This window comes from Manis javanica, chromosome 2 (assembly GCF_040802235.1).
Source record: "Manis javanica isolate MJ-LG chromosome 2, MJ_LKY, whole genome shotgun sequence".
Lineage (NCBI taxonomy): Eukaryota > Metazoa > Chordata > Mammalia > Pholidota > Manidae > Manis > Manis javanica.
Genome location: NC_133157.1, coordinates 96,386,637 through 96,674,994, shown reverse-complemented (window position 1 = coordinate 96,674,994; position 288,358 = coordinate 96,386,637). Strand labels below are relative to the sequence as shown.

Sequence of the window (288,358 nt, the reverse complement as noted above, 5' to 3'; positions counted from 1 at the left end):
TGGTAGACTTGCCCTTTATAATAAACTGATATAGATACAAATGAGAACAGAAAATAGATAAAATCTGTTTGATATAATACTGCCTGGGAAAAGTTCAGCCTCCACAGAAACCAACTTTGACACATGAAATTAGGTTTTGAAAGAAGGGAATATGATTCATAACATGGTTACATAGTTGTCTAACAGTGGAACATTTTATTTCAGAACATCTTTTATTTTTCAGTGAATTTCCTTTCAGATTTCTATTTTGGTTTTCAGAGTACTATAATACCCTGAGTACTATAACAACAGGTCCAAACATCCTTATTTCATAGATAAAGACACTGAACATAGAGATATGTCACTTCTATGGGCACCTGGTATTTTGCCTTCTTGTAAAATATTCGCCACATTCTCTAAGGGTTTATTCATTTATCAAACAAACATTGATTTAGCTTCTATTGTCATATCAGGTATATATTGCTAAGTGTTAGGGATACAAAGAACAACTGAAAAATTAAAATTAAAAAATATGACTTGCTCTTAAAGTGTTCACAGTCTAATGGGAACTGATCATGACATCATAAGAATGCATTTCAAACTACTGTTATTAATTACATTTGTGGTGGAACAAAGCATCTTTTTAGGGAATAGGAAGATTTTATTATTAAGTTATAACTAACAGTGAAAACCCAAGTTAGAAGCTGAGAAAATGATGGGCAGAATTATTTTAATTGTTCTGAATGGCTTTCATAGACCTGTAAAGCTGACACTATGAACAAATTCTAAACCAGCTTGTTCTGAGAGTCTGAAACGCTTGTTAAAATGATTTCTTCCTGTGAATGTAAAAGCAAACTCTAAACAGAAGAATGTTTATACTCTTCAATGCTATAATGTCTCAGGTCCCCAGTGGACCCACTGTTATACAAAGTAATTCATCAACATAGCTTAATTTAACTAATATATCACTGAAATATAGTCTGGGCTACTTAGAGTACTTAAATCCATCTGTGACTTGTCTCCCAGCTTTTGCAATAATGAAATTTTACATGAGAAACAGTACAAGGAGAGCCGGAACCTCAGCAAAGGAGGCAGAGGTCTGGGTAATATGGTCACCTCTCATTCTCTGGGCAACGCCTGTCTACCCACAACTGACAAGGGCTCAAAAATACTCTACAACTTCAACCTGTTGGCTCACCTAATGAAGAGAAATTGATCAAAATTGATCAACAACCATAATGGAAAGTTGAGCAGCAACGACAGGACATTAAAAAGAGATACATGAAAGAAAAGAATATGCAAATTTTTACCAAGTTCCATGCAGCTTTGTTTTGCTGGGGTGGTTCATTTTCTGCTTTTATTTGCTCTCCAAATACTATCAGGCTTTTGGTTGGCCCAACTTAACTTAGTTTTGTTCTTATTTCTTACAAAATGATTGGACCTTTCACAACAACTTTTGTCACCTATTAGAGAAAATCAAGAGCTACTTTCATCTCTTGATGAAATGTCATTATGATTCTTTTGTTGCCAATTACAGTGACTGAATCTAATTGTAAAAGAAATTTAATTTACTTTTTAAAGAACTGGGCTGATGTTTGGAAGAGGTCAGTTCTTTTTTGTGGAAAACTGCTAGAAATCAAATTCACATTTCATTTCACCTGGAGTCAGAATGTCTTCTTCATAAAAGCCCAAACTGTAAAGAATCCAAGCGAAAGTGGGCTAAGAACCAGGAAAAATTTACAAATCTACCAGTGAAGCCACTGTGAGCATGGTTCATATGAGTCATTAAACCAAATAATAATAATAAAACTTTCTGTTGGTAGAAATTCTTATTTTTCAGCACACTTTTATATATGCTTCTAACTTGTTTTCAGATCTGTTGTTCAAAGAAGGTAGAACAGATATGGGCAACATAAAATCGCCAGACAAGGAAGCCAAGGCAGTTTGCACAAAATCCAATATTCACCTAATAAAAGGATCAGGGCTGTTTTCCTTTCAGGCAATATCTGTGTAGATTTTTTTTTCTTTCCTACTAAGACCAGTAGGAGCCAGGAAACTGAACTCTTACACTAAACTGCTTTGCTTTTTTGGTAACAAAGTGGTTTTGGCTTTTTGTTCAAAAATCTTTAACACACACCATTTCTATCCTTTTTTACTTCAAACAGTATAATTACTAGCAAATAGTCCAAAATATACTTCAAAATCTGGAAAAATACACTGATTTTTATATTTAATACTTAAACTTGACAATGACACAATTAATACATCAGTAGGAAGAATTGCCATGTCTGAATTCCTGAGGTCATATGATATACTTAGACATTACAGTGACCCTGAGCTTTTGGAATGTATGAGTGGTCCATAAATTTAATTTTGAAAGAATTCAACACTGCAAAATATTGCAAAGGCATTTTCCCACTGCTGAAATACAAAAGAATAGCTTTTTATCACTCAGGTTGGCATTTGACTTCAAAGTTTTTATTTTTATTTTGATAATGAATGAATAACTGACATTTTATTTCCAGTTGCAGAGGAAACTTAGAAAGGATGGCACATCTACATTGGTTGATTAAGGCTGGTTTAAAAAGATCAAGTATGTCTCAATAGGATGAAATTGTCTTGAACAAAATAATGTTATTTTTAAAGCTAATATTCAGCCTCGCCCTTCTTTCTCACTGCTATCTCTAACCCCTCTATAATCTCTTTTCCTTGATAGTAGAAAAAGAGTGAGATAATTAAAATGCTTTCTAAAAATATAATTAGCACTACATCGATGTTCTTCAGCTGACTTTTTGACTCTGCAGAGCTGAAAACGTGTTCCCCTCATTTGTTATGCCTCAGCAAAGCTCCATTTTCTGACCTGCTGTTCTGGCAACATCCAAATACACCTAGCTGGTGGTCTGGCATTAGAAATTCTTATGGAATGTGTTTTCCCACCTCCTCTACTCTCCTGCAGGCATTTCTCACCCTGTCTTGTTAAAAAAACTGCTCAGAGTGAAGTGTGTGTGTGTGTATATGTGTGTGTGTGTGCATGCATGTATGAATTTTCTCTAGCATTAGAGCCATGGATGAAAAGGAAAGGATTTGCAACATCAGAGCCCTGCTGGTATCCATATGGTAACTATAGAAAATTAAGGCAATGCCTGAGAATCAACAGCAAACTTCCCGGGCTGCCCAGATGTCATCCCTACAAGAGCCTTCTTTGCTATTGAGCACCTGTGGCAGTCACACCTATTAATGGTTATAGTGTTTTCCATGACAAAGATGGGAGATTATTACTGAACTTTGGGTAGTCAATCGGTAGATAATGGAATTAATAGGTCAATGCAAATAAATCACTTTGAATTTTAATATTTATTGCTCTCAACCTATGATTGCCTGAATTATAGCTGGTCCTTGTCTCCAAATGACCACCGAGAGGAAACCTTTATAGGTCTCACATCATCTTCCTTTCATATTCTCACTATTTGAGTTGTGTGCACCTGACACACACTTTTTAAAAATTTTTTTGGTTGTTCAAAATCATCATGCCCTGCCTTCTTTGTTTCTTGCCTGTACTGTTCCACGTTAGGGCTTTTAGGGGTCAGAAATCTGTAAGCGATCCCTGAAATCTCCTCTTCACTTTTGCTACATGGGACAGCTTCCTTGGCTAACTTAAGTGGGGTTTTCTTTGAAATGCAAATTTCATAATTTTATATGTATGCCCTGTTTGAGATATATTAAAATATTTTAATGTGAAAGGATTTAACTTGATCCTAGAGATAGGAAAAGCATTATCCCCATTTTAAAAACAAGGAGACTAAGGCTTAGAAAAATTCAGAATATGAATTTTTACATCAGTTTCTAAGTCCAACATTTTATACATGCACAAGATTTTACTAAATATTTGTGTGATGCTGAAATGCCTACTGTATATTTGACTTGCTCAGAGATGATAAGAAAGTGAGCCATAGCATAAGACAGGAAATTGAGGTATTTACTCTCTCAGTTCTCTTAGTTATTATCAGGGAAACATTAAAATTGCAAAAGGGCTATCTCCAGGGGAAGAAGATATTAAAATGTTATATGACTATACTTGTCCCACAGGGGAGAGAATATAGCTAATATTTTTTAAGTTTATACTATATGTCATGCTAACAATTTCATTAACTCCTTACCATAAATTTGTGAGATTTATCAGCCCTAGTTTCAATAGGAGTATGTGCTGATATTGTATGAAGTTGTTAGCATGCTTAAAGTCACATGGCCAGAGCCTGAGTTTATTAGCTTTGAGGAACAGTTCATAGGAGAGAAAACAGAACAGGCAGAGCTGTCTAGAATGTCCAGACACAATATGGGTAACAGAGAGGTTTGCCTCTCTGGCTAACAAAAGTCTCCAGTCCAATGTTCCCTTTCTTGGGTCAGACACCTCTCTTGGCACATACCAATGAGAGGAAAACATTTGGGGTATCTTTTGACATTTCTATCACTTAAGTATTTGTCTTACTTCTTTAGGGTTAAGGAATATCTTATAATACCTTGGACTTCTCTCAATATTTGACCATGGAAGAAACAATTTAACCATATCTTTGGTTCTCTGCCTATTTATTTATCTATTCCAGCTCTTTTTGCTTTTTGCTCTATGCTGGGGGAAAAGCAAAAAATTAAAACATTTATTAGGACAGGGATGCTTTGGAAGCAATAGTATTTGCAGGAGAATCTGAAGCATGAAAATGAAGTTAGAGGGAAAAAAAGAGTTTTTCTGGTAACAGGAACTGAAAATCGAGAAATACTTGATGATATATTCAGAGTACACGGGTAGAAAGACTGAACATAAGATACAATAAGATGGTAAAGGGAGAAATCAAATATAGGATATAATCAGGCACAGAGGAATTGTGTAAAAAAGAGAGAAAGAAAGATTAAACATAAGACATGGGCAACCTTGCCATCTATAAATTCATGAAACCAGTGAAGTACCTCACCAAGCTATTTAATGGATGCAAGAAAACCTCTCAGTTCTGCTAAGTGCTTCTTTCACTAGAAATGTTGTTGCAGCTTTAGAGACTGAAATATTTTCCAGCAATTCCTCCTATGAAATTCCAATAGCTTCTCAGATGAATCACAAGTTCTGTACCCACCCAGAAATAATAACAAAATAGGACCAAAAGTTCACATTACTAAAAGAGAAATAGAAGCCATTTTTCCATGAAAAATCTCCATCCAATATACGTCTCTGTGGAAAACATTTATCTGAAGTAAACGATCTCTAATATATCCTTAAACATATTTCATAACTTCTATTATAAAGTATTTCAATCTCAAAAAGGCTATTGTAATTAAGATTCTAAACATTTACTATATGTAATATGCTAATAGAATTATTTTACTAAGTTATAAATCTTAACAATAATTCATTATTGGCTTTTAGAAACTGCCCAGGATTAAATTTACGGAGCCCACATTCAGCCTTCAAGGCTCTGCTTCCCTCACTGTCATCAATTCCCTCAAACAATCTGTCATACATAAACTTTTGAACAATATATTGTGTTGAATATAACCAGATTTCTAAAAATGTGGGTTCAAGGTTTCCATCTAAAGTTAAATTTCTTAATATTGAAATGTAAAAAGCATTTTATACATTCATGATGAAATATATTACAAAATCCTTTGAATTTTTAGATAAAATTAGTAGTTAATATGAATTGCTTATTGCCAATGTGTGTGGCACCATGCTAAATGTGTTCTGTGTGTATTATTATATAATCTTCACTATACAACTCTATACAACAGGAATCACCATTATTCTCCTTATGACTTTGAGGAAACTGAATCTTTAGGAGTTTAACAAAGTCACCCAAAGTACTGGATAGAACCAGGATTCAAACCAGTACTATTTCTGATCCCAGAGACAAGTTCTTGCACATTTCAGCCTATCATCAGAAGAAAAAATACACTGTTGTTTCTGAATCAGGCTGAGGTCCAGAGAGCAAAATGAGACTTCTATAGAATATCATCATCAACTGAGTTCTCTATTAAGTCAGACCCTGCTAAGTATATAATGTCTGATGTGAATTCTTTCCAGAAACACAACTTGAAATGAGTTTTGGGTTAACATACTTTCTGTGGGGAGGTGATCCTCTGAATTGGAAGGAAAGAAATTATAAAGAAAAGGAAAAGAGCCTTTAGAAGGTGTGTTGATGTATAGTTTGCTGCTGAGGACACCTGGGATTCCATCCTGCTGGGATCTCTAAGAAATTTGGAACAATCATTCCTCCCAGGGAGCCAGAAAAGTAGGATATTTAAATCCTGATGCCAGACTCTCATTGGTTGAGGACTGTTTCCTGGTGCTTCAACTCCCTCACTCTTCTGGTCTGCCACTCCCTGGGCCAAGCAGGCTCCAGAGGCCAAAGAAACCCTTGGGCTGAAAGGCACAAGTGCTTGTCATAGGAATGTACTGACATTCTAAGAATACTAAGGGCATTCTCTGGGCCAGTGGCACTGTCTACTGCACATCATCAATTTAAATTGCTGTACAGTTTCTAGTCAGTACAGAGAGAAAGTAACATAGTCCAGATAGATTTCAGATGACCCAAAATCCATTGAATTACCAATAATTTTCTCTCTTTTTCTCCACAATGTTGTTTTCCCCTTAGACTACTCTACCTCAAGAGAGATGTGTTGTGTTCACAGTAACTAAGCTATAATAGATACTTGATGAATATTTGCTGATTTCATTTGAAATGACTGGGTGGATTTTTGTGACATACTGACTGTGTGCATTTTATCACTTGCTTTGTGGGGTACACACAGTATTTCTTCAATTTTCCTACACATAAAAAATATATACTTGTACAACACCAAGACATATAATAATTAAAATGGCAAAGATCAAAGAAAAGGAAAGAGTATTAAAAGCAGCCAGAGAGAGAAAAAAGATTACCTACAAAGGAAAACCCATCAGGCTATGATCATATTTCTCAGCAGAAACCATATAGACCAGAAGGGACCTGCATGATAAATTCAATGAAATGAAACAGAGGGGCCTCAAACCAAGAGTACTCTATCCAGCATGATTATCATTTAAATTTGACAGAGGGATTAAACAATTCCCAGATAAGCAAAAGTTGAAGGAATTTGCCTCCCACAAACCATCTCTACAGTGTATTTTAAAGGGACTACTCTAGATGGAAGTGTTCCTGAGACTAAATAGATGTCACCAGAGAAAATAAAACCACAGCAAAGGAAGTAGATCAAATAAATACGACCTAATTTCAAAATAAAATCAGTTTTCCAAAAAGTCAGTCAAGGAAAACACAAAAATATAGAATAAAATATCTACCATACAAAGAGTGGAGGAGGAAGAAAAAGAAGGGAGAGAAATAATCACCATACTATGTTTATAATAGTGTAATAAGTGAGTTAAGTTAGACAGTTAGATAGTAAAGAAGCTGCCCTTGAACCTCTGGTACCAAAAATCCAAAGCCTGTAATGGGAATAAGTACATATCTATTGATAATCACCTTAAATGTAAATGGACTGAATGCACCAATCAAAAGACAAGCAGTTACAGAATGTATAAAAAAGCGTGACCCATTTACATGCTGCCTACAAGAGATTCACTTCAAACCCAAAGAAATACAAAGACTAAAAGGGAAGGGATGGAAAAAGATACTTCATGTAAACAATAGGGAGAAAAAAGCAGGTGTTGCAGTACTTGTATAAGACAAAATATACTTCAAAACAAAGAAAGTAACAAGAGACAAAGAAGGACATTACATAATGATAAAGGGGTCAGTCCAACAAGAGGATATAATCATTATAAATATCTGTGCACCCAACACAGGAGCACTACATAAATTAACAAATACTTTAAAGGAGGAAATAGAATGCAATGCATTCATTTTAGGAGACTTCAACACAAAACTCACTCCAAAGAACAGATCAACCAGACAGAAAATGAGTAAGGACACAGAGGCACTGAACAACACATAAGAACAGATGGACCTAAAAGACATCTATAGAACATTCCACCCCAAAGCAGCTGGATACACATTCTTCTCAAGTGTACATGGAACATTTTCCAGAATAGACCACATACTAAGCCACAAAAAGAACCTCAGTAAATTCAAAAAGATTGAAATTGTATGAACAACTTCACAGATCACAAAGGTATAAAACTAGAAATAAATTATACAAAGAAAACAAAACGGCCCACAAACACATGTATGCTAAACAATATCCTCCTAAATAATCAACAGATCACTGGCTAAATTAAAAGAGATCAAGCAATGTATGGAGACAAATTAAAATAAAAGCACAACACCCCAACTTCTGTGGAACGTAGAAAGGCAATTATAAGAGGAAAGTATAGAGCAATCCAGGTCTATTTAAACAAGGAAAAACATTCCCAAATTAATAGTCTAAATTCACAATTATTGAAACTGGAAAACAAAGAACAAATGAGGCCCAAAGTCAGTAGAAGTAGGGACACAATTAAGAACAGAGAAGAATTAAAGATGGTGCTGTGAGAGGAGAGACAGAGGCTTCCTCCTAAAACTGGATACAATTAGAAAATTTAATTGATGCAACTAATCCTGAGAGAGCAACAGGAGAGATGACGGAGTCAGACTGCACACACCTGGAGAAAAGAGCAGACCTCAGCAGGGTAATATACCAGAGCTGTGGCTCCATGGGACCCGAGCCCCATCCCTCACCCCAGCTCACCAGCAGGAGGAAGACAGACAGAGCAGGGAAGGAGTTGAAGGCTTGGGACTGCTGAATACCTAGCTCTGGAGATCTGCTCTGGGAGCACAAACCTACATTTCATGGTGCTTTTGTGAGACTCGCATGACTATCAGGTTGGGAAGTTAATACAGGCAGAGTTCCTGGGGAGACTGGGATTCTGGCTGCTTGTGGAGAGCAGGGATCTACATCTGAAAACATACCTGTGTAACTGGCCCACTGGCACAGGCAGTGGAGACAGGCACAGCAGCCAGGAGGGGGGGAACAGATCTTTTCTCCCCCCAAGCACCAGTATCACTCCCCTGCAACCCCCGACATTGCTTCAGGGGCTCAGCAGCTCCAGAATAGAGCTTCTGGACACTACAGGGCACCACAGACAAACATGAAACACCAAAAGGAACCATGTCCAAGTAAAATTGTTAATACAACTCCTGAGAAAGATTTAAGTGATATGGACCTAGTGACTCTTCCTGAAAGGGAGTTCAAAATAAAAATCATCAACATTCTAATGGAGGTACAGAAAGACATCCAAGAACTCAGGAATGAATTCAGGTCAGAGATCCAATCATTGAAGAACACAATGGAGTGTATTAAAAGCAGGTTGGATATGGTGGAGGAGAAAATAAATGAAATAGAAATTAGAGAATAGGAACACAAAGAAGCTGAGGGACAGAGAGAAAAAAGGATCTCTAAAAATTAAAATATTGAGAGAAATGTGTGACCAATAGAAGTGGAACAATATTTGCATTATAAGGATACCAGAAGAAGAAGAGAGAGAGAAAGGGATAGAAAGTGTCTTTGAGGAGGTAGTTGCTGAAAACTTCCCCAATCTGGGGAAGGAGATAGTCTCTCAGGCCATGGAGATCCACAGATCTCCCAACACAAGGGACCCAAGGAAGACAACACCAAGACACATAGTAATTAAAATGGGAAAGATGAAGGATAAGGACAGACTGTTAAAGAAGCCAGAGGCAGAAATAAGACCACATACAAAGGAAAGCCCATCAGACTACATCAGACTTCTCACCAGAAACCTTACAGGCCAGAGGGAGTGGCATGATGTATTTAATGCCATGAAGCAGAAGGGCCTGAAATGAAGATTACTTTATCCAGCAAGATTATCATTTAAATTTAAAGGAGGGATTAAACAATTTCCAGATAAGCAAAACTGAGAGAGTTTACCTCCCACAAACCATCTCTACAGTCTATTTTGGAGGGACTGCTATAGATGGAAGTGTTCCTAGGGTTGGATAGCTGTCACCAGATGTAGTAAAACCATGGTAAGGAGGGTAGAGGAGCTGATTGCAAGGCAAATGCAAAATTAAATTAACTATCCCCAAAGTCAATCAAGGCATAAACAAAAAGTACAGAATTTGATACCTAATATATAAAGAATGAAGGAGGAAGAAAAAGGAGGAGAAATAGAAAAGAACATTTAGATTGTGTTTGTAACATACTAAGTGAGTTAAGTTAGACTCTTAGATAGTCAGGAAAATAACCTGGAACCTTTGGTAAACACGAATCTAAAGCCTGCAATGGCAATAAGTACATACATATCGATAATCACCCTAAATGTAAATGGATTGAATGCACCAATCAAAAGACATAGAGTCACTGAATGGATAAAAAAACAAGACCCATCTATATGCTGCTTACAAGAGACTTACCTCAAACCCAAAGACATGCACAGAAAAAAATTCAAGGGATGGAAAAAGGTATTTCATGCAAACAATAGGGAGAAAAAGCAGGTGTTGAAGTACTAGTATCAGACAAAATAGACTTCCAATCAAAGAAAGTAACAAGAGATAAAGAAAGACATTACAAAATGATAAAGGGGTCAGTCCAAAAAGAGGATATAACCATTATAAATATATATGCACACAACACAGGAGTGCCAGCATATGTGAAGCAAATACTAACAGAACTGAAAAAGGAAATAGAATGCAATGCATTCATTCTAGGTGAAGGGTCCCCACCAGTAAGATGGCAAACTTCCAGCTTCTTTTCGGGGCCCTCGGTTCCCACCGGCGCCACCTGAAGCTCAATCACCTCTTGCCCCCCTCCCAATCCCAGCACCTAGCCAACAGCCACCAGCCCCGTAGAAGTAACACCACAATCACCCTATGCCCCTTCCTATATAACCCAGCACCTTTCCCTAATAAAGCAGAACTCTCCGGTGAATTGCTGCTGTGTGTCGCTCCTTTCCTTTCATTGGTGCCGAAACCCGGGAGACGGGACACCCCAACTGGGCCCCGTCTTCCCCCAACACCAGCAGCAGCTTGCCCTCGTCCTCTTTTTCCGGCACTGGCTCATCACACTCACCACTCCTCTCTGGCCTTTAGGTAAGTTTTCCCCCTGGGGTGGGCCACTCTTCCCTGAGCTATCGCAGTGCTATTGACCGTGATCGTCCGGCAAGGCCCTGACGCTCGGGGACGAGGAGGGAACGCTCCCCGCCTCAGGCCTTCACGGCTGCGGCGGACCCTCAGGCCCCTCCTCCAAAAGCCATAAAACCCCTGCCTCAGCTGAAACTTTTTAAGCAAAATTTCCCCGGGGTGGGCCACTCTTCCCTCAGCTATCGCAGTGCCATTGACCGTGATCATCCGGCAAGGCCCTGACGCTCGGGGACGAGGAGGGAACGCTCCCTGCCTCAGGCCTTCACGGCTGCGACGGACCCTCAGGCCCCTCCCCCGACAGCCATAAATCCCTGCCTCAGGTCTTCACGGCTGCGGCGGACCCTCAGGCCCCTCGTCCAAAAGCCATAAACCCCCGCCTCAGGCCTTCACAGCTGCAGCAGACTCTCAGGCACTCCCCCCCTCCAACAGCCATAAACGAGGTGACTCCTTTGCAGATGAGAACGCTCCCTTTCCCACCCCCTCCTCCTTCTGTTCCGTCCGCCGAAACCTGTTCAGTCTGCCGAAAACGCCTAGCGCTAAGTACCTCGTGACTCCGGCACTCTGCCTTCTTAGGAAAGTCTGGGTGATGACCCACACTTCCCAAGAAATTCTGACTCGTATACGAGTTTCCGCAGACCACCAAGGATCATCGGGGATGCCCTTTGTCTCCTTGTGGTCTGCCTCCAGTCCGAGGATCTCCGTTTGTCTTCCCCTGTTTGTCTCCTTCTCTGTCCTTTAGCCATGGGAGCCTCCTCATCCCTCCCTGAAAGTTCACCTCTTGAATGCCTGCTTAAGCATCTGGCTACCCTCTCCCTGATGCCTGATATAAAACCAAAACTTCTCCGTAAATATTGCTCCCAAGATTGGCCAACATACCCCCTAGACAATAACAACCAATGGCCTGCAGGGGGAACTCTTGATCCTAACATCATTCGCAATCTCTTTAACTACTGCCAGCGCCTGAAAAAATGGAAGGAGATTCCCTATATCGAAGCTTTTCGCCTCCTAGCTCAAAATCCCAGCCTCTGCACCACCTGCTCCCCGCCCCAAGTTCTCCTAGCCTGCAAGCCATCTTCCTCCCCTCCACACACTCCCAGTCCCTCTTCAATTACCTTTGACCCGGCCGACGAGCCTCCGCCATACAGACGTCCCCCTTCGGCCCCTCCCCGTCCTACAACCCCTCCTCCCTCCGCCGCCACTGCCGCTTTCCCCACGGCAGAAGCTTCCCATCCTCTCCCTTCCCCTTCTTCTCCTACAACAGCCCCTCCCCCTTCCTCTACTGCCGCCACCGCTGCCTCTTTCCCCACGGCAGAAGCTTCCCATCCTCTCCCTTCCCCTTCTTCTCCTACAACAGCCCCTCCCCCTTCCTCTACCACCGCCACTGCTGCCTCTTTCCCCTCGGCAGAAGCTTCCCATCCTCTCCCTTCCCCTTCTTCTCCTACACCACCCCCTCCCCCTTCTTCTACTGCCGCCACCGCTGCCGCTTTCCCGACGGCAGAAGCTTCCCATCTTCTCCCTTCCCCTTCTTCTCCTACAACAGCCCCTCCCCCTTCCTCTATCGCCGCCGCCACCTCCACCCCCGCAGAAGCCTCCCATCCTCTCCCTTCCCCCTCCTCCACCATCTCCTCCTGCACCTCACCACCTCCTCCTCTGTCCCCCTCACCTTCTCCCCTCCCGCAAATCGAGACTGACCCTTTCAGCCCCCCTCTAACTAAGTTCCAAGAGCCTCGTCTGTCTTTGCCCCCTCAGATTTGGTCCCAAGGGCCTCCCAAAATTATCGCAGCTTTGCCCCCATCACCTTGTTTCCCCCACACAGACTGAGCCAGAACCCTTCAGTCCCCCTCAGACTCGGTCCCGAGGGCCTCCCAAAATTATTGCCCCACTCCAGGAAGTAGCAGGATCCTAAGGCATCGTGCGTGTTCACGTCCCTTTCTCCTTAGGAGATTTAGCCCAACTAGAGAAACGCCTAGGTTCCTTTTCCACTGATCCCACGACATACATCAGGGAGTTTCAATGGACCCTCCAGTCTTACAGCCTCACGCATCATGACATTTTCATGCTCCTGGCCAATACTCTCCTCCCTGAAGAGCGTAGACGAGCTTGGGACTTCGCCCAAACGCATGCTACCGAAACCCACAGGACTGACCCCACCTGTCCCCCTGGTCCCACTGCTGTCCCCGAACAAGACCCACACTGGGATTATAACACCGCCATGGGTCTCGACTCTCGAGATATTATTGCCTCCTGCTTAATAGCAGGTCTAAAAAAGGCAGCTCGTAAAGTAGTCAATTTTCAAAAGTTCCAAGACATAATTCAAAAGAGAGACGAAACCCCCTCCGAGTTCTTAGATAGACTCACTCAAGCCCTATTACAGTATACCAGCCTGGACCCAGAAACACCTGAAGGAAGACAGGTCCTTATGACATAGTTCCTAGCTCAAAGCTACCCCGACATTAAAGCTAAACTCAAAAAGTTAGAACAGGGCCCCGCTACCCCACAGACTGAGATCCTAACAGTGACCTTTAAAGTCTTCCATAACCGGGAGGAGGAGAAAGAACGCCGTAAACAAAAAGCTGATCAGGCCAATTTCCAGATGTTGGCCCAGCTGATAAAACCACAACCTGGGCGCCCCTCTACAGACAAGCCCCCCCAAGGAGCTTGTTTCAAGTGCGGAAAAGAGGGACATTGGTCAAGGGCGTGCCCCTCCCCCAGATCTCCTACCACCCCATGCCCCAGATGCCACAAAAAGGGCCACTCGGGGTCTGATTGCCCAACCACCCGAAGGGGAGGCTGGACGAACAACCCCCATCCTAAGCCCACCGTAGTGGGGCTGGCAGAAGAAGATTGACGGGGCCCGGGGGCTTCTCGCCCGACCATTTCCATCACCAAACAGGAGCCCAGGGTTACTTTAACAGTAGACGGTCGCCCCATCTCCTTCCTCCTAGATACAGGAGCCACCTTCTCAGTCTTGCGAGAATACCGGGGCCCTACCACGCCAGCCATTACTCCTATAGTCGGGGTAGGAGGTAAACAGATTTTCCCATTAAAACCCCCCCCCTTTTATGCACAATCCTAGACAGTCCCATACCTTTCTCCCACTCCTTCCTAGTTATGCCCCAGTGTCCCATCCCCTTACTAGGACGGGACATCCTTTCCCTCCTCCACGTTTCCATAACTATATCCAATCCCACAGCCCCCAGTACTCCCTTTCTGATGGCCCTCATAGCCGACAGCCCCCCTCTACCCAATGAAAGCTCCAGTTCTGCCCTTATACACCCTGTAAATCCCAAAGTTTGGGACATTACAAGCCCCTCCATGGCCCTATGTCCCCCTGCCTCTATCAAATTACGTGACCCCTCTCAGTATATCTGTCAGGCCCAATACCCCCTAACCACTTCAGCCCTCATAGGCCTCCAACCCATCATTCAAGATCTCTTAAACAAAAACTACCTCAGACCCACCCACTCCCCATTTAATACCCCCATATTAGCTGTTAAAAAAAACAACGGATCTTTCCGCCTTGTCCAAGACCTTCGCCTCATCAACATAGCCGTTGTCCCTATCCATCCCTTAGTTCCAAATCCATACACCCTTTTATCGCAGATCCCTGCTTCTGCATCCCACTTCTCAGTCCTAGATCTCAAGGACGCATTTTTTTCTATTCCCCTAGACCCCTCCTCCCAAGATTTTTTTGCCTTCACCTGGACGGACCCATACACCAGACATTCTGTTCAGCTTACTTGGACAGTTTTACCACAAGGCTTCCGAGATAGTCCCCATATTTATGGACAAGTCCTAGCTCAAGACCTCAAACAGTTTCACCATGATCACCCCGAGTCCACTTTATTACAATATGTAGATGATCTTCTGCTCTGCAGTCCCTCGTGGGAACAGTCTCAACTTGACACTGCGTCTCTACTTAACCTTCTAGCTTCCAGAGGTTACCGAGTATCCCCTGCGAAAGCTCAAATCTCTTCCCCTTCTGTCACTTACCTTGGATTCCTTCTGTCTCAGCAAAGAAAGTCCATTACCTTAGACAGAAAACGACTCCTCTCTGACCTGCCCGTTCCCAAAACCAAGACAGAAATCCTTTCCTTTCTAGGCTTGGCTGGGTATTTTAGAGCGTGAATCCCTAACTTCTCCCTGTTGGCAAGACCCCTGTATGACCTCAACAAGGGCCCCCCTGAAGAACCATTATCATCCTCACCCCAACACTCCTTCATTAAGCTCCGCCAAGCCCTTGTAGAAGCTCCAGCTCTCCATCTCCCTGATCTGTCAAAACCCTTCTCATTATACATTCATGAGAGGTCCAGTCAAGCTCTAGGAGTCCTAGGCCAATATTATGGCCCATCCTTTGCCCCAGTAGCTTATCTCGCCAAGCAATTAGAGCCCACAGTTCGGGGATGGGCCCCCTACCTACGGGCATTAGCCGCTGGACAGCTCTTGCAGAAAGAAGCTCATAAAGTAACATTCTGTCCCCACATCACCTAAAAGATCTCTTAACCTACAAAAGTTTACAGACTCTCCCTCCCTCCAGACTCCTGACCTTACTGTCCTCTTTCCTCCAAAATCCAAACATTTCTTTCCTCCCCTGCCCGCCCCTGAATCCGGCCACTCTTCTTCCTCTGCCCTACTTTCCTCATACTCCCTCGCATGATTGCCTGGAAGCCCTTCACAACTTCCTTCCGTGCCACTCCACGATCTCCAAAGGAGCCCCCTCACACTCCGACCTCATCTGGTTTACTGATGGGTCCTCCTTTAAACATGAGGGCATCCACTACTCAGGATATGCAGTAGTCTCCCTCGAAGATGTCATTGAGGCACGAGCCCTACCCCCTGGTACAACCAATCAGCAGGCTGAACTCATTGCAGCCACCAGAGCTTGCACTCTGGCCCGGGACACATCTCTCACATTGTACACTGACTCCAAGTACGTATTCCACATTCTCTTGTCCCACGCGGCAGTATGGAAAGAACGAGTCCTCCTCACCACAAAAGGGAATTCCATAACTAATTCAGCCTTAATTACTAAACTTCTAGAGACTTCACAACTCCCACACCGACTAGGCATAGTCCACTGCAAATCACATCAAAAAGATGACTCCCCCATTGCAAGAGGTAACAACAAATCCGACAGTGTAGCCCGGTCAGTTGCCCTATCAGAAAATGCACCAGACAACAATCCTTCTGCCCTTGCGGTTTTAGCCTTATCACAAGACACCCTCTGCTCCCAGGACAAAGAGTCTCTCTTCCGCCTCTTACATGACCTGTTCCATCCCAGCCCCCAATCCTTGATCCATTTTTTACAATCTTTTTTTCCTCTCTCTCCTGAAGACAAAACCCTACTTAACCAAATCACCTGCAAGTGCACCATCTGCCAACGCACTAACCCTAATATCCCCCTCAAAGCCCGACCTTTCCCGGCTCATCAAGCAAGGGGTAATGTCCCCGCTGCAGATTGGCAAATAGATTTCACTAACATGCACCCTGTACGACGTACCAGATACCTACTCGTGCTAGTAGATACATTTTCAGGATGGGTCGAAGCTTTCCCCACCACTAACAAATGAGCGTCCGTAGTTGCCTCTATCCTCCTCACCCAGATCTTTCCTAGGTTCAGGATGCCCACTTCCCTCCAATCAGATAACGGCCCTGAGTTCACTGCCCAAATTATCCAGAACCTCTCCAAGTCGCTCTCGCTCCCCTGGCATTTACATTGTCCTTATCGACCACAAGCTTCAGGAAAAGTAGAAAGAGCCAATAGGACTCTAAAAGACATCCTGACCAAACTATCTCTAGAACTACACCTTGACTGGGTTCGCTTACTTCCCTTAGCTCTACTCCGCATTCAAGCCCTCCCAAAGAAACCTTCCTTCTTGTCGCCCTTTGAGATCATGTACGGCTGCCCGATTCTACCCCCAGGGCTCCCTTCCCACAAAGGACCAATTCCTCCCAATATAGCCCTTCCACTACTCTCTCTCCTCTGCACTGAATTGTGGAAATGTCAAGATTGGCTCCTTCCTGATCCATCCGCCTCCCAAAATCCTCCTGTCTTACAGCCCGGCCAACTAGTGTTTTATAAGCCACCAGAGGATCAGCCCTCTCTCACCCCGAAATGGGAAGGTCCACACCCAGTTATTCTCTGCACCCCCTCGGCCGCCAAGTTCTCACTGCCTGATAACTCTGTCACCCCTTGGATTCATATCTCCAGGTTGAAACCAAATACCCAAGACCCACCTTCTCTGGACACCCAAGACCCATCAGTCACAATCCAGAGTCCTTCGGATACAGCCCAATATGCTGTCTACTCTACCACGCCTCATCCCTCTGATCCCTTGAAGCTCCGCATCTCCCATGCACCCCCTTTGCCATCCATACCCGAATCATGACTTTTTCCTCCTTTACTGCTCTCTCGCTTTTTTCCCTCATTCCTATTGTCTTCCCCGCCGCCCCACCCTCTTTTGTATGGCAATTCAAAGTCAGGCAGACTTACACACAGCATCAAACAAAAGTTACTGCCCTCATTGCCACATCAGACTGCCCTCTGAAAGGCTGCTCTGAGCCTTTGTACCTCCACTTTCCTCCCTCCACTGAAGTATTCATTTACAGCTACCTTTATTCTCCCTACCTCTGCTTCCTCTATGACCAAAGACAAGCCTATTGCAGGCGATGGCAAGACACGACGGGGGATGCCCCTACTGGTCTTGCACCATTCACTACATGGGTGACTTCCAGTACCCACAGTATTACTCCTCCAACCGTTTCATGAAATATCCCAACGGCTCATTCTCCTTATCAATCCCAGATCCCTGGGACTCTCGATGGGCTGCTGGAGTAACAGCCTCAGTTTACTACAAGGGGTCCTCGACCCCCCACGGTACCCTTCATATCTCTCGAGAGTATGTTCCCTCTCGCTCCCAGATCTCTCAAGTTTCATCAGATATCAGACATTCTGAGAAAGTCATTATCCAAACTCTTGATGGCACCTCTTCATCTTCTTATTCCTCCTACTCTTGGTTACAGCTCATTCAAGACACCACCATCTTTCTCAACCACACCCTCAACACCGCCAATTGTTTCTTGTGCGCATCACTACAGCGCCCACTGCTGGCCGCCGTGCCCCTCAATATTTCCAACTACTCCTTCCATGCAGAAGGACAACCCCTCTGTCCCCTGGCAGACATACCCCTATGGGAACCAGAATACCCAGATAATCTCACCATCCACCACTGTGTAGGCCCAACTCCACCCCCCTCCAGCGGACTTCACTGCCTCTCTATCTACACCCCTACCTCCGGCTCTAAGACTTTTACACAACCGGGACGCTTCTTTTGGTGTAATGGCAGCCTTTTCAACTCACTACCTCTCAACTCCGATACACCCTGCATTCTTGTCACCCTAATCCCACAGCTTACACTTTACAGCATGGCAGAATTCCTTGAGCTCCAACCTCCCTTGCACTCGCGCACAAAAAGGGCTGCTTTCCTTCCCATCATGGTCGGTATCTCTTTAATCACCTCAGCCATTGGGGTGGGGTTTTCGGGAGGAGCCTTGGGTCACTCTCTATGGGCAGTTAGAGAATTCGACGCCAAACTTGAGGGAGCCCTGACATCCACTGCTGATTCCCTAGCCTCTCTCCAAAGACAGGTCACTTCGCTAGCTAAAGTCACCCTTCAAAACCGGCGGGCCCTAAATCTGCTTACAGCCGAGAAGGGCGGCACCTGCGTCTTCCTCCAGGAAGAGTGCTGCTATTACATCAACGAATCCGGCATTGTAGAAACTGACATCACCAAACTCACCGACCTTGCCTCCAGCCTCCACTCTGCTTCCAATTCCAACCCATTCTCTTCAATACTAACAAAACCCCTCCTCACCTGGCTCTGGCCCATTGCAGGCCCCATAATAGTCATTCTTCTCGTCTGTCTCTTCTTACCCTGTATAATAAAGTTCATCAAATCCCAAGTCGGAAAAATCTCTAATCAAGCTTTCAACCAGCTTTTACTCAGGAACTACCAGCTTCTGGCCACAGAAGACCCCTCACTCTCACGTGACCTCCTCACCACATGCTGAGATGGACCCCTCTCTCCGCTGGAAACTGTTCCTGGAAACAATGGCCGCAGACGCCTGGCTCCTGACACCCATATCCTCTTGACACCATTGGAATCAACAGGTCCTCAACCTATGGTTACAGGGAACCTTCATTGATTTCCAACCTGAAGAAGTCCACATCTACTCATCCTTACTGTGGGGAGTCCTATCAACCCTTTCCTCCCAATCCTCAAGCCCTCACTCCCTTCTCCGCCCCTGTTCAGCAGGAAGCAGCCAGAGAGAAAGCAACGTCCACAAACCCATAGAGGAGAAAGGGGGGAATGAAGGGTCCCCACCAGTAAGATGGCAAACTTCCGGCTTCTTTTCGGGGTCCTCGGTTCCTGCCGGTGCCACATGAAGCCCAATCACCTCTCGCCCCCCTCCCAATCCCAGCACCTAGCCAACAGCCACCAGCCCCGTAGAAGTAACACCACAATCACCCTATGCCCCTTCCTATATAACCCAGCACCTTTCCCTAATAAAGCAGAACTCTCCGGTGAATTGCTGCTGTGTGTCGCTCCTTTCCTTTCACTAGGAGACTTCAACACACCATTCACTCCAAAGGACAGATCCACCAGACAGAAAATAAGTAAGAACACAGAGGCACTGAACAACACACTAGAACAGATGGACCCAAAAGACATCTATAGAACTCTACATCCAAAAGCAACAGGATACACATTCTTCTCAAGTGCACATGGAACATTCTCCAGAATAGACCACATACTAGGCCACAAAAAGAGCCTCAGTAAATTAAAAAAGATTAAAATTCTACCAACCAACTTTAAAGACCACAAAGGTATAAAACTAGAAATAAATAGTAAAAAGAAAGCAAAAAGGCTCACAAACACATGGAGGCTTAACAACACGCTCCTAAGTAGTCAATGGATCAAAGACCAAATTAAAATGGAGATCCAGCAATACATGGAAATAAATGACAACAACAAAACAAAGCCCCAACTTCTGTGGAATGCAGCAAAAGCAGTCTTGAGAGTAAAGTATATAGCAATCCAGGCATATATAAGTAAGGAAGAACAAACCAAAATGAAGAGTCTAACATCACAATTATCAAAATTAGAAGAAAAAGAACAAATGGGGCCTAAAGTCAGCAGAAGGAGAGACATAATAAAGATCAGAGAAGAAATAAATAAAATTGAGAAGAATAAAACAATAGAAAAAAATCAATGAAACTAAGAGCTGGTTCTTTGAGAAAATAAACAAAATAGATAAGCCTATAGCCAAACTTATTAAGAGAAAAAGAGAATCAACACAAATCAACAGAATCAGAAATGAGAAAGGAAACATCATGACAGACGCAACAGAAATACAAACAATTATTAGAGGCTACTATGAAAACCTATATGCTAACAAGCTGAAAAACGTAGAAGAAATGAACAACTTTCTAGAAAAATAAAACCTTCCAAGACTGACCCAGAAAGAAAAAGAAAATCTAAACAGACCAATTACCAGGAACGAAATTGAAATGGTAATTAAAAAACTACCCAAGAACAAAACCCCCAGGCCAAATGGATTTACCTCGAAATTTTATTGGACATACAGAGAAGACATAATACTCATTCTTCTGAAAGTTTTCCAAACAATAGAAGAGGAGGGAATACTCCCAAACTCATTCTATGAAGCTAACATCACCCTAATACCAAAACCAGGCAAAGACCCCACCAAAAAGAAAATTACAGACCAATACCCCTGATGAACATAGATGCAAAGATACTCAAGAAAATATTTGCAAACCAAATTCAAAAACATATCAAAAGGATCATAAACCACGACCAAGTGGGACTCATCGCAGGGATGCAAGGATGGTACAACATTCTAAAATCTATCAACATTATCCACCACATAAATAAAAAGAATGACAAAAACCACATGATCATCTCCATAGATGCTGAAAATGCATTTGACAAAATTCAACATCCATTCATGATAAAACCTCTCAGCAAAATGGGTATAGAGGGAAAGTACCTCAATATAGTAAAGGCCATATATGATAAACCCACAGCCAACATCATACTGAACAATGAGAAGCTGAGAGCTTTTCCTTTGAGATCAGGAACAAGACAGGGATGCCCACTCTCCCCACTGTTATATTTAACATAGTACTGGAGGTCCTAGCCACGGCAATTAAACAAAACAAAGAAATACAAGGAATCCAAATTGGTAAAGAAGTTAAACTGTCACTATTTGCAGATGACATGATATTGTACATAAAAAACCCTAAAGATACCACTCCAAAACTATTAGAACTTATATCGGAATACAGCAAAGTTGCAGGATACAAAATTAACACACAGAAATCTGTGGCTTTCTTATATACTAACAATGAACCAATAGAAAGAGAAATCAGGAAAACAACTCCATTCACAATTGCATCACAATGAATAAAATACGTAGGAATACACCGAACCAAAGAAGTGAAAGACCTATACCCTGAAAACTATAAGACACTCTTAAGAGAAATTAAAGAGGACACTAACAAATGGAAACTCATCCCATGCTCTTGGCTAGGAGGAATTAATATCGTCAAAATGGCCATCCTGCCCAAAGCAATATACAGATTTGATGCAATCCCTATCAAATTATCAACAACACTCTTCAACAAATTGGAACAAATAGTTCAAAAATTCATATGGAAACACCAAAGACCCCGAATAGCAAGAGCAATCCTGAGAAAGAAGAATAAAGTGGGGGGGGGGTATCTCACTCCCCAACCTCAAACTGTACTACAAAGCCACAGTAATCAAGACAATTTGGTACTGGCACAAGTACAGACCGACAGACCAGTGGAAGAGATTAGAGGCTCCAGACATTAACCCAAACATATATGGTCAATTAATATTCAGTAAAGGAGCCATGAACATACAATGGGGAAATGACAGTCTTCTCAACAGATGGTGCTGGCAAAACTGGACAGCTACATGTAAGAGAATGAAGCTGGATCACTCTCTAACCCCACACACAAAAGTAAATTCAAAATGGATCAAAGACCTGAATGTAAGTCATGAAACCATAAAACTCTTAGAGACAAACATACACAAAAATCTCATGGACATAAGCATTAGTGTCTTCTTTATGAACATATCTCCCCGGGAAAGGAAAATAAAGGCAAAAATGAAAAAGTGGGACTATATCAAGCTGAAAAGCTTCTGTACAGCAAAGGACACCATCAATAGAACAAAAAGGTACCCTACAGTATGGGAGAATATATTCGTAAATGACTGATCTGATGAAGTGTTGACATGCAAAATAAATAAAGAGCTCACACACCTCAACAAACAAAAAGTAAATAATCCAATTAAAAAATGGGCAGAGGAACTGAACAAACAGGTCTCCAAAAAAGAAATACAGATGGCCAACAGAAACAAGAAAAGATGTTCCATGTCGCTAGATATCAGAGAAATGCAAATTAAAACCACAATGAGATATCACCTCACACCAGTCAGGATGGCTGCCATCCAAAAGACAAACAACAACAAATGTTGGTGAGGTTGTGGAGAACGGGGAACCCTCCTACACTGGTGGAGGGAATGTAAATTAGTTCAACCATTGTGGAAAGCAATATGGAGGTTCCTTGAAATGCTCAAAATAGACATACCATTGACCCAGGAATTCCACTTCTAGGAATTTACCTTAAGAATGCAACACTCCAGTTTGAAAAAGATAGATGCACCCCTATGTTTATCGCAGCACTATTTACAATAGCCAAGAATTGAAAGCAACCTAAGTGTCCATCAGTAGATGAATGGATAAAGAAGCTGTGGTACATATACACAATGGAATATTATTCTGCCATAAGAAGAAAACAAATCCTACCATTTGCAACAACATAGATGGAGCTAGAGGGTATTATGCTCAGTGAAATAAGCCAAGTGGAGAAAGAAAAATACCAAATGATTACACTCATCTGTGGAGTATAAGAACAAAGGAAAAACTGAAGGAACAAAACAGCAGCAGAATCACAGAACCCAAGAATGGACTAACAGTTAACAAAGGGAAAGAGACTGGGGAGAATGGGAGCATAGGCAGGGATAAGGGTGGGGAAGAAGAAAGGGGGTATTATGATTAGCATGTTTAATGTGGGGTGTGGGGGAAAGTCAGGGCTGTGCAACACAGAGAAGACAAGTAGTGATTCTACAACATTTTGCTATTCTGATGGACAGTGACTGTAATGGGGTTTGTGGGAGGGACTTGCTGTAGAGGAGATCCTCGTAAACATAATATTCTTCATGTAATTGTAGATTAAGAGTAACAAATAAATAGGTGATTACTCCTTGATAGGATAAAATTAACTGCAAATCAATGATTAATGCATGGTTTACATATGCTTAATTTTGATCTTTTAAAGGCTGTCGGATGATCAGCTATGGAAGCACATTTTTCTGATAATATTTCTTCCTCTTAAAGAAGAAGAAAGCAGTTCTTGTGTGGTAATCTCCAATAGGTTCTTCACAATGGTATAAAGGTCATATCAAGTGTGGGCAAAGGGTTTGTTTGTGTTTATACAGAGGATCAAAGCCTAATTTGGCTACCCAGAAAATGAATTAAGATACGATATGAAGAAGAACTTCCAATATCAATATCCTCTGGAAGAGTCATTCCAGAAGATGATCATCAGAAACCTTCAACAAAGATCCTGGCACTGTTGCAGTTGTAGCTGCATTCATCCCACTGGTTCCTGGACTTGCCATTGGAATGAAGAAGGAGATATCTAAGCTGGCCTGTGCATACAGTAAAACAACAAATTTGACTGGATCTATATTGTCAGAACTCAACCAAGAATTAGGAGAAGTGGAAGTTGCAGTGCTCCAAAATCATGCGACTACAGACTACCTACTGTTAAAAGAACATATGGGATGTGAACAGTTCCCAGGAATGTGTTGTTTTAATTTGTATGATTTTTCTCAAACTATTCAAATTCAGTTAGACAATATCCATCATAACATTGATAAGTTTTCACAAATGACTAGGGTACCTAACTGTTTTTCTTGGTTTCACTGGATATGGCTGCTAATTGTAGGTCTGCTTTTGTTATGTATCTGTATTACTATTCTGTTAATGTGTGTACACAATTTAATTAGTAGTTTGTTAAAACCTATACATGCTTATGTTACTCTACAAGAAGATACGTCAAAGAAATAATCAATCTTCCCATGTTTTCTTCCGTCTATTACTTCTATAGCTTTTCTTCTTCCTTCCTAATTACAACCCTTTACTAGAATTCATGCCTCATATCAAAAATTACCAAGTATCATAATTCTTTCATATGGTAAAGATACCTCAAGAGAAATGCTGGGCATAGAAACCACAGGGCATAAATCTGAAAAGGAGTAAAAAGCTTACCTTTTCAAAGAATATTGCTTCTCTCTCACTTACCAACTTTACATTTCCCTGTATGGCCCTGGAAGATGACTGGTTAGCCAGAGACGGGTAAGATTCCTCAAGGGAGGAACAACCTAAGACAGGCACAGTCGCAGGGGGGCCATCAGGTGAGAATTTGGGGATCAACAGAGGTGAGGCCTAGAACCTCACCCCCCTCTTTTGAGAGAAATCTTTTGCATCTGTGGATGTTTTGTTGCCCTTGCTAGCTTGGATTAATACTTAGTCTATAGTCACAGACCTGATCATCTACATTTTCCCTCTTACAGCAGTAAATTATGTTTTCTACCTTTATCTTGCATCTACCTACCACTTCAGCATTTTATTAAAAAAATAATAATAAGGGATAAATGTGGCATTCACATAGAAATCAAGTATAAAAATCAAATGACTAATCATATCTGACTTGATTGTTTAAAGTTCATGATGTGTGGTCAAAACTGAAAGTTTCTGTGATATGACTGCCCTTGCACTGTTCACCATGTAAGAACTTATTCACTATGTAAGAACTTGTTCAACATGTAAGAACTTTTTCATTATGCTACAGAAGATTGGAGACTGTTGAGAATTAGGCTTGGGGTTGATTGTTGATTGTGCATTGAGTCCCCTATACAGAATTTTATTGTTGGTAACAACCATTTGATCAATAAATATGAGAGATGGCCTCTCAAAAAACAAACAAAGAAATGGGCAGAGGATCTGAACAGACAGTTCTCCAAAGAAGTAATTCAGATGGCCAACAGACACATGAAAAAATGCTCCACCTCACTAGTCATCAGAGAAATGCAAATTAAAACCACAATGAGATATCACCTCACACCAGTAAGGATGGCTACCATCCAAAAGACAAACAACAACAAATGTTGGAGAGGTTGTGGAGAAAGGGGAACCCTCCTACACTGCTGGTGGGAATGTAAATTAGTTCAACCATTGTGGAAAGCAATATGGAGGTTCCTCAAAATGCTCAAAATATACTTACCATTTGACCCAGGAATTCCACTTCTACGAATTTACCCTAAGAATGCAGCACTCCAGTTTGAAAAAGACAGATGCACCCCTATGTTTATTGCAGCTATATTTACAATAGCCAAGAAATGAAAGAAACCCACATGTCCATCAGTAGATGAATGGATAAAGAAGATGTAGTACATATACACATTGAAATATTATTCAGCCTTAAGAAGAAAACAAATCCTACAATTTGCAACAACGTGGATGGAGCTAGAGGGTATTATGCTCAGTGAAATAAGCCAGGCAAAGAAACACAAATACTAAATGATTTCACTCATCTGTGTAGTATAAGAGCAAAAGAAAAACTGAAGGAACAAAACAGAGGAAGTATCACAGAACCCAAGAATGGACTAACAGTTACCAAAGGGAAAGGGACTCGGGAGAATGGGAGGGTAAGGAGGCATAAGGGTTGGAAAGAAGAAAGGGGGTATTATGATTATCATGTATAATGTGGGGCGTGGGGGAAAAGGAAGGGCTGTGCAACACAGAGAAGACAAGTAGTGATTCTACAACATCGTACTATGCTGATGGATAGTGACTGTAATGGGGTTTGTTGGGGGGACTTGGTGCAGGGGAGAGCCTAGTAAACATAATGTTCTTCATGTAATTGTAGATTAATGATAACGAAATAACAAAATTAAAAAATGAAGTACATTAAGTGTGTGAAAAGAATAAAAAAAGATCAGAGAAGAAAAAGATAAAATTGAGAAGAACAAAACAATAGAAAAAATTAATGAAACCAAGCACTGGTTCTCTGAGAAAATAAACAAAATAGATAAACTCCTAGCCAGATATATCAAGAAAAAAAGAGATTCTACACACATAAACAGAATCCATAATGAGAAAGGAAAAACCACTATGAGCACCACAGAAATACAAAGAATTACTAGAGAATACTATGAAAAATTATATGCTAACAAATAGGACAACCTAGAAGAAATGGACAAATTTCTAGAAAAACAGAACCTTCCAGGACTGACCCAGGAAGAAACAGAATATCTAAACAGACAAATTACCAGCAATGAAATTGAATCAGTAATCAAAAAGCTAGCCAGGAACAAAGTCCTCAGACCAAATGGATTCACTACTGAATTTTATCAGACATATAGAGAAGGCATAATACTCATTCTACTCACAGTTTTCCAAAAAACAGAAGAGGAGGGAATATTTCCAAATTCATTCTATGAAGCCTGCATGACTCTAATACCAAAGCCAGGCAAACACCACACAAAAAAGAAAATTACAGACCAATATCCCTTATGAACATAGAAGCAAAAATACTCAATAAAATATTAGTAAAATGAATTAAAAAATACATCAAGAGGATCATCCATCATGATCAAGTGGGATTCATCCCAGAGATGCAAGGATGGTGCAACATTTGAAAATCCATCAGTATCATCCACCACATCAACAAAAAGGACAAAAACCACATAATCATCCCCATAGATGTTGAAAAAACATTCGACAAAATTCAACATCCATTCATAATAAAACTCTCATCAAAATGGGTATAGAGGGCAAGTACCTCAACATAATAAAGGCTAAATATGAGAAGCCCACGGAAAACATAATTAACAGTGAGAAGCTGAAAGCTTTTCCTTTAAAAAAGGGGAACAATACAATGATGCTCACTTTCCCCACTTTTATTCAACATAATTACGGAGGTCCCAGCCACAGCAATCAGACAACATGAAGAAATAAAAGGCACCCAGATTGATAAGGAAGAAGTTAACTGTCCCTGTTTGCAGATGATATGATATTGTACATATAAAACTCTTTATAATAAACTCCCAAACTACTAGATCTAATATCTGAATTCAGGAAATTTGTGCGACACAAAATTAATACACAGAAATCTGTTGCATTCTTATATACTAATGATGATCTAGCAGAAAGAGAAATCAGGAAAACAATTCCATTCACAATTGCATCAAAAAGAATAAAATACCTAGGAATAAACCAAACCAAGGAAGTGAAAGATCTATACTCTGAAAACTACAAAACACTCATGATAGAAATTAAAGAAGACACCAATTAATGGAATCACATCCCATGCTTATGGACAGGAAGAATTAATATGGTCAAAATGGCCCTCCTGCCTAAAGCAATCTACAGATTCAATGCAATCCCTATCAAAATACCAGCAGCATTCTTCAATGAACTGGAGCAAATAGTTCTAAAATTCATATAGAACCACAAAAGACCCTGAATAGCCAAAGCAATCCTGAGAAGGAAGAATAAAGCATGGGGTGTCTCACTTCCCATCTTCAAGTTCTTCTACAAAGCCACAGTAATCAAGACAATCTGGTAATGACACAAGAGCTGACCGATAGACCAGTGGAACAGAATAGAGAGTCCAGATATTGCCCCAAGCATATATGGTCAGTTAATATATGATAAAGGATAAATGGATATATAGTGGGGAAATGACAGCCTCTTCAGAAGCTGATGTTGGCAAAACTGGACAGCTACATGTGAGAGAATGAAACTGGATTACTGTCTTCCTCCATACACAAAAGTAAACTCAAAATGGATTAAAGACCTGAATGTAAGTCACGAAACCATAAAACTCATAGAAGAAAATATAGGCAAACTCTCTTGAATATAAACATGAACAACTTCTTCCTGAACATATCTCCATGGGCAAGGGAAACAAAAGCAAAAATGAATATCAAACTAAAAACTTCTGTATAGCAAAGGACACCATCAGTGGAACAAAAAGGCACACTGCATTATGGGAGAATATATTCGTAAATGACCTGTTCAATAAAGAGTTGACATCCAAAATATACAAAGAGATCACATGCCTCAACAAACAAAAAGCAAATAAGCCATTTAAAAAATGGGCAGGGTATCTGATCAGACACTTCTCCAAAGAAGAAATTCAGATGACCAACAGACACATGAAAAGATGCTCCACATCACTAAACATCAGAGAAATGCCAATTAAAACCACGATGAGACATCACCTCACACCAGTTAGGATGGCCAACATAGAAAACACTAGGAACAACAAATACTGGCAAGGACGTGGAGAAAGAGGAACCCTCCTACACTGCTGGTGGGAATGCAAATTACTTCAGGAATTGTGGAAAGCAGTATGGAGCTTTCTCAAAAAAACTAAAAACAGGAATACCACTTAACCCAGGAATTCCATTCCTAGTAATTCACCAGTTTGAAAAAGACAGATGCACCCCTATGTTTATTACAGCACTATTTGCAGTAGCAAAGAAATGGAAGCAACGTAAGTGTCTGTGAGTAGATGAATGGATAAAGAAGATGTGGTACATGTACACAATGGAATATTTTTCAACTATAAGAAGAAAACAAATCCTACCATTGGCAACAACATGGATGGAGCTAGAGGATATTATGCTCAGTGAAATAAGCCAGGTGGAGAAAGACAAGTATCAGATGATTTCACTCATGTGTGGAGCATAAGTTCAAAGAAAAAGCTGAAGTAACAAAACAGCAGCAGACTCACAGAATCTGAGAATGGACTAACAGTTACTAAAGGGAAAGGGACTGTGGAGGAAAGGTGGGAAGGGAAGTAGAAGGGGAATGACGAGCATTATGTTTAGTACACATAATGTAGAGAGTGGGACACAGGGAAGGCAACATAGCACAGAGAAGACATGTAGCTCTATAGCATCTTACTATGCTGGTGGGAAGTGACTATTATGGAATATGTGGTGGGGACTTGATAATGGGGAGAATCTAGTAACCACAATATTGCTCCTGTAATTGTATATTAATGATACCGAAAAACATGTATACTTGAATTCAAAAACAAGAGGGGTACATACAAACTAAATTATAAGTGTTCTTGAGTATAGAAAAAAATCAGCTTACTTGACTGAAAATATATGGAGAGGACTGGCAAAGTGAGGGAAGTTCCCATGGAAGAGGGGGTTCTCTCAAAAGTGGTAGATTTCACATGGATGGAAAGAGCAAGTGTCCACATTCTGCGTGGAGCATAGGGTATTGGAAGCACTGTTTGACATGTTCTTAAATGAAAGAGAGGAAGTTGTCGCTATTAACAGTTGGATTATATAGACTATTTATTAAAAAGGTATTTAAAATTGTGAATTCAGTGGTGCTATGATGAAACCAGTATTTCAAGAAAATAATTTGGCAGCAATACGCAAGGTAGTTTAGAGAATTAAAATATTCAGTTTGGGAGCCAACCTAAGTGACTGTGCTATTTCAAGCAATCAGGGTAATTAGGGAAGAGCAGTGGCTAAATGCTTTTCCTTCTGTGGTATGATGTAAGAAGTCCTCATCTCTCTCAATAAATTGTATTAAGTCATAGTACTGATGCATGTTTAGTCTATAATAAGTATGGGCCATCTAGACAGCAAAGAGGCTAACAGGTGACTAGTAGAAAGGAAATATTAGCTGGAGATACAGACTTAGATATCAAATGGGAATGAGTTATGAAGTTGCAAATACAGATGATTTTCTAGTAGGAGAATGTAAAAAGGAAATTAGCTTGGAATAGAGAGTCAGTATCTAGATCTTAGTAAATATTTGCAAATTGAAGCTTGTTAAACATCTAAGAAAAGAGAAAAGAATAGGAGAATCTAGACAACAGAACAGTTCCATCATGTTTCAACTGGAATCAGTTTCGAGAAATGTGAGATGGTTCTCAGGAGTTAATACTACAAAATGTTTTCGTTTTCTATGATTTTAAACCATTTGTAAAGTATATGAAATACAGAGGAAGTAAAGACAGAAAGACAAAGTCGTATTTCAGACTTGATCCCAATTCATGTACTTAACACAGCAGGTCATATTTTGGGGCATCCACAGTTGCCCCACACTGTCCCACTTCAATATAGTTGGACTCTAGTCCCACTTTTGTTTAGCTGGAAAGTACAAAGCCTTCTGAGTGAAAACTTTCCCTTCTCCTTGGAATCCCACAGTGGCTGTGTCTGCTGGAAGTTCATTCTACACAGCATATCACTGAGTTAAAATTGTCTTTTGACAAGTCTTTTGCTTACTTAAACACCTATGTGAACTAGGACACAGCTTATAATAGAAAGCTGAATATTTTTTATTTATAGTAGTCTAAAAGACCTTCTCTAAAAGTGAGAGATTTTTTTATTAAAAAAATAATTTACCAATTTGAAACAGGATTAAAAGCCATGTAGAAGAATGCCTCTCACACTCCCAATTAAACTAGCAGTGAAATTCAGAAATGTTTTCCATTTAGAGAAAAACAAAAATTGTCTAGATTGAGTTGCTGTGTCAGAATCTACAAAATTCTAGAGCTTTTTAATGAAATGATGATTCAATTGTAATCATAGACCTATTCTCTTTTAAGAAAAATGCAGAAAAGTAGCACTTTTTCTTAAAGACATGATAGGGATTTGAATAAAGCAAATAGTATTTTCAGTTCTCTTTTTCATTATCTGGTCAATTTATTTGTGTACATGAAGGAAACTATTCAGATTGAAGAATACTTCATTTTGAAATGAAGTGATTCCTGAAACTGATGGAATGTAAACTAAATATTGACTAAGGTGTTTGGATTATTGAAAAATAAAAGAAAGTCAAAACAGTAAATACAAGTAATCATGGAAGTAAAGATATCCCTTAGCTCATAAATCTCACATAGTCAAACCAAGCCCATCATTTCCCCAACAAATCAGCTGCTTCTCTGTTCATCGAAGTGCGGACTGCCAAACACACACTCTTTCCAGAAGCTGCCTGGTTCCCCATGATTCAAACTCTGCCAGATGGCTCGGACCTGCCTCTATCCTTCCTGCCTTCCATCTACACATCACCTCTTAGTTTCTCTATTAGAAGAAACTTAGGAAAACCAGTGTTAGAGGAAGAAGAGGTATGCTAATAGATACATGAGTGTGTCTAGGGAGCAAGAGCTCAGAAAGTTCTTGAGTGATAAAATTTGATGATCTGCGAACTCTGCCCAGCTCATCCTGCCTGAAATACTCTGGCAGGCTCTGGCTTTAGACACTCAGAGCATGCCTCTTTCCTGGCTTCCTCATCCTGTTGGGTCCAAAGTGATGCTTTTCTATTGTGTGATTTCTAACAATTTGTTGCATGCCAATTGTAACACCTGTTACATTTGATCTTATTGATATGTTTTCTTGTTTTTTATTTATTTTATTTTTTTATTTTGGTATCATTAATGTACAATTACATGAGCAACATTATGGTTACTATAGTTCCCACATTATCAAGTCCCCACCACATACCCCATTACAGTCACTGTCCATAGGTGTAGTAAGATGCTATAGAATCACTACTTTTCTTCTCTGTGCTGTACTGCCTTCCCTGCGCCCCACCCCCTACATTATTTGTGCTAATAGTAATGCCCATTTTTCCCACTTATCACTCCCTTCCCCCAATCCTACCCAGTCCCTTTCCCTTTGGTAACTATTAGTCCATTCCTGGGTTCTGTGAATCTGCTGCTGTTTTGTTCCTACAGTTTTTTCTTTGTTTTTATACTCCACAGATGAGTGAAATCATTTGATACTTGTCTTTCTCCACCTGAGTGAAATCATTTGATACTTATTTCACTGAGCATAATACCCTCTAGCTGCATCCATGTTGTTGCCAATGGTAGGATTTGTTTTCTTCTTATGGTTGAATAATATTCCATTGTGTATATGTACCACATCTTCTTTATCCATTCATCTACTGATGGACACTTAAGTTGCTTCCATTTCTTTGCTACTGTAAATAGTGCTGTGATAAACATAGGGGTGCATATGTCTTTTTCAAACTGGACTCCTGCATTCTTAGGGTGAATTACTAGGAATGGAATTCCTAGGTTAAGTGGTATTCCTATTTTTAGTTTTTTTGAGAAAGCTCCATACTGCTTTCCACAATTCCTGAAGTAATTTGCATTCCCACCAGCAGTGTAGGAGGGTTCCTCTTTCTCCACATCCTTGCCAGTATTTGTTGTTCCTAGTGTTTTCTATGTTGGCCATCCTAACTGGTGTGAGGTGATGTCTCACTGTGGTTTTAATTGGCATTTCTCTGATGGTTAGTGATGTGGAGCATCTTTTCAAGTGTCTGTTGATCATCAGAATTTCTTCTTTGGAGAAATGTCTGCTCAGATCTTCTACCTGTTTTTTAATAGATTATTTGCTTTCTGTTTGTTGAGGTGCTGTGAGCTCTTTATATATTTTGGAAGTCAACCCTTTATAGGAAATGTCATTTATGAATATATTTTCCCATAGTGTCGGGATGTCTTTTTATGCTACTGATGGTGTCCTTTACTGTACAGAAGGTTTTCAGTTTGATATATTCCCACGTGTTCATTTTTGCTTTTGTTTCCCTTGCCCAGGGAGATATGTTTATGAAGTAGTTGCTCATGTATGTCCTATGACAAAAGAGACTTTTGCCTATGTTTTTTTCTAAGAGTTTTATGGTTTCATGACTTACAGTCAGGTCTTTGATCCATTTCGAGTTTACTTTTATGTATGGTGTTAGACAATAATCCACTTTCATTCTCTTACATGTAGCTGTCCAGTTTTGCCAACACCAGCTGCTGAAGAGGCTGTCATTTCCCCATTGTATACCCATGGTTCCTTTGTCATATATTAATTCACCATATATGTTTGGGTTTATATATGGACTCTCTTCTCTGTTCCATTGATCTGTGGGTCTGTTCTTGTGCCAGTACCAAATTGTCTTGATTACTGTAGCTTTGTAGTAGAGCTTGAAGCTGGGAAGCGAGATCCTGCCTGCCTTATCTTCCTTCTCAGGATTGCTTTGGCTATTTGGGATCTTTTGTGGGTCCATATGAATTTCAGAACTATTTTCTCTAGTTTGTTGAAGAATGCTGTTGGTATTTTGATAGGGATTGCTTTGAATCTATAGATTTCTTTAGGCAGGATGGCCATTTTGACAATATTAATTCTTCCTACCCAAGAGCATGGGATGAATTTCTGTTTGTTAGTGTCCTCTTTAATTTCTCCTTACAGTGTCTTGCTGTTTTCAGGGTATAGGTCTTTCACTTCATTAGTTAGGTTTATTCCAAGGTATTGTATTCTTTTCAATGCAATTGTGAATGGAATTGTTTTCCTGATTTCTCTTTCTGCTCGTTCATTGTTAGTGTATAGGAAAGCAACAGATTTCTGTGTATTAATTTTGTATCCTCCAACTTTGCTGAATTCAGATATTAGTTCTGATAGTTTTGGAGTGGAATCTTTAGGGTTTGTTATGTACAATATCATGTCATCTGCAAATAGTGACAGTTTGACTTCTTCTTTACCAATTTGGATTCCTTGTATTTCTTTGTTTTGTCTAATTGCCATAGCTAACAGTGGGGAGAGTGGGCATCCCTGTCTTTTACCTGATCTTAGGTGAAAAATTTTCAGCTTCTTGATGTTAAGTATAATGTTGGCTGTGTGTTTGTCATATATGGCCTTTATTATGTTGACATGCTTGCCCTCTATACCCATTTTGTTGAGAGTTTTTATCATGAATGGATGTTAAATTTTGTTGAATGCTTTTTCAGCATCTATGGAGATGATCATGTGTTTTTTGTCCTTTTTGTTGATGTGGTGGATGATATTGATGGATTTTCAGATATTGTACCTTCCTTCCATCCCTGGGTGGAATCCCATTTGATCATGATGGATGATCCTCTTGATGTATTTTTAAATTTGGTTTGCTAATATTTTGCTGAGTATTTTTGCATGTATGTTCTTCATGGATGTTGGTCAGCAGTTTTCTTTTTTTGTGTGGTCTTTGCCTAGTTTTGGTATTAGAGTGATGATGGCTTCATAGAATGAGTTTGGAAGTATTCCATCCTATTCTATATTTTGGAAAACTTTAAGGAGAATGGGTATTATGTATTTTCTATATGTCTGTTAAAATTCCACAGTGAATCCATCTGGCCAGGAGTTTTGTTCCTGGCTAGTTTTTTTATTACTCATTCAATTTTGTTGCTGGTAGTTGGTCTGTTTAGATTTTCTGTTTCTTCCTGTGTCAGTCTTGAAAAGTTGTATTTTTCTAGAAAGTTGTCTATTTCTTCTAGGTTATCCAGCTTGTCAGCATATAATTTTTCATAGTATTCTCTAATAATTCTTTGTATTTCTGTGGGGTCCGTCGTGATTTTTCATTTCTCGTTTCTGATTCTGTTGTTGTGTTTAGATTCTCTTTTTATCTTAATAAGTCTGGCTAGGGGTTTATCTATTTTGTTTGATTTTTCAAAGAGCCAGCTCTTGGTTTCTTTGATTTTTCTATTGTTTTATTCTTCTCTATTTTATTTATTTCTTCTCTCATCTTTATTATATCCCTCCTTCTGCTTCCTTTGGGCTTCATTTGTTCTTCTTTTCCAGTTTCAATAATTGTGACTTTAGACTTTCATTTGGATTATTTTTCCTTCTTTAAGTAGGCCTGGATTGCTATATACTTTCCTCTTAGATCTCTGCCTTCACTGCATCCCATAGAAGTTGGGGGATTTTGCTGTTCTTGTCATTTGTTTCCATATATTGCTTGATCTCTGTTTTAATTTGGTCACTGATCCATTGATTATTTAGAAGCATGTTGTTAAGCCTCAATGTGTTTGTGAGTCTTTTTGTTTTCTTTGTACAATTTATTTCTGGTTTTATATCCTTGTGATCTGAGAAGTTGGTTGGTAGAATTTCAGTCTTTTTTAATTTACTGAGGCTCTTTTTGGTGGCCTAGAATGTGGTCTATTCTGGAAAATGTTCTATGTGCACTTGAGAAGAATGTGTATCCTGCTGCTTTTGGGTGAAGAGTTCCATAGATGTCTGTTGGTCCATCAGTTTTAGTGTGTTGTTCAGTGCCTCTGTGTCTTTACTTATTTTCTGTCTGGTTGATCTGTCCTTCAGAGTGAGTGGTGTGTTGAAGTCCCATAAAATGAATGCATTGCTTTCTATTTCCTCCTTTATTTCTGTTGGTATTTGTTTCACATATGTCGGTGCCCCTGTGTTGGGAGCATAGATATTTATAATGGTTATATCTTCTTGTTGGATTGACCCCTTTATCACTATGTAATGTCCTTCTTTGTCTCTTGTGTCTCTCTTTGTTTTTAAGTCTATTTTGTCTGATACTAGTATTGCAACTCCTGCTTTTTTCTCCCTATTAGTTGATGAAATATCTTTTTCCATCCTTTCACTTTTAGTCTGTATATATCTTTGAGTTTAAAGTGGGTCTCTTGTAGGCATCATATAAATGGGTCTTGCTTTTTTTATCCATTCAGTGACTCTATGTCTTTTGATTGGTGTATTCAGTCCATTTACATTTAGGGTGATTATCAATAGGTATGTACTTATTGCCATCACAGACTTTAGATTCGTGGTTCCCAAAGGTTCAAGGTTAACTTCCTTACTATCTAAGAGTCTAACTTAGCTCACTTAATATGCTATTACAAACATGATCTAAAGGTTCTTTACTTTTTCTCTTCCTTTTTCTTCCTTCTCCATTGTTTATATATTAGGTATCATATTCTGTATTGTTTGTCTATCCCTTGATTGACTCTGGGGATAGTTAATTTAATTTTGCATATTCTTAGTAATTAGCTGTTCTACTTTCTTTACTGTGGTTTTATTACCTCTGGTGACAGCTCTTAAACCTTAGGAACACTTCCATCTATAGCAGTTCCTCCAAAATAGACTGTAAGATGGTCTGTCAGAGGTAAATTCTCTCAGCTTTTGCTTATCTGGAAATTGTTTAATACCTCCTTCAAATTTAAATGATAATCTTGCCGATAATGTAATCTTGGTTCCAGGCCCTTCTGCTTCATGGCATTAAATACATCATGCCACTCCCTTCTGGCATGTGAGGTTTCTGCTGAGAAGTCTGATGTTAGCCTGATGGCTTTCCTTTGTATGTGATCTTATTTCTACCTCTGGCTGCTTTTAACAGTCTGTCCTTATCCTTGATCTTTCCCATTTTAATTACTTTGTGTCTTGGTGTTGTCTTTCTTGGGTCCCTTGTGTTGGGAGATCTGTGGATCTCCATGGCCTGAGAGACTATCTCCTTCCCCAGATTGGGGAAGTTTTCAGCAATGACCTCCTCAAAGACGCTTCTATCCCTTTCTCTCTCTCTTCTTCTTCTGGTACCCCTATAGTGCAAATATTGTTCCGTTTAGATTGGTCACACAGTTCTCTCAATATTCTTTCATTCATAGAGATCCTTTTTTCTCTCTGTTCCTCAGCTTCTTTCTATTCCTCTTCTCTAGTTTCTATTTCATTGTCTCCTCCACCATATCCTATTTTATTGTCTCCTACACCATATTCAACCTGCTTTTAATCCCCTCCATTGTGTTCTTCAATGACTGGATCTCCAACTGGAATTCATTCCTGAGTTCTTGGATGTCTTTCTGTACCTCCATTAGCATGTTAATGATTTTTATTTTGAACTCCCTTTCAGGCAGAGTCATGAAGTCCATGTCATTTAAATCTTTCTCGGGAGTTGTATTAATAATTTTGCTCTGGACTAGGTTCCTTTGGAATTTCATATTTGTATATGGTGCCCTCTAGTGTCCAGAAGCTCTACTCTGGAGCTGCTCAGCCTCTGAAGCAATGTCGGGGGTCACAGGGGAGTGGTATTGGTGCCTGGGGGTAGGAAAGTGTCCTACTTCCTGGCTACTATGCCTGTCTCCACTGCCTGAACCAGTGGGCCGAGCACACAAGTATAAGCTTTTGTCCCAGAGCAGCCAGATATGGATCCCCGCTTTCCAAAAGCAGCCGGAATCCCAGTCTTTCCAAGAACTCCACCTGTCCCTGCTTTCCAACCCCATAATCATGAAAGTATGCTGAAAGCACCATGAAATGTAGGTTTGTGCTCCCAGAGAAGATCTCCGGAGTTAGGTATTCAGCAGTCCCAACCTTCCACTCCCTCACTGCTCAGTTTCTCTTCCTCCCACCAGTGAGCTGGGGTGGGGGTAGGGGCTTGGGTCCCTCTGAGCCACCGCTTTGGTATGTTACCCTGTTCTGTGAGGTCTGCTCTCTTCTCTAGGTGTATGCAGTCTGACGCAGACCTCTTTCCTGTTGCTCTCTCTGGGTTAGTTGTATTAATTATATTTTCGTATTATATGCAGTTTTAGGAGGAAGCTTGTGTCTCATCTCTCACACCACCATTTTTTAATCCTGTCTCTTCTTATCCTCTTTATGTCTTTGCACAACTGTGATTTCATGATTCTAGCATCACTGGCATGAAAAGCCAATCATAGTATGTATTTTTTGAGGCCATGTATACTACAAAATCCAAAATTAAAAATACTTTTCTTTTGAGTGAATGTGGCCTAGTTAATAGTGTCAGCTAAAATCAACAAGAATGTTACATTTAAGAGTTTATTCATTTTCTTACCTGAGAGCAGACAGTAGTGTGCTCTGATAACCTGCTCTAAAGTCCCTTCACTTGGAGGCATCTTAAATACTTTCCTGACAGCTGGGGATATGTGCAACAAAGATGTTACATTTATCAGGGCATCAAGCAGTATGGTGTGGATGGATCTAGTTGCCATAAAGGATTGTGCTGTACACATTCCTATCTTATCTATGTATGTGGGAGGAGGCAAAGAGTACATACATGAATTATGTACATTGAGTTAAGCTTAAAAATTACAATTTGTAAAAGTGTCTCCTTCCTATTCCTCCACCTTAAAATTTTATATGTATGTGAAATACTGTTTTCCCTTTCAGACAGAACATTTACCCTGATGTCATAGCATTTGCAGTTGGATACACAGCTCTGAAAACCTTGGAACATTTTTAAAATGGTTGTGGTGCTCCAGTTATTGATGATTTTATATTAAAAATGAGTCCTGGTGGATAAAAGTCTTTGCAGAACATCTTAACAGTGTGTATACTTACTTTTATATCATTAGTTATAAAGTCTCCCTCAAATGTTATCAGCTATTTAGTCTCTTTGAAAAGTTTTAAAACTATCTGGGTTTACTGAATGGAGCAAAAATCAAGGTACAGTTTCACAGTTTTTACATTAATGTAGCCAGCATTTTTCATAAACACTTACTGAACCTACTACATCTTGAGAGATTTTAACACATTGGAAAATAATCAGATATTCTCTCTCCCCCCTCTGTCTCTCTGTGTTTAGTTACAGCATTTTCCCAGAACATATGTTAGAGAGCAACTTGCAGGTTACTAAAACCCTCATGTTCATTTTTCAATTGTGAAACTTTTTTTATATATACATATAACATTTGTATAATGCCTCCTGAACGATTTCTTCCTACTGAAACTGTTGCAAATTAACCTAAACACACCCAAATTACAGTTTCAGTGCTTTACAATTTAGACACTGTGCTCTATGCTGCAGTGAACAGTCGTTATGCTAGGGATTCCAGTGTTGAGTCTCCTTGAGAATGTGTCTACCTCCCCACAGAGTTTATGCACATTTCCTTAATAAATGCATTTCTTCAGGAAACAGCCTCTCTCTTTAGGCATACAACCATGTCTTTAAAACTCCAAGAAAATGAAAAGTGCTGGACAATGTAGAACTATTGTTAAAAGCAGACACCTACAAATGTTTGACACATGAGCTCAGCTGTAATTTTCCCTGTGGAAGTTTGTAGTACATCAGGTGGCCTGAATTGTGATAGTGTGAAGGTGACAAAGACGTTTTGCTATTCTGAGCAAATATTAATTTTGGATACATGCAAGTGTGAGCAGTAGCCATCCATGAAGACCATATTATTGTAGTTCCTTCTTTCATTCTGGGCATTGCTACAGTTTACATATATTGTAATAAAGGAAAGGGATATACTGAAAAAAGAACAAATTTTCAAACTTTAAAAGTAAATCTGTTAATACTATTTTGTCCCAGTATTCAAGGGCCTTCAACTATGAAAACTTACACAGTTAACTTTTCTAACTTCAGGAAAAATTCAAATAATATCAGGTATTTTGCTGTTGCCTTTCCCAGAGTTTGAACTCTTGCTTTTTTTGTGTGGGAAAGCTTCTGCAGTGGGAATTCTGCTTTTTATCACTTTGTATGAATTTGCTCTTGCATTTCAATTTCTTTTGTAACTCTTAATTGTGACTTTGTTTTCCATTTGCTTTAATCCCTATTTAACCCATGAAAAAGCCCTGGAGAAAACCTCTTGTAATGCATATCCTAAAACTTAACTTAGTAAAATAATTGTTTTAGGACTGGCTTTCAAGGTTGGTGAGGCAGTCTTTTCTTTTGGTTGCTTACGTGATTTGCAATGCTTTGGGTTTAATTAAGTGACATAATAAATTGACCACAGTGATCAGGAAGTGTTTTGATCCAGATTATTGGAACGGAAACTCTACTTTGCTTTCCCAGTATGTTAGAAGCCAAAATCTTTCACCATTAGATCTGACAATAAGAATTTACTGCACATCCTCTGATAGAGCTTGTAAGCAGCAACAGACCAGAGTGTATAGAACCAGAGGTTATAACGTCCTGATTCATTATGCTGTAGTCATGAATCTGTCCTATTAGAGACAAGCTTCCATCCATCCATTTAGCTGTCATTCAGACCATGAATGTAATGCTGTTTCTGTGAGGGCCAAGTCCACTGCTCATGCCAGATGTTGTTAGGAATTCAATCCATCCAATGTATGAACACTGACTCCTTCAAACAACAAGATGTTGAGTGAATTACATATTGAGTGGTGAGTTTTCTTGGCATTTAATTATCCAGATCAAAGAAACATACTTTCCTAATTGTTCCTGAGGTCACTGCTTCACACACAAATAAAAGGGATTTTGTAAAGAAATGGTATGATATTGGCAGCTGTAAAAACACTTCAAGTTATTGTAATGTCGCTTCTGGTGTTTTTTTTTTTCTTAATTCCTGTATGCTAGTAAAAAATAATCTTCGTTTAGATGTGATATCACTGTTAGATAATATTTTAGGGAAAAAAATCAATTATAACATAAGTATTTTCACTTTTGTGTATTGTAATCCTTGTCCTCATATTTATATTACAACATGGTTGCAACTAAAGATAATAGGAAACATAGCTTTTTCTTTTTAAATGAAATTAATCACAGCTAGAACTTGTTTCTACTGTCTCCTCTTCCATTGTATCACGTGCTAAGAATCAGTTTTCCTTCTCAAAATTATGTGTAATCCATGAAGAAATGACTGTGGAGCTATTACTATTGCTTTTGTTTACCTCTTTCTCACTTTCAAAAAGGAGCTAGATGGTTAGAAGGAACTACATGCTTTTATAATTTCGTCTTTTCTGTCTGATCTTCTAAAAAAGTCCAGCTTCCTTCTCTAAGGATGTGAGTTCCTCCAGGTTTTCTTTTCAGCCCTGTAGCCAACTCCACAGTCTACCCACCTGATGTGCCAGCTTCTCAGTGTCTGGCACGGAACACTCTCCTCTCCCTGCAGCCTGCCTTGGCCAGTACAGACTCATATGTGTTGGAAGCCTCTTTCAATGCCTCTCGCCACCGACACCCTGACGTCTTACATCTTGATTCTTCCTTAAGACTTTTCCCTTCTTTTGATATTGATGTATAATTGACATATAACTTGTTATTAATTTTAGGTGTAGAAAATAATGATTGGATATATGTACATATTGGAAAATGATCACCACTATAAGTTAACATCCATCATCTCATATGGCTATAATTTTTTTCTTATTATGAGAACTTTTAAGTGCTACTCTCAGCAACTTTCAAATATACAATACATATTATTAACTATAGTCACCATGCTGTACATTACATCCTCAAGGCTTCTTTATCTTAAAACTGAAAGTTTGTGCCTTTTGACCCCCTTCACCCTCTATCCCCTTCCTCTGGCAACCAACAATTTGTTCTTTGTATCTTTGAATTCATTTTTTTAAGTTCCACATACAAGTAAAATCATAGAGCATTTTGATCTTTCTTTGTCTGACTTACTCCACTGAACATAATATCCTCAAAGTCTTTCTTTGTCTGACTTACTCCACTGAACATAATCTCCTCAAAGTCTATCTATGTTATGCAAGTGGCAGAATTCTCTATATGTGAGTGTATGTGTGTATGTATATATCACATTTTCTTTATACATTCATGTGCCAATGGACACTTAGGTTGCTTCCGTATCTTGACTATTGTGAATGGTGCTGCAATGAATATGAAGTTGTATATATCTTTTCAAGATAGTGATATTGTTTCCTTCAGACAAATGCCAGGAAATTTTTTGAGAAATCTCCATACTTTTTTCTGCAATGATACATAGTCCAATTATTATTAAGGTTGTTAATTTATAGTTTTCCAGAGTCACCCAGATAACAATTAACAAACACTCCAGCTCATTTAAAATAACACTATTTAATATAATATGGTTTTATGTAAGGCAGTTCAAAATGGGTCAGCAAACTTATCTTTTATCAATCTAAAATTCCATTAAAATTATATATTACTAAATTAAAATACCTGTGCAATTTGAAAAGATGGCTTAAAGGTCTTGAAAATTAAGATTAATTTTGCATTGTAATTCTGTCATTTCAGTAACATTTCTATTTTCAGACATCTTTCTAACCTCTGAGACCATTTTTGATAAATTTCCTACTCAACTCCATACAGTTGATACAAGGCTACCAGAAGGAAAACAGAAACAAACAAACAAAAAACCATTTTAACCCAGTCTGGAAGTATATTTGTGTATTTTCCTATCTAATTAATTGACAAATTCTTAGAAGTACCTTAGTGTAATACCTAGAAGTCCCATGACCATTGGAGGTAAACTACTGGACATATTCTTCACTCAAGGCAAACAATAGGAAAGAACAACAGTGTGCTCCCAACTTCATAATATTCAGCAACATCGCACATTCTAATCAGATATGAAGGAGGATTTTACAAAACCTGGTAACTCCTGCATGAGCTTAGATGACCTTATCATTTATGTAACAGTAAAAGCTTTTGTGATTCAATCAGATTTCAAAATGTTACTAGTGAAACCCTTCATGAACTCAATCTGGCATGAAACCTAATACTTCTCTAGAACCTACATTACTTCTGGTTTGGCTTCCAAATGAAAAGGTGCTCAACATCATTTAGCAAATTGAATTTAAAACAACATTGAGAAAATACTACATACCTACTAAAATGACAAAGAATCAAACACAAAACAAAAATAAAAAACCCGACAATGCCATTTCTGGCAAGGATGTTTAGAAATAGGTAGTCTTGTTCATTGCTGATGGGATCACATTCCTAGGGATTTACCAACTGATTGGAAAGCTGATGTTCACACAATAGACTTGCACGACTTGCACATATTTATAGTAGCTTTGCTCATGATCACCAGACACTTAAAGCAACCAAGATGTTCTTCAAAAGATAAATGGACAAAGAAACTGTAGTGTATCCATACAATGGATAGAATGCAGGATGTGAGAAAATAGTTTACATTTATTACAAATATTAGAAACAATTTCACTGAAAACAGTATGGGAGTATGGTGCTGACCCACATAACTTTGGAAATGAACGCATTTTGTAAAACTAAGGACAGAAGGCATTGTACAGAAACACTGTCATCTAGTTAATAAAGTTTGTCCCCACAGGGCATGGGTTAACAGTTCTGCAGGTATTCTGGAATTTAACAGTTAAGCAAATGGAAGATTGATGGTGAAAATCATGTTTCTCACTCTTGTAATAGGATATTGTACATAAAGAATGGGAAGGGGCCAGAATGATTTATGAATAATGATTAGAGTAGAGACATAAGTATGAACTCATATTTAGCTTAATGTAGATACAGACTGGTTACATGTAGATATATGTTGTGATATGTGTATAATGCACATTGGTATAATCATTTCTAATTCCTTGCTATGTCAGCTGGGAAGGCCTAAAATCAATGACATCTCAGTAGCAATGAGTATACCTAGCACCCAAATCCTAGCTTCTAATGTCATTTTCCAAAAGAGAATCCAGGTTTTTTGAAGAAATTATTTATTTGGGGACTGGGACTGCTATGCACAAGTTAAGCCTGGAGCAACCTGTAATGCCAAAAAGGGAAAAGTGCTCAAAAGAAGGGGGAAAAAACCCACAGTTCCCTACATATGTCAAACAGACACAGGATCTAATTGAAATATCTCCCAATGGCCAAAGCTGGAACAACTGAGTAAGAAAATAAATAAAGTAGCATTGAATCATAACCCAGAATATAAAATAAATATTATAAATCTTTACTGATATAAATAAATGATTGAATAATTTTAAAATGAAAGAGAATAGAAAACCTCTAGTGCAAAAGAATTCCAAATAATTTATGTAGATACTCTGCCTGAAGGAGATGGAGCAAGACTTCCCATTCCTTTCCTGTGGGTTGTACATAAAGGCTCTCCTCCAACGAGGACAGCATGGAAAGGGAGGGGAGGAGACTAGCTTTACAGTGGAGAAGCTGGCAACACTTCCTAGGCCAGCTGGTTAATGTTAACTTTAAATTAAACTTAAATGAACCAGTCTAATATATGATGTTAATAATAGAGGAAACTGGGTATGGGAAATAAAGGGAACTATCCTTATTAAATCTTGGCAATAATTCTGTAAACCATTCTTAAATAAAACTACTCTAAAGTTTTAAAATCTACTAAAAAATCATCCCTACTTAATGTAACTATTTATTTTTGAACTGCTGCTACATAAAAATTTTGTGAAAATCCAGAATTGCATATTTTATAAAACTATTGAACCATAATCAAATGGAAAGAATAAACTTTATTTTAAATTTTGAAATTGACATATTCTGTTCAAGTTGTTGACAGGTATTCCATACTTAAATATCTCAAAGTATTTGGGAGATGTTTAAAATGAGAACATATTCTAAATTTATTGAAGACTATGTGGATGGTATTCCCATTTAACTCTCTGGACTGTAAGTAGAAATAAAAGGCAATTCAAATGTAATCATTCTCCACAAGTGGCTTTTATGAAATAAATAACAGATGACAACAAGGCTTTATATATTTGAAGCATAAACCCAGTGACTGCACACTTTGATCAGAATTAATATCACTTTAGGTAAACAACATTTATATTCATTCATTAATCAGAATTTATGTTGTTACTTTGGAAAAACTAACTTGAGTTTCTGAGCTGGATGAAAGCTGTGGGATATTTATGACCTTCTGATGACCGCAGTGTTCAGGAAAATCTGTTGTGGTAGAGCCCTTTGTAGACACCTCTTAATAAGCAAATATCCAAGGTAACTGATAGATAAACAATCTCCCCTGCTCTTAGAATAAACATTTATATTGTAATTAATAATGAAATAGAATTGTTATTGGAGTGAATATATCTAATTTATGTGCATTTAAAAATGTGATTCTGGGGTTGGTCAGGAGATTTGGAAAGGCTGATATTTTATGATTTAATAAGTGTATTGGTTCCTTTGTTTTTGTCATGTCTTTAGAGATGTCAATTCCCAGCAGTTAATGGTCATACTGGGTTGATAGTCCTATGTATTAATAATTGGGCTTTAATCATTTTATAGATTTTAGTGGCAGTTACATCTAGCCTCAACCTTTGACTTACTATAGAATGATGGGTATGTTTAGGTATAACCCTGCAGGGGTTTACCTCCTCAGATAACAATTTCATGTCTGGGACATGTTCTCTAAGACTCATTGTATCCTGGACCCTTTCATCCACCCCAAGCCCCATCTCAGATTCTGGGTGCTCCAGTGAGCTACAGGGACCATTTTTACATTGGTCATGCTACAGGAAAGTTGCTATTTTGTCTTATTTGTGTCATCATTCTTGCTTTCTCTTCTTCAATGAGGCTGTGTTAGGAGAAAAAGGAAAGAAAGAGGAGTATTTGAACACAAATGATATGTACATTAATTTTGTAATGTTGGTGTTATTATTAACTTCTGTGTTGCAGGTGAGAAAACTTTGATTTGGAAAGGTTAAATAACTCACCCAAGGCGACAAACTTTTGTGCACTTTTCCCATATCATGATAAATATGGACTGATTTTATGACATAATTCCTGCTTGATGATGCCATTAATATTATAATCTGTAATTTTTCAACGAATATTTTTTGAGTGCCTCCAACATACCAGGTATCATTTCAGGCAGTGGGCATATAAGAACAAAACAAACAGAAAACTCTGCCCTCCTCAACTTTACAATCTACTAATCCAAAACCCAAACCAAAGCAAAATGAAATACAAAAGGAACTCCAACTCCTCTTTTGTATTTTCTATATTTAGAAAAATGCAAGTAAGGAAATGAGTCCAGGATGGCTCTGTTTTCTGGCTTGAGCATTTTAATAGATATTGATATGACTTTCACAAAGAAGAAAGCAAAGGGTTAATTTTTTGGGTTTTGTTTGTTTTTGCAATTTCTCAATTTGACTTCAACTAAATATTAAAGTAAGTTTAAGTCCGGGGAAAGAAAATCCCAAGGCAAAATACCCCTAAAAATCAAAATCAGTCAAAGGGAGAAATAAAGTTTAAAACCCGTTTATTGCTCACAAACTGCAGTCTAGCCCATCACTCTCTCCTGCTCAAACAGCCACAACCCCAGCCCTCCCCCTCACCTCTCAGGTACAGATAAGCCCTCTCTTGCCCAGGTAATCACTCATTGATATGGAGATGAACTTCACCCCTGAGGAAAGAGGCAAATGCATTAAAGCCATACTTCTTTCCACTTCTGAATTCCTGTTGATATGCAGACATACTAAAGCCAGGTGAGATATTCTGGAAATGTTTCAATTTTACCCACAATCCACCCCTTCCAGAAATCTTGCCTTACAATTTACTCAATCCCCCTCTTCCGACCAATCTAGTAACATGCAATAGCAATAGCAATAAAATCTTGATAATCCTCAAGCCAGAGCATTCAGTCTATGCAGATTAAACAAATGTACTTTACAGCACAATCTTTCACTAAGCACAAAAATACGTTTCTACATTTGTTTACTTATTCCTAACAATCATGCTAGATTGCTCACAAAACTTTTACCAAACATTAGACGAAGTCAAGCGTCTCTTTAAACATTATTTTCTTAACAACAGCAACACAATCATAATTCTCAAGCCAGAGGATTCAGCTAGGTTCAAAGTCCCATGCAGATTAAGTCCAAAGCTTGTCCATTCCAGCCATCATGTGGCAGCTGCAGCCAGGGAGCACATCCAGGACACAAAGACCATAGAAGTAAATAACCATGATCATCGGGGGCCAATTTGCTGTTATTACAGGAATACACAGAAGGCCAGCTTCCAGGCCGTTTCCCCAAGGTGCCAGAAGAGCCAGCCATTGCTGATCCATGTGTTGAAATGTCCACGGCCACGTCCATTTTACTCCTAATTGCTGCACCCATCCTTGCAACACATGTCCAATAAAGTGGTACCTTGATCACTCTCAGTAACCGGCAACCAACCATAGGCTGCAGAGAGATGCTCTAGGCTCCTCTTGGTGGTTTGTTGATCTGCACAACATGCAGGGCACTCCTTCCGGGCTCGGCTGACTTCGTCAAAGGTGAAAGACAAGCCCCACTGACAGGCCTACATTGTCTTTTGCCGCATGTGCAACAAACACTGATGTAGCCATTGAGCCACATCAGAGGCAGGCTTTCCTTCTAGCCAGTGCATCTGGGCCAATGCGTCTGCTTCACCATTCCCTGGGGATGCCAAAGGCAAGTGGCCAGTCACATGATATATGGTAGGTGTCTGTGCCACACCACTCCATGGCCTTTGGGTCCAGTCTCACACCCATCCCATGATGGGATAGGAGGTTATTATCTTGGTTGGAGCTGTTCCAGCGATGGGCTCTGTAGCCAGCAAGGCATGGTACACAGCAATCAGTTGCTTCTCTATCAAGGTGATCCAGACCTCTGCTCCTTTACATGGTTGTGACCAGGCTCTGGCCAGCAGCAAGAGCAGCAGCAGTGGCAGAAACAGCAGCCTTAGGCTTGGGCCATGGGCCAGGGTCGGTGTGGCCAGTGGCGGTGGTGGCGCCTCCACAACCACATGAGTGTAGACACATGTCCCTCGGCGCAAGTGCTGCTTCTCCCCATCATTTCTAGGGGCAACCCTCTCAAAGGTCGCACCATTATAACAGATTTAGGGTTCAGAGGAATCCTGTTGACTACTACCAATTGTAAGTCCAGGGAAAGGAAATCCCAGGGCAAAATACCTCTAAAAACCAAAATCAGTCAAAGGGAGAAATAAAGTTTAAAACCCATTTATTGCTTACAAAACTGCAGTCCAGCCCATCTCTCTCTCCTGCTCCAGCAGCCACAACACTGACCCTTCCCCCTCACCTCTCAGGTACAGATAAGTCCTCTGCTGCCCAGGTAATTACCTATTGATATGGAGATGAACTTCTCCACCCCTGAGGAAAGATGCAAATGCACTAAAGCCATACTTCTTTCCACCTCTGAACACCTATTGGTATGCAGGTATACTAAAACTAGGCAAGATATTCTGGAAATATTTCAATTTTACTGACAGTAAGATTTGGTGAAATTCTCTGTATATCCACTGTTGGATCTTCATTGAGGTAAATCAAATTAGCACATGATCCTGACTTTTCTCTTCAGCTCTAGTCTACTTATACAGAAATCTATGTTTCATTTAAACACTGAGTTTTTAAATGCTGTTATTTCCTACAGTGATTCTGTTCATTTTGTAACTTAAAAAGAATACACACAAAATGAGTTTATTTCCAACTCCGATCTTCTAAATTCTCTATGTAGTTGATCTCATTCTGACCCTAAACTGATGTTTGCAGCTGCATCTCCACAAATATTTCAATTCTCAAACCAAATAAAACTTCCTAGAGTTATTGGCTGGATAACCTGCCAGGAAGCAAAAGAAAAGAGAAGTAGAGGAGAGGAAACCAGTTCTATGAGATTATTGATTCCAGATGTTCCAATTACTCCTTTTGGGGACTTTATTGACTTAAGTTATACAAATCAATCCTCCTCTATAAATCCTTCCTCAGTTAAGTTGGCAAAGATTGTATTTTGTTTCTCCCTAAACACCTTTATCCTTTAGTAGAGTTCACACCTAATAGAGGAGGAAGCAAAAATGTCATGGTCACATAAATTGTTATGGAGTTTTAAAAAGACATAGTTAACTGATTTAGTCCTTATACCCTGAGAATTGAGGTATGTCAATACAGCACAACATTCAAAGATATATCTTGTTTTTCCTTTTCTCATAGGGCAGTAAGTCATTCTGCAAATTAAACTTGACTGAAATGATGACTCCTAATTGTGTCTGCTATCCTAAAATTTTTACCCTTTATCTCAAAAGTAGCCCCTTTAATGATCTCCTTGACTGAATTTTATTAGATACTTTGGGAAAAGTAAGTCTATACATAGAAAAATGGACCCACACATTTAAAATAATCATCAGCACATTTATTTTGAATCAGGTAGTCCTGCTGCATCAATCCTGCATGTCACTCATAAGTAATTGAGTCATGTAATGGGTCAATAATGTTGTCTTCATCTATACTTATGATGTTTTCATATGAAAAATCTTGATGAAAATGACCTTATTTTCAAATCTTTCAATAATATTATGTCATTTCCGTAAATTTCTGAAATAATTAAAAAATATATATTTCTTATTGTAGTTAGCACAGAAGTGTAACAGATGATTATGTAGTGCATTATCACCATACAAGGAACATATGTATTATATGATGGAGCTTAAAATACATGCTTATCTCCAGGGGAATGAGAAACCTAATGCATAGGTTCACAATGATCTAGAAAACTGACCAAAAACTATTTTTGAGAAATTGTTAAGTTCTTAGGTCAGGGAAGACGTATTTTAACCTATTACTCTAAGGTTAAGAGAGGGAAAGACAGGTACTTACCTATTAGCTTCATTGGAGGTAATATGTAAATACAGAAGCATAAATGCTCTGCTCTCTGAAGAGTACCATCAGCCTTGTGAAATTTAGGTGTCCCCAGTGAAGATTCACAGGCCTGTAACAAGGGACAACCAGTGGGAATTCAGAGAACTGGAATAGTTTGGAATCCATCTACTCCAGATTGAAATATCAGGGTATCTGATTTGAGAGGCAGTATCCTCATTTGTCTCAGGAATTCAAAGCCTTAATTCTCATTTTTTGAGTTCTGATTAGGGCAATGAAGAGCAGCATTTTTCCTTCTTCAACCGGACACTGAGTGGACAGTGGAAACAGTAAGCCTCCGAGGGCTCAGGACCACAGAAGCCAGTCCAGTTGGGAAAATAGTCAGTCTTTTAGGCTATTCCAGCAGATAATCAAATGGAAAGACAGAAGGTGGTAGGGCTGCAGTGTTGTTTTGAATGCACGCCAACAAGAATATTCATTGAGACATGACTAAGGGCTGTGAAACAGTGGTAATTAGTATTTTAGAGGGCCTTTTTAGGGGCTCTATTGAGTGCTGCCTAATTGACCAATGAAACAGAATGGAGAGCCCAGAAACAGACCCATATCAACATAGCCAACTGACTTTCATGAAGTAGTAATGTGCCTTATTTTCAAATCTTTTCATAATGTAATACCATTACTATAAGAAGCAAAGGCAGTACAATGGAGCAGATACTCTTTTCAACAAATTGTGTTCAAACAAGTGGGCATGCTCATAAAGAAAAAAGCTTATGTGTATATATATATATATATATTAAACCCTTATACCCTCACAAAAAATTAACTCAAAATGGATAATCAACCTGAATATAAAAGTAAAACAATAAAACTCCTTAAAGAAAACAAGAAAAAACCCAAAAAAACAATCCAATTAAAAAATTGGCAAAAGACCTGAAGAAAGGCATCACCAAAGATTTGTGGATGGCAAACTTGTGTATGAAAAGATGCTCCACATCATACATTATTAGGGAATTTCAAATTAAAGCAGTAATGAGATGTTAAGTATATATATATATATAAATTAATAAGTATATTAACTTATTAGAATTGCCAAAATTTGGAAAACTGACACCACCACATACAGGCAAGGATTTGGAACCACAGTAACTCTCATTCATCGCTGGTGAGAATGTAAAATGGTACATTTGCCTTGAAAGACATTTGAAAGACAGTTTAGTAGTTTTTATAAAATTAAACACACTCTTAACATAAGATCCAGCAATCATGCTCCTTGGTATTTACCCAATTGAATTAAAAACTTAAGTCTACAAAAACATCTGCACACAAACGTTTATAGGAGCTTTGTTCATAATTGCCATAAACTGGAAGCAACTAAGATGTCCTTCAGTAAGTGAATGGATAAACTTGTACATCCAGACAGTGGAATATTTATTCAGCACTAAAAATAAATGAGCTATTCAGCCATGAAAAGACATGGAGGAACCTTAAATGCATATTACTAAGTGAAATAAGCCAATCTGAAAAGAAACATGCTATATAATTGCATGACATTCTGAAAAAGCAAACTCAATGGACAGTAAAAGGATTGGTGGTTGCCAGAGGTTAAGAGATAGGGATGACAAAGAGATGAAGTACAGAGGACTTTTAGGGCAGTGAAACTTTTTGGATGATACAATTACAGTGGATACATGTCATTTTACATTTCTCAAAACCCATAGAGAAAATCCAAATGTAAACTCTGGAGCTTGGGTGGTAATAATGCATCACCTCAGGTTATCCTGTGTTATGAATGTGCCATGCTGGTGCAGTATTTGATGGTGGAGGAGGCGATGTGTATGCAGGGACAGTGGTTATATGGGGAATTGCTGTATCTTCTTCTCAATTTTACTATGAACCTAAAACTGCTCTAACACATAAAGACTCTTAGAAGAAAACTTATAGGAAAAGGTCACTCACTCTTTGAGTTTTGTTCTAACACAGGATGCCTAAACTGAAATACTGAAAAATAAGTTTAGGAAGTTATACTGAATATAAGTTGTTGTAGTCTTTGGAAGGCAGAAGAAGATTTTGATTTTGATTCTGTAAACAATGAGATACCACTGAATGAACTATTTGGCTTCTCTAAGATTAATAAAGTAATCAAAGTGACCAGGTAGAAGTCTTTGAGTCCCAGATTCATATTTCAATTCATTTACAAAGGGATTTGCTTTTAATAATATATTTTCAGAATGACTTTCATAATGATTTTCCCTTGTTTCATTGACAATAATTATTAATCACACATTAGTTGATAAAAACTTATTGAATAATACTTAGATTTCTCCATATTATCCAAAATAACCATAGTTCTGTATTAGATGAATCAGTGTGCTGTCTCCATGTATGTTCAGATTTTTCTGTTATTGTTTGTAGCTCCCTGAGGAAAGGGGTTCACCAACAAGGGCAAGGCTTCTATGAATCAAATGAAACTGAAGGAGTACAAGGGGAAGGGCAGGTTGGGTTAAAGATTTTATTGCTCACAGCTCATCCTCTCACTCAGCTTACCCTGGCACACTCTCTTCCTCCCTGGCCCTCAATCAGCAAGCCCCCTCTATCCATCCCTCCAGCTACAGCACATATTTGATCCCCCTGCCTGCCCATTTGGCCAGGAACTTCATGGGAGGGTCCCTGGTGACTGGCGGACACCAGACCAATTAGGTACCAGGAACAGATGTATGGAGAGAATGGATGTTTCCTCTCCACCCCTTACCCCAGCTGCCATCCTGCCATGGCATATTGATATGTAAATGGGCCCTTATGCACACCCCACTATGGAAGCCAGGCAGAAATTCTGGGTGAAAATTCCATTTACCCAACACCATCATAGTCATAAATACATGCAATCTGAGAATAATTGTCATGATTTTTTTGAGAGTTGTTAGGTATACATGGGACTTCACAGATCAGAGCTAAAGAAGTGTCCTTAGAAATCATACTACTTATTCACACAGCAACTGAGAACCTTATAGATACTTCAGAAAATTGAGCTGTTTTAAACATACAGTACATACAGTAGGCATTCAATAAATAGCTGTTGATTGTTTAATTAGATAACCCAACCAATCTCCATTTACAGACATGAGGTGCTATTTCACCACCTATTAGTGGAAGGGAGATATATATAGAATTAATCTTGGATTTTAATTTACTTTGTGATTGGTAGATTATTTCATTTTTAGAGGATTACAGTTTCTTTTCTTTTTTCATCTAAATATACATTCAATTTAGCCCTGTAACTAGGTATTAAATTATAAGTGATGTAATTTCCATTTCATCAACCCAGTTGACATTAATTATCTATCTTAGAAACATGGGCTTTGTGTAGTTCTCCTAAACAAAAAGCAAAGCTGCTTGGTGTGCCTAGGTATGATGTCATAATTACTAAGTCACTTGTCACTTCATCAAGGCCCTAGTCAAATGTCACTAAGCTTTTCCAGAGCTTGAGAACAGTGAATAAATATGCCTGTGGTAGAAATATTCAGTCCTGGTGCCCTAGTACAGTGTGCACTGGCAAGGAGCAACTGGGGCAGAGGAAAAGGAAGGAGATGCTGTGTACAGAGAGGGCTGTCAGAGCCTTGTGCATACTAGAAACTCAGAACACTTTGTATATTTGTTTCCATTTTCCTTTTTTCAAATCAAAATCAAGAAGATAAAGATCTTTTTAAAATTGTATGTTTGCTGCAGATTGGACCAATTTCATTATTTCATATTTTAAAGTGTTTTAATTAGGCCAAGATGATGCCTACATGATGTCAAAACATGGAACAGGATGTGTAAAAGAAGTTATTCATGCATTGAGTGTATATCATACAGATAAGAGTTTTTATTTTTATGCCCACACATTATCATGTGCATATAAAAAGTTGTCATCTAACATTGCCATTTATGAAGGGTTTATAATAGCAGGAAACAATCCATGGTGAGTAACATGAGATCAAAGCAATTAACTTCCTAAATATTTAGAACCTAAGGGCCACCTAGCCATAACTGCCACCCAGTGCATGCCAGTGGGGATTTGGCTGCCTGCTTGGCTGTGGTGAAGACCTCCTTCATTCCATATGTGTTAGGTCCATCCTCTTTTAATAAGAGCTTAAAGGAAGATAAAAACCTTCACAGGTAGAGGAGACTAATTTTGGAGTCAAGGATATTGAGGTGTCTTATGTCTCTGAAAGTTTTAATCAAATTCTCAAAGTTTAATTATAGGAGACCATAGGATGTCAGGCATCCAAGACTGAGTGTTTTTATTTATCCATACTAATCTCCAGTTTCCTCATGGAGACTCTATATAAAAGCAAAATATTCCTTTCTCCCTTGAATTTATTTCCACCTAATCACCTAATCAAACACATCAACTAAAGATCTAAAATATTTATCATGTGAGTGTTATGCTCAATAGTCTAGAGCAACATAGCTCCATTAATTTAGCGTTCTAAACATAAATTTTACTGTCTGAATTGACTTAGTTGAGTAATGGAATTGTCTGATTTTATTGGAAACTTGGCTTGTCTCTCATCATTCATATGTGACTGAATGTTCCAGCAATTCTTATTTGTACATTTCAGACTTAACAAATCTTACATGCGTGAGGAAAATTCTCATGTTCATCTGTGAGTTCGTATACTAGGAGCTTGGAGGGATGTGGGCAGGTTGAGAGGGAAATACCAATTCCTATTTTTCTCTTTGGGAATATAAATATTCATCATATAGCACTGGAGGCTCCATTATTAATGTCACACATGAGACCACTGCCTCCTTCAAAATAATTGAGCTACTGTAAAAGCATTACATTGTGAGAGGAGGGGAAAGTGCTTAAGAACCATAAAGTTTTTTGCTGTGACAAATGTTTGAGATGGTAAACAATTGTCATTCAGAGAGCTAAGAATATAATGAAGACATTCAGGGGACAACTGACTCAAACAAAAACAGAACAAGTATGATCAGCCAGCAACAGCTCACTGGGTTGTGGATGAACTTCTTTTGCTAAAAAAATCTGATGAAAATGTGAGGAACCACTCTGCATGTTTTCACTGATCTGGAAACATCACCAGGTGGACTCAGTTATAGCTTGTGTGGTAGATTGTTTTTGAAATCCTACTGTGCTATACACAAATTATACCTGAGGCCATGGAACAGAAAGTTTCTCAGACCAAAGTAAGATGCTCAAGTCATATGTTTTGTTAAATCACAGAGCAAATTCAATGGGAAAGAGAAGGAGTAGGCTCATACACTTAGGAAAGGCAGCACTGTCTTGCCAATGGGTTTCAGACCTGGGCAAGTTCACTATGGATTCAATGAGACCAAAGACATGACAATGGAATGTTCTTGGGGTAAAAGGGTTTATGCCCAACTTCATTCCCATGGTGGCAGGTCAGTCTCTAGAATCCCATCCACTTAAAGTGAGTCTGCATGCAGCAAGCCATTATTGTCTCTGGGCCTCTCTGCCCCCACAGCCATCTCAGTCTCTGTCTTCAGTGCTGCCACCACTCCAACCTCTACTCTGCTCTCCTGCAGCCTTGAAGCAATGCTACCATGTTGCCCAGAGTACTGGGCAGAGCTCTTTATATATAGTCAATATTGCCCACATGTGTGTAGTGAGCTAGCCAACCAGGGCTATGTGAGAATCCTGGCCACAGGAAACTTCACTTTATCCACAACCACAATTCTTGGATCTGGTGTTTTGCAACTGTAACTTTGGGGAGAGGAAATCCTGAGTCAAAATACCTAGCTGAAACCAAGATCACTCAAAGGGACAAATAAAGTTTAAAACCCATTTATTGCTCACAAACTGCAGTCCAGAGCTGTTTCTCCCCTGCTCTGTCAGAAGCAAGTGAGACCTCCGCCAACCTCTCAGGTGCAGATAAGCCCTTAGTTGACCAAGTAATATTACCCATTGATATGGAGATGAACTACTTCTCTCCACCTGTTAGGAATGCCTGCTCATATGGAGTTGCACTAAATCCAGGTGAGAGATTCCGGATTACAATTTTACCCAGAGGCCACCCCTTCAGAAATATTGCCTTACAATCTACTTGTTCTCCCTCTTCTACAATAGTACCTGGGCAAGAAAACTGGGGCATTGTGACCAGACTAATGACATACAATAGCAACAGCAATAAAATCATGATAATCATCAAGCCAGAGGATTCAGCTAGGTTCAAAGTCCTATGCAGATTAAGTCCATAGCTCGGCCATTCTACAGGCAGGCAGTAGCTGAACAGGTAGGGAGTTCAGAGCAATCATCACATGGCAGTTGCAGCCGGGGGGCACATCTAGGCCACAATGACTGTAGAAGAAAATAACCTTAAGGGTGATAAGTTACATGTTTCAACAACACCAGCATAGGAAAATCTTGTCCATCAGGCATCATGCATGCAAGGGAGTGGTCTTGTGAGAGAACAGTGGCAGGAATGGGATCTCATCCTGGTCTAGAATACCAGACTTTCACCACCCTCCCTGTGGGAGTTACAGATGGGTTGATATATAGGGCTACAGGAGGTACATGCACTGGCCATAAAGATAAAACAAAACTTCCCCGTAAGATGCTTTTACTTCCTAGATGTTTTGGGTACACCACCGTGATCTTTGGGGGTCATTCTGCTGTTACTCCAGAAATGCACATGAAGCCATCTTCCAGGTCTTTTCCCCAAGGTGCCAGAAAGGCCAGACATCACTGGTTCATGTGTCAAAATGTCCAGGGCCAGGGCCATTCAACAGTGTCTCCAGGGTTTAATACAGTTGGGTCTGGAATCAGGATGTTGCTTTGCTGGCCATATCCTGGCTTGGTTTGCAAATACAGTTGTAAAGGAGAGGTAGCAAGGCATGTGAGCATATCCACAGGGCTCAAAGTTCCTTTACGTGGCTTCTCATGAAAATGCCACAGCACTGTCCATGAGGGAATTGACCAGCCCCATAGACTACTGGTGTCCAATCTCAGGCCAGATTTCAACAAACCATTGTACTTCTCTATCATGCCTGCTCCAGTAGGTTTATATGGTACATGAAACTTCTACTTTATTCCTAATTGCTGCACCCATCCTTGTAACACATGTCCAGTAAAGTGGGTGCTTTGATCACTCTCAATCACCTACAGCTGGCCATAGGCTGCAAAGAGATGTTGTAAGCCCCTCTTGGTGGTTTGCTGATCTGCACAATGTGCGGGAAAAGCAACCAATAGTCCAGTAGCCATGTTCACACAGTCATGGCATACCGATATTCTTCTGATATGGGTGGAGGCCCAATATAATCTATCTGTCACCTGACAAGGGGTATCTGCCTCTTTACTATTGTCCCATGTTGCTGTGGGACTCAGTGTAAGTCCCTCTTAGAGAACACAAGGCACTCCTTCCAGGCTTGGCTGACTTCTTCAAAGGTCAATGGCAAGCCCCACAGATGGGCTACAGCCCACATTGTCTTTTGCTCTGCGTGCAACAAACACTGATGTAACCATTGGGCAACATCAGAGGTAGACTTTCCTTCTAGCCAGTGCACCTGGGCCAATGTGTCTGCTTCATCATTCCCTGGGGACGCCAAAGGCAAATGTCTAGTCACACAATACACAAGAACAGTCTTAGTCTGACCAGAGGCCCATAGATCTTGCTACAACTCTTGCCCCCAAAGGGGCTGGTGACCAACTATCCACTTGGCATGGTACCGTGTCGGTAGCCACAGAGTGAAGCTGCGATAGATGGCCCAGCTGTCAGTGCAGACAACTATGGGGGAAGGCTGCTGGGTGATCATGAGCCATACTGCCTGCAATTCAGCCGATTGGCTGCTCTTCCCCTCTCCATGGTCAATCCATATTGACTCAGTCTTCAGATGGAAAACCACAGCCCTCCACTTTGGGGACTGCTCATGACTGGATCCATCTGTATACCAATCATCTTCAGGTATAGGGGCTTTTCTCTCCTGATAAGGACTCTCAGCTACCAATGGCTCAAAGCAAGTTCTTCCTGCTTTCCACTCGTATAGGTCACTGGCCCCAGTAAACTTTGGAGTTCTCCACTTAAGGGGCTAGTAGAGAGTAAATATGTGCCCCATTTGGCCAGTGTAGGTGTCTGTGCTATGCCTCTCTGTGGCCTTTGGGTCCAGTCTCACACCCATCCCCATGATGGGATAGGTGGTTATTACCTTGGTCAGAGCTGTTCCAGCAATGGACTACGTAGCCAGCAAGGCATGATACACGACAGCCAGTTGTTTCTCTATCAAGGTGTACCTGACCTTTGCTCCTTTCCATAGTTGTTACAATAATCCAATAGGTAGGTATGTCCATTGAAGCTGCTGCCAAAGGCTCCATGCATAACCATCTTCAGTACATGAACATCTAGCTCACAGGACCTTGATGAATCATTATACTCAAGGCCCGAACAGCCTTGACTGCCCACTTGGCAGCAGTAAGAGCAGCTGCACATGTCTCATCCCAGTCTCACCTGATGTCCTTTAGTACCAACCAGTGTAAAGGCTTCAGAATTTGTGCCAAGTGTGGGATAAACACTCTCCACTAGCTCAAAAGACCCAAAATCTCTTGTAATACTGCCACAGTAATAGGGGTGGGGAAAGCCTGGACCCTGTCTATGACTGTTTCTAGGATAATGTTAGTTTTACTTGACCAGACAAACCCCAAGAATTTTACAGACAAATCAGGTCCCTGAACCTTGGTGCTGTTCATAGCCCATCCTTTTTCCTGTAGATGTTGCAACAGTCTAGGAACTCCCCCCTTCAAAATCTGAAAGAGAATCAGATGTGAGCATAATATCATCAGTGTAGTGAAACAACTACACCATTTGCGATTTCTTCCATGTGGCCAAACCCTGGGCTGCAAGTCCATGACAAATGGTGGGACTGTGGAAGGACAGTGAATGTCCACTGCCAGCCTTCCATGTGAAGGCAAACTGTTCCTGGCTTTCCTGTGCTATGTCAGTAGAGAAGAAAGCATTAGCAAGGTGTACTGCATAATGATACATTCCCAACTCATGGTTGAGGGTGTCCAGAATGACTGTTATAGAGGAAACAGCAGCATACAAAGGTGGTGTGACTTTATTCAATTCCCTGTAGTCAACAGTCATACGCCAGAAGCCGTCTAGCTTTCTCACTGGCCACACTGGGGAATTAAAATGACTATGAGTGGGCTTTATGATACCCACCTTCTCCAACTTCTGTAGAATTTCTCCAATTACCCCCAAGCAATTTACTGCTTAGTATTTGTCACCTACCGAGGTACAGGCTGAGTACAGGTGGTTGCTTAGCATGTCCCCTCAGAACTGCCTTTACCATACATACCCTTAGTCTGAACTCACCTGCAGTGGTCTATAACCACAGGCCCTACAGGATATCTACTCCCAAAATATATTCATCAAGGAGAATGGTACACATTATACACTTTTTGGGACAAGCACCCTATCCCCAATGGGATTTGGGTTTTCTTCACTCTAATTGCCTTACCCCCATAGTAATCTATCACATAGGGGTCCCAGGAAAATGCTCATGGTTGCCATAAATCAGAGAACACTCAGCTCCTGTGTCCACCAGCGCCAGAATATGTACATTCACAGGAGACCAATGAATTGCTAAATCTGCATGTGGCCTCTGGTCCCCACTATGTCCCCAAAGGTGGAGACCTTGACCCCCTCCCCCAGTCAAACCGCAATGGCCATTCATCCTTCTGTGGGGGGTGAGAACTCAGGTGAATCCTGAATACTGGCCTCCAGGAAGTTTTGCAGGGACACAGGCCGGGCATGAGGCCTTGTCTCCCATTTCCATGTCCTGGACCTCAGTGACTGGAACTGCTTCTCTGGCTTTAATTGGTGCCACAGTTCTAACAAGATTCTATTTGGGCTGTGCATCAAGTTTTTCTTTCACTACCCTGGCCTTTATCAAATCAACCCACATCTGGATCCTTAAGACCTTCACGGGGCCCTTTGCACCTCTCCTTTCAGTTGTAGTCCATATTTCCTTCCATGCCGCTATTGTTTCAACCTTCCCCAGATCTGCTGAAGTACAAGTAGCCTCACTTATGGGTTGCCCTAGGTGGTGGGGGGGGGCAAGAGTATTCACTAGGGACCCAAAGACAGATGTGGGAGCTGTATGCAGCACCAGATTTCTCATTCCTACAGTGAACACCTCTTCATTGGAGCCTGGAGGTCCACATTATAGATTATATTTTTCATACCCAATTCCCACAGTACCTGTTGGAGCTCTGCATATGTTTTCCAACTAGTGGGTAAATATGGTAAATCACTGATTAGGCCACACTATCCTGATGGCAGCTGTCATCAATTCCAGAAGTGTCTGATTCCTTGAGGCGTGATGGGCATTTTTGCAACCACTGCAAGAGGGAAGGGTGAGTTGTCAGGGAAGCCATTCTACTCATCTCAGTACCCGACATAATAATGGTTTCCACCCCCATATCCCAAAGAAATAAAAGCCATATAGGCAGAGATTCCGATGGCTTCTGCCTATACCAGACGCTCATGTCCACCAGCTCATCCTGGATATAGGGACAGAGCATGGAGTGCCCCACAACTGGGGAGAAGGTGGCTTCTTCCCCTGAGGAGCCTGCAGTTGTTTTGTTTTTATTTTCTTAATTACAGCTGGGCGGGCCTTCAATACAGGAGAGGCTGGTACCTAGGGTGTTGTCCTCAGCAGCACATCAGCCCATGGCCCCACCTTCTCCTTTTCTCCTCTCAGCTCCTCCACCATCTTCAGGGCTGAAGGCACCATTCTTTCCTCACCATCACCCACAGCCTCCTGCAGTGGTGGCTTTTCCTGCTGCCTTCCCCCTAGCTGCTGCTAAGGAATCTTTCAGGAGCATAACCTGGAAGAAAGGTACACATTATACTCCTTTGTGCTTTCAATAACTGTCTCCCTTAATGTCATCCCACAGGTTATAGCCCAGCTCTTCCAAGTGATGCTGAAGTGTGTCTCTCTCCCACCTAAGTTCCTCTCTCTCCTTGCTAACCCTCTCGACAATCCTCTCTTTCTCCTCAATAACCCTCTCTCTCTCTCTCCTGAATAACATTTTCCACTATCTTGATGAAAAGAGACCCTACAATGCCAGCTGCTGTATGGCCACTCATAGCTTCTAAGCAGTCTTCTATCCCACAGAGGGCTAATTCTGCAGCTTCGGGTTTCTCCACCCTTCCCCCAGTTCTGGGGAAGGCCTCACCCATCTAGGAGGTGCTTTACCCTAGACCAATTCCCCACTAGGGCTCCCAAGTTGCAAGCTCCACAGATAGGGGGCTCACAAGTGAAGCTTTACACTCTACCACTGCAGCCACTGGGACCTCCCCACTATCCACAACGGGGGTTCGGGTATCTCCCCACCATCTCTGGGGGCAGCCTGCCCAAGGGTCTCATGCATTTAGACAGATTTTGGGTTCAGAGGTCCTGCCAACTACTGCCAGAAGTAACTCTGGGGAGAGGAAATCCTGAGGGAAAAATACATCTAAAACCAAAATCAGTCAAAGGGAGAAATAAAGTTTAAAAAAACGTTTATTGCTTACAAACTGTGGTCTAGGGCCATTTCTCTCTCCTGCTCTGGCAGAGGCAAGTGAGACCTCCCCCCAACCTCTCAGTTTCAGACAAGCCCTTAGTTGCCCAGGTAATTACCCATAGATATGGAGATGAACTACTCCTCTCCACCCCTTAAGAACGCCTGTTCATATGGAGATGCCCTAAAGCCAGGTGAGAGATTCTGGAATATTACAATTTTACCCACAGCAAGGTTCATGCATCCTTGCATCTGTCTGCTACATCAGCCTTCCCTGGTGGTGGTGTGTTTTCAAGAACTAGACTGCAGGGTAAACAAGGGGTGCAGTAATCCTGACACCAGCACTCACTTCCTCTGGCAGAGAGGCAGTCCAGCTTGCTGAGCAGCTCTGGAGTTGATCTGTGCCTCTCAGGTGGGAGCTATACTGAGGAGCACTGAGTGTCCTGTGACTGCTCCTATACTCCCTTTTCCCTCCCTGCTCAGCACACTTAGCTGATTTACTTCATCTGTGGCTAACAATCTTCAGGAACTATCCTACTAAGTTCTATCTATTCCCCTAGTTTATTTCTCCTGTTACAGAATAATTTAACCATCTTAAATCATACTGCAGTAACACCCTTTCAGTCTGGAATTCACAGTATCCATGGTGTCAATGGATAAATCATAAACCAAAAATGTGGGTATTTCCTGTTATAGTTCAAAACTTAATGTAAGAGTTTGTGAAGTTCTCATAGCATTCTTGGACCTCCCAGGTAGATTCTCTCCCACAACCATTCCACATCAGACGAGTCATGTAGCCAGAGGCTGGATGCATGATGAAGAGTTCATTAGATATCATAATATTTATCTCTCTCCTCCTCCTTTTCTTTCTTTTCCTCCTCCTCTCCCTCCCCTTCCTCTTTCTTCCTTTCCACAGTGCAGACCAAAGCATATTAGGAGGAATATATGCTTCTCTACATTTTAGGATACATTTGCTGATTCTCAGTTATATGTGCTGGGAAAGGAGTGTGAAAGTAATACTGTACAGACTTTGTAATTTATATTTAAACAATGCTCATCTTTCTCATTTGAATTTTTTTGGTTTGTCTTATATTTAAAAGAACCAAAGAATTAAAGTGACATTATTACTTAGAACCTTTTGTATTCCTTCTTTTGTTTTAAATATTTAAATGTTAAACATTTAAATTTAAATAGGTATCTGTCTTATCTGAGGGTTTCAGCTGCTGGCAAGTTCACTCCGGATTTGGTGAACCAAATAACGACAACAGAATGTTGAGGGTAGGACAGGGCTCATACCCAGCTTTATTCTCACTGTGGTAGGTCAAGCACTAGAAACTCCTCTATCTCTGCCTCTGGCTCAGCCTCCGTCCCAGGCTCTGTCTCTCTTCCAGGCTCTGCCCTCACCTCCAGCCTCTGCTCTCCTCTCTCCTTAGGTTGAGTGTGAGGTTGATGCTTTCTTCTCTAGGGTCCTCTCTTAGCACTGGGGAGCTCTTTTTGTATCAATACTGGCAGTAATAGCTTATTGCAAATGCATACACAAGTATGCACTTGTGTAGTATGCTAAGTATTATATCATTTTATTACACAATGGGTAGATTAGATTAGGATCAGGTGAGGATCCTGGCCATGGAACTTTCATTTTCTCTACAATATCTAAAAAGCATTAAATTGAAATATTTAATTGAAATATTTTGATTATATTTTGACTAGGTATTTGTAAGGAACAAGATCACCAAATATGTAGGAATCTACAAAGAACTTGCACATCTACAGTATAAATGCATAACTGCAATAACTTCAGCTGACCTAGGGAGTATTGCTTTTTAATATTGGTAAGAGAACTAAGATTTCCTTCTCATTATAGACACTCCTTCCTAGACACAAATATTTGATAGAAGGAAATCTGAAATCTCATCTCCACCAATCATTGACTTAATCCTAGACCCTAGTATATACCTTCCAGTAAATGAATTAATTTCTTAGCTATGAGTGAGTTGTGGACTTTATTTTTTAACTAAGTGTTACACATGCTTGAAAGGCATTTTTCCAAATTAATTAGCTTGCTTTCATTTTTCTTTTATTGGCCAAGATAATCTTTGTTTTAAAGTAAAGGATCATACTTACTCCCAAAGAAACATTATGCTTCTAAAATCCATTTTAGCTGAGAGTGTAAACACACTTAAAACTGCTGTGATAGTGATAAACAACAGCATTGTCCTGCTCACTTATTATTAGCCAACTAAAACATTGACTTCACATACCCTAATTAGCAGCTACACAAAAGATTTTAATTCCTGCTTTAGGAGCAGAAGAATGTTCAATTAAGTTACATAAAGCCATTTGTAATTAATTATATTCAGTGTGCTCTATGGTATTCATTTATTTGTCAAAAGGTAAATAAAGCTAATTGGCTGGTTTATCACCAACTTGAATCTGAAAACATAAATATCTTCCTAAGTGAGGAGGTAGTTGGTGTTCATTCTAATTACATTAATGAATTCATGTGTTAAAAGGTACTTTGGTAGCTTCCATATCTTGGCTAATGTAAATAATGTGGCAATAAACATAGGGGTATATATATCTTTTTGAATCAGAGATTTTATTTTCTTTGGGAAAATTCCTAAAAGTGGAATTACTAGATCAAATGGCATTCCTATTTTTAGTTTTTTGAGGAACCTCCATACTGCTTTCCACAGTGGCTGCACAAATTGACATTCCCACCAACAGTGTAGGAGGGTTACTATTTCTCCACATCCTTGCCAGCATTTGTGGTTTCTTGTCTTTTGGATGTTGGCCATCCTAACTGGTGTGAGGTGATATCTCATTGTGGTTTTGATTTGCATTTCCCTGACGATTACTGATGTGGAGCATCTTTTCATATGCCTGTCAGCCATCTGTATGCCTTCTTTGGAAAAATGTTCAGGTCTCCACCCATTCTTTAATTGGGTTATTTGTTTTATCTGTTTTGTGTTATATGAGTTCTTTATACATGTTAACCCCTTATGGAATACATAATTTATGAATATGTTCTCCCATACTGTCGGATGCCTTTTTGTTCTGATGATGGTGTCCTCTGATGTACAGAAGCTTTTTAGTTTGATGTAGTCTCACTTGTTCATTTTTGCTTTGTTTTTCTTGCCCAGGGACACATCTCAAGAAAAAAACTATTGATGCTTATGTTCAAGAGCTTTTGGCCTATGTATTCTTCTAAGAGTTTTATGGATTCATGTCTTATATTTAGGTCTTTTAATCCATTTCAAGTTTACTTTTGTGTATGGTGTTAGACAGTAATCCACTTTCATTCTCTTGCATGTAGCTGTCCAGTTTTCCCAACACCATTTATTGAAGAAACTGTTTTCTTCCCGATTGTATATTATTGACTCCTTTCTCATGTATTAATTGACCATATGTATGTTAGTTGATTTCTGGGTTCTCTATTTTGTTCCATTGATCTATGTGTCTGTGCTTGTGTCAGTGCCATACTTTTTTGATTACTGTAGCTTTATAGTATCCAAGCTTATAGTTCTTCCATGTTCCTGTTAATGATCTTAGAACCCTAAACAGACTCCACATGGAAAAGCCTTGACTAGCTGGTAGAACTAGGCATTCCAGCTCAGGGCAAGTAGATCAACCATTCCCCAGCTGACCTACCAACTGACTGCAGACACATGAGCAAGCCCAGCCAACATCAGCTGAGCCTGGCCCAGTTCAGCAAGAATGTCAGGTTAATTAAGGCCACATAAGCAATAATCAGTCATTGTTGTTTTAAGTCACTTAGTTTTGGTGTGCTTTCTTACTTAGCAAAAGCTACCTGATAAATTACCTTTCCCAAACATAAAGCAACGCTTTAATCTTTCTTCCCTTTGGTGTCTAAAAACCAGTTACCAAATCCCCTTTATTATTTGAATTAAAATATCATTCAAATAGGATCCCTCTGTGCACTTCCCTGAGAGTCTGCTAATCTTGGCTTTCATCATCTCTTGCCTGGTGATAACAGCTTCTTACTGGTTTTCCTCCTTCCTTTTTTCCCCTCTTTTAATCTAGTCTCCTAAGTATTGTTTCAGTCTGTGGACCTAATTACGTGACTCCTTTACTTAAAAGTCTTCATTGATTCTCTTTCTACACATAGTAGGCAAGTACAAGTTCCTTAAAATGTGATATGAAGGCCTTCTTGTTTTCATTTCTATTTATCTTATTAGAAATTATATTTCTAATTATTTGTTATTATAAGACTTACTACTGTCATCCACATTCCACAAAGCAAAGCCACCCTACCTTCTTAATCACAATTCTAAGCCCTGCTCATGTTGTCTTTTTGCCTGAATCCCCATTTCTGCCTTGTCTACTTGTCAACCTTTTACTTATCCTTCAACATTTGTCTCATATATCATCTGCCCTGAAATTTCCTGGTTTCTTTCAAATGGAATGAATTATACCCTCTGTGTAGTTACATGACATCTTTCTAACCAAGAACTTCTAATTTTCTTTCATTCACTTGTTTCTGTGCTTTTGTGACACAAAAAGTGAGTTTTAAAGTTCATATTTAAAAATGCATAAACTGCACTTCAATCATCTTTTAATTCTGAGTCCTGCATATACAAGCCCAGTGTCCTGCATATAACAGGCACTTGATAATTTTTTAAATGTACATATAATGAGCAATATTAAACCAATTCATCTGAAAATGTAAAAAAAACTCAGTTTACCAAGTTAATTTTATAGAACTTTGCATTTGTTTGCACTTAATTGTGTTAAGTAAGTCTTAATGTAAGTGTAAATGCACATTATGAGGGTGACAAATTTATTTGGGGTGAATCTAACTTAATTCCAAGGCATTTCACTGTTTCAGAAAATTTTGGGCAAGAAAGTACTACTAATATTGTACTATATTAATCACAGTAGATCATGTATGAATGCCAGGCCACAGTATTAATTACAGAGTTTAATAACTAACCAATCAAGATTTATGGTGTAAGTAAAATAATAAACTATAAGATCTTGATTCATAGATGAATATCAGAGATCTTACTGTATCTGGCAAAGTCTAGTTTTAGCTGATTTTTTGCTGAATTCAGATAAATCTTCATTGTAGTATTACTGTCATTCATTCAACAAATATATATTATGAATCTATTGTGTACCAAGTACTGTTAATCCTAATCCTTCCAATCAATTAACCTTCAGAAGAAGTAATCTTACCCAAATTAATGTTTGAAATAAACCAGGCATATGTCTTTGTTCCTCTCATGTCTTTTTCCTTTGTTTCTTCTTCCTTTCTTCTGTCATTTCCCTCCTTTTAATATTCTTTTCTAAGACTATTCAAGCTTCCAGTTAATTTTCAGAAACTGTGGATATTTTCAGGTGGTTCTTCATTCCCAAACTTTCCTTCATGCATACTACTTATTTTCTATCCAGTATTTTAATGCATATAATTTTTAAGAAGGTTAATTGCTTCGAAGTCTGACTTCAGTAGCTATAATTCATAACCATTGATCTTTGTTAATATGACATATCAGTCATCATTTCTAAATCCCATGATTGGAGATTAAATTGAGCTTTCAAAATATCATTATCCTTTAGGATTCCCACTGAGAAAATGAGTGTGTTCTAAAGCAGGAACTAAAATCTTTATATACTATTTATAAAAGATTGAAATTATCATCTTGAACCATCAGCGACTATAGATGTTTGATTTTTATAAGTTACTCCAAGCAAATGGGTCTCATATTGATGAGGAAAAATTGGCCACAGTTCTAAAAGGAAATCACATTTATGTTTTTTAAAATTTACTTTAGAAAAAGATGGCAATATGTTTTTAAAATAATTAGAATTCAAGACTGAATTATTGAGGAAAATAATGTGACTCAGTTAAGAGCTACTGAATATAAAGCTATATTCAAACTAAAACTAATGTCATGTGCAGTTCTGTCAGGTTGACACTAGATGAAAACACTGCAAAGATAATGATTTGCACCTTTATAAAGGTTCTTATTAACGTATAAACATATTGAATTTGTCAAAAGTTCTATGCAGTGAATCATGTGGGTTCCTCCACTCTGCCTCCAGTTTAAGCAAAGTAAAACCAAAATGCTTGGTCATTTTTAGATCAGTAAAACAGGCACATTAATTAACCAGGATTGATGGTTTTATTTTTTCCTAGCGACTTGTTGTGAGTTCTACCTCTAGTTTTGTTTTTTCTTTTAATCTTTGATAAAATTACCCAATACATTTATGGAATTGAAATCAAGACTCAGTAAATTATTCTTTTGTGTAATCTGGGTATGGAGTTTCAAAAGCACATTTTTATGTCAAGGTTGATATTTTAAAATATTATTTTATAAAGTATCATAGAATAATGTTACAAATTATGCTTTTTATCTTCCATATTTAATGTGAAGATAATTTTAAGGAGAAGAGCAATCCAACTCAATTGAGTTATTCTCAAATTACTATCATTATGCAGCTTGAGTCGTAGTTAAGCTTGAGTCTGTTTCTGCAATTGTTATAACCTCTATCTCCAAACACCAACAGATTCAGAGATTAGAGGAAGAATCCACTTTGAATCCGGATCTGGCCAGACTTTTTTGCAGTATCCTCCTACATTCCTACCATTTGAAGGCATTAAAAACAAATCATCACTTTGCTTATTTTCTTTGGAGTCTATTTCCTGAAAGCAGTGTTAGGGCTCAACTGTGATCCTAAATTCCCATAAGGGTCTGCTAAAAAGAACAAATTTATCAGTGTTTGCCTTCAGGGACAAAGTACTAAAACAACAGATGGAATCAATATTAAACTTTACAAAGGAACTGGATAGGAAAATCAACAGTTCTTTGCAATGATTGATAATGACTGTGTAAATTTCTTTTTATGCTCCCAGCATTTTCTTCTTTTGAAAGAATCTAAGATGCCATACGTGGATGTTGTGAAGTAGCTCCAGATAGGTATTAATTGAGTTCCATTCCAGGCTGTGATCAATTGTAAATTAGCATCTCCTACAACAGTCACAAAAGAAAGGTAAAGAACAGAAGTAATAACAGACTTTCCCAACACACACACACACTTCTCCTTCCCTCAATTTCCCAATATTGCTATAGACAACATTTTGGTTAAATCTTTGGTCAGTCACATTATTATGACTAAAAATATTATTCACAGCTAAAACCATATAAGATTCTATGATTACATTTTCTTCCTTGTTTATCTATGCATTTTCCAGTTACTAAATTCTTCATGTATTTACTGAATTATCTTTAAACCTAAGACTATTTTATATTTATATGTATGTCGTATGCGTGTATTTTTGCAAAAGAAAATGCTTTCCATGTTCTTTTTCCGTTCTCCAGCCCCAATGTGTTTCAGTTCTTTTCCAAACCTAATACATCATAGGCATCCTAAATGTCCCTTCACCATTGTCCAGTTATTTCCTTTGCTTGTTTAATGCTGTATACAGTGGATATGTGGACTACCTGAATTCTTATATCGCAGGTTACTCATTCTGATAAAGTGTATCTTCCAGGAGTAGAATTTTAGAGGCTTCACAAGCTTCTACCAATTAATTAGTATCATATTTAATTTGTACTATGGCTTTATAGAATTCTGGGGTAGAAATATCTCACAGAATTAAAACTGTGACAGAGATTGTCTAACTCTGGTAGAGACAAGCAGATGTTCACAAATTGTTCCTCCCTTCCTCCTGGGCAAAATTTACACCCCATTTTCCAGCCTCCTTTGAAGTTAGATGAATATAACATTGTGTAAATTTTAGTATTATTAGGTACAATCAGCATACAAGATAATTGTATGTAAAAATAAATGCACTGGATTTTCCAAAGAATTCTTTGGATCAAAGATAAATGCACTGGCTTTTCCAAAGAATTCATACCAAAATGCGATTACTCATTTAATTTAATTTTTAATATTATTTGTGTTGTGAAATGCAATATACATACAGAGATACATAAATATATATATGTAGAGTTTAAAAATAACTATAAAGCTGCTACCCTTATAATTCCCACTTTGGTCAACCTAAGGAACAGTGATATCTCAGAAGTGCCCATCATCTTTGACATCTTCCTTATCTAACCATCCAGAGGTAAGCACTCCCTAGACTTTTACATAAATTCTTTCTTTTTTTTCCCTTAGTTTAACTACCTACTGATCGTATTCCTACATAATACAGGGGAATTTTTTGCCCATTTTGAACTCTTAATGATGAAATCCTTCTTACATATCTTACTCCTGTTCATCAACATGATGCTTATAATATTTGGAGATGTATCTATATTGTATATAGAAGTAGTTTCTTCATCTTCATTGCTGTGTTTTCAAACATGGAGATCTAAGAAACATTTGGTTATTTATTTGTTGCATAATTATCTTTTGGTTGAGAACACTCTCAGTACAGGAATTTGAAATTTATTGAGACTTGCTCTATAGCTCAGTACATGGTTCATTTTCGCACACCTTCTGTTTGCTCTTAAAAAGAATATGTATTCTTCATTTGTTGGCTGCAATATTCTATATAGTTCACAAAGACAAGTTTATTAACCATGTTGATTAAATCTATAAGCTCCTGTTTTCTTACTGTTCTATGAATTCCTGAAAAAAGTGGTTAAATCTCCCACTATGGTTGTGGATTTACATAGGTTGCCTTAAAGTTTGTCAAATTGTACTTTTTATCTATTTTAAGTATCTGTCATCAGATGCGTACAAATTTAAATCTGTTCTTTCTTTGTGATTTAAAACTTTATCATTACTATTTGATTATCACAACTATCATATGATAAAACCATCATTAAGAATTATTTATTTTAATTGAAATACAGCTAATATGCAATATTATATTAGTGACAGGAATACAATTTAGTGATTTGGCAACTTTATACATTAAGAATGTTCACCACAATGAAGTATAGTTGCCATTTGTCATGATACAAAGAAATTACAATATTACTGACTATATTTCCTATGGTGTACTTTCATCCCTGTGACATTTATTTTATAACTGAAAGTTTGTACCCTTTTATCGCTTTTTCCCCCAAAAAAGAAAAATATTTATCTTAATTAGTAATAATGTTTTCAGTTTTAAAATTAATTTTTGAAATTAAAATAAGAATGTCATACCTTTCCATTATTTTACTTCTACCTCTTTTGTATCTTCATGTTTTGTACATTCCTGAAGACTACACATTTGATTTAAGAAATGACTATCTTTTAACTAGAATATTTAGTTATTTTAATTATGGATTAAGCAAACAATTTTATTTTGTCTTTGCCATTTAATTCATTTATTCTATATTTCATTTCATCATCTTTTGGATGACATATATTTACTTATGCTTTTGGGTTTTTAAATGTATTTTATATTTTCAATTTCCCTACTACAGGTTTTTAAACTTAAAGCTATGTTTCTAAAAAGATTAGTAATTATTCTAGAAATTAAAACCTGCATTATTAAGTAATCAGTCAATTTTTTCTCCATCTTTACTGAGATACAATTGACATTTAACATTGTGTAAGTTTAAAGTGTAAAATATTTATATATGTATATACTCTGAAAAATTTTTACCATAATACAGTAGTTAACACACCCTTCACCTCAAATACCATTTTCATGGAGTTGTTATGGTTAGAAAATTAAAGCTGTACTTTCATAGCAAATTTCCAGTACACAATACAGTATTGTTAACTAATTGCCATGCAGTATCCTACATCCCAGGACTTTTCACTGAAAGTTTTATATCCTTTGAACAACATCTTCCCATTTACCCTATTCCTTAGACCCTGAGAACCACCATTCTGTTTCTGTGAGTTCAATGTTTATGGAATCCCCATTATATTAGGTCATACAGGATTTGTCTTTCTCTGTCTAATTTATTTTACTTAGATTACTGCCCTCAAGGACCATCATGTTATTGCAATGGCAGGATTTCCTTTTATTTTTATAGCTAAATAATATTCCATTGTGCATATATATCACATTTTCTTTATCAGTGGAAACTTCGGTTGTTTCCATGACTTGGCTGTTGTGAATAATGAACATGAGAGTGAGAATATCTCTTTGAGATAAGTGATTTCATTTCCTTTGGATATTTACCCAGAAGTGGAATTACTTACTGGGTCATACGGTATTTTTATTTTGAATATTTTGAGGAACTGCCATGCTGTTTTCCATAATGGCTGCACCAACTTACATTCCCACCAACAATGTAGAAGGGTTCCTTTTCCCCACATCCTTGCTTGCATTTGTTTCTTGACTTCTGATACTAGCCATTCCAACAGGTGTGAGGTGGTATCTCATTGTCTTTTTGATTTGCATTTCCTGATGATTAGTGCTTTTGAGCACCATTTTGATATACCTTTTGACCATTTGTATGCCTTCATTGGAGAAAATGTTTGGTTCTTCTGCCCATTTTTAATTAGATGTTATTTTTTCATTTTTGGTATTGAGTTGTATGAGTTCTTTTATACTTTGGATGTTGACCCCTAAACAGATAATAATTCTGAAAATATTTTATCCCATCATACTGTTTGCCTTTTCATTTTGTTGTTTCTTTGCTATGGGGAAATTTTTTACTTTGATGTATTTTGAGGATTGGTGTTAATTTATCTTTAAGTGCTTGGTAGAATTAACCTGTGAAGCTATCTGGTTCTGGAAGTTTCCTTGTTGGGAGGCTTTTAATTACAGTTTCAATTTCTACACACATTATTAATCTATTTAGATTTTCTCTTTTTTCATGATTCATGCATGGTAGGTGGGAGCATGCTAGCATCAAGGCCAGGGCCAACTGGCAGCTGCAGGGTCTCTGGCTGTGGGCATGCACTCATGTGGCTGTACAGTTTCCTCTGCACACTCTGAAGTGAGGGCTGGTATTGCAAGTGGGGAGGTAACTTGCAGGTACCCAACTGGAATAGCTGCAAGTTAAGCCCAGTGGTGACGGCCAGTGACAAGAGATATCAGGGCCTGCAAGCATCTGTGAGAGCCTAGGCTATTAATGTGCACTTCTCTGGCTGCAGGATCTCATTATGCCCATTCACATGACAGTAGAGGCCATTCAAGGGAATCAAGCCTGTGGGATGGCATGTAATTATACAGTGGGATGAACTAGCCCCAAGCATGAGTTCAGTAATGTGTGTCTGGCAGGGTTAGCAGTAATGTGTGTCTGGCAGGTTAGCACTGCTGCACTAGTGAAGCAGTAGAGCCCTGGGCTGCCAGGTGGCCCAGGGGAGCCAGAGATGTGGGAGTACTCATGTAGCTGGAGTCTGCAAAGGCAAATATCTGTGTTTAAAGATATGAATAAATATCTGCAGAGGGCCCACAGTGTGGCTGTGCCAGCTATGTGTTTTGTAATAGAAGCTGCTGGGCTCCTCTGTAGAGTAGATCACTGGGAAACCTGGTCACCCCTGCTCAAGGCTGATACTGGGAGCCCAGACTCTTCTTCCATGCTCCTAGCCCTCTCCATACATATTGGCATAGCTGGTCTCTGGATGGGATGAAACATAGGCAGTTCCTTGTTGCCATGACCCAAAAGGCTAGGGAAGCTGGTCACTCACGGTACTCTCCCTTTCCTCGGGAGGGGAAGTATTTCTGGATGGGGAGTTCCCTTTTTAGCTTTGAGCAGTGTGGGACTGGGAGATGGATGATGCAAGGAAAGAGGGAAGATGCTGGGTTATCAGAAGAGGTAGGACGATACAGAGATGAGATTCGTGGTTGGTTTGCCATTACTGAAGGAGCATAATATGGCTGGTCTAGGAAAGTCCCCAAAATGCTACACTGGAACAAACTTTGCTGCCTGGTTGATGGAGCATTACTGAACTGTTGCTAAGAGGACACCAAGGAAGTCTTTTTCCTTCTCTTGCTTTCCACTTCCTTTCTAGTACCCTAACTGAAAGCCAGCTGAGAGAAGAGATATGTAATTTGCACAGTGCCTACCCTAGTGTCACAAGCACAAAATACAAAAATGTATTTGGACCTGAAATACAGCAGGTATCTAAGTGGCAGACACTTATCTCACCTATATTAATACACAGTGGATTTTGAGGTCATTCACTATTATTCTTAAATATTTATTATGTTTTTCTTTGACTAAGTGAATTAATTATGTGTAATTTTTACTTTACAACTGTACTTGTGATGGATCTTTTTGATATTTAATATAGTTTTTGTTGAATATTTTAGGGAACATATTCTGAAGGACATATTTATTTACATGTTATTAAACTTTTATATTCTAATATGTGATCACCTTCTAAATATGCTTTGAGACGTTTAGAAAAGTAATTTCTAGTTTATTATATACAGATTTGTATGTCCACTGGTTAACTCTTATTTATTTAGATATTTCCCAAGTAATTTTTAAAAATCTCTATGAGCTATCTCTTTAGATTCCTAGAGTTAAATTTTTTTCTAGTATTACTACGGATTTGTCTCTCTCACTTTTTAAATCTGTCAATTTCTGATTTGTCCAATCTGCTTATGTCCAATTGCATCTTCTGTTATATCCCTTTTGCTAAGAATTCTTTATAATTTCAATTATGGTACTTGTATATCTGACAAATCTATTTATTTTAATCAAATATGAATTTCTTTATGATAGTGCACATTTTCCCATCCTCAGTTACTATACAGACAGCATGATTTCCAGCTGCTTCTTCAGATGACTGCATATTGTTTCTTAGCTTATAAGAAAGGGTAACACTTTAAGGTCTGTGCTATACTGGTGGAGAGCTGACTTCTAGTTCTGTTTACGTATGCCCACATCTCTGTTCCTATGAGTATTAGAAGACACGGTTCAAGCTTCTAGGCCTTCTAATCTAAAATCTTTGTATGCTTGAAGGATTCAATTTCTCTACCCACTCTTTTATCTCTCTCATTCTGATCGCTGGTTATTTCCTTTCATTTTAAACTTGTCTAATTAATTGGGAAAACATGATATTATTTTCAATTGTATATATATATATATGTATATCATATGTATATATTATATATATATAAGATATATAAAATCAGTATGTTTTCAGAAGGTAATTACTAATCAAATATCCTGAATATGATTCTTACTATGCATAATTTTAGAGAATTTTATACATTTTATCCTTTTCCAATAAAAACTTCTTTTTAGAATACAGGTCAGTCTTCTCATGTAGTAAGAGTGCAATCTGGTGGAGCAAATTGTGCCCATGTAGGACTATTGGGACTATTTCAAAAGGAAGAAGCCCTGGTCTGAATTTGGGTAGCGTTGGACTTTTCAGAAGGGACCACACTTCTTGATAGAATTCATAATTGCCAAATTCACTTGCAGTAATGGGGATGTATGTGAATTAATATGTTAGTTAAATACATAAACAAGCACATTTATGAAACATGAACTTGTAATTGTCATTGTTCAGAAGATAACAGTAAGGTCAACAAGTTCTTCCATTTGGTTAAATCACACTATGTTCTGTGGAAAAAGAATTTAATTCACTATTGCAGAAGATAAAGATAGTTGTTAAATTTGAGAGAAAAAAGATTTGTAGAATTTTATTCCAATCTGGCTATCACCTCTACCTTTCAAAAACTTTTTGTCAAGGTTAGCAGTGACATCTCCACTGCTAAATCCATAGCCACTTTTCAGTTTTTTCTCCTTGGACTTACTAATAGCATTCAACACAGTTATCAACTTCTTCCTCTTGCTCTTGTTTGTTCATTTGGCTTTCATGGAAACATCCATGGTTCTCTTCCAAACACATAAATGCCCTTCCACAGACTCATCTTTTGGGTTATCCTTTACTTTCTGACCTTTTATCAAGAAGTGTCTCAGGAATTTAGTCTTTGATTTTCTTTCCTAGCAACACTAACTCCCTTGGTAATTTATAGTCTTATTGCTTTAAATGCTATCTATATGTCCATATATCCCAAATGTTTATCTCCAGACCATATATCTTTATGAAACCCATACTTGAATTGTGTCATTGCTTAGATACTCAAACTTAACATGTCCAAAACTGGTTTTGTAATAGATCCATTTTAAACTCCTTTACCTACAGATTTCTCCATCTCAGGTGAATAGGTGGAATTCATCCTTCTCAGTTTGGTTTCTTCTCTCCACAGAACCAGCCAATACAACTGCAGGAGTCCAGCTCCAGCCTAGGGGTGGGATGCCCAAAGGTGCAGGACAGAGTCAGCGTACGGAGAAACAGAACACGGAGTCAGTTGTAGGAGTCTCTCGACAAAGTGCCGATGACAGCTTTATTTATACCATTTTGCACAAGGACATGATTATTTTTTATTGTTCTGATGATTAATTAGTATAGGCAGTTAATTAATAAGTATAGGCAAGCTTTTTTCTTTCTTCTTTCTAATCTATTCATGGTTGGTCAAGTGTTAGACAGGTGATTGTTTTTCTGTTCCTTGACTGAAACTTTTCCTATCAACATGGACTTTATTGTGTTTTACGTTTCTATGCAACACAATTTCTAGGTAGTGCATGTGACCATAGGAGCGTGCAGTATGTAGCAGCGACTATGGAGTCTATCAGCTGAGGGTGAAATACAGGTCACCTAGTGCCATAATTAGCTAGGATTCTTTCACACAAAAATATTCTTAGCAGCTTTAATAAATTTATAATCAATCTAAAATCATAAACTCATATCTTCACCTTATACCCCTTTATAGGGCACAGTAGGCAGCAAACTAAATTTCCCCTTCTTATCTACATTTCTCTTTCTTCTGTGTGGATATCAAAATCTCTGTGACATATGCTACACAGGTCTCCATGACTCCACTACTGCAGGGACTAAACAAGTTCTTACATGGTGAACAATCCAAGGGCATTCATATCATAGAAACTGTTTCTGTTTTAACTACAAACCTTAAACTATAAACAATCACATCAAATATAATGTATGATTATTCATTTGATTTTTATACTTTATATGTGAATCTAATAAAATGTTAATGTAGTAGGTAAATGCAAGATATAGATAGAAAGCATGATTCAGAACTGTAAGAAGGCAGGTGTAGATGATCAGGTTTGTGCCTACAGACAGGTCTTAATCCAAGCTGAAAAAAGAGCAACAAAACATCCACAGGTGTAGAAGATTTCTCTCAAAATTGGTGGGGTGAGGTTCTAAGCCTCACCTCTGTTGGCCCCTTTTTTCTCACCTGATGGCCCCCCTGCGACTGTGCCTGTCTTAGGTTGCTCCTCCCTTGAGGAATCTTACCTGTCTCTGGCTAACCAGCCATCTTTCGGGGCCATACAGGGACATGTAAAGCTGGCAAGTGAGAGAGAAGTAATGTTCTTTGAAAATGTTAGTTTTTCACTTCTTTACAGATTTATGCCCTGTGGCTTCCAGGCCCAGCACTTGTCTTGAGGTATCTTTACTTCTTGGAAAATTATGGTATTTGGTAATTTCACATATAAGGCATGAATTTTAGTAAATGGCTGTAATAAGGAAGGAAGAAGAAAAGTTGTAGAAGTAGCAGAGGGAAGAAAACATGAGAAGATTGATTAAGTGTCAGACAGGGTTATTCTATTCAATATTTTCTCATGACTCTATTTCTATAAAACTTTCCATCACTAGTTTCCCTAGCATTGTAAACAAGGGGGGCATTCTCAGTGGAAATGGGGTGGTCAACTAACAGTAGGTTTCAGTACTTTATGCCAAGATTGCCATTTGGCCCCTGCATGTTCCGTTCTTCAGGAGCACTGTCCTGAAAAACTCCTGGGAAACTTATGTTTTCATCCTTTCCACACTGCTCAGCAAAGGTTAGTTCACCCTTGGCAACAATGCAAGCAAAAAACAAAACCAATAGTATAATGGAGAAAAACAAAATCAAGGTGGGTAATAGGGGAAGCCAGCTGCAAAGGCCCCTGCTTTGCGGGGGTCTTCCTCCAGCCTGAGCTTCGCTACACAGCTTGAGTAGCATGGCTCCCAGCATACAACAGATAATCCTGAAAGCTCTATCTTCAAAATAAGTCAGAATCTACACATTTATTACCACCTCCCCAACTAATACTCTCATTTAAAGCCACAATTGATACTATTCTAATTACCTCCTAATTGATCTCTCAGCTCCACCCTCTCCCCACAACAATCCTTCTCAATAACACAGACAAAATGATTCTCTAAGACATTAATGAAACCATGACACTCCTGTCCTTAAAATTCCATTATGGCTCCGATTTTACAGTAAATAATAGCAATGTCCTTACAATGATCTACAAGGTCTTCTAGACACCACAATTATCTCTCTGACCTCATTTATGACTACTCTGAGCTCATATGTCTCCAGAAACACTGACTTCCTTGAGATTCTCTGAACATGTGAAACATTCTCCCACCTCAGGGCTTGCTGTTTCCTCTGCCTACAACTCATTTTTGGCTATGGCCAACTCCCTCACTTCCTCAATCTTGTTACCATAGTGTCATTTTACTGATCATACCATTTAATTTAACACTGCAATATGCCTTTATTTTGAACACCCAAAACCCTGTTATTCCATTCTACTTTCTCTTTTTCTCATAACTTACTGTATTTTGTAATACTACTATAGAAACATTTCTCTGTCAGAAAGGAAAGATAAGCAAGGAGAACTTTATTGCAGAAGAGAATTTGAAATAATATTGAAAAAAATATTGCAAACTGGGGAGATGTAGTTTTTGGCTATGAACCGAAAGCACATTTCAAGGAAACAAAAGGGTTTTTTTTTAATAGTAAAAGTTCTGCCCAGGTTCTCATTTAGGTCCATTTATGTAAATGAGGATTGGAGACTTGCTAAGTCTTGAGTGGTTGATTTAAGCAGCTGGTGATTGGTTGACTTCCTAGCCTTAGTCTGTTTTGCAGCAGTTCAGGACCATATATAAAAATAGTTCTGGCTTTAGAGAATAGACTTCATTTTGTAGTTCTTACAAGGAGAGAGAATGGGTGTGTGTTGCCTCTTGTCAATACTTGGCTGTCCCACTCCTTTTAGTCCCATTACCCTGACTAAATCCACCTTATTTTCTGGCATACCTGGATCTTGGAGAGGCAGAATTTGTGGGTATTTTTTTCTTATTTTCACATTATACAACTTATTTCCTGTTTTCTCTATAATGTGAGCATTAATGAAGATCATTGATTACTTAGTTCACTGACATATATAAACCACCTAAGTCAGAGCCTGGTACAGAACATGTGTTTAATTCTTAGTCATTGAATAAATAAATGAAAGGTACATCAATATCAATTAATTTTTCATACATGTGAGTTTCAAAAAAGCATATTCCAAGATACTTATTTTGCAATTTATAAGACCTTTGTGTTAGGTCATTTGAATTTATATGATAGCCCTCCATGGTAAAACCAATTCAAACATAAATTTAAGAAGTAAACAATTGCCTACAAAAATGAATGACTGTTAGACTAATCCATTATTTAGATTATGGAGACTGTGGTATCCCATGCATATACAAAAACAAAGCTATGTTTCAGCCAGAACACTGCAAATGTTAAAGTGATTATTATCTTGATTGGTATATTCTATTACATAAATAGTAATACATACTAATTTATTTAAAAACTGTATGTTCTTCAACCTCTAAGGAATACTCACTTCTTTTAATTAACTACTAGTTTTGATAAAATTGACACATTTAAAACCAAGTTTGCATCTCATTTATAAAAAATTAACATCAGGAATATAATGAAATCTTGTGGAATAATGAAGCCTGCACTATACCAATAAATTCCCAATTCTTCGCTAAATTTGATTCTGAGAAAGAAATTTCACTAAAGAAAACTAGTTCCTTGATAAATGCAAAGTGAAAGGTAGGCTTGGAATGATTTGTTCTTTCTATCTTCCTTCAAGATTGTCACCAAAAGATAACATTAATCACCTCACTATATTTGCTCATGATTGTACATGCCTTGGCAAAAGAAAGTGTCTGTTTTATGTACATGAAATTAGAACAATCTGGAAGCCGTCAGGAGGTTGTCAGCTCAATTATAGTATTTTATGTTATTAAATAGTTTTTCTTTTGCTGCTAGCTCACGGTTAAGATTTGTTAAGCCTGATAAAAACATTGTAATTACAATTTAAACTCTGGTCACTTATTCTTCAAGACCTATCTCAAGATAACCTTCTTCTCAGTATTTCTGCTTAGTGCAATCAATTTGTTGTTTCTCAATGTGCATAGGCGGCTTGTAAAACTGTTAGAAAAGACACATGCTATTAACATTCTACATAATGATGAGATCATTAGTTCATAAGTTTTGAGGTAAAAAGTATATGCAATGTTGCTGCTTCAGTTATTTATAAAGGAGTTTGATTTATTACATTTTTTTGTCTGCAACTTGAGATTTATTATCCACTTTCTTACTGTAAAATGAAAGAAAAAAATGTCAAAAAGATACTTTATTTTGTGGTGAAATATATTAATTCACAGAAGTACTATTGATCTGAAACAGTTACCCTTTCAACTTGTCTATCTGTAGCATAAGTAACTCAAACTTATACCACAAAATGTAAATAATTGTACCACACATAAAATAAAGGCACTTATGATATATTATTTCAGATTAGGCAAACATTAGCTTGGAAGAAGTGTGTCTATGGATGTCTATTTCAAATATTGTAGCCTGGAAGGAAGTTCATTTTCATACATTTTTAGTGTGTACATATGAACCCACATGCTATATATGAAAAATATCTAGCCTGTATTTCCCTGTGTAAATAGGGAAATAAACTATTAAATAAAATATATATGTTTTGCTTGGGTGGAGTGAGTGAGGGGATAAGAAGACACAAAAATCTTAATCATAAGTTGGTCACAGGGAAGATAGTATACAGCATGTAGAATACAGACAATGGTTCTGCAACATCTTTCTATGTCCAGACAGTAACTGCACTAGTTGGGGTAGATATTTATAATGTGGGTAACTATTGAAAAACTGTGTCATATACTCAGAATAAATAGAATATTGTATATCAACTACAATAAATATATATATATATACATATATATATATACATATATCATGCAAATATATAAACAAAAAAAACAACATTTTAAAACAGAAACATTTCATAATGGAAATAAAATGAGCATTTGTTTCTGAAAACACATTCTATTGTCTTTATTTTAAAAATAAACTATTTCAAATTTAGAATATGCCTGATTAGCATCATTTTCTAAACTAAATTTAATAGCATAGTGGATACATCAATAATTCTGTTGCTCTATAATTAACTGTTATGAATATTCTTTTTTTATGATATGAACCCAATGTCACTGTATGAATAAACAATTAACTCAATTAATATATGGATTCATATAGTAGTCAATATTGCATATAAATTATCATATGTATTGATTTAATCAAACCTGTGGCTTCAACATTTAATAACCTGAAAATATTTAACTTCAGATGTCATGTTTACCATAAACTCCTGACTAGTTTACCTAAATTCCCACTGAATGTGCCACAATTATATCAAGTTAAACTTGGTCCTTCCACTTTAACAGTATCTCCAAAACAGGAGCATGCTGCAGAGAAGTTCCAAGGGGGTTAGATGCTTACCAGTCCAAATTGAAGTAGGAAAAAGGGCTCAAAGAGGGGAATCTTGGAGAACAAAAGAGATCTCAGTAGAAAGGTCTTATAATTTTTTTCAAAGAAATAGGAAAAAAATGTAAAATAAAGATAATTAGAAACTCCAGGAAAAAACAAATAATTCTTTAATAGAGGCTTGGCTTAAATATGAACCAAAGTTAACATGCAACATGACTGTCAACAACTAATGGCTTTTATGAAACATACACATACTCTTCACATGACTTAGGTGGGCATAGGACCCAGTGGGAAGGAAGTGTAATGTGAGTACATCACTGAACAATAACTATGTGATCAAAATAATGTGATTATTTATGACCAATTCTTAATCAATTTATGCACAAAGCAAAGAAAACCTGACTGTGGTAGCTTAATGTAGTAACTTAAATATTAGTATCCTCATTCTGAGTGGAGCCTAGAGAAATTTGGGGTATGACAAATACATGATGCTAATATCTTCATCTTGTAGAGAGACATTTGCAGATGCTTTCAGAATTTGGTGAATCAAAAATAGAGGTTTGAAAGAATTATTTATAATTACAAGTGAGCCCAATGGACAAACGGGTGTAGATAAAATTAAAGACCACACCTGCACATACATCCATGTGTGCCCATACATACATATATATATGCCTATAAGACATTATGAGTAGGGAATGCAAGTTAACTAAATTCATGCTTTCACATCAAGAAATCAATTGTAAATCTTAAAAGTTGATAAAGCAAGGAAGCAAGGTATAACCATTTAAACATGTCATTTTAAAAATGTACATGGTTTTCCGCAATTCCTTTAGACTATAAAGGAATTAAAATTTTTCGGGACCATTGGTCTAGTCTGCTTGATTCAGCTTGCACAGCCCTCAGCCCTCAGATCAGTCTCTCAATGGCGTTCTCTTGGGTAGCTTTCTCTACACACCACGGCCCTGCAAAGCTGCCCTACTCAGCCTTTTCCTTTTCAGATTGTGCTGGCTTTTTCTCATTTGGGCCCCTCAAACACTTTCTCTACTTACTTAGCCGACTTCTTAGCTGCCCTGTTTCCTGTGTGGCCTTCCTGATGGCCTCTGTGGTAGGTCTTCACCGTGGGCTATAGTTCTTTCCCTCTGTGGTACATCTTACACTCTCAGGTAGCTGCAGGTACCATGTGGAACCCTCCACAATAGATCTTATCAGTCCAGAGAGCTTTGTTGTACCACCAAATGTAGCTTAGTCCAAGACATAAAGCCGATGCTGAGAAATTATGACCTGAAATGAACTATCAAAGAAACATGTGCCATGTGGTCAGGGGCATCAGGGGCTAGGTAGCCAATATACTACATCAGTTTTATATGAAAATATTCATCAACTAAAATAATCTTATATGAAAAATACTCACCAAAAAAGCAGAACATACTCTATTATATTGAGCCTAATTCCCTGTAAAGAAGTATATATTTCAAAGTCAGTGGCTTAAAATGGATGCTTGACAGATATTTATTAGAGGATAAATTAATAAGATCATCATGAGCATCATGTTTGAATGCTCAGTCTCTAAAAGTAAACACTCTAGGGCTCTTGGAATTAGTTGTAGGAAAATTGATCAGCCCCTGCAAGTCTCAATTTTCTGATTTATAAAACAGGGATAACATTATATCTGTCTTTGGATTGTTATAAGGATAAGGAAAAATAATGCCACTGTGTGGAAGGTATTTAGTACTAAGTAGTAGATATTATTATTAGGTTTTAGATAGTCAAAACTAAAATTAGTGGTCATGGTAAGCTGAAATGCTGACCAATGTTCAGCATCTCCCCATAGGATCCGTTTATCTGTGGGATAAATATAACTTAGACAATTAGAGCTTTTGACTGCTGGTTTCTTTGGTTCTGGGCTATGCCTGTGGTAGGTGATGTTTGTCTTTGTGGTGCTTTGAAACACATTTTTTTCGTTGCAGGACTCAACTCAGGATGTACTCAATTCTCATATTTTGCTTTCAAAGTTAATCAGTGGGTTAGATTGACTCTAAGTTTATTTCCTTGGGTCATCTCATGATGCAAATGTACTCACTGATATATATGGATATTTCAATTCATATCCCTAGGAGCAAAAATGCTGATAAACATATTGAAGTTGGGAATAAATGCTTAATATGGGTTTTAAAATAATCACTAAGATAGAATGTCACAAAGTTTTTTAATGGTTTATATCAAGTGGGTAAGAAATTAATCTAGGAAGTTCAGCCTCATAGAATTAGCAAATATAATTTTGAAATGGTAATTATTTATTACCTTGAGAACCTAAAATATGAGTATAGATAAAACTACCTATATTTGCTCTTTATCTTAATTATTTTTCCCCAGCTTTATTGAGCTATAATTGCCTTTTATCACTGTATAAATTTAAGTATATGTTAATACATGTACATGTATCAACATTTGATATACTTATACCTGGCAAAATGATTACCACCACAGAGTTAGCTAACACCTCCTACATGTCACAAAATTACCATCTCACTTCACTAGATCTTCAGTGAAAGCATTTAAGATCTCTCTGGGCAGCTTTGCAGTATATAATACGGTATTAACTATAATCACCATACTATACCTTATTCCCAAACTTATTCATTTTATAACTGGAAGTTTGAATACTTTGGTCAATTTTCCCATTTCAAGAATCCACCTACTCTCTGTTCCTGTAAGTTTGGATTTTTTAGAGTCCCCATATAAGTGAGATTAGACAGCATGTCTTTCTCTGTCTTATTTCACTTAGATTAAAGACCTCAAGTTCTATCCCTGGTATCACAAGTGATGGGATTTCCTTCTTTCTCATGGCTGAATAATATTCCATTGTGTATATATATATTATTCACCTGTCAGTGGACACTTAGGTTGTTTTCTTGTTTGGCTCTTGCAAATAATGCTGCAGTAAACATGGGAGTGCACATATGTCTTTGAAATCATGCTTTTATTTCTTTTTTATATATATCCTAAAGTGGGGTTGCTAGATCATATGGTAGCTCTGCTTTACTGCTTTCCTTAATGGCTGTGCCAATTTGCATTCTCACCAACAGTGAATGAGGGTTCCCTTTTCTTCATATTTCTTACCAACACTTGTCTCTTTGCCTTCCGATAACAGCCATTTGAATAGGTGTGAGGAGGTATCTCATCCTGGTTTTTGTTTGCATTTCCCTGATGATTACTGATGTTGAGCACCTTTTCAAGTACCTATTGGTCACTTATAATGCAGTAATTACTGACTGGTAAGGACTTTCCAATGCTATCTTATTGTTTCCTATTTTCCTTGTTCCTTCTCCTTCTTTTGCTGTCTTTCTTTGTGACTTGATGATTGGATCATCTTTAGTGGTATGCTTTGGCTTCCCTCTTTCCATCTTCTGTGAATCAGCTGTGGACATTTGCTTTACAGTTACTGTAAGGCTTAAATAAAACACAGACATGACAGTCTTTTAATCAGATAATTGAACTTTGATCTCATACAAAACTGTATCCTTTTCATGACCCCTTTACGTTTTGGTTGTCACAGCTTATTTCTTTTCATATTGTGTTCATTAACCAATTGTTGAAGTTATAGCTATTTCTGACACTTTCGAACTTTAACCTTTGTTCTGGATCTTAGCGATTAACACTCCACCAAATAGAATTAGAGTACTCTGATTCTTACTATACCCTTATCTCTGCCAGTGTGTTGTATATTGCCATATGTTTTCATGTTACTAATTAGTGTCCGTTCATTTCTGTTTGAAGAACTCCTTTAGCTATCCTTGTATGGCAGGTCTGGTATTGATGAACTTCCTCAACTTTTGTTTGTCTGGGAAAGTCTTTATCTCTTACTTTCTGATGATGACTTTGCCTGCTGAAGTATTCTGGTTGGCAGATTTTTTTGTTTTCTGTTTTTAATTTCAACACTTTGAATATCTGATCTTACGATCTCCTGTCCTCTGTGGTTTTTGCTGAGAAATCTTCTGATAGCCTTACAGGGATTCCTGTGAAAGTCACAAACTTCTTTTTATTTTGCTTGTTTTAAGATTCTGTTTTACTTTTGGTATTTTATTGTTATATGTCTTGGAGAAGATCTCTTTAAGTTGATTTTTTGTTGTTGTTGGACTATTAGCTTCAAAACCTTAAATATCTCAATATCACCCTAAAAGTGGAAAGGTTTAGCTATTATTTCTAAAATGAAGCTTTCTACCTTCTTCTCCCCCTCTTCTCTTGCTGGAACTCATTCAAAAATTGTTCTTTTGATGGTGTCCCATAGATGACAAAAGCTTTTTTCTCTCTTTTTCATTCTTTTTGTTGGTTTGTTTTCTTCCTCGTGGATAATTTCAAAGCTTCTGTCTTCCACCTCACAGCTTCTCTGTTCTGCCTGGTAGTCCACTGTGATGACACCTGCTGCATATTCCATTTCAGTCGTTGTGTCAGGACCCATCTCTGTGTGGTTCTCTTTGATGATTTCTATCTCTTTGTTACACTTCTTATTTTGTTTGTGTACTGTTTTCCCAGTTTCACTGAATTACTTTTGTGTTTTCTTATGGCTCATTCAGTTTCTTTAAAACAGCTATTATTGCATTTTTTATTTGATAAACCTTAGTCTTTATGTCTTTGAGTTTAGTTACTAGAAGATTACTGTGATCTTCTGGTGTTCCCCATTACTTTGATTCTGCATGTTCCTTGAAGTTTTGCACTGTTGTGTTCATACTTACAGTAGCAGGCTCCTTGTCCAGTCCACTCACTGTACACTCCAATGCATCCATACTAGTATTTTTTTTGCTCCAGTTGAAAACTGGAACTTCTCCTCTGGAAACCTGGGCTTACACAAAGCCTCTCCCTTTTGTGGGTGATTTTCTAAGTCAGTATTCTTTAGGGGTTCCTGCACTTAGGCCAAGAGAGGCTGGGACCAGTTCATAGACCACTGCAAGGTTCACAACCAAGACAGAGGTATGTCTGCCTATTGCCTGAGACTCCTCCCAGGTCCCTTGGCATACGTTGCTGGATCCCACAGCTCCTTCAAAGGCATTTTTTTTCCTATGAATGGTGGTCAATTTTTACTTTTTGGTAGGGTGGACAAAACAAATAATATCTATGCCTCCATGACACTGATGTCACCACCCTGTCTATGTTCTTGATCACATGTATTCTCCACTATACCAAAGGCTATATTAGTATTAAAATCAAGCAATTAGTTATAACTTTATAATGTATTTATAACTAATTTTCACAGTAACTAAATGCATGAATAAATGAATGCAAAAAAGCAATAATTAGGGTCAAGAAACTACACTGTATTTGTAGTAGAGATTTAAAAATTGTTAGCCTTCTTAGTGAAACTATTCTACTATGCCTGTGTACTTAGATTACATGAGAATAAGCAAATAATGGAAATACTCTGGCTTCTCAGAAAAAATGTTACATACTGAATCCTCATGAAATGAAAGATAATGTATGGTGTTTTACTTAGCAGTATTTGGGTTATTTAGGATACTCCAAATTATTCAAAGACTTGAGTAACTACTGTATTCAGAATAAATTGAAAAGATAAGAATTCTTCAGTCATGAAATAATAAAAGCAGATACAAATGAAATTTCTCATAGTGCCAAGGGTGTGGGTAAATTATCCACTTGTTCAACCAAATCACAGAATGTCAGAGAGAAAAATGCCTTTGGAATTTAGTGTAAAAGTCCTCAGAATAATTCTGAACACAAGTTCTTTGTTCTCGTTACTTTTTCAAACTCGGGTGCTCCTGCCCAGTGGATCAGAGCTTTTTTCTTCTTTACATGATGGCCTAAGAGCACTGCATGTCCCCATTGACCTTATTATGATGTTTCTTCTGTCCTCAGTCATAATCCTTAGGACACTCTTAGCCAGCTTTCTGTATTATGAAGACAACTGTGAGTTAGTGTTAGGAGTTTGGAGATGAAAAACATAAATTGGGAAGCAATTACCCCTCATTAGGCTTATCAAAAAATCCATCCTGATGTTCTAATGCACAAGTTTTGCACCTTCCATTTCAGTTCATTTCTCCTTAGCGACTGGTTTAAAGAATAAAGGCATTGTCCGCTTAGCTTTCAGCTTGATTCCCCAGTTCCAGTTTGAATTTTGTTCTTAGCAAAAAAAAAACCAAACAAATTTCTTTCTCAATTTCTTATTCATCTTCCTGAAAACTGGCTATTTGACTTCCTCATAATACACAATGCTTTCGTCCAGTAGGTCACAATGTATCTAGTATATTTACTCATTCATTCAAAAGTACTTATCAAACATTTTTTCTGTGCTGCTCCTTTTGTGAGGTGCTGTAAAACCATAGGACAGGAAATGTCCCTGCTTTCAGGAAACTTCCACTAGTAAAGAAGACAGGAGTTATGTAGTAATTACAATAAAATATGACAATGGCTAGGATGGTAAAGGAAGAGAGTCATATAGAAACATAAAAAAAGATATTCAGCTTGGGGAAAGTGAACATTGTAGGTATAGGTAGAGTATGAACATTCAGAGGCTAAATAGTGTAGACCAAGAAGGATTATGTAAACTAAAAAGGATTACCTTGCCAAATCTGAGGCTGAAATCAGGAAAAGGGTAGATGTGTTACAATTATGAACTTCATAAAACTATAAACAATGGGAAGACAATGCTTTACTTTCCTGAAGTTAATGTAATTATATTTGCAATATGGAACAATCACATTGACTACAGTGTAGGAAATGCATTAGAAGTAAGTGAGAATGGAGGCAGTCAGAGCAGACTGAAAGCTTATTGCAGTAATCTGAACAAGAATTTACCTAAACTAGGGAAGTGCTAATAGAAAAAGAAAGAAATGGGAATATATTAATTTTTTTATAATATGGAATTGCAAATACTTGGTTATATTGATTCTATGGGCATCACTTTCTGAGCCATCTGCATCAATTTCTAATGCCTCTGGCGGGGTAAATATTTTACTTAGGAAAAATCCAGAAATGGACAAGGTCAAAATGATGCATTGACTAGAGGACAACTTCCCAACTTTGCATGCACATTAGGAAAAAAAAAGAAAAGAAAACTTCTTTGGAGCTCCACTTTAGGCTTGGGTGTGCATTTTTCATTATACTTTTTATAGCAGTAATGTAGTAAATGTAAGTGTCCTTATTATACCTAGAAGAAGGCCAAGACAGAGTTGATGGGGACTCTGCATATTCTATAGTATAAACTACAAGAAATCAACATTAAGAAAATGAAGCATGGGAAAGATGGTGGTGTCAGAGGAGAGAGACTTCCTCCTAAAACTGCATATAATATGAAAATATAATTAATACAACTGATCCTGAAAGAGCAACAGGATAGAAGACTGCACCAGACTGCACACACCTGGAGAAAAGAGAAGACCTCACAGAACAGGATAACGTACCAAAACTGTGGCTTTGCAGGACCCAAGCCCTTCCCTGACCCCAGCTCACCGGTGGAAGAAAGAAACAGAGCGGGGAGGGAGTGGAGACCTGGGACTGCTGAATACCTAGCTCCTGAGATCTGCTCTGGGAGCACAAACCTACATTTCAAGGTGATTTCAAGATACTCTTATAACTAGGGGATTGGAAAACTAAGAGAGGCAGAATTCTTGGAGAGACTGAGATTCTACCTGCTTGTGGAAAGCAGGGATTCATATCCAGCTGCTCTGGGGCAAAAGAAAGGTGGGTAGTCTAAGAGAATTCCCAACAAGGAAGCCCTTAGCAAGAGAGCTGCTAAAGGGGCAAGGACTGCACAGGGCTTACTACTCAGTAGAAAGGACAGGTAGACAAAATTGTCTGGGTGCACTCCGCCCAGCAGGTTGGAGCTTTCACAATTTCCAGGTGCTCCAGCTCCCTGGCTGGCTACATGGCTCCAAAGACCCCTCTGTGATAGGCAGCCTACTGTGCCTTTCTCCTGGCCAGCCCCACCTGGCTCACAAACCAGCAAACCCTACCCTGGTGTTAGGCCAGCCAGGGGGAAGATCTGTCTATAGCAACTACAAATGCAGGCATAGAGGCTTATGTCTGCATGCTCGGCCCACTGGTTCAGGCAGTGGACACAGGCATAGCAGCTGGGAAGCAGTAAACAACTCTTTCCTCACCCCAGGCACCAATACCGCTCCACTGCGACCCCTGACATTGCTTCAGGAACTGAGCACCTCCAAAGAGTAGAGCTTCTGGATACTAGAAGGGGCCAAATACAAATATGAAATATCAAACGAACCTGGTCCAGAGTAAAATTATTAATACAACCCCTCAGAAAGATGTTATGGACTTCATGACTCTGCCGGAAAGGGAGTTCAAAATAAAAATCATTAACATGCTAATGGAGGTATGGAAAGATATTCAAGAACTCAGGAATGAATTCTGGTTGGAGATCCAATCATTAAAGAGTACGATGGAGGGAATTAAAAAGCAGACTGGAGACGGTGGAGGAGACAATAAATAAAATAGAAACTAGAGAAGAAGAAAACAAAGAAGCTGAGGCACAGAAGAATGAAAGAATATTGAGAGAACTGTGTGACCAACCAAACTGAACAATATTCGCAATATAGGGGTACCAGAAGAAGAGAGAAAGAAAGGGATAGAAAGTGTCTTTGAGAATGTAAGTGCTGAAAACTTCCCCAATATGGGGAAGGAGATAGTCTCTCAGGCCACGGAGCTCCCAACACAAGGGACCCAAGGAAGACAGCACCAAGACATAGAGTAATAAAATTGGCAAAGATCAAAGATAAGGACAGACTATAAAAAGCAGCCAGAAAGAGAAATAAGTTCACATACAAAGGAAAGCTCATCAGGAAAGCTCATCAGGCTAACATCAGACTTCTCAGCAGAAACCTTATGTGCCAGAATGGAGGGGCATGATGTGTTTAATGCAATGAAGCAGAAGGGCCTGGAACCAAGATTACTTTATCCAGCAAGATTATCATTTAAACTTGAAGGATGTATTAAACAATTTCCAGATAAGCAAAAGCTCAGAGAATTTAACTCCCACAAACCATGTCTACAGTGTATTTTGGACTGACTGCTATAGATGGAGGTGTTCCTAAGGTTTAATAACTGTCACCAGATGTAATAAGACCATAGTAAAGAAAGTAGAACAGTTAATTACTAAGTAAATGCAAAATTAAATTAGCTAGGTACTGGCACAAGAATAGAGCCACAGACCAGTGGAACACAATAGAGACTCCAGACATTAACCCAAACATATATGGCCAGTTAATATAAAATAAAGGAGCCATGGACATACAATGGGGAAATGACAGTCTCTTCAACAGATGGTGCTGGCAAAACTGAACAACTACATGTAAGAGAATGAAACTTGATCACTGTCTAACCCCATACACAAAAGTAAACTCCAAATGGATCAAAGACCTGAATGTAAGTTGTGAAACCATAAAACTCTCAGAAAAAAACATAGGTAAAAATCTCATGGACATAAACATGAGTGACTTCTTCATGAACATATCTCCTGGGCAAGGGAAACAAAGGTAAAAATGAACAAGTGGGACTATACCAAGCTAAAAAGCTTCTGTACAGCAAAGGACACCATCAATAGAACAAAAAGGTATCCTACAGTATGAGAGAACATATTCATAAATGACAGATTGATAAAAGATTGACATCCTAAATATATAAAGAACTCACATGCCTCAACAAACAAAAAGCAAAGAATCCAATTAAAAAATGGGCAGAGGAGCTGAATAGACAGTTCTCTAAAGAAGAAATCCAGATGGCCAACAGGCACATGAAAAGATGCTTCACATCACTAATCATCAGAGAAATGGAAATTAAAACCACAATGAGATATCACCTCACACCAGTAAGGATGGCTACCATCCAAAAGACAAACAACAACAAATGTTGGTGACGTTGTGGAGAAAGGAGAACCCTCCTACACTGCTGGTGGGAATGTAAATTAGTTCAACCGTTGTGGAAAGCAGTATGGAGGTTCCTCAGAATGCTCAAACTAGAAATACCATTTGACCCAGGAATTCCACTTCTAGGAATTTACCCTAAGAATGCAGCACTCCAGTTTGAAAAAGACAGATCACCCCTATGTTTATCGCTGCACTATTTACAATAGCCAAGATATGGAAGCTACCTAAATGTCCATCAGTAGATGAATGGATAAAGAAGATGTGGTACATACACACAATGGAATATTACTCAGCCATAAGAATGAAACAGATCCTACCATTCGCAACAACATGGATGGAGCTAGAGGGTATTATGCTCAGTGAAATAAGCCAGGCGGAGAAAGACAAGTACCAAATGATTTCACTCTTATGTGGAGTATAAGAATAAAGGAAAACTGAAGGAACAAAACAGCAGCAGAATCACAGAACTCAAGAATGGACTAATAGTTACCAAAGGGAAAGGGACTGGAGAGGATGGGAGGGATAGGGTGGGAAAAAAGAAAGAGGGCATTACAACTAGCATGCATAGTGCATTGGGAGTACGGGGAGTGCTGTGCAACACAGAGAAGACAAGTAGTGACTTTACAGCATCTTACTATGCAGATGGACAGTGACTATGAAGGGGTATGTGGGGGAGGGACTTGGTGAAGGGGGGAGCCTAGTAAACATAATGTTCTTCATGTTATTGTACATTAATGATACCAAAAAAAAAGTCAGTTAGAATTTATCATTTTTACTTTTAAATAATAAAATTTCTGTGTTTTAAACTAAAAAAAAAAAAAATTAAATTAATTATCCCAAAGTCAACCAAGGGATATACAAAGAGTACAGAATATGATACCAAATATGTAAAGAATGGAGGAGGAAGAAAAAGGAGGAGAAAAAGAAAAGAACCTTTAGATTGTGTTTGTAATAGCATATTAAGTGAGTGAAATTAGACTCTTAGATAGTAAGGAAGTTAACCTTGAACCTTTGGTAACTACGAATCTAAAGCCTGCAATGGCAATAGGTACATACTATTGATAATCACCCTAAATATAAATGAACTGAATGCACCAATCAAAAGACACAGAGGTACCAAATGGATAAGAAAACAAGACCAATCTACATACTGCCTAAAATAGACTCACTTTAAACCCAAAGACATAAAAGGACTAAAAGTGAAGGGATGGAAAAAGATATTTTATGCAACTAATAGAGAGAAAAAAGCAGGACTTGCAGTACTTCTTTCAGATAAAATAGACTTCAAAACAAAGAAAGTCACAGGAGAAAGGAATGACATTATATAATGATAAAGGGGTCAATCTAACAGGAAGATATATAAATATCTATGCTCCCAACACAGGAGCACACACATATGTGAAACAAATACTAACTGAATTAAAAGGGGAAATAGAATGCAAATGTATTCATTCTAGGAGACTTCAACACACCACTCACACTGAAGGACAGATCAACCAGACAGAAGATAAGTAAGAAGACAGAGGCATTGAAAAACACAATAGAACAGATGGATCTAACAGACATCTACAGAACTCTACACCCAAAAGCAGCAGAATACACATTCTTCTCAGGTGCACATGGAACATTTTTAAGAATAGATCATATACTAGGCCACAAAAAGAGCCACGGTAAATTCAAAAGAAATTGAAATTGTACCAACCAGTTTCTCAGACCACAAAGGTATAAAACTAGAAATAAATTACACAAAGAAAATGAAAAATCCCACAAACACATGGAGGCTTCACAACATGATCCTAAATAATCAATGAATCAATGACCAAATAAAAACAGAGATCAAGCAATGTATGGAGACAAATGACAACAATAATTCAACACCAGAAAATCTGTGAGGTGCAGCCAAGGCCGTGCTAAGAGGAAAGTATATTGCAATACAGGCTTACCTCAGGGAAGAAGAACAATCCCATATAAGCAGTCTAAACACACAATTAATGAAACTAGAAAAAGAAGAACAAATGAGGTCCAAAGTCAGTAGAAGGAGGGACATAATAAAGATTAGAGCATAAATAAATAAAATCAAGAAGAATTAAACAATAGAAAGAATCAAGGAAAGCAAGAGTTGGTTCTTTGAGAAAATAAAGAAAATACATAAACCCTTAGCTGGACTTATCAAGAAAAAGAGAGAGTCTATGCACATAAACAGAATCAGAAATGATAAAAGAAAAATCCCATTGGAAACAGAGAAATACAAATAATTATTAGAGAATACTATGAAAAATTGTATGATAACAAACTGGATAATCTAGAAGAAATGGACAACTTTCTAGAAAAATACAACCTTCCAAGGCTGACCAAGGAAGAAATAGAAAATCTGAACAGACCAATTGCCAGTAACAAAATTGAATCAGCCATCAAAAAACTACCTAAGAACAAAACCCCTGTACCAGATGGCTTCACCATTGAATTTTATCAAACATTTAGTGAAGACTGAGTACACATTCTCCTTAAAGTTTTCCAAAAAATAGAAGAGGAGGGAATACTTTCAAACTCATTCTATGAGGCCAACATCACTCTAATACCAAAACCAGGCAAAGACCACAAAAAAAGAAAATTACAGACCTATATCCATGATGAACACAGATGCAAAAATACTCAACAAAATATTAGCAAACCAAATTCAAAAATACATAAAAAAGGTCATCTGTCATGATCAAGTAGGATTTATTCCAGGTATGCAAGGATGGTACAACATTTGAAAATCCATCATCATTCACCACATCAACAAAAAGGACAAAAACCACACGATCATCTCCATAGATGTTGAAAAGACATTTGACAAAATTCAACATCCATTCATGATAAAAACTTGCAATAAAATGGGTATAGAAGGCAAGTACCTCAACATAATAAAGACCATATATAACAAACCCACAGGCAACATTATACTTAACAGCAAGAAGCTGAAAGCTTTTCCTTCAAGATCAGGAACAAGACAAGGATCCCCACTTTCCCCACTTCTATTCAACACAGTACTGAAGGTCTTAGCCATGGCTATCAAACAATACAAAGAAATACAAGGCATCCAGATTGGCAAGGAATAAGTTAAACTGTCCCTGTTTGCAGATGACATATTGTACATAAAAAACCCTTAAGAATCCACTCCAAAACTACTAGATCTAATATGTGAATTCAGCAAAGTTGCAGGGTACAAAATTAATACACAGAAATCTGTGGTATTCCTATACTCTAACAATGAGCTAACAGAGAGAGAAATTAGGAAAACAATTCCATTCATAATTGCATCAAAAACAATAAAATACCTAGGAATAAACCTAACCAAGTGAGTGAAAGACCTATACTCGGAAAACTACAAGGCACTCATGAGAGAATTTAAAGAAGATACCAATAAATGGAAACACATCCCATGCTCATGGCTAGGAATAATTAATATTGTCAAAATGGCCATACTGCCTAAAGCAATCTATAGATTCAATGCAATTCCTATCAAAATACCAACAACATTCTTCAACGAACTAGAGAAAATCGTCCTAAAATTCATATGGAACCACAAAGACCTTGAATAGCCAAAACAACCCTGAGAAGGAAGAATAAAGCAAGGGGAATTATGCTCCGCAACTTCAAGTTCTACTACAGAGCCACAGTAATCAAGACAATTAGGTACTAGCACAAGAACAGACCCATAGACCAATGGAACAGACTAGAGAGCCCTGATATAAACCCAACCATGGATGGTCAACTAATATAGCCTAAAGGAGCCATGGACATACAATGGGCAAGTGACAGACAGCCTCTTCAACAGCTGGTGTTGGCAAAACTGGACAGCTACATGCAAGAGAATGAAACTGGATTATTGTCTAACCCCATACACAAAAGTAAACTCGAAATGGATTGACTTGAATGTAAGTCATGAAACCATAAAACTCTTAGAAGACAACATAGGCAAAAATCTGAATATAATCATTAGTAACTTCTTCCTGAACACATTTCCTCAAGCAAGGGAAACAAAAGCAAAAATGAACTCATGGGATTACATCAAACTAAAAGGTTTCTGTATGGCAAAGGACATCATCAACAGAACAAAAAAGCATCCTACAGTATGGGAAAATATATTTGTAAATGACATATCCAACAAGGGGTTAACATCCAAAATATAGAAAGAACTTACATGCCTCCACACCCAAAAAGCAAATAATCCAAATAACATATGGGCAGAGGATATGAAGAGATAGTTCTCCAAAGAAGAAATTCAGATGGCCAAACAGACACATGAAAAGATGCTCCACATCACTAGTCATCAGAGAAATGCAAATTAAAACCACAATGAGATATCACCTCACACCAGGAAGGATGGCCAGCATCGAAAAGACTAAGAACAACAAATGCTGGTGAGTATGCAGAGAAAGAGGAACCCTCCTACACTGCTGGTGGGAATGTAATCTAATTCAACCATTATGGAAAGCAATATGGAGGTTCCTCAAAAAACTAAAAATAGAAATACCATTTGACCCAGGAATCCCACTCCTTGGAATTTACCCAAAGAATACAACTTCTCAGATTCAAAAAGACAGATGCACCCCTATGTTTATCGCAGCACTTTTTACAATAGCCAAGATATGGAAGCAACCTAAGTGTCCATCAGTAGATGAATGGATAAAGAAGAAGTGGTACATATACACAATGGAATACTATTCAGCCATAAGAAAGAAACAAATCCTACCATTTGCAACAATATGGATGGAGCTGGTGAACATTATGCTCAGTGAAATAAGCCAGGCAGAGAAAGACAAATGCTAAATGATTTTCCTCATTTGTGGAATATAACAATGAAGCAAAACTGAAGGAAGAAAATGGCAGCAGACTCAGAGACTTCAAGAAGGGACTAGTGGTTATCAAAGGGGAGGCGTGTGGGAGAGCAGGTGGGGAAGGAGGGAGAAGGGGACTGATGGGTATTATGTTTAGTACACATGGTGTGGGGGATCACGGGGAGAGCAATGAAGCACAGAGAAGGGACATAGTGGATCTGTGGCATCTTACTACACTGATGGACAGTGACTGCATTGGGGTATGGATGGGGACTTGATAATATGGGTAAATGAGTAACCACATTGTTTTTTCATGTGAAACCTTCATAAGAGTATATATCAATCATACCTTAATAAAAAATTTAAAAAAAGAGAAGAAAATGAAGCACGGGAGGAAACATGTGGTACCCTCATCCTCTGCCATCTGAAGCCCACATGTAACATTTATCAAATAAGAAACAGAAAATACACTAACAATGGCACTTTTGTATTCTAAGAGACCACCTGTGAGGCCAAGTGAAACATACAAGTGTTTATTTTTTCTTCTTACCAGATGAACAGAAATTGAAAGATGCCTAGGGCAAGGAACAGTTTTCATCTCCCCTCCAATCCCCATCCCACCCTGCTTTTTTCCATCTCCTTATCCCTTTAGTCCACATGTCATGAGTGATTTTTCAAAAGAAATATATTATACTAGCCAATTTCCAAGAAATTAGACATAAGCACAACATAAAGTCACAATATAAGAAGAGGATGTCTATTTCAGAGGCAAAATGGAATTGGAAGGGTTCTCTCTGCCCTTCCTTTCCTGCTGGCTGCTACCAAGAGTAAATTTCAGAAAAAAAGGGATTAGAAGGAGGAAAGAAATGAAGAAAAGACAGAGGAGATGGAAAGAGAGGTAAAGCAGGAGCTTTGTGCTGTGAGAACTCCTCTATTTCATTTACAAAGACAATAAAACACATCCTCTGAAGAACACATACATGGGGCCCCAGAGGGCCCCCTTTCAGCCTTGCCCCCAGCTGAATCTGTGCTGATCTTTTACTTTGGGAAAGGATGACGCATAACCTCTGAGAAGATCAGATTGACTAGGCCAGATTGCACAGCACCTGTGTGCATCCTGACAAAGCCGGTCACAACTGCCTTGTCTGGCTACAGGCAGTTGCGTTTGTGGAAGTAAAGGTGCCCTCTCTGTCCTCTGGTGCTGATGGGAGAGAAACCTGGGTGAATTACAGAGAGGACATAAGCACATTTCTTTTCAGGGGGTGAAAAGGCTGTGAATCACTCCTCTTCACTCCACCCCTCACCCTGCTCCAAGAAACTAAAAATTACAAATTTCTATGTATACACTGACAAGAGGTCTTTCTGAGGAGCTACACTAAGAAATTCTAGTTTTTGTTTGTGAGACTGCAGACAATATTTTCTGCTACTTATTCCAGGTTCTTATGTTAATGTGGGCTTTCTAAAGATACTAGATAAATCTGTTTTTACTATTCCTCACTAGAAAAGTAGGTTCATTATCAAAGGTACTAAGGCCTGATTTTTTCATACTACATACATTGTAATGAAAGATTTTTTCCATTAGTACTATGTAATATTAAAAACAAAGTTTATTAGAACAATCAGGTGGTCTGAGAAAATGAGGTTTAATTGCAATTTTGGTAGCACAAACTGCCATGCATCAAGCCAAAATGGTGCTAGAAATTATAATATCCATTTGGTCTATCAATCATAACTTTGTTAATTTTCTGTATTTACCATCATCAAGTGACTTTCCCTAGGTGTGACAAAATTTCGTCTGGTGAGGACTAAAATGTAACCTCCAGGAGCGGCAACCATCCTTCATGACCTCATTTCAGTTGGATGCAGAGGGCACCAGCATCCTAGCCCCGGCAGTCAGCATTGAGGGCCACAGCAAGTTCTGACGCAGCAAAGAACAAGACAACATCAATTTATTCAGTATCTGCATTCTAGTTATGCCACAGCACTATTTGAATGCATAGACACTCTGGGCTAAACTGGGTGTCTTTTTCCAAATCTAAGAATTACTTAGAGTGATAAAATCAAACCTTAAGAAGCTGCTAGGTTTATGACCACAGAGCAATGATCAGAAGTGGAATTCTGGGAACTGCTGAAAATGTACTTCATAATATTGCTTACAACTAGCCCAAGGTAAAAGAGAAGATGGAAAATGGCTCTAATTTCATACTTCTCACTTGAAATTATGGGGCGGTATTTATAGTCCTGCCTCTGACAACTGACAGGAAATCTTTTCCTATGATCGAAGAACATTTCCTGACTCAAGTGGAGAGAATACGTTCAAGGAATACATGGCGTGGGTGAGAGTCAAACACAGAGGAAAATGCTTCCACGGACACAAACTTATGGCACGAAGTGATGAGATGTCCATTAAGCAAGTCCCGGTACTGCACGATTCTGCATCAGACCCATTATGTGGGTCACAACACATCAGAGAGTTATAAATCGATAGTAAAAAGTATATATTAGAATAAAATAATAAACTCTGGAGTCCCCAGAGAGCTAGCACATGAACTTGAAAAAGTGTGAGACTTTAGGATTGGTGACAAATGTAGTCATGGAGAAATTCTGGAATTCAGTGAGTTCTGTCAACATGGCTTCAACATGAAGGCTATGCAAAATAAATGAATTTATTCAGTACAGGACTACATAGGCAAGGGTGGGAGCAGGGATGGCTGTGTTGGGTTGAAAGGACCATTAAACCTTTTAGGAGTGTTAAACACTAACATAGGAAGCTGAGATTTATTTGATACAAGCAAGTCACAGAGAGTTAGGGTTTGAGAAAGCAAGAAATATTAGTGACAAAGAATAATTTCATACCATGTTTTTTATTACTAGCAAGACATTCTTTTTTAAAGAATGACCTTGATGGAATACCAGAAAATGTAGACACCCAGAACATCATCCTTTAACCTGTGTTTTTATCTCCTATATCTGTGCTTTCTGTGTTAAGTGTATAACTGATATGGTGAATAAAATTATAGAATTTTCACTTGATAGTATAAATTGAACTTTATTATTATTATTAGGGTATTATGGAATCTTAAATCATAAGGAAGAACCCTCTAGTAAATCTACATCATGGTGGTTTTATTTTTCTATTATAAGGTATAATCTTCCATTAGCTTAAGTAAAAGACAATGCATTGAATAGCAGTGTCAGAATGAACAATTATTGTTTATGTTAGATTCCAATATGTATGTATGAAGTTCTAAAAACACTTGAAGGGATTAAAATGTTCAATCACAGAAATATAGTAATAGATGTACTTAAAGTAAATACTTTATTTCAAAAAAATATTTAATGTTTTAGGAACCCTGAAACATTAAATATTTTTTGAAATAAAATATTTATATTTGTACAATAGCCATACATAGCCTATAAAGTAGACCAGGCTCTAATCATTCCTATGTTTATTTGTTATTTGTACAGATTGGTCACATTGTGACTTATCCACAAGTATTGTCAAATACATCTCTGGATGCATGCTCATCCATATACAGTTTGTGCCTTAAGTATAAAAGTTCTTCTAACAATACAGTTTCTGTCTTAGCCAGAAAATATATATATACATATGTATGTGTGTATAGTAACCCACATGCAGTATGCAATAATAAACATGCATATGTAAATGTATATATTTATATATACATAAAAATAAATGTATATGTAAATTTACATACCTGGGAGAAAAGCAGTTCCCCACCCAGGGCAAGTTCTCTATGAATCCACTAAAACCAAAGGAAGACAAAGGAATGGGCAGGTTGGGAGAAAGTGTTCTATTGCTCACAGCTCAGTCTCTCAGCTCTGCTAGCCAGGGCCATTTCTGTCTGTCCCTGTTGCTGGGTGTGTGCTCACTTCGTCCACCCGCCCCTTCCAGGAGGAACTCTGTAGGCAGTTCCAGGTGACTGGTGGGCACCAGACCAGGTACATGGCAGGAAGAGAGGGGAGGAGAGAATAGCTATATTCTCTCTACTCCTTGCAATTCTGCTGCGGTTTATTGATATGCAAGTAGGTCCTCATCTGCACACCACTATCAAAGCCACCTGGGAAATTCTAGGTGCAAACTTCCATTTACCCAACGCATGCAATTTGTATATTATGTATATAATGTATATATGTGTATTATGCATACCTATGTAAAAAATATATATATATACTTGTGTGTGTGTATGTATGTGCATGTAATGTGTTTACCAGATCAGTGGTAAAAGTAGCATAAATACCATCTTTTGTTAACAAATAGTATCAAGCTCTGTGGCAATAATTTGCCTTTGGCTGTCTGAGATGTCAATTAGCTAAGATCACTAGATTTTCTACCTGGCGTAAGTAGGGTGTACAAGCAATAAGACACAGTCACTCACAGAGCTCTAAAAGCTTGCATGATAGAATAAACCCTTACTGATACGAAGTCCTAGGCTGTCCTGGAAGTCAAGCAGAGTTTGACTCTGGGCTTACCACTGGGATACTATGACCAAAAATGTAACAAGGTATTGATAAATTAACAGCAGAGAGATGCAATTCTACAATGAAAGTGAGATCTTTTGCATAAACTGCAAGAAGATACATACTAGAAAAGAAAGAAATCATCATAATAATCTTAGCAGCCAAGAATGAGAAAGTGGAGAATAATTATTATATTTTTAATATTAGCCAAGCTTTTAAGCACATACCTTAGGGACTTTGTTTTAACAAATAACATTAGAACATGTTGATACTGAATGAGGTTTCAAAAACAATAGTTAGGAAATCTTCACCATAGTGGTATTTTTTCTCCTATGTTAAACCATTGCATCAAAATAGAAAAATATGTTGAGCATTTTCTAAGTGCCTAAAACTAGAAAATTAAACAGACAAAAGAAGAAACATATAATCCCTACCCTCTTAATTCTGATATTCTTACTGCATAGCACCTTTTTGGTGTAGAGTCATCAGATTTAGCAAATAAAAATATAGGGCACTCAGTATAGATTGCATTTTAGGTAAACTAAAACTATTTTAGTGTAAGTATTTTTCAAATATTGTATGGGACATACTTCCACTAAAAAAATTACTCATTGTTTACCTGAAATTCCTATTGAACAGACAACTTGTATTTTATTCTAGAACCCTACATTTTGTTTAAAGTAATTCTGGCTGCTAATAACCCTCAAATATCAGTAGCATAACACAGTAAAACTTTATTTCTCTCTGGTAACTGATACAAACATTCCCATTTGGGAAATATTCCACAGAGGAGAAGGAATGGAAAGACTTTCTACATTGTAATTCCATTTTCAATACATGCCCACAGATTTAATTTGAGTGTTGTCTCCACTCTGGTCACCTGGAATTAGTGCCTCACTCTTGGATGAAGAGGACAGGCTTGGGCATGATTTATATCCCTTCTGCTCACATTTCATTGGCTAGAATTTGGGCATAACAGCACTTACCTGGGAACTGTTGTCTGATGTGTGTGACCCAGGAAAAGAGGAAGCAAACTTATTACCTAGCAATCTCTGTGGAAAATAATACAAAAATATGAAAACTGTTATCTGTGGGAAATCTTCACACAGTTTATACACATTCAAGAGAAGAATAATTACACTAATGTGAATTCTAACAATGAGAAAATAATTTATATAGTAATTTAAAAGTTATATAAAAGTTTAAAACTTCATTTAGGAGTGAATTACTATTTATACAAATAAGTTAGTTTAAACAAAATATATAATCTACATATAATTATCAATTATGTATATAAATGCACACAATGTACAATTATTTTATTCATTAATGCCTTTCAGGACTTCTAGGAGTAAATGATACCACTTGCCTCTTAAGTTCCTTATGAAGTTGTTTGTGTAATCAGTTGTATATGGAAGTAATGAAACTGTACATCTTTAAGTTTTCCTAATCATATTAAAACTTTTCAGACAACTGCAATTTTAGCATATGATTCCCATGCAACTACATGCAAAATGAACATACAGGTAAAAATATAGATTGAAATAAGTGACCCAAGAGAGGCAACTGAAAAACAGAAATAATAAAATATAGAATAAAATTTGTAGTTAGAATTCACCAATTTACAGAACATGTTAAAGAACACTTGTGATATTTAAAAAGTATGTGAGGAAAGAAAAGAAGATAAGAATTTTAAAAAAAGCAACAGAAAGGATATACAAACCAGAGGAAGCTAAGATTAATCTTGAAAGGCCAATCCAAAAGGAGGTGGAGAAAGGAGTTGAAGTTTAAAGCCAGAGTAACAAACAATACTAGTATCAAGAGTCCTCTAACATATGAGAGACAAATGGTAAGGATGACTTTAAATCATCTCTAAAATTCAGCTGGTGCTTTTTCATTACTTTTAAGAATGAGGAAGAAGTTTAATTTTGTCCAAAGAGCAGAAGAAATACAAAACTAGGTAAGCCATGAGTAGGAATGTGTAAGGGAAAGGGTATTTTAACTATACAAGTAATAGCTTCCTGTTGCTTATTTGATGTAACTTTAACCTTACAAGAGCTTTTTCACTTGGTGCCATTATCTAATAACTCACTATTATCAACTTTCACAGAAAACACATTATCTGAGAAAAACTTTCTGAAAGTCACAAACAAGCATGAAGAGCCCAGAGGCAAAAGATTTGTAGGATCTTTAAAAGATAGCTAAAGGCAAGAGTTTGAGCAGTGGGAGCAGATCACCAAAATACTTGTCTACCTAATAAATGCTCCATAGAACAAAATCTATTCAAGCACAACCCAGAAGATAGAATCAACATAATGCTGCTGCATCTGCAACTGTGACCTTGCTAGAAATGAGCCACAGCTCTGCCACTGACACACAAGCAAACATCCTGCCTTCAGGAAGAGCAAGCAACACTTTAATAATCAAATTCAGTGACAACATAAATATTTTACCATGTCATTCTCAAGGTGCAAACTGGTTTGTCTTCTAGAATAATTCAGGGAACAAAACATGATTCTGTATAATAGAAAATGTATTGGTCTAATAGTTTATTTGAAAAAAATAAACTGTAACTGCTCTCATTGAAAGATACAAGTCATTCAAGAACCATTCTTCATTTGAACCTTAAAAGTACCCCTCCAAATTAACACATACAGTCCTGATTCAATTTTAGCTTCAAAGACCTGAAGTCACCTCCAGATGTAGAAGTCTGCATATCTATCCACTCAGGATGACATTTCTTTTCTCTTATAGTGATTCATGATGTAATCTCAGGAGAGACAAAGTGATGCAAAGATAATAAGAGAAAATTTTAAGGATAATTGTATGCACTCTTTCATTATCTCTGCCCTGTTTAATATTAACAGCATGATAGCATGTCCTAGAGAGTGAGGTAAGTAGACCTCTCTTCCTCTTTTTCTTTCTCTAACACACATACACAATCCAAATTCAAACTTAACTGCCCTTTCCTATCACATTCAATTCAGAGCTTGTTCTGTGCCAGATGGAGCTAGATGACTCTTCTCCGGCATCCCCAAACCATGCTTTTCATACCTTTGGATCTTGTGGGTCTTTCCACCTTTGCTGTCCTATCTCCTACATTTGGGCTACCTTCTCTCATCTCATTAATGCACCTTCTTTTGGAAATTTCTTGCCTCCAACAAACCTCATTGTTCACAGTCTCACAGTAATTTTAATTATATTATTATGAAAAGAAATCTGAAAAACATGGGATTAGCCCACATTTCATAACCGATTAATGTGAACTCCATGAGAACAACTGCATCCTAATTGGAAAATTCTGGAGACACAAAACCCTAATAAGAAGGGTAGGATATATGACCAGATACAGTTTTACTCTCTTTCACACAGGACTTGATCAGTCTGGTTCAATTTCTTATAGGGGACTGAGTTTGAGGAGAGTAATTCTAGAAACTGCCTGTCAGTTTGCACATTCTGCTGGCATCATTTGAAAATAGAAATGTGATACAGGAGATAAGTGGTGAGACAATTGTTTCATACTATTATTCTCAGAGTTTTATAAACACAGCTACTACTAGAAAAGAATGTACATATTATTTGCCAAATTGCCTAGTTTTGAAGTTAAGATATACTAGCCATGTGTCAACCATTACTCTAAATATTTTATCCATTATTTCTTTTAATTTTTACTACTTTTTGAGATTCATGCTGTTGTCCCCATTTAGCAGATGAGAAAACCAAGGCTTCCTTGATGGCAGCTGGCAGGTGCAGAGCCCAGATGTGTAGGGAAAGTGGAAATCCCAAGGCCAGGATTCTCACCTGGTTCTAATCTTGCACATTTTGTACATGTGATAAGGTGGTACTGAGCCTGCTGCACAGGCACCTACTTGCACACCTGTTGGCAGCAAGCTGTTTACTGCTGATACTGCTTTAAGAAGAGTTCTGACCAGGGGCTAAGAGAAGAGGGAAGCAGGAGAGCCCTGTGCTAGGGAGAGAGAAGGGAGTCTAGAGAAGACAGCCGGAGGGCCAGAGGCAGTGCCTGGGAAGCAGAGGCTAGAGCTGAGACAAAGACTGAGATGGGCAGATGGGAGTCTATCTCTCAACCTTTTTCTATGAGAATAAATCTTTGTATGAGCCCCCTTTTTATCCCCAATGTTCTGTTGTCATCATTCATTCTCACCAAATCCATAGTGAATGTGCCTGAAACATGGAAATGCCACTGTCTGGAAATAAGAGATGTGAACCGAAGGCTACCCAAGTCTAAGGCAGGGCCCTTTGCCCTCTCCTGTAGTACCTACAGAGAATGCCATGAAGGCACAGAAAGTTCTGTACCCTGGTTCAGGGTGTGCAACCTTAACTCTGGGGCAAGGCTCTTTGCAGCTGCTTACCATCCAACCTCACACGAAGGAGGTCATTGATGCCTTCTTACTGCTGAACACCATATTAAGTGTGTGAAAATGTAGTCAATTCCTTAGATAAAATAATTCTTTGGGGGTGAGGAGACATCCTATTTTCTAAGTCTCTAACTCCTGTCTGAAGATGAGTGAGCATGTATCACCCACTGTCCTAATAATTATTTATATAAGCACCAGGGTTGTTTGACAGAAGAATATTCAGATGTGGAATGAAAAAGTAAAAGAGTAATTTTTAAATATCATAACAAATTCAGTTTTCTTCTAATCTCAAAACAGTACCTCTGATGATTAAGATTCATTTTAATCATTTAACCACCTAAGTTTGTCTTGCTTAGGTGACAGACTTTATATTAAAAATGTCACCATATTTAAGTAATTTTTCATTTCTTCTGTGACTATTATTAAAACCCAGGCTATACAACTCAGGGCTTAAAATTCTTTCCTTCTTAGGTGGAATTTTTCTTTTTTATGTTAATTTCTTTAAAAAACCAGTAGCATTTTGAAAGACAAACTTTTTTTGCAAACAATATTCCATAGAGGATAATGTTTATCTGTTTTTAAAAATAAATATGTTGTGAGCAACAGTTTGTGCCAACAAAACTGCCCTGTGATTAACATTAACTATGTTGCCATCTACCAAGGCTACCCTGCAATTAACAATCCATTTTCTTTTTTACTGCTAATGCCTGAAGCTTTAAGGAATATCCAGAAAGACAGACAAAATAAAACAAGCAATCTCTTTCGGCCTTTCCTGCTAAATAATTATTTCCTGTGTTTATGTCATATCTGCTTCCTTGAACCTGTTTCTACATTTTGCCCTTACAAATGGCCAATGGCAGCACTGTGAATGGGAAGACTTACATCAGTTGTTGACAAATCCTTCAGTTGACCTCACTTAAAAATGGAATTAAAATGAGGAAGACAATACTACTTTTTCACCTTTGGTTTATGATAAGTTATCTGAAATAGAGAATTGAAATGATTAATATGTTTCCAAGGTAAGTTCACCTAAATTTTTAAGTGAATATTTTTCTTTTGTCTTTGTGAGTAGGGGCACCTGTGTTTATCTGATTGTTTTTCTTTGTTTACATGTGTTTACATGTTCATGTCCTTAACCAATTATTTTGTAAAAACCTTTCCTTCCTTTTCTTGAATGAACTGATAAAAAACATACCTGAGGCAATATCTTTAGTGTTATGAAAAAATATTTTTTAATGTATTGGTATGCTTTCTATGCTCCCTTTAATTCATTCAGAATGGTTAATAGGAGCAGTCAAATTAACTCTAAAATGGAGCTATGTCTTGTGTTCTAAATGTCCATTTCTCATAGAAATGGCTTCATCTTTGAATTATTGCTTTGAGATATAGAGGCTTCTGCATTTAAATCATGCCATCTGTTCAGGCAAGGGTTTCTGGGAGAGGGAGTACCTGATGGGGCTAAAATCAAATGCAGACTTTTCATATTCTGGAGACTCTGCTTCTCAAAGTATATGTATAATAATACATTTTACAAAAGTTAATTAAATAAATTAGGAAATATGGGTAAAATTGCAATATTTCTGTAATCTCTCACCTTGGCTTAGTCTATCTCCACATCAATAGGTGATTACAAAGGGGGTGGAGAGCAAGCATATACCTGGACTGGAGAGGTTGGTTGGGGTCCTGTTTTTGCAGCGGGATCAGGAGAGACATGGGCTAGCAGATGTAGACAACTGCTTGTAATCATTAAAGGGATTTATCCTACTTTATTTCTCTCTTTGACTGATTTTTTATTTGCCCCAGGGTGCGAACATATTTTCCCCCCAGAGTTACAAGAAACTTCTAGATTTCAACCTGGTTCTTTAGTGCAAAATCTCTCAGAATCTGTAACATAGTAATACATGTGCAAATTTCCAAGTATGTGTCAGATAAGGAGTAATTTAGGCAGTCTACCTTACACTTTACAAATCCTTATTCACAAATCACTATGTGATATGTATCTCTAGACTACTGTTTTCCTAAAAAAAGTCAGGAAATGTTTCACAGAATGATAGCTCTTCAAGGACGAAATGGGACAGTTTGCAAAACCTTGGGAACCTCGGGCAAGGGCTGAATGACTCAGGCAGGAAAGGGAGAGGCAGCCATGAACCTAAGGGGAAGAGCTCAGGGTTTCTTCCCATTTGCTGAGCATGTCCTCATGATTTTGGAAGCCTGAGTAAGAGAAAACAGTTTAACAAACTGCATTATACAAAGAAATTAGTTGAAGGAAGGAACCATTTGGTGAAGTAGGTATCATTTGGGCAATATATTAGGTATAATTTGGTCATTTAAATTTGTACACTTAAGGAAAAAAACCTTTTCTGGCAATTGAATAATGTTTTATAGTGCAAATAAGAATTTACAAGCTAACTACTGATAATAAAATTGAGGGTTGCTGATGATAAAGAATTTTATTCTTTAGCCCTAATATTAAGGGACAAAACAATTCTAACATCACATCACACTAATTGCATAGCAATGTGCTCAACAGGAATTAAGATTTCTAGGTATAGATGAGTCTACTCCTCAGAATGTCATCACTTTTAAAACTATTTCTAAAGTATGACTAGGGGTGGACAATAACCATTAAGTAGAAATTCTAAACATCCTGGAATTCTTACTGGAAAAGAAAGATTAGTTTCATTATTAACGAATTTAGTTTCTGAAGTTCAAATCACAGATGACAGCTTTTCTTGCTATTAAAGGAATGAAAATCAACAATTTCAAAGCTTAATTTTATTGATAAATTTGTGAATATTCCTAGTAAAGTTCTCTTTTTAAGGAAAATTAACTTCTTTGTAAATGTTTAATTAATTTTAGCTCAAAGTATTAGTTTTATTACCATAATTTTATTAAAACATTTGTTCTTAAAAATATGTTTTAATGTAGTTTCATGGAATCAAAGTTAAAACACAAAAAGCCCAGATGCCAAATATCTTTTTATAAACAGAACAGATGTAGATGACTGGTAGTTTTATATTGTTGAATAAATATAGCAAATGCTTAGCTTTTGACTGCGTAGCAATCAACTGCTTAAAAAAAGATAATTTTCCATCTTTAAAAAATGTTTATGGAAGATGATTCATTTACTCATTTTATTTCACTTTATTACAATAGTTGCTGATTTTTATTAGTTTCCCATTGATATTATACCTAAGTGCTTTGAATGGCTTATCAATTAAATTTTTTGAAATACGTTTTAGGGTAGATACTCATTTTATCTTCACTTAACCAATGAGGAAATTTACATTTGGACTAAGTTTACTAAGCTAGTAAATAATGGGGCTGTTCCATGGTTTCTCTCCTGGGTCTACCTGCTAAACATTGAGATCTGCACACCCTTTGTACAGAATGCCCTGCCCATGCAAGGTCACCATGGCCAGACAACTAATTTTTGTTGGAAATGTATGAGGTATTCAGAAATCTATAATCTCTTACACTAAACTAGTTTCTCCTGCTGTGTACTGAACCAAAATACACAAATTAGCCTTCATGACATATCATACATCTTTTCTGCATTGGATACATTAATGAAATAGAGTATTACATGTGAGCTGTAGAGTCAGACTGAGGTAGAGCAGGGGCGAGGGTCATGCCATCAGAAAATCTACTTAGCTTGCAAATAAACGCCTAGTTGATTCTTTAACTTAACCTTTCCACTGTTCTCCCTTTTCCCAGTCACCTTAATCAATTAAGTAATATTGTAACCAGGACAGAAAACAGAGCTTGGCATGTAAATGAATTTACATGTATAAAGAAGAGCAAGATCCAGATCAACATGGTCACCTAGACAACCCTATTCTTAAGACAAAACTTCAAAGGAAATATAATCACCTGTAGAATCATGCTTTATATCAACCTCTACCAAAAATTCCCTAGAAAATTCCAAACCCTAATCTTTTAAGTACCCTCCCCAAACACTTTGAGGGGATACACTGCTTTAAGTAAAACTTCCTTGCTGCTTAGCCTATTGCACTTTGTTTCTGAATTCTTTCTTATGATAAAGACAAGGACCAAGGCCCTAACCGGGTTCAAGGGAGTCCCTCCAACACACTCCACCAGTGCTAAGTGTCTATCATTTTGCTATTTCATTCAGTTTTCTGGTGTTGAATGCAAGCCTTTTCTCTCTCCCTGCTTTATTTCAGACAAGTAGTTAAGTGGTTGCAAGGACCTCTAAGTATAGCACCTTGCACATTCCCAGCATCTGGATGACCCAGATTGAATGGAAGTGTAGGATCATGTTCTTTAGCAGCCTGTCCTGATGTCTCCTTTCCTTTGTTTTGGAACTTTCCCACAACACAAATTCACTCTACCCAGTAATCCACGGCTTCCCCAATCCTGGGGTGTTAGGGATATAATTTCCATGCCATGCAGACCTGAACAGACATTGGATGCCAGATGACCTGGCTTTAGGAGTTGGCAAGGGATTTGTCAACACCAAGCAGAAGTTCAGTGAACCAACCATCCTTTTATCCCTTTTTGTTCTTCCTTTCTTTCCACCACTTGCATGGGTGCACAAATAAAAGGCCCCCTCTCCCTGGCACTGTGCAACTCGGACACTCACTACTACTTCCGCTTTAATGAATTCCTTTCATGTTTGCACTTGTTTGACCTCCTCACAAATTCTATCCGATCAGAGTCAAGAGCCCTCTTCCATCAGGGTTGAGGTTCCATCTAGATGCAGGGAGAGACCTCCCCAGACAGGACTTCCAAAGCACCACAGCAGAAGATAAACTAGTTTCACTTCTTTCCTTTTTTTTTTTCTTTCTTTCTTCCTTCCTTCATTTCTCCCTTTCTTTTTCTCTATATCTCTCTCTGTCTCTCTCTCAACATATATTTGTTGAGTACCATCTAACACCAGTGCATGATACTGGGATAGAATGAAATAAAAAATCCAAAAAAGACTATATTTAACCTCAGTGAAGGCACTATTATTGAAAAACAAGTGAGGAAAAGCATTAGGTTCTATGCTGTAGAACATATGTAGGAAGACCCCAAGAAGGCGGCATTGACTCAGTCTGATGCAGGGAGCAGAGAGCAAGACTAAGAAAGGATTCATGGAGAATAAATATCTGAGATAAGGCTTGAAAGATGAAGAGGTATCCCTCAATAGAAAAGAAAGTTCATTCTCAGCAGAGGAAACATCATGAGCAGAGGTATGAGATGGTACAGCATACCTACAGAAGGGCAACTGGCATGGTGGGGCAGGATAGAAAAGGAGAAAGAGCACAGAGAGAATATACCAAAGAGGTAGAGATGTCAAATTCCAGATGGTCCTGTTTTTATAAGGATAAGAAGTTTAGACTTTGTCCCTTTAGTGAAAGGAAGCTCTTGAAAGATTTTAAGTAAGGCCATAGGGTGATGATATATTCTTTTAGAACACAAACTATGGCAACTATTCTGGAGATTTTTTTGTATTGAGTAAAGTCTGGAGAAGAGGGAACAGATAACAGATTACTGCAATGTGCCAAGTTACAAAAAATGAGAAGCTGTAAGACTATAGCAGTAAGGACAGAGGAGCAACAGTGAATCTGTTCAAGGATTGGATGGCAAAAGGAATGAGGTGGGAGGAGTCTGTCATTATGTCCTAACAACCATTATGCTCTCTACTTGTCCTTCTGATTTAGTAAGGTATGTAATACCAGAAATTGATGAGGTTCTTGAAAAAGAAGACTTTGAGTGTTCATGTAGGATGCTGTTAATGAATGTTTATGATGTGTACATTCTGATTTGTGCTAAAGATACAAAAGATAAGTTAGATGTGGTTCTTGTCCTCAAGAGATTCATATCAAGAAAAATTTGGATCTATTTATGTAAGCCTCAGTAGAGAGTGTTCAGGACATGATATCCAATACCATGTTGAATAGATAAGGGCACTCATGAGAAACATGGGTAGTGGGAAGGGGGCAGGGAAAAGAATAGAAGCCTGTGAAACTACAGTATTTAATGACCATACAGGAAAAAATAGAAGGGCAGAGGTCGGCATCCACAGGAAGGTAAGAGTAATACCACGGGGAAGAATTGGGTTGGTAGGTCCGTACACCTAAGAGCACTGGAGCCAAGGGAAAACAACTTGGATCCAGTGGGCATGTGGTCAGGATGTTAGTCTGCAACTTTAGTGATAGCATCCTTGGGGAATGTGTGGAGTGAGACTGTGTAATACAGAATCAGTGAAAGAAAGTGGGGTGCATGAGCATAGACTACACAGCTATACTTACTCAACTCTAACTTTCATGGGACTTTACATGGAATAATCTGGTTATATTTCTTTTCTACTGAGGAAACAAACATACAAACAGAAACCTCCACACAAATATCTGACCTAAATAAACTTTGAGATTAATATCTGAGAATAAAAAAAGTCTTTCACCAATACTCTGTAGCCTAGCCCTAAATTCATTTTAATAAAATTGCCTTTAAAATGATTCTTTAAGGAAGAGATGAACATGATCAAAAGAATAATACAATCTACAAAAAGAAACATTTTTAAAAACAAATCTAAGCCCTATGTAAGTATAAAAACATTTCTAATTCTTAAATATATAACGAGTCAATTTATGTTTCTATATAAATATTATTTCTTTTAGTGCTATAAATGCTCTAATTTGATCAATAAAAGCTCATTAAATATCATGATAGCTATTAAGGGTCCCATAGAAAGTTGTCAAGACATTAGGATTGCCTTGCAATTTTAGTTTAAATAGACTTCCATGGGATTGTAGTGTATGCCACAGAAACACATTTACAAATGACCTTGGCCTCTGCCAGTCTGTGGCTAAGTAGATTATTAACTGGAGTGCATTCCCAGACAATTGCTTTTTCCTACAGGACGTGCAATGAAAAGCATCCGTATTTTATTCATTCATAGATATCAGTGCAATTTCTGCATCCATGCTACTTTTTTTGAACCTATTGACAGGAAATGAGGGCAAAACTCCTTGATGAAATTGTTCAGTGAAATGGTTATCACATGATGTATTTTTAGGGGACACTGGGGCATAGTGTAACATACTTCCAAGAAGGAGTCCAAAGGAACAGGTTTGAGAATAGGAACGAGTCTTCCTTCATCTTTTATTTCTTTCTTCCTTGAAAATTCAGCCCCAAACCTGAGTGAGAAGACCCCTGGAGAAAGTGTGGGAAGGCTGGAATCAGGATCCCAAGTGGAAAATGGCCAAGCAATGGTTGGTAATTAGTGAGTGGTTGTAGTCTGGGAGAGGCAGGAGCTGAGTGGAGTGGAAATAGCTCAGTGTAAGGTAGAGACCACATGAGGCAGAAGTCTTATAGCAGTGACCCACTGGGGTAGGGAGAAAGATTACAAACAGGCAGCTGAGAAAATAGTAAACCTTCTGAAGATAATGGGAGACAAGTTTCTCACTGTAGGAAAGGGGAGTTACAAATGTAGAAGAGGGAAAAACTAAAATGAACACTTCAATGTTAAATTGGAATTACAAGTATCAGTGCAAACTCATGGTTTTCCATATATAACAGTAGATGTGAAAGCAAGTAAAATATAAATGCTGATTGTGGTGTATATATGCATTTCTGATTCTTGATTTTGCCTTTCAGATATTGTTCTTCATTAAAAAGAAGCAAGGATCCTTAGAGAAATGGATGATTCTAGGGCTGAGCCCAGGAAACTACAAGAGGAGCCTGTAATATCTTCTTGTGCCTGAGATTGAAGATGTGCTCTGAGAATGTTGGGCATATGTCAAAAGACTACATAAGCCAGCTGGAAGGTGCTCTTATTGGCTGAATCTGGGATGATCTGAATATCAAAATATATAATGATATCAACAGGTTATAACCTAGTAAATAAATAGTGATCCATAAGTTTATACTAATATGAAATAGATGAAGAAGTAAGTGTGGAACAAAGAAAGTTCTTCCTCAGATTATGATGCCAACTAGTAAATGTAAAGTGAGTAGTGAAATTGAGTGACCATAATTTGGCAACCATAATAGTAGTAATTAATTAGAGTAAGATGGTCACATGTTATTTATGTATCTGTTCATGAAATGCTTGTTGAATGAAAAGGGAAATTGCAGTGGCAACACCAGGAAGGCAACACTTCAATGAATTGAAACTACCACCACCTGTAATGGCACAAAGCTAAATTATGTACCAGCTGTATGCAGTGAGAACATTACATCAATCCTCTGTGATTGTTCTGCCAAAGTGCAGAACCTGAACCATGAGAAAGATCCACATTGGGGGTTGAAATAGTGTCTGGTCTGGAATCCTCAAAGATGTCAAGGATATAGAAATAAAGAAAAAATGGAATAAACGTTCAACATGGGAAGAGATTGGGGAGACATGACCACTAGGTATAATACATGATTCTGAGTGGGAATTTTTGCAATTAAGGATGTGACTGGGAAGTTAGATGAAATGAGAAATATTTAGATTGGAAAGCAGTAAGGGAGTTGCATTTATTTCTTGATTGTAATGTAGAAAGTACTAATTCACAAGGTATGAGCACTGAAGTATCTGTGTGTAGTAAGACTATCATGTCTGCAACCTGATCTTGGATGATTCAGGAAAGAAAGTTATTTAAACTTGTATCACAACTTTTCCATAAGTTTGAAATTATTTGGAAATATTAAGAAGAAAAGATTGCCATGACTATCTGTGTATAGACGGTGTGTTAGGGAGTGGGTGAGGCTGGAGGGAAGCAAGATAATAAAGCACAATAATTAAATGATCATTGTTGAGGCTGTGTGATGGATGCAAGTGGAGTCATTATAATATTCTATTTATTTTTGTGTATGTTTTTGTAACCATGGGCAATTTGTTTGATCTTACTGAGCCATGATACAATGGACAAGTGCTAGTTAGACATATTCAGAGTCCAGTGTTTTCAGTTCTGCAATATTCTTTTCATTGATGATGTTTAATGAACTTACTGTACTTAACAAGCTGATGGGTTCTTAAACAAAGTACACATAGCAGGTAGTGGCTACTGGTCAGGATATAGCAAAGTTTTGCTCCGTTCTGGTTGTCAGCCAGAATGTGCTAGGCTAGGAGCCAGAGCTCTACATTCCAGAAACCTATCACTTCCTTCACCTCTACTATTACTGCTCTCATCCAAGCCTCACCACTTTGCTTGAAGTATTGCAATAGCTTTCTAAAATTCTTTATTTTATTTCTCCCCCCAACAACTTGCCTCACTTTCCAAGGTATGTTTTCAGTATAGTTGCCAGTAGAATCACCTGAGAACAGAGATGAGAATCTTTTGCTCAAAGCACTGTTCGTTGCTAATCACCCAAGGTGAAAAGGTGGTGATCCCACATGACCATCGACCCCACACCCAGGCCACCTTCTGATGCATCCAGAACATTCTCATGCTTCTTTCCTCCAGTTACACTGGCTTCTTGCTATTTGTTTAACACTCAACACAGGCTTCTGCCTCAGTCATCGATATTATTTTCTTTGCCTGGAACACTTTTCCACCTGATATTCTAATGGCATTTTTGTTTTCTTTAGATCATGATTTAAATATTTCATTCCCAAATTACCCTGTTTGAAATTGCTCTCCATCCCCTTTTCTTGCTATTTAACTATAGCATTTATGACTAATAAGGTGACATACTACATATTTTACTTCCTTATTATTCTTCTTCCTTTGGTATAATACAGTTTTTTTCTCTTTCTTCACTGCTGTACCTCTAACACTTAACTCAGTTCTAGACACATAGTAGATGTGGTGGTTGGCTTTACATGTCAACTTGGCAAGACTGTAGGTGGTTTAACAACAAATTTGACAGCTTTGAAGAAATAGAATTTTTAAAAAATATAACTTGCCAAAACAGACAAGAGATAAAGCAGAAAATGGACAGCTCTATAGCTAATAAAAATATTGATTTTGTTGTCAAAACCCATGTGACAAAGAAAACTCCAGGAAAAGGTGGTTTCATAGATAAATTGTATCATGTATTTGGTGAACAATTGAAGCCAATGTATGTGATCTCTTTTTGAAAAATGCAATAGCAAGAAAGCTCTAACTTTTTTATGGAACAAGTATAATGACAAAGACTTTACAAAAAGAAAAAAAACCCTAAAGATTAATAACCATTATTAACAACAATGCAAGTTCCCTTAATAAAATATTCACAAATCAAACCTAATAGTAAATAAAAATATATTATGACCAAGTAAAGTTATCTTAGGAATTTAAAGTTGGTTTAACATAAGAACAGCAGTCAATGTAATTCATCATAATAACAAAGAGAACATTTATATGATTTTTTTCAATAGATGTTGAAAATTCATTTGACAAATATTAATAATCATTCATGATAATATCAGCAAGCAAAGGATACACATATTCTCAATGTTAAGTTTATGAAATAATCCTACACATATCATCCTTAAAGGTTTAATGCTGAACACTTTCTCCCTTAATTTGGTAGCAAAGCCAGGCACCATTTCTACTCAATATCATGTCTAAGATATTAGCTTTGACTAGACATTAGCTTTGATTTAGATCTAGACACTTCATAAGTATAGATAAGCAAGGAAAGCATAAAGAAGTAAAGACCACAAAGGAAAAAGTGGAACTATTCTTTTGCAGATGAAATTATCATTTTCTAGAAAAATCTAAGAAATACACAGAGAACTATAAATAAAAGTAGGAATTTTTATCTATAAAATTGTATTGTATATATAAATATTAGCCACTAATAATTGAAAGAAACTTTAAATTTTTATTTATACAAAAAATTAAATATCATCAAATATCAAGACATTCTTAGGTATATATTTAACAAAATATATGCAAGTCATCTATACTGAAAATGACAAAATACTGCTGAGAGAAATTAATGAACTAAAAAATTTGGAAATGTGCTATTTATTGATTGGAAGACTCAACATTGCTAATATATGAATTATTCTCAAATTGATCTATAGATTCAGTACTGTATCAATTACAATCCCAGATGTTTCACTTTGTTTTGTTTTTTTGACAAATTGGCAGGATGGTTATAAAAACTTAGAGGGAAATGCAAAAGGCTTAGACTCTAATTTATAGGGAAATGAAGAAGGCCTTCAATAGCAAAAATGATCTGGTAAAGAATAAAGCTGGATGTCTTAACCCTTCCTGATTTCAATATTGACTATAAAACTATAGTACTCTCTGCTTTTGGTTATTAAACAAACTCTAACATTTTTTAGTAATATGACCCTGGCCAAGTTCTTTAGAGCCCCCAAACTCAATTTCTTTATCTGTAAAAGAGGAATAACACTAATGAGCAGATATACTGGGATATAATTTAGAACAAAGTTGGTCCCATACTAAGTAAATAAATATTTTTAATTATATCAAAAAAAAATCACCATTTGGGAGGATAGGTTAGGCACTGTGTACCATTATATAGGTGATTATAGATAGCTAGAGATAGACAGAGATTTATTTCTTATATTTGTATTTCACTTTAGATTTTTTAGAGCAGTTTTATGAATAATACCTTGGATTTTGAGGAAATATTTAAAATACATTTGTAAAATCAGTATTAGTCTATGTTATAAATGCAACACACTGATAAGGTTATTATATCATCGGTATTATGAAATAATCACACTACAGGACAGTAATGAAATGCCTTACATATGTACTGAAAAAATTGCGCTTTCATTTTCTCTGAATCTCTACCTTCACCTTTGTCCATGCAAACCAAATACATACTCATCCTCATATGCTTCCCTTGCCCATACTATATATTTCCATTGTAGTTACAACCTCATGTGGAATATTTGCTTTCTATGCCTGTCTCCACACTAGACAGTGCGGTCATTGGAGCCACATACAATGTCTTTTTACTCTTTTACTCCTAGCAGTCTTTCTGTAACTGGCACACATATGCTGGAGTGAATGTATTACATTTCCCATTAACCTGTTGTTGATGCGAATGTAATAACTATACTGTGTAATACAGACATTATGGAACTTGCTAGTGATGAAAAATTGCAAGTTCCAATGAACAACCAAGAGGCACCAGGGCACAAGATCTGGAAAAAAGTGCTAGATTTTGTGGCTTATGTTCCTGATCTTCTTTACAAGCAGCACTGACATGCAAAAAGAAAAATCACAGGAAAGACCTATAAGGTGGAGAGCAGAGGTCCAGTGGCCCTTCACTGCCATAAAAATGTCAGTTTGCTAGTGGGGATAGAAGACGTAAAGTTCTACAACTGCTCCTAATACTTTATCTTTGCACCAGGTAGTAGTGGGCAGTTTTACAGCAATTAGATTAGGAACTTTCATTATTTCACTAAGTGAGGTTTGCTTTGGTCCTGGGATTGCCTTGCCTAACTCACAAGATTGCTATATTACCAGAGATCATGTATGTGAATATACTTGTGAAATGATTTAAAACCATATAATGATAAATGAAGATTAGTGTCAATACCCGTACCACTCACAAAACATTTTCTTAAGGATATGTAGAATACCGGGAGGGTTAGACCAGTGGCACAGCTAATCCAATGTCTGTGAATTTGACAATGGCCCCATGGGATGTTAGATACCAATATACTATAGTTGTTCATGACATTAAACTCCTAAGTCTAGAAATGTTCATGGCATACTTATTATCTCTCAGATAAATAAAGCAAGCCGGATTCTACTTCCTCAAATACATAAGTAATATAAATGATGACTAAACTTATTTCTAGAGCAGTGTAATTTGCAGCTTTAATATGCTGTTTTGATCATTACTTTCTCTTCCTCCTTGATTTAGAAGTAACAAAAAGAATATATGTGATTTCAAAAGGCTTTAGATATATGAATAATCCACTCACTTTAGCTCACTGACACAAAAAGCCACAGAATTTTATTGTACAGATCATTGACATGGCCAATGATGATACCACCTCCTGTGGAGCTATTGTGATCCATCTTGTCGATGGCAGCTTTCACATTTTAAAGGTAATGCCCTCTATGTGGTCGCTGATCCAGAATGTGTTTCAAAGAACAATTGATTTTGACTTTTTTATTCCACTGTGATCATCAGAAACTTCTAAAAGTCAACTCATCCTATTAGAATTTCAGAGCCCATAATAGATATGAATTTTAAGTAATTCTGTTTAAAATGCATTTTACTCAGCTTTTCCTTAAATGCATATAACAAAACTAAATAGAAAATAGCTGTTATATAACATACAAATATTTAATTTGGAAACTTAACTCCCAAGGTCAAAAGAAAGATCAACAACAATAGCGAAAAAAATGTTTCTCAATTCATGTTATCAAATATAAAATAATCTGCACCAGTTACCATGCAAATAATTTTCGCCTTGTTTGGAAAATTTGCGTCAGTAGTTCACCAAAGCAGCATCAACAGCTCCTGGAAACCTGTTAAAGCTGAAATTCTTGGGCCCCTTCTTAAGACCTATTAAATCAGATTGTGAGGCTTATCGATGTTTTAACTCAGGTGGCTCTGCTGAACCCCGACTCCACCCACATGGAGGCCAGGTTTAGACTGGTACAGACTAGCAGTCTCTTTAGTGGAAAGATGGTTGGAAGCATTCTACAATAATTCTGTTGCAATCTTTAGAAGCCCTCATAAAATGCATTGATTAATTGATTATTTAAACTAAGGAAGAAAATCTTCTATAGCTATCTTTTCCCCACTGGCAAATTGATTTTTTAGCTTTACCTCACCTTCCTCATCTCACAATGATTATCCAGTTTCATTCCACCTGGTTCTATCTGGATACAGATATTTTGTTAGTTTCCTATATTTAGACCTCTTGTGGAAATGTAATACTGTATAAAATTATTTAATAGGACATTTTTCCTCAGTGTACCCACAGCTTCCATCTGTATTCATTTTATTCATTTACTATAAGCAGTTAATTTTCCAGGTTCTTTAATTAGGAGATTCTATTAAGCTTTATTTCTTTTTCTATCACTATATGCATTGAAACTTCCCTTTCCACTGACTCAAACTGTCTTTGGTCATGTTTCTTCTGCATCCTAAACAGAGATCAGCTAATTCAAATTAATATGTTCATGGCTGATAAGTTTCAATGTAATATCTGTGTGTAGGCATTTGCCATTACCTCAAATCAGTACAGTTATGAGACTCACAAGTATTTGAAAGGCCTTCAAATGAAATATGATGGCTATTAACCCTCATATTATTATTATTTGTATTATAAAACCATTATTAAGGTGCTTGCTATTTGTTTACTGTTTGGAAAAAAATGTAGTTGCAAACTTTTATTACAAATTAAAAATGAGGTTCTTAAAAATCTCAACTTGACCAAATATGAAACAATTTACACCTTAAAAAGTGTATTGAGAAAACCTGAATTTTGTTTATTAAAAAAAAAAACATGTTTGTCATTACCAAAAATAAACATCTTTAGGTAAAAATAATAAAAACCCCAAGCTGCTTAGGTAGTTCAGATAGTTCTGGTTATCTGGTCAATTGGCAAAAAGCAAGCACTTAAGGCCTTCAGCTCCAATCTTCTGTTCTTTTATAATCGCTAGAATTTCATCTTCATTTCTTCTTGGATGAACAAACCGGATGATGGTAGAGCTGGTAAGCAGGCGGTGACTCAGCCCCACTTCTGAAGCAGATAAATTCTCTCTGCCGTCTTGTAGCTTAGGGTTTTCAGGGTGCCTGCATAGGTACCAACGTTGAGGTGGCTGCTGACTTGGATCTCATCTCCCTGATTTTCCTTATCCTCTTCATTGCCATTCCCTCAAGACTGTCTTTGGCAAGGAGGACCCCTCAGAGTCGTGGTCTGTAACCCCACACATATTCTGTCTCACTGGCCTACTCTGCTCTCCTGCACCCTGGGGTCGGCAGCATCTTCCATCACTTCTCTCCGCACAGAAGGGCTGGGATACTGTGGTCCATGTGCACAGGGTCTCTGCGTGAGGTAAGCACCGTCGCCTGCAATGGGGCCACCCTGTTGAGCCTGACCTTGTTCTCTCCCTGGTCTCCCATCCTCCATTCCTTCCCCACTCACTACTGCTCATTGTGCTGGTGACTGTGTGGAGGACCCCTGCGACGTGGATAGTGCCTGTAATGGTTACTCTACTGCCCATTTACCACCTTGCACTAGAACCCCACCAGGGTGGGTAACATTAGCTGCCTCTGCACCTTGTTCTCCTTCCATAGCATCGGATTCCACCATCTCTCCACCTCCAACACTGCAAAGGTACTTCCCCATCTTATTCTTTATGGCAGTCTGCTGTGCAAATGCATCTTCCTCTGTGTCATTCCTGTTGATGAAACCGTATCCATTTCTTACCCTCTTCCCAAAACCTTCCTTGCCATGAATTTGTTGTCCCAGCCCGGAGGTGCCGTCTTTGTGAGGCCACCGGCTCGCGGCTGCCCTCGGTGTCTGCAGCGCTGAAGTGGGGGCTGCCCAGGAGGGCGGTGATTGTGACGGGGTAGCTGCCACTCCGCCGGGCTGCCATGCTAACTAGGACAGCAGCGCCAGGGCGCTGAGGGCTTTCCGGGCCCCTCACCCTGTTAAGCTTCATATTACGACACATAGTTACCTTATTCTGTTCTCATTCATTATATATTCCAGGTATTGTCCTAGTCTTTAGAATTTGAGAATTCTGGGGCCCAAAGAATCTGATAGTCATATAAAGGAAAGAAAATGGCACTCTCCGTGATCAGACAGGGGTGTTACTAGGTAAGTTCCTAAATCTAAAATAGTATCCCAAAATATGCAAACATTTATGTTAGTCACACTAAGCAGAATCCGAAAGTTAACTTTAAAAAGAGCTTCTGAAAGGGAATAGGTAACTCCCAAATCACCCCATTTCTCAAAACCATCACAGTAATTGACAAAATGATAGCTTATGGTTACCTTCATGTTATTTGAGATTCGGCTCACATGCATTGCAGTGCCACTAATGAAAACACCACCTCAAATTTATTTCAAAATCAGTGCTGAGCTGGGTTCCTATGGAATCATGTCAATCCCACCAAAAGCACATTTTTCAGCTAATGAGCAAAAATTAGTTAATTAAATGGATAAAACTTGGGAGTAAATCCTACTTGCTTTGGTATCATTTACAAAAAGAGTTGGCATAAATTATAAATAAGAGTGCTGATAAATTTTTAATCAAATTGTATAAATTTGATGATGGAATTTCTCTAGTAATCATCAAAGATATCAGATAAAACCAATATGCAATAAAAAGTTTTCAGAAAAGATAACATTGTCATATTTTGCTATAGATACAGTCCATACTTTATTATTAACTGTCTCAATATAATATTGACTGAATATTTCAATGGCTTTTTGTAATTATTTTCAATAATACAGAGAGACAAGTTGCTTCAGTCAGTAACCTAACAGGAACATTTCATAGAAAAGAAACTAATAGTTCATGGTCAAATTTAAGTGAGGGCATAAAGTTTCAGCAAAACTGTTATTTCATGAAAAGACTGAATCACTCAAGAAGATGGCTGTGATTTGTGTGGGTGTAGCTAAAACAGCTTTTACGAGATCAGAGGTGTCCCAAACCTCCTTCTCCGAACAATGTTCTTGTACTGACACAGTACAGAGCAGAATTAGGACATTTCGAAACTGTGTGTATACAGTCAGCCACTATTGAGATTCTCTTTCTAAAGCCAAAATACTGTTGATGCCCTTGGCTTCAGAACTACTAATTTCCTCTAGTACAGTGATGAAAAGGTAACTTGTATTATCTCAGGAGATACTCCATTTAGATATTTTTGTCCTCAGTTCCTATTTGTTCCTCTTATTATCATGTTTAGAGATATGACCAAATCTGGACAATATTTTAGATTTTTAAGGATATATGCTAATGTTTTAAGTTTATGGTCTTACAGGCCCCCAAAAAGGATACTTTTTATATTTTAAATTAAATTAAATTAAATTAAATTATATTGTATTGTATTGTATTGTATTATATTCTATTATATTCTATTTATTATTTTATATTTATTATATTATATTATTATTTATATTTATATTTATATTTATATTATAAAAACTTTATTTGATTGGAAAATGTCATTGGTATAACATTGTTGTATACTAACACCGGGAAATAATTTGACTGTGGTAAATGAATAAGAAAGATGATATTGAGTGCTCACCCAATGTTCAGGTGACTCATTCCATGCTGCAGCCTCTGTTTAGGAAGTTTTCAGGGGAAAGACTATTTCTAGCCAATGGACTGCAAGGGAAAGTAATGCCTGCTAACTCTGAGGAGAAGTAGACAAGAGCCAGATGCCTCTTAGGTATTGCTTATGCCCTAGAGCAGTGGCCTTTGAGACCATGTGTTCCAGATGGCCTGACTCAAGTGGGGAAGAAGCCAGCTAAACCATATCAACTGTGACATAATGGATAAGTAAATACAGGGTGCTAAGCCTCTGAGATTTTAGGACATTTGTCTTGTAAAAGCTAGTACAAGTCATCCTTATAAATACTAAAATGAATGAGTCAATTCCCAGGAGAGTGTCTCATGTATGCATCTATTTTACATAGTATAATGTCTAGAAATGACCTTAAAGTATAATTTTAAATATCAACAGCACTGACCAGTAGTAACTTGCAGAAAAGTAAAGATGAGGAGTAGAGATCAATGAAGGGCAAACAGGGAATGAAGATAACAGATTTCCATTTTTAACTTCCTACAAATAAATGAGTTTTATTTTTACAATGAACACTATTGTTTTTCATGTTTAACCTATTTTTTTATTAAGGTATAATTGATATACACACTTATGAAGGTCTCACATGAAAAACATTGCATTTACTACATTCACTCATATTATCAAGTCCTCACCCATACCCCATGGAAGTCACTGTCCATCAGTGTAGTAAGATGCCACTCCATGACCCCACCCCCACAACATGTGTACCAATCATAATACCCTTCAGTCCCCTTCTCCCTCCCTCACCGCCACACTCCCCTTTGGTAACCACTAGTCCTTTCTTGGAGTTTGTGAGTCTGCGGCTGTTTTGTTCCTTCAGTTTTGCTTCTTTGTTACACTCCACAAATGTAAGAAATCATTTGGTACTTGTCTTTCTCTGCCTGGCTTATTTCACTGAGTATAATACCCTCTAGCTCCATCCATGTTGTTGCAAATGGTAGAATGTGTTTTCTTCTTATGGTTGAATAAAATTCCATTGTGTATATGTGCCACCTCTTCTTTATCCATTCATCTACTGATGGACACTTAGGTTGCTTCCATATCTTGGCTATTGTAAATAGTGCTGTAATAATATAGGGGTGCATATGTCTTTTTTAATCTGGGATCTTGTATTCTTTGGGTAAATTCCTAAGAGTGGAATTCTTGGGTCAAATAGTATTTCTATTTTTAGTTTTTTGAGGAACCTCCATATAGCGTTCCACAAAGGTTCAACTAATTTGCATTCCCACCAGCAGTGTAGGAGCATTCCCCTTTATCTGCATCCTCACCAGCAGTTGTTGTTCCTAGTCTTTTTTATGTTGGCCATCCTAACTGGTGTGACCTGATACCTCATTGTGGTTTTAGTGATATGAAGCATCTTTTCATGTGCCTCTTGGCCATCTGAATTTCTTCTTTGGAGAACTGTCTGTTCATATCCTCTGCTGATTTTTTGCTTTTTGAGTATTGAGGTGTGTGAGTTCTTTATATATTTTGGATGTTAATCCCTTATCAAATATGTCACTTATGAATATATTCTCCCATAATGTAGGATGCCTTTTTGTTCTGCTGATGGTGTCTTTTGATCTACAGAAGTTTTTAGCTTGATTTAGTCCCATTTGTTCGTTTTTACTTTTGTTTCCTTTGCCCAAGGAAATGGATTCAGGAAAATGATGCTCATGATTATATTCGAGAGATTTCTGCCTATGTTTTCTTCTAAGAGTTTTATGGTTTCTAAGAGTTTTATGGTTTCTAAGAGTTTTATGAGTTACATTCAGGTCTGTGATCCATTTTGAGTTTACTTTTGTGTATGAAGTTAGATAATAATCCAGTTTCATTCTCTTACATGTAGCTGTCCAGTTTTGCCAACACCAATTATTGAAGATGCTGTCATTTCCCTGTTATATATCCATGTCTCCTTTATTATATTATATGTGTGGATTTATATCTGAACTCTCTATTCTATTCCATTGATCTGTGGGTCTGTTCTTATGCCAGTACCAAATTGTCTTGATCACTGTGGCTTTCATAATAGAGCTTAAAGTGTGTGTGGGGGGATCCCCCCAGCTTTATATTTCCTTCTCAGGACTGCTTTGGCTATTTGGGGGTCTTTTGTGGTTCCATAAGGATTTTAGAACTACTTGTTATAGCTCATTGAAGAATGCTATTGGTATTTTGGTAGGGATTGCATTGACTCTGTAAATTGCTTTAGGCAGGATGGACATTTTGACAATATTAATTCTTCCTATCATTGAGTATAGGATGTATTTCTATTTATTGGTATCTTCTTTAACTTATCTCATGAGTGTTTGTAGTTTTCAGGGTATAGGTCTTTCACTTCCTTGGTTAGGTTTATTCCTAGGTATTTTAATCTTTTTTGATGCAATTGTGAATTGAATTGTTTTCTTGATTTCTCTTTCTGCTAGATCATCGTTAGTGTATAGGAATGCAACAGATTTCTGTGTATTAATTTTGTATCCTGCAACTTTGCTGAATTCAGATATTAGATCTAGTAGTTTTGGAGTGGATTCTTTAGGGTTTTTTATGTACAATATCATGTCGTCTGCAAATAATGACAGTTTAACTTCTTCCTTACCAATCTGGATGCCTTTTATTACTTTGTGTTGTCCAATTGATGTGTCTAGGACTTCCAGAACTATGCTGAATAAAAGTGGGAAGAGTGGTCATCCTTGTCTTGTTCCAGATCTTAAAGGGAAAGCTTTCAGCTTTAAGCATGATGTTGGCTGTGGGTTTGTCACATATGGCCTTTATTATGTTGAGGTACTTGCCATCCATACCCATTTTATTGAGAGTTTTTATCATGAATGGATATTGAATTTTGTCAAATGCTTTTTCAGCATCTATGGAGATGATCATATGGTTTTGTCCTTCTTTTTGTTGAGGAGGTGTATGATGTTGATGGATTTTTTAATATTGTACTGTCCTTGCATCCGTGGAGTAAATCCTACTTGATCATGATGGATGATATTTTTGATGTATTTTTAAATTTGGTTTGCTAATATTTTGTTGATTATTTTTGTATTGATGTTCATCAGGAACATTGGTCTGTAATTTTCTTTTTTTGTGGTGTCTTTGCCTGATTTTTGTTTTAGAGTGATACTGGCCTCATAGAATGAGTGTCCTCCTCTACTTTGTGGAAAACTTTAAGGGTGATGGGTAATAGGTCTTCACTAAATGTTTGATAAAATTCAGAGATGAAGCCATCTGGTCCAGGGGTTTTATTCTTAAGTAGTTTTCTGATTACCAATTCAATTTCATTGCTGGTAATTGGTCTGTTCAAATTTTCTGTTTCTTCCTGAGTATATTTAACCTGTTTTTAATATGCTTTCTTACTATTGTTATAATAATAAAAATGCATACATCATATGACTAAATTGCACCCTTAAGAGTGAGGGATTATGAACTTTATGAAATGTCTAAGCATAATTAAATAATTTGATGAAAGAAAACTGTGTGATACAAATAAAACTAACCAAGAAGTAGAGTTCTGAGATATTTGACAAAAAATTCTGGACCATTCCAAGAAAATCAGAACACTGGAATGTCTAGAAATTCAAAGAAGAGGTGTTTTACTGAGCCTCAACAGAGAAAGTTTTCCAAAAATGTAACCCAGACCAAAAGTATTGAATGACTCTTACCTAGATATCTCAGAATATAAGTGATGAAGTGATCAGTTTTGGAATTTATATTCCCGAAATTCGGGTTTTCCATATTCCTTAAAAAAAAAAAAGTAAAACCAAGAAAAAAAATGAACACATACTTGCCAAGGGAAAATAAAAATGAAATGGGCCTCTTCCATCTTTCCATTTGACAAATTCCCAAAGTTCAGAGGAAATGGACCTAGTTGCTTATTTTAATATTGTGGCTAGCAGAGTTTTGTGGAAAGATGCAAGGTTTATATAAAAGTCTTGATTCAAATCTCCTTGAGGAGCACTGATATGCCAAACTGCAGAGATTTTTTTTTCTCGCCGGGCAGCAGCCATGAGAAGCACAGACAGGCTTTACTTTCATCTGTCTCAGAGGGTTTTATTATTTTAAACAGAACCCAAATGCACTTTTGCCAATTATCTTCTTTGCTGTTATCTTCTCTCCATTTTAAAGATTTGCTACTGTGCCTCACCTAACTGATTCAAAAATAATTTTGCAGCCCTTAATTGACTTCTAAGAAGAAATGACAACCCCAAAATAAGATCCTAAAATCAGACTTTTGCAAACTTTACCAGTACTCCTTGAAACTCAGATGTGAAAGTGGACTCCTCAACTAGAAGAAACATTCCGTGGCTGCCCTTGGGAAGTTCTAGGAGATGCGGAAGGATTTGATTTCCTTCAGTTTCTCTCTATTTTGGTTGACATTTAACCCCATTTCCTGATGGGAGCATTGTGTCTCACCTGAAGAACCTGCTTTGGAACCGGATGCAGTGATAGCATGGAGCTTTGTGATATCTCATGTGGGGAAGGAATGAGAGTGTTCTATGTGTGGGAAATGGTTACACTGATATTTTAGGAGAGGAATAAACTTTTGTAGAGAGTAATGGTGGACTGCAAACCCACTTCCTATTCTTCTGCGTAAAACTAAACTGCATTTCTAAGTCTCTTGCAGGTGTGGCCATATAAATCAATTCTAACCATTAGAAAGCAATTGGAAACAATCATTACTTTCTTCTTATTTATTTTTAAATATTTTATTTTTAAATAGTTTACAAATGCAAATATATGTAAGGAATAAGAGTGATGATAAAGACATACAATGTCAGAAAAAGAACATTATCAGTATCTTTGAAGTGAATTATGTCACTCCTAATTTAGAGAGAAATACTATCCTTAATTATATTTCATAGTTCTGTTTCTCTTTATATTTATAATGATGTATGGATGTCAAACAAAATGCTCTTTAGCTTTGCATGCTCTAAAATATTAAAAGATGTAATTACATATTTTGTGGAATGTGAATATCCCTTTTTGTGTAAAGTAAAAGATTTTTAAGATCCTTTACACCGTGCATTCAATTTTATTGCTGCATAATACTTCATTTTATAAATATAATACAATTCATTTATTCATTTCCATCAATGTGCTTTGGAGGTTTTTCCATTTTTTTATTGTATTAGACACACTGGTTCTCCATCTTATAATAAGAAAGGGAACCTCTGAGTGTTATATGCTCCTGATTACTATTAAGGTTGTGTATCTTCATATATGGTTATGACATTCATAATTTCTTCCTGGAAAATAACTGTTCGTGTTTTTGTAATGTTTCCTATTAGTGCTTTTGTCTTTTTCTTATCTGAACAAAGATGTTCTATGTGGACTCTATCAATGAACAGAATTGCTTAATTATAAAGTAGTCAAATTCATTAATCATATTTCTTATCTAAATAATTAATAAATACTCAAATTTTCCCATGTTTTTTACATTTTTGAAATTTTTTCTTCCTCATCCAAATGTTTAGTCCACCTGGGAATTTACTGGTGAGAAGTAAGGAAACACTTTACTTTTATCATTATGAATAATCAATTATCCTAGTGCCACTTACATATAGTCCACATTTTTTCTCATGTTCAGTGACAGATTTCTCTCTAACAAAGTTCAGTTTTCGTGAGTCTCTTTCTGGACTCTGCATCCTTTTCCTCAGTGTCTGGCTCTCGTTAATCCACATCATTGTAATTTCTACAGTTTAATGATAGCTTTGTTATAAGTCTTGAAACCTAGTAAGACAAATCTTATCTTTCTTATTTTGAGAGGGACTTTCCTATTTCTGGAATATATCTGCTCTAGATATGTATTTTAGACTAAGCTTTGTCAAGTTCAATAAATAAACCTATTGTATTTTCATTAGAATTATCAGTCTGTAGATACATTTGGAAAATTGGCATCATCACAAAATTGAACCTGCTTGTCTCTTAAGATGGAATATTACTCAATTTATTTTGATATTTTAATGTTTTAAATAATGTATCATTTTATTTTGCACATTTTAGGCTTATTTCTAAATAACAAATTATGATAGTTATTATTTACTATGATTTCTGCATGTTTTAATCTTTCTTATTGGAAAGATTAAAACTGGCTAGGAACATATTAATGGAGAGAGCAACATAAAGAAGTATATGTGTAAGTATATGTGTGTTCACTTAAATTTATAATAAATATATAACTACATGTATGTAAATATGTATATATGTATATATCATGTGATGCTTCTATTAGAGAATCAAGATTATGCTTTTATATGGAAGAATATAATCCCTTTTTTATACAGAAAGCTAAATAACACTTCAGTGTTTCAGAAACCACACATTTTCAAGGTGTTAGGCACTTCACTTCAGACTTGCTTATATGGAGTATTCTGTAGCAAGTCACACCAAGATAGTGATGCCAGGGTTCTTGTTCACTGAGTGGAAGAATGAACTTCACAAACACTCAAGGTAGGAGAGCAAGGCAGAGGCTTTTATTTAGAAAGAAAGTGAGAGGACAGAGCTCCTGACTCAGGCCAGGAGGGGACAAGAGAGCCCTGGAGTGGTGCATTGTCTAGGGGTTTTTATAGGCAGTTGAGAGACACAGGGCAAGGAATGTACACCTGCTCAGTGGTCCCAAAATATTTATCTTTGAAAAGACATTAGAAAGTTTCTTACTGGTCTTCCTGTTTATTAACAAGAACTTTATTGCTCTGATTTCCACCCAGGATAGCAGCTTCCTGATCTGGGAGCATAGCACTCATGACTGCCTGCTTTGCTTCCAAAGTGGGCTAAATTATTGTCTGTTTGTTAGGAAACTTACTTTTTAACTAATTGGGTTTTACAATGCAATCTTATTTTCAAGATGGAATCCTTCATGTTTTTACTGCATTGTTTTGGGCTTGCTTGCTACATTGCCCAAGCTGCAAATCATTTGTTTAGGGCTGGAGAAAGAAAAGCAGTACCTGGGTAAAGTAGAAAAATAAGCTGGGCCCTCCAGTAGGTCAAAGCAAATCCCACAGTTGATTATCTTGCTTTGTTTTTTCCGGAGGCCCTTACCCTACTCTGTCTAAGCCCACAGTCCCTGTCTCCATAGTAATCATGGAATTATTTTCTTAACATTTTTTTTCTTTATGACTTAAATTCATACTTTCTTACTTTTTTATTTTTCTTATTTTGGTATCATTAATCTACAATTACATGAGGAACATTCTGTTTACTAGACACCCCCCATCACCAATTCCCTCGCCACGTATCCCATTACACTCTCTGTCCATCAGTGTAGTAAGATGCTATAGAGACACTGCTTTTCTTCTCTGTGTTGTACACCCCTCCCCATGCCCCCCTCATTATACATGCTAATCATAATGCCCCCTTTCTTTCCCCCCATCCCTCTCTTCCCACCCATCCTCCCCAGTCTCTTTCCATTTGGTAACTGTTAGTCCATTCTTGGGTTCTGTGAATCTGCTGCTATTTTGCCCCTTCAGTATTTTCCTTTGTTCTTACACTCCACAGATGAATGAAATCATTTGATGCTTGTCTTTCTACACCTGGCTTATTTCACTGAGCATAATACTCTCTAGTTCAATCCATGTTGTTGCAAACGGTAGGATTTGTTTTCTTCTCGTGGCTGAATAATATTCCATTGTGTATGTGTACCACATCTTCTTTATCCATTCATCTACTAATGGACACTTTGGTTGCCTACAATTCTTGGCAATTGTAAATAGTGCTGTGATAAACATAGAGGTGCATATGTCTTTCTCAAACTGGGCTGCTGCATTCTTAGGGTAAATTCCTACGAGTGGAATTCCTGGGTCAAATGGTATTTCTATTTTGAGCTTTTTGAGGAAACTCCATACTGCTTTCAGCAATAGTTGAACTAATTTATATTCCCACCAGCAGTGTAGGAGGGTTTCCCTTTCTCCACAAACTCGCCAACATTTGTTGTTTGTCTTTTGGATGGTGGTGATCCATACTGGTGTGAGGTGATATCTCACTGTGGTTTTAATTTACATTTCTCTGATGACTAGTAATGTGGAGCATCTTTTCATGTGTCTGTTTGCCATCTGAATTTCTTCTTTGGAGAAGTGCCTGTTCATATCCTCTGCCCATTATTTAATTGGCTTATTTGCTTTTTGTTTGTTGAGGTGCATGATCTCTTTATATATTTTGGATGTCAACCCTTTATCAGATCTGTCGTTAATGAATACAATCTCCCATATTGAAGGATGTCTTTTTGTTCTATTGGTGGTGTTCTTTGCTGTACAGAAGCTTTTCAGCTTGATATAGTCCCACTTTTTCCTTTTTGCTTTTGTATGCCTTGCTTGGGGGGATATGTTCATGAAGAAGTTGTCCATGTTTATGTCCAAGAGATTTTTGCCTATGTTTTTTTCTAATAGTTTTATGGTTTCATGAATTACATTCAGGTATTTGATCCATTTTGAATTTACTTTTGTGTATGGGGTTGGACAATGATCCAGTTTCATTCTCTTACATGTAGCTGTCCAGTTTTGCCAAAAGCAGCTGTTGAAGAGGTTGTGATTTCCCCATTGTATGTCCATGACTCCTTTATCATATATTAATTCACCATATATGTTTGGGTTAATATCTGGACCTCTCTATCCTGTTCCACTGGTCTGTGGGTCTGTTCTTGTGCCAGTACCGAATTGTCTTGATTACTGTGGCTTTGTAGTAGAGCTTGAAGTTGGGAAGTGAGATCCCCCTGCTTTATTTTTCCTTCTCAGGATTGCTTTGGCTATTCAGGGTCCTTTGTGTTTCCATATGTATTTTAAAACTATATGTTCCAGTTCATTGAAGTATGCTGTTGGTATTTTGGTACAGATTGCATTGAATCTGTAGATTCCTTTAGGCAGGATGGCCATTTTGACAATATTAATTCTTCCTAGCCAAGAGCATGGGATGAGTTTCCATTTGTTTGTGTCCTCTATAATTTCTCTTGAGTGTCTTGTGGGTTTCAGGGTATAGGTCTTTCACTTCATTGGTTAGGTTTATTCCTAGGAATTTTATTCTTTTTGATGCAATTGTGAATGGAATTTTTTTTTCCTGATTTGTCTTTCTTCTAGTTCATCATTAGTGTATAGGAAAGCAACAGATTTATGTGTATTAATTTTGTATCCTGCAACTTTACTGAATTCAGATATTTGTTCTATTAGTTTTGGAGTGGAGTCTTTAGGGTTTTTTAAGTACAACATCATGTCATCTGCAAATAGTGACAGTTTGACTTCTTCTTTACCAATCTGGATGCTTTTTATTTGTTTGTTTTGTCTAATTGCCATGGCTAGGACCTCCAGAACTATGTTGAATAACAGTGGGGAGAGTGGGCATCCCTGTCTTGTTCCCAATCTCAGAGAAAAAGCTTTCAGCTTCTTGCTGCTAAGTATGATGTTGGCTGTGGGTTTGTCATATGTGGCCTTTATAATGTTGAGGTACTTGCCCTCTATACCCATTTTGTTGAGAGTTTTTATCATGAATGGATATTGAATTTTGTTGAATGTTTTTTCAGCATCTATGGAGATGATCGTGTAGTTTTTGTCCTTCTTTTTGTTGATGTGGTGGATGATGTTGATGGATTTTTGAATGTTGTACCATCCTTGCATCCCTGGGATGAATCCCACTTGATCATGGTATATGATCATCTTGATGTATTATTTAATTTGGTTTGCTAATATTTTTTTGAGTATTTTTGCATCTATGTTCATCAGGGATATTGGTCTGTGATTTTCTTGTTTGGTGGGGTCTTTGCCTAGTTTTGATATTAGGGTGATGCTGGCTTTATAGAATGAGTCTGAAAGTATTCCCTCCTCTTTTATTTTTTGGAAAACTTTAAGGGGAATGGGTATTATGTCTTCCCTATATGTCTAATAAAATTCAGCAGTAAATCCATATGGCCCAGAGGTTCTGTTCTTGGGTAGTTTTATGATTACTGATTCAATTTCTTTGCTGGTAATTGGTCTGTTTAGATATTCTGTTTCTTCCTTGGTCAATCATGTATGATTGTATTTTTCTAGGAAGTTGTCCATTTCTTCTAGGTTTTCCAGCTTGTTAGCATATAGATTCTCATAGTATTCTCTAATAATTCTTTGTATTTCTGTGTGGTCCATCATGATTTTTCCTTTCTCATTTCTGATTTTGTTGATGTGTGTAGATTCTCTTTTTCTCTTAATAAGTCTGGCTAGGGGCTTATCTATTTTGTTTATATTCTCAAAGAACCAGCTCTTGATTTAATTGATTGTTTTCTATTGTTTTATTCTTCTCAATTTTATTTATTTCTTCTCTGATTTTTATTATGTCCCTCCTTCTGCTGACTTTGGGCCTCATTTGTTCTTCTTTTTCCAATCTCAATAATTGTGACTTTAGACTATTCATTTGGGATTGATCTTCCTTCTTTAAATAGGCCTGGATTGCTATATACCTTCCTCTTAGATCTACCTTCGCTGCATCCCACAGAACTGGGGGCTTTGTGCTGTTGTTGTCATTTGGCATATATTGCTTGATATCTATTTTAATTTGGTCATTGATCCATTGATTATTTAGGAGCATGTTGTTAAGCCTCCATTTGTTTGGGAGCATTTTTGTTCTCTTTGTACAATTTATTTCTAATTTTATACCTTTGTGGTCTGAGAAGTTGGTTGGTAGAATTTCAATCTTTTTGAATTTATTGAGGCTCTTTTTGTGGCCTAGTATGTGGTCTATTCTGGAAAGTGTTTCATGTGCACTTAAGAAGAACGTGCATCCTGCTGCTTTTAGGTGTAGAGTTCTGTAGATGTCTATTAGGTCCATCTGTTCTAGTGTGTTGTTTTGTGCCTCTGTGTCCTTACTTATTTCTGTCTGGTGGATCTATCCTTTGAAGTGAGTGGTGAGTTGAAGGCTCCTAGAATGAATGCATTGCATTCTGTTTCCTCCTTTAATTCTGTTAATATGTCTTTCACATATGCTGGTGCTCCTGTGTTGGGTGCATATATATTTAGAGTGGTTATATCCTCTTGTTGGATTGACCCCTTTATCATTAAGTAATGTCCTTCTTTATCTCTTGTTACTTTCTTTGTTTTGAAGTCTATTTTGTCTGATACTAGTACTGTAACACTTGCTTTTATCTCCCTGTTGTTTGCAAGAAATATCTTTTTTCATCCCTTGTCTTTTAGTCTGTGTGTGTCTTTGGGTTTGAGGTGAGTTTCTTGTAAGCAGCATATATATGGGTCTTGCTTTTTTATGCATTCTATTACTCTGTCTTTTGATTGGTACATTCAGTCTATTTACATTTAGGGTGATTATTGAAAGATATGTACTTATTGCCATTGCAGGCTTTAGATTTGTGGTTACCAAACATTCAAGGGTAGCTTCTTTATTATCTAATCCTCTAACTTAACCCACTTATTAAACTATTATAAACACAGTCTGATGATTCTTTATTTCTCTCCCTTCTTATTCCTCATACTCCATTCTTTATATGTTAGGTGTTTTATTCTGTACTCTTTTGTGTTTCCTTTCACTGCTTTTATGCATAGTTGATTTTATTTTTTGCCTTTAGTTAGTATTTGGTTGGTCTGCTTTCTTTGCTGTGATTTTATTTTCTCTGGTGATATCTACTTAGCCTTAAGAGTGGTTTCATCTAGAGCAATCCCTTTAAAATATCCTGTAGAGGTGGTTTGTGGGAGGCAAATTCCCTCAACTTTTGCTTCTCTGGGAATTGTTTAATCCCTCCTTCATATTTAAATGATAATCATGCTGGATACAGTATTTTTGGTTCAAGGCCCTTCTGTTTCATTACATTAAATATTTCATGCCATTCTCTTCAGATCTGTAAAGTTCCTGTTGAGAAGTCTGATGATAGCCTGATGGGTTTTCCTTTGTAGGTGACCTTTTTTTTCTCTCTGGCTGACTTTAATACTCTGTCTTTGTCTTTGATCTTTGCCATTTTAATTATTATATGTCTCGGTGTTGTCCTCCTTGGTTCCCTTGTGTTGGGAGTTCTGTGGGCTTCCATGGTCTGAGAGACTATTTCCTCTCCCAGTTTTTGGAACTTTCAGCAATTATTTCTTCACAGACACTTTCTATCCCTTTCTCTCTCTCTTCTTCCTCTGTTACCCCTATTATGCAAATATTGTTGCTTTTGTATGATCACATAGTTCTCTTAATAATCTTTCATTCCTTGAGATCCTTTTATCTCTCTCGCCTCAGCTTCTCTGTGTATTCCTGTTCTCTGATTTCTATTCCATTAACAGCCTCTTGCACCACATCCAGTCTGCTCTTAAGTCCTCCTAGGGATAGTTTTATTTCTGTATTCTCCCTCCCGACTTGATCCTTCAGCTCTTGCATACTTCTCTGCATGTCCATCAGCATGGTTATGACTCTTATTTTGAATTCTTTTTCAGGAAGATTTGTTAAATCTATCTCCCCTGGTCCTCTCTCAGGGGTTTTCTGTGTGATTCTGGACTGGACCAAATTCTTCTGACTTTTCATTGTGATCGAGGTATTCATAGGCAGTTGGCACATGTGTTAGCCGGGAGAACAAAGTCCCTTCTTGCTTGCTGGTCTCCTTGCCCTTCTCCGCTGCTTGTGCTGGTTACTGCACATGGGGAGTAGGCTTCGGGTTAATTTCCTGAGCCATGGCAGGCAGGGCAGTCCAGAGCCCTGCAAGGAGAGGCAGGCACACCGGGTGTTCTTTTCTGCAAGAATGGTGCCCCTTTGTGCCTCTGCCTGTGCAGGGCAGCTGTGCACCAGCAGCAGCCCCAGGTCTGGCCTGGTGGCTGCATGCTGGGAGGAGGCTCTTGGAAGCACGCTGGGAGGAGATGTGGCTGCTCCCAGGCTGCTCTGCCAGGGCCATGCAGGAGGGGGAATGAGCGGCAAGCTGTTTATCACCATGAGGTGCTTCAGAGCTGCATTGCTACCCAGAGGCTTAGGGCACCTGAAGTTCCCCGGGATTCCCAGCTGCTGGGCTGAGTGTGCCAGGACAACTCCATCCATTTGTGTGGCCCCTGTTCCTTTAAGACTTTCAAAATGCACTCGCTTTTCTTTTGTGCTGAGGGAGCCGGCTGTGGGGAGCTGCTCACAGATTTTACTTTTCCATTTCTCTAATATGCAGTTCACCATGCAATGTGTGTCTGCACTCCCTGTGCAGATTACTATGGCTGGTTATTTTTCAGTCCTGTTCTTCCACTCCCACCCTGCTCCGACTCCTCTCCTCCCACCAGGGAGCTGGTGTGGGGGGAGTGCTTGGGTCCTGTTGGGCTGCTGTTTTTATCTTACCTCCTTCATGAGGTGCTGAGTTCTCGCAGGTGTCGATGTAGCCTGGCTGTTGTACTGTATCCTCTGGTCTCTCTGTTAGGCACAGTTTTATTTGCTATGTTTTCAAAAACATATATGGTTTTGGGAGGAGATTTCCACTGCCCTACTCATGCCGCCATCTTCTCCTCTCCTTCTTAACATTTTTAAATTTTTATTTTATTTTGATAAGAACAAGTAACATGATATCTACCTTCTTAATGAATTTTAAGTGTACAATACAATATAGTTAATTATAGGTACAGCAGAGCTCTGAAACTTACTCATTTAGCTTAATTGAAACTTCATTCATATTTTAGCTGCTTCCAAATTCCCACTCCCTACCTCTGGAATTCAGTATTCCACCCTTGGTTCCCATGTTTTTGACTATTTTAGATACTTCATATTAGGTAATAAGGCAGTATTGCCTAATGTGATTGCCTTATGTCACTTAGTCTAGTGTCAAAGATCATTTGTTTTGTCACATATTGAAGGATTTCCTTTATAAAAACAGCAATATTCTATTGTATATGTATACAATATTTTCTTCATACCTTTACCCATATTGAATATTTAGGTTGTTTCCATGGCATGGCTATTACAAATAATGCTGCAATGAACTGGGGGTGCAGCTATCTCTTCAAAATCTTGATTTCAATTCTCTTAGATAATTACCCAGTAATGAGATTGCTGGGATATATAGCAGTTCTAATTTTAATTTCCCCAAGAACTTGCATAGTGTTTTCCATAGTGGCTGCACCATTTTGAATTCACACCACAATGTGCCAGGGTTCCAATTTCTCCATATCCTCACCAACACTTGTTGTTTTGATTTGTTTTCTTTAATAATAACCATCCTGACAGATACGAAGTTGTATTTCACTGTGGTTTTGATTTGCATTTCCCTGAAGATTAGTTGACATTGAGCAGCTTTTCTTATGCTTGTTGGCTATTTGTATGTCTTCTTTGGAAAAATCTCTATTCAAGTCTTTAGCCCAATTTTTTTATCAGGTTATCATTTGTTTTTGCTTCTTGCTATTGGTTTGTACATGTTCCCTATAAATTTTGGAAATCAACCTGTTATCAGATATATAGCTTACAAATATTTTTTCTTCCATTCTATAGGTTGTTCCTTCACTCTCCCATGCAGAGATTTTTAGTTTTATATAGTCTCACTTGTCTGTCTTTGCTTCAACTGCTCATTCTTTTGATCTCATACCCATTGTCTCATTGCTAGGACTAATGTCAGGAAGACTCTCTCCCAAGTTTCCTTCTTGGAGTTCTACATTTCTAGGTACTATGTTCAAGTATGAATCCATTCTGAATTGATTTCTCTGCAAGGCTTAAGACCAGAGTCCAATTTCCCTCTTCTGCATATGGATATCCAGTTTTCCCAGCACCTTTTGCTGAAGAGACCATCCTTTCCCCACTGCACAATCCTAACACCCTTGTTGAGGAACAGATGACTATACAGCCAAGGATTTATTTCCAGGCTTTCCACTCTACTCCATTGGTCTATATATCTACCACTATGTCAATGCCATACTGTTTCAATTAATATAGCTTTATAATATACTTTGATACCAGGACATGTGATACCTATGGCTTTGTTCTTCTGGATCAAACTTGGTTTGGCTATTCAGAGTTTTTTTGTGGTTCCATATGATTTTTAGAATTGTTTTTTCTTCTTTTTGCTATTATTTTGAATTATAAATTATGTATATTTAAGGTGTGTAAAATGATTTGATATACATAGTGAATTGATTACAAGCTAGTTAACGTATCTTCTATTATAGTTATGATTTTGTGTGTGTGTTAGGACCACCTAAAATCTACTCTCTTAATAAATTTCCAAAATTCAATACAGTATTATTAACTATAATCATCATGTTGTTAACTAGATCTTTTACTCATACTATATAACTGCAACTTTGTTCCTGTTGACCAACATCTCATTTCCCTCATCTCACCACACCTAGTAGGCACTGTTCTCTTCTTTGCTTCTATGAATTTGACATTTTCAGATTCTACATGTAAGTTAGACCATATGTCTTTTGGTTGGTGAGTTTTGTCCATTTATATTTAAAGTAATTAATCATAAGGGAAGGCTTCATGTCACTATCTGTTGTTTTCTGTTAGTCTTACAGTTCTTTTATCCATTTTTTCTTACCTTTATGTCTTCCTTTGTGTTTTGTTGAATTTTTGTAATGATAAGTTTTGAGTTTTGAATCTTTTTTCTTTTTTTGTATAACTTTTGTTTTCTTTGTGGTTACTGTGGATTTCCCTTTATCTTCTAGCCATACAGTCTCTTTTAAGCTGCTAATAACTTAAGTTCAATTGCATACAAAAACAACCCTTTCACTTCTCCCCATCCAGATTTTATGCTATTGTTGTAATAATTTGTATCTATTTATATTGTGTATTTATTAACATATTTTTAGTTATAACTATAACTTAGATATTTTAATACATTTATTTTTTTAATATATTTTAATGTTTATCTTTTAACTTCTATACTAGAGTTAAAATTGTTTTAAAATATTGCTATATTTTGTGTGTGCCTATATGTTTATCTTTACCAAGAAGTTTCATACTTTCTTATGCTATTATGTTGTCATTTTATTTAGTTTCATTTCCTTTAACACCTCTTTTAAGGCAGTGTTGTAGTGATGAACCCTTTCAGCTTTTGTTTGTCTGAGTTTTTATCTCTCCTTCATTTTTAAAGAACAGTTTTGCTGGTTATAGTATTTCTGGTTGGTAAATCTTCCCTTTCCAAACTTTGAATATATCATTCCACTCCCTTCTAGCCCACAAGTTTCTGCTTTAAATCCACTGAATGTCTCAAGAGAGTTCCCTCAAATGTGACAAGTTGCTTTAATTATAAAGTTGCTTTACTTTTGTTACTTTCAAATTCTCTCTTTGTCTGTGAATTCTGGTAATTTAATTATAATGTGTCTTGATGTGAATTTGTTTGTATTCCTCTTGTTCAGTGTGCTTTGGGCATCCTCAATCTGGTTGCACATTTTCTTCCCCAGATTTGGGAAGTTATTAGCCATCATTTCTTGAATAAATTTTATTTCTACCTTTTCCTGCTAGGAATCCCATAATTAATATATCATACTTTTTAATAAAGTCCTATAAGTCCCTTAAACTTTCTCCAATCTCTTATTCTTTTTTCCTTTTGTTCCCCTGATTAAACTATTTCCAATGACTTTCTTTTGCTTAATCAAGTCTGATTTTGAACACCTCTAGTAAATTTTTCTTTTCAGTTGCTGTGTTCTTCAGCATCTGGATTTCTCTTTAGTACTTTCTAATACTTTCTCTACCCATTAAAATTCTTAGTTTTTTGTATACACTATTCTTTTGACCTTGGTGAGCATTACTATTATAGTTACTTTGAATTCTTCCAGGTAAATTATATAATTTCAATTTGTGAGTAGCAATTTCTGGAGATTTATCTTGCTCTTTTATTTGGAACATATTTACACATTTCTTCATTTTCTGTGACTCTCTGTGTTGGTTTCTGTGCATTAGACAAGGCTGGCATTTCTTCTGGTTTTTACAGACTGGCCTCTCCCTTCTCTAGGAGAAGCTGGAAGCTGAAGGTTTTTTTCCTGATTATATGGTACTGTGCTTGCAGTAGGGATTCTGGCAAGAGGGTGTCTTGCACATCCCTATCACCTTCAATAAGTGTGTTTTCATGTTTGCCTAGGGTACTTTCAATTAGCTTCTGTATTTCTTGCAAAGGGAATTTGTCCATGAATTGTTGCTGAATCAGTGCATTCACTGGGAGAAAGATGGTATGAGGCTTTCTGCTCCACCACCTTTATTATTATTTTCTATTTTATTATTCCTATTTTCTATGCACTGTTTCATCCAAGCATCTGAAATACTATAAAATGGAAATTTGTAAACCAACTGTATTAACATTCTGTGAACATTTATCATTGCATTGATTAAAAAATGATAAACTATTAGCACAATTTTTAATAACAAAGTATAATATAAATGTTATACTTATTTAAATATTATTAAAATTCTATCATTTAAATTTGTCCATATTATTACACATGCAGTCATTCTTAATTGTTACATTCGTAGCATACTCATGCCATGTACTATTTTAATTTGTCTATCTATCCTATATACCTTCAAAATTTTTCTACACATATCTCATAATTTTTGTTTATAATCATTGAATGTCATTCTGTCAAACACTTCAATTATTTTAAATGGACTATTTGACATTGGCTATGAACCATTCCATTACAGATGGATACTACAGATGCTTCTGCAAAGTACGTTCTAATTCTAATGCTCATTCCTAATGAAGTTAGTGACATAAGCATTTTAAAGTGGGAACAATTGTCTAATTAATTTAAAGCCTGTTTTATTTTTTTCATTTTCCATAATGGAAATCACAGAAAAAGACTCTGATTTTGGGGTATTCCCTTAAAGATGAGAGTCAATTTTAGTCATGCAAGAAGTCAGAAATTATACAATATTTTTAGAAAACAACACAAAGCACACAAAACCATATGTCCAATGCTGCTTCTCCTTTAATGTGTATTACCTACTTACAGATTCTAAACACTATATCTTTTCTTTGCTGTGGTTATCAGTGTTTTTTTTTTTTTTTTACACAAAGAAAGTGAGCAGTAGCTCTTGAGGTTCTGGCATCTGATAGAAGCAACTACAGTAGAAAGGTACTTGAACATTTAACTTTTCAGGGAGTGTTTCCTAGCTTCACTTTTCTCCTACTGTTTTGGTAAATATTCTCATAATAGGGAGACACTTCATTTTTGTAGTTTTGGAAAAGAAATCAAATCTAGAAACATAACACCTTTAGGAAGAATAAGTCCACATTTTCAACATGAAATTTCATTTTATATTAACCACATATTATGGTATCTCACTGTATTCCTGAGAGTCTAGGAGACACCAAAAACAATATTCAATTCCAATGTTCCCAGACACTGTTCAGCATGCTCCTCTCACCCTGTCCCAACTTGAATGTGTGCACATTACTGCTACAATGCACAATAGGCAAAGCTGTGTGCTTTTACCAGAAGTTATCATGTGTTTTCATCCCTTTGTCCAAATTATAACCCAGACTATAAAATGGGAATCTGAGGGCTCTAAGTAACCAGAGGATTGTTTGTCTCTTTTCTTCCATATCCTCCCATGATGATGAATCACTTCACTTGCTGTCACAGTCTTACTCTGGCCCCCTAATTTCTGGTTGAGGCAATGGACCGGCTCCTTCTGAGAAGATTGTGTACCTGGAGCCCTGAATGGATGCTGAATGCCATGAAGGTTTCAAGGTAACTGCTTTCACATTGGGACTCATTTTTGTTACACAGCTATTTAATTTGTTCTCAGGCCCAATAAACCACAGAAAAATTACTCAGAGAAAAAAAAAATGATACAGAAACAGAAACCAGATGCTCAAATCTCGAAGTGTATTACCTCTTATTTCCTCTAAGGATGCATTTTGTCAATGCAATCTTTAATGTAAATATAAAACAACATATTCTAGTGCCTAATTGTATCAGTGCCTTCTTATTTTCCTTTTTGTTCTAAAGGAGCAAACTGACTTGACAGTATGCAAAAAATTCCTATTGTATGTGCCTAGAAAGCTGAAAAAGTATCTGTGTTTCACTAGCTTCTGAAAACTTACGTCTGTTTAATATGTCCATATCTGTAACTTTTTGAAGAGAAACAAGGCAGCTGTACCTAACATCTGTCTAAGACATTAGTTACTTCATAAATTATGTCTTATTCAAAAGAACATATTGGATTATATTTCTCAAAAGAAGACACAGCACTCTTCTTGAAAATTAATGTGCAGTATTGGTATTAAATGGACCTGAACAGCACATTCACAGATGTTTTTGCCTTGATCAGGGAAAAGGTATAAGGCAACAAAAGAATCCCCAGAGCGTGCAGGAGTGAAACATTTAACTGCAATATGTTACCTGGCCCCTAGCCTTCTGCCTATCTTCATTTCATTGCACACACACAATGAGCAGAGTCAGATTCTAAACAAAGTCCAGGGGATATCTTCTTAAATCATCTTTGATATATTTTTATAAATTATTGCCAGTGCAGCATAGGTTCTGTACTTGGAGCAAAGGAGTGTAATACCATTATACTCCCATGAGCCCTGGTAGGCTCAGAAATAGTCAACCAATTAGGAAATTGAAATCCCTGATTGCAGGTAAACATGAACAATTTCCAGCTTTTACCCTGGGAAATCTTAAATGTAGGTGGGCAAGAAATATGATTCAAACCTGATTGTGTGGAAAATGTAATGGCTACTCTACTAGTGTTTAGACAAACTTGCTTCCCATACTTGGTTTGCTTTTCCAAGACTGATATATTTCTTTTGCTTTTATCTATTTATAGATATATGTATCATAAATGTCCATTTACAGATTAGAAGGATTCTATTACCTTCTCTCATATAACTTTTTCCTTTATACTCCTCTCAAAATAATGGTATTAGTAATTTATATTTGTATCTTTATAACTCCCTTCTTTTATAGAACATATGACTAATCCCATCCAAATGGAATTTCAATATAAAATGCTCTAATAATTGTATTACAAGATAAATAATATGAACTTTCTGAGTACGTTTGCTAAATTATTATATTACTATGAAGACAATAAAAAATACAAGTCTCTTGAAATATATGACATAGATTTAAATTTCAGTTAACATTGACAAAAGGGTTATGAGACACAGTCTCAAACTTTACCCCTTTCAATTATACTTTGCCCTGGATTACAGCCTCCGTAACCGTGCTTGCCTTATACATGCTGGAGATGACAGTGAGTGCCTCCCAGGACTGCAGTGACAATCAAATGAGACAATAAACATAGAAATAACAGGCAGATGGTAAATCCCTAGAAAATCCTAATTTACAAAAGAACATAACTGAGAGGAAGTATGTATTGAGAAAAAATAACATGAAAAATAGTGAATTAAAGAAGAGATACATGATTCACAAATGTCACCATTCTAAATGAGTGCTCTATCTATCCACGTGTCAAATTATTCTAGTTAACTTACTCAGTCTTTGTGTCCAACTCTCTTCTTTGTTTTTTTCAATCAGGTTCAGTCCAGTATCACTTTTAAGTCACTTTATTTTTCCCTGAGTAAGTAACTCTATGACTCTTCTCCCTAAAAGCCTGACATTCCATTTGTTTACATAGAAGGTTTTCAAGACCATTACAGTGTTTATAAAAGGCTGAGTTTCCTTTTGGTTGAAATATTGACAATAAAATGCATGCAATGGTTTTGTAGATTTTTTCTCTACCCACAAATTCTCCTTTTCCAAATCTATTATGGATTTGGTTTTGTTTGTCTTTAAGTGTTATTCTATGACAAAAAGGGCCACTGTACTTTACAAGGAGGATGTTTATGAATTACAGTGCTGTCAGAGAGAGATTAAAAACCTCTCTCCTTTTCTTTCCCATTTAATAAATGATCTTTCTGCAGTATTGTGGGGAGAAGAGATAATGAAGGCAAAAGGGAATGTTTTCAAAGGTCTTACATCAGTTTTTAGTATTCAAGTTGAAACATATTTTATTTTGGAAGACTTTCATAAAAGAAAGCTCCTTCCTAGTCCCTGGTTACTCATTGTACTACCTGAAAGCACAACGTATGTAAAATCTCTTCCTTAAAACTTGGTTTGATTTCTCTAAACCAATCAGATTTGTCTTGCTAGTTTATGATGCAGACATGTAGTAAGTATGATACAAAGTGGTAAGTATTGTGATGGAGATATAACCAGTAAAAACTATATCACTCAACAGAGATGAAACATAGTCACCTTACGCTTTATTCCAATGAAATTAATGTGGTTTGAGCTCACATCTGAAAACTCCAGCAAACCCACTATTTCTATAGGCTGTCTCCATCTCCTAAATGGATCAAAGGCCAAAAAGATTTACAAAGTCCAAGTGTGGGAGTTGATCTCCACTTCACAACCACAGACAGAGAAACACAGATCAGTGGGTATGCAACTGCAGTTTATTTTTCAGTAAAATGATGTTGCTATCAACAGTGTGTCTTACCCATTTTGACTATTAATTATTTCATTAATTCATTTAACACACATTATTGAGAGAGGTTATGTTCCAGGCATGGTTCTAGATGCTGGAAATACAATAGCTAGGAAAACAAAGGTGTTAATTTTTATAAACTTTAAATTCCAGTGACAATAATAATTATTTTATATGTTTATTAATAAGCATAATACTGTAATGTTCATACATAATTAAATAATTTTGTTTATTAATAATACTGTTTATTATGGGTCAGACACTATATATACACATATAGACTAATATATATTAGTTCCATTATTCTTTCCAATGAAGAAAGATTAATATTACTTTAATGCTATGAATAAGTAAAGTGAAATGCAAATAGGTTAAATAATTTACCCAATTTACCATAGCTAGAAAGGGATTGATTTGAATTCACACAGTCTAGTTCTAGAGCTAATGATTATAATCCTATTATAATGTTTAGTTGCTTGCTAAAGAAGTCAAAACTGTGCAAAATTTTCCAGTTCAAAATTTTTATCTGAGCCCAATTATCAAGGGACTGTAGTCCAACATCCTGGATCTTCAAGGGGAAGCAAGCCTCTGCTCTAAAGGCCAAGGGAGGCCAAGTGAGTAGATGTACTCTTACTACTTACTTCCCTTCTTGGCACCAGCCCCAGCAGGGCCACTGGGTCAAGATTTGTTTGGGCATCCACCCCCTGTGGCTCTTTTTCTATTAGATGATCCAGACAAGCTTTTCTTCCAACCCTTTAAACAGAAAAACTTTGAAGATGAGAACACTCACCCACACCAGTTAGCATCAATGTCCTGGTTATCTGTAGGAACCCAACTTACACAACCTGAACAACAGAACCTCTCTCATTTTTATAAACAGTAAACTCTTCTTTAGTGCCTCAAGGATACATTATTTTCTTAGATTATGCAGTGGCTTTCTTTTATTTTCTCTATAGAAGGAAAAACAAATAAAAATAGCAGTGGAACATCTTTATAAAGTGGTGTGCAATGTAAAGAAAAGACATAGAGTTAAAGTTGATCATAGCATCAGGATAAGTCATATAGGAAGAAACATTTGGCCATGGACTTGAAGGATAAATAAGAGTTTTCAGTTTGACAAAGAAATGAAAGCAAGCCAGGTGGAAAAAAAGAGCGTGAGTCAGCCGTGGCTGGCTGGTTACCCACCAGGACTTCCTCCTCTGCTTCTGCAGCACTGTGTACACATCTCTTTTATGAAACCTGTAAAATATATGTAAGTATAGAGTTTTGTCTCTGTTTTGCTCAGTGTATTCTCAGATCTTGGAGACAAGGCTGGTAGGTACACAGCTTGCCTAGACCAATGTTGGGCACATGGGCATGCAGCAAACATTTGTGTGAAAGTATGAATAAATAGATATTGTTAAGGAATGCAGAGTATGTTAGCAGATACGGAAGGATAGTGGGTAGAAGAAAGTCTGAATAGGAAGGACCAAACAGGTTGTGAAAATGCATTAGAATTTACATCTTCCAGGCCAGTGGTTCTCTGAGTATTGTTTGTGGTACCCTGGGACTCCTTGTACCTTCTCAGAACAATCATGAGGTAAAAACTGTTTTTATAGTAATGCTAAGATATTATGTTCACTTTTTTCTCTTATTTTTTCATGAATACATAATAGAGTTTTCCAGAGTCCATACAACATGCAGTGACATTATTTTGATGGGAAATGTGGTGTGCATTCATATATTCTTATCCTAAGAATGTCTTCAGCTTTAATATCTAATAGAGTATAAATGGGAATAGACCCACATAAATCGAAGTTCCTTGAACTCCTCAGTAATCCACAGGACAAGCTACTGATACTAAAAAGTGTGAAAATCATTATTCTAGGCAAACCAATAAATTTTTGAAGTTGAGTGATAACATAATTTTATCAGTGCTATTTTGCTATGCAGTTCACTAGAGGTAAGACAAGTCTGATAGTATAAAAAATCCTTTATCTATATATTCTTAGATCTTGATGACATGGTTACATTTTACTTGTTTTAATGGGAATTCTATGTGGTCATCTAAGACGCAACTTGGAAATACCATCCATGACCATAAGCACAAGTCAAGTTAACATTTAGCCACCTTCTATTGGTTAAGTTTGGTCTACTCTGCCCTTATAAAAAAAGATTAAAATTTCCCCTTTCAGGAAGTTGATTCTCACTGAAGAGGGTGATTGTCTATATTCATAAGCCCTGCATCAGAGTACATTTAGCATGAAACCTGCCCACTCTATGGCATTTATGGGTCCTGCTATCTGGTCTGAACAAATTTGAAGTATTTTTTAACAGTTATTCCAAAGTGCTAATGCTCTCTGGTGACCATTTGAAATGATGGTCTTTCTTCTGATAGATTCTGCACCTCAAAAACTTTATATTTGGTTAACTTTGAAAAAGCAAAGTCTAATTTTGAGTGTGCTATTTTGGCTAGAGTTTGAGAACTTCTTAACCTGATAGCAATAGGATGCTTGCTATGTCATATTCATTTCCTGAACTCATTTTCACCTCACTTGGATACTTTCAATTTTCCATTTTCTCTTAATATATAAGTCAAAGGTGTCATTGAAGTTAGTATCAAAAAGAGGGCATACAAGACATTCTGTTGTGCAGATTTTTTAAATGGATAGAGGGTGTTTATAAGTGAAAGACCTGCTTTCACTTATAATAATCCTTCCAAAAGAAAAAAAAGGATTATGAATATTGTAATAATTACATCCCCTGAGCAGTTATTGTTTATTGAGGCATTGACTGAGGTCTCTGCTTCTCTGTATTTCAGGGCTCAATAGAGATAGCCCTGATTAATAAATGCTCATTCTTAAGATCTGTTATAATCTGTTCCTACCATGAAAGTTTCCCAAGTAATTTACCAACTCTACCAAAGAATTTACAAATAAACTACCCAAAACATACTCCTTAAAATTTCCATTCAAAAGAAAAATATCAATTTGGTCTCTTTATTTTTCACATCAATGTCACTGTCTCTGCATGGAATGACTAATTACAAGAGAGAACAGTCTATGATCCAACGCTCTTTCTGATAAGAGATTAAATTCATACTGACTGTTGATACAGCCATAAAGTTTCCTGACATGACTGATTCTTAATCACTTGTTTATTGCATATCCTTTAAGTCTGGTAAAGATTGCAAGTAGGTTCCTATCTCATAGATAAAATCAAAGCCCCAAATTATAACAGAATTGTGCCTCATTCTTTTTCCCACTTTTTTTTGCTACTCTTGAGGGAAAAAGATGAGGTTTGAGTTAAACTGAGATCATTTAGTCTTTAACACCTAAGAATTCTCACATACCCTATGTTATAAATTTGAATGGAATTATCATATATGACAGATATAGTAAAATGGGGAAAAAAATTACCTAGGATTATTCCTGAGAGTGAAGACATCCTGTTTCATTTTTCCTCCTAAATTGGTAATTAGAAAATCTTTTTGTGGAGTTTTTGATCAAGGAAAAGGTTTGCTATATAAAATTATGTGTCAGGATGCCTTATGCTACTTAATTTCATTTCCCACAGTAGCTCTATAATATTTGCATGGGAAGCCAGTCACCTATTTACTATCTACAGTCAGATCAGAAGGGTAGAGTTTCAGTTTCAGAAAACATCACTTCAGCACTAGTTTGATTACCTTGCTGAAGTGTCTATCATGCCTTTAAATGACTGTTAGATGTTATTGATCAAATAACAGAGGATCCGTGGGACCCTTTACAGTATATCTATAGTCTCTAATCTCTGTTCTTTAACAAGGTCTTTGCACTGGAAACACTTTTCATGGTGTGTAACTGTGTGTGTGAGAGAAAGGAGAGAATGGTGTATCTATGAGTGAAAAACAAAGAATAGAATGAGAAACCCTTGATAAAAGATATAACAAATATTGTCATTGATTAAAAAAGTGTGTTCCATACATGGCTTTCACATATACCATATAATTTTTGTTTCTTAAATTTAAAAAAAACCTGTGATCAGATAAGGGGATACATTATTAGTCCTTTTTTTAAATGAGAAACTAAGGGAGAGGAGATTGACTCTCATCACCCAATAAATCAGTGGCGAAGCATGAACTCAATGCCAGTTTCTCCTTACATTTATTTTTCTTTGAGTAGATGTAAACATGACTTCCCTTTTTAGAAAAGACATTAAGAAGTACATGTTTTGAGATTTGTCCAGTGCTATGAAATTTTCCAAAAACAAATCTAGAGCTTCAGTTTTTTCAAATCTTTGCTCATGTTCAAACAATTCAACCAAATTATTTTCGTTCATTTTTTAAAATTAATAATTTGGGTTTTTTAGAGAAGTTTTAGGATCAGAGCATAATTGAGCAGGAAGTACAGAGTTCCCTTACTTCAATATGATATCACTGTTTAAAGACATTTCCCTTCATTTGAGGAAAGAGGTTCACCTATATAATTCACATTCCTGGGTGTACGTAGGTGGTTGTCTATGGAAGTGGGGCTAGTGAGCTGCCGCCCCAGACTGCCCTGCAGGTGCTGGGTGATGAAGTTGGTACACTCTCAAGTCTGTCAGGGCCAAGGGACTCTATGGTCCTTTCCATCTTGATGCTGTGGATAAGGCAGACCCCTAGAAATCTTTCTGTGTCTATCCTCATTTCTCTACCAGGAAGTCATTTCAGTAGCCACCCACTGTGGGGCCACCACAGCACTGTCATGGGGACTCAAAGATACTCAGAGTTTTCACATTCACCCCTTGGATGTGTAGCCAAACTTTTAAGACCCATCTATGCTACAGAATTCTGACAATGGCTTGGCAGAGCCAAACTCACATTCTCCATCTGCTCACACTTTGTACATGTATTGCTGAGTCCATTGAGCCTCTGAGGTGTTTGTGAGGCAAGGGGAAAGTTTTCAGGCAATCTTCTCCCAAAATACTTAATAGGAAGTGAAGCAGAATCAACTCTGTCCCTGGTATTCCCTCTGCCAATGAACACACCTACCTCCCCTTTCTGGGACATTGGAATGATGAAGGCATATATTTTTTTGGTTTGCCTCTCTTACTTTTGTCTCCTTTGTTCTTCTAACTTGGATTTCTGCAATGAATAGCTACATTTTTAGAAAGTATTGTATTATCATATTGGGACAAATTACTGGTAGGGAAGGACATCAAACCAAATGGTCTTGAAGCCATGTCACACTTCTGATTCAATTTTCATTATCTATGTTACAAAACAAACAAACAAAACCCACTATGTTTTATAAATTTAACCATTAGTTATAGATTGTGTGGGGGTGGAGATGGTGGTTATTTCTCTTCTTTTTCAAAGAGCCATGATGGAACTACAAACTAACTACATTTGTGGCATTTTGTAATAAGGAGATGCTAGAACAAGGATTTATTCCATAGAACAACAATTTATTCCACAGAACAAGGATTTATCCCAATGTGTCAGTGTATTGCACTCTAGCATTGGATGTGTACTCTTCTGTAAGCAGGATTTCCTAGAAAACTCTAACCCAGAAAGCTAACTCACAGTGCTGATTGTTTGGACATCAATGCTTACGACCTGCCTTTTCCCCCTAATTGTTTGTGTCTGTTATGTTGTTCTCCCATAGCTTGAATATTCACTTTGTAAAGCCAAGAGAATCTAAGCCATGTGACCCCAGGAGCACAGTCATGCGAACACTGGCTCATAGTGCTGTAGACTTTGTTTGCTCCTGTGTATTTTCCATGGCTGGGCCATAAGCTCTGATTATTTTATTTATTCAACAGAAAGACTGGGCCAAAAATTGTCACATCTAGTCTAATGAACCATTTAACCAAATGGTTTAGCTATTTGGGAATACTCCCACTCACATATCTTAAATTAAATGAATGAATGCTATTCATTTAGTTATTATTTCATGAGATGAATTCTTGCTGTGAGAGAAAGAGAATCAAGCACATGTTGGGGAACTGTATGGCAAAGCAGAAAAGGAAGCATTCACGGGTAGATTTGTGAGGAGGAAAAGGAAAAAAATGATAACAATACAGGAAATTCTTTTCTGTAGATTCAAAGGGACGTGGGAGCAAAAACTGGTTGTGGAAGCCAAGGTCTCAAGTTCAGTACGTGAGTTGCACTTTTAAAACAAGTAGAACTTAAGAATTTAAACTTTTTGACTATGACTGTGACTCCAAATACAGATCTCAGTCTGATATACCATGGTAGGTAAGGAAAAGATAGTTGAATCTCTTGGCAACTAATTCACATTAAATGTTATAAACAAAACTTTAGATTCCCTGAAATATGAATGTAAGGTCAAATCCTTAGCTAGTTACTTGGCCCCTCTTTGCTTTCTTCTACCTTGAATTTAGCCACTGAATTACATCCTATAATTTAATATTCTAAACCTTCTTTCATAGTAAGGTGAATTATTTATACATCTATATTAAGAACTTATTGGCAACCTATCTGTTCTGCTATATAATATGTTTTCCGCAACAGCCTACTTTGAATGAATTTAACTTTCTGGCTATCATAATATTTATTCACGAGCATCTACTATGATAAACATTTCATTAAGAACATTATCACTAATCTTTTCAATAAAATCTCGATGTGACTATTGCTACTCCTGTATTTTGTTTGGGTAAGCTAAGGCTTATCTAGTGTAAGTAGATTTTCTAGGAACTTAGTGATGGATCCAGAATTCATGTTGAGTGTAAACACTTCAGCTCTTTTGCCTATAACTTAACTTTCTATTTCTTTCTTATTTCATTTTCTACCTAGAGAAGCAAATCAAGTCAAAAGATTGTTTACCAGGAAAAATTATTTCCATTTTGTAAATTATTTCCATATCATGATAGTTTCAAATTGCCATCATCCCCATTAATTTTTCTAGTGGCTGTCCCAAGAGTTTTGAAATTCTGTGATTCTTACTGTATGCTATTTCAATGTCTGATTTCAGGATCTACATTGTTTTTTATTTAAATCCCTGTGGTGACAGAATTTAGAAGCAAAAAGGGCCTTGTTTTATTATAACTCAGCAATTTAAGTTTGTTTTTCATAGGGTAATTGAGGTGTATAGAGATTAAGTCAAGTATTAATCTTCAAATTCCAAAAGCAGAGGCTAGGTTTTTCATGATTTTCCTGTCTTTCAGTTCTAGATTAAGGAAAACAGTAATTCCTTACCCTGGTCTCCATATACTTCAGATATTTTTTGAATCCTCTCTAAACATCTTTTTTCCATTTTGGATGACCTATATTTATACTGTTCATGACCTATGGTGATTTCCTAGTATAAACTTGATAAAGACTAAGAAAATACAGAGATGAATGACAATCCCCAAAATATGCTTTCCCATCAAATCATGAATTTTGCTTCATTTTAGTAGACAGCGTGTCTCTTGATATTCAACTTTGACCTACATGTTGACATTTACCACTGTTATTTCATATTTGTACATTAGTAATTCTCAGTTCAGAATAATAAGAGAATAGAGAATAACTTCCACACAGAAATGAGCCTCTAGGAAACTCATGGTTTAATAAAGCAGACCTAATAGATGTCTTTCAATATAGACATAGTTTATTTAGATGTTTTATTCTATTTGTGTCTGTTTTGATATTGCATTTTTTCAAGGATTGTCTGTTTAACCTATATTTCTGCTAAAATTGCTCATCTGTTTATGTACTTTGGATGTTAAGCCCTTATCAGATAAACTATATATGAATATACACTCCCATACTGTAGGATGCCTTTCTGTTCTGTTGCTGGTGTCCTTTGCTATACAGAAGCTTTTTAATTTGTTGTAGTCCTATTTGTTCATTTTTTATTTTGTTGCCCTTGCCTAAGGAGATGTGCCCAGGAAAAATTGCTCATGTGTATGTTCAAGAGGGTTTGCCTATGTTTTCTTCTAATAGTTTTATGGTTTCATGTCTTACATTTAGGTCTTTGATCCATTATGAGTTTGCTTTTGTGTATGGAGTTAGACATTAATCCAATTTCATTCTCTTGCATGGAGCTGTCCAGTTTTCCCAAAGCCAGTTATTGAAGAAGTTATCTTTTCTCCATTGTATATCCATGGCTCCTTTATCATACATTAACTGACCATATATGATTTATCTGGGCTGTTTATTCTGATCCATCAATCTATGTATCTGTACTTGTGCCAGTATCATACTGTTTTGGTTGCTAGAGCTTTTTAGTATAGCTTGAAGTCAGGGAGCATAATCCCCCCAGCTTTGTTATTCTTTCCCAGGATTGCTTTGGATATTCAGGGTCTTTTGTGGTAACTATGAATTTTAGGATTATTTGCACTAGTTCACTGAAAAATACCATTGGTATTTTGATAGAGATTGCATTTAACCTTTAAATTCCTTTGAGTAGAATGGCCGTTTTGACATACTGATTCTTTCCATCCATGAACGTGGGCTAGATTTCCATTTATGTGTGTCTTCTTTAATTTCTTTCATCAGTGTCTTATAGTTTTCAGAGTCCAGGTCTTTCACTTCCTTGTTTAAGTTTATTCCTAGGTTAAGTTAAAAATAGAAATACCATATAACCCAGTAATTCCACTTCTAGAAATTTAAAGAAAACAAAATACCTGATTCAAAAAGATTTATGCACCCCTATATTTATTGCTGCATTGTTTATGATAGCCAAAATATGGAAGCAACCACAGTCTATGAGTAGGTGAATGGCTAAAGAAGATGTGGTCCATATCCACAATGGAATATTATTCAACCATAAAAGAGAAAAAAATCCTGCCATTTGCAACAACATGGATGAGCCTAGAGTGTATTATGTTAAGTGAAATGAGCCAGGTGAAAGAAAAATACCATATGATTTCACTCATATGTGGAATCTAAAAACAAAACAAAAATGAACAAAATAGCATTAGACTCATAGACATTGAGAAGTAACTGGTAGTTACTATGGGAGAGGGATTGGGGTGGGTGGGTGAGTGGGAAGGGTGAGGGGGATAAAGAGGCACAAAAATTCTCAATCATAATATAAGTTGGTCACAGGGATGGTAGTACAACATGGGGAATATTGCCAATGATTCTGTAATATCTTCCTATGTTGAGAGATAGTAACTGTACCATTGGGGGTGAGATTTAATAATATGGGTAACTGTTGAACCACTGTTGTCTATACTGGAAACCAATATGAGATTGTATATCAGCTATACTTCAATAAAGAAAAATAGAAACAATAATAATAATAAAATTTCTCATCTTTTAATGTGAACTTTTTTTTATTTATTCTTAACACATTTATCATAATCCCAAACTATGAGTAATAAATGGGTCTGTTTCTACTGACTATTTTTCTTTTTAAATATATACCACATTTTCTTAATTTATGAGTATCTCAGTTTTTAAAAGAATTTGGTATGCTAAGCATTGCATGTAAAGGAAAAAATCAAGACTGAAGCTAATAATATTTACAGTCACAGAAAAGGGAAACCTCTCTTTCCAGCTTTCTTGAAATATTATTGACATACAATATTTGTAAGTATAAGGTGAACAACCCAATGAGTTGCTACAGGTATATATCATAAAATGACTATCATAAAAATATTAGTTAGCACCACCAACCCCTCAAATAATTACCTTTTGTATGTGTGATGATAACTTTTAAGACCTACTCTCTTAACAACCTTCAAGTATATAATACAGAATTGTGAATTTCAATACCATGCTCTACATTAGATCTCAGACCTCATTCATCTTATAACTGCAAGTTTGTACCCTGCATCTCCCCATTTCCCCCAACTCCTAGCCCCAATAACCACTATTCTACTCTCCATTTCTATGAGTTCAACTTTTTTAGATTCTACATATAAATGACAATAGACTACATTTCTATTTTTCTGTGTAACTTACTTGACTTAACATAATGCCCTTAGTGTCCATTCATGTTATACATATTGTTGTAAAAGTATTTTCTTCTTTCTTAATGTCCAAATATATAATTTCACATTTTCTTTACCCATTACTCAGTAGTCAGATACTTAGGCTGTTTCCTTATCTTGGCTATTGTGAATAATGCCACTGTATACATGGGAGTGAAGAGATCTCTTCACAGTCCTAATATGATATCATTTCCTTTGGATATATACTTAGAAGTGAGATTGTTCGATCATATGGTAGTTTATATTTTTAATTTTTGAGGAATCCCCAGACTGTTTTCCATAATTACTGCCCCAGTTTACATTCCCACCAATGGTATGCAAGGGCTCCCTTTTCTCCACATTCTCACCCAAAATTGTCTCTTGTCCTTCTGCTAATACCACTTGAACAGGTATGAGGTAATGTCTCTTTGTGGTTTTGATTTGCATTTCCCTATTAGAAAAGTTGAACATCTTTTATTGTACATGTTGGCCATTTGTATGTCTTCTTTGGAAAATGTCTAGTCAAGTCCTGTGCTAATTTTTTGACTGGAAATTTTTTGTTATTTTTGTTTTGCTATTGAGATGTGTGAGTTACTTTATACGCTGGATGCTAACCCCTTATCAAATAGTTTAGAAATATTTTCTCTTGTTCTGTAAGTTACCTTTTCATTTTGTCATATTTTTTCCTGTCCAGAAGCTTTTTAATTTAATGTTGTCAATTTTGTTTATTTTTGCTCTTGTTACTTATTCATTGGTGTCATATCCAAAAAAGTCACTGCCAAGACCAATGTCAAGGAGCTTTTCCCATTTTCTTCTATTAGTTTTAAACCTTTGGGTCTTAACATTTAAGCTGTTGATCAAATTTAAGCTCATTTTTTTGAGTTATGTAAAATAGGAGTCTGATATCATTCTTTTGCATGTGAATATCCAGTTTTCCCAAAAACCTTTATTGAAGAGATTTCTTTCCCATTAAGTGTTATTATCTCTCTTTTCATATATGCCTGGATTTATTTATGGGTTTTCAATTCTATCCAATTGGTCTATGTGTCTGTTTTTATGCCAGTTCCATGCTGTGTTATAACAAAGCTGTGTTATAAAGTTTGAAATCAGGAAGTGTAATGTTTCCAGCTTTGTTCTTCTTTCTCAAGATTGCTTTGGCTACTTGGGGAAATTTAGCGTTTCCACAGACATTTTAGAATTGTTTTTCTACTTCTATGAAAAATGCCACTGGAATTTTGATAGAGATTGCATTGAATCTATAGATGACTTTAGGCAATAAGAACATTTAAACAGTATTAATGTTTATGATCCATGAACATGGTATATCTTTCCATTTATTTGTGTCTTCTTCTTATAATTTTCAATGTATAGATCTTCTACCTCTTTGGTTAAGTTTATTCCTAAGTGATTTATTATTTTTCATGCTATTATAAATGGGATTGTTTATTTCTCTTTCTGATAGTTCTTGTTAATGTACAGGCATGCAACTCATTTTTGCAGTTTTTTTTGTGTCCTGTAACAATTGAATGTTTTAAGTTTTTGGTCAAGTTTTTAGGGTTTATATATATATATATATATATATATATATATATATATATATATATAAACATGTCTGCAAACAGTGATAATTTTACTTCATCCTTTCTGATTTGGATACCTTTCTTTTTTCTGCTTAATTGTTTTGGCTAGGGCTTCCAGTGTTATGCTGAATAAGAATGGTGAGAACGGACATCATTGTCTTGTTCCTGCTCTTAGAAGGAAGGCTTTTAACCTTTCACCATTGAATATAATGGTAGCTGTTGGTTTCATATATAACCTTTATTGATGTATGTTCCTTCTATACACAAACTGTTGAGATTTTAATGATGACATGTTGAATTTTGTCATGATTTTCTGCATCTAAGGAGATGGTCACATGATTTTTTTTAAGTCTTCCACTCTATTAATGTGATGGTAATTAATTAAAATCAATATACTGATTGATTTACAAATGTTGAATCACTCTTGAATCTGAGAGATTTAAATTTAATTTGTCATTGAGCTAGGGTTTGGTTTTGTTACTGTTTGATTTATATTTTATTCTTTAGTCTAATGTGTTCAATATATCATAGTGTTTTTAGGAAAGAACCAGGCCATTCTCTTTAGAATGAAAGTTGAGCACCTGGAAGTCTCCAGTGAATACTTTATATTTTCCACCTAACCACTGCCTTTATAAGTCACAGGAATCTATATTTATATCTAGTTCAGAGTTTTGGAGCCTTTGTGAATTCTCTGTACTCTTCAGTAATGCTCTAAGTTTCTGTGCCTCTGCAGACCTTTACCTAGCTATCATGCCTCCAAGCAAGCAAGACTTGAGAAAACCAAGACTGTATTTATTCAAGGCACAGAGTGCTTCAAGGGTATGTTTTTTCAGCTCCACTCTGCCCACTACCTTCTGTAGGCAACTGACTACAACTAATGCAGATCTCACATGACTAGGGAATCATTCTCATGCCTCCTGCATTGCCCCTTGCATGTGGCATGTGACTACCTTGTATGCAGTGAAGGCCCATGAGGAATATTGGTCAGTTGGGATCAACTTGTTATGGGGCTAAAATTCTTCAGGATTTCACACAAGAAAGTCACACAAGTCCATACACAACTGTTAAGCTTTTCTTTTATCCCTGTTCATGATGGATTCATCCTTCTGTTACTCTTCCAGAGATGGAAGCAGCCTAATCACTGTTCCATCCTTGACCTGATTTGTCAACATCTTGGATTTAATTTATTTACATATATCTGAAAATTTCACCACAATGATATAGGAGGGAAAAAAAAGACCATTGAACTTACCATGCTGACTCCTACTGTGGTGAAACTGGTAATCTCAATTCACATTCTAAAAAAAAAGATCAAGTTTACCATAACATTTCAATAGGTATTTATTTTTTGATCTACTGTCAATTTTTAAAATTTTTTTGTTATCATTAATCTACAATTACATGAGGAACATTATGTTTACTAGGCTCTCCCCTTCACCAAGTCCCCCCAACAAACCCCATTACAGTCACTGTCCTTCAGTGTAGTAAGATGTTGTAGAATTACTACTTGTCTTCTCTGTGTTGCACAGCCCTCCCCTTCCCCCCACCCCGTACATTATACATGCTAATCATAATACCCCCTTTCTTCTTCCCGCCCTTATCCCTCCCTACCCTCCCATTCTCCTCAGTCCCTTTCCCTTTGGTAACTGTTAGTCCATTCTTGGGTTCTGTGATTCTGCTGCTGTTTTGTTCCTTCAGTTTTTCTTTGTTCTTATATTCCACATATGAGTGAAATCATTTGGTATTTATCTTTCTCTGTTTGGCTTATTTCACTGAGCATAACACCCTCTAGTTCCATCAATGTTGTTGCAAATGGTAGGATTTGTTTTCTTCTTATGGCTGAATAATATCCCATTGTGTATATGTACCACATCTTTATCCATTCACCTACTGACGGACACTTAGGTTGCTTCCACTTTTGACTATTGTAAATAGTGCAATGATAAACATAGGGATGCATCTGTCTTTTTCAAACTGGGCTACTGCATTCTTAGGGTAAATTCCTAGAGGTGTATTTCCTAGGTCAAATGGTAAGTCTATTGTGAACATTTTGAGGAACCTCCATTCTGCCTTCCACAATGGTTGAAGTAATTTACATTCCCACCAGCAGTGTAGAAAGGTTCCCCTTTCTCCACAACATTTGTTGTTGTTTATCTTTTGGATGGTAGCCATCCTTACTGGTATGAGGTGATATCTCATTGTGGTTTTGATTTGCATTTCTCTGATAATTAGCAATGTGGAGCATCTTTTCACCTGTCTGTTGGCCATCTGAATTTCTTCTTTGGAGAACTATCTGTTCAGCTGCTCTGCCCATTTTTTAATTGGATTATTTGCTTTGTTGAGGTGGTTGAGCTCTTTATATATTTTCGATGGCAAGCCTTTATCGGATCTTTCATTTATGAATATATTCTCACATACTGTAGGGTACCTTTTTGTTCTATTGATGGTGTCTTTTGCTGTACAGAAGCTTTTCAGCTTGACGTAGTCCCACTTGTTCATTTTTGCTTTTGTTTTTCTTGCCCGGGGAGATATGTTCATGAAGAAGGTGCTAAAGTTTATGTCAAAGAGATTTTTGCCTATAATTTTTTCTAAGAATTTTATGGTTTCATAACTTCCACTCAGGTCTTTGATCTATTTTGACTATACTTTTGTGTATGGGGTTAGGCAGTGATTCAGTCTCATTCTCTTACATGTGGCTGTACAGTTTTGCCAGCATGATCTGTTGAAGAGACTGTCATTTCCCCATTGTATGTCCATGGCTCCTTTATCATATATTAATTGACCATATATGTTTGGGTTAATATCTGGAGTCTCTATTCTGTTCCACTAGTCTGTGGCTCTGTTCTTGTGCCAATACCAAATTGTCTTGATTACTGTCGCTTTGTAGTAGAGCTTAAAGTTGGGGGGTGAGATCACCCCCACTTCATTCTTCCTTCTCAGGATTGCTTTGGCTATTTGGGGTCTTTGGTGTTTCCATATGAATTTTTGAACTATATGTTGCAGTTCGTTGAAGAATGTTGCTGGTAATTTGATAGGGATTGCATCAAATCTGTATATTGCTTTGGGCAGGATGGCCATTTTGACGATATTAATTCTTCCTAGACACGAGCATGTCATGAGTTTCCATTTGTTAGTCTCCCCTTTAATTTCTCTTAAGAGTGACTTGTAGTTTTCGGGGTATAGGTCTTTCACTTCCTTGGTTAGGTTTATTCCTTGATATTTTATTCTTTTTGATGCAATCGTGAATGGAATTGTTTTCCTGATTTCTCTTTCTACTGGTTCATTGTTAGTGTATAGGAAAGCCACAGATTTCTGTGTGTTAATTTTGTATCCTGCAACTTTGCTGTATTCTGATATTAGGACTAGTAGTTTTGGAGTGGAGTCTTTAGGGTTTTTTATGTACAATATCGTATCATCTGCAAATAGTGACAGTTTGACTTCTTGCTTACCAATCTGGATTCCTTGTATTTCTTTGTTTTGTCTAATTGCCGTGGCTGGCACCTCCAGTATTATGTTAAGTAACAGTAGGGAGAGTGGGCATCCCTGTCTTGTTCCCGATATCAGAGGAAAAGCTTTCAGCTTATTGCTGTTCAGTATGATGTTAGCTGTGGGTTCATAATATATGGCCTTTATTATGTTGAGGTACTTGCCTTCTATAACCATTTTGCTGAGAGCTTTTAACATGAATGGATGTTGAATTTTGTCAAATGCTTTTTCAGCATCTATGCAGATGATCATGTGGTTTTTGTCCTTCTTTTTGTTTATGTGGTGGATGATGTTGATGGATTTTCAAATGTTGTACCATCCTTGCATCCCTGGGATGAATGCCACTTGGTCATGGTGTATGATCCTTTTGATGTATTTTTGAATTCAGTTTGCTAATATTTTATTGAGTATTTTTGCATCTACATTCATCAGGCATATGGGTCTGTAATTTTCTTTTTTGGTGGAGTCTTTGCCTCATTTTGGTATTAGGGTCATGTTGGGTTCATAGAATGAGTTTGGGAGTTTTCCCTCCTCTTTTATTTTTTGGAAAACTTTAAGGAGAATGGGTATTATGTCTTCTCTGTATGTCTCATAAAATTCCGAGCTAAATCCATCTGGCCTGGGGGCTTTGTTCTTGGATATTTTTGATTACAGCTTCAATTTCTCTGCTCATAATTGGTTTTGTTAACTTTTGTGTTTCTTCCTTAGTCATTCTTCGAATGTTGTATTTTTCCAGGTAGTGGTCCATTTCTTCTAGCTTTTCCAGCTTGTTAGCATATACGTTTTCATAGTAGTCTTTAAAAATTCTTTGTATTTCTGTGGAGTCTGTCATGATTATTCCTTTCTCATTTCTGATTCTGTTGATGTGTGTTGATTCTCTTTTTCTCTTAATAAGTTTGGCTAGAGGCTTATCTATTTCATTTCTTTTCTCAAAGAACCAGCTCTTGGTTTCATTGATTTTTTCTATTGTTTATTCTTCTCAATTTTGTTTATTTCTTCTCTGATCTTTACTATTTCCCTCCTTCTGCTGACTTTAGGCCTCATTTGTGCCTCTTTTTCCAGTTTTGATAATTGTGATGTGAGACTATTCATTTGGTATTGTTCTTTCTTCTTTAAGCATGCCTGGATTGCTATATACTTTACTTTGAAGAGAGCTTTCACTGCATCCCACAGAAGTTGGGGCTTAGTGTTGTTTTTGTCATTTGTTTCCATATATTCCTTGATCTCTATTTTAATTCGTTCGTTGATCCATTGATTATTTAGGAGCATGTTGTTCAGCCTCCATGTGTTTGTGGGGCTTTTTGTTTTCTTTGTACAATTTATTTCTTGTTTTATACCTTTGTGGTCTGTAAAGTTGGTTGGTAGAATTTCAATCTTTTGGAATTTACTGAGGCTCTTTCTGTGGCCTAGTATGTGGTCTATTCTGGAGAATGTTCCATGTACACTTGAGAAGAATGTGTATCCTGTTGCTTTTGGATGTGGAGTTCTATAGATGTCTATTAGGTCCATCTGTTCTATTGTGTTGTTTAGTGCTTCCGTGTCCTTACTTATTTTCTGCCCAGTGGATCTATTCGTTGGAGTGAGTGGCATGTTGAAGTCTCCTAAAATGAATGCATTGCATTCTATTTACCCCTTTCGTTCTGTTAGTATTTGTTTCACATATGCTGGTGCTCCTGTGTTGGGTGCATATATATTTATAATGGTTATATCCTCTTGTTGGACTGAGCCCTTTATCATTATGTAACCTCCTTCTTTATCTCTTGATACTTTCTTTGTTCTGTAGTCTATTTTGTCTGATACTAGTACTGCAACGCCTGCTTTTTTCTCCCTGTTGTTTGCAGGAAATATCTTTTTCCATCCCTTGACTTTTAGTCTGTGCATGTCTTTGAGTTAAGGTGAGTCTCTTGTAAGCAGCATATGGATGGGTCTTGCTTTTTTATCCATTCTATTACTCTGTGTCTTTTGATTGGTGCATTCAGTCCATTTACATTTAGGTTGACTATTAAAAGATATGTACTGAGGCGGAGCCAGGATGGCAGCGTGAGTAGAGCAGTGGAAATCTCCTCCCAAAAACACATAGAGCTATGAAAATATAACAAAGAAAAATCTTCCTAAAATAAAGACCACAGGACACAGGACAACATCCAGACCACATCGACACCTGTAAGAACAAAGCACCTTGCAAAGGGGGTAAGATACAAGCCCCTCCCCCTGGCTCCCAGCAGGTGGAAAGAAACCGGAGAGGTTTTTTTTCTTTGGCGAGTGGAAGCCTTAAAGGGACAGGGACCCCGTTGCTAGTGAGGCAGGGTGGTGGGACCGGTGAGCGGGTGCCTGAGACCAGCACCTGAGGACAAAGAATAATGCGTGTTTTTCCCTACGGGACCGGTGGGCGGGTGCCTGAGAACGGCGCCTGAGGACGGAGGAAATCGCGCATTTTTCCCCGTTTTTTTTTTCTCTTTTTGGCGAGTGCCTTTTGGAAGCCTTAAAGGGACAGGGACCCCAGTGCTAGGGAGGCAGAGCAGCAGGACGGGTGAGCAGGTGCCTGGGACTGGCGCCTGAGGAAAAAGAATATCCTGCGTTTTTCCCTGCGGGACCGGAGGGTGGGTGCTTTTTGGAAGCCTTGAAGGGACAGGGACCCTGGTGCTAGGGAGGCAGGGCAGCAGGAACAGTGAGCGGGTGCCTGGGACCGGCGCCTGAGGACTAAAAAAATAATCGCGTGTTTTTTCCTTTTTATTTTATTTTTTTTTCTGTTCCATCTCTCATTGTTGCTGTTGTTGTTTTGGTTTGGAGAGTGCTTTTTGGAAGTCTTAAAGGGGCAGGACAGGTCACTTAGACCAGAGGCAGGGAATCTGGGGACCTCTGGGCACTCCAACCCCCTGGGAAGCAGGGAGCACAGAGGCCCTTTACTGAGATAAATAGCCTTCCGGCCGCTCCCCCTCCAATGGGGCTCCACCATTTTGGAGGAGCAGCCCCAGCCAGGCCACTCCCACAGCAACAGTGGAGATAAACCCCATAGCAACTGGGCAGGAAGCAGAAGCTCTGTCTGCGCACAGCTGCCCAGCACAAGCCACTAGAGGTCGCTATTCTCCCAGGAGAGGAAGGTCACAAACCAAAAAGAAGGGAAGCTCTTCCAGCGGTCACTTGTACCAGCTCTGCAAACTATCTCTATCACGATGAAAAGGCAAAACTACAGGCAGACAAAGATCACAGAGACAACACCTGAGAAGGAGACAGAGCTAATCAGTCCTCCTGAAAAAGAATTCAAAATAAAAATCATGAACATGCTGACAGAGATGAAGAGAAAAATGCAAGAGCAATGGGATGAGATGCAGAGAAAAATGCAAGAGCAATGGGATGAAGTCCGGAGGAAGATCACAGATGTCAGGAAGGAGATCACAGAAGTGAAACAATCCCTGAAAGGATTTATAAGCAGAATGGATAAGATGCAAGAGGCCATTGAAGGAATAGAAGCCAGAGAACAGGAACGTATAGAAGGTGACATAGAGAGAGATAAAAGGATCTCCAGGAATGAAACAACACTAAGAGAACTATGTGACCAAGCCAAAAGGAATAATATTCGTATTATAGGGAAACCAGAAGAAGAAGAAAGAGGAAAAGGGATAGAAAGTCTCTTTGAAGAAATAATTGCTGAAAACTTCCCCAAACTGGGGGAGGAAATAATCGAACAGACCATGGAAGTACACAGAACCCCCAACAGAAAGGATCCAAGGAGGACAACACCAAGACACATAGTAATTAAAATGGCAAGGATCAAGGACAAGGAAAGAGTTTTAAAGGCAGCTAGAGAGAAAAAGGTCACCTATAAAGGAAAACCAATCAGGCTAACATCAGACTTCTCAACAGAAACCCTACAGGCCAGAAGAGAATGGCATGATATACTTAATGCAATGAAACAGAAGGGCCTTGAACCAAGGATACTGTATCCAGCACGACTATCATTTAAATATGATGGCGGGATTAAACAATTCCCAGACAAGCAAAAGCTGAGGGAATTTGCTTCCCACAAACCACCTCTACAGGGCATCTTACAGGGACTGCTCTAGATGGGAGCACCCCTAAAAAGAGCACAGAACAAAAAACACAACATATGAAGAATGGAGGAGGAGGAATAAGAAGGGAGAGAAGAAAAGAATCTCCAGACCGTATATATAACAGCTCAATAAGCGAGCTAAGTTAGGCAGTAAGATACTAAAGAAGCTAACCTTGAACCTTTGGTAACCACGAATCTAAAGCCTGCAATGGCAATAAGTACATATCTCTCAATAGTCACCCTAAATGTAAATGGAATTAATGCACAAATCAAAAGACACAGAGTAATAGAATGGATAAAAAAGCAAGACCCATCTATATGCTGCTTACAAGAAACTCACCTTAAACCCAAAGACAAGCATAGACTAAAACCCAAGGGATGGAAAAACATATTTCAGGCAAACAACAGTGAGAAGAAAGCAGGGGTTGCAGTACTAATATCAGACAAAATAGACTTCAAAACAAAGAAAGTAACAAGAGATAAAGAAGGACACTACTTAATGATAAAGGGCTCAGTCCAACAAGAGGATATAACCATTCTAAATATATATGCACCCAATACAGGAGCACCAGCATATGTGAAGCATATACTAACAGAACTAAAGAGGGAAGTAGACTGCAATGCATTCATTTTAGGAGACTTCAACACACCACTCACTCCAAAGGATATATCCTCAAGGCAGAAAATAAGTAAGGACACGGAGGCACTGAAAAACACACTAGAACAGATGGACCTAACAGTATAGAACACTACATCCAAAAGCAACAGGATATACATTCTTCTCAAGTGCACATGGAACATTCTCCAGAATAGACCACATACTAGCTCACAAAAAGAGCCTCAGTAAACTCCAAAATATTGAAATTCTACCAACCAATTTTTCAGACCACAAAGGTATAAAAGTAGAAATAAATTCTACAAAGAAAAAAAAAAAGGCTCACAAACACATGGAGGCTTAACAACATGCTACTAAATAACCAATGGATCAATGAACAAATCAAAATAGAGATCAAGGAATATATAGAAACAAATGACAACAACACTAAGCCACAACTTCTGTGGGACGCAGCGAAAGTAGTCTTAAGAGGAAAGTATATAGCAAAGCAGGCACACTTGAAGTAGGAAGAACAATCCCAACTGAATAGTCTAACATCACAATTATCAAAACTGGAAAAAGAAGAACAAATGAGGCCTAAAGTCAGCAGGAGGAGGGACAAATAAAGATCAGAGAAGAAATAAACAAAATTGAGAAGAATAAAACAATAGCAAAAATCAACGAAACCAAGAGCTGGTTCTTTGAGAAAATAAACAAAATAGATAAGCCTCTAGCCCAACTTATTAAGAGAAAAAGAGAATCAACACAAATCAACATAATCAGAAATGAGAATGGAAAAATCACGACAGACTCCACAAAAATACAAGGAATTATTAAAGACTACTATGAAAACCTATATGCAAACAAGCTGGACAACCTAGAAGAAATGGACAACTTCCTAGAAAAATACAACCTCCCAAGACTGACCAAGGAAGAAACACAAAAGTTAAACAAACCAATTACGAGCAAAGAAATTGAAATGGTAATCAAAAACCTACCCAAGAACAAAACCCCGGGGTTGGACGGATTTACCTCGGAATTTTATTAGACACACAGAGAAGACATAATACCCATTCTCCTTAAAGTGTTCAAAAAAATAGAAGAAGAGGGAATACTCCCAAACTCATTCTATGAAGCCAACATCACCCTAATACCAGGCAAAGACCCCACCAAAAAAGAATATTACAGACCAATATCCCTGATGAATGTAGATGCAAAAATACTCAATAAAATATTAGCAAACAGAATTCAACAGTATATCAAAAGGATGATACACCATGACCAAGTGGGATTCATCCCATGGATGCAAGGATGGTACAACATTCGAAAATCCATCCACATCATCGACCACATCAAGAAAAAGAAAGACAAAAACCACATGATCATCTCCATAGATGCTGAAAAAGCATTTGACAAAATTCAACATCCATTCATGATAAAAACTCTCAGCAAAATGGGAATAGAGGGCAAGTACCTCAACATAATAAACGCCATACATGATAAAACCACAGCCAGCATTATACTGAACAGTGAGAAGCTGAAAGCATTTCCTCTGAGATCGGGAACCAGACAGGGATGCCCACTCTCCCCACTGTTGTTTAACATAGTACTGGAGGTGCTAGCCACGGCAATTAGACAAAACAAAGAAATACAAGGAATCCAGATTGGCAAAGAAGAAGTTAAACTGTCACTATTTGCAGATGATATGATACTGTACATAAAAAATGCTAAAGACTCCACTCCAAAACTACTAGAACTGATATCGGAATACAGCAAAGTTGCAGGATACAAATTAACACACAGAAATCTGTGACTTTCCTATACACTAACAATGAACCAGTAGAAAGAGAAATCAGGAAAACAATTCCATTCACCATTGCATCAAAAAGAATAAAATACCTAGGAATAAACCTAACCAAAGAAGTGAAAGACTTATACTCTGAAAACTACAAGTCACTCTTAAGAGAAATTAAAGGGGACACTAAAAAATGGAAACTCATCCCATGCTCATGGCTAGGAAGAATTAATATCGTCAAAATGGCCATCCTGCCCAAAGCAATATACAGATTTGATGCAATCCCTCTCAAATTACCAGCAACATTCTTCAATGAATTGGAACAAATAATTCAAAAATTCATATGGAAACCCCAAAGACCCCGAATAGCCAAAGCAATCCTGAAAAAGAAGAATAAAGTAGGGGGGATCTCACTCCCCAACTTCAAGCTCTACTACAAAGCCATAGTAATCAAGACAATTTGGTACTGGCACAAGAAAAGAGCCACAGACCAGTGGAATAGATTAGAGACTCCAGAAATTAACCCAAACATATATGGTCAATTAATATTTGATAAAGGAGCCATGGACATACAATGACAAAATGACAGTCTCTTCAACAGATGGTGCTGGCAAAACTGGACAGCTACATGTAGGAGAATGAAACTGGACCATTGTCTAACCCCATATACAAAGGTAAACTCAAAATGGATCAAAGACCTGAATGTAAGTCATGAAACCATTAAACTCTTGGAAAAAAACATAGGCAAAAACCTCTTAGACATAAACATGAGTGATCTCTTCTTGAACATATCTCCCCGGGCAAGGAAAACAACAGCAAAAATGAGCACGTGGGACTACATTAAGCTGAAAAGCTTCTGTACAGCGAAAGACACCATCAATTGAACAAAAAGGAACCCTACAGTATGGGAGAATATATTTGAAAATGACAGATCTGATAAAGGCTTGACGTCCAGAATATATAAAGAGCTCACATGCCTCAACAAACAAAAAACAAATATCCCAATTAAAAAATGGGCAGAGGAACTGAACAGACAGTTCACTAAAAAAGAAATACAGATGGCCAAGAGACACATGAAAAGATGCTCCACATTGCTGATTATCAGAGAAATTAAATTAAAACTACAATGAGGTATCACCTCACACCAGTAAGTATAACTGCCACCCAAAAGACAAACAACAACAAATGTTGTCGAGGCTGTGGAGAAAGGGGAACCCTCCTACATTGCTGGTGGGAATGTAAATTAGTTCAACCATTGTGGAAAGCAGTATGGAGGTTCATCAAAATGCTCAAAACAGACCTACCATTTGACCCAGGAATTCCACTCCTAGGAATTTTCCCTAAGAACGCAGCAATCAAGTTTGAGAAAGACAGATACACCCCTATGTTTATTGCAGCACTATTTACAATAGCCAAGAATTGGAAGCAACCTAAATGTCCATCAGTAGATGAATGGATAAAGAAGATGTGGTACATATACACAATGGAATACTACTCAGCCATAAGAAGTGGAAAAATCCAACCATTTGCAGCAACATGGATGGAGCTGGAGAGTATTATGCTCAGTGAAATAAGCCAAGTGGAGAAAGAGAAATACCAAATGATTTCACTCATCTGTGGAGTATAGGAACAAAGGAAAAACTGAAGGAACAAAACAGCAGCGGAATTACAGAAACCAAAAATGGACTAACAGGTACCAAAGGGAAAGGAACTGGGGAGGATGGGTGGGCAGAGCGGGATAAGGGGGGGGGAAGAAGAAGGGGGTATTAAGATTAGCATGCATGGGAGGAGGGAGAAAGGGGAGGGTGGCCTGCACAACACAGAGAGGACAAGTAGTGACTCTACAACATTTTGCTAAGCTGATGGACAGTAACCGTAATGTGGTTGTTAGGGGGGACCTGATATAGGGGAGAGCATAGTAAACATAGTATTCTTCATGTAAGTGTAGATTAAAAATTTTTTTAAAAAAAGAGAGAAAGAAAGAAAGAAAAGGGGGATTACTCCTTGGTAGGATAAAACTATTGGTAAATCAAAGATTAACACATGCTTTAAATATCCTTAATGTTGATCACTTAAAGGGTGTCAGATGATCAGCTATGGAGGCACTCTTTTCTGATAATATTCCTTTCTCTTAATAAAAAATAAATAAAAGCAGTTACTGTGTGCTGACCTCCAATGAGTTCTGCACAGTGGTATAGAGGGCATGTCAAAGTGTGGGCAAAGGGTCTTTTTGTTTCTATGCAGAAGATCAAGGCCTAGCTCGGATACCCAGAAAATGAACTAAGATACGATATGAGGAGGAGCTTCCGGCGTCAGCACTCTCTGGAGGACTTGTGCCGGGGGATGATCATCAAAAAGCCTCCACAGGGATCCGGACGATGCTCCGGTTGTGGCTGCATCCAGCCCACCGTCTCCTGGACTTGCGGTAGGAATGAGGAGGGAGATGTCTAGGTTGGCATGCGCATACAGTGAGACAACGAATTTGACCGGATCTGTACTGTTGGAACTCAACCAGGAGTTGGGAGGGGTGCAAGTTGTAGCACTCCAAAATCTTATGACTATAGACTATCTACGGTTAAAAGAACTTATGGGATGTGAACAGATCACAGAAATGGGCTGCTTTAATTTGTCTTATTTTTCTCAGACTGTTCAAGTACAGTAGGACAATATCCATCATATCATAGACAAATTTTCACAAATGCCTAGGGTGCCTAAATGGTTTTCTTGGCTTCACTGGAGATGGATGGTAATTATAGATTTGCTTTGTTTATGTCACCGTATTCCTATTATGTTAATATGCGCGTGCAAATTAGTTTGTAGTTTAAAACCTATACATACTTAAGGTACTCTACAAGAAGATATGTCAAAGAAATAATCAATCCTCCCATGTTTTCTTCCATATGCTACATCTATAGCTTTTCTTCTTCCTTCCTAATTACAACCCTTAAATAGAATTCATGCCTCATATCGAATTTACCAAGCATCATAATTCCTCCAGGTGGTAAAGATACCTCGAGACAAGTGCTGGGCATAGAAGCCACAGGGCATAAATCTGCAAAGAAGTAAAAAGCTAACCTTTTCAAACAATATGGCTTCTCTCTCACTTACCAACTTTACATCTCCCTGTATGTCCCCGGAAGATGACTGGTTAGCCAGAGACGGGTAAGATTCCTCAAGGGAGGAACAACCTAAGACAGGCACAGTTGCAGGGGGCCCATCAGGTGAGAATTTGGGGATCAACAGAGGTGAGGCTCAGAACCTCACCCCCCCTGCTTTGAGTGAAATCTTCTACATCCGTGGATGTTTTGCTGCCCTTGTCTAGCTTGGATTAATATTTATTCCATAGGCACACACCTGATCATCTACATTTGCCCTCTTACAGCACTAAACTATGTTTTGTACCTTTATCTTGCATCTACCTACCACTTCAGCATTTTATTAAAAATAAAAATAATAATAATAATAAAGGGAGAAATGTGGGATCAACATATAAATCAAGTACAAAAATCAAACGAATATTCATATTTGACCTGATTGTTTATAGGTCATAATGCGTGATCAAAACCGAAAATTTCGGTGATGACTGCCCTTGTACTGTTCACCATGTAAGAATTTATTCACTATGTAAGAATTCGTTCACCATGTAAGAACTTGTTCGTTATGCTTCAGAAGATTGGAGACTGATGAGAATTAGGCTTGAGATGGATTAATGATTGTACATTGAGCATTGACCCCCCCTATACTGAATTTTATTGTTGTTAACAACCATTTGATCAATAAATATGAGAGATGCCCTCTCAAAAAAAAAAAAAGATATGTACTTATTGCCATTTGAGGCTTTAGATTCGTGGTTACCAAAGGTTCAAGCTTAGCTTCTTCTATATCTTACTGTCTAACTTAACTCGCTTATTGAGCTGTTATAAACACTTTCTGGTGATTCTTTATTTCTCTCCCTCCTAATTCCTCCTCCTCCATTCTTCATATGTTGGTTGTTTTATTCTGTGCTCTTTTGTGTTTCCTTTAACTGCTTTTGTGAGTAGTTGATTTTATTTTTTGTCTTTAGTTAGTATTTGGTTGGTCTACTTTCTTTGCTGTGATTTTATTTTCTCTGGTGACATCTGTTTGTCTTAGGAGTGCTCCCATCTCGAACAGACCCTCTACAATACCCTGTAGAGGTGGTTTGTGGGAAGCAAATTCCCTCAACTTTTGCTTGTCTGGGAATTATCTAATCTTTCCTTCATATTTAAATGATAATCATGCTGGATACAGTATTCTTAGTTCAAGGCCCTTCTGTTTCATTGCATTAAATATATCATGCCATTCTCTTCTGGTGTATAAGGTTTCTGTTGAGAAGTCTGATGATAGCCTGATGGGTTTTCCTTTGTAGGTGACCTTTTTCCTCTCTCTAGCTGCCATTAAAACTCTGTCCTTGTCCTTGATATTTGCCATTTTAATTATTATGTGCCTTGGTGTTGTCCTCCTTGGGTCCCTTCTGTTGGGAGTTCTGTGTGTTTCCATGGTCTGTTCGATTATTTCCTTCCTCAGTTTGGGGAAGTTTTCAGCAATTATTTCTTCAAACACACTTTCTATCCCTTTTTCTCTCTTTTCTTCTTCTGGTACCCCTATAATGTAGATATTGTTCCTTTTGGATTGCTCACACAGTTCTCTTAATATTGTTTCATTCCTGGAGATCTTTTTATCTCTCTCAGTGTCAGCTTCTATGAGTTCCTGTTCTCTGGTTTTTATTCCATCAATGGCCTCTTGCATCTTATCCATTCTGCTTATAAATCCTTCCAGAGATTGTTTCATTTCTGTAATCTCCCTCTGGATGTCATCCCTTAGCTCTTGCATATTTCTCTGCAGCTCCATCAGCATGATTATGACCTTTATTTTGAATTCTTTTTCAGGAAGATTGGTTAGGTCTATCTCCTTCTCAGGGGTTGACTCTTTGATTTTGGTTTGTATCAAATTCTTCTGCTGTTTCATGGTGATAGAGATAATTTGCAGAGCTGGCGCTTGTGACAGCTAGGAGAACGTCCCTTCTTGCTGGTTTGTGGCCTTCCTTTCCTGGGAGAACAGCGAACTCTAGCAGCTTGTGCTGGGCAGCTGCGCACAGACGGGGCCTCTGATTCTTGCCCAGCTGCTATGGAGTTTAGCTCTGTAATTGCTGTGGGCGTGGCCTGCCTCAGGCTGCTGCTTTGATATGGCAGAGCTGCGTCAGAGGGAAATGGCCAGGAGGCTGTTTATCTCTGTGAGGGGCCTCCGAGCTGTGCTGCTTCCCAGGGTGTTAGGGCACCTGGAGTTCCCTGGTATTCCCAGTTGCTGGGCTAAGTGTCCCAGAACACTTCCATCCAACTGTGGGGTCCCTGTCCCTTTAAGACTTTCAAAAAGCACTCACTTTTCTTTGTCCCAGGGGCTCTGTCTGTGGGACCCACTCACTGGTCTTACTGTCCTGTTTCCCTTGTTTCCAGCACCCCATGCACGCACTGTGTGTCTGCACTCCCAGTGCGGATGGCTAGGGCTGGGTGTTTAGCAGTCCTGGACTCCCTCTCCCTCCCCGCTCCAACTCCTGTCCTCCCACCAGGAGCTGGGGTGAGGGAGTGCTCAGGTCCTGCCCGGCTGGGGCTTGTATCTTACCCCCTTTGCAAGGTGCTGGGTTCTTGTGGGTGTGGATGTAGTCTGGCTGTTGTCCTGTGTCTTATTGTCTCTGTTTTATGAATAGTTGTGTTTGTTGTATTTTTAAAAATGTATATGGTTTGGGGAGGAGAGTTCTGCTGCTCTACTCGCTCAGCCATCTTGGCTCCCTTGTGTTAATAGGTGTTTTTATTTAGAAATAGAATGTCTGTCCTCTTCATTAGTAATAGTAGAATATTAACACTTTAACTGTAATGAACTATAATACAACTTAACCTGCCATTTTTCTCAGGGTTTATATCTACTATGTTTTTAAAAAAAACCCAGCATTTGTCAGTATTATGATTGCTTTTTATACAATTAATGCTTTTCCAGCAGAAATTTTTAAATTCTCTGCTGACATTCCTCTTTATATCTCAGCCCTTCCTTCTGCTCATTATGATTTCTATACAAAATAGTTTTTATTAATTTCCTAATGAGAGACTCATTGTTAAGTCTTAATCACTCTTTAGGTCAGAAGATGTCTATGTGGCCTCATTCTGGCTCTGAAAATGTATATATTACCTCATTCTTACATATTGTTTAGTGGGATTTAAAATTCAAGCTTGGCATGTTTGTCTTCTCTGTGCTATACTGCCTTCCCCATGACTCTCCCAACATTATTTGTGCCAATCATAATTCCCCATAGTACCTTTCTCTTGCCCTCCCCACCCCTTCCCTTTTGTAACCACTAGTCTCTTCTTGGAGTCTGTGAATCTACTGCTGTTTCATTCCTTTAGCTTTGCTTTGTTGTTATACTCCACAAATGAGTGAAATCATTTGATACTTGTCTTTCTCAGCCTGGCTTATTTCTTGAACATAATATCCTCTAGCTCCATACATGTTGTTGCAAATGGTAGTATTTATTTTCTTCTTATGAGAATACTATTCCATTGTGTATATGTACCACCTCTTCTTTATCCATTAATCTACACTTAGGTTGCTTTCATATTTGGCTATTGTAAATAGTGTTGCAATAAACATAGGAATGCATATGTCTTTTTGAATCAGATCTTGTATTCTTTGGGCAAATTCCTAGAAGTGGAATTCCTGGGTCAAATGGTATTTCTGTTTTTAGTTCTTTGAGGAACCTCCATATTGCTTTCCACAAAGGCTGAACTAATTTACATTCCCACTAGAAATGTAGGAGGGTTCCCCTTTCTCCACATCCTCACCACCATTTGTTGTTCCTTGTCTATTGGATGTTAGCCATTCTAAATAGTGTGAGGTGATATCTTATTGTGTTTTTAATATGTATTTCCTGATAATTAGCAATGTGGAGCATCTTTTCATGTGCTTGTTGGCCATCTGAATTTCTTTGGAAAGTGTTCAGGTACTCTGCCAATTTTTCAATCGGGTTATTTACTTTTTAGGTGTTGAGGCATGTGAGCTCTTTATATATTTTGGATGTTAACCTCTTATCAAACATGTCATTTATGAATATATTCTCCTATACTGAAGGATGCTTTTTGTTCTCCTGATGGTATTCTTTGCTGTGCAGAAGCTTTTTAGCTTGATGTAGTCCCATTTTTTCATTTCTGCTTTTGTTTCCCTTGCTCAAGAAAGGTATTCAGGAAAAATTTGCTCATGTTTATGTTTAAGAGATTTTTGCCTATGTTTTCTTCTTACAGTTTTGTTTCATGACATACATTCAGGTATTTTATCCATTTCAAGTTTACTTTTGTGTATGGAGTTAGACAACAATCCAGTTTCATTCTCTTGCATGTAGGTGGTCAGTTTTGCCAACACCAGTTGTTGAAGGTGCTATCATTTCCCCATTGTATGTCCATGGCTCCTTTATCATATTATGTTGATTAACCATAGATGTGTAGGTTTATATATGGGTTCTCTATTCTGTTCCACTGAACTGTGGGTCTGTTCTTGTGCCAGTACCAAATTGTTTTGATTACTATGGCATTGTAGGAGAGCTTGAAATTGAGGAGCATAATCCCACCAGTTTTTTTCTTCCTTCTCAGGATTGTTTTGGCTATTCTGGGTCTTTTGTAGTTCCATATGAATTTTAGAACTATTTATTCTAGTTTGTTGGAGAGTGTTGTTGTTATTTTGAGAGGAATTGCACTGAATCTGTAGATTGCTTTAGGCAGAATGGCCGTTTTCACAATATTAATTATTTCTATTTATGAGGATTACATGTATTTCTACTTATTAGTGTCTTCCTTAATTTCTCCCATGAGTGTCTTGTACTTTTTAGGGTGTAGGTCTTTACCTCCCTCACTAGGTTTATTCCTAGGCATAATATTATTTATGATGCAATTGTGAATGGAATTGTTTCCTGATTACTCTTTCTGCTAATTCATCATTAGTATATAGGAATGCAACAGATGTTTATGTATTAATTTTGTATTCTACAACTTTGCTGAATTAATTTACTAGTTCTACTAGTTTTGGGGTGGATTCTTTAGGGTTTTTTAGGTACAATATCATGTCATTTGCAAACAGTGACAATTTAACTTCTTCCTTACCAGTCTGGATGCCCTTTTTCTCTTTGTGTTGTCTGATTGCCATGGCTAGGACCTCCAGAATTATTTTGAATAAAAGTGGTGAGAGTGGGCATCCTTGTCTTGTTTCCAATCTTAAAGGAAGAGCTTTCAGCTTTTCACTGTTAAATATGATGTCGGCTGTAGTTTTGTGGTGTATGGCCTTTATTATGTTGAGGTACTTGTCCTCTATACTCATTTTGTTGAGAGTTTTTATCATGAGTGGATGTTGAATTTTGTCAAATGCTTTTACAGCATCTTTTGAGATGATTGTATGATTTTTGTCCTTCTATTTGTTGATGTGGTATATGATGTTGATGGATTTTTGAATATTGTACCATCCTTGAATCCCTGGGATAAATCCCACTTGATCATGATGGATGATCTTTTTTGATGTATTGTTTAATTTGGTTTGCTAATATTTTGTTGTGTATTTTTGCATCTATGTTGATCAGGTATTTTGGTCTATAATTTTGTTTTTTTTGTGGTGTCTTTGCCTGGTTTTTGTAGTAGAGTAATGCTGGTCTCATAGAATGAGGTTTGGAAGTATTCCCTCTGCCTCTACATTTTGGATAACTTTAAGGAGGATGGGTATTAGGTCTTCTCTAAATGTTTGATAAAATTCAGCAGTGAAGCCATTTGGTCTAGGACTTTTGTTCTCAGGTAGTTTTTTTATTATGAATTCAACTTTATTGCTTGTAATTGGTCTGTTCTGATTTTCTGTTTCTTCATATATCAGTCTTGGATGTATTTTTCTAGAAAATTGTCCATTTCTTCTAGGTTACCCAATATGTTAGCATATAATTTTTCATAGTATTCTCTAAATATTATTTGTATTTCTGTGGTGTCCATAGTGATTTTTCCTTTCTTATTTCTTATTCTGTTTACATTTTACACTCTCTTTTTTTCTTGATATTCTGAAAAGGGGTTTATCAATCTTTTTTATGTTGTCAAAGAACCAGCTCCTGCTTTCATTGATTCTTTCTAATATTTTATTTATTTCTGCTCTGACATTTATTATGTCCCCTCTTCTATTGACTTTGGGCCTCATTTGTTCTTTTTCTAGTTTCATTATTTGTGAGTTTAGATTGTTCATTTGGGATTGTTTTTTTCTTTCCTGAGGTAAGCCTGTATTGCAATATACTTAGCTCTTAGGACTGGCATCAATGCATCCCACAGGTTTTGGGATGTTGAATTGCTGTTTTCATTTGTCTCCATATATTGCTTGATGTTTGTTTTTATTTGGTCATTATCCATTGATTAATTAGGATCATTTTATTAAACCTACATGTTGTGGGCCTTTTTTATTTCTTTGCATAATTTCTTTCTAGTTTCATACATTTGTGTTCTGAGAAGCTGATGGCACAATTTCAGTCCTTCTCAACTTACTGAGGCTCTTTTTGTGGCCTAGTCTGTCATTTATTCTGAAAAATGTTACCCTTGCACTTGAGAAGAATGTCTATCCTGCAGCTTTTGAGTGGAGTGTTCTTTGGATGTCTTTTAGGTTAATCTGTTCTAATGTGTTGTGCAGTGCTTCTGTGTCCTTACTTATTTTCTTTCTTGTTGATCTGTCCTTTGGAGTGAGTGGTGTGTTGAAGTCTCCCAAAATGAATGCCTTGCATTCTACTTTCCCCTTAATTCTGTTAGTATTTTTTTCACATATTTAGGTGATCCTATATTGGGTGCATAGATATCTATAATGGTTATATCCTCTTGTTGGACTGACTCCTTTATCATTATATAATGTCCTTCTTTGTCTCTTATTGCTTTCTTTGCTTTGAAATCTATTTTGTCTGACACCAGAACAGCAATTCCTGTTTTTTTCCCTATTACTTGATGAAATATCTTTTTCCATCCATACACTTTTAATCTGTGTATGTCTTTGAGTTTGAAGTTAGTCTCTGTTGGCAGCATATAGATAAGTCTTGCTTTTTATCCATTTTGAAACTCTTTATCTTTTGATTGGTGCATTCAGTTCACTTACATTTATGATGATTATCAATAGTTACATACTTATTGCCATTGCAGGCTTTAGATTTTTGATTACCAAAGGTTCAAGGGTAGCTTCTTTACTATCTAACAGACTAGCAACATACTTGCTATGCTATTTCAAACACAATCTAAAGGTTATTTTTCCCCTCCTTTTACTTCCTCCTCTACTCTTTATATATTAAGTGTCATATTCTGTAGTCTTCATGTATCCTTGACTTAAATTATGGGTAGTTGATTTAATTTTGCATTTGCTTAGTAATTAATTGGTCTACTTCCTTTACTGTGGTTTTATGTTCCCTGGTGACTGCTATTTAGCCTTAGGAGCACTTCCATTGAGAGCAGTCCTTTTAAAATACACTGTTGAGATGGTTTGTGGGAGGTAAATTTCCTCAGGTTTTGCTTATCTGGAAATTGTTTAATCCCTGCCTCAAATTTAAATGCTAATCTTGCTGGGTAGAGTATTCTTGATTGGAGGTCCTTCTGTTTTATTGCACTAAATATATCATACTACTGCCTTCTGGCCTGTAAGGTTTCTGCTGAGAAGTCTGCTGATAGCCTGAAAGACTTTCCTTTATACACGATCTTTTTCTCTCTCTCTCTGGTGGTTTTTAGTGATCTCTACTTGCCCTTGATCTTTGCCATTTTAATTATTATATGTCTTGGTGTGGTCCTCCTAGGGTTCCATGTGTTGGGAGATCTGTGCACTTACATGACCTGAGAGACTATTTCCTTCTCTAGATTAAAAAGTTATGTAACAGAGATTGTGGGAAAGAAGATAGTGGCATGAGAAGTTTGGGAAAAATTTGAATCTGCTACTCACTTAAGAAATACATTTTTCAGGCATTAGAAAAAAAACAGTTAACAGACATTGCATTTGACAGTAAATTATTTTAACCATAGATTTAGTTAATATTGATATTAGTCAAAACAAAAATGTTCTATTATATTAAATATATTTTATTAATTCTACATACTACATTTGGAATCTGAATTGTGTGACTCTTTAAGTGGGAAATACAAGATATTTAATTATTTTTTTAAGACCCCAAGATCTTCATAGGTTCAAGCAATTTTCCTGCCATATTTCATTTTGGAAACCATTTCAAAGACTATTTGATCTGAAAGTTATTAATAACACTGTATAGATTTTATAGTTTTGTTATTAATGTGTTTGCTTTGAGAGTGTTAAAGAGAAATAAAGGCAGATGCAAGTTAAAGGCTATCAAGACAGATTTTATTTAGTAACTCTACAATAAGAGAAAGAGAAATTTGCATGGAACTGAGTTTAATTCTTAATACAGCAATAGGGATTTATAGATAACAAGCAGGTTGGCCCAAGAGGGTAAGTGGATGGAAAATTACTAAGACACATGAGAGGTAGGATGATTCTTGCTAAAAAGACAGAATGAGATGCTCACTAATGGTAAGCTAACAGCTTATACGTCAAAGATTGCAGATGTAGAATTTCATCATCAATCAAAAGTGGAAAGATTACTCAGCAAAATCTTTGATAAGACTGACTTCAGTAAGACAAGGAAAGGGCTTTAGAAAAAGTCTAGCTGAAAAGAGGGCTTATAGAAGGCCTGCCTAAAGTTTAGTCCAGGAGGAAGTCTTTGTCAAGAGACATTATTAAAAACTATGTCTGTAATAATTGGTTTGAATATGCAACTTAGATAGGATTTAGGTGTATAGTTAATTAATTTAATCTTTTAAAAATAAGTTTATACATCCTTAGTTCCAAATAAATCTGAATTACCTGTGAAGATTGTAATCCTCAAGACTAATATTCTCTTTGCAAACCTACTTGAGTCAAAATCTCCAAGAGTTGGCCCAGGCATGTGTGTTTTTGCAAATAATTAAGAAAAGAAAAGCTTTACAGGTGATTTTGATGAATACCCTGAGGTTGAGACACACTGTGCCAAATTAATTAGCTTAAATGACTTCAGTTTATGTGCAGTCATTTAAGTGTGTGGGGAAATTTTCTACTTCCAAAGTTCCATCCCTCTGTATAGATAGCATTTTTTATTCTAATGATGAATTCATTTTAATTCTTTATTCTGGACCAAGTCTGTTCTAGTATTTGATTATCATAATGGTGTTTTTAAAATATGTTTTACAAATCTAGCTTTAGAGACTTATATAAGTCCCCTCAAACCAAGGGCATTGCCTGAAAAAAAGCTAATTTTTAAAATAATTAAATCTAACTGAATTTTACAAATTTTTAATGAGGGGGAAAAAGAAGTTAAGAATGAAGCAGGACTAATTTCAACTGCAGAAGTAATACTTATAGAGTTTGGCATTGTTGAACATTTTTCATTTTATTAATTGAAATAACCTAAAGAAATAGAACCAATGACTCTTGAGTTATGAACAGAATAAATCCTTTAACTTGAACAAATGCTGTTACCTGCAGTAAATTGAGTTTAAGTTCATAATGAACTAATAAAATACACTGATAACTCGTGTTTAAACAACCTTTATTTCACTATAATAGCAAACAATTCAAACTTTTAAATTTCAGTTAGGTTTCTCTGCATAAGTATGTATGTTCTTCTAGAAGAATAATTAATACCATTTACATTAAACAAAAAAATTTAAAAACTATTATCTCATTAATATGGGAAAACATTCAAAAGAGAAAGTTAAGTATGGGAAACTTGTACTGGGGGAAACAAACAGATGAATAATATTCAGCAGCCTACAGAGTGCTAGAAGTTCGGGTAACATGGGCAGTCACTGGTACATATGATTAGCAGAGACTGCACTGTCCCTTAAGGTCTAATTTGGTTCTCTATACTGTGAGACAGAATTCAGTACACATAATTATCTATTACGTATTAATCTCCTCATTTTGAATATTTTTTTTTTGAATTTAATTATGCCTGGAAAATGAGAAGTGTTATTTTGTCTGTGTAATCTTCTCAATTGATCATCGGTCAAAAAAGACCAGCATTTTAAAAGAATTGAAAAACTGGGTGTAAAATGGTTTGCAGGAATATCTGATCTTTTGATGTCAGGGTGTTCAGCCTCTCCCCACTTCTGCCATCTTCTTTCTTTTTCCTAGTACCCCCTTGGGTGAGTGACCCATGTATTTTGATCATTTGTTGTTTAAAGTTGGGAATTTCAGTGTGTGGCAATTCTATGATCCTGCATTAATGAAGAGAGAAAAATTCAATCTATAAATGCTATCATCAAATACACTGAAACTCTTTGTTCTTACTAACTTCTGAATGAAGCATAGTTTTTAAAAAATTAATATCTTACTGAACTGATGGTAAAAACAGAAAACAATGAAATTTTCTAGAATCCCAAACAGCACAATTAGATTAATATTTCTGCAAATTTTTAAAAATTTACCGAGGAATTTCTTGCCTTGGGGTGTCCCAGTTTGGCCCTTCAGTATTCTCTTTCTGAAATAATAAACAATAGCCCAAAAATACTCCTTAAGGATTGAATTTATAAATAGCAGCCCTCCATGAATGGAAATAGCCTTGTTCTTTGAGCTCTCCAAGTTTCAACTCATGTAGTACTCCTAACAGAAAATGACTTATATTCCCATTTATAGGGTTTCTATCCATACATTCAACAAAAACCTCTACTTTTCCAACTTCCCATTCCAGAGAAACAGAATCAATTATCTATCTATTTAAGAGAGAGAGATTTTTTGTAATAGATTGGCTCATACTGTTATGGAGGTTGAGAAGTCCCATGATCAGTCATCTGAAGCTGGAAACCCACAAAGGCCAATGGTGCAAATACAGCCTGAGCCTGAAGGCCAAGAACCAGGGGAGCTCAGGGTGTGATTCCCAGTCTTCTGAGAGCAGAAGATCAAAATACCACTTCAAGCAGTCAAACAAAGAGAGAAAATTCTCTCTTTATCTGCTTTTTTATTCTATGCAAACCCTCAGTGAATTGATGTCCATCCACACTGGGGAGGGCAATCTGCTTTACTCAGGATACTGTTTGAGACGCTATCTATCCTGGAAGCATCCTCACAGACACACCCATAAGTGACATTTAGCTAAATAGCTGGGTGTCCTGTGATCTAGTCAAGTTGATACATAAAATTAACTGTCACACTTGAGCAAAACATTCAGTCCAGTGAACAAACAACAAAAACTAAAAAAAAACTCATATAATTTTTATATTTGGTCAACCTGTATACAACATACAAGATTTTATTACAATTATATCAATGTAAAACTTATCATTTTATGCATACTTCCTCATCTTGTCAACCTACTGATTAGGCATATGCTTTATGGGACTTGTTATTTTTTCATTATGTGTGTATATATGCATTTACAAAATGAAATGCTGTATTTCACCTTATCTGTAGAAGGACTGTTAAGAAGGATAATCTAAAAATCCAATGAGCTGCTAGGCTGAGGTTGTTTTCTGTGAAGAGTAGGAAGTATTTAGAAATAGTAAATGCTATGCTTCTTATTTTTAGATCCTATGTTACAGCAAGTGAATTTAGAAAGGGTTTTAAAAACTATTTCCTTTAATACCTGTATTATACCAAACTGTCTAAATATAATACTGAAGTGGTCAGCCTTGAACTCCTGTCCTGCTCACTTACATCAACTTCAATTGTTATATATAATCTATCTACAATGATATTTTATTCTACCAAACATTTGAATCTTATTCATCAGGTTACCTTCTTAATCTTATTGGACAGTATATCTGAAATAGGAAGAAAATGACAGATGCATCAGTCCAGAAATGGATATAATACTCACAGGTGCTTGGTTTTTGGGTTCCTAAACTGAACTTGGACTTTTTCACTATTAGAATAGTTATCGTCATTTTCTAACCTAGCAAAATGGCCATACAAATCACTTGAGAAAAAAAATTCATGCTCAGTATCCTTTTTCCTTCTTTCTCTCACATATTCTAAAAGCTAAGTAAAGGAGTGTTAAAGAAGATGTGACTATCTATCTGCATATTTATTTATAGCCCTCTTTTTCAAACAAGGATTATAAAAGAGTGACAAATAGCTTAATAAAGAGAGAATTATTTCAAAATAATATGGATAGAAAAGTTAAGATAAGTCTATTAATAAAAATAAAAAGTTAAGTCAAATTCATATGTGCTGGCTGGAATGAGAGTATATTTCATTCATTCATCTATCCACTCATTTTGTTAAAATATACTAACATCTGTTGAGGGATTTTTATTTTATGCACAAGGAAGGCAGAAGATGAAGGTAAATTTCTTGCCCTCCATGAGGTTATACTTTAGCAGGAACTCAATACTTATACAGCCATCATGCAACACTCTGCATGCTAACAGAATCCATGTGAGCTGCCAACCAGAAGAGGAAATACAGTCACCCCAGTAGCTCATAGAATCAACTTTGTAAAAGCAAAGTATTTGCTTAAGACATTGACTGGGACTAAGATTCACGAAAAAAAAGTGTACTGTGGGGCATGGTAAAGAAAACATTATAGTGAAGTACACAATATCCTCAATGATACCTTCAAGAAAAAAGTTTCACTGAACTATTTCCTATAAGGATACACAGGTAAATGTACTGCTTGTTTGTTTTTTTCTTTTTTTCATTTTAGTATCACTAATACACAATCACATGAGCAGCATTGTGGTTGCTACATTCCCCCCATTATCCAGTCCCCACCACAAACCCCATTACAGTCACTGTCCATCAATGTAGTAAGATGATATAGAGACACTACTTGTCTTCTCTGTTCCTATACTGCCTTCCCTGTGCCCCCCCACTATGTTATTTGTACTAATCATAATGCCCCTTAGTTCCCTTCCCACCCACCCTCCCCACCCAGTCCTTTTCACTTTAGCAACTGTTAGTTCATTCTTGGGTTCTGTGAGTCTGCTGCTGTTTTGTTCCTTCAGTTTTTGCTTTGTTCTTATGCTCCACAGATGAGTGAAATCATCTGGTACTTACTTGTCTTCCACCACCTGTCTTACTTCACTGAGCATAATAGCCTCTAGCTCCATCCATGTTGTTGTAAATGGTAGGATTTGTTTTCTTCTTATGGCTGAATAATATTCCATTGTGTATATGTACCACATCTTCTTTATCCATTCATCTTCTGATGGACACTTAGGTTGCTTTCATTTCTTGACTATTGTAAATAGTGCTGAGATAAACATAGGCGGGCATAGGTCTTTTTGAAACTGGGATCCTACATTCTTAGGGTAAATTCCCAGGAGTGGAAATCCTGGGTCAAATGGAATTGCTATTTTGAGTTTTTTGAGAAACCTCCATACTGGTTTCCACAATGGCTGAACTAGTTTACATTCCCACCAGCAGTGTAGGAGGGTTCCCCTTTCTGAGCATCCTCACCTGCATTTGTTGTTCTCAGTCTTTTCTGTGTTGGCCATCCTAACTGGTGTGAGGTGATATCTTATTGTAGTTTTTATTTGCATTTCCCTAATAATTAGTGATGTGGAGCATCTTTTTATGTGCCTGTTGACCATCAGAATTTCTTCTTTGGAGAAGTGTCTGTTCATATCCTCCACCCATTTTTTAATAAGGTTATTTGCTTTTTGGGTGTTGGGTGTGTGAGTTCTTTATATATTTTGGATGTTAAGCCCTTGTCAGATATGTCATTTACAAATATATTCTCCCATATTGTAGGATGCCTTTTTGTTCTGTTCATAGTGTCCTTTGCTGTACAGAAGCTTTTTAGCATTATGTAGTCTCATTTGTTCATTTTTGATTTTGGTTCCCTTGCCTGAGGAGATCCGTTCAGGAAAAATTTGCTCATGTTTATATTTAAGAGATTTTTGCCTATGTTTTCTTCTAAGAGTTTTATGGTTTCATGACTTACATTCAGGTCTTTGATGCATTTTGACTTTAATTTTGTTTATGGGGTTAGACAATAATCCAGTTTCATTCTCTTGCATGTAGCTGTCCAGTTTTGCCAAGACCAGTTGTTGAAGAGGCTGTCATTTCCCCATTATATATCCATGGCTCCTTTGTCATATGTTAATTGACCATATATGCTTTGGTTTATATCTGAGCTTTCTAGTCTGTTCCATTGGTCTATGGGTCTGTTCTTGTGCCAGTACCAAACTGTCTTAATTACTGTGACTTTGTAGTACAGGTTGAAGTTGGGGAGCATAATCCCACCCTGCTTTATTCTTCTTTCTCAACATTGCTTTGGCTATTCGGAGTCTTTGGTAAATTTCAGAACTATTTGCTCTAGTTTGTTCAAGAATGCTGTTGGTATTTTGATAAGGATTACATGGAATATGTAGATTCCTTTAGGCAGGATGGCCATTTTGATGATATTAATTCTTCCTATTCATGAGCAAAGGGTGTGTTGGTATCTTCTTTAATTTCTCTCATGAGTGTCTTGTAGTTTTCAGAGTATAGGTCTTTCACTTCCTTGGTTTTTCCTAGGTATTCTACTGCTTGTGATTTTATCTTTAAAATCATCACAATCTACAGTTATTTTGGAAGTTATTATTAGTGCAATAACTTTAAATTTTCCCCATCACTACAGTATGTTTAATTATGTTAACTCTACAATTCTTCTGAAAATCCTTTCAATCCACTTATTTATCAATCTATTCACTATATTGCTAAGAATCTGAGGCTAATGTTGTCTTTGCTTTGCCTTTCCTTACAAGATTACAGGGCCTAACATTGCAGAGACTTCAATATAAACTTTGTGCATACAAAAACTTGGCAAGGTCTACAAGGAAAATAAAGTGAGTAATTGCAAATAAAACAAGACTATATTTAATAATTGTTATTCAAGGACTCTAAAATTTGTTCATTAACTTCTTATGGGAAATAAACCCTATTTGAAATAAAGGAATTATGCATTTGTATTATTATTATTGTCATTCTGTTCTGCTTTCATCATTCTAAGAAGGCTTGCTTTTCTTTTTAGACATTACACATCTTACATATTTATAATTAGGCTTCTGGTATCAACTATCTCCTTGACTTTAGTAATGTAGACTTACAAGTAGAATGTAAGAATGTAGAATGAGAACTTTAGAGTAGTGAAAGCACTAAGAAAGAACCCCTATGCCTAGTGATTCAAGAAATTGAAGCTGATCTGAAAGAACAGGTCAGGGGTTCAAAGAAAACAGTCTTTACTTGTTTAGGGCTGACTTGCAACTGTTAGGCTAGCTCTGAATGTCTCTGATGATACTGTAATAGCTCTTTTTGCTTTTCCTTATTTACTAATTTCTGGTCCAGATAGCTGATAGTGTTCACATGGAGAACATGTTACATTTTTTTTTATTTTAAATCAGAAGAAATATATAGAAAGTAGAGAACTATATTCCATGCCAACCTAGAGTCCTCTGTTCTTGCTGTCATACTACATTTTGGTGGGAACTATCCAAAAATCTTCTCATCTTTCCTTCCAACTTTCAAGTATATTGTGATTCTCTTTAATTCTGTAAGAAGGAAGTAAATAATTTTTTTTCTATGATTTCAATCCTTTTTCAAATTGAATTTTGTCCCTGGTTCCTTTCTAACTTTGCCCTGTAACCTACCCTTGAGGGGAGGATAAGGTTAAGGTATGTGTCCACCCCAGAAATATTTTTTTTGTTAACTGAAGTATAGTTGATATGCAATATTATATTGGTTTTAAGTATACAACACAGTGATTCAACAGTTACACACATTATTAAATCCTCACCTCAACTAGTGCTACTACTATCTACCAACATAGAAAGATGTTACAGAAACACTGACTATGGTCTTCATTCTGCACTTCCATCCCTGTGACCAATTTATATTGATTGAGAATCGTTGGGCCTCTTTATCCCCCTCACTCATTCCACCCACCCACCCCAACCCCTCTCCCATGGTAACCACCAGATGCTTTTCAGTGTCTATGAGTCTACTGCTGTTATGTTCATTCTGTTTTGCTTTGTATTCATATTTCACAAATAAGTGAATTCATATGGTATTTTTTTTTCAATACATGGCTTATTTCACCTAACATCATACCCTCAAGTTCCACCCATATTATTGAAAATTACAGGATTTCTTTCTTTTTCTTTTTTTGTTTGCCTTTTTCTTTTTTTTTCACAGTAATAAGCACCCTTATTTTTTTATTGAGATATAATTGTCATAACATCAAATAAGTTTTAGGTGTACAGCACAACATATATATATTGAGAGGGCATCTCTCATATTTATTGATCATATGGTTGTTAACAACAATAAAATTCTGTGTAGGGGACTCAATGCACAATCATTAATCAACCCCAAGCCTAATTCTCAACAGTCTCCAATCTTCTGAAGCATGACAAACAAGTTTTTACATGGTGAACATGGTCCTACATAGTGAATAAGTTCTTACATGGTGAACAGTGCAAGGGCAGTCATCACAGAAATTTTTGGTTTTGATCACGCATCATGAACTATAAACAATCAGGTCAATTATGATTATTCATTTGATTTTTATACTTGATTTATATGTGAATCCCACATTTCTCCCTTATTACTTTATTATTATTATTATTAATTATTATTATTATTATTTTTAATAAAATGCTGAAGTGGTAGGTAGATGCAAGATAAAGGTAGAAAACATAGTATAGTGCTGTAAGAGGTCAAATGTAGATGATCAGGTTTGTGCCTTTAGACTAAGTATTAATCCAAGCTAGACAGGGGCAATAAAACATCCTCGGATACAGAAGTTTTCTCTCAAAACAGGGGATTGAGATTTTAAGCCTCACCTCTGTTGATCCCCAATTTCTCACCTGATGGCCCCCCTGTGACTGTGCCTGTCTTAAGTTGTTCCTCCCTTGAGGAATCTTACCTGTCTCTGGCTAACAAGAGTCATCTTCCGAGGCCATACAGGGAAATGTAAAGTTGGCAAGTGAGAGAGAAGCAATATTGTTTGAAAAGGTTAGCTTTTTACTTTTTTGCAGATTTATGCCCTGTGGCTTCTATGCCCAGCATTTGTCCTGAGGATCTTTACCACTTGGAAGAATTATGATACTCAGTAATTTCGATATGATGCATGAATTCTACTTAAGAGTTGTAATTATGAAAGAAGAAGAGAAGTCATAGAAGTAGCACATGGAAGAAAACATGGGAAGATTGATTATTTCTTTGACATATCTTCTTGTAGTGTAACATAAGCGTGTATAGGTTTTAAATTACTAATTAAATTGCATGCATACCCTAACATAATAGGAATACAGTTACATAACCAAAGCAGACCTACAATTACCAGCCATCTCCAGTGAAACCAAGAAAACCAGTTCGGCACCCTAGGCATTTGTGAAAACTTATCAATGATATGATGGATATTGTCTAACTGAATTTAAATATTTTGAGAAAAATCAGACAAATTAAAATAACACATTCCTGGGAACTGTTCACATCCCATATGTTCTTTTAACAGTAGATAGTCTGTAGTCGCACAATTTTGGAGCACTGCAACTTCCACTTCTCCTAATTCTTGGTTGAGTTCTGACAATATAGGTGCCGTCAAATTTGTTGTTTTACTGTATGCACAGGCCAGCTTAGATATCTCCTTCTTCATTCCAATGGCAAGTCCAGGAACCGGTGGGATGAATGCAGCTGCAACTGCAACAGCACCAGGATCTTTGTTGAGGTTTTTTGATGATCATCTTCTGGAATGACTTTTCCAGAGAATGTTGATGTTGGAAGTTCTTCATATCGCATCTTAATTCGTTTTCTGGGTAGCCAAATTAGGCTTTGATCCTCTGTTAGTCCATTCTTGGGTTCTGTGACTCTGTGGCCATTTTGTTCCTTCAGTTTTTCCTTTGTTCTTATACTCCACAGATGAGTGAAATCATTTGATATTTGTCTTTCTCCGCTTGGCTTATTTCACTGAGCATAATACCCTCTAGCTCCATCCATGTTGTTGCAAATGGTAGGATTTGTTTTCTTCTTATGGCTGAATAATATTCCATTGTGTATATGTACCACATCTTCTTTATCCATTCATCTACTGATGGACACTTAGGTTGCTTCCAATTCTTGGCTATTGTAAATAGTGCTGCAATAAACATAGAAGTGCATCTGTCTTTTTCAAACTTGAGTGCTGCATTCTTAGGGTAAATTCCCAGGAGTGGAATTGCTGGGTCAAGTGGTAAGTCTATTTTGAGCATTTTGAGGGACCTCCATACTGCTTTCCACTACAGTTGAACTAATTTACATTCCCACCAGCAGTGTAGGAGGGTTCCCCTTTCTCCACAACTTCGCCAACATTTGTTGCTGTTTGTCTTTTGGATGGTAGCCATCCTTACTGGTGTGAGGTGATACCTCATTGTGGTTTTAATTTGCATTTCTCTGATAATTAGCCATGTGGAGCATCTTTTCATGTGACTGTTGGCCATCTGTATATCTTTTTTGGAGAGCTGTCTGTTCAGCTCCTCTGCCCATTTTTAAATTGGATTATTTGTTTTTTTTTAGTTGAGGTGAGTGAGCTCTTGATATATTTTGGACATCAAGCCTTTATCAGATCTTTCATTTACAAATATATTCTCCCATACTGTAGGGTACCTTTTGGTTCTATTGATGGTGTCTTTTGCTGTATAGAAGCTTTTCAGCTTAATATACTCCCACTTGTTCATTTTTGCTGTTGTTTTCCTTGCCCAGGGAGATATGTTCAAGAAGAGGTCACTCATGTTTATGTCTAAGACGTTTTTGCCTATGTTTTTTTCCAAGAGTTTAATGGTTTCATGACTTACATTCAGGTCTTTGATCCATTTTGAGTTTACCTTTGTATATGTGGTTAGACGATGGTCCAATTTCATTCTCCTACACGTAGCTGTCCAGTTTTGCCAGCAAACTTAACTAGAAAATTCATTTTGCCATTGTATGTCCATGGCTTCTTTATCAAATATTAATTGACCATATATGTTTGGGTTAATTTCTGGAGTCTCTAATCTGTTCCACTAGTCTGTGGCTCTGTTCTTGTGCCAGTACCAAATTGTCTTGATTACTATGGCTTTGTAGTAGAGCTTGAAGTTGGGGAGTGAGATCCCCCCTACTTTATTCTTCCTTCTCAGGATTGCTTTGGCTATTCGGGGTCTTTGGTGTTTCCATATGAATTTTTGAATTATTTGTTCCAATTCATTGAAGAATGTTGCTGGTAATTTGAGAGGGATTGCATCAAATCTGTATATTGCTTTGGGCAGGATGGCCATTTTGACGATATTAATTATTCCTAGACACGAGCATGTCATGAGTTTCCATTTGTCAGTCTCCCCTTTAATTTCTCTTAGAAGTGACTTGTAGTTTTCAGGGTATAGGTCTTTCACCTCTTTGGTTAGGTTTATTCCTAGGTATTTTATTCTTTTTGATGCAATTGTGAATGGAGTTGTTTTCCTGATTTCTCTTTCTATTGGTTCATTGTTAGTGTACAGGAAAGCCACAGATTTCTGTGTGTTAATTTTGTATCCTACAACTTTGCTGCATTCCGATATCAGTTCTAGTAGTTTTGGAGTGGTGTCTTTTGGTTTTTTTATGTACAATATCATGTCATCTGCAAATAGGGACAGTCTAACTTCTTGCTTACCAATCTGGATTCCTTGTATTTCTTTGTTTTGTCTGATTGCCATGGCTAGGTCTGCCAGTACTATGTTAAATAACAGTGGGGAGAGTGGGCATCCCTGTCTTGTTCCCGATATCAGAGGAAAAGCTTTCAGCTTCTTCCTGTTCAGTATGATGTTGGCTGTGCATTCATAATATATGGCCTTTTTTATGTTGAGGTACTTGCCCTCTATAACCATTTGCTGAGAGTTTTTATCATGAATGGATGTTGAATTTTGTCAAATGCTTTTTCAGCATCTATGGAGATGATCATGTGGTTTTTGTCTTTCTTTTTGTTGATGTGGTGGATGATGTTGATGGATTTTCAAAGGATTTCTTTCTTTTTTATAGCTGAATAATATTCCAGTGTGTATATATGTCACATTTTCTTTATTCATTCATAAGGTTGCTTCTGTTTCTTGGATATTGTAAATAGTTCTGCAATAAACCTAGGGGTGCATCTATCTTATCTTTTCAAATTATGGGTCTTGTCTTCTTCAGTTAAATTCCTAGAAGTGGAATTATTGGGTAAAATAATATTTCTATTTTTAGTTTTTGAGGAACTCCATATTGCTTTCCACATGGATGCCCAAATTCACATTCTCACCAGCAGTGTAAGAGGTCTCCTTTTTCTCCAGATCCTTGACAGCTTTTGTTCCTTCTTGTCTTTTGGATGTTGGCCATCCTAACTGGTGTGAGGTGATATGTCATTGTGGTTTTGATTTCCATTTCCCTGATGATTAACAATGTGGTGCATCTTTTCATGTACCTGTGGCCATCTGAATTTCTTCTTTGGCAAAATGTCTGTTCAGGTCCTCTGCTTATTTTTTGATTGGGTTATTTGTTTTATCTGTTGAGTCATATCAGTTCTTCATACATTTTGGATGTTAACTGTTTATCAGATAAATCATTTACACATATATTCTCCCAAAAATACTTTCTATGCACTGAAAATTCTTTTTCCATAAAAATTGTCCCTGCAATAGATACATATAGAAAAGCCTAATCTCCAAAACCCCATGTCACAAGAAACAATGACCCAATATATCATATGATCTTCAACTCAGTTGCACATGTAACGTAACATAATATAATCTTTTCACATCAATTTTGAGTATATATGTGTATATATTTCTACAAAATGATTGGCACAAAATCTATTAACTCTTAATTCATAGACATTTGTAATTTTTAGTTGGTCTGTAATTATTACCCTAACTAGGCCAAATCTCTGTGACACTGAGTAGGATTGTCTGCACTTTTCCTGTAAATTACCGAAAAGGCCATAATTTGGCTTTGTATGTCAATAGGCAAAAATCAAGGGTGTTATATAGATACCTTTATAACCATTTAAAACAAAACTACTTAAAATTTGAAATCCCATCTTACTTTATGGACTGAACAAAAATTGGCAGATAGTCAGATTTTGGTCCCCTGATGTAGAATCTTATAACACAGTATGCCTCTCATTCATAATTTATCACACTTATATGCAAATTTAATTAATGACTTTCTTTTTTTACAGGATTTCATCTCTATGAACTCAGAAATCATACCAGATCCCACTCAGCACTTAGCACCATGTTTAGTTTCTAGTACACTAAATATTTCCTGTCTCACTCCTCCTTTACAGGGCAAGATCCTTGAAGTTAGGGCAGAGATTATTCATTGCCTTGTCCCTAATAGATTTATGAATATTTACACACTAGAAGCACAGGAATTTTTTAAAAAATGAATTGCTATAAATAACTTTTCCAATCTCTAGAGGACAGGTCAATGCCCAAAAACATTTTTGTATTATAAGTTCTGTTATTAAAACAGGGCGAGACTGGAATGGTGTCTATATCAAACCAGGATCTGGTAGATTTCAAGTTAATGGCTTTGGAGGTATTAAGTATGCTACATATTTATATTTGCATTTTTGTTCCAAAACCCATAAAACCCCTTGCACAGGGACAAGATGCCCCTTGTCACTGTCTCTCGAATCCTCACAGCTGCATCCTATAGCTATGGGGAAATGAGGAATTGTCAGTGTTTGCATTTCAGAGAGTGATTAAATTAGTATCATCAAGGAGAAATTAGTTATTGAAAATATTTGTTGAAGATGACATATTATAAACTTAACTAGAAAATTCATATTAAATCTATTTAGTCATATTTTATTTGAGACGAAGACAGCAGTTGAGGTTGAAGATGTTCTACTATATTGAAGGCCTAATGACATTTGTATTTTAAACCATGTTTTGGAAATTCTTTCCTTTCATCCCTCCTTATATCCATTTTTCTTCCTTTCTTCCTCTTCTTATTCCTCCTTTCTCTCTCCTAGTTCTTCATTTCAATATAATATGAAGATAGAAAAATGTATACATTTTGTTAGGTATCCAGGTGACATATGAATCAGCAATTTCAGGAGAAAAACAGACAGAAAAAAACATGTGATTCTTTGGCTTTCATTTGACATCTGGCTCAGATAACCCTAAAAATGAGTAATTTGATGACTTGGACTTTGAACAGTTACCTTGAAGCAGAAGGAAGAGTCGATCTCCATGAGTAAGTTAGATTTCCCAGTTGTTTAAGTGCAAAAATGATTTTGGTTAAGTGTTTTCAGGTTATCCTTGATGACTGATTATTTATTTTTTTGCTTCAAAATTTTTGCCCAAAAGATGTGGGGAGACTCAATTCTTAGGACTCACATTCCTTAGCTACATCAACACCTCACTTCTATGTTTCTAGCTATGCAAGCATGGCCCTTCTTGTGAACTGGACAAACAAAGCATTAAGATTAGTTTTCCATTTCAACAGAAACCGAGGAGGTGGTGTTTGGTGCTTCCAGGATGCCAGAGAAAGTGAAGTACAGCAAATATTTGATGTTAAACTGAATCAAGTATTCAAGGCTGCTGGTAAACTATCACGAATGTCAATACACTGGGTTGAGGCAATGGCACTACCAATATTTTAAAAACCTGTTTGCCTCAAAAACTAGAAGAAGTACATTATGAGGCTACATACAGTAACTAAGAGTCAGATAATCGTTTTGGAAATAGAAACTTTAGTAGGAAAACTGTCAGGCTGTGGTGAAAGGTTAGTTTATCCATTTGCTATGGCTACTGTAACAAAGTACTACAGGCTGGGTGGCTTCAATATCAGAAATTAATTTTCTCACAGTTCTAGAGACTAGGAGTTGAAAATGTTAACAGGGTTGGTTTCTTCTGAGGCCTCTGTCCTTGGCTTGCCAATGTTCCTCTTCTCTCTGTACCATCACAGGTCTTCCCGCTGTGTGTGTGTATCCTAATCTTGTCTTCTTGTAGGGACACCAGTTGTACTGAATTAGGTCCCACTCACATGAATTCATTTACCTTAGTCACTTCTTTAAAGGCCCTTACTTCAAATTCAGTCACATTCTGAGGTACTAGCAGTTAGGACTTCAATGTATAAATTTTGGGTACATATGCCTCAACATATAACAGTGTGGATAAAATGAGAGTTCCTGTGGCCAGGATTCTCACCTGGCCATGGTTGACTAGCTCATTGCACATCTGTGGGCAATACATGGCTGTTGACTCTACAAAAAGAGCTCCACCCAGTGCTCTGGGCGCCACACGGTGGCAGAGCTGCAAGGCTGCAGGAGAGCAGAGCAGAGGCTGGAGTGGTGGCAGCACCGAGGACAGAGGCCCAGAGGACGGATGTGCAGGTTGACTCTGCAGGCAGAGAAGCCCAGAGGATGGCTGTGAGGACAGAGGGGCCCAGAGGTAGAGACTGGCTTGCTGCATACAGACTCCCTCTGAGTGAATGGGATTCTAGTGACTGACTTGCCACCTGGAAATAAAGTTGGGTATAACCCTTTCACCCCAAGAACGTTTTGCTGTCATTTTCTTTGGTCACACTGAATCCATAATAAACTTGCCCAGGGCTGAAACCTATTGGCAAGACAGCTAGTGTACAGAAAGGTATGCAGGGCTGAAGAGTGAAGTGCTATAAATCTGACCTTCAACTTCCTGGCATTTCAAGCATAATGAGCATTTGATTAGTTAGAAGAAATTTTAAGTGATAACAAGATAGATATATCATATTTCTTAAAGAAAAGCATACCTCTTTCAATGGCAGAGGCCAGGTAGATAATCTTCCTCATAGAGTATTACATTAATATAAAGATAGACAGTCATTACCTTTGCAGAAGTTGTCTAACAGTATTTGCCACCCCGAGGAGCCACTTTGTGTTTAGTGGCTGCATTACACATAAATCATAGAACCAGAGTTTATATCTCAGCAGACAGAATACTTTAGATTCTCTAGAGTTCTAGGCCTCTGAATGACAACCTCAATTGGGGTGAAAGAACTGAGATTTGGGGTATAATGAGTCAGGGAGCAAAATCATTTTTTATTTTGGGGAGGGAAGATGGCCTTTGTGGTCCTTTAAAGAAGTCTTGGGGAGAACAGAAAAAAGTGTGTGTGTGTATTTACTGGCAGGCAGTAAGGCAGATAGGTGAGTTTCTACCATGTATATGGGCCATTCTGCCTGCAGGGCCTTTCTTAAGTCATTCAAAGCATGAAGAAATTCTTTATGCCTCCCCTACTTCGTGGTGTCACAGAAGATAATGAATGCCCTTCATCTAGGTCATAGCTTACAAAGCTCTCAGAAGTTTTAATATCGATTTATAATGATTACATTTAATTATTGATTAAGCTTTTCTCTTAAACAAAGATTTATATTTAAATTGTATATGTTTTTTCTATTTTCCTGTTTGTTGTACATGTGTATTTAGCTCATGGACACATAGATGTTTATAGGTTTATCTTTAAATGAGTATATTTTGTCATCTTATGTTTTTATGTCGTTATGACATTGGAGTATCACAAAGAATAACTACTGGACCAACTAATAGCAGATGGGGTTGCACTGTTCAGCTGCTTGAAATGTAAATGATTAATTTAAAATGAATATATATTTCCTTCTACAACACATTCTATGAGCCTGAGGCATAATTGCAGGTTTTTGCTGATATATTAGGGCAGATGTAATTTATGAGCATTTCCTGATATCGAGTTTAAAGTCTTTCATTTTCTGTAGGACTATGCTGTATTTTCTAGTCCTTATTATTTGTATCTAATTTGATTTGCATGCCCATATTAAAAATTCCTACATGTAAGTATCAGAAAATCAACTCAAACTTATTTGAGAATGCACTGGTTTACCAAACTGAGAGGTCTACGCAGATTCTTCAGGCCCAGTGAAATCCAGGAACTAAAACGGTGTTGCTAAGTCTCTGTCTCTTTCTCTCAACCTTTCAACTCTGCTTTTCCCCATAGCTTACTTTTAATATGCAAGTAGATAGCTGTTGGCAGTCCAACTCACATACTCATAAGTCATCAAAGTCAGTACACAGATGTACCTCCTTCCTCTCATTTTTTTCTCTCTATTTTACTCCTTCTTAATCCTATTATACACTCCTAGAAAAAAACCCATTAATTTATCTCTGTTCAGATCACATAATCCTCTTTGGACCAGTTTTTGGTAGAGTTGGAGTATTCTCTGAGTGATCCAGCACAGATTATGTGCCTTGCCCTATGGCCAATCAGGACTATTGTAAAAGTAATGGCTAGGTTCCCCAAAGAAGGATGCTTTTGAGACAGGGACCATGGATGTAGTCAGAGTAGGGTGGGGGCCTCCGGAGGTGGCAGAGCAGGATATTTGCAGTCAGAGCAATGTAACTACATGCAAGGAAACCCCCCCTGCTAAAACTCTATGTTAAACATTGAGTTTCAGTGACATCAGTTAATGTTCCCCAGATAAAGAAGAGTAGCACATGTTTTATTATGCTAATCATTTGTAACCATGTGTAAGATTCACTTTAGCATGCTAAAAGGCCCAGGCCTATGTGCTGTCTTTCCTCCTTCAGATCTGACAAGGTGATTTTGCAAACTGGGCAACTAACTTAGCATGCAGACACAGCTGTAGACTACATGGTAAAAGGCAGGAAGAACTCCATCTTAAAGATAAGATTGCTTTTTAACACCCAGGAAGTTCAAGAGGCAGGATTCATTAGCAAGTACACAATACCTCAGCCCACCTTGGAGGCTGGGCAGGCAGCCTTTTGATATGCTCCCAGACCGAAGTGCCTGTGTCCCAGAGAGAAATCAAGGCAGGAAATTCCTTACAGTTAAGTTAATTTTTAATATTCAGGGACCACTTAACAAGTCCACACCCCTAAGCTTTTTTTCACACTCCCAAATATCCTCAACTGCCTATAAAACCCTTAGACAATGCACCACCACGGACTCTCTTGTCCCCTCCTGGCGTGAGCCAGGAGCTCTGTCCTTTCACTTTATCACTAAATAAAAGCCTGTACCTTGCTCTCCTACCTTGACTGTGAAGCTCATTCTTTGGCTTTGTGAACAAGAACCCCGGCTTCACTTTGACCTGTACATGTACTTCGCTATATACCTTTTCAAAAACATTTGTACCTAATACCAGAAATTATCTTATATGCAATAATAAATGCAATCTTTTTCTCACCAAAAACAACCTGAAAAATAGTCCCCATCTGGTATTCTTTGTAAGCCAAGATATTGGATAACATACATCTTCTGAGTCGACTGGATGTGGCATCTCAAGTTCTAGTAACTTGCAGCTGAATGACCCAGTTAATACCACCTAACATACCCAACATACCTCCATTAGGAATGGGAATATGCTACTAACTGCACTACCCCACTTCACTACAGGATAGTGACTTCTTGGTTAACTAATCTATCCACTTCAGTTATGCCCCTATGCATGCCCCTAGCCACATACCATCAGTGATCTTAGCCATGTAGGGTGTGCATGGTTGGGGGTGTACTCTCCGTCACCAGAGAGTAGACAACAGGAACTGGACAATTTAGATTTCTGCATTTTCTTTGTTTAACTGGTCTCAATATTGTCTTACTTCCTGTTTACTGTCTCTCAGCCTTTGTTAGTATCAACATTACCCTGAAACAGATCATTTATCTTTTGCAATAAGTCTCTGGATCAGGTCAACTGGGGATATTGAGGATATAATAACTAATCTACTTTTCCATGAAGTGCTATAGAGTATTGTATGCTAATGTAAATTTATGATCTAACATAATTTTAATATACTATGCTATACTGCAATAAAATTGTACAAGGAAAATGGTGCTTTGGATTTTAAATATTCCAAAATATTACTACATTTACATGTTGCATGTCTTATGGTTCATGATCTCTCTGATTCACTTGATAGGGTTTTCTCCTTAATCCTTCACATGAAGGGCCTGACCCAGTGCCATATGCATACCTGGGACCGGCCCCTCCAGCTCTGCCCCTGTACCTGCTCAGCCAAACTCCTGTCATTGGCCTCCACTGCTGTGAGCACTACCATAGGAAGGCCCTGAAGCAACAGGAGTGCATGCCTTCAGCAAGGCCTCTGCAGCCAGCGGTATGCTGTGACGGACACAGTCCTGGCCACTGTACTAGCCTCACACATCATATGTACGCATGTGACCAGCCTCTGCCACTACACAGTTATGCAGCTGGTACCCACAGCTGGGAATGTGCACACCACACTCTGTCTAACACCACTGCCAGCCCTAGTCCATAGCTACTGGACCTGGGGACACAAACACCCCTGCAGACATGGAGGAAACCCACAGACTCACCAAGGACCACACAATTATCAATGCTGTGGACAGTGGTGACCAGAGCCAACAGCACATTATGCTCCCCAGACCTGGAGCTTCCCCTGTGCCCCCACACCAGACCCAGGGGCACAGCATGCACCAGTGCACTCCCAAAGGCAGGTGCTTCCTTACCAAAGTCAGTTCAGAAAATTGGACAGAAATGACTGCTTCTTCAAATGTATAGACACCACTGCAAGGCTACTGGATCATGAAGAACCAGGAATCATGACACCACTGAAAGAACACAGTAAGCTTCCACTGACTGACACCAAAGAAATGGAGATCACAAACTGCCCCTCAAATAATTCAAAACAGTTGTTCTAAAGGTGCTCAGAGAGCTACAGAAAACATAGATGAACAGTTTAACAAAATCAGGAAAGCAACAGAAAAGCAAAATGAAAAGTTCAACAAAGATATAAAACATTAAAAAGAACCAAAGAGAAACTGTCAAGGTGTGAAGGATACAAACACTGACCTGAACAAGTTAATAGAAAGCATCCTCATCAGGCCATACCAAGTAGAAAAAAAAGTCAGTGAGCTCAAATACTTGAAATTATTTGCTCAGAAGAGCAAAAAGAAATTATTTGGTGAAAAGAAAAAAAGGAAAAAAATTAATGAAAAGTAGTAAAGATGTCTACGGAACTCACAGGGCAGTATTGAGGGAAACTATGTGTTGTTGGAGTCCTAGAAGATGACAGGAAGATAGGGACAGAAAGCTTATTAAAATAAATAATGGCTGAGAAATTCCCCAGTCGGGGGAGAGATTTGGACATTTAAGTCCATGAACTAATAGGTCAGCCTAAAATCGCAATACAATACAATCTTTTCTAAGACACATTATAATAGAACTCCCGAAAATCAAAGACAAAGAGAAAATTTTTAAAGTAACAAAATTAAAAGAACTTTCATGCAAGGGAGCCCCATATTGCTATCATAAAATTTCCTAACAGTGATCTTGCAGGCCAGGAGAGAGTGGATGATACATTCAAAGAGTTGAAAGAGAAAAAAATGCCACCCAAGAATACTTTGCTCAGCAAAATTTTCCTTCTGAAACGAAGGTGAGATAACGAATCAAAAAACAAAAGCTGAGGGGGCCATACCACTAGACCTTCCTTACAAGAAATACCGAAAAGAGCTCTTCAAGCTGAAACAAAGGGTGCCAACTGGTAACATGAAAGCATATGAAGATGCACCAGAAGACCCAGAGGCACAGCCATGCTTATTTACTGCTCTGGAAGACTCTCCTTTGCCTCATCCCTTACTCTGCAATATGGTGAGACATCAGGCCAGGGTAGAAAGAACATTGGATGGAAGTATGCAGACATGCTCGTAGTGTTGGCTCTGTTCCACCTGTTTGTGCAACCTCTATCATTTAGCCTTCATTTGATCCATTAAATAAAGGGTAATGGCACTTATGATCTGCTGCTTCTTTATATATTAATTAATCATAAGCACCAGACACTGGGTATATTACAATGAATAAGGCATTCCCTGCCCTCATAGATCATGCATGCATGCAAGAGAGATCAACATATTAAAAAATGCAAAAATATAACTGTATAATAAAATTCAGGATAATTATGATAACATAATGATGCTACATCCACATTGGGAAATTAGATATGGTCCTCCTGGATAAATTATACTTTGTACCTAAAATCTAGTTTACAGTTAAATAGGTATGGGACGGAGTGGGTAGTAGGAGATGCAAGAATATATTTTTGTGTACATAGAGAGTATCATGTAAAAGAGTCAGAAGCAAGAGGGAGCTGGTCACTTTTCCAGGAACTGGAAGTCCTTTCAACTTCTAAATTCTGTTAGCTCTTACAGGAACAGCTATAGTTCATAGATTTTTTTTTACCTGAATCTTTCCCCTAAAACTCTCTAGCCTACATTGACTTTTCTCCTTCCTGAAACTTCATTGACACTTATTATTTAAATCATATACTCCTAGCACTTCATTTGTTTTTACTTTGCTTTATCAAATCATTTCACATATGTAAATCTTGTTTACCTATTGATATTTTTAAGTTCAGCATAAATAGGATTGTGTTTTGCATTGCTTAGTGAGCACTATCATAACTATCATGGTGCTGGGCACCCAGGATCCATTAAGAAAATTCTAGTTGAATTTATTGTTTCCCTCTACCCTTAACGCAGGCTTCCTCTCATGTATTGAGACAACAACCATTCATGGTCTGAAATGTTGAGGCAAGAAACAGTCATAAATGTCTTATCAAAATTTTGGATCCTGTCATTCTTCACCTGTATTTAGGAAATGGAAAGAGACCTGATGATGCCACCAACTCTTGCAGCATTTCTAAAGGAACTTTTCTATTATACTTAAGCATCTCTGACTGATGACAGTAACATCCTGAGCTCCTCAAGAAAATTAGTCATAACATAACACAGGAAGGTGCTGCTAAAATTACCAAGAAAAGCAATATTTTTTATTTGGGTAATATTCTCCTTTCAGTGTGTCCAGAAACTAAATGTATAGCAACTTTGCAATTCCTAGACCATTTGTCTCAATTACAGTAAAGTACCAATTTAGATATGAAGAAATCTGTATAAAAAAATACAAATTATCTCTTTACTTTTTTAAAGAAAACCAGGTGACTGTCAAAGAAAGAAAAATACTAAAATTCATAGTGTCAAATTAACTGCATTAAAATGTTTCATTTCCCTCTACTTTTGATCCTGGTGGAGACAGCCAAAACTGATTCAATCATGGCAAATATGCATGTGAAACTTACTAAATAATTTGTAGCATACTTTGTAGAGAAATAATCATTCTTCCCAGCCATTCCCAGCATACTCTGCTGTATATTGCAATTTTTGTATTTATCAAGTTTGCAAAAATGAAACATAAAAATATTTTGAAAATTCAGAATAAGGTGGATATGGTATTTTATTTTATTATTGCAAAGGTAATTGTAATCTATAAACTAGATGTCTATGGACTATTGATGAAACTCTCTAAAAGCTTTTTGAATAAATTTGACATAGATGACTTAGATTGGCTTCCACGCTGCTAAGAAAAAAGAAGGGGAAAATAGTCATTAAGGATTCAGATGCCTGAGAAAGATTTAAGGAGTTTTTATATTTTGATAGAGCTTTTAAGAAATGTTTATCTATTTTTCTTTGCTCTGACCACATACTGAGAGGGCTCACAGACTGTTTATTTGAGAGTATGGATTTGTAATTTCAATCTTCCTGAAAGAGAGTTCAAAATAAAAATCAGAAACACACTTATGGAGGTAAAGAAAAATATTCAAGAACTCAGGAATGAATTTAAGATGGAGATTCAATCATTAAGAAATTCCATATCTGACATGAAACATACAATGGAAGGATTTAAAAGCAGATTAGATGTAGTAGAAGGGATGAGAAATGGAACAGAAAGAGGAATACAAAGAAGCTGAGGCACAGAGAGAAAAAAGAATCTCTAAGAATGAAAGAATATTGAGAGAACTGTGTCACCAATCTGAATGGAACAGTATCTGCATTATAGGACTACCCGAAGAAGAAGAGAGATAAAAAGGGATAGAAAGTGTTATTGAGGAAGAAATTGCTGAAAACTTTCCCAATCTGGGGAAGGAGGTAGTCTCTTAGGCCATGGAGTTACACAGATCTCCCAACACAAAGGACCCAAGGAAGATCACTACAAAGGAAAACCAACCAGGCTATCATCACATTTCTCAACAGAAACCATACAGACCAGAAGGGAGTGGCATGATATATTTAATGCAATGAAGTAGAAGGACCTCAAGCCAAGAATACTCAACCCAGCAAGGTAATCATTTAAATTTGAAGGAGGGATTAAACACTTTCAGATAGGCAAAAGCTGAGAGAATTTACCTCCCACAAACCAATTCTTCAGTGAATATTGGAGGGACTCCTATAGATAGAAGTATTCCTAAGACTAAATAGATGCCACCCAAGGGATGGACAAAGAGTACAGAATATGATTCATAACGTACAAAGAATGGAGGAGAAAGAAAAAGGCAGAAAAAAAAAAAGAACCTTTAGGTTGTGTTTGTAATACCACACAAAGTGAGTTAAGTTGGCCTGTTAGATAGAAAGAAAATTAGCCTTGAACTTTTGGTAACCACGAATCTAAAGCCTGCAAAGGCAATAAGTACATACCTATTGATAATCACCTTAAATGTTAATAGTCTGAAGCCACCAATCAAAAGACATAGAGTCACTGAATGGATAAAAAAACAAGAACCATTTATATGCTGCCTAGAAGAGAACCACTTCAAACCCAAAGACATACACAGACTGAAAGTAAAGAGATGGAAAATGATATTTCATGCAACTAATAGGGAGAAAAAGCAGGAGTTGCAGTACTTGAATCAGACAAAATAGAGTTCAAAACAAAGAAAGTAACAAGAGACAAACAAGGACATTACATCATGATAAAACACTCAGTCCAACAAAAGGATATAACTATTATAAATATCTATATACCCAACACAAGTTCACCTACATATGTGAAACAAAGTCTCACAAAATTAAAGGGGAAATAGAATAAAATGCACTCATTTTAGAAGACTTCAACACATCACTCACTCCAAGGGACAGATCAACCAGACAGAAAATAAGAAAACAGACAGAGGCACTGAACAACATATTAGAACAGATGGACCTAGCGGACATCTACGGAATACTTCATCCAAAAGCAACAGGATACAAATTCTTCTCAAGTGCACATGGAAAATTTTCAAGTATAGATCATATACTAGGGCACAAAAAGAACCTCAGTAAATTCAAAAAGATTGAAATTGTACCAACCAACTTCTCAGATCACAAAGGTTTGAAACTAGAAATAAAATACACAAATAAAATGGAAAAGCCCACAAACACATGAAGGCTTAATAATATGCTCCTAAATAATCAATGGATAAATGACCAAATAAAAACAGAGATGAAGCAAAATATGGAGACAAACGATAACAGTAATTCAACAGCACACAATCTGTGGGATGCAGCGAAGACAGTGCTAAGAGGGAAATATATTGCAATGCAGGCCTACCTCAGGAAAGAAAAACAATCCCAATGAACAGTCTAAGCTCACAATTAATGAAACTAGAAAAGAAAGAACAAATTAGGCCCAAAGTCAGTAGAAAGAGTGATAAAATAAAGATTAAAACAGCAATAAATAAAATTGTGAAGAATAAAACAGTAGAAAGAATCAATGAAAGCAGGAGCTGTTTCTTCAAAAAAATAAACAAAATAGATAAACCCCTAGCAAGATTTATCAAGAAAAAACCATCTACACACATAAACAGCATCAGAAATGAGAGAGGAAAAGTCACTACAGACACCACAGAAATACAAAGAATTATGAGAGAGTACTATGAAAAATTATATGCTAACAAACTGGATAACCTACAAGAAATGGACAACTTTCTAGAAAAATACAACCTTCCAAGGGTAATCCAGAAAGAAACAGAAAATATAAATAGACCAATTACCAGCAAGAAATTGAATTGGTAATCAAAAAACTACCTAAGAACAAAATCCCTGGAACAGATGGTTTCACTACAGAAATTTATCAAACATTTAATGAAGACCTAATATTCATCCTCCTTAAAGTTTTCCAGAAAGTATAAGAGGAGAGAACACCCCCAAACTCATTCTACAAGGCCAATATCACTCTAATACCAAAACCAGGCATAGACACCACAAGAAAAGAAAATTACAGACCAATATCCCTGATGAACATAGATGCAAAAATACTCAACAAAATATTAGCAAACTGAATTCAAAAATACATCAAATGGATCATACACCATGATCAAGTGGGATTCATCCCAGGGATGCAAGGATGGTATAACATTCCAAAATCCATCAACATCACCCACTACATCAATAAAATGAAGGACAAAAAAACCATTATCATCTCCATAGATGCTGAAAAAGCATTTACAAAATTCAACATCCATTCATGATAAAACTCTCAACAAAATTGGTATAGAGGGCTAGTACCTCAACATAATAAAGGCCATCTATGACAAACCCACAGTCAACATTATACTTAACAGCAAGAAGCTGAAAGCTTTTTCTCTGAGATCGGGAACAAGACAGGGATGCCCACTCTCCCCACTGTTTTTCAACACAGTACTGGAGGTCCTAGCCATGGCAGTCAGACAACCCAAAGAAATACAAGGCATCCAGATTGGCAAGGAAGAAGTCAAACTGTCCCTGTTTGAAGATGACATGATATTGTACATAAAAAACCTTAAAGAATCCACTGCAAAACTACTAGATCTACTATCTGAATTCAGGAAAGTTGTGGGATACAAAATTAACAAACAGAAATCTGTTGCATTCCTATACACTAATGATAAACTAGCAGAAAGAGAAATCAGGAAAACAATTCCATTCACAATTGCATCAAAAAGAATAAACTACCTAGGAATAAACCTAACCAAAGAAGTGAAAGACTTATACTCGGAAAACTACCAGACACTCATGAGAGAAATTAAAGAAGATACCAATAAATGGAAACACATCCCATGCTCATGGATAGGAAGAATTAATATTGTAAAATGGCCATTCTGCCTAAAGCAATCTATAAATTCAATGCAATCCCTATCACAATACCAACACATTATTTAATGAACTAGAACAAATAGTTCTAAAATTCATATGGAACCACAAAAGAACCCGAATAGCCAAAGCAATCCTGAGAAGAAAGAATAAAGTGAGGGGTATCTTGCTCCCCAACTTCAAGCTCTACTACAAAGCCACAGTATTCAAGACTATTTGGTACTGACACAAGAACAGACCCATAGACCAATGCAACAGACTAGAGAGCCCTGATGTAAACCCAAGAATATATGGTCAAGCCATGGAATTTACAATGGGGAAATGATAGCCTCTTCAAAAGCTGGTGTTGGCAAAACTGGACAGTTACATGTAATGGAATGGATTATTGTCTAACCCCGTACACAAAAGTAAATTCAAAATGGATCAAAGACCTGAGTGTAAGTCATGAAACCGTAAAACTCTTAGAAAAAAGTTTGGCAAAAATATGTTGGACATAAACATGAGCATCTTCTTCATGAAAATATCTCCCTAGGCAAGGGAAACAAAAGCAAAAATGACCAAGTGGGACTATATCAAACTAAAAAGCTTCTGTACAGCAAAGGACACCATCAGTAGAACAAAAAGACATCCTACAGTATGGGAGAATATATTCATAAGTGACATATCTGATAAGGGGTTGACATCCAAAATATATAAAAAGCTCATGCATCTCAACAAACAAAAAGCAAATAAGCCAATTAAAAAATGTGCCAAGTTGCTGAACAAACACTTCTCCAAAGAAGAAATTCAGATGGCTAACAGGTACATGAAAAGATGTTTCACATCGCTAATTATCACAGAAATGCAAATTAAAGCCACGATGAGATATCCCTTCACACCAGTTAGGATGGCCAATACAGAAAAGACTAGGAACAACAAATGCAGGCGAGGATGCAAGAGAAAGGGGAACCCTCCTACACTGCTGGTGGGAATGTAATCTAGTTCAACCATTGTGGAAAGCAGTATGGAGGTTCCTCAAAAATCTCAAAATAGAAATACCATTTGACCCAGGAATTCCACTCCTAGGAATTTACCCTAAGAATGCAGGAGCCCTATTTGAAAAAGACATATGCCCCTCTATGTTTATCGCAGCACTATTTACAATAGCCAAGAAATGGAAGCAACCTAAGTTTCCATCAGTAGATGAATGGATAAAGAAGATGTGGTACATATACACAATGAAATATTATTCAGCCATAAGAAGAAAACAAATCCTACCATTTGTAACAGAACAGTATGGATGGAACTAGAGGGTATTATGTTCAGTGAAATAAGCCAAGTGGAGAAAGACAAGTATCAAATGATTTCACTCATCTGTGGAGCATAAAAAAAAAGAAAAAACTGAAGGTACAAAACAGCAGCAGACTCCGAGAACCCAAGAATGGACTAACAGTTACCAAAGGGAAATGGACTGGGGAGGATGGGTAGGAAGGGAGGGATAAGGGGGAAAAGGGGTCATTAGAATTAGGATGTATAATGAAGTGGGGGTTCACATGGAAGGCAGTATAACACAGAGAAGGTAAGTAGTGATTCTATAGCATCTTACTACACTGATGGACAGTGACTGTAATGGAGTATGTGGTGGGGACTTGATAATAGGGGGAGTCTAGTAACCATAATGTTCATGTAATTGTACATTAATGGTAGCAAAATTACTAAAAAATAAATAAATAAAAGTTAATGTGAAATTTAAAAAAAGAACATCTCATTAGTTTATTTTAAACATAATTTTCACTTTTTTAAAACTTAACTTGATAAGTAAATTGAACCTGATTTGCTAGGGTGTATAAATAGGACATATAATAGGACAGCAAATATGTGGAGATGAGACATTCTTTTAAAAAGTAGTTTCGAGGGTGAGAAGGGAAAAGACATAATATTCTTTGACTTGTCCCTTTTCTTAACTCATTTTCTATTTTCTACAAATTATAACAGCTTTTTCAGTTACAGCTAACTTTCTGTTTATCACTGAAATAGAATTCAAAATAAACATGATATATGCTTTGGATTTGTTCCCAAGCAATCAGTAGCTAGCAGCTGGCACAGAAAAGGTGTCACATCTTGTGGTGATTGTTTGTGGCAAGCCATCCTTCTTTTCTGCAGCTCCCCAGCCCATGGCCTTTCCTCCTCTGCACCCCACTTCCTTGCCAGGACACGCAGAGCAAACAGTAACCTCTGCTGGGACAGAAAGGACACTGGCTGGCTTTAAAAGTTTATCTCCATCTTTGTCTGTGTTTTAAACAACTCAGTATTAACTGCTGGATTTAAAAACACACACAGACACAGTTAAATTGTTTAAAACAGGTTCAAATGTGGTGTACATTATTATTTCCCCCAGTAATTCTCATAAGTACATCAATATATATACTCTCAGTATAAAATTTTATATACTAATTACAAGATAAAGTGTTTGAAGAATGGAAAAAGACATAATTGTAATGAATTAAAATGAAACAGCCTAGTTATCTTCTCTCAAACTCCTAAATCAGTAGAAAGTCAAGGGAAGTCATATACCTAACAGTACCAGGATAAATTAGCTAAAACATTATAGCAATATTGGAATCAACCCAGTAGCAGCCAAAGGCCAAAGATGATAGATTTCTCCTTTACCTATGGTGAGGCTGTGCAGAAATAGGCTTGCATTAAAAAAATTCACTATATGTATATTTCTGAAAATTATACTTAAGTAGATGTCTTTCATAATCAGTTACTAAATAAAACCACATACTGACACCAAAGCATCAGTATAAAGAGCAATTCCTCTCTATGATAAATGTAATAAAATATACTTCAAATATCTTCAATTAACCCAAAGATAAGTAAAATATTCAATTTTTAGGTGAAGCAAAATGAGTAATAAAATAAGCCTCCACCATTTGCTCTTGGATTATTTTTCTGTAACTGATTGTTCATGAGTTCTTTGATATATCCTAGGGGGCAGTCACATTGCCCTAAAGCTATTTCTCAAGAATTCATTCTCTTTTGTGTAACAAAGGTCATTCTGTTGTCTTCCTTCTGTCTTAGGCAAAAGAAGAAAGAAGGAAGGAAGGAAGGAAGGAAGGAAGGAAGGAAGGAAGGAAGGAAGGAAGGAAGGAAGGAAGGAAGGAAGGAAGGAAGGAAGGAAGGAAGGGAGGGAGGGAGGGAGGGAGGGAGGGAGGGAGGGAGGGAGGGAGGGAGGGAGGGAAGAAGAAAAGAGAGAAGTGATATTTTGAGAATTTGCATTTTCTATACACATAGATTAAATTTACCCATTAATCCTTCTCTTCTCCTTTGTATTTCCCGTCGAAGTAAAAATATAACATTTGTGTATATATTTGCACAACTGAAAGCCTCCCTACATTCCTACCTTTGCTCTAATCAAGAATCATGCATATTCCTGAAAATGAGAAAGAAATAGTATTAAAATAAATGTTTATTTAAAAACAGATAATAGTGTTTGAGGATAATATAATGGAAAAACTTGCAGTTTCAAAGTCAGGTAACTATGAGAACTAATTCCGTAAAATAATATTTGAAGTATTATTTAAAGACAAAAATGAAAGAAAATAAACCAGCACAAGAAAATTTATTGGCAACAGGGGAGATTTAAAATGTTAATGAATTGAGCATACACAAAGCAACAAATGTAATTTACCACCTGCAACTATTTTGAAAAGCAAATTGACCTAGGAGAGGCAGAAGAAGATAGAAAAATAATAAAGTCTTGTATTAAGCTTTAAAATAGGAATAAACAGTGAACTTGCAAATTACTGTCTTACAAATCAGACATTAATACTTTTTGAAATAATGGGACACGTATTAACAGGATATTTGTGAACATTTTGAGAACAATAGAATCCTGAACTGCATACAAGGTGGTGATTAAAAAAAACTCAACTTGCAAAAAAAGAAAAAAGAAAAAAGCTATTACATGAAGGGGAAGGCATCCATTTAATGGTAAAAATAAATATATAAATGAAATATAACCTTAGATATTTACAAAGCACCTTTTCCCCAGGAGTTCAAAGCATACTCCTTAAAATGTTCTGTGTCCCATAGATTTGTGAGGGTGAGTTTTGCTGTTTGTTTATATCTTTTGTTTTAAATTCTGTTCATAGAAAACATTTAGGACATCTGATACCTACATTATATTTAAGCAACTTCTATCTATTTCTTGAGCCACAGGGAATGTTCAGGTTCCTTCCATTCAAAGGGCCTCCTCATTAAATCACTACAGCCATCCTGACTCACCACAATAGCATTGACCTCATCTCCCTTTGCCCGAGCTTCTATGTACATGTTTGGCATATTGTGCTCCATTTCACCTTTTATGAATGAGTATGCTGTATGAAAAAAATCTAAGTCAATATCGTGATTTCTTTGCCTATGCCTTCTGTTCAGATGCCTGTAATGCTAAGTGAACAATAAAATTCATATATATATATATATATATATGAAATTTTAATGGATGCTATGGTAGAATTCACTAGGACTAAAAATAAAAAAGATCATTGATTTCTAGTGAATCACAAGCCTTTTCACTGAAATAATTAATATTAATCAGTATAACATACATTGAAAGGAGGTTGAATTCGCATGGAACCCTTCATGCTGCTCCCAAATCCAGTCTTAAAAAATATTCAAAAGAGCATGAAAACCGTGAGGATGAATCTTCATTACGGTAATTGTAGCACCAATAATAGAGCTGAATGAAAGGGAAGATGTCTTGTAGTGGTTAGCTGCTAAGGCTCATCCCAGGCTCTTCCTCACATCTCAGGAAAGACTTCAGCGCTTCCTGTCAAAGAAGCCCCTTGACCTTGGCAGTTAGTATGATTCCTTTTCTTCACAAGGACATTGACCCACCAGTACTCCTTTGCCCACACATTTTATATTCTTCCTTTTCATAGACTGTGTCTGAGAAATCAATAGAAAATGTCCCTGAAAACATTATCTGCACTTGTCCTGTGGCTTCCCCCTACTTCTGTCATAATCATTTATCCCAGGACATTCAAGATTCTACAGACCTTCAACTGGGATGTGTGTGGATTGATAATCCAATGAATTATTTCAGTTCTAATCTTCCTTAGATTTCCTTAAGTTACATTTTTAAGGTAAATATATTTTTTTTAATTTTTATTTTGGTATCATTAATCTACAATTACATGAAGGACATTATGTTTACTAGGCTCCCCCCTTCACCAAGTCCCCCCCACATCCCCATTCACACTCACCGTCCATCAACATAGTAAGATGCTGTAAAATCACTACTTGTCTTGTCTGTGTTACACAGCCCTCCCCATGACCCCCTACACTATACATGCTAATCGTAATGCCCCCTTTCTTTTTTTCCGACCCTTATCCCTCCCATCCCACCCGTCCTCCCCAGTCCCTTTCTCATTCTTCAGTTCTGTGCTTCTGCTGCTGTTTTGTTCCTTCAGTTTTCTTTTGTTCTTATACTCCACATATGAGTGAAATCATTTGGTACTTGTCTTTCTCCGCCTGGCTTATTTCACTGAGCATAATACCCTCTAGCTCCACCCATGTTGTTGTGAATTGTAGGATCTATTTTTTTATGGCTGCGTAATATTCCATGGTGTGTATGTACCACATCTTCTTTATCCATTCATCTACTGATGGACACTTAGGTTGCTTCCATATTTTGGCTATTGTAAATAGTGCAGCGATAAACATAGGAGTGCATCTGTCTTTTTCAAACTGGAGTGCTGCATTCTTGGGGTAAATTCCTAGAAGTAGAATTCCTGGGTCAAATGGTATTTCTATTTTGAGCATTTTGAGGAACCTCCATACTGCTTTCCACAGTGGTTGAACTAATTTACATTCCCACCAGCAGTGTAGGAGGGATCCCCTTTCTCCATAACCTCGCCAACATTTGTTGTTGTTTGTCTTTTAGATGGTAGCCATCCTTACTGGTGTGAGGTGATATCTCATTGTGGTTTTAATTTGCATTTCTCTGATGACAAGCGATGTGGAGCATCTTTTCATGTGTCTGTTGGCCATCTGAATTTCTTCTTTAGAGAACTGTCTATTCAGCTACTCTACTCATTTTTTAATTGGATTACTTGATTTTTGTTTGTTGAGGTATGTGAGCTCTTTATATATTTTGGATGTCAACCCTTTATCGGATCTGTCATTTATGAATATATTCTCCAGTACTGTAGGATACCTTTTTGTTCTATTGATGGTGTCCTTTGCTGTACAGAAGCTTTTCAGCTTGGTATAGCCCCACTTGTTCATTTTTGCTGTTGTTTTCCTTGCCCGGGGAGATATGTTCAAGAAGAGGTCACACATGTTTATGACTAAGAGGTTTTTGCCTATGTTTTTTTCCCAAGAGTTTAATGGTTTCATGACTTACATTCAGGTCTTTGATCCATTTTGAGTTTACTTTTGTATATGGGGTTAGGGAATGGTCCAGTTTCATTCTCCTACATGTAGCTGTCCAGTTTTGCCAGCACCATCTGTTGAAGAGACTGTCATTTCACCATTGTATGTCCATGGCTCCTTTATCAAATATTAATTGACCATATATGTCTGGGTTAATGTCTGGATTCTCTATTCTGTTCCATTGGTCTGTGGCTCTGTTCTTGTGACAGTACCAAATTATCTTCATTACTACGGCTTTGTAGTAGAGCTTGAAGTTGGGGAGTGAGATACCCCCTACTTTATTCTTACGTCTCGGGATTGCTTTAGCTATTCGGAGTCTTTGGTGTTTCCATATGAATTTTTGAACTATTTGTTCCGTTTCATTGAAGAATGCTGTTGGTAGTTTGATAGGGATTGCATTGAATCTGTATATTGCTTTGGGCAGGATGGCCATTTTGACGATATTAATTCTTCCTAGCCAGGAGCATGGGATGAGTTTCCATTTGTTAGTGACCTCTTTAATTGCTCTTAAGAGTGTCTTATAGTTTTCAGGGTATTGGTCTTTCACTTCCTTGGTTAGGTTTATTCCTAGGTATTTTATTCTTTTTGATGTTATTGTGAATGGAATTGTCTTCCTGATTTCTCTTTCTATTAGTTTATTGTTAGTATATAGGAAAGCCACATATTTCTGTGTGTTAATTTTCTATCCTGTAACTTTGCTGAATTTTGATATAAGCTCTAGTACTTTTGGAGTGGAGTCTTTAGGGTTTTTTATGTACAATATCATGTACTCTGCAAATAGTGACAGTTTGACCTCTTTTTTACTGATCTGGATTCCTTGTATTTCTTTGTATTGTCTAATTGCTGTAGCTAGGACCTCCAGTACTATGTGGAATAACAGTGGGTATAGTGGGCATCCCTGTCTTGTTCCCGATCACAGAGGAACAGCTTTCAGCTTCTCTCTGTTCAGTATGATGTTGGCTGTGGATTTATCATATCTGGCCTTTATTATGTTGAGGTACTTGTCCTCTATACCCATTTTGTTGAGAGTTTTTGTCATGAATGGATGTTGAATTTTATCGAATGCTTTTTCAGCATCTATGGAGATGATTATGTGGTTTCTGTCTTTTTTTTTGTTGATGTGGTGGATGATGTTGATTGATTAATGAATGTTGTACCATCCTTGCATCCCTGGGATGAATCCCACTTGGTCATGGTGTACAATCCTTTTCATGTATTTTTGAATTCAGTTTGCTAATATTTTGTTGAGTATTTTTGCATCTACGTTCATCAGGGATATTGGTCTGTAGTTTTCTTTTTTGGTGTGGTCTTTGCCTGGTTTTAGTATTAGGGTGATGTTGGCTTCATAGAATGAGTTTGGGAGTATTCCCTCCTCTTCTATTTTTTGGAAAACTTTAAGGGGAATGGCTATTATGCCTTCTCTGTATGTCTCATAAAATTCTGAGGTAAATCCATCTGGCCTGGGGGTTTTGTTCTTTGGTAGTTTTTTTATTACCGCTTCAATTTTGTTGCTGATAACTGGTCTGTTTAGATTTTCTGTTTCTTTCTGGGTCAGTCTTGGAAGGTTGTATTTTTCTAGGAAGTTGTCCATTTCTCCTAGGTTTCCCAGCTTGTTAGCATATAGGTTTTCATTGTACTCTCTGATAATTCTTTGCATTTCTGTGGGGTCCGTAGTGATTTTTCCTTTCTCGTTTCTGATACTGTTGATTTGTGTTGACTCTTTTCCTCTTAGTAAGTCTGGCTAGAGGCTTATCTATTTTGTGTGTTTTCTCGAAGAACCAGCTCTTGGTTTCATTGATTTTTGCTATTGTTTTATTTTTCTCAATTTTATTTATTTCCTCTCTGATCTTTATTATGTCCCTCCTTCTGCTGACCTTGGGCCTCATTTGTTCTTCTTTTTCCAATTTCAGTAATTGTGACATTAGACCATTCATTTGGGATTGTTCTTCCTTCTTTAAATATGCCTGGATTGCTATATACTTTCCTCTTAAGACTGCTTTTGCTGTATCCCACAGAAGTTGGGGCTTTGTGTTGTTGTCATTTGTTTCCCTATATTGCTAGATCTCCATTTTAATTTGGCCATTGATCCATTGATTATTTAGGAGCATGTTGTTAAGCCTCCATGTGTTTGTGAGCCTTTTTGCTTTCTTTGTACAATTTATTTCTAGTTTTATGCCTTTGAGGTCTGAAAAGTTGGTTGGTAGGATTTCAGTCTTTTGGAATTTACTGAGGCTCTTTTTGTGGCCTAGTATGTGGTCTGTTCTGGAGAATGTTCCATGTGCACTTGAGAAGAATGTGTATCCTGTTGCTTTTGGATGCAGAGTTCTGTAGATGTCTATTAGGTCCATCTGTTCTAGTGTGTTGTTCAGTGCCTCTGTGTCCTTACTTATTTTCTGTCTGGTGGATCTGTCCTTTGGAGTGAGTGGTGTGTTGAAGTCTCCCAAAATGAATACATTGCATTCTATTTCCTCCTTTAATTCTGTTAGTATTTGTTTCACATATGTTGGTGCTCCTGTGTTGGGTGCATATATGTTTATAATCGCTATATCCTCTTGTTGCACTGAGCCCTTTATCATTATGTAATGTCCTTCTTTATCTTTTGTTACTTTCTTTATTTTGAAGTCTGTTTTGTCTGATACTAGTATTGCAACACCTGCTTTTTTCTCTCTGTTGTTTGCATGAAATATCTTTTTCCATCCCTTGACTTTAAGTCTTTGAAAGTCCTTGGGTTTGAGGTGAGTCTCTTGTAAGCAGCATATAGATGGGTCTTGCTTTTTTATCCATTCTATTACTCTGTGTCTTTTGATTGGTGCATTCAGTCCATTAATATTTAGGGTGATTATTGAAAGGTATGTACTTATTGCCATTGCAGGCTTTAAGTTTGTGGTTACCAAAGATTCAAGGTTAGCTTCTTTACTATCTTACTGTCTAACTTAACTCGTTTATTGAGCTGTTATAAACACAGTCTGATGATTCTTTATTTATCTCCTTTCTTATTCCTCCTCCTCCCTTCTTCCTATGTTGGGTGTTTTGTTCTGTGCTCTTTTTAGGAGTGCCCCCATCTAGAGCAGTCCCTGTAAGATACCCTGTAGAGGTGGTTTGTGGGAGGCAAATTCCCTCAACTTTTGCTTGTCTGGGAATTGTTTGATCCCTCCTTCATATTTAAATGATAATCTGCTGGATACAGTAATCTTGGTTCGAGGCCCTTCTGTTTCATTGCATTAAGTATATCATGCCATTCTCTTCTGGCCTGTAGGGTTTCTGTTGAGAAGTCTGATGATAGCCTGATGGGTTTTCCTTTGTAGGTGACCTTTTTTTCTCTCTGGCTGCCTTTAATACTTTGTCCTTGTCTTTGATCTTTGCCATTTTAATTATTATGTGTCTTGGTGTTGCCCTCCTTGGATCCCTTGTCATGGCAGTTCTGTGTACCTCTGTGATCTGAGAGGCCATTTCCTCCCCTAGTTTGGGGAAGTTTTCAGCAATTATGTCTTCAATGACACTTTCTATCCCTTTTTCTCTTTCTTCTTCTTCTGGTACCCCTATAATGTGGATATTGTTCCGTTTCAATTGGTCACACAGTTCTTTTAAAATTATTTCATTCCTGGAGATCCTTTTATCTCTCCCTGCATCAGCTTCTCTGCGTTCCTGTTCTCTGTTTTCTAGTCCATTAATCGTCTCTTGCATCTCATCCATTCTGTTTTGAAGTCCTTCCAGAGCTTGTTTTATTTCTGTATTCTCCCTCCTTAGTTCTGGCACATTTCTCTGCAAGTCCATCAGCATGGTTATGACTTTTGTTTTGAATTCATTTTCAGGAAGACTGGTTAAATATATCTCCCCAGGTTCCTTCTCAGGGGAAGATGTAGAAGATGTCGAAGCTGTCTGGGTTAGTCTTGTCTGGATCAAATTTTTTTGCCTTTTCATGTTGATAGGTGCAGTGGTATGCTATTGACGAGTCTGTCAGCTGGGAGAGAGTAGACTTTTTCCAATTGCTCCTGGCCTTTCTTTACTGGGACAACTGCGACCCCTAGTGGCTTGTGTTGGGCAATTGCATGTAGACTGGGTCTCTGTATCTTTCCCGGGAGGTTTGGAGGAAGCTCCCTTGCTGTGGGTGTGGCCAGCCTCAGGCTGCTGCTCTGCTATGGAGGGGCCCCGGAGGGGCAATGGATGGGGCCTGTTTGGCTGTTTACCTCTGTGAGGGGTCTCAGAGCTATTGCCCAGTGGGTTAGTGTGCCTGGAGTTCCCTGTAATTTCCAGTTGATAGACTGTGACCTGGGATGCTTCCTTCCAGCTGTGGCATCCCTGTCCTGTTAAGACTTTCAAAAAGCACTCGCTTTTCTTTGTCACAGGCATGCTGGCTTCAGGTTCCACTCACAGATCTTGCTGCCCTGTTTCCTTAGTTTCCTGCACCCCATGCATGCACTGTGTCTGTGCTCTGGTGCAGATGGCTAGGGCTGGGTGATTAGCAGTCCTGGGCTCCCTCTCCCTCCCCACTGTGACTCCTCTCCTCCCGCCGGGAGCTGGGGTGAGGGGCACTTGGGTCCCACCGAGCTGGGGCTTGTATCTTACCCCTTTCACCAGGCGCTGGGTTCTCACAGGTGTGGATGTAGTCTGGCTGTTGTCCTGTGTCTTCTGGTCTCTCTTTTAGGATTAGTTGTATTTGTTATATTTTCAAAAATATATATATTTTGGAAGGAGATTCCCACTGTCCTACTCATGCTGCCATCTTGGCTCCACCTCTTTAAGGTAAATATTTAGTAAAATATAGAAAATTGCACAATTCACAAATATATAATAAATGAGTTTTTACAAGTGAAAGCTACATGTTCCTACCTTCTTCCTCTCTCTCCCTCTCCTCTCTTCTCTGTCCTTTTTAATTCTCTCTTCTTTGGCCCCCCTTTATAGAACTTTCTCTTTTATCCTTCCTTTCAGCTTCTATTGTTGTTCCTTTTCAATATTCTTACCAGCTAGGTATACCTTCAGAGTGCATCCTTGGATCCTTGTCATAAAAATCTTACTTTTTATAGTAATCTTATCCATTTGCATAATTCTAATCATTATCAATGCCTTGAGATGCCCACAACCTGCCAACCAATCTCCAGACCCCACCGATGGGAAACCCAGCCATCTTTCCAACTTGATTCCTCATAAATACTTCAGACATAATGCAACACACTGACAACATAGCGCAATGGGATCTAGAAGAAAGCCCCAGCACTGCTACTGACTAAGTAAATGGTGTTCAGTGGGTTTAATTTCAATGTTTCCCTTTTTGCTAAGAGGGCTCACCATGTATTTTCTATCAGTTTCTTGTAGCTGATGCAACAAATTGCCAAAATTTGGTGGCTTGAAATAACAGAAATTAAATTTTTCCCACAGATCTGGAGGCCAGAAGTCCAAAGTCAGAATCAGCATCTCTTCATCCTCTCCAGAGGCTTAAGGAGAAAATTTGTTCACTGCTTCTTTCAGCCTCTGATCGCTGCTGGAATCCCTGACTGTGAGCACATCACTCCAATCTCTGCCTCCACGGCCACCCTGCCTCCCTCTTCAGTTGGTCAAGTATCTTCTGCCTCTCTCTTTTTTATTTTTTTAAGCATATTTCTTTTCTTTTTGGTATCATTAATCTACAATCACATGAGCAACATTGTGGTTACTAGATTCCCCCCATTATCAAGTCCCCACGACATACCCCATTACACTGTCCATCAGCTTAGTAAGATGCTATAGAGTCACTACTTGTCTTCTCTGTGCAATACTACCCTCCCTGTGGCCCCCTACATTATGTATGCTAATCGTAAAGCCTCTTAACCTTTCCTTCCCACCCACCTTCCCCAGTCCCTTTCCCTTTGGTAACTCTTAGTCCATTCTTGGGTTCTGTGAATCTGCTGCTGTTTTGTTCCTTCAGTTTTTTCTTTGTTCTTATGCTCCACAGATGAGTGAAATCATTTCATACTTGTGTTTCTCCACCTGGCTTATTTCACTGAGCTTAATACCCTCTAGTTCCATCCATGTTGTTGCAAATGGTAGGATTTGTTTTCTTCTTATGGCTGAATAATATTCCATTGTGTATATGGACCACATCTTCTTTATCCATTCACCTACTGATGGACACTTAGGTTACTTCCAATTCTTGGCTATTGTAAATAGTGCTGTGATAAACATAGGGGGACATATGTCTTTTTCAAATAGGGCTCCTGCATTCTTAGGGTAAATTCCTAGGAGTGGAATTCCTGGGTCAAATGGTATTTCTATTTTGAGTTTTTTGAGGAACCTCCATACTGCTTTCCACAATGGTTGAACTAGATTACATTCCCACCAGCAGTGTAGGAGGGTTCCCCTTTCTCTTGCATCCTCGCCTGCATTTGTTGTTCCTAGTCTTTTCTGTATTGGCCATCCTAACTGGTGTGAAGTGATATCTCATTGTGGCTTTAATTTGCATTTCTGTGATAATTAGCAATGTGGAACATCTTTTCATGTATCTGTTAGCCACCTGAATTTCTTCCTTGGAGAAGTGTCTGTTCATATCCTTCACCCATTTTTTAATAGGGTTATTTGTTTTTTGTTTGTTGAGGTGTGTAAGTTCTTTATCTATTTTGGATGTTAAGCCCTTGTCAGATATGTCATTTATGAATATATTCTCCCATACTGTATAGAAGCTTTTCAGCATGATGTAGTCCCATTTGTTCATTTTTTATTTTGGTTCCCTTGCCCGAGGAGATGTGTTCAGGAAAACATTACTCATGTTTATACTCAGGAGATTTTTGTCTATGTTTTCTTCTAAGAGTTCTATGGTTTCATAACTTACATTCAGGTCTTTGATCCACTTTGAGTTTACTTTTGTGTATGGGTTAAACAATAATCCAGTTTCATTCTCTTACATGTAGCTGTCCAGTTTTGCCAACATCAGTTGTTGAAGAGGCTGTCATTTCTCCATTGTATATCCATGGCTCCCTTATCATGTATTAATTGACCACATATGCTTGGGTTTATATTTGGACTCTATTCTGTTCCAGTGGTCTATGGTTCTGTTCTTGTGCCAGTACCAAATTGTCTTGAGTACTGTGTTCTCTGCTTCTCTCTTATAAGGACATATGTGATGGCATTTTATTCACCAAGGTAATCTCCCCATATCAAAATTGTTAAATTAATCTCATCTCCAAAGTATATTTTTCCAAATAAGATTTACAGGTCCCAGAGATTAGGACATGATACCTGTGCAGTGGTCATTGTTCTAAGACTAATATTTTCTTTACTAATGATTATGCAGGTGACTTATTATCTATATTTGGGGGTCATTATTCACAAAGTTGTCATTTGGATAAGTGGGTTACTTCAAATATAAAACTTGGGATGACACCTGAACAGAGTAAGCCCTCACTGTTAGTTGTTTTCACTGTTCCTGTAGGTTCCTCTTGTCAGATTCCCCTTCTCAAGTTATACCACCTATATGAAGACTGGTCATGACTGCCTCAGTTTAACACCATTTTTGGCCTGCTCTATTTTCACCCAATTTTATCACACATCCCACACCATCTTGGCTTGGAGGTCCTCCCACATGCAACTCTGCCCCAGCCACCTTGCCTAACTGTAATCAGAATTCAAGATCTGGATTCTGGTGTTGCATTGCCCATAAAGTTTTGCTCCTTTCTGCCCTCACCATACCTCAGGTAGACTGCTTCTGGGCATGCTCATTATTATTTATTTCTTCCATAAACAAACTTTCATTCAGTCTATGCTTGACACTAAGAACACAAAAAGAATGAGACACAGTCAAATAGATGAGGTTGTCAGATACCTATTTTGGCAGGTGGAAGAACAGCCCTCCAAAGATTACTTGCTTCCTAATCCTTGGACCCTGTGAATGCTATCTTATATGGTGAAAGATACGCCTAAATTAATGATCTTGAGAGAAGAAGCTTATCCTTAATTATCTAGTGGTTCCTGCACTCTTAGAAAGAGAACCAGAGGCTGAATAGTAAAAGACACACAGAGAACACGATATAAACACAGAGGCAAAGATTGGATCAATATGACCGGACACCATGAGGAAGCCCAGGAATGCTGGCAGCCACCAGAAGCTAGAAGCAGCAAGGTATAGATTCTGCTCACAACCTCTGGAGGAAACATGGCCCTACAAAGTTTGGGATTTCTGGCCTCCAGAGCTATGAAATAAATGTAGATCATTGTGAATCACCAAGGTTGTGGTCACCTGTAACAGCAACCTAGGAAATAATGCAACAATACAGGAGTGCAGTAGGAGAGATCAGCAAGGGTAGGGAGGTGTTACTGATCAGAAGGCTTCTCGAAGCAAGTGCTGGCTGAAGTGAACAGGAACTAATCAGATGGAAAAGAAGGAAACACACATCCTGTATGATACTGAGAGAGCAAGAAATTATAAAGTATTCAGAAAACCACATGCATTTTGGTACTTCTGAAATTTTGTGTCAGGAATGTCCACCAGTGAGGCTGGAGATGAAGTTTGGAACAGAACATGGGGAGCAAATCTTCCTTTCATAGAGTTAGGTCTCCATCCTGTTAGTTATAGGGTAAAGTTTATAAAAGCCACTGGCACTTCTGAAACAGAATTCCTTTTAAAATGGTAGCTCTACAGTAGCTGCCCTGCAGTGGAGTAGGACAAGTGATAAGGAGACGACTTAGAAAGTCACAAAGATGGACAGGAGGGGGCAGATTAAATATTTTTAGTTGATATAATGAGTAGGACCTCGTGATTATTTAGCCAGGCTGGAGCAAGGACAGAAAGAAAGAGAAAAGGAAGACAACACTCCGGTTTCTAGCTTCAGTGACTGCTTGGCTGGGGTTGAGCAATTACAGGACTTTGAGGTAGAAACATTTAGCACATGGTTGAAATTTATATTTATTAATAAATAAATTAATGTAATCAATTTGCCATGTAAGTTTGAAATTCAGGATGAAAGTATAGGCTGAAGATGAGCATTTGGAAGTTGCCAGGATTTGTAACACAGTATTACATGTATTTATTTTAATGCCTCTCTCTCTACTGAAGTAAATCTTCTTAAGAAAAGGGACTACATCTTATTTCATATGCTCAGCCCTTAGCAGAAAATAGAGAAACCATCCAAGGTGGGTTTAAAAATTGAATTAATGTATTGATTTGAATATTGATATTTTTATTATATAAAATTAGATCTATTTTGAGTGACATGCTGTTTAATAGAATTTAACTCCTGTACAAAAAGTCCCAAATAACCTACACAGCCTCCATAATTCATAATGATGCTGTCACTCAATTTAATTTTTTTAATCTTAGCATTACAAATTAGAAAGAGGAATTTTATACCATACATACTTTTTTTTAAGGTAAAGTTCTAAAAGTGGGAAATGAATATTTAACACTGAGGAAACCCATATAGAGATGAGTAAGAAATAGGAAGTAAAAGCAAATGTTTCCAATATTGAGCAATTTTCTAATTTATACTATTTTACACTGTTCTATAACATGTGGAAATTCTAAATAAAGTTGAAATCTGTATCAGCAAGGGATGGAAAAATGAAAAGTTGGCTGCTTTCAGCTTTGATTTCTCTGATTCTAGGAATTTCTTACTTTGTTTTCTTTTGTTTCCAAAGACAAAGCATTTAATAAAACACTCCATGTGTATCAAGTGACACCAAATAAATACAGCCCTAGTCTGGCCAGGAAGATAATCTTTAAGGATTAAGTTCAAATCAAAGATTTGTCTGAAATATATGTATCTTTTAATTCCATCCACTTTTTATTGCCCCAATCATTTTCTGATATCAGATAACACATTTCACACACAGAAAAGAGACTTTCAAAAACATGTACACATTATTAGACTCAATAATTAGCCACCCACGATTGTGTTGATTAGTTAGATTTTCACACTTCACATGTGTAGGGGTCAAGGCTTAGAAATGGAAAGAATGTCCTCTATGACTGCACAGGCAAAGCAAAGAATGGGAGAGAAAAAGTATTTTTCTCAAACAAACAAAAGGAAATCGATTTGATTTTAAAACATTTTTCATTGCTGGTAGATTTTTAGTGGGATTTTGTGGTTAGTTTGCCTTCACAGATAACATGAAGTAGAGGAGTGGCCCTTGAGTACATTCTAAGTTCCCAAGAGAAGGAGCCTTCTCTAAAATCTGTATGCTTTTAGCTGCCCTAGAGTAAGGATTGTGCACAGCAACCTGTCCTAGAAGTGCAGCTGCCTCCATCAATGCCCCTAGTGTAAACAGCAAAGCCTGGCTCAAAGAAAGCTATCATAGAATAGATCATAAATGGAAACTTTGTCAAATGATGCAAAAGCATGATTAATTATTACTTCACAGAACTAGCCTAGGAATAACTGACAAGTGGCACAGACACATCCAGAAACTTTAGCATCGAAAATAATGCATAATGGTATAACCCAGCAGGAACTGAAGTAAAGGAAGAGAAGAAACAAGCTTTGTTGTACAATGATTGTCATACTTTATCTGTGACATTAAATATCCTTGTAAATCAAAGGAATACAATAAAGACCATAAAACATAATATTTGTTTAAAATTGCCATTTTTTTCTAACAAGAATGGACTGCATATATATAGACATATGTACCGTATATGACACACACACATATACATAAAATTAACTCTAAATTAATAATATAATTGGTAGTAGAATAAATGGTGCTTGAAAATTAAGAAACCAACACAATTTCAGCACTGGTTATTTTGACAACTTTCTCTCATCAGATGTGACAGGGTAGATAGATTTGCCAAGGGCTACCAGTACTATAAGGATATATTCTGCTTTCAGTCTTTCTGGTACTGGGCAGCGGGTGGGGATGAAGGGAACATATCTCTTCTAGCCTGAGCTTCTCATTCCTCTTTGAGACTCTAATCTGTATGTTAGAACTAATTTTTACTTTCAAATCCTTTAGTCAAGATTAGCCATTCCAGCCTGCATTCGCTTTCAGCATAAAAAGAAATTATATTTTGATTTGTTTTCTTCTTGTGTATTTTTGATATATCAGCATTTAACACTATTTTGAGTGCAAAGAGTGAATATATTCCTTAAATATATATGTGTTTAAGTGACATTAAGATAACTACCAACTACAAAAGGGAGTTTTAATATAATGGGTTGGCAAAATTCATTTCATATATTTTTAGAAGAATGAATATTTTCTCATAAATTACAGGTGAGTTATTGAAAGCATAAAATACAGAAAAATATATTTAAAAAATAGAAAAATAAATGAGATTCTTATAAAAGTATGCATGAAAGAAAGTTGATATTGGTATGCAATGAAGTCCTTAAGGATCGATAATGATGATGATGATGATACAGAAAATAGATGAGGAAATAAAAGAAAAATAATAGTATTTTTTCTCTTTGCATTCTACTGACTTGCCAATTCAAATGAATATTACTTAAAGGCCAAATTTATAATTTTAATTACATGATTTATAGTACCAATTATAATATAAAACAGCATTACTGGTAAAAAATCTGACTCTAAAACAATCAAAATTTAAATTAGGATATTAAAAAAGGATAAATACATCTTGCTAAACTGACAAAGAACTTTAATTGAAAACTATATCATTATTGCAAAGGTTATGAAGTTGACAAAATCATTTTTTGGACTCCCAATTTAGAATCAAACTAAAAAAAATACTTCTAAATTAAAATTTTTGTACCAAAAATAGTGATTTTTCAATTGGATCACTGTCTCATTCACATAATCAGCCCTGACTTATTTCATCTTTTTTCCAAAACTCAAAATCTGTCTCAAAAATGTGCAGATTAGGCTATCTCAAATGATTCTTCACATGAATCCTGAAAGCATCTCTCAAGAAATTATTTCTAGAAAATTTAATGCAAAAGAAACATCAATTTGATGAAAAAAAATGTCCTTCCAAGGTAATTCAATTGAGAAACATTAATGTTCATTCAGTTACATGTTATTTGATGTTTTATGTTTCCATTCTTAAAAGCAATTAATACTAATTATTTTGCACTGATTAGGATTCCATTTACTAATTTTAAATGAATGATAAAATTCAAAGTTGTAGCTTTTCACTTTGAGGTTTCAGTACTTTTTTTTATTGTGGTAAAATACACATAACATAAAATTTACTATCTTAACCATCTTTAAACTCACAATTCAGTGGTAGTAAATGCATTCTTATTGTGAAACCAATCTCCAGAACTTTTTTTAACTTGTAAAACTGGAACTCTAGACCCATGAAAAATTAACTCCTCATTCTCCCTCCTCCCTGTCCCTGGCAACCACCGTTCTGCTTTCTGTCTCCATAACTCTGATGACTCTAAGCCCCTCATATGAAGGGAATCACAATATTTGTCTTTTTGTAACTGGCATATTTACTGCTCAAGATTCATCAATATTGTAGCACACACATCAGAATCCCTTTCCTTTTTAAGGCTGAATAATATCCCATTGTATGTATACACTACATTTTGCTTATCCATTCACCCATTGATGGACACTTGAACTGCTTCCACATTTTAGCTACTGTAAATGATGCTGCTATCAACATGGATAAAACACACATCTCTTTGAGACCCTATTTTCAGTTCTTTTCTACATATACCAGAAATGCTGGATCATGCAGTAATTCTATTCTTAATTTTTTGAGAACTACTGTACTGTTTTCCATAGTAGCAGTACCATATTATATTCCCACCAACAGTGTACAAGAGTTCCAATTTCTCCACATTCTTACCATTTGTTGTTTTCTTTTTTTTCTTATTTTCTTATAGTAATCATCCTAATGGTTGTGAGATTGTATCTCATTGTAGCTCTGATTTGCATTTCCCTGATGGCTAGTGATAGTGAACATCTTTCCATGTGTTTATTGGCTATGTCTTCTTTGGAAAGACATCTATTTATCTTGTGCCCATTTTTGAATCATAGTTTTTGTTTTTGTTGTTGTGTTTTCGGAGTTCTGTTTATATTCTTGGTATTTATCCCTTATCAGATATATAACTTGCAAATATTTTCTCCCATTCTGAGGGTTTCCTTTGTATTCTGTTGATAGTGTCTTTCTATACACAATTTTCTATTAACTTTGATGAAGTCCGATATGTCTGTTTTTCTTTTGTTACCTGTATCTTTAGTATCATATCCAAGAAATTATTTCCAAACCCAATGTGGGAAGCTTCAGTAGATGTTTTTCAATTCATGCATGCCATCAGCATTATTTTTTCATTGAATCCATTAAATTTAGTTTGTTTAGCTATGTTGACTGAATCCAGTTCCTAGATTGACTTTTAAAACAGCTACATCTTTCTTAGCTTTTCATTCTTCAAGTAACCAGTTTTTAACTACATTTTATTTCTTATTTTGTATTCCTCTCTCCTAGGACCACTGTAGAATTATACAAGTTCCTGTTTATCATGAGCAGGTGAGTGGTAGTAACCATGGAACTGTCTCAAGCAGGTATGACAAGTGAAAATACCAGTAATTACTATGGATAAGAGTTAGTATTCACAGGCATCAGATAGAAGTAAACAAAAACAGGTAAAAATAATTTCAAGAGGTAAAGAACTGCAACACTGTCTTGAAAGGACTCTATCAAATAGAGGTTCAAGGAAATGCCTCTAGAATTGAAGAAAAATAATAACTGAAATTTAAAATGCAGTGGATGATTTAAACTGCTCTGCACATAAATGCAGTTAGAAAGAGAATTAGTAACTAAAAATATGTGAAAAATGTAATTCACAATAAATTATATGTCATGGAGTAGAGCTAGATAAGGAGATAACAGATATTACTGCCCATATTGATCACTGTTCATCTTCAGAATTTAAACAGTGCCTGCAATGTAGTGATGCCTCAGTGAATATTTGCTGAACAAATTAATGAATATATACTTTGAATTAATGAATTATTGAATAAATATACACAAAGTATACTTTGCTATATGTTATTATAAATGTTCATTTTTCTGTATGCAATTATTTAATATTTTTAATTTAGGTTCTTTAACACTTAATAATATATTAAAGTTCTACATTTTTCATTTCATTATTTTGACATTTCTGCATAGTTCCAGCAATTTACCCATTTATTTAGGCCAGGAGTCAACAACTATAAACTGCTATTTATTTTGTATGGTTTACAAGTAATGAATGGGTTTGATATTTTTAAAATTGTAATTTGTAATATTTGTAAAGTTGTAAAAAATGAAAAAAAGACAGAGATTGTGGCTCATAAAGCCTGAAGTATTTACTACCTGGCACTTTGCAGAAAATATTTGCCAACGTTTGATAAAGCCTGTCAACTTTGTTAACACATAGTTATTAATAATGATCTTTTATTATGCATTATTCTCCATTTTGTTATATTAACTTATGTATTCTAAAATTTTTCATTTCTATTCTCTATTTTTACCTGCAAACTTCTGTGAAAAGTGTGTCTTATTTAGTATACGTTTTAAGCAAACAACTTTTAGTTTGATAATCTAATTAGTTAGAATGCCTACCTTTCCCTTGCTATTGCTACTGTTATTTTGGCCTATTTCATTGAGTTATACCCCTATATTCAATTTCTGTTTTTTGTAAGTTTTGTTCCAAGTAAAATATCATTCACCTTGGTATCTGCTGTCCTACAAAATAAATTTGCCTTAACTAAAATTCTCTATAGTAGAAAGAAGCGATTAAGAAAAAACATTTTGCCAAGAGACAAAGCAATCAACAGGGAATCAGATATGACACAGATTTTGACAGCAGACAAAGAATTTGAATTACTTCTGATTAATATTGCGAGGACTCAGAAAAATATAAACAACATAAAAGATAAAAGTGGTAATTATAAAAAGAGATGGAAATTATAAGAGAGTTTTGATGGAAATAATAGATTTGAAAGCATACCAATAGAGATGTCTTTGGTGGGCTTAAGTAGAATCAAAAGAGCCTAAAAAAGAATCAGTAAACTTGAAGATACATAATTATATAAATTGTAGTTATATACATTGTTAAATAAACTGAGTAATATAAATTATATTCACAAATTATATAAATCAATAAAGAATAGATCGTTCAAGATCTGTGGGACAAAGTAAACAATCCAAAATGTATTCTGGTGTTATAGAATAAGAAGATGGAGAGAATAAACAGAAAAAAAATTGAAGAAGTAACAGTTATTATTTCCAAAATTGATGGTACATATTAAGCCATGCCTCCAGGAATTGCAGAGAACACTAAGTGAGGTAAATATATAGACACACACACACACACACACACACGGACACATACCTAGGCACATGAGAGATAAATCTCCAAGACATACTAAAATTGAGGCATATGTAGAAAGTTTTAAAAAAAGAAAGCAAAAGAAAAGAGAACTTCAGAAACCTTCTTGTCAGAAACAAGCAAGTCAAAAATCAATGGATTAACATCTTTAGTGATATGAGAAAGAGGAAAGAAAAGAATTTGACACCTAGAGAAAATAACTTTAACAACTGGGAGTGAGATACACTTCTTCTGGAAATTTGACTTCCCCCATCTCTCCCATTAAATACTAAAATCCTGTACATTATGTATAAAACATAAGACTTTAAAAGGCACAGAGAAGATGGCAGACTACTTAGGAAACTCAGGATCCAAGGAACAACATGGTGTTGAGTTCCCTGGATTTTCCTTTTGCCAGACTTATAACTGAAGAAGCCAGCAACATGAAAAAACCTGTGATTCCAAACAAAACAAGTCCCTAAAAAAGAGAGTTCTCTATATCCAAAAGACCAGGAAAGAGGCATCTAAGCAAGATGTAAAACTTTTAAACAACCACTCTACTTCAACCAAACACAAAAATATAAACTGTGGCCCCATCTCCAACCACCTAAGGAAAGACTGTGTGGGGTAACTAGACTTCTGCTCTTGCTAAGGTGTAATGGGGCATTCTAGCACACTTCACTCATCTCCGTGCCCACTTGTAGGTTGGGTGTCAATGAAAGCTGAGTAGGAAAACTATTCACATGAGGCAATAAAAGTTCTCTCCTTTTTTATGGTGTCAGTGGAGGCCATGAGTGGCATACCCTAACAATCCCTGCTCAGTAGTGACAGAGGAAAACTACTGGACAGTCAGGGTTTCACCACTGCTTGGTATGGCCAGTCATTGCCCACTCTGAGGTCAGCAGAACCCACAGGAAGAGCAATAATTAGGCACTTTGAACTCTCCCAGCAATGAAGGAATCATGCAGATCCCACTGGGGAGCCAGAATGCCTACCCTTGCCTGACAGTGACTTAGAATGCCCTCCTCAAGTGTCAACAAGGCTGAGTGGGAAATCTAGACTTTTATTGTACCTAGTTGTAAAGTGATGGTGGTGCCCTCTTCTTCACCAGAACAGTGTCAAAGGAAACCAGCTAAAACAGCATGTGTAAACAAAATTAAAAGTCTTATAGAATAATGCCCCAAATGTCAAGGTTTTAACTGAAAATTACTTGTAACATTAAGAACCAGGATGATCCAAACTGAATGAAAAAAAGGAGAGAGATACCAACATCAAGATGACACAGATGTTAGATCTAACAAATACTTTAAGGCATTATGATAAAAATTCTTCAACAAGCATTACAAAATGCTTAAATTTTGGAAAGACAGGAAGTCTCAGGACATAAATAAAATATATAAAGTAGAAACAAAAAGAAATCTTACAAGTAAAAAACACAGTAAACAAAATTAAAAATTTGGTGGAAACTTCTGGTTTCTGAGTTGGCATGGAAGGAGTTTGGAAATCATCACCTTCATTCATCCACACAAGTAAAAAAAAGCTGAACAAACTAAAAATCAGTAACTCTTCTTAGATTCATCAAAAGACTGAAGTTACAGAGCAAACCACTGTGCCCAAAATTAGAGAGGGGTGAATACAGAACATCACAATGTATGAGAACAGAAATTCATCAGTAGAAATCCCTAGAGGAGTCAGTTATATGGTAAGAAAACCAGTAAAGTCAAGGTGTGAGGCTCAGTGCAGACCAGTTTGAGAGAGAAAAATGCCAAAGAAGCCCAGGCTTTAGTTTTATTTGTAGGAGTCCTACTAGGGACTCACAAGTGAAGATTAGAGAAAATCCACTGTGCTTCTCGCAGGGGAAGGGGGAAAGTAGCTATTTTGAAATACATCCAGAGCATTCTGGTCTTCCTAGCAAGGCTTATTCTCAAAAGAAACAATTTCACCAGAATCTAACTGACCTGTGGGAATGGAAGTATGCAACTTCAGCCTGCTCTAGTCTGTCTCACTTGAAGGTGTAGGGGTTGGGAGGGCACTGAAAAGAGCTTGTGAAGGTAAAAGCCCAGAGGCACAGGCTCACTAAATCTTTGAGATCTAATCACAGGCCTATGGAATGCTTCCTCCTTCAAACCTAACTGCTACATCAATAAGGCATTTGTTAAAACGGGAATGCAGCAGAAAGAATTACACTTCTCAGACCTTATTGAAGAAACCTCTGGGGAACTCCAAAGACAATAGAGAAAACAAAGAGATTTCCACAGGGAATTTTAGCCTTTAATACCTACAGTTACAAGGAAAACTAAACATAGCCCAACACTAGCCAGATAAACAAACCTTCACATGAAAGGCCTATTTAACCAAAGTCCTTCTACCCTGTACATCACATACAGCCCTCAATAAAAAATTATGAAGCAAATTAAAAGACAAAAAAAGCACAATTTGAAGAAATGGAGTAAGTATCAGACTCAGTTTCAGATATGGCAGTGATGTTGAAATGATCAGACTTGGAATTTAAAGCTGTGATAAGTTAAGAGTTCTAATAGAAAAGGTGGATAGCATGAAGGAACACAGGTAATGTAAGGAGAGGAGATGGAAATCCTAAGAATAAAAAAAGAAATGTTAGAAATCAAGAAACAGAAATAAAAAAATGCCTTGATGAGCTCTTCAATGGATTCAGTGTATGTACAAAGAGACACTCAGATGGCTTTAAAGAAATGGGAATAGAAATTTCCCAAACTGAAATGCAAAGGGAAAAAAAGATGAAAAGGACAGAACATCCAAAAAACTGTAGGAAAATTACAAAAGGTGTCACATACATGTAATAAGAATATCAATAGCAGAAGAAAGGGAGAAAGAAACAGAAGAAATATTTGGAACAACAATGACTAAGACTTCTCAAGATTAATGATGGATATCAAACCAAAAATCCAGGAAACTAAGAGAATACCAAGGAGGATTAATACTGAAAAGTCTAGATTCACACATATCATATTTATATAGCAGTAAAATCAAAGACAAAGAGAAAATACCAAATAAAGACAGAATAAACAGAACACTTTACCTATGAAGAAGCATGTGTAATAATTATGTTGGACTTCTCTTCAGAAGCCATGCAAGCAAAAAGAAATGAAGTGAAACATAGAAAATATTGAGTGAAAAAATCTACCAAAATTATTCTGCATCCAGTGAAACTATACATCAAAAGTGAGGGAAAAATAAGAGTTTTTCAGACAAAAAAATTCAAGATAATTTATCACCAGTGGATCTGTCTTGCAAGAAATATTAATAGAAATTACTCAGAAAGCACATATAGTAAGTCAGAAACTTGGATGTACATAAAGAAAAGAAGAGCATTAGAAAAGATAAAAGAAGGTAAAATAAAATATTTTATTTTTCTTAATTGTCCTAACAGATAACAATTTGTTTAAAATAATTATAGTAACAATGCCTCTGGTAATTAGAAGTTATAGATAAATAAAATAAATGACAGCAATGTTATAAGGGATAGGAAGAAGGAATTTGGAATACTTTGTTAAAAGGTTCTTGCATTATCTGTGAAATACTATAGTGTTAATCATTTTAAATGTAAGTTACCTAAGGACATTAATTTAAAAAGACTGTCAAAGTAGATAAACAAGACCAAACTATGTGTTGTCTATAATAGGTATATTTACATATAAAGACAGAACATAAGTACATTCCAACAGCCACAAACCCCACAACTGCTTGTGGGTTCAGATTCTGCTCTGTCTCCTGTCACTAGCATGAATCACTGGGCTCACGTGCATACAGCTGGCCCCTCCAGTTGTGCGCCTGTATGCCCCCAGCCAGCTCCATCACTGGATCCTATTTCTGTACACTCACAGTGAAACCCTGCTGCAACCGGACTGCACACCAACAGCCAAGGCCACCAGAGCCTGTTGTAGGTCCCGTTTTGGCCCTGTGTGTGTGTCTGCAACCAGCCCCTAACACCACACAGACAAATGCAGCTAGACTCTGCAGCCCGGTGTGTGCACACCACTAGCTCTGGTATCCACCACTGCCTGCCCTGGCCCATAGCCTCTAGGTCTAGAGGCACTGCTGAGGATGCTGAAGCCTTTTCAGCCTTAGCAAACCCCCCAAATGATGCAAAGGATCATGCAGTTTCAATGCCGCAGATGCCAGACCTGAGTGGGAATCACATGCCCTTGCACCTGGAGTTATCATATGCCCCTTACTTGGCATCCTGAACCACATGACCTGGAGTCAAGCATGCTGGAGCTTGTCCCAACAACTGGATAAACGTCTTTCCTTACTGAAGTCTGTCCATAAAAGTCTAGAAGAAGTGATTGCTACCTCAAATACCAGACTTCCAAAGGGCTACAGAGCTCATGAACAATCAAGGACACATGACACCACAAAAGGAACACAGTAAAATTCCAGTGACTGACCCCAGGAAATGGAGACACACGAATTGCCCAACAGACAATTCAAAATAGTTGTTTTCCAGATCCTCAGAGAACTATAAGAGAACATAGACTATCAGGAAGACAATATAAGAGCAAAATAAAATTTCAACAAATGTATAGAAAACATGAAAGAGAACCAAATGGAAATTTTGGAGCAAAAGATACACTGACTGAACTGAAGAATTCCACAGAGCTTCAATAATAGACCTAATCAAGCAAATAAAGATTTAGTAATCCAGAAGACAGATCAATCAATATTATCCAATCAGAGGAGTAAAAAGAAAATAACACTATTGTCAATATCCTGATATCATTAAAAACAAAAACTGCTTTGTCAAAAAATATGTTGAGAGAATGAGAAAATAAACCTGAGATAAAATATTTGCAAAAGATGCATCTGATAAAGGTCTCTTATCCAAACTATATGAAAAACTCTTAAAACTCAACAGTAAAAAAATAAACAACCCAATTAAAAAGTGGGCCAAGGCCAAAGACCTTAAAAGAAACCTCACCAAAGTCACCCAGCAAATGTGACTTAAACAACAGTGCAATACCACTACATATCCACTAGAATAGCCCAAATGTAGACCAGTGATGGTCAGGATATGGAGTAGCAGGAACTCTGATACATTGTTGGTTTGAATGAATGGTATAGTCATGTTGGAAGATAGCTTGGTGGTTTCTTAAAAACTAAACACTTTTACCACAGAATGTTGAAATAAAGCCCCTTGGTATTTACCTAAAGAAGTTGAACACTTATGTCCACACAGAAACCTGTATATGGATGTGTATAGTAGTTTTGTTCATAGTGGTCGAAACTTAGAAGTAACCAAGATGCCCTTCCTTAGATGAATTAATAAACTAACTGTGGTACATACAATACTACTCAGGGATGAAAAGAAATGAGCTATCAAGCCATGAAAAAAATGGAGGAAACTTAAATGCTTATATCAAAATAAAAGAAACTGTCTGAGAAGGCTGAATACCAAATGACTCCAACTATGTGACATTCTGGAAAAGACAAAACTATAAGGATGGTAAGAAGATCCATGATTGCCAGAAGGGGACAAGGCATGAATAGATGCTGCACAGAGAAATTTGAGGGCAGTGAAAATACTCTGTATGATATGATAATGGTGGAAACAAGTCATTATTCACTTTTCCAAATTCATAGGATGGGCAACACCAAGAATGAGCCATAATGTAAGCTATATACTTTGCGTGCTTATGATGTGTGTCAATGTAGATGAATCAATTGTAACAAATGCACCACTCTGGAGGAAGATGTAGATAATAAAGGAGGCTGTGCATGTCTTCATGCAGGGGCTATTTGAGAAATGTGTACCTTCTCATCAATTTTGCTGTGATCCCAAAACTGCTCCAAAAAATAAAGCTTTAAATTGAAAAAGAAAGAAAAATAAATAAAAAGTTAAATTATTAAGTGAATTGGAAGGCTTAAGCCCTTACATAACAATAATAACATTGAAAGTAAATGGTTTTAATACATTAACAGAAATTGGCAGAGTGCACTTTAAAACATAACCCAACTATATACTATCTATATGAAACATACTTCAAATGTAACATAGGCAAACAGAAAGGAAATGAATGGAAAACATATATATCATGGAAACATCAATGTAAACAAAGCAGGAATAGCTATATTAACACCAGCTAAAGTAGACTAGAGCAAAGAAAAATAACAGTGAAAAAGAGGAATATTATCTGCTGATAAAAATGTCAATCCACCAAGAAAACATATCAGTCAGAAATGCATATGCATTAAACAACAGAGATGCAAAATTACATGACGCAGAGCTGACTGAACTGAAAAATAGTCAAAAATCTGAAGAGATAAATCCACAATTATTTTTGGATAGTTCAACACTCCTCTCAATAACTGATGGCTCAACTAGAAGAAAATATCAAGAATGTAGAAGAACTCAATAATGTCATCCATCAACAGGATCTGACAGATATTTATAGGACATTTCTAACCAATAGCAGAATACGTCCTCAAGTACCAAGAAACATAAACCAAGACAGATCATATCCTGGGCCATAAAACCAACCTTTGAAATTTTAAAAGAACTGAAATCATACAGAGTGTGTTCTTTGACCACAGTTGCATCAAACTAGAAATTAATAACAGAAAGAAACCAAGAGAATACCCAAACACTAGGCACCTCTATATAATCCATTGGGAAAGAACTCACAAAGAAAAGTTTAAAATCCACTGAACTAAATGAAAATGAAAATACAATATATCATAACATGTGGAACACAGCTAAACCAGTGCTGAGACCTAAATATAAAACAATAGATGCACACATTGAAAAGAGAAAAATTCTCAAATCAATAATCTAAGCTCTCACTCCAAGGACCTTGAAAAGAAAATGAAAGAAAATCAAAGGAAGCAGAAGAAAGGAAATAATAAAGATGTGAGCAAACATTGACTTCTGAGCAAATGGTCAGTAAATAGAAAGCAAAAACAATACAGGAAATTAATGAAACAAAGAGTTGGCTCCATAAGTATATCAATAATTTTTTTTAAATCTGTATGACTAGCAAAGAAGACAAGAGAGAAGACACAAATTGCTGATATCAGGAATAAAAGGGCACATCACTAGAGATATTGCAGACATCAGAAGGATAGTAAAGGGATACTACGAACAAGTCTACACATATCCTTTGACAACTTAGATGAAATAGGTCAATTCCTTAAAAAACACAAACAACTATAACTCATCTTATGTATATACATATTTATAATAGATATTTTGGGTATTCCTGTAACTCTAAAGAACATTGATTTTAATTTAAAAACTCCCAAAAAGTAAACCTCTAGGATAAATAATTTCACTGGAGAATTCTGTCAGCTTTTTAAATAAGAATTAATACCAATTATACACAATCTGTCTTACTGAAAATAGAAAAGAAAGAAACATTTCCTAAAGCATTTTATGAAGGTAGCATTACCCTGATACCTAAATCAAAGACAGCACAATAAAAGGAAAAATATGGACATCACTTGTGAATAAGATGTAAAAATCCTTAACAAAATATTATCAAATAGAATACAGCAATATAAAAAACTAATTATATGCCATGATCAAAGATTGTTTATTCCAGGAATGCAAGATTGGTCTAATATTTTAAATATCAATGCCCTTTACCATAAAAACAGGCTGAAGAAGAAAAATCATGATCACATCAATTATTGCAGATAGAGTCTGACATAATTTGAAATCCATTGATGATAAAACTCTGAGATAGGAATAGAAGGAAATTTAACTTGACAAAGTAAGTCTACAGCAAAAAAACTACAGCTTACATAACATTTAATAGTGAAAAATTAAATGCTTTTCCACTAATATTAGGAACAAGACAATGTGTACCTTTACCACTCATATTCAAATTAATGATGGAAGGTCTAGCAAATGCAATAGGGAATGAAAAGAACGTAAGAGACATACAGAAGGAAAGGGAGAGATAACACCATATATATTTACAGACAGTGTCTCCATTTACTGAAGACATTATTGTCTCCATAGGAAGCCTCAAAGACTGCAGAAAAAGCTTAAAGAAGTGAATTCAACAAGGTCACAGTATACAAGATAAACTTATAGAAATAAATTTTATTTCTATGTACTAGTGGTGGACACTGAAATTGAGAATGCAACTCACAACTTCACAAAAAAAAAAAGGTTGACTTAAGAGTAAATCTAACAAGGGCAGAGCCAAGATGGCGATGTGAGTAGGACAGTGGGAATCTCCTCCCAAAAACATATATATTTTTGAAAATACAACAAATACAACTATCCCTAAAAGAGAGACCAGAAGACACAGGACAACAGCCAGACTACATCCACACCTGCAAGAACACAGTGCCTGGTGAAAGGGGTAAGATACAATCCGCAGCCCGGCAGGACCCGAGACCCCTCACCCCAGTTCCCAGCGGGAGGAGAGGAGTCACAGCGGGGAGGGAGAGGGAGCCCAGGACTGCTAAACACCCAGCCCTAGCCATCTGCACCAGAGTACAGACACACAGTGCATGCGTGGGGTGCCAGAAACTAGGGAAGCAGGACAGTAAGACCTGTGAGTGGGTCCCATGGCTGGCGCTCCTGCGACAAAGAAGAGAGGTGCTTTTAGAAAGTCTTAAAGGGACAGGGACCCCATAACTGGATGGAAGCATACCTGGTCACAGACCAGCAACTGGAAATTACAGGGAACTCTGGGTGCACTAACCCCCTGGGCAACAGCTCTGAGACCCCTCATGGAGGTAAACAGCCAAACAGCCCCCCATCCATTACCCTCCGGGGCCCCGCCATAGCAGAGCAGCAGCCTGAGGCTGGCCACACCCACAGCAAGGGAGCTTCCTCCATATTGGGGGGGCAAGTTACAAAGACCCAGTCTACACTCAATTGCCCAACACAAGCCACTAGGGGTCGCAGTTGTCCCAGTAAAGAAAGGCCAGGAGCAATTGGAAAAAGTCTACTCTCTCCCAGCTGACAGACTCGTCAATAGCATACCACTGCACCTATCAACATGAAAAGGCAAAAAAATTTGATCCAGACAAGACTAACCCAGACAGCTTCGACATCTTCTACATCTTCCCCTGAGAAGGAACCTGGGGAAATTGATTTAACCAGTCTTCCTGAAAATGAATTCAAAACAAAAGTCATAACCATGCTGATGGACTTGCAGAGAAATATGCAAGAACTAAGGAGGGAGAATACAGAAATAAAACAAGCTCTGGAAGGACTTCAAAGCAGAATGGATGAGATGCAAGAGACGATTAATGGACTAGAAAACAGAAAACAGGAATGCAGAGAAGCTGATGCAGGGAGAGATAAAAGGATCTCCAGGAATGAAAGAATTTTAAGAGAACTGTGTGACCATCAAAATGGAACAATATTCATATTATAGGGGTACCAGAAGAAGAAGAGAGAGAAAAAGGGATAGAAAGTGTCTTTGAAGACATAATTGCTGAAAACTTCCCCAAACTAGGGGAAGAAATGGCCTCTCAGACCACAGAGGTACACAGAACTGCCATGACAAGGGATCCAAGGAGGGCAACACCAAGACACATAATAATTAAAATGGCAAAGATCAAAGACAAGGACAAAGTATTAAAGGCAGCCAGAGAGAAAAAAAGGTCACCTACAAAGGAAAACCCATCAGGCTATCATCAGACTTCTCAACAGAAACCCTACAGGCCAGAAGAGAATGGCATGACTTACTTAATGCAATGAAAGAGAAGGGCGTCAAACCAAGATTACAGCATCCAGCACGACTATCATTTAAATATGAAGGAGGGATCAAACAATTCCCAGACAAGCAAAAGTTGAGGGAATTTGCCTCGCACAAACCACCTCTACAGGGCATCTTACAGGGACTGCTCTAGATGGGAGCACTCCTAGAAAGAGCACAGAACAAAACACCCAACATATGAAGAAGGGAGGAGGAGGAAGAAGGGAGAAAAATAAAGAATCATCAGACCATGTTTATAATAGCTCAATAAGTGAGTTAAGTTAGACAGTAAGATAGTAAAGAAGCTAACCTTGAACCGTTGGTAACCACAAACTTAAAGCCTGCAATGGCAATAAGTACATACCTTTCAATAATCACCCTAAATGTAAATGGACTGAATGCACCAATCAAAGGACACAGAGTAATAGAATGGATAAAAAAGCAAGACCCATCTATATGCTGCTTACAAGAGACTCACCTCAAACCCAAGGACTTTCACAGACTTAAAGTCAAGGGATGGAAAAAGATATTTCATGCAAACAACAGAGAGAAAAAAGCAGGTGTTGCAATACTAGTATCAGACAAAATAGACTTCAAAATAATGAAAGTGACAAAATAGACTTCAAAATAATGAAAGTAACAAAACATAAAGGAGATTACGTAATGATAAAGGGCTCAGTCCAACAAGAGGATACAACCATTATAAATATATATGCACCAACACAGGAGCACCAACATATTTGAAACAAATACTAACAGAATTAAAGGAGGAAATAGAATGCAACACATTCATTTGGGAGACTTCAACACACCACTCACTCGAAAGGACAGATCCACCAGACAGAAAATAAGTAAGGACACAGAGGCACTGAACAACACACTAGAACAGACGGACCTAATAGACATCTACAGAACTCTACATCCAAAAGCAACAGGATACACATTCTTCTCAAGTGCACATGGAACATTCTCCAGAACAGACCACATACTAGGCCACAAAAAGAGCCTCAGTAAATTCCAAAAGACTGAAATCCTACCAACCAACTTTTCAGACCTCAAAGGCATAAAACTAGAAATAAATTGTACAAAGAAAGCAAAAAGGCTCACAAACACATGGAGGCTTAACAACATGCTCCTAAATAATCAATGGATCAATGGCCAAATTAAAATGGAGATCCAGCAATATAATGGAAACAGACAACAACAACAACACAAAGCCCCAACTACTGTGGGATACAGCAAAAGAAGTGTTAGGAGGAAAGTATATAGCAATCCAGGCATATTTAAAGAAGGAAGAAAAATCCCAAATGAATGGTCTAATGTCTCAATTATCAAAATTGGAAAAAGAAGAACAAATGAGGCCTAAGGTCAGCAGAAGGAGGGATATAATAAAGATCAGAGAAGAAATAAATAAAATTAAGAAGAATAAAACAATAGCAAAAATCAATGAAACAAGAGCTGGTTCTTTGAGAAAATAAACAAAATACATAAGCCTCTAGTGAGACTTATTAAGAAGAAAGAGAGTCAACACAAATCAACAGTATCAGAAACGAGAAAGGAAAAATCACGATGGACCCCACAAAATTACAAAGAATTATTAGTGAGTACTATGAAAACCTATATGCTAACAAGCTGGGAAACCTAGGAGAAATAAACAACTTCCTAGAAAAATACAACCTTCCAAGACTGACCCAGAAAGAAACAGAAAATCTAAACAGACCAATTACTAGCAACAAAATTGAAACGGAAATCAAAAAACTAAAAAAGAACAAAACTTCCGGGTCAGACAGATTTACCTCGTAATTTTATCAGACTTACAGAGAAGACATAATACCCAATCTCCTTAAAGTTTTCCAAAAAATAGAGGAGGAGGGAGTACTCCCAAACTCATTCTATGAAGCCAACATCACCCTAATACCAAAACCAGGCAAAGACCCCACCAAAAAAGAAAACTACAGACCAATATCCCTGATGAACGTAGATGCAAAAATATTCAACAAAATATTAGCAAACCAAATTCAAAAATACATCAAAAGGATCATACACCATGACCAAGTGGAATTCATCCCAGGGATGCAAGGATGGTACAACATTCGAAAATCCATCAACATCATCCACCACATCAACAAAAAGAAAGACAAAAACCACATGATCATCTCCATAGATGCTAAAAAAGCATTCGACAAAATTCAGCATCCATTCATGATAAAAACCCACAACAAAATGGGCATAGAGGACAAGTACCTCAACATAATAAAGGCCATATATAATAAACCCACAGCCAACATCATACTAAACAGCGAGAAGCTGAAAGCTTTTCCTCTGTGATCGGGAACAAGACAGGGATGCCCACTATACACTCTGTTATTCAACATAGTACTGGAGGTCCTAGCCATGGCAATTAGACAAAACAAAGAAATACAAGGAATCCAGATTGGTAAAGAAGAGGTCAAACTGTCACTATTTGCAGATGACATGATATTATACATAAAATACCCTAAAGACTCCACTCCAAAACTACTAGACCTAATATCAGAATTCAGCAAAGTTGGCGGATACAAAATTAACACACAGAAATCTGTGGCTTTCCTATACACTAACAATAAACTAACAGAAAGAGAAATCAGGAAGACAATTCCATTCACAATAGCATCAAAAAGAATAAAATACCTAGGAATAAACCTAACCAAGGAAGTGAAAGACCTATATCCTGAAAACTATAAGACACTCTTAAGAGAAATTAAAGAGGTCACTAACAAATGGAAACTCATCCCATGCTCCTCACTAGGAAGAATTAATATCATTAAAATGGCCATCCTGCCCAAAGCAATATACAGATTCGATGCAATCCCTATCAAACTACCAACAGCATTATTCAATGAAATGGAACAAATAGTTCAAAAATTCATATGGAAACACCAAAGACCCCGAATAGCTAAAGCAATCCTTAGAAGTAAGAATAAAGTGGGGTGGGATCTCACTCCCCAACTTCAAGCTTTACTACAAAGCCACAGTAATCAAGACAATTTGGTACTGGCACAAGAACAGAGCCACAGACCAATGGAACAGAATAGAGACTCCAAACATTAACCCAAACAATATTAGATAATTATTAGATAATATTATACAAAGGAGCCATGGACATACAATTGGGAAATGACAGTCTTTTCAACAGATGGTGCTGGCAAAACTGGACAGCTACATGTAAGAGAATGAAACTGGATCACTGTCTAACCCCATACACAAAAGTAAATTTGAAATGGATCAAAGACCTGTATGTAAGGTCTTTGATAGAACCTTAGAAAAAAACATAGGCAAAAATCTCTTAGACATAAACATGAGTGACCTCTTCTTGAACATATCTCCCTGGGCAAGGGAAACAAATGCAAAAATGAACAAATGGGACTATATCAAGCTGAAAAGCTTCTGTACAGTAAAGGATACCATCAATAGAACAAAAAGCTATCCTACAGTATGGGAGAATATATTCATAAATGACAGATCCGATAAAGGGTTGACATCCAAAATATATAAAGAGCTCACACACCTCAACAAACAAAAAGCAGATAATCCAATTAAAAAATGGGCAGAGGAGCTGAATAGACAGTTCTCTAAAGAAGAATTTCAGATGGCCAACAGACACATGAAAAGATGCTCCACATTGCTTGTCATCAGAGAAATGCAAATTAAAACCACAATGAGATGTCACCTCACACCAGTAAGGATGGCTGCCATCCAAAAGACAACCACAAATGTTGGTGAGGATGTGGAGAAAGGGGATCCCTCTTACACTGCTGGTGGGAATGTAAATTAGTTTAACCATTGTGGAAAGCAGTATGGAGTTTCCTCAAAATGCTCAAAATAGAAATACCATTTGACCCAGGAATTCCAATTCTAGGAATTTACCATAAGAATGCAGCACTCCAGTTTGAAAAAGACAGATGCACCTCTATGTTTATCGCTGCACTATTTACAATAGCCAAGATATGGAAGCAACCTAAATGTCCATCAGTAGATGAATTGATAAAGAAGATATGGTACATATACACAATGGAATATTACGCAGCCAGAAGAAAAAAACAGATCCTACCATTCGCAACAACATGGATGGAGCTAGAGGATATTATGCTCAGTGAAATAAGCCAGGTGGAGAAAGACAAGTACCAAATGATTTCACTCATATGTGGAGTATAAGAACAAAAGAAAATTGAAGGAACAAAACAGCATCAGAAGCACAGAACCCAAGAATGGACTAATAGTTAACAAAGGGAAAGAGACTGCGGAGGCTGGTTGGAGGGGAGGGATAAGGGCAGGAAAAAAGAAAGGGGGCATTACAATTAACATGTATAGTGTGCGGGGGGCACGGGTAGCACTGTGCAACACAGAGAAAACAAGTAGTGATTTTACAGCATCTTACTATGTTGATGGACAGTGACTGTGAACGGGTATGGGGAGGGACTTGGTGAAGGGGGGAACCTAGTAAACATAATGTCCTACATGTAATTGTAGATTAATGATACCAAAATAAAATTAATAAAAAAAAGTAAATCTAACACAACATTCATAGCACTTATATACTGAAAGCTACAAAACACTGATGTAGAGAATCATAGATGTTATAAATAAATGAAGAGATATACTATGTTTATAGATTTTATAATCAACATAGTTAAGATATGAATTTTCTCAAAACTGACATATAGATTTAAAACAATTCCTATAAAAATCCTAGAAAGATTTTATTTTAGATATAGTCAGCCATATTATATGGAAAGGCAAAAGAACTAGGATAGCTGAAACAATTCTGATAAAGAAGAATAAGGTGTGAAGATCAATCTACCCAATTTCAAGATTCATTCAATCATACTGTGGTATTGGCAGAGTAACTGTCATATAGATCAGTGTACAGGAATAGAGAAGAGAATCACAAAATAGAACCACACGAATGACCAATTATTTTGATTTTCAAAGTACAGAAGCTGTTCAGAATAAAAAGAAATGAATAAAAGGATAGACTTTTGAGCAAACAGTCCTGGAACATTTAAACATGCATAGGCAATTTTTTTTTAAAGAAGAACTAAATTTCACATCTTATACAAAAATTAATTTAAAATATAAAAGTAAAATTATAAAACATTTAGAAAAAACAGGAGAAATCTTTTGTATATACATAGCCAAAGAGTTTTTACACTTGAAACCAAAAATAAAATTCATTAAAAAAACTGATAACCTGGATTTCATCAAAATTAAAATATTTTTTTTCTGAGAAAGAGCATATGAAAAGAATGGATAGGCAAGCCCAGAAAGAATATATCGACCAATCACATATTTGGCAAACAGCTGTTATTTAGAAAATATAAAGAATTCTCAATACTCAACAGAAAAAAAAATTCAATTAGAATATAAGCAAAAGTGTAAAAAGATATTTCATTGATGAGGGTATACAAATAGCCATAAGCACGTGAAAAGATGTTCAACATCATTAGCCATAGAGGAAATGCAAATTAAACTTACAATGAGCTATCAGTGCATACCTATCTGAATGACTAAGACAAAAAACAGTGCCAACATTAAATGCTGGTGAGATTATAGAGAACCTGGATAACTCATACATTTCTGGTGGGAATCTAAAATTACATAACCACTTGGGAACACAATATGGCCTGTCTGTTAAAAGAAAAAGATGCAAATATTATATGACCTAGAATTGCACTCCTGGACGCTTATCTCAAAGAAAATCAGCATTTATGCTCACACAAAAATGTGTGTAACAATAATTATAACAGTTTTATTCATAATAGCCCAAACCTGGGAACAATCCAGTAAATGAACAGTTAAATCAACTACAGTACAACCATGTCATGGAATACTATTGAGCATTAAAAATGAATGAAATATTGATAAACCTGGATGAATCTCCAAGATATTGTGATGAGTGAAAAAAGTCAATCCAAGAAGGTTACATGCAGCATGATTCCATTTATGCTGCAGTCCAGATTTCACAAAATCCGTAGAAATGGAGAACAAACCAGTGATTGCCACAGGTTATGAAGGTCATGGAGGTATGAGGAGTGTGGTGCTACTGTGGAAGTGCAACATTACTAATTCTGCTGGTGATGGAAATATTTTCTATTTTGTCTATATCAGTCAATATCCTGTAACAATACAGTTGAGTAAGAAATTACCATTGGAGGACTGGGTAAAGGGGTCTTTTGTATTATTTCTTAGAACTGCATGTGATTCCACAGTTCTATTAAAATTAAATGTAATTACAAAAAAAATGGAAAAGAAATACTAACTTTTCCAATATAAATAAAATCTAACAGAATTAATTGCCAACAGAACTATAGTATGCAAAATAAAACAGGAATTTTTTCAGGAGAAGGAATATTTTACTAGGCAGAAATTTAGATATAAACAAAATAATAGTAAAGAATAAATACAGGGAAATTATTTTATATGTCTTATTTCTAGTTACTCTGAAAGATAATTGAATGTCTTAATCACACTAAGAATATTCTCTGATCATAATGGAATTAACCTAGAAATAGAAAACAGAAAATATATATCTTCAATATTTAAAAGTCAACATATTTCTACATAACCCGTGATTGCAATAGGATGCCTCAAAAAATTCATTTTAAAACTCTATTTTGTTCTGAGTGACAGTGAATATTTATGCTATGCAGGAAAAGTAGTGTTTATTGGAGACATGTATCATTACTGTGTCTTTTATTATGCAATATAAAAAGTCTTCAATGAGTAAAGACAGTTGTTATTTAAAGCAACTAGTAAAAGAATAGCAAAGTAAAACAAGCAGAGGATAGAAATATGATCATCAATCAATTAAACTGAAATGATAAAAGAATAATTCAATGAACAACATTTGATTCTCAGAAAAAAAATCAATAAAACTGATAAAACTCTAGCCAAACTAACTGGGGAAAAATAAAATGAGAGAGGACACAAACAATATTAGAAATGAAAAGAAGGAAGGGACATTATTACATACCACAAAGAAATTAAGAGGATACTATGTATAACTTTGTCCCCATAAATTTAACAACTTAAATGAAATGGACAAATTCCTTGAAAAACTACAAACCAGCAGAACTCATTCAAGAAGGAATAGACAACCTTAACAGATCTTTACCTAGTAAATTCAATGAATTTATAGATAAAAACATTCCAACAAAGGTATCCAGACCCAGATGATTTCAATGGTCAATTCTTGTAGATATTTAAAATGGAAAAATATAATATCAGTGATATATGATCTCTTGAGGAGGTAGAAGAAGAAGGAATACTTCCAACTCATTTTATGAGTTAATAATCATAACCTTTCTTTATACCAGAAACAGGCAAACATACTAAAAGGGAAAAAAATAAGCAAACTGCAAACTGATAGCCCTCATGAACACTATTGCAAAAATCCTTCACAAAATATTATTAATTCAAATCCAGCAGTATGTAAAAAGGACCATATATTGCAGCCAGGCAGGGTTTATCCAAAGAATGTAAAGAATTTCGACATTTGAAAAGTGATCACTATGATTTGCCACATTGACAGACTACACAAGAAAACCATATGATCAGACCAATCAGTTTAGAAAAGCATTTGAAAGGAATCAATAGTCATTCAAGTTAAATCTCTCAACAAATTAAGAATAAAAGGAAAGTGATGTGTAATCTTGGAAAGGGGGCTGCATCTTCCCCTTCCTTCTCCAAGGTCCCCAACCTACTGGTGCAAGGTAATAATAAAAGCCCAGGTAAGAATAAAAAGGGCTTCTACATTTCTTTCTGGACACCAAGACTCCAATCTAGCCTGAGTCCTGAAGTGAAAAGTGAAACCAGAAGCATTGAGAGAAACTAGCTGTGTGTAATTCCCCAGTCAACAGGCCTAGGACAGCACGGAGTTCTGCACGCAAACAAGAGGTGGCAAGAGTACAATATTCTCCTTCTCCAAAGGGGAAAATGGAAATGGTGAGGCATCTTGGATACTTTTCTTCCAGTCTTACAGGCTACAAGGTATTGCTGGAAGACTAGAAATGTCCCATGTGGGCATACAATAAGCACCTAGGCAAATGGAGGCTCTGCCATCTTGAGGACCTGTATGTGAGGTTTTCCTGGGTAAACATATCTAAAGTGTGGAAGAAGAAAGAGCATGAAGTCATTCATGGACAGGTCTTACGGGTTTCATTCCATGGCAGGCACTCAGTAATGTGGCTGTCCCAAGGGAAGAGAACCCCAACACAGGCTAGCCCACTGATTTGCTCCACCTGCCAGGGTCTGCTGTCTGTCAGGGCCACCTTAGACTTTGATTTAACATACTCTGGAATCTCATATTCAGTCAGTTTAGGGGAAGGTAGTGCTCAACAAGGACTCTGATAACAACTAAGTGATAATGATGATAACAAAAGCACTGTGCGTAGCATCTGAATCATACCACTGCAGACTGTTGGATTGCCTCTGGCCCCTTTAAGACAGCTTCCCATCAGCATTTCCTAAAATCCCTAGTCAACAGAAAAGAGTCACAGAAAGCCCAGAGTTGCATGAGGACATTTCCCAGGCTCCTTGTTTACTCTGACCTGATTTCTGCTGACCCTTCACCTGATTCTGAACTTTTGGACCTACATGCTTTGGACTTGTATTAGCTCAGGCTGCCATAATGAAATATCTCAAATTGAGTAGCTGAAACAACAGACACTAATTTTCTCACAGATCTGGAAGCTAGAAATCAGAGATCAAAGTGCCAGAATGGTCAGTGTCTGGTGGGAGCTCTCTTTCTAGCTCGCAGAAGGCTGCCTGCTCATTGGATCTCCACATGGCCTTTCCTCATTGCATGAACATGGGGAGAAAGAGAGAGAAATCTTGCTTTTCTTACAAGGTGACTGGTCCTATCAGATTAGGGCCCCATCCTTATGACCTCATTCAACTTTCATTAGTTCTTTTTGACTATTTTTTAGTATTACTTCATTTTATTTTTATTAAGGTCTAATTGACATAACATTATATTAATTTCAGGTGTACACATAATGATTTAATATAATTGTATATACTGCAAAATGATCACCACAATAAATCCAGTTAATATCCATTACCATACATAGTTATAATTTTTTTCTTGTGATGAGAACTTTTCAGATCCTTAGCTACTTAGGTACACTCTTAGCTACTTTCAAAGATGCAATACAGTATTAGTAATAATCACCATGCTGTACATTACATTCCCATGATGTATTTTATAACTGGAATTTGTACCTTCAACTACTTTCTAACTCTTAAAGTAAGCTTAATTACTGAATTAATTTCTGTAACTTCACTTCTCAAAGACCCTGTTCCTAAATATAGCCACCTGGGAATTAAGGCTCAAACATATAAATTTTGGGGGCATACAGTGCATTCCACAGCAGGACTTAATTTTACTTTTCTTATTTTATGTTCTTCCTGTTACCTTGACAATAACTTTTTTTTAAGTGAATAGTTGACACAATATTTTATTAGTTTCAAGAGTATAACATAGTGATACAACAATTATTAGGAACAATACATTAGGAAATGCTCACCACAATAAGTTTGTTACTATCTATCAAAATATAGCTATTACAATATTATTAACTATTCCTTATGCTCTACTTTTCATCCCCATGGCTTATACACTTTATAATTGGAAATTTGTACCACTTATCCCCTTCACCTATTTTGCCCATACCCACAAGGATTAATTTTAGTACTTGTATATCATCATATCTTTTCCTAAGATCTATTTACCTGGCTCAGTGCTTGGGATCTCCATGTAGGAGATGATCCATCACAATTAGCAGGAAGTCCACCCCCATGCTAGTTCCACTCAGCTGAGTCTCCTTATACCTCTTGCAATAAGATGCAAATCAGGAAAAGGGGATGTAGAAAACTCAGGCCCAAGGAGAGCTAGAGTCAGCGATCAGAAATGACACAGAGAGTAGTGCTAGGATACAATTCATTCCAAGGAGGTCTGTCTAGTCTGAATCATGGCCCTAGCCAATGGCTGGGGGTGCATGTCTAGATCCCCAAGTAGTAAGAAGGCTACAAGGTAGGCAAACATCAGGGCTCCAGTGCAATGGGTGGAACTTCAGATTAGGTATTATTACTGAGAGGCTTGTGGAATGTAGGCCAAAAGTTTCTAGATAAAATTTAAGGGGGAGACTATGACCTGTTGGTCTTTTGAGTGTCCAAGGAAGCCCCAGCCTGTCTCTTGCCATTATCAGGTTAGACAAGTGAACTGATCCTTTCTCTGCCCTTTAGTTGGGTGAAGATGCCAATTCAGTGCCAGGCTTCACTTTCATTATTTTGGAAATTGGATAGGCATGAGACAGGTTTTCAGTACTTCTAAATGGATGGGTTATGTTTACATTTGCTATTCTTACTTCCAGGGCTCTTGTTGTCCCCAGTGAGATTCATGCTAGATGGTAGCATTTCTCAAGTGATGGGAAATTTCCATCTGCAACCTGGTGTTGAGGCTTTCCTCTGTTAAAGGACATAGAAAGCTTGTGTGGTAAGCCAGGGGACATTTAAGGGACATCATTCTCTGTTATATCACACATATTTCTTAACCTAAAATCTGAAATAAGCAAAGAATGTATGTTTCAACCAATCCCTGTCTTCCTGGTCAAATTCTTCCTCAGAGATTTGAGATGCCTTCTCTTTTGGGTCAGGAGTATATACTCTTTTTTACTGGAGAATTTATTGATTCAGCAAATTTTGAGAACCTATGACATGATTGGGGATACAGCAATAAAGAAAGTAGACAAAAATCCTGCCCTCATGAATGTCTGTGTGCCCTCTGACTAGGATCATGGTGCAGTAGACAGTGATGCTAGGAAGAAATAAGACAGGGTGCAGGCATAGCACATGCAAAGGAAGATATTGGGATTTTGATAGAATACTCAGGGAAGGTCCATTGAGAAGGTGGCATCTTAATAAAGACCTGAAGGAAGAGGGGACAGCACTGATGTTGACTTTGGGAACTACCTGGCATTGTCACAGGACAGCAAGCAAACCAATGTCACATGAAAGTAATATATTGGGATAAAAAGTCAGAGAGTCATGGAGGACAGTATGCCATGCAGAACCCTGCAGGCTTTCCTAAGAATGGGAGCTCCTACTGAAGATGTGAGAAAAAAGCTGTGACACACTAATGAATATACATATATGATTTATAAGCTTACATATTTTATATAAATACATTAAATTATAATATATAAAAAAATTTATATATCATAATATATATAATATTTATATATTATTTATATTTTTATGTTATATAGATATAAATATATTGATCTTTGCCCCCCAGTTCCTGACACAGGGCTCCTAAAACCCTTGTTTGCTAAATTTTCTAAAGTGATATGAAGACAAGGAGCATCTTTTGTTCTACTATTGGCCTTTGATCCTGATTGCTGACACGAGGCTCCTGAATCCCTGAGAATTTCCTGGGGAATAGGAATGCATGTTTTTGTCATGAAGCAATGCTGGGTGGGCTCCTAGATGGGATGGTCACCAGGAAGACCAAGCCATGATTAGAAGCTTGAAATTTTCAGTCTCACCTTCCATTCTCCAAAGAGGACAGAGATGCTAGAAATGAAGTTGATAATTTTTCATGCCTATGTGACAAAGCCTCCATAAAAATTCCAATAGTGTGGAATTTGGAGAGCTTCCAGGTTGATAAACATATCGAAGTACCAGATTGATGGCACACCTCCAGCTCCTTGGACAGAAGCTCCTGCATTTGGGACCCTCCCAGACCTCACCTTATGTACCTCTTCATCTGGCTGTTCATATGTACCCTTTATCATATCATTCATTATATAACAAACTGGTAAACATCAGTGTTTTCCTGGATTCTGTGACCTGTTCCAGAAAATCGAATCCCAAGTTGGAGAGGTCATTGGTAACCCCTGATATGTAGCCAAGTTGGACATTGTTAACCTGTTATTTGTGACTGGCATCTGATGTAGGGCTGAGCCCTTATCTTTGGGGTCTGTGCTAATGCCATTAGTGTCAGGACTAAATTGAATTGTATTATAGGACACATGACTGAGGTTACAGAGAATTGCTTAGTGGGGAAAAAATAAGTCTGGTAGTAGTGTGAAAGTGGAAAGAAATATACAGAAGGAGTGTAGACTTTTTCTACTCAACACCTTTGGAAGAGTTTTCTCTCCACAAGTGATTGTTTCTTATAAAATATCTCATCAATATCAAAGTGTACAATTAAGTGGCATTTAGTGAATTTACAATGTTTCACAACCAAACACCATCTCAATTCAAAATTTTTTAATAGACTACTTTTGGAGTAGTTTTAAGATCACAGAAAAATTGACAGATAGTTACAGAGATATCCCACATACCCCCTGCCTGCCCTATAGATGTATAGCCTCTCTGTTATCAACATACACCACCAGAAAGGTTCATTTGTTACAATTTTTGAACCTATCTTGACACATCATTATCACCCCAAATCCATAGTTTCCATTAGGATTCACTGTAGGTGTACATTCCATGGGCTTGGACAAATGCTCAATAACATGTATCCATCATAAGAGTATCATCAGAATAGTTTCACTTAAAAATCCTCTGCACTGGAGGCCCCTCACAAGGATAAATATCCTCCTGGCCATGCCCCTTCCAACGCGGCTCCACCATATCGGAGCAGCAACTTGAGGCAGGCCAGGCCCAAAGCAACAGCGGAGATAAACTCCATAGCAGCTGGGCAAGAATCAGAAGCCCCATCTGCACACAGCATCCCAGCACAAACCACTAGAGGTCGCTATTCTCCCAGGAGAGGAAGGCCACAAACCAACAAGAAGAGAAGTTCTTCCAGCCTTCACTCGTGCCAGCTCTGCAAACTATCTCTATCGCCATGAAAAGGCAAAATTTCAGACAAACCAAGATAACAGAGACAAGACCTGAGAAGGAGCCAGACATAACCAGTCTTCCTGAAAAAGAATTCAAAATAAAAATCATAAACATGCTGAAAGAGAAACAGAAAAATATACAAGAGCTAAGGGATGAAGTCTGGAGGGAGATTACAGAGGTCCGGAGAGAGATTACAGATGTCTGGAAGGAGATAACAAAAGTGAACAAACTCTGGAAGGATTTATAAGCAGAATGGATAAGATGCAAGAGGCCATTGATGGAATAGAAACCAGAGAACAGGAACACATAGAAGCTGACACAGAGAGAGATAAAAGGATCTCCAGGAATGAAACAATATTAAGAGAACTGTGTGACCAATCCAAAAGGAACAATATCTACATTATAGGGGTACCAGAAGAAGAAGAGAGAGAAAAAGGGATAGAAAGTATCTTTGAAGAAATAATTGCTGAAAACTTCCCAAAACTGGGGGAGGAAATAATCGAACAGACTGCTGAAATACACAGAACTCCCAAAAGAAAGGGCCCAAGGAAGACAACACCAAGACACATAATAAATAAATGGCAAAGATCAATGACAAGGAAAGAGTTTTAAGGGCAGCTAGAGAGAAAAAGGTCACCTATAAAGGAAAACCCATCAGGCTATCATCAGACTTCTCAACAGAAACCTTACAAGCCAGAAGAGAATGGCATGATATATTTAATGCAATGAAACAGAAGGGCCTTGAACCAAGAATACTGTATCCAGCACGATTATCATTTAAATATGAATGAGGGATTAAACAATTCTCAGACAAGCAAAAGTTAAGGGAATTTGCCTCACACAAACCACCGCTACAGGGTATCTTAGAGGGACTGTTCTAGAGGGGAGCACTCCTAAGACTAAACAGATGTCACCAAAGAAAATAAAATCACAGCAAAGAAAGCAGACAAACCAAATGCTAACTAAAGGCAAAAAGTAAAATCAACTACTCACTAAAAGCAGTTAAAGGAAACATGAAAGAGCACAGAATAAAACAAACAACATATAAAGAATGGAGGAAGAGGAAGAGGAAGGAAAAGAAGAAAAGAATCTCCAGACAGTGTATATAATAGCTCAATAAGTGAGCTAAGTTAGGCAGTAAGATATTAAAAAAGACAACCTTGAACCTTTGGTAACCACGAATCTAAAGCCTGCAATGGCAATAAGTACATATATTTCAATAGTCACCCTAAATGTAAATGGACTGAATGCACCAATCAAAAGACACAGAGTAATAGAATGGATAAAAAAGCAAGACCCATCTATATGCAGCTTACAAGAAACTCACCTCAAACCCAAAGACATGCACAGGCAAACAACAGGGAAAGAAAGCAAGGGTTGCAGTACTAGTATCAGACAAAATAGACTTCAAAACAAAGAAATTAATAAGAGATAAAGAAGGAGATTACATAATGATAAAGGGCTCAGTCCAACAAGAGGATATAACCATTCTAAATATATATGCACCCAACACAGGAGCACCAGTATATGTGAAACAAATACTAACAGAATGAAAGGGGAAAATAGAATGCAATGCATTCATTTTAGGAGACTTCAGCATGCCACTCACCCCAAAGGATAGATCCACTGGTCAAAAAATAAGTAAAGACATGGAGGCAATGAACAGCACAATAGAACAGATGGACCTAATAGACATCCATAGAACTCTACACCCAAAGGCAACAGGATATACATTCTTCTCAAGTGCACATGGAACATTCTCCAGAATAGACCACATACTAGGCCACAAAAAGAGTCTCAGTAAATTCCAAAAGATTGAAATTCTACCAACCAACTCTTCAGACCACAAAGGCATAAAACTAGAAATAAGCTGTAAAAAGAAAGCAAAAAGGCTCACAAACACATGGAGGCTTAACAACACGCTCCTAAATAATCAATGGATCAATAACCAAATCAAAATGGAGATCCAGCAATACATGGAAACAAACGACAACAACAACACTAAGCCCCAACTACTGTGGGACACAGCAAAAGCAGTCTTAAGAGGAAAGTATATAGCGATCCAGGCATATTTAAAAAAGGAAGAACAATCCCAAACAAATGGTCTAATGTTACAATTATAGAAATTGGAAAAAGAAGAACAAATGAGGCCTAAGGTCAGCAGAAGGAGGGACATAATAAAGATCAGAGAAGAAATAAATAAAATTGAGAAGAATAAAACAATAGCAAAAATCAATGAAACCAAGAGCTGGTTCTTCGAGAAAATAAACAAAATAGATAAGCCTCTAGCGAGACGTGTTAAGAAGAAAAGAGAGTCAACACAAATCAACAGTATCAGAAACGAGAAAGGAAAAATCACGACGGACCCCACAGAAATACAAAGAATTATTAGTGAGTACTATGAAAACCTATATGCTAACAAGCTTGGAAACCTAGGAGAAATGCACAACTTCCTAGAAAAATACAACCTTCCAGGACTGACCCAGAAAGAAACAGAAAATCTAAACAGACCAGTTACCACCAATGAAATTGAAGCGGTAATCAAAAAACTACCAAAGAACAAAACCCCTGGGCCAGATGGATTCACCTCAGAATTTTATCAGACATAGAGGGAAGACATAATACCCATTCTCCTTAAAGTTTTCCAAAAAATAGAAGAGGAGGGAATACTTCCAAACTCATTCTATGAAACCAACATCACCCTAATACCAAAACCAGGCAAAGTCCACACAAAAAAAGAAACTTACAGACCAATATCCCAGATGAACGTAGCTGTGAAAATACTCAATAAAATATTAGCAAACTGAATTCAAAAATACATCAAAAGGATCGTACACCATGACCAAGTGGGATTCATCCCAGGGATGCAAGGATGGTACAACATTCGAAAGTCCAACAACATCATCCACCACATCAACAAAAAGAAAGACAAAAACCACATGATCATCTCCATAGATGCTGAAAAAGCATTTGACAAAGTTCAACATCCATTCATGATAAAACCTCTCAGCAAAATGGTAATAGAGGGCAAGTACCTCAACATAATAAAGGCCATCTATGATAAACCCACAGCCAATATTATATTGAACAGCGAGAAGCTGAAAGCTTTTCCTCTGAGATTGGGAACTAGACAGGGATGCCCACTCTCCTCACTGTTATTTAACATAGTACTGGAGGTCCTACCCACAGCAATTAGACAAAACAAAGAAATACAAGGAATCCAGATTGGTAAAGAATAAGTTAAACTGTCACTATTTGCAGATGACATGATACTATACATAAAAAGCCCTAAAGATTCCACCCCAAAACTACTAGAACTGATATCAGAATACAGCAAAGTTGCAGGATACAAAATGAACACACAGAAATCTGTTTCTTTCCTATACACTAACAATGAACCAATAGAAAGAGAAATCAGGAAAACAACTCCATTCACAATTGCATCAAAAAAAATAAAATACCTAGGTATAAACCTAACCAAAGAAGCGAAAGACATACTCTGAAAACTACAAGTCACTCTTAAGAGAAATTAAAGGGGACACTAACAGATGGAAACTCATCCCATGCTCATGGCTAGGAAGAATTAATATCGTCAAAATGGCCATCCTGCTCAAAGCAATATACAGATTTGATGCAACCCCTATGAAACCACAAGCAACATTCTTCAATAAACTGGAACAAATAATTCAAAAATTCATATGGAAACACCAAAGACCCCAAATAGCCAAAGCAATCCTGAGAAAGAAGAATGAAGTAGGGGGTATCTCACTCCCCAACTTCAAGCTCTACTATAAAGCCATAGTAATGAAGATAATTTGGTACTGTCACAAGAACAGAGCCACAGACCAATGGAACAGAATAGAGAATACAGACATTAACCCAGACATATATGGTCAATTAATATTTGATAAAGGAGCCATGGACATACAATGGCGAAATGACAGTCTCTTCAACAGATGGTGCTGGCAAAACTGGACAGCTACATGTAGGAGAATGAAACTGGACCATTCCCTAACCCCATATACAAAAGTAAACTCAAAATGGATCAAAGACCTGTATGTAAGTCATGAAACCATTAAACTCTTGGGAAAAAACATAGGCAAAAACCTCTTAGACATAAACATGTGTGACCTCTTCTTGAATATATCTCCCCGGGCAAGGAAAACAACAGCAAAAATGAACAAGTGGGACTATATTAAGCTGAAAAGCTTCTGTACAGCAAAAGACACCATCAATAGAACAAAAAGGAACCCTACAGTATGGGAGAATATATGTGAAAATGACAGATCCAATAAAGGCTTGACGTCCAGAATATATACAGAGCTCACAAGCCTCAACAAACAAAAAACAAATAACCCAATTAAAAAATGGGCAGAGGAACTGAACAGACAGTTCTCTAAAAAAGAAATACAGATGGCCAACAGACACATGAAAAGATGCTCCACATCACTAATTATCAGAGAAATGTAAATTAAAACTACAATGAGGTATCACCTCACACCAGTAAGGATCGCTGTCATTCAAAAGACAAACAACAACAAATGTTAACGAGGCTGTGGAGAAAGGGGAACCCTCCTACACTGCTGGTGGGAATGTAAATTAGTTCAACCATTGTGAAAGCAGTATGGAGGTTCATCAAAATGCTCAAAACAGACTTACCATTTGACCCAGGAATTCCACTCCTAGGAATTTTCCCTAAGAATGCAGCAATCAAGTTTGAGAAAGACAGATGCACCCCTATGTTTATTGCAGCACTATTTACAATAGCCAAGAACTGGACGCAACCTAAATGTTCATCGATAGATGAATGGATAAAGAAGATGTGGTATATAAACACAATGGAATACTACTCGGCCATAAGAAAAGGGCAAATCCTACCATTTGCAGCAACATGGATGGAGCCGGAGGGTATTATGCTCAGCGAAATAAGCCAAGTGGAGAAAGAGAAATACCAAATGATTTCACTCATCTGTGGAGTATAAGAACAAAGGAAAAACTGAAGGAACAAAACAGCAGCAGAATCACAGAATTCAAGAATGGACTAACAGGTACCAAAGGGAAAGGGACTGGGGAGGATGGGTGGGAAGGGAGAGATAAGAGGAGGGGAGAAGAAGGGGAGAAGAAGGGGGTATTAAGATTAGCATGCATGTGGGGAGGGAGAAGGGGAGGGCTGTAAAACATAGAGAAGACAAGTAGTGACTCTACAACACTTCGCTATGCTGATGGACAGTGACTGTAAAGGGATTTATAGGGGGGACCTGGTATAGGGAGAGCCTAGTAAACATAATATTCATCATGTAAGTTTAGATTAATGATAACAAAAAAAAAGCAGTTACTGTGTGGTGACCTCCAATGAGTTCTACACAATGGTATAAAGGGCATATAAAAGTGTAGGCAAACGGTTTGTTTGTGCTTATACAGAGATCAAAGACTAATTTGGCTACCCCGAAAATGAACTAAGATAGGATATGAAAAAGAGCTTCCAACATAAGCACTATCTGGAAGAGTCATGCCAGAAGATGATCATCAAAAAACTCCAACAAAGATCCACGCACTGCTACAGGTGTAGATGCACTCATCCCACTGGTTCCTGGACTTGCCATGGGAATGAAGAAGGAGATATCTAAGCTGGCCTGTGCATACAGTAAAACAGCAAATTTGACTGGATCTACACTGTTGGAACTCAACCAAGAATTATAAGTGCAAATTGTAGCACTCCAAAATTTTACAACTACAGACTATCTACTGTTAAAAGAACATACGGGATGTGAACAGTTCCCAGGAATGGGTTGTTTTAATTTGTCTGATTTCTCTCAGACTGTTCAAGTTCAGTTGGACAATATCCACCATATCATAGATAAATTTTCACAAATGCCTAAGGTGCCTAACTGGTTTTCTTGGTTTCACTGGAGATGGCTGGTAATTATAGGTATGCTTTGTTTATGTAACTGTATTCCTATTATGTTAATGTGTGTGTGCAATTTAATTAGTAGTTTAAAACCTATACATGCTGAAGTTACTCTACAAGAAGATATGTCAAAGAAATAATCAATCTTCCCATGTTTTCTTCTGCCTGCTACCTCTATAGCTTTTCTTCCTTCCTAATTACAACCCCTAAATAGAATCGTGCCTCATATCGAATTTACCATGTATCACAATTCTTCCAAGTGGTAAAGATACCTCAAGTCAAATGCTGGGCATAGAAGCCACAGGGCATAAATCTGCAAAGAAGTAAAAAGCTAACCTTTTCAAAGAATATTGCTTCTCTCTCACTTACCAATTTTACATTTCCCTGTATGGCCCTGGAAGATGACTGGTTAACCAGGGATGGGTAAGATTCCTCAAAGGAGGAACAACCTAAGACAGGCACAGTCGCAGGGGGGCCATCAGGTGAGAAATTGGGGATCAACAGAGGTGAGGCTTAGAACCTTCCCCCCCCCCCGTTCTGAGAGAAATCTGCTGCATCCGTGGATGTTTTGTTGCACTTGTCCAGCTTGGATTAACACATAGTCTACAGGCACACATCTGATCATCTACACTTGCTCTCTTACAACACTAAACTGTGTTTTCTACCTTTATCTTTCATCTACCTACCACTTCAGCATTTTATTAAAAATAATATTAATAAAGAGAGAAATGTGGTATCCACATATAAATCAAGTACAAAAATCAAACGAATATTCATATTTGTACTGACTGTCTATATTTCATAATGCATCATCAAAACCGAAAGTTTCTGTGATGACTGCCCTTATACTATTCACCATGTAACTTATTCACTATATAAGAATTTGTTCTCCATGTAAAAACTTGTTCGTTATGCTTCAGAAGATTGGAGACTGATGAAAATTAGGCTTGGGGTGAATTAATGATTATACATTGAGCACTGAGTCCCCTATACAGAATTTTATTGTTGTTAACAACCATTTGATCAATAAACAGGAGAGATGCTCTCACAAAAAAAAAAAAAAAAAAGTACACACTTCCAATTGTAAGGTAAATATATAACCGGGATGTCATGTATAGCATAAGGAATATAGTCAAAATATTGTAACAACTTGGTATGGTGATAGCTGGTACATAGAATTATCATGTATGTAAATGTTCAATCACTGTGTTGTACACCTGAAACTAATGTAATACTGTGTGTCAACTACCCTTCAATAAAAAAAAAAAAAATAGACTTACCGTTTGTCCCAGGAATTCCAATCCTAGGAGTTTACTCTAAGAATGCAGCACTCAAGTTTGAAAAAGACAGATGCACCCCTATGTTTATCGCAGCACTATTTACAATAGCCAAGAATTGGAAGCAACCTAAGTGTCCATCAGTAGATGAAAGGATAAAGAAGATGTGGTACATATGCACATTTGAATATTATTCAGCCATAAGAAGAAAACAAATCCTACCATTTGCAGCAACATGGATAGAGCTAGAGGGTATTATGCTCAGTGAAATAAGCCAAGAGGAGAAAGAGAAATACCAAATGATTTCACTCATCTGTGGAGTATAAGAACAAAGGAAAAACTGAAGGAACAAAACAGCAGCAGAATCACAGAACCCAAGAATGGACTAAAAGTTGCCAAAGGGAAAGGGACTGGGGAGGATGGGTGGGTAGGGAGGGATAAGGGGGGGAAAGAAAGGGGGTATTATGATTAGCATGCATAATGTGGGCGGTGGGAGAAAGGGGAGGGCTGTGCAACACAGAAAAGACAAGTAGTGATTCTATAACATTTTGCTATACTGATGGACAGTGACTGTAATGGGGTTTGTGGGGGAACTTGGTATAGGGGAGAGCCTAGCAAACATAATATTCTTCATGTAATTGTAGATTAATGATAACAAAAAGAAAAGAGAAAGAAAAGGGGGATTTCTTCCTAATAGGATAAAACTAACTGCAAATCAATGATTAATGCATGCTTCACATATCCTTAATTTTGATCTTTTAAAGGGTGTCAGATGATCAGCTATGGAAGTACATTTTTCTGATAATATTCCTTTCTCTTAAAAAAAAAGCGGTTCCTGTATGGTGATCTCCAATAGGTTCTTCACAGTGGTATAAAGCTCATATCAAAGTGTGGGCAAAGGGTTTGTTTGTATTAATACAGAGGTCAAAGCCTAATTTGGTTACCGAGAAAACGAATTAAGATACGATATGAAGAACTTCCAACATCAACATCCTCTGGAAGAGTCGTTCCAGAAGATAATCATCAAAAAACTTCAACAAAGATACTGACACTGTTGCAGTTGTAGCTGCATTCATCCCACCAGTTCCTGGACTTGCCATTGGAATGAAGAAGGAGATATCTAAGCTGGCCTGTGAATACAGTAAAACAACAGATTTGACTGGATCTATACTATTGGAACTCAACCAAGAATTAGGAGAAGTGCAAGTTGCAGTGCTCCAAAATCGTTGACTATAGACTATCTACTGTTAAAAGAACATATGGGATGTGAACAGTTCCTAGGAATGTGTTGTTTTAATTTGTCTGATTTTTGTCAAACTATTTAAATTCAGTTAGACAATATCCATCATATCATTGATAAGTTTTCACAAAAGCCTAGGGTATCTAACTGGTTTTAGTGGTTTCACTGGATATGGCTGGTAATTGTAGGTCTGCTTTTGTTATGTAGCTGTATTCCTTTTATGTTAATGTGTATATGCAATTTAATTAGTAGTTTAAAACCTAGACATGCTTATGTTACTCTACAAGAAGATATGTCAAAGAAATAATCAATCTTCCCATGTTTTCTTCCATCTGCTACTTCTATAGCTTTTCTTATTCCTTCCTAATTACAACCCTTTAGTATAATTTGTGCCTCATATCAAAAATTACCAAGTATCATAATTCTTCCAAGTGGTAAAGATACCTCAAGACAAATGCTGGGCATAGAAGCCACAGGGCATAAATCTGCAAAGAAGTAAAAAGCTAACCTTTTCAAAGAATATTGCTTCTCTCTCACTTACCAATTTTACATTTCCCTGTGTGGCCCCGGAAGATGACTGGTTAGCCAGAGACGGGTAAGATTCCTCAAGGGAGGAACAACCTAAGACAGGCACAATCGCAGGGGGGCCATCAGGTGAGAATTTGGGGATCAACAGAGGTGAGGCTTACAACCTCACCCCCCCTGTTTTGAGAGAAATCTTCTGCATCCGTGGATGTTTTGTTGCCCTTATCTAGCTTGGATTAATACTTTGTCTGTAGGCACACACCTGATCATCTACATTTGCCCTCTTACAGCACTAAATTATGTTTTCTACCTTTATCTTGCATCTACCTACCACTTCAGCATTTTATTAAAATAATAATAATAATAATAATAATAATAATAATAATAATAATAATAAGGGAGAAATGTGGGACTCACATGTAAATTAAGTATAAAAATCGAACAAATAATCAAAAAAAATCCTCTGTGCTATTCCTATTGATTCCACCTAGCCACCACTGATTTTTTTTTTACTGACTCCATATTTTCATCTTTTCCAGAATATCAGATAGTTGTAATAATACAGTACATATGTAACCTTTTCAGATTGGCTTCTCTCACACAGTAGTACCCATCTAAGTGTTGTCCATGTCCTTTCATTCCTTGACAGCTCATTTCCTTTTAGCCCTGAATAATATTCCATTATCTGGATGTACCTCTGTTTATTTACCCCATCAAGTTTTTTAACAGAGGAATGACATGATCTGCTTGTGGTTTTAACAGAATCACTCCATTGCTCTGTTGATAGAGTGCAAGGGCAAATCTGGGACACATTATCCAATCCAGGCAGGAGGTGGTGGTGGGCGGACCAGAGTGGGTGTAGTGGGGTGATATAAATGGTAGTAGTCTTGCTTTTTTTGAGGGTTAAGCTAACACAATTTGATAATTAATTAGAATTGAGATGTTAGACTGTTCAATTGAATTTTTTCCCTAACATTTACTGCTTCCTCCAAGGTAGTTTAGGGATTTTTTGCAACTGAAACTGTTGACCCTTTAGTTTTCCTTTTAATAATAAAAACTGATATCTTTTCATACAAAGTAGATATATTCTTTAGGCTCTATCCACGATCCTTGCTAAAACGGCTCTATATTCTATTATCTGACATTTTCATATTTGCTACAGGAAATGTTCTAATTCTTACCCATATATGAGTAGGAAAGAATGAGGAGCAGAGGGAAATTTGTTGGGATTCGAGGCGTGGTCTTCCACCAGATTTCTTACTGACCCATTGTAGCTGACCCTCTCCTTTGCCACTTCCCTCTCACAGGCTGGAGCTAGAACTCCAACCTCTAGTGCCCAGTCTAAGTTAGCCTCAGAAAGGGTGGGCACAGTCAGAAAAGTCAGTTAAGGTGACTTTTTCAAATGAACACCTTTTAAGGTGTTAATTTTCCCAAATTATTATTTCAGGGAATTAAACTTGATATATTTCTGTTTCACTGACTCTATGTTGTCAAAAGTGAATTTAATGCCTCTGGTCAGCTCTGGGAAAAATAGCATTTTGTTTACAGAGGGAAATCAGGGAATGCAGACTGTCACTATTGGAGGAAACCCCCGGGCTCTCCAGCATAGATCCTCTCTTACAGGCTCCATTTCTTTGCTTAGTCTCTGCAGCTCATGGTAAAGCCGGGCCTTCTCGCTCTAGTTCTGGTGACTTTCCAGGACTAAGATGCACAGACAAACTCAGAGGGAGTTCTGCGCAGCCAGACATGGGAAAAGAGAACTAGATCATTTTTTCCATCTTAAAAAAATAAATGTACTACCACATTCTGGCTTCTGTAACAGAACTCCCTTATGCCATGAAAATGGACAGTCTTATATAATGTATTGCTAGCATGAAACACAAGGCCCTTACAACTAAATGAGCTGCAATCTTTGTTAAAATGCATGCATGTATGATTATCTGCCTGTATTGAAAACTTAACAAAACAAAACAGTGAGTTCTAACACCTTTCCTTTTCTGGACACACGAAAGAGTAAAATTCAAATACATTTTGTCTAGAATAAGTCACCATTTTATTGAATTTTACTTCCAAACAAAACCAGGGTGGATCTTAACTACTTTTTACTATATTTAACTGGAATTCCCTACAAGATTTTTTAAATTGTATTTTTAAACTATGTAATCCAAAAGATTTTGTGGGGGAAGTTAAGCAAAAACACAGATTGATGTCCATTTCCTCTCATTTTCCATGTGTTTCCTTTGGTTAAATAATTACTCTAAAAATATAAAATGTTCCATGTGATAGGAAAACTCTCTGGAAGCCTGCACATTGTTTATGCTCAGTTACTTCACCAACAGATTTATAGTAGAGGCTTCTGAGTTGATAAATTCTGCCTCAACCCAAACTATGTCAGACTATAATTTGATTGTAAAATGAAACATCACAAAAGTGAATTAAGAAACATTTTTAGTTAGCAAACATTAGTTTCAACCATGATGGACATGAGTAACCAACTCATTTGACCTCTGTGTGTTTCCACAGGAAGTGTCCTTGGCAGTGGATGTCCATTTTTCACAGCAGATACTTTCTCAAGCATTGTCTTGCAAGACAGGGTTGTTTAAATGCCTGTTACTTCAATGGATGAACAACAGAGCAGAATAAAAAAAACAGTGACCTGTCAAAATCATTTCATCTTACTCATTTGCAGTATGTCACATTTACTAGTTTCCAGAGTTCAGTTTGTAAATCATACTGATAGTAACTGCTGCTATCAGAAGTTTGTTATAGTCAAGAGAATGATTCACAGAACTACATAGCAGCTTTGACTATGGAATTGCAGTTATTGTAGATGTAACTGAATGTAGATCTGATCTATAAAAGTAATATCTTTACCCAAATATATCAATAGAAACAGCATATACAACATCCTTAAAAAGCAAAGCTCTAATTAGCATGTTGACTTAGTTACATCCTACCAGGTTACAAGCTCACAACATATTGAAGATGTTTCTTACGTATGCAGTTGGGAGAACCTCTGTGATGCCAGGTTTCATTAAATTCCATTGGGTGGTACCATAGGCATCATCTAGGACTGTACCACTGACCCCCAGGTCTGCTGGAGTCGTGTCCTTACCACCTAGAAAATTGAGACTAAAGAGCTGAAAACTGTCTTTTGCCTAAATGAGGGGTTTCATCTTGTCTTGTTTAATAGTCATGTATTGATTCACTCATTTCAAAGCATTTACTGAGAACTTCTTAAGAGCCAATTGTCGTGACAGGCCTAGGAACAGAAATATATTTACTGCACAGAGGTTAATTACAGCCTTGTAATAAAAGATGGGGGAAGGAGGAAGTAAAGGAGGGAGGGAGAAGTTTAGAGAAAGAGATGTAATGCCCTGCCATAACACGCAGGGGAGAAAATATCTTTGTTGATCCCATTTATTTTATAGGTGATAATGAAGTAAAAGGGAAAAAGATGAGTAATTTCAATTCATTCATTTAATGGAGACATCAAGCTAAGGATAATCTGCTATGTGCCTGCCTTTTAAAAAGTGTATCTTAGAGTCATTTCTTCATATTTTACATATTTTAATTTACTTTGCATTTTCTAAAAAACGTGTACTTTCAAACTAGATTTTTTGTTCTTAGAGAAAGCGAATTAAATAACTGTTATATAATGACAATGATGATAATGTTTGTATGCTGACCAGTAAACAAAGCTGTGTCTACCTTTTCTCAGTCTGTCCTCATAGTGACCTTATATGTAGATATGATGATGTCTCCAAGACAAAGAAAGTGGGTCTCAGAGGGCTAAAGACTTGGGAATTCTAAATAAAAACCCATCTGTTGACTCCAAATTCAGGTTGGGAATGACTGCATGGCATTCCACAGTGTGTAGCACTCTGTCTATGAAAATACTGAGTCCTCACAGTGGCCTAGAATTCCAGATTTTAGAGCCAGCAGTGGGTGACCTTAGACTCATTTAACATGACCTCTTCCAGTAACTACACACTCACTTATTTAAGTTAGAAACTTAAAGCTCTTTCCCTTGTTTTGCTCTCCTCCACATTATCTATCACGAATCTTGCTAATTTGAACTACAGAATATTTTCCAATCTGTATATATCTTCATAGGGCATTGCCTTCATCAAAGGCAACACAAGCATCCCCAGTCTGAACTCCTCTTGCAGCCATTTAATGTTCTCCTCAATTCCTCTCCTCCCCCACCCTCACTCTGCCATTCAGACTGGACACTGGTCTCTGGGCAAGAATCAATGTCACCCAGGAGCTGTTAAGAAATGCAGAATCTCAGACCTCACTTCAGACATTGCAGACCTAGAATCTACATTATTGCATCTCTAGGAGAGACCTCTGTACAACAGCAGGGTGATTTTAAACATATATTATGGCAGTTTGCTAGGAGTGGGGCTGGGGTGGGGGGCAGGTGGTTACAACCCCTGCACTTACTGAAACTGGTTAAGAATAAACCAGTGTGAGAAACAGTAGGTCTGCAGTGCCACCAGAAGTCTTTGAACCAGCAGACTCAATTTAACCTTTTATTCAAAATATGAGTTCTTCCCCTCATAAAATTACCTTTTGAGGCACACACTTTTCCTAAGGGGAAACTAACCAGAATATATGCAGCTCTATCCTTAATTGCTCTTCCTTCATGAGCTTTACTTCCTCTTATTTTTTAATTTTTATCATCATTATTAAAGTGTGGGACCTCATTGTCAGCACAACTGGTAGAAGCTTTTCCACAATCTTCCTGACACTGTCATTTCACTGGCTTCTTTATTCACACTGTTGAAAGAATGAACATCACTCTACAGTTACTACATCTTCCCTCTGATTTCTCTGTCTCTCTGTAAATCCTCATTGCTCTTTTGGCTGAATGTTTATATAACTCATTTTCTTTCCAATAATTACCCTTGTTCCCTTTCCAACCTGACTTCCATGGAGTCCTTCTCTGATTCCTCTTCTATTTTTAAAAGTATTTAGATCAGTACACTCCCCCACTTCAGACCCTTCCATTGCACTATGCTGTGTTGATATTTCAAACATTTTTACCCATATCATAATCTTTGCAGGAAATCACCCTGGTCTCCTCTCTAGCATTTAGGTTGGTTTGTTTGTCTCTGCATTGCTCTCTTCTCTCACTACTCTCTAAGAACAAATTTTCCTCTTCATATTTCTGCTTACACATCACCTCCTTAGAGAGAGCTCCCCTCTCACTGTTATCTTTTCTCATAGCCCCTAAAAGTATCACAATATGTAAACATCTCTTATCATGCATGGATTTTTTCAACTTGTTTGCATTAGTAACATAGTCCATTCCTGTTTTGTTCACTATTGTATATTGCCACATAGGTTATGATAGATCGATCTAGCTTTCATCTATCTAATCTGTCTCTCTATATAACCTGTTTATGTATCTAGCCCCTATTTATCATCTATCTATTTTTCCATCTATCTATTCTTCTCTTGCCAATGGGTTTCAGCCCCTGGCAAGTTCACTATGGATTCAATGTGACCAAAAAAATGACAGTAGAATGTTCTTGGGCTGAAAGGGTTATACCCAACTATATTTCCATGTTGGCAGGTCAGTCACTAAAATCTCATTCACTTGGAGCAAGTCTGCATGCAGCAAGCCGGTCTCTGCCTCCAGGCCTCTCTGCCTGCATAGCCATCCTCTGGGCCTCTCTGCCTGCACAGCCGTGCATGCTCTGTCCTTAATGCTGCCACCACTCCAATCTCTGCTCTGCTCTCTTGTAACCTTGCAGCCCTGCCACTGTGTCACCTAGATCATTGCCCACACGTGTGTAGTGAGCTAGCCAACCAGGGCCAGGTGAGAATCCTGGCCACAGGAACCTTCATTTTATCCACAATTATCTATCGATTTTTTTCTATGGAATGGATCCAGTCCACTGCCCTCATTTGACAGATGAGAAAACTGAAGCCCATAGGGTTAGTTGACTTGATAAAGGCCACAGTTTGTGAGTTAGCAGAACCAGATTTTATGCATCTTGATGCAGTATGCTTTTCATTACATCTCTACTTCATATATATAGATTCAGCAATGTAAGGCGTAGCCATGCTAATTGGAAATAACTTGGGAGATGTAAACTTTAATCACATAGCTCAACTCACTGTTCTGTAGGAACACTGGGCAATGAAGTCCACTGGTGACATCAAAGCCAACAGTGTGAAAATCGCTGTTTTTCATTGACTGAAGCCAGTAAGACTAAAATAACAAAGAAGGAACACTTTGCACTCACTCACAAATACACTCCAACAAAGTTGGTGTAGGTGAAAGGAATACTGGTAAGTCAAAATATAACTCACTGGCCACCACATCTGCTTCCTCCTGCTGGGGAATATCTTCTTTCAGGCTCAGTGGGCCCATTTCCCAGCAAGTCAGGAGATCTAGTGTCATACCGTGTCAGTCTCAATTGGCCTTCTGGGGTGATGGGCATGGATGTGGTGTAGCTGGGAATGTGCCTCATCCTCCACATGCAAGAGAGGCAAATCCAATATAGCAGAAAAATGGGGCTGAAGGGAAAACTCATCTAAGAACAAAAAACAAAATCAATTTTTTTTAAATGTCAGACTGTGGGATGCACTTAATCTTACTTAGACATTGGGTATCAAGTTAAGAAACTTTTATTTGTCCTAATTTCATAGATGGGTGTGGATTAAATGAGAGTTCCTATGTCCAGGATTCTCACCTGGCCCTGGTTGACTAGCTCACTGCACACCTGTGGGCAATGCATGGTTGTTGACTCTACATAAACAGCTCCACCCAGTGCTCTGGGTGCAACACGGTGGCAGGGCTGCAAGGCTGCAGGAGAGCAGAGCAGAGGCTGGAGTAATGGCAGAACCAAGGACAGAGGCCCAGAGGATGGCTGTGTGGGTAGAGAGGCTCAGAGGCAGAGACCAGCTTGCTGCATGCAGACTGGCTCTGAGTGGATGGGATTTTAGTGACTGATCTGCACCATGGAAATAAAGTTGGGTATAACCCTTTCATCCCAAGAACATTCTACTGTCATTTCTTTGGTCACACTGAATCCATAGTGAACTTGCCCGGGGCTGAAACCCATTGGCAAGACAATGGGTCAGATCAACATATGTACATTTCTCCAAGAACAAACAACAACAGCAAAAAATCAAATGGAATAAGAGGAGCACTGTGCTCAGCTATTATAATGCCAACACCACCACTAAATCTAATCTTCGAAACAAAGAAAATATTTCTCATAAAGGGACCTAGTTTATAATTTTGAAAGCTAACATTGGACAATGAAGACAGTATTTGAAGGCATTTAGCAAAAGGAGGTAAAAGGTCACTATAAAACCAGTTACATCGCTAACCTGATTCACCCAGGACATCTCTGTTCTTTCTGTCTAGTGCTGTGATTTGGGAGTGGGGTGGAGTCTGACTTGGCCTTCTGCGGGCACAGCAGTTACATGGTGGCAGCTGTGAGAGTCAGTGCATTATAGTTGAAAGCAGGGAAGCTGGAAATCACATCAATTGCATATAGAGCACCTCTGTTTATTTTCTACTGCTGAAGACATTATGTACCACTGAATTAAGCAACCACCCTTTCTCTAAACAGAAAGCATATGTGATAGGCATGTCCTCTACAGCCGTGGTAATATCTGCTGTGTAAAGGGATTGGTCATTAACAAACTGAACAGATTCCGGGGTTGCACCTGCAGTGAGCAGGTGTCTTGCCAATGGGTTTCAGCCCCAGGCAAGTTGACTATGGATTCAATGTGACCAAAGAAATTGACAGCAAAACGTTCTTGGTGTGAAAGGGTTATACCCAACTTTATTCTCACAGTGGCAGGTCAGTCACTAGAATCCCATTCACTTAGAGTGAATCTGCATGCAGCAAGCCTGTCTCTGCCCCTGGGCCCATCTGCCGCACAGCCATCCTCTGGGCCTGTGTCCTCAGCACTGTCACCACTCCAGCCTCTGCTCTGCTCTCCTGCCACTGTGTCACGCACCCAGAGCACTGGGCAGAGCTCTTTTTTATAGAGTCAACAGCCATGTATTGCCCACAGGTGTGCAGTGAGCTAGTCAACCAGGGCCAGGTGAGAATCTTGGCCACAGGAACTAATTTTATCCACAGCAGGCCATGTAAAGAGGGTTAATTGTGGAGTTAACAGAATGATAAACTTGGCTATCTTCAGCAGCTGCAGGTAGCATTGCAGCAAAATCATTCACATGTGCAAGTAATTTAGGGGATGCATCCACCTAGGCTCTTTAAGAGCTAGTAATAGAGAGCACGTAATAGCACCTGTGATATAAATAGCCTTTTAATTACAATGCCAAAAAGCACTCCTTCCTGCTACAGGGGGCAAAGCATTCATAGTTGGCCAGTATGTGATTTCTGAGGAATTAAAACAGACTAGGAAGACCTATTGCTGCCAAGTATGCTCTTCTTATGATAAAGCCAAATGAGGGTTAATTTAACCTTTTTATTTCCAAGTGCTACTGAGTACAGAATGGTGTGTAGGGATGGGGGTGTGAGAGAGAGAGATAAGTGAGAAAAGGAAAGGACAGCTCTTGAAAAATCCCAGCCAGATATATGTTGCTCTGTTTCAGTTTGAAAGATGACACCATTGATAGAGATTGCTCATGAAGCATCTGTGTTGACCCGTGCAAGAACAGTAGTGTTTTTACTACATAGCCTGTAAGTAAAACAGACAATAAAGATTCCATTTAGATTTTTTTTATGAATGTTAAAGCAAGACATAAACCATAGTGAGGTGAAACAGCTCTTGGCACCCTCCTGGCTGTTAGTGTTAGGATGGTAAACATATGGGATGGGAAGGGTGGCCTTGGAAAAGGGTCTCCTACTTGTTGCATACCATCTTTGTTTACTTCCCCAAGTGTCACAGATGGGATGGACCAGCTGAAGTCTGTGGCTCAGCTTCTAGAGTTTTTATTGAGCATTTTGTAAAAACAGTGAGTAGTAGCCTGTGTTCCACCAAAGAGAAAACATGGTGTTGTGATCAGCAAGGCAGTGGACTCAACCACGCTGTCTACTTCCCACTCCCTATATAAATATGGCAAGTCACTTGAGTTCTTTGGATTTCTCTTTAGCTATCTGTAATACCATCCTCCAGGTTGATTACATAATGCAAAACACTCCCATATTTTCAAGGAAATAACTCAGTCATTTGTCTCCCTACCAATCATAGAGGTTAGAAACAAAGGAATGAAGTCTCCTTATTAAAACTCTCAATCTGTAAGAAAATGTCCCTTCCCTTTTGGAATTTTGATTAAATGTATTTAAGCCAAATCAACCATATTATAATATGCTTTCTTGGAACATTTTTAAAAGCAAATACCTTGAATTAAAATGAGCAGTTTTACAAAAGCTAAAGCCTATCTCAAACCATATTCAATGACACCTAATACACCACTGTTTCTAACTTAATCCAGCATCTAAATTGAGCCTTCCTTCCACATGTCTTTAGTTTTGTTTTAAATCTTACAACAGCATCTGGAAATTTTAAATAATTTTTGAATGTCTATGCTTAGACCCATTTGTGGCTTTCACTTGTACATATAAACCAATTCATTTATTGACTTACCCATTAATTCATTGAAGAGAATTTTTTTTTCTTTACTCACTCTGTGCTAGGCATTGTTCCAGGAGCCAGGTGACTCAAAAGAGAACAACACAAAATCTGTTCTTGTTAAGCTTACACTCTGATAATGGAAGTGGGATGCACTGGGCAAAGAAATTATTTACATAATAATATGTATAATTATTATATATAAATATGTTTGCATGTATTTCATGTATGAATTATATGTGCATCTTTCTATCTATCTGTTTCCCTGGAGGTTCTCAGCTCCAGGAAAGTTCACTCTGGATTTGCTGAGACCAAATAATTACAACAGAACATTGTGGGTAAAAGGTCTTATACCAAGCTTTATTCTAGAAGCAGTAGATCAAGTACTAGAATCATGTCCATATCTGGCAAGTCTGCAATCCATCTCCACCAGCTGCCTTTACCTCTGCCAGCCATACAGAGCACTGGGTCAGACCTCCTTATATAGCAACACAGTCAATAATAGCAAAAAATAGCAACATGTGTGAAAGCATGCACCTGCAAGCATTGAACGTGCACAGTAGGCAAGTAGATTAGGGTCAAGTAAGGATCCTACCTATGATAACTTCCATTTTCTTTATACTTTACCCCTCCAGGATTCTCGCCTCACAATCTAAACATACTCAATCTTCCATAATAATCCCTGTGTAAAAAAACTGGGACATTGTAACCAGATTCCATAACAGCAACAGAGGCGGTAACAACATAATAGTCGTCTTCAAACCCAAAGAGATAAATTGCCACCAAGTGGTTATTCCAGCTATATTCAAGCCCGTTCTACTCAGATGAGTTCATGACTTGCACTTTTAATGGGAGGCCAGTAGTGAAACTCATAGGGAGCTCAGTACAAACCCAGCAGGCAGCAGTTTTGCTAGGGTGTGTGCCTGATCCACAAAGACATTAGAAGAAATTAAACTTAAAGATGATAAGACACATGTTTTAGTGACAACAACATAGGTGAATCTTGTCCATCAGTTAGGATGCATGCAAGAGAGTGATCCCATAATAGGGTCCCATCTGAGTCCAGTATACCATACCTTTACTACTCTCCCTGTGGGAATTAGCAAGAGGTCTAGGTATAAGTGTTACTGGAGGTAGGTGCACTGGCCATAAAAATAAAAAACAAACCTCCCTCGTAAAATTATCTTAATTTCTGGCCATTTTGGGTACACTACCAGGATTTTTGGGAGCCACTCTGTTCTTATTCCAGGAACATACAGGAGGCCAACTTCCAGGCCTTGTCCCCTAGGTGCCAGAAAGTTTATTTCATCTTCTCATTATAAAACACAACTATTCCCTCAGGGGTGGAAGTCAACATGTGAGATAGGATGAAAGTATGTTTTCAATTAAGAGGTGTTTCAGGAACTTCAAAGACAGTATTCTATTCTTTCAGGAACATTTTAATCTCTGAAAGATCTGTATCTGAAAGACACAGTGGTTACATCCACTTCTCCCTTCTCTCCATCTTGCCAGGCACATCCAATCTTTGATGCCTAAGTCTAAATTCTACCACCTGCATTAAGATTTTGATAGTCACTTTAATCATAATGTCTGTTTTGCTGATCTCTAAATCATCTAGTTTGTAAGCTTATATTTATTCCTTTCTGACTTTCCCATGGCCTCTGTTTGAATGTATGTGCACCTTACTGTGCTTGAACCTTTCAGAGGCTAAACTCTAGCCTCAGTTTCCTTATCTTTAAGGAAGCAGAAGACCTGACATGGACCTATAGAACATCCAGCCTTGCAGAGGTGTTATGTTCTAACATTAGTAAAAAGAATTGCATATTGTTACTAGTTGCTCAATAAATAATAGATAGAATTTTATGAAAATGTACAATTATTTTTACTTTTTAGTATATTTATGAATCTTGCCTTTTTTTCCCATCTTTACCATAACACATCATGTAAAACGATACATAGGCAAAGCACATAATAGGATGCAAGAGCTCATGTGTTCTTAGGAAAATTAAAAATGAATAAATAAGAGAGATTTTTGATGCAACAGAATTTTTAATTGGCTATATACATGAAAAATTTTAGAAGACCCACCAATTTGGAAAGATCCATTCTATATCCAAAAAAAGAGTACAACTAGTAAAAATATTCTAATAAATTAATCTTCTTAAGCCTCTTTGCATGAATAGTGGCTAAACTCAGTTTTGTGAATTAGTCAGAATGTGTAGGAAAACTGGGTGGTTAAAATCTAAACTTTATCAAATGAAAGAGTGGAAGCAAAAGTGGAAGCTAAAAATAATTTTCATTAAATGACTCAGAAGGAAAAATTGCATTGGAAAAATGAATTTTCCTTCCTAAAATAAGAAAGGCAAGGCAATTCTAATAACTTTTCTTTTATAGTATATTAAGACATTTACACTGATCTTCAAAGAAAGCCAAACTTAAACTAACCTAAACCCAACTGCGTTTTCGTCAGAGCTATGCTGCTCTGTTACCTTAACCATTCATCATCTAAGTCAAACAGTTTACAGAGAGAGAACATAAATTCTAACCCCAAGTCAGGAATGCTATCAATGAGTTTGGAAGTTTACATTCTGTTGGTGTGAGGTAACTATTTGCTGTCACTGTTTATCAATGACCTAGCAAGTGCCTTTGGCCCTGGCCTATTTTACTGGGTTTAGCAAGTTTCCTAGTTATAACAGGTTTACTTACAGATCTTAGGAAATTATTTTTTGCCAGAATTCACCAGATCACATTTTGATGATTTAAAATATCAAACTATTTTAAGAAGCAGTAGTAACCTAAATTGACACCCAAATGGTTGATTTTAGAAACAGTGATTGATGAAACAGAGAGTAAAGGATAATTTCTATAAATAAACGGAGACTTAAAACCTTTTAGCAAGATCATTCATATCACCCAATTTAATCTCCTATGACAATAGTGTTATTCTCCTAGCAATTTGACAAACTCTTTCAGTGATTTGGAAGGTATCATTTTCTTCCCCACATTAACACACAAAGAACTGGGAGCACTATGGTTAATATTTTACTGAATTGTAAAAAGTAGTAGGTTTCTCTCAGCCTCAGTGGGCACTGACATTTTAATCCACTTATCTCTGATTTATTCAAGTTCTTGACAGTGCCAGAAGAAGAATGCATTTTGCCTGAAGGTTCTATAGTTAAGGCAATTTGGCATATTGTTTTCTTCTCTCCGAATGGGGTAGTTAACAGCTATACAATTGCCATTTCATGGTGCAGCAGTCATCGAGATTATTTCTCAAATGGTGAAGTTTTGTGCCACCACAGGATTTTAAAAAATCTAAAGAAAAAGTAAAATGACATTTTATATTAAATTTCAAATTTTATGGGAAAGCACTCAAATCTTCTACCAAAAATTATCATCAGGGGTTACCCAAAGGATAAATTGGGGAAATGTCCAGTGACACATGATATAATAGCTAAGATGTTTATTAGATATTAATCTCTTTGTCATTGTATTTCTCATAGTGTTTGAATTTCATCTATAAATTGCTAACTATAAGAATAGACACTACCAAGGAATTTTCTTATCCTTTTATAAATGATAAGGTAATAATTCATGATTCATGATTTACATTAATTAATGAACTCATTATCTACAAGATAACCCTGGATATCCTTCACTTAAAAGACAATAGAATCATCTTCTCCAGCTCTCTTATTTGGGTTCCAGAGTGGTATCTGAGGAGGGCAAGCTCCACATGTGATCTTACTGAGAAGTGCTGCACTTTGTTTCCAAATAGGCATCATGGATGTTCTTATAGAAATTTGATGCCAAACTGTTCATGATACCATGTAGTTCAACTTGCCGTGCGTAAGTTCAATTATAACACATACTCTTCAAACTCCAGGCAGCTGTCTGGCAACTGTATGCTGTAGGTTCTAAAGGATAGGACAGATAGTTTGAAGGGACTGGGATAAATCCATCACCAGTGTTGGAAAAACAACTCAGAGATGAGACCTTATTGACAAGAGGGTCAGCATCATCAATTTTGTGTGTAAAACAACCAGTTTGTGGTAACCTTAGCCTCAAAGTGTTTATGGGAGGTGTTTTGAAAGCCCCTAAGATGATGTTTTTTCAGCCGTAGATGTAGAAGAAATGGAACATGCTAAGAGTTCAAACAAAACAGAGGGTTTTTTGTGTCACATTTTTAATTTAACTTATAAGGAAGAGAACTGCAGATAGTATATTGTGTCTTCATTTTCTCACCATCTTCAGAACTCTCAGGAAATATCGCATGAATGAATTAACTTTGTTTTGAATTGTGATACTAAAATAAAGTGACTCCATTTTTAAAATATGTATCTGTGCATTCAAGTAAATATTGGACCTCTGAGTATTCTAATGCTATTGGCTAATTTCAATACTGTACCTTGATCAAATTGTAGTGGTAATTATTTTTATTATCATGTTATAAACTATGTAATTCTTAAATTATGAAATGATAATAAACTTATAAAATGATAAAAATATTTTAAAATATATTGCTTTAAATAATAAAAGTAATATTAAATTAATATTAAATCACATTGCCTAAAAATACTCGTTAGGTGCTACTTAAAATTTAGATTTTGCAGTTTTAAAAATAAAATTATCCCCAAAGAATGAGAAATTTCAAGTATGATAATTTTTTCTTGAGAAACTGCAAAAAATAATTTTGGAAATATTTCAAGTAGTAGTATAGTAGTATTACCATAAATGCAAAACTTCTCTAGGTGATGAATTTCAAGGGGAAAATTTCACTTGAATGTGTTAGTTCCACTACATTTGTTGAAAACCTAAGTACATTACTGTTTATCACCCTTCATTTTCAGTGTGGGAGTTCCCTGATATAGATGCAAATTCCAGAGCTTTTTCAAAGAATGATATACATACGACTGATAAACATAAAACAGTATGAGTGGGTCAGAGATTTTCCTAGAAGCCACTAAGACTTCACTTTCATTTAACTCCATATATACTTGCCTTCTCCAGCTCTTCCCACTTGCTTGGAGTGAGTCTTCTGGACCTTCTGTTTCTTCAAAGCAGCAAATGATACCAAGGTGCTGGCTCTTCAGAAACTAAAACCCAAAGTTCCTCCCTTTTTGCACCCCACATACAAGCATGTGGTCATGTCTGGGTTGACATGGCTTTGCTTGTGCTGCTGCAGGTGTTGGAGGGCAGTGGGTAGGAAGAAGTGGCTTACATGTCGCCCATTCACCAGGGAGAATTGTGGGGAGACTCCCAGATATTCAGGCCAATGCCCACGTGCTCCCTGTGTGCAGGGCTGGGTCCCACTGGTTCTTCATTATTTTTCTCCATTCTCATTTGTCATTAAAAGTAAAATATAAAATGTAAGTTTGGTTTTATTCCTCCACTGTCAACATCACCTCTAAAAACCTTATATTTTTTGATAGGACATAAACTAGCAGAGTTTAGAGTTTCCAACCATTCTCACTACATATATATATAGCTGCCCCTTTTCCTGCTATTTCATCACCATACTTTCCACAATTAACTTTTTCATGGAAATTAATGTTTCATTAAATGTCAAAATGTCTTTGTTTTTGAAATATAAAGTGGAGTCCATCCAAAGAATTTATTTAATCCTTAATACATGTAATAATTTTCAATATACTAAAGAGGAAAACTCTGTATTCAATGTTCCTTTGAGTGGGTTGTAGAAAAAGATAGGAGAAGGAAAATTGGAAATAGAGGGCTCATACCCCTGTCTATTATTTTCCTGTATGATATGTTTGACTTCATGTTTAAAATATAATTAGTTTAAGTCACTAAAATCAAGTTGCATTCTAAATAAAGAAGCAGCATTGATTTTTCTTTTCATCATAATAGATATGTACATTTACTTTCTTTTAAGCCACATTTGTTTGCCATATTCATTTTTTAGAAAAGAATAATACCTTTTAATAATTCATGGTCATGAAAGATCAATCTAGGATTTTCAATTTCCTTAATATTAATTTTTAAATTTCTATTATTGTTGAATCATAGTCATTTAATTGATAAAATTTGGGATATATTTCCTCATACTTTCTAATATTTTGATATTTTAGATTAAAAAAGAGTTTAGTCCTCTAAAATATTTTATGCATAGTAAAAGTCTTAACTTTTTTTCTGTTTTATTTTATTTTCTAGTTCCAGAATATGAAATAGCTCAGTAGGTAGCAGAATCCCTTTTTGCCACTGGCTATCTGGCTTACATTTACTATTAGTCACTGCAGAAAGCAAGTGTGATTACCTCTTCTAGATATTATTTAACTCGTCACATACCTGCTTCATAATCTAACACAATTGTTGGTGTCTGCACCCCAGCTTGTTCAAATAAATGTGAACAAGTGTCAGAATCAAGTTAATTTAAAAAGACTACTTATTGCAACATCTAATGAATATATTTTAGAGGAAAGGAAGAAACAAAGAGTAATAAAAGGTTTACACTAGATGAGAACCCAGACATGTGCACAGTGCCTCTGCTAGTTGATGACAGAGAGCCAGGCTCAGAACTACAATGTATATCTTGATCCTCCTAGAAACTATACACATAAATTTAATTATGAAATATCTGATATATGCTGGGCAATGTCCCTGATACTGGTGATTCATAAATGAAAACATATAATCTCCAAGGAAAACAATGAAAGTGAGAGGCAAAAGCCAAAAGAAAGGAAATGGGCAAGGATAAGAGTGGTCAGCTCCATTAGTGATGTAGAGACATTGTGTTGGATCAAATGTATGTGGGGTTTGCAAATATAGAGGTAACCTTAACAAGCAGGTTTAGTACAATACTCTGAAGGGAACTTAGATTGTAGCTAGGTTGAATACATAGGGAACTAAAACATGAAAGAAACCAATAGAAAAATAGGCATGGTTATAAATAGGAGAGTATACAGAAAATGAAACCCAAATACCTGTTGAAAAATGAAACATGGTTACAACCTCAGTAACCAAGGATACACAAATGAAAACAATGAAATACTGTACTACTTCCATTAGGCATGCCCCCTCACTGTGGAGGCAGAGGTGGCAGTGTCTGATAATAACTGATGTTGGAAAGACATGGAGAAATAGAAATTGTCATAACTCTGGAAGTAGGAAGGTAAATTGCTGTAATTTGGAAACAACTTTAATCTAGAAAAGTTCAATAGGGCCTTGCTCCCATGACCGAGCAATTTCTCTGCTAGCTGTATTCCCTAGAAAAATTCATGCCCATATGCACCTGTACATGGGTGTAAAAAAAGTTCACTGAGGCATTGTAATAACATACATTGAGCAGCAATCTTCAAGAAGTTTTAAAAATTATACTGTTACTGCCTGTTCCTGGCTCCAGACAAGCAAAGCAGAAACTTCAACTATTTGGCCAATTTTTATGCTTTGGACCCACTTCTTTGCAATGAGATATTTGCCTTACATTTGCGTGTGGCTATGTCCTGTTGGTTTTCTATTTCTGTATTTTATTCACCATTGTTATTTCTTATCTTTACTTAGAAACACCAAAACTGTATTTTAAGTATATAGCTTTGCTCAAAAATTGTGTAAAAGCATCTCTGTGGACTAGAAATGGAATAGAAAAGTATAGCAATAAGTACAGGCTAAAGAGGCAGATTTACTGTACTGTGGATCTAGAAACAGGAAAAAATAACCTAGAATTCATTTTTCATTAGAGTGAGTAACTTTGAGTATGCCTCACATATGCTTCAAGGTCAATTTCACTCCGTGAAATTGGGGTTCTAAGGAAGGGCTTCCCACCAATAAATAGAGGCAAAAATGTGTGGCTCAGGCTGGTGTCAGCAAAGACCTTCTCCCTGGTATGGCCAAATAAAAGATAAATACACACACACACACAGAGTCAAAACCTAGTTTAATGTGACAGACTATGTACAGAGACTTAGAAGTAAATAAAAAATACTTTTGGAAAAATGTCAAACCCTTCATTGGGCTGAAATGTAGAGTTTATAATGGGCATAGATAACTGGTGTTAAAATGGACATCAAATATGATTTTATTTTTCTCTGATGTCTTTGTCACCTAGGGCTGCCATAACAGGATACCACAGACTGTGTGGCTTAAACAACAGAAATTTATCTCTCACAGTTCAGAAACTGGAAAGCTCTGACAAGAACTGTCTTTCTGGCTTGTAAGCAGTGGTCTTTTCACTGTGTCCTCAGGTTGGGAAGAGAGAGAGAGAGAGAGAACAAGTTCTGTGGTGTATCATCTTATAAAGGCACTAATTCCCTGAGCCCAAGGCCCAGTGTTCATGATGTCATCTAACCCGATTCACTTTCCAAAGGGCCGCTCTCCAAATACCATGACATTGCAGGGTAGGATTTCAATGTATAAATTTGGGGGTACACAAATATTCAACTCATAACACTGAGTTTGATTTTATCTTATATTCCAATTCTACAAAACAGTAGGATATTAATTCCAATCAATTTTGGGTAATCTCTGCTAACACATATACTGCCTCTTGCTCTATGCTGGGTCTAAATTCCAAGCACTAACAGTACCAAAGCATTAAAGAGGGAGCATGTAAGGATCATCTCTCCAGACACTTCGGGATTTTCCTGTTCTTATCAAGGCCCCAGGGGGCAGTACCTGTGCCTCATTCTTCATTCTTTTCCTCATAAACTCTCTCTAGTCTTGTTGGCTTCCTTCCTTTCTCTGTCTCTCTGCCTCTTTCTCTCTCTTTCTCCTTCTGTGTCTCTCTCCTATCCCTCTCTCCATTCTGCTCAATAACTTTTATACCCCTCTTTACTATGCATCAACATCTGACCCCTCCCAATCAATTCTGTGACACTCCCCTGGGCCTTTCTGCCTGGACACTGGCTGTAGGCCCCTCTGCACCACCACTCTCAGATATTATAAGGTTGCTAGAACTCTGTGAAGCTGGCCTCCACTCAGAGCCCAGCCCAGTAATCAAGATCCTCAGCTCTTATATTTTCTAGAACCAACTGCATAATTATGAGACACAGCAATAATTTGTAGAGGCCCAGAACAAAATGAACACTGAGAGTTCCGTGTTTAAAAATTATTAGAAATTTCAAGATAACAACAGCAAATCTTTAAAACAAGTGTGGAGCTGTCCTCAGAGCAGGAACCTGTGCCATTGCACAGCCAGAAAGATGGGCCTGACGCTTCTGTTATTTCTCCATACACCCTCCCCACATGCCTACACACACACACACACACTTGGTGTGACTCAACTCTAGAGAACACAACACGACTCAAGCTCAGGGAACTACCAGCATTTAAGTTACCTCTTTTCTCACTCATTTTTGCAGCCACACCAAGCTAAGACTGAGCAGATAGGGCATGAGAGAGGGATTACTGGGAAGTTGGAAAAACTGCCATATTTATCTGAAGGTTTTGTTTTTAAGTATGCTCCATAGCTATTATAATTTAAGATTTAAGATATTTTTATTTCTTTTTCTCTTTCTTTTCCTTCTGCAGGTCAGACAGTTGAAAAGTCTTGGAGTGTAAAATCATGGGAGATAAGCAACTATTGGGAGGAATGCTTCAATTAATAACTCAAAATATCCTTTGCTGCATTTCAAAGAATACAAAGGGAGATGACATGAGATGAAGGGTAAGGAAGGTCTAGGGGACCTTAGATGTTTGGCTCTAACATCTAAACAAGATGAAAAGCCACCATTCCTTTTATATAACAAGAAAAAAGACGAATTATCAACACTTTTCTTGGACCCATCAGAAAAGCAGCCACAGGGCAAACCGCCACCCTGAAATTCAAAAAAACAGGAGCATCCCAAAAGTCAAACCTGAGATCCATTCACCTGGAGCAGAAGCCACTGAAGCCATAAACTGGTAAGAATACTTGAAAGGCCACTTGAACAGCTGGTGGGAGCCGTGTGGACTACTGGGAAAGAGAAAAACCTGTGGAGCTGCAGCTTTAAACTGGCTCTTACATTTACTCCACGCTCCTCATCAAATTCTCCTGAGGAGGAAGAAATTCTCCAGGTTGGTTCTGGCATGGGGAGGGGAAGAGTAATCCCCTCTAACAGAAAGAACTTTGCTAGAGCCTTAGTCCATTTGGGAGAAGGGAATTCTTCCTATTCTGGCCCCCTCCAGTCTTCCTGTATCACCTAAGAGAAAAACAACAAAACAACTAACCAACCAAACAGCCAAAAAACAAAACCACAGGACTTCTGTTTCTGTGAATATGCAGGAGACATATTTTCCCCTATTCCTCCTTCTAAACACATCTAAAAACTCTGAAAACTGTATATAAAACTAATATAAGAAGACTGTGAAAAGTAGAAGATCAGGTAGTGAAGATGGGACACAGGGAACATGGTGTTGAGCTCCTGGGCTTATTTTTTTTTTTTGCGTTATAGCCAGACCTTGGACTTGAAGAAGCTCGTTAGCAATCTGGAAGTGCCAAGGGGTTCAGACAACAAAAGCCTGTTCTCCAGGCCAGAGCACCACAAAAGGGATGGCATAGCAGGACAAGAGACTATGAGACAATACTCCTCTATTCCACACAAACACAGCTGAAAAGACACCCATCCTCTGCCCTAACCACTCAAACAAAGCTAAGAGGAGAGCCTAGACCTCAGCTTCACTGGGCTGGGATGAAGCGCTCCAACATCTCTGCTTCTATGGCATCAGATAAGACCGACTAGGGAGTCACGACATGCTTCCCCACCTGCTGGTAATGAGCGCGCAGCCCATGGTGTTTATGGAGACCACATAGAGAGCCTGGACTTCTACACTTGCCCAGCAGTAACTGCACAATTCTTACACTTTTTTTAGGTATTACTGTATGGGAAGGACCATTGGAGAATCAGGATGTTCACCCTTGTACAGTGATAGCAAAGCCACTTCCTCTGATAACCCATAGTGACAGTGGGGACCACACGAGTGGCTGGAACTCTCATACCACCTGTAAGGTCATGTAGCAAAGACCCCACCTCTGGTGTCATGCTGTCTGAGGTGAACCTGGACTTCTTCCTCCACCTGGAAGTTACAAAGTGATGGCTCCCTCTCCTACTAGACTGGTTTTAAAAAAATCCAGTTAAAACAGGAGGTTTAATAAAATACAGAGTCTTATAAGACAAATCCAGTCTTCAATATGAAATTACTCATGATACCAAGAATCAGAAAAGTGTCAAACTGAATGAAAAAAGTTATCAACTGATGTCATCATCAGTATTACAGACATAATAGACTATCTGACAGATTGGAAGCAGTAATAAGAATACCTCACTGAGGAATTACAAATGCACCTAAATAAATGAATAATTAGAAAGCCTCAGCAAAGAAATAGAAGATATAAAGAAGAACCAAATGGAAATTTTAGAATTAAAAAATACAATTACGTAATTTAAAAGCTCAGTGAGTGGGGTCTGTGTCAGAATGGAGGAAATACAGGAAAGAATCAGTGACCTGGAAAAGAGAAAAATATGTTACCGAACATGAACAATGGAAACAAAACACAATTTTTAAAAATTTCACAGTCTCAGGAATCTGTGAGACTATAAGGAAAGATAAAAAATTAATACTATTGAAGTTACAAAAAAGAGAAGAGAAAGAGAGGGTAAAGCTGAAGAAAGTGCTTAAAGTAATAATGGCAAAAACTTCCCAAATTTGGCTAAAGATATAAACTTACAGGTAAAAGAAGCTAAGTGAACACCAAATAGAGAAAAAACCCCAAAATCCATATCCAGACACCTCATAATTAAACTGAACATTAAAGATACAGAAAACATCTTGAAAACAGCAAGAGAAGAATTTCATCTTACCTATGGAGAAAAAAACAGATTTTGTATGGATGATAGAAGGAAGTAGCCCAATTTTTCCAAGTGCTAAAAAAAGACGTTATCCAAGATTCAATGTGCATTGAACAAACTATTCAGGAATGAAGAACAGAGAGCTTTCTCAGATGAAGAAACACTAAGACAATTTTTCACTAGAATTTCTACCCAAAAAGTATGGCTAAAAGAAACTCTCTAAAATACAAAAAAATAAAAATAAATTGAAAATAAATAACCTTGGAAAGTCAGAGAGGAAGTAAAAACACAGTAAGCAAAAATATGCATAAACACTAAGGATTCTGGATCTGGGTTAATCTATATGTGATTTTTCAGTCCTTATCTATAGTCCTTCCAGTCCTATATTTTTCAGGCCTCATGGGAGAGGCTACCCACCACCAATCCAGTCAGCCTCGGTGAGCAACCAATACACATCAGCCTCTAAAGAGAGCTGAGGCCAAGGACTCGGCCCCACAGTGGCCATGCTATCATGCACAGTTGCTCTCCTAGCCTAGGTATCCTCATTCCCAGTTCTCTTCATCTGAGCCTGGGACAGAAGTCTTTGTCAGGAGCTTCTGTGAGGTCTTCTTATTAGAGGGAGGAGGGGAGCCTTGAAGACAACGTTCCCCATTCTGACTCGGTACTCAATTCTTTCCCACAGCCAGGCCTTCCTCTTCTCCTTGCCCTCACCCAGTCCCAGGGTCCACAAAATTGCATTAGCCTTGTGTTTGAGACAATACTATTATATCTATGCTGGTCCACCTGACCCTCAACCAGTGCACCATTGCATGGGGACACATAGAACAGGAGGAACTGGTGTTTTCTCTGTTTTAGACTCTTGCTTATACCACCACCATAAGCAACTAAACACTTCACTGTGACTTTCATTTTTGTCTTGTTACTTTGATCAGCTACTCTGACACCTGACAGCTTAGCTCTCTCCTGCTCAGTTGAGCTCTTGACAAATATTATAGACTGTCTTTCCTTTCTCGAATTTTCTAAATTATTTTAGTGGAAGCAAAAATTCTAACATTGTTTGATGTGTTTCTAAATGAATATGAGGACATATTTGAGACTATTATAAACAGGGAATGGCAAAGAGATGTAAGGTTTCTATATTTTACTTGAACTGGTAAAATGAAAACACTGACAATATAGCACAGAGAAGACAAGTAGTGACTCTATAGCATCTTACTATGCTGATGGACAGTGACTGTAATGGGGTTTTGGGGGGTACGTGGTAAAGGGGGGTAACCACAGTGTTGTTCATTTGATTGTATATTAATGATACCAAAATAAAATAATAAAAATAAGTAAAAAAGTAAGCACAATTTATTTTAATGCAAAGGAACAAAAAAAAAAAGGAAACACTGACAGCATATGTGTAATAAGTGTACCCAAAGCTACCAGTTTAAAAAGCTATATAAAGAGACACATTCAAAAGCAATATAGATAAATCAAAAGTGAATTCTAAAAAATGTACAAATAATTCAGAGGAAGGCAGAAAAAAGATTCAAAAAAACAAGAAACAGAACAAACAGAAAACAGAAAAATAAAATGGAAAACTTAAGCACTAAAATAATGATCACATTAAATGAAAATGGTCTAAAAGATAAAATGTCAGTGTACATTAAAAATGTAACTGATGTCACCATAAGATAAAAAATGACTGAATGCTTTATCACCTAAAAAAAACTCAATTCACGTGTAATGATAAAGGCAGATAAAAAGTAAAAGGATGGAAAAGAACATATTACAAAAAAATTAATCAAAAGAAAGTAAAATAGTCATATTTAACGTCGGATAAGATTATAGCAAATAGTCACCACAGACTGAGAAAGATATTAAATTAAGATAAAAGTCAATCTGCAAGGAAGACATAGCAATTTTAAATATGTATGCATCAAACAAAAAAGCTATAAAAATATATGAAGCAAAAATTGAAAGGACAGAAAGGAAAAAGAGACAAATCCACAACTACATATATTTTTTTCTATTTTTTTAATTTATTTTATCATTAATCTACAATTACATGAAGAACATTATGTTTACTAGATTCCCCCCTTCACCAAGTCCCCCCCCAACAAACCCCATTACACTCAACTGTTCATCAGCGTAGTAAGATGCTGAAGATTCACTACTTGTCTTCTCTGTGTTGCACATCCTTCCCTATGCCCCCTCACACATTATACATGCTAATCGTAAGGCCCCCTTTCTTTTTCCCCCCGCTTATCCCTCCCTTCCCACCTCTCCTGCACAGTCACTTTCCCTTTGGTAACGGTTAGTCCATTTTTGGGTTCTGTGATTTTGCTGCTGTTATGTTCCTTCAGTTTTTCTTTGTTCTTATACTCCACATATGAGTGAAATAATTTCATACTTGTCTTTCTCCGCCTGGCTTATTTCACTGAGCATAATACCCTCTAGCACCATCCATGTTGTTGCAAATGGTAGGATCTGTTTTTTATTATGGCTGAGTAATATTCCATTGTGTATATGTACCACATCTTCTTTATACATTCATCTACTGATGGACATTTAGGTTGCTTCCATTTCTTGGCTATTGCAAATAGTGCTGTGATAAACATAAGGGTACACCTCTCTTGTTCAAACTGGAGTGCTGCATTCTTAGGGTAAATTCCTAGGAGTGGAATTCCTGAGTCAAATGGTATTTCTATTTTGAGCTTTTTGAGGAACCTCCATACTGCTTTCCACAATGGTTGAACTAATTTGCATTCCCACCAACAGTGTAGGAGGGTTCCCCTTTCTCCACAACCTCACCAACATTTGTTGTTTGTTTTTTGGATGGTGGCAATCCTTACTGGTGTGAGGTGATATCTCATTGTGGTTTTAATTTGCATTTCTCTGATGACAAGTGATGTGGAGCATCTTTTCATGTGTCTGTTGGCCATCTGAATATCTTCTTTGGAGAACTGTCTGTTCAGCTCCTCTGCCCGTTTTTTAATTGGATTATTTGTTTTTTCTTTGTTGAGGTGGGTGAGCTCTTTATATATTTTGGACGTCAAGCCTTTATCGGATCTGTCATTTACAAATATATTCTCCCATACTGTAGGGTACCTTTTGGTTCTATTGATGGTATCCTTTGCTGTACAGAAGCTTTTCAGCTTGATGTAGTCCCACTTCTTCATTTTTGCTTTTGTTTTCCTTGCCTGGGGAGATATGTTCATGAAGAAGTCGCTAATGTGTATGTCCAAGAGATTTTTGCCTATGTTTTTTCCAAAGAGTTTTATGGTTTCATGACTTACATTCAGGTCTTTCATCCATTTTGAATTTACTTTTGTGTATGGGGTTAGACAGTGATCCAGTTTCATTCTCTTACATGTAGCTGTCCAGTTTTGCCAGCACCATTTGTTGAAGAGACTGTCATTTCCCCATTGAATGTCCATGGCTCCTTTATCATATATTAATTGACCATGTATGTTTGGGTTACGGTCTGGAGTCTCTAATCTGTTCAACTGGTCTGTGGCTCTGTGCTTGTGCCAGTACTAAATTGTCTTGATTACTGTGCGTTTGTAGTACAGCTTGAAGTTGGGGAGTGAGATCCTCCCACTTTATTCTTCCTTCTCAGGATTGCTTTTGCTTTTCGGGGTCTTTGGTGTTTCCACATAAATTTTGGAAATATTTGTTCTAGTTCGTTGAAAAATATTGTTGGTAATTTGATAGGGATTGCATCAAATCTGTATATTGCTTTGGGCAGGATGGCCATTTTGATGATATTAATTCTTCCTAGCGAAGAGCATGGGATGAGTTTCCATTTGTTAGTGTCCTCTGTAATTTGTCTTAAGAGGGCCTTACAGTTTTCAGGGTATAGGTCTTTCACTATCTTAGTAAGGTTTATTTCTAAGTATTTTATTCTTTTTGATGCAATTGTGAATGGAATTATTTTCCTGATTTCTCTTTCTATTAGTTCATTGTTAGTGTATAGGAAAGTCACAGATTTTTGTGTGTTAATTTTGTATCCTGCAACTTTGCTGTGTTCCAATATCAGTTTTAGTAGGTTTGGAGTGGAGTCTTTAGGGTTTTTTATGTACAATATCATGTCATCTGCAAATAGTTACAGTTTAACTTCCTCTTTACCAATCTGGATTCCTTGTATTTCTTTGTTTTGTCGGATTGCATGGCTAGGACCTCTAGTACTATGTTAAACAACAGTGGGGAGAGTGGGCATCCCTGTCTGGTTCCCGATCTCAGAGGAAAACCTTTCAGCTTTTCACTGTTCAGTATGATGTTGTCTGTGGGTTTATCATATATGGCCTACATTATGTTGAGGTACCTGCCCTCTATATGCATTTTGTTGAGAGTTTTTATCATGAATGGATGTTGAATTTTGTTCAATGCTTTTTCAGCATCTATGGAGATGATCATGTGGTTTTTGTCCTTCTTTTTGTTTATGTGGTGGATGATGTTGATGGATTTTCTGATGTTGTACCATCCTTGCATTCCTGGGATGAATCCCACTTACTTATGGGGTATAATCCTTTTGATGTATTTTTGAATTCGGTTTGCTAATATTTTGTTGAGTATTTTTACATCTATGTTCATCAGGGATATTGGTCTGTAATTTTCTTTCTTGGTGGGGTCTTTGCCTGGTTTTGGTATTAGGGTGATGTTGGCTTCATAGAATGAGTTTGGGAGTATTCCCTCCTCTTCTATTTTTGGGAAAACTTTAAGGAGACTGGGACTTATATCTTCTCTGTATGTCTGATAAAGTTCCGAGGTAAATCCATCTGGCCCGGGGGTTTTGTTCTTGGGTAGTTTTTGATTGCCACTTCAATTTCTTTGCTGGTAATTGGTTCATTTAGATTTTTTGTTTCTTCCTTGGTCAGTCTTGGAAGGTTGTATTTTTCTAGGAAGTTGTCCATTTCTTCCAGGTTTTCCAGCTTGTTAGCATATAGGTTTTCATAGTAGTTTTTAATAATTCTTTGTATTTCTGTTGGGTCCGTCGTGATTTTTCCTTTCTCGTTTCTGATTCTGTTGATGTGTGTTGATTCTCTTTTTCTCTTAATAAGTCTGGCTAGAGGCTTATCTATTTTGTTTATTTTCTCAAAGAACCAGCTCTTGGTTTCATTGATTTTTTTCTATTGTTTTATTCTTCTCAATTTTATTTATTTCTTCTCTGATATTTATTATGTCCCTCCCTCTGCTGACTTTAGGTCTCATTTGTTCTTCTTTTTCCAATTCTGATAATTGTAACATTAGACTATACATTTGGGTTTGTTTTTCCTTCTTTAAATATGCCTGGATTGCTATATACTTTCCTCTTAAGACTGCTTTCGCTGCATCCCACAGAATTTGGAGCTTTGTGTTGTTATTGTCAGTTGTTTCCATATATTGCTGGATCTCTATTTTAATTTGGTCATTGATCCATTGATTATTTAGGAGCATGTTGTTAAGCCTCAATGTGTTTGTGGGTCTTTTTGCTTTCTTTATACAATTTATTTCTAGTTTTATGCCTTTGTGGTTTGAAAAGTTGGTTGTTAGAATTTCAATGTTTTTTAATTTACTGTGGCTCTTTTTGTGGCCCAGTATGTGGTCTATTCTGGAGAATGCTCCATGTGCACTTGAGAAGAATGTATATATATCCTGTTGCTTTTGGAAGTAGACTTCTATAGATGTCTATTAGTTCCATCTGTTCCTTTGTGTTGTTCAGTGCCTCTTTGTCCTTACTTATTTTCTGTCTGGTGCATCTGTCCTTTGGAGTGAATGGTGTGTTAAAGTCTCCTGAAATGAATGCGTTGCATTCTATTTCCCCCTTTCGTTCTGTTAGTATTTGTTTCACATATGCTGGTGCTCCTGTGTTGGGTGCATATATATTTAGAATGGTTATATCCTCTTGTTGGACTGAGCCCTTTTATCATTATTTAATCTTCTTTATCTCTTGTTACTTTCTTTGTATTGAAGTCTACTTTGTCTGCTTTTTTCTCCCTATTTTTTGCATGAAATATCTTTTTCCATCCCTTGAATTTTAGTCTGTGCATGTCTTTGGGTTTAAGGTGAGTCTCTTGTAAGCAGCATATAGATGGGTCTTGTTTTTTATCCATTCAGTGACTCTATGTCTTTTGATAGGTGCATTCAGTCCATTTACATTTAGGTTGATTATCAATAGGTATGTACTTATTGCCATTTCAGGCTTTATATTTGTGGTTACCAAAGGTTTCAGGTTACTTTCCTTACTATCTATGAGTCTAACTTAACTTAGCATGCTGTTACAAACAAAATCAAAAGTTTCTTTTCTATTTCTCCTCCTTTTCCTTCCTCCTTCACCCTTCATATATTAGGTATCAAATTCTGTGCTTTTTGTCTATCCGTTGATTGATTTTGAGGATAGTTAATTTAGTCTTGCTGTTCCACTTTCTTTACTGTGTTTTTATTACCTCTGGTGACAGCTATTCAACCTTAGGAACACTTCCATCTATAGCAGTCCCTCCAAAATAGACTGTAGAGATGTTTTGTGGGAGGTAAATACTCTCAGCTTTTGCTTATCTAGAAATTTTTTATTCCCTCCTTCAAATTTAAATGATAATCTTGCTGGATAAAGTAATCTTTGTTCCAGGCCCTTCTGCTTCATGGGATTAAATACATCATGCCACTCGCTTCTGGCCTGTAAGATTTCTGCTAAGAAGTCTGATGTTAGCCTGATGGGTTTTCCTTTGTATGTGGTCTTATTTCTCTCTCTGGCTGCTTTTAGCAGTCTGTCCTTATCCTTGATCTTTCCTATTTTAATTACTATGTGTATTGCTGTTGTCCTCCTGGGGTGCCTTGTGTTGGGTGACCTGTGGATCTCCATAGCCTGAGAGACTATCTCCTTCCCCAGATTGGGGAAGTTTTCAGCAACTACCTCCTCAAAGACACTTTCTATCCCTTTCTCTCTTCTTCTTCTGCTATCCCTATAATGTGAATATTGTTCTGCATGGATTGGTCACACAGTTCTCTCAATATTCTTTCATTCTTAGAGGTTCTTTTTCCTCTCTGTGCCTCAGCTTCTTTGTATTACTCTTCTCTAGTTTCTATTTCATTTGTTGTCTCCTCCATCATATCCAACCTTCTTTTAATATCCTCCATTGTGCTCTTCAACGATTGGATCTCTGACCTGAATTCATTCTTGAGTTCTTGGATGTCTTTCCATACCTCCATTAGAATATTGATGATTTTTATTTTGAACTCCCTTTCAGGAAGAGTCATGAGGTCCATGTCATTTAAATCTTTCTTGGGAGTTGTATTAATAAGTTTACTCTGGACAAGGTTCCTTTGGCATTTCATGTTTGTATGTGGTGCCCTCTAGTGTCCAGAAGCTGTATTCTGGAGCTGCTCAGCCCCTGAAGCAATGTTGGGAGTTGCAAGGGAGTGGTATTGGTGCCTGGGGGGAGGAAAGAGCTGTTCCCCGCTTCCAGGCTGCTGTGCCTGTCTCCACTGCCTGAACCAGTGGGCGGAGAACACCGGTATAAGTTTTTGTCCCAGAGCAGCCATATATGGATTCCCACTTTCCACAAGTGGCCGGAATCCCAGTCTCCCCAGGAACTCTGCCTGTATTAACTTTCCAACACAATAGTCATGCAAGTCTCACGAAACCACCATGAAATGTAAGTTTGTGCTCCCAGAGCAGATCTCCGGATCTAGGTATTCAGCAATCCCAAGCCTTCCACTCCCTCCCTGCTCTGTTTCTCTTCCTCCTGCCAGTGAGCTGGGGTGGGGGAACACCACAGCTCTGGTACATTACCCCATTTGCTGAGGTCTGCTCTATTCTCCAGGTGTGTGCAGTTTGATGCCAACCTCTTTCCTCTTGCTCTCTCAGGATTAGTTGCGCTGACTATATTTTCTAATTGTATCCAGTTTTATGAGGAAGCCTCTGTCTCTCCTCTCATGCCACCATCTTTAATCCAATCCACAATTATATTTTGAGGCTTCAATATCCCTCTTGCAACAATTGCTAAAACAGCTAGACAGAAAATAAGCAAGAATATAGCAAAACTCAACAGCACCATCAACAAATAGGTTCTAATCAATATTTATGGAACACTTCAATTACAACAGCAGTACCCATGGTATATATACTACAACCATGTCTGGGCCATAAAACAAACCCCAACAAATTGAAAATAATTAAAATTAATGAAGAATGTGCTCTGTGAACACAATGAAATCAAACTTGAAATCAAAGCAGAAAAAATTCTGACACCTGGAATCTAAAAATCACATTAACAATCTCTTTGTGAAATAAGAAGCCTCAAGGGAAATATGAATAAAAATAAAAATACAATTTTAGAAAAGACATGATTTCAAGACTTATTCTATGAAAATCTACAGTAATCATGACACTGTGAAATTGGTGGGAAAATAGACATATAGCTCAATGGAAAAAAATAAAGAGTTCAGTAATAGACTCTTATGTGAATGTGCCCAAATGATTTTTGACAGCTTGTAAAAGCAATTCAATAGAGGAAAGTCTTTTCAACAGAAGATGTTGGAGTAGGCAAAAAGATGAACCTCATTCTAAGCCTTATACAAAATAACATACAGAATAAAATCTTTAGGATCTTGCACTAAGCAATGAGTCCCTAGACGTGACACCAAAAATACGTTCATAAAAGAAAAAAAATAATAATTGACCTTCAAAAAATTAAACTTTTGCTCAGTGAAGAGGATGAAAAGACAAGCTATGGAATGGGAGAAATTATTTGGAAATCATATATCTGACACAGAACTAGTATTTAGATAAATAAAAAGTTCTCACAGATCAATTGTGAAAAAACAAATTGAACATAGGCAACATGAAGAGACATTTCATCAAAGACAGAGATTAAGCAAACAAGCACACAAGGAAATCTTCATTAACCACTAGGGAAATACAAATTGAAACTACAATACCTATCAGAATGGCTAATCTTTTTAAGAGATAACAATACCATATACTGACAAGGATGTGAAGAACATGGATCACTCTTCTTTTTCTGATGTAGAATGTTAAATTTTAAAACTGTTCTGGAAAATAATTTGGTAATTGATTTAAAAAATTGGTAAAGAAAGAAAGTAAATATACAACTTACCTGGGACTCAGAAATTATACTCCTGAGCATTATCCCAGAGAAATAAGACTTATGCTAACATAAAAACCTATACACCAATATTATTCACCAACTTTAAGTATAATAGCCCAAAACTGGAATCAATGCAGAAGTTCTTCAATGAGCAAATGGTTAATAAAACTGTGGCAGATCCATATCATGGAATAGGACACCACTCAGCAATAAAACTTCTAATTTCAAACATGCTACAACCTGAATTAATTGCCAGAGAATACACTGTCTGAAAAATACCAAGCACAAAAGTTTATATAATGCACCATTCATTTATAAGACATTCTTTTTAAAACATTTTAAGAGCTTTTTTGAGGTATAATTCACATACCACACAATTCACCCATTTAAACTGTACAGTTCAATGTTTGTCAGGACATTTATAACAGTGTGCATCTATGACCACAATTTTAGAATATTTTCACTACCCCTCAAAAAATCTGCATTCATTAGCCAGTACCCCTAAATGTGGGGTAATCTAGCCTTTGGGAAACACTAACTTACTTTTTATCTCTACAAAATTTCTTATTATGAACATTTCAGGTAAATCATAAGATACATGGTCTTTTGTGATTATCTTCAGTCAGCATAATCAAATTTCATCTATGTTGTAGCATATATCAATACTTAATTCACTTTTATGGGTGAATAATATTCCATTGTATGGGTATACCACTATTTTTTTCCAGTTTTATGGAAAAGTTATAGTCAGATGTCACTGTATAAGTTTAAGGCATGCAGCATGATGAATTGATTTACATGCATTGTGAAATGATACCACAATGGGTTCAACTAATATTCATATTCTTATACAGATATGATAGAAAGTAAAGAAGAAACAAAAAGGGAAAATGGTTTTTCCTTGTGATGATAATTCTTACGATTTACTCTTTAGCTTTCCTATATATCTTACCACAGCACTAGAAGCTATAGTCACCATATTGCATATTACATCTCTAGCACTTGTTTATCTTTTAACTGTAAGTTTGTACCTTTTGACCACATTCTTCCAATGCACCCTTTTCCTATTCTCTGCTTCTAGTAACCACAACTCTGATATATGTTGCTACGATTTTTAAAAATATTCTACATGGAGGCTGAGCCAAGATGGTGGCATGTGTAGAGCAGTGGAAATCTCCTCCCAAAACCATATATATTTTTGAAAATACAACAAATACAACTCTTTCTAAAAGAAAGACCAGAAGACACAGGACAACAGCCAGACTACATCCACACCTGTGAGAACCCAGCAGCTCACGAAGAGGGTAAGATACAAGCTGTAGCCCGGCAGGACCTGAGCACCCCTCACCCCAACTCCCAGTGGGAGGAGAGGACTCAGAGCTGGGAGGGAGAGGGAGCCCAGGACTGCTAAATAGCCAGCCCTAGCCATCCGCACCAGAGTGCAGACACAGAGTGTGTGCATGGGGTGCTGGAACTAGGGAAACAGGACAGTAAGACCTGTGAGGGGGTCCCTGCAGCCAGCACCCCTGAGACAAAAAAAGTGAGTGCTTTTTGAAAGTCTTAAAGGGACAGTGACCCCACAGCTGGACAGAAGCATCCTGGGACACTTAGCCCAGTGGCTGGGAATCCCAGGGAACTTCAGGCACCCTCACCTTCTGGGCAGTAGCACAGCTCGGAGGCCCATCACTGGGATAAACAGCCTCCTGGCCATTTCCCCTCGGGTGCAGATCCGCCATATCGGAGCAGCAGGCTGAGGCAGGCCACACCCACAGCAACTGCAGAGCTAAACTCCATAGCAGCCGGGCAAGAATCAGAAGCCCCATCTGTGTGCAGCTGCCCAGCACAAGGTGGTAGAGATCGCTGTTCTCCCAGGAGAGGAAGGCCACAAACCAGCAAGAAGGGATGTTTTCCCAGCCATCAAATGTGCCAGCTCCACAAACTATCTCTATTGCCATGAAAAGGCAGAAGAAATTGATACAGACCAAAATCACAGAGTCAACCCCTAAGAAGGAGATAGACCTAACCAGTCTTTCTGAAAAAGAATTAAAAATAAAGGTCATAAACATGCTGATGTAGCTGCAGAGAAATATACAAGAGCTAAGGGATGATGTCCAGAGGGAGATTACAGAAATGAAACAATCTCTGGAAGGATTTATAAGCAGAATGGATAAGATGCAAGAGGCCATTGATGGAATAGAAACCAGAGAACAGGAACACATACAAGCTGATGCAGAGAGAGAGATAAAAGATCTCTAGGAATGAAACAATATTAAGAGAACTGTGTGACCAATCCAAAAAGAACAATATCTGAATTATAGGGGTACCAGAAGAAGAAGAGAGAGAAAAAGGGATAGAAAGTGTCTTTGAAGAAATAATTGCTGAAAACTTCCCCAAACTGGGGGAGGAAATAATCGATCAGACCATGGAAGTACACAGAACTCCCAACAGAAGGGACCCAAGGAGGACAACACCAAGACACATAATAATTAAAATGGCAAAGATCAAGGGCAAGGACAGAGTTTTAAAGGCAGCTAGACAGAGGAAAAATGTCACCTACAAAGGAAAACACACAATGCTATCACCAGACTTCTCAACAGAAACCTTACAGGCAAGAAGAGAATAGCATGATATATTTAATGCAATGAAACAGAAGGGCCTTAAACCAAGAATACTGTATCCAACACGATTATCATTTAAATATGAAGGAGGGATTAAACAATTCCCAGACAAGCAAAAGTTGAGGGAATTTGCCTCCCACAAACCACCTCTACAGGGTACTTTAGAGGGATTGTTCTAGACAGCAGCACTCCTAAGACTAAATAGATGTCAACAGAGAAAATAAAATCACAGCAAAGAAAGCAGACTGACCAAATGCTAACTAAAGGCAAAAAATAAAATCAACTATGCACAAAAGCAGTGAAAGGAAACACAAAAGAGCACAGAATAAAACAACCAACATATAAAGAATGGAAGAGGAGGAATAAGAAGGGAGAGAAATAAAGAATCACCAGACAGTGTTTATAACAGCTCATTAAGTGAGTAAAATTAGACAGTAAGATACTAAAGAAGCTAACCTTGAACCTTTGGTAACCACGAATCTACAGCTAGAAACGGCAATAAGTACATATCTTTCAATAGTCACCCTAACTGTAAATGGACTGAATGCACCAATCAAAAGACACAGAGTAATAGAATGCATGAAAAAGCAAGACCCATCTATATGCTGCTTAAAAAAAACTCATCTCAATCCCAAAGATATGCACAAACTAAAAATCAAGGGATGGAAAAAGATATTTCATGCAAACAACAGGGAGAAGAAAGCAGGTGTTGCGGTACTAGTATTAGACAAAATAGATTACAGAACAAAGAAAGTAACAAAAGATAAAGAAGAATACATAATGATAAAGGGCTCAGTCCAACAAGAGGACATAAGCATTATAAATATATATGCACCCAACACAGGAGCACCAGCATATGTGAAACAAATACTAACAGAACTAAAGGAGGAAATAAAATACAATGCATTCATTTTAGGAGACTTTAACATGCCACTCACCTTAAAGGATAGATCCACTGGACAGAAAATAAGTAAGGCCATGGAAGCACTGAACAACACACTAGAACAGATGGACCTAATAGATATCTATAAAAGTCTACATTCAAAAGCAACAGGATACACATTCTTCTCAAGTGCACATGGAACATTCTCCACAATAGACCACATACTAGGCCACAAAAAGAGCCTCAGTAAATTCCAAAAGATTGAAATTCTACCAAACAACTTTTCAGACCACAAAGGTATAAAACTAGAAATAAATTGTACAAAGAAAACAAAAAGGCCCACAAACACATGGAGGCTGAACACCATGCTCCTAAATAATCCATGGATCAACGAGCAAATTAAAA

General features: G+C 37.3%; 1 long non-coding RNA gene and 1 pseudogene across 1 annotated transcript; one reads left to right on the top strand and one right to left on the bottom strand.

Moving 5' to 3' along the window:
- Positions 1-118,477: 118,477 nt before the first annotated feature.
- Positions 118,478-119,548, bottom strand: LOC118970952 (Y-box-binding protein 1-like; annotated as a pseudogene).
- Positions 119,549-119,567: 19 nt separating this feature from the next.
- LOC140845098 (uncharacterized) lies at positions 119,568-256,597 on the top strand. Its single transcript, XR_012123783.1, has 5 exons — positions 119,568-119,706; positions 139,658-139,765; positions 212,621-212,738; positions 220,614-220,655; positions 256,549-256,597. It is a non-coding gene; the product is annotated as an uncharacterized lncRNA (long non-coding RNA).
- The last annotated feature ends 31,761 nt before the right edge of the window (positions 256,598-288,358 follow it).